General features: G+C 41.9%; 3 protein-coding genes across 10 annotated transcripts; 2 read left to right on the top strand and 1 right to left on the bottom strand.

Annotated features, from left to right (window-relative positions):
* The first annotated feature begins 33,419 nt into the window (after positions 1–33,419).
* Positions 33,420–98,786, top strand: znf512 (zinc finger protein 512). 4 transcript variants are annotated; one of them, XM_060914183.1, is made up of 18 exons: positions 33,420–33,813; positions 37,829–37,954; positions 41,796–41,877; positions 41,991–42,087; positions 42,432–42,487; positions 42,623–42,675; positions 46,658–46,836; positions 53,433–53,555; positions 55,490–55,614; positions 55,713–55,799; positions 58,407–58,445; positions 67,633–67,731; positions 68,547–68,714; positions 71,371–71,556; positions 79,015–79,116; positions 79,206–79,268; positions 94,520–94,618; positions 94,771–98,786. In XM_060914183.1, exons 4-18 carry the CDS (start codon positions 42,024–42,026, stop codon positions 95,143–95,145), a joined length of 1,818 nt encoding a protein of 605 aa, XP_060770166.1. In that variant the 5' UTR covers positions 33,420–33,813; positions 37,829–37,954; positions 41,796–41,877; positions 41,991–42,023; the 3' UTR covers positions 95,146–98,786. The 4 variants fall into 4 exon arrangements, with proteins under 4 accessions (XP_060770166.1, XP_060770167.1, XP_060770168.1 ...); XM_060914184.1 differs by lacking the exon at positions 37,829–37,954; XM_060914185.1 differs by lacking the exon at positions 58,407–58,445.
* A 16,611-nt stretch (positions 98,787–115,397) lies between these two features.
* gtf3c2 (general transcription factor IIIC, polypeptide 2, beta) lies at positions 115,398–208,636 on the top strand. Of its 2 annotated transcripts, none has more exons than XM_060914182.1 (19): positions 115,398–115,636; positions 123,315–123,527; positions 123,667–123,889; positions 126,212–126,509; positions 127,304–127,398; positions 127,513–127,590; positions 130,122–130,220; positions 136,731–136,955; positions 148,993–149,104; positions 160,109–160,220; positions 177,748–177,779; positions 184,556–184,685; positions 192,464–192,608; positions 193,692–193,853; positions 195,568–195,655; positions 195,819–195,938; positions 196,253–196,417; positions 203,506–203,613; positions 208,067–208,636. In XM_060914182.1, the coding sequence occupies exons 2-19, from the start codon at positions 123,362–123,364 to the stop codon at positions 208,286–208,288; spliced, it is 2,580 nt and encodes an 859-aa protein (XP_060770165.1). In that variant the 5' UTR covers positions 115,398–115,636; positions 123,315–123,361; the 3' UTR covers positions 208,289–208,636. The 2 variants fall into 2 exon arrangements, with proteins under 2 accessions (XP_060770165.1, XP_060770164.1); XM_060914181.1 differs by having other exon boundaries at positions 126,212–126,515.
* A 4,077-nt stretch (positions 208,637–212,713) lies between these two features.
* On the bottom strand, positions 212,714–255,867 carry slc30a2 (solute carrier family 30 member 2). 4 transcript variants are annotated; one of them, XR_009654061.1, is made up of 9 exons: positions 255,568–255,867; positions 229,904–230,091; positions 224,896–225,042; positions 224,550–224,703; positions 224,082–224,301; positions 223,832–223,937; positions 219,365–219,499; positions 218,553–219,185; positions 212,714–213,290 (listed from the first exon to the last, which is right to left on the bottom strand). XR_009654061.1 is itself a non-coding variant. In XM_060914179.1 (9 exons), exons 1-8 carry the CDS (start codon positions 255,645–255,647, stop codon positions 219,040–219,042), a joined length of 1,176 nt encoding a protein of 391 aa, XP_060770162.1. In that variant the 5' UTR covers positions 255,648–255,867; the 3' UTR covers positions 212,714–215,200; positions 219,022–219,039. The 4 variants fall into 4 exon arrangements, 3 of the variants coding, with proteins under 3 accessions (XP_060770162.1, XP_060770163.1, XP_060770161.1); XM_060914179.1 differs by having other exon boundaries at positions 212,714–215,200; positions 219,022–219,185; XM_060914180.1 differs by having other exon boundaries at positions 219,022–219,185.
* Positions 255,868–288,358: the final 32,491 nt, after the last annotated feature.

Genomic DNA, 288,358 nt, shown 5'->3' with positions numbered 1-288,358 from the left:
AAGAGGGCTGTGCAGAGAAAATCCCCTCACAATCTGATAAATCTTGAGCAGTTTTGCAAGGAAGACTGGAATAAAGTTGCCAAATCAAGAAGTTGGTAGACCCTGATCAAAATGACAGAGCTGTATTACAAGCAAAAGGTGCTTTAAAGGAGATACACAGAACCATGGCCTCACATTTGTTTATAAATGCCTTGAGACCTCAAGAATGGCACAGGAATAGTTTTAAGCGTTAACAATAAATCTAATATAGTCATTTGTATGATTAAAGTGATTCATATAGGTAGCGGTCTGAGTGAATGACCTTGACATCTATGACATCACAGCAGGAAGGCTATCGGTCTCATCATCATTTCTGCTATACTAAAACTAACTGCAACTTCGATCCTCCATTTTGAGCTAATTTATCGCCATGCCACGTAGATGCGTTTTTGGTGGGTGCAGCAACATGACAGAAGGTGAATTTATGTTGCATTCGTGGCCCAAGAATGTTCAAACTGCAAAGATTTGGACGCGTTTTGCGAGAAATTCACAGATTGGGCGCCTACGAAGTGGTCTCTCCTCTGCTCTGCACATTTTACTGAGGACTCATACAAAACCTCTGACCTGTTGAGGAGTGTTGGTTATAAGCCGGTCTTGAAAGAGGGTGCAGTACCAACAATTAAAAGAAAACTACAAGAAAAGGAAAGTTCAGTTGCACCAGTTCTCCCGGAGTGTGAGCCGAGCAGTAATGGCGGAGTACTCAGAATGAAGAAAATAGAGAATGAGTGAACCAGTCGTCAGATTTCTCTGCTGGATTTGCTTTTCTTTTTTTCCTGCTGGATATGCTTGCCTCAGCAACAATATCTCGCCCTTACATGGAAGAAGTGAATGAACAAAGAATTGAACGAAGAACTGAAAGTCAGATTTTTTCAAAACAATTGGCCACAAGCTCGGCCTTCAAGAAGCGAGAACACAGACGAGTAAGATGCAACTCTCATTTGGTTACATAACAACAAAAACAACAACACTCGTTGTTTACCTGCATTTAGATTAATACATGTTACTTGTACTGTGTATTTAAGTTACTAGTATAAGATTATTTAATTTGCTTCAGAATGTGATTGTCTCAGTTCATCTGATTATTTAATTAGCCTTTTACGTTTTATCAGTGAAAATGCATGCATGTATATGTATGTTGCATAAGTTATAACGCCTATTCTGTTTTAATGAGAGTCACATGAGACTGTCAGTTCAATTCCATCCAATTCTCTAGACGGCTTTATTCTCTGGCTTTATTTCGTAAGGTGGGGGCCTCCGTGGCCGATGTGCTACTATCAGATTCTCTTTCCGATGGTTCAAACAGATACGTTTCTACGTGTACAGCAGTAGCATGTACACACACTCCAATTTCAGGACTATCACAGTCAGATGTACTACTGTCTGAGGAATCTGAAGAATCTCCAATAAATCTGAACGAAGAGGCCATTGCAACCACTCTCGCCTGCCGAGTCTGGCTTTGGTCTATAGCACCGGTTCCCGCTGTGACGTCACTCACTCAGGGCTGGCTGGCTCAGCGGGGCAGCTCAAATGCCAACTTGGCAGTCGATTTTAACTCTCAAAAATATATTTTTTTTTATTCCCAATTATGCAGTATACAAGAGTCAAGGATGTAGATACTATCTACTCAGAAATGTATTTAAAAATAAAGGTTCTGCATATCTCCTTTAACAAAGTATTAGTTAAGGGATATGCATACATAAGGAGTTTTCACTTGAATTTTGTTGGTTGCTATATCACATTAAAGGTGAAAAAATATCTGATATGAGTTATCTTGCGTTCAGTATTTTACATTGCAAAAACATGTGTAGACTTTTAATATCCACTAAGTAATTGCTATTTATGATTTAATAAATGGCTAGTTTGAAATTTACACCAGCGGGCTTATGTTACACACATACTGGTTATGAAGCTATGCTTTTTGGTATGAACTAAAAATGTTAAGATTTGTATGTCAAATGTCACAGAGAACGCAAAACAGTAGGTGTAAATTATTCTTTGTGGTACAACTGGCAAAAAATTATGGAAATCACCACACAAAGGATGTTCACCCAGTTTTTAAATTATTATTGTTATTTTGATTAACAGCATATTTTTTTCAGATCAAGTAGGGGAAAATTATGGGAATCGCTCAATGTTGAAGAAAATTTATAGAATCATCAAATCATCATACTTTGTTACTTCTACTTGGGCCTGAATTCTTTTAGGCACAGACTTTGCTAATGAAAAACAATATTCTCCATCATGCTTGTCCCAACTTTCTCAAATAGCAGTAGATAGATCAGCTTTGCATGATGGAGTCTTGTCATGGAACTTTTTTTAATTTCCACCATCTGTTTGCTGATCATGTCCTTAAGTTGATATGCCTTTCCTGAAGAAAAGCTTTAACACTCTACGCTCTGTGGCAAGATGCATTATCATCCTGAAAAATGAGTTCATAATCAACAAACCAGTTTTCTAATGATGAAATGAGAAAAGCGTCTAAAATTTCAGTGTACTCCTGTGCACTGAATGTTGAGGTAATGACAGCCATCTCCCCTGGTCCTTTAAGCCTAGGTCACAACTGGACGTACAATTTTTTGGCCGTGCGATTTTTGGCGTTTCCCCCAAATCGCTGCATTTTTTTTGTTCGTGGAGAAAGACGCACGTTGGCCGTAAGTTTGTCTTGCAACCTGAAAAAAACGTAAGTGCCCGTAGAGTTTGTTTGACATGACAAAGAACCTCTGCGGCCGGTCTGCGGCCAGTCTACGGCTCGAAAATCAGCATGTCACACGCACGCCCTCCATGCGTTTCTTGTACGTAGACCGGCCGTAGGAGCACGTACGGCCGGTTGTGACCGAGGCTTTACCTGACATGCAACCTTAGATCATAAATGAGTGGGGGAATTTGATTGTTTTCTTCAGGCAGTCAACTGTTTCATTAGTATGGCACCAAACAAACATTCCAGCACCATTTCCTTGGCCAGTGCAGATTCATGAATCTTTACTCAATATCACTTTCATCCAGTCATTCACACTTCACGACTGCTTCTTTTTAACCCACTGTAAACGTGTCTTCTTTTGTTTAGGTGTAAATGCTGGTTTCATGTGGATTTTCTAATAGTAAATCCCATTTCATTCAACTGATTTCTTATACTGCTGTCTCTGCTCATTTGTTTTGTTGTGCATTTTTTATTTTTAAGGCATATTGTTTTGAGTTTTCTATCCTGATGCTTTAACGATGCTCCCCCTCCAACAGTCCTGTGTCAACTGTGGAGACCTTTAAGTTCCTGGGAGCTACCATTTCACAAGACTCAAAGTGGGAATCTAACGTCAACTCCATCTTCAAAAAAGCCCAGCTGAAGATGTATTTTCTTCAGCAACTCAGAAAGTATGGGTTGTCGCAGGAGCTGCTGACACAGTTCTACACTGCTGTCATTGAACCCATCTTGTGCACACCCATCACAGTCTGGTTTGGAGCAGCCACAAAACAGGACAGGAACAGACTGCAGTGAACAGTAAGGACAGCAGAAAGACTCATCAGTACTCCCCTACCCAGCCTCCAGGATTTGTACATCTCACAAACTAAGAAGCGGGCAGAGAAAATCATTAAGTACTCCTCACATCCTAGACACAACCTCTTCCAACTCCCCCCCAGCAGGAGCACTGCACTCCAGACCTACCAAACAAAGAGCAGCTTTTTTCCCCATGCCATCACCCTCATAAATAGCTGACCTGAACCATCCTTGCCATTATTCTATACTACAATTTGTACCTCCTATATCATATACTCTTGTTTGCACTACCACACTGCACTCTATGCACACTGACTGTATTATGAAGATATTTTTTATACATACCGTGTCTCGTCTGTAAATAACCCACACACTGCATATTATGTGTTGTTTTTACTGTTGATATTGTATATACACTAAAAGGGAAAGTACATGTCAGCTTACTTACACTGCATCATTATGGAAAGTACATGTCAGCTTACTTACACTGCATCATTTGCGCATTGTTTTGGGAGTCGATCCTTCAATAAAGTTGTCCTTTTCAGTTCTTTGACTTGTCCTTGTTTTTCGGTTTTTGTACTTTTTATGACTAAACACAAAGACCGAGGGGTTGTAGGCTTCATGACTTGGATCATCAGACTTTACTCCACCACTGAAGTGTGCAGAACACAGTCGCGTGTTGTCTGTTGGAGTAAAATTTTGATGACGAATTCTGTCCAACCACGCTTTTCGACATTTAGCTTCTTTAGGTATCCTATAAAACTTTAAATCAGGAAAAGTCGTTTTCCCCCGTGTGAATTCACAGAAATGACTGAGGTTATCTGACTCAGTAAACAAATATAGTGCCTGGTTACCCCCCAAGGTGCAAATCATTATAGGTATGTGAAAGTAGTCGATAGCTGGGGCAAGATTTGTGAGTGGTGGGACGTGCACATGGGCGGCACAGTGGTGTATTGGTTAGCACTGTCACCTCACAGCAAGAAGGTTCTAGGTTCAAGCCCAGTGGCTGATGGGGGCTGTTCTGTGTGGAGTTTGCGTGGGTTTCCCCCCACAGTCCAAAGACAATTGGTGGCTCTGAATTGACTGTGAATGTGAGTGGTTGTTTGTCTCCATGTGTCAGCCCTGTGATGATCTGGTGACTTGTCTAGGGTGTACCCAGCCTCTTGCCCATAGTCAACTGGGATGGGGTCCAGCTTACCCGTGACCCGACACAGGATAAGCAGTTACAGATAATGGATGGATGGGATGTGTCCACACGGCAGTGGGCCCTGACCACTGCACATATTGGGCTCTTGCTGCTCTGCCTATATTGTACATTCCATCCATCTTGGCATATCACCACAGTGACATGGCCGCTCTGACAGCTTCAGCCATCAAAGTCTCTAGGGAACATTACAGTAGTGGTTTCCTGTTGCCTTCTACTGGATAAAGATTTTCTCTTCTCAACCATTTTTTTTCTCTCTCTCACACACACGGACAATTTAGAGCCACCAATTAGCCTACAGGGAGAACACGCAAACTCCACACAGAAAGGCCCCCGCCGACCGCTGAGCTCGAACCCAGAACCTTCTTGCTACACCACCATTTTAATAAAATAAATAAAATAAAATAATTTAAAAAAAGGGTCTACCCGTGGGGTGGCACGGTGGTGTAGTGGTTAGCATTGTCGCCTCACAGCACGAAGGTCCTGAGTTCGAGGCCAGTGGCCAACGAGGGCCTTTCTGTGTGGAGTTTGCATGTTCTCCCCATGTCTGCGTGGGTTTCCTCCGGGTACTCCGGTTTCCCCCAAAGACATGCAGATTAGGCTAATTCTCATCTCATTATCTCTAGCTGCTTTATCTTGTTCTACAGGGTCGCTGGCAAGCTGGAGCCTATCCCAGCTGACTACGGGCGAAAGGCGGGGTACACCCTGGACAAGTCGCCAGGTCATCACAAGGCCGTCACTTAGACACAGACAACCATTCACACCTACGTTCAATTTAGAGAGGTTAGGCTAACTGGTGGCTCTAAATTAACCATAGGTGTGAATGGTTGTTTGTCTCTGTGTCAGCCCTGCGATGACCTGGCGACTTATCCAGGGTGTACCCCGCCTCTCACCCATAGTTAGCTGAGATAGGCTCCAGCTTGCCTGCAACCCTGTAGGACAGGATAAGCGGCTACAAATAATGGGTCTACCCGTATGTTTTCCTTTTATAACATTCCCATTTTGTTTATACTTGCACTGAATTTTAAACACAGCTGACTGGGAACAACCAACACTCCATGTTGGAGTTCGTTCTTGAAGGGGTTCCTTCCCATTGTTTCAATTGACACAATAGGTGGCACGGTGGTGTAGTGGTTAGCATGATTGCCTCACAGCAAGAAGGTTCTGGGTTCAAACCCAGCGCCTGGCGAGGGCCTTTCTGTGTGGAGTTCTGAGGTGCCCGTGAGCAAGGTACCTAACCCCTGATTGCTCCCTGGGTGCTGTGTAGCTGCCCACTGCTCTGGGTGTGTGTGCATGTGTTTACTGCTTCACATGGGTTAAATGCAGAGGATGAATTTCACTGTGCTTGAAGTGTGCACGTGACAAATAAAGGTTTCTTTCTGTTGTCGGGGCCATGTTTCCTTTCAATTTCAAGTCCAACAGCTTGTTAAGGTCTATTGAGGTATTTCACCTGACGTCACAGGGTCACGTGACGCCCCGGTGTCCACCATTTTGGACGGCAAGCTAGCTAATGTCAACAACAGTAGCTAGTATGTTACTGTAGCAATATTTACGTTCAGTCATTTGGATGACTGTTAAAACCTTTCAGTCTCAAGTTTTTCCTTTACTGGATTTACTAGTTTACTGAGCTAGCGCGCGATGGCTCCCGGCCCGGCCGGAGAGCGCGCGATGGCTCCCGGCCCGGCCGGAGAGCGCGCGATGGCTCCCGGCCCGGCCGGAGAGCGCGCGATGGCTCCCGGCCCGGCCGGAGAGCGCGCGATGGCTCCCGGCCCGGCCGGAGAGCGCGCGATGGCTCCCGGCTCGGCCGGAGAGCGCGCGATGGCTCCCGGCTCGGCCGGAAAGCGCGCGATGGCTCCCGGCCTGGCCGGAGAGCGCACGATGGCTCCCGGTTTGGCCGAGCGCGCTAGCTCAGTAAACTAGTAAATCCAGTAAAGGAAAAACTTGAGACTGAAAGGTTTTAACAGTCATCCAAATGACTGAACGTAAATATTGCTACAGTAACATACCAGCTACGATGCTGTTGACATTAGCTACTGCTAACAGCTAGCTGCTAGTACACTGCTACAACACAGACACCGAACCTAATAATACAGTTCTTGGTCATTGCCTGGTAACAGCAAATTTATAACGGGCCATGTCTCAACAGACTAAGAAGTTATTTCAATGACATTTAATAACATTTTGTTTATCCTGAGGACCGAAAGTAAATGAAAATGTGAACAAACCTTAGCTGTAATCAGATGGCGACCACCGGCTCCAGGGACGACCCGCTGATGTAGGCATGTTACCCAGCCTGACAAAATATTTGTAGGCATCCAAACTCTTATACGCTTTCAGATCAATACCTGTGTATGGCGATGGGTTTTTAACGACATAGGTATACAGATCATGTGGGCCGAAGTCAGGTAAAGACGAGGGCTTCGTGTACTTCCGTACGTCAGTGAGCAATCCTGGTGGAAGCAGGTAAACATCGTTCTCTAAGCCTGCTAACCTCAATTTTTGCAAATACCTCTCCCTCTGCTCGCCCTGTAAATGCCCTACATCACTGGATAGTGAAGGTGTTTTCTGCATCTCGCTCCTTTTTCTTTTATGTTTTTCGTTTGTCGCCTTCCTCGCATTCAAACTGATTCGAGCCGTGCCGTCCAAAATGGCAGCATCACATGACTTGGTCACGTGAGTGAAATACCTCAATAAGCACTCTCTGTTAACTGCAGATTTTAGACTTATGCTGGGATTTGTTTTAGAAATGCAAATTACAAAGTGAGTCCACCATCTTGTTTTCTTCTTGATCTGGGGGAAAAATATGCCGTTAATTGAAATAATTTAATTTGTTTGAGGTATCCACTAAGCCAGAATGTCCAGCTCTTGAACTGAGACTGTTTTGCTTCATGTTTTTTCATGTGATTTGTTTATTTACTACAAAGCAAAACAGCTGCGTGAACATCCTCTAAGTGTGGTGATCCCATCATTTTTGCAGCTCCTGTTGGGAATACAGTGGTGTGAAAAAGTGTTTGCCCCCTTCCTGATTTCTTATTTTTTTGCATGTTTGTCACACTTAAATGTTTCAGATCATCAAACAAATTTAAATATTAGACAAAGATAACACAAGTAAGCACAAAATGCAGTTTTTAAATGAAGGTTTTTATTATTAAGGGGAGAAAAAAAATCCAAACCTACATGACCCTGTGTGAAAAAGTGATTGCCCCCTAAACCTAATAACTGGTTGGGCCACCCTTAGCAGCAATAACTGCAATCAAGCATTTGCAGTAACTGGCAATGAGTCTTTTACAGCACTGTGGAGGAATTCTGGCCCACTCATCTTTGCAGAATTGTTGCAATTCAGCCACATTGGAGGGTTTTCGAGCATGAACCGCCTTTTTAAGGTCATGCCACAGCATCTCAATCGGATTCAGGTCAGGACTTTGACTAGGCCACTCCAAAGTCTTCATTTTGTTTTTCTTAAGCCATTCAGAGGTGGACTTGCTGGTGTGTTTTGGATCATTGTCCTGCTGCAGAACCCAAGTGCGCTTCAGCTTGAGGTTACGAACAGATGGCCGGACATTCTCCTTCAGGATTTTTTGGTAGACAGCAGAATTCATGATTCCATTTACCACAGCAAGTCTTCCAGGCCCTGAAGCAGCAAAACAGCCCCAGACCATCACACTACCGCCACCATATTTTACTGTTGGGATGATGTTCCTTTTCTGAAATGCTGTGTTACTTTTACGCCAGATGTAATGGGACATACACCTTCTAAAAAGTTCAACTTTTGTCTCGTCAGTCCACAGAGTATTTTCCCAAAAGTCTTGGGGATCATCAAGATGTTTCCTGGCAAAACTGAGACAAGCCTTTATGTTCTTTTTTGCTCAGCAGTGGTTTTCATCTTGGAACTCTGCCATGCAGGCCATTTTTGCCAAGTCTCTTTCTTATGATGGAGTCATGAACACTGACCTTAACTGAAGCAAGTGAGGCCTGCAGTTCTTTGAATGCTGTTGTGGGGTCTTTTGTGACCTCTCGGATGAGTCGTCGCTGCGCTCTCGGGGGTAATTTTGGTCGGCCGGCCACTCCTGGGAAGGTTCACCATTGTTCCATGTTGTCGCCATTTGTGGATAACGGCTCTCACTGTGGTTCGCTGGAGTCCCAAAGCTTTAGAAATGGCTTTATAACCTTTTCCAGACTGATAGATCTCAATTACTTTGTTTCTCATTTGTTCCTGAATTTCTCTGGATCGCAGCATGATGTCTAGCTTTTGAGGATCTTTTGGTCTACTTCACCTTGTCAGGCAGGTCCTACTGTATTTAAGTGATTTCTTGATTGAGAACAGGTGTGGCAGTAATCAGGCCTGGGTGTGGCTAGAGAAATTGAACTCAGCTTTCCAAAGCGGTGGTGTAAGTGGTTAGCATGGTCAGGGCCGCGTTAACCCTTGCCGAGGCCCTGGGCAGACACCCCCCCCGAGGTCCCACCCCCGCCTGTTGTCAACTGCGCTCAGCAAATTCACCCCCTCAGACGTGCCTGTCTAACTAGACACAGAAACTTAAATAATGACAGTGGCACAATTAGAAATACTACTGAACGATAAAACTTTATATCCATCAACACCTATTTAATCAAGAAAAAGCAATGGTGAAACAGGCAATTGCATGGTGAAAAAATCCATCAGACATCACGGTTAACAAGCCTGGTTAACTAAAGTTTAGCCTCAAGAAGCCTTTGAATGAGTGAGTCAATGAACAACATGTCAGGAACATAACCTTGGCCTACAATAGTTTCTTTAGTATTCAGAACAAGAACATTCATTTGGTATATAACCGTTCGTTTTCATTTTGGAATCCAGGCGACTTAACTTGTGAAAACAAAGAGCGATAACAAAGAAAGAAAAATATCTTGCTTCTCAGAAATAAATCTCAAAATGTTAGGCTATATGAAACATTTCATCCTTTCACACATGTAATGTCCCAAACAGCAGTGGCACACAGCTTTGCGCATTCAGTTTGACAGCCATGGGTCAACTTACAAGGGCACTTTCCTACTTTTCTGGAAAGCGAAGTCATTAATTAAATCATTGAACTGAAGCTGGCATAGCGTGTGAAGACATGGTGGACAGTGATCATATTGACAATGACGGGTGATTTATGCGACGGGACAAGGTGGGCTTCCTTACGGGTGGTGAAATGCATCAAAAATGTTATCAATATGATCAAAACTTCTGAAAATATCGTTTCATATTTTCCAATCTCGCTACCTCCGAGGCCCCCTAGTGGCCGAGGCCCTGGGCAGCTGCCCATGAAGCCCATTAGGATAACGCATCCTTGAGCATGGTCGCCTCACAGCAAGAAGGTTCTGGGTTCGAACCCAGCGGCCGGCGAGGGCCTTTCTGTGTGGAGTTTGTATTTTCTCACCGTGTCTGCGTGGATTTCCTCCACAGTCCAAAGACATGCGGTTAGGTTAATATGGGACGGCCTTGGGCTGAGGTGGCCTTGAGCGCGGCACCGAACTCCTGGGCGCTGTTAGCTTGGCTGCCCACTGCTCTGGGTATGTGTGTGTTCACTGCTTCAGATGGGTTAAACGCGGAGAGGAAATGTCACAAGTGTGTGAGGAATAAAGTTGAGCTTTCTTTCTTTAATTTATGTTTTAATGGGGGCGGCACAGTGGTGTAGTGGTTAGCGCTGTCGCCTCATAGCAAGAAGGTCCGGGTTCGAGCCCCGTGGCCGACGAGGGCCTTTCTGTGCGGAGTTTGCATGTTGTCCGTGTGGGTTTCCTCCGGGTGCTCCGGTTTCCCCCACAGTCCAAAGACATGCAGGTTAGGTTAACTGGTGACTCTAAATTGACTGTAGGTGTGAATGTGAGTGTGAGTGGTTGTCTGTGTCTATGTGTCAGCCCTGTGATGACCTGGCGACTTGTCCAGGGTGTACCCCGCCTTTCGCCCGTAGTCAGCTGGGATAGGCTCCAGCTTGCCTGCGACCCTGTAGAACAGGATAAAGCGGCTAGAGATGATGGGATGGGGGGGATTACTTTTTCACACAGGGTCATGTAGGTTTGGATTTTTTTTTCTCCCTTTAATAATAAAAACCTTCATTTAAAAACTGCATTTTGTGTTATCTTTGTCTGATATTTAAATTTGTTTGATGATCTGAAACATTTAAGTGTGACAAGCTTGCAAAAAGATAAGAAATCAGGAAGGGGGCAAACACTTTTTCACACCACTGTATGTAAGAATGACTTGGCTATGACAGTCCGTTCAAAAATGATCAACAGTTATTCGAAACATAAGATCAACTTGCCGATGTTCCGCTTGTGAGATGTCTCGGTTACTTACCCAGGCCGGGAATGAAAGTGTTGAGGAAGAGGCAGATGACAGCGACAGGGACAGGCATGTAAGGGATGGCCGCACGGAGAGCTCCCTTCTTCTCCCGAACTTGCACAACAACTCCGCTTGTCGAGGTCGAAACTCCTTTCTCCTTTCCCTCTGTTTCTTTCTGCTCCATTCTCCGATCAACAAATATATGTATATACTATATATATACAAAAAGCAAAACGTTTTTACCTGCACTCCGCGTTCTCAAGAGTCGCCTAAGCAAGAGCACAAAGCAGAGAGTGATGTGCAATCCGAGAAGGAACCGAATCTTTGGAGTCAACTTCACTGAACCGGATCACTCTGGTCTCTAAAAGATTCATTCGTCAAACTTGCAAACGATTAGCTCTTGAGGGGTGTTCACACTCCAATATAGCACCGGGGCTGCCCCGGTAGAGCGTTCACACGGTACAAAGTTATACCGGTGTAGCTCCTGAAAGCTGCTTAAACCGGTGCAAATCTAACCCTGCTCGGGAGGTGGTTTAAGAAATTTACTCCGGAGTAAATAGGGGTGTTCACACGGCACATATGTGCCCAAATCCAGAATCCAGGGACACATGTCCGCCCGGGGGCATTTTGAGTTATTGACAGATTCAGAAAGTACAGTTTCTAAGCTTTCCAATGATGCCTTCCATGTGGAGATCTGACAATATTTGAAGAATGTGTGGCCTTTTGAAAGTGTATACTTCTTAAAACAGAAAAGGGAGAAAATCGCCCTCAAAGTTTTCCATCTCAGCTACTCTGGGTGTAGGGCGGGCACATAATGGTGCTCATCTGCATGACATTAAGGAAAGCTCTACCCCCTACGAGCTAGCACGATACTACTTTCATGTAAACAAAGATCACCACGTCGATTTTCCTTCCATGCAAAGTATGCCCAACACAATTATGAAGTACAAAAATAAGTCCTAAAGTATACTTTAACGTTTTGTGGTTGAAAAATTACTCACACCGTAAGAAAGATATAGCACGATGATGACACAACTAACACAACGCTAGTTTCATGTAAAGCCTCGGTCACAACCGGCCGTACGTGCTCCTACGGCCGGTCTACATGCAAAAAACGCAAGAAACGCACGGAGGGCGCGCGTGAAACGCACGAGAGCGCGCATGTGATGTGCTGATTTTCAAGCTGCAGACCGGCCGCAGACCGGCCGCAGAGGTTCTTTGTCATGTTAAACAAACTCTACAGGCGCTTACGTTTTTTTCAGGTTGCAAGACAAACTTACAGCCAATGCGCGTCTTTCTCCATGAACAAAAAAAAAAAAACGCAGCGATTTGGGAAACGCCAAAAATCACACGGCCAAAAAATCGTACGTCCGGTTGTGACCTAGGCTTAACCAAACCACAACACTCTCCGTTACATGCAAAAATAACCACACAGCCTTAGATTAATAAACTTACCCCATCAGAAAGAGAAACGGCGCCTTGCACACATCAATGCCTCCGATGGAATGTAATCCTAGCTTCCTTTTGGTTGGGTTTTTTTTGCTAGAAATGGTTATCTCCGGGGTGGCACGGTGGTGTAGTGGTTAGCGCTGTCGCCTCATAGCAAGAAGGTCCTGGGTTCGAGCCCCGGGGCCGGCGAGGGCCTTTCTGTGTGGAGTTTGCATGTTGTCCGTGTGGGTTTCCTCCGGGTGCTCCGGTTTCCCCCACAGTCCAAAGACATGCAGGTTAGGTTAACTGGTGACTCTAAATTGAGTGTGAATGGTTGTTTGTGTCTATGTGTCAGCCCTGTGATGACCTGGCGACTTGTCCAGGGTGTACCCCGCCTTTTGCCCGTAGTCAGCTGGGATAGGCTCCAGCTTGCCTGCGACCCTGTAGAAGGATAAAGCGGCTAGAGATAATGAGATGAGATGGTTATCTCCGATGTAAATACCGTGTGTCTGTTTGCTTCGCGGCGTTTCAGCTCCTCTGCGCTCTGTTTAGCTTGCTCATTCCATAGTGAAATTACATGCCTGTATGCAGCTTAAGTAGCCACGAGCTCAGCTCGTATCATACAGCTGATTCGCGAAAAAAAAAAGACTTAAATCATCATGTGAATGGCCCATATGGTAATTTACCCACACCCCCCAGCAGGCTACAGTCCTGACAAAAACGAGACAATTTGCAACAAAAAATGTATGCTTTTCCAACAAAACAATCTATTATCTGAAATACTGATTGCATTCTTCAAGATCTCAACTTGCACATGATGGAAAAAAAACAAAAATCACAAATTTCGAAAAAAAAATGCTTCTTTTGCGATTATCTCGGATTTGTTTCGGCCAACATGTGTCCCTGGATTCAGTGAGGCGTCACATATTTGCATCGATGCTGCACCGATGTATTTTGTTGCGATATATCTTACACCGGTGTAAATTTTGTGGAGCGTTCACACGTCACAAACCTGCTTACTAGAGAGAACCGTGTTAGCACTGGTGCAGCCCCACTTGCGTTCACACGGCAGTTTTTGCGACCGTGCTATACGATAGTAATAATGTAGAAATTAAATATGTGCATGCGTGAAAATGTACTTCCTTTTCCCGGTTGTCATGGCATCACCAAGCGCCGGGAAAACAACGTGGATGAAGACACCAGTGTTGCCAGATACTGCTGATGGTTTCCAGCCCAAAATATGTTCAAATCCACCAAAATGCACTTAAAACCGCCCAATCTGGCAACACTGGAAGACACGCAGTTCTGTTGTTGTTGATATTCGCCATTTTGGAAGCGCAAAATACCAGGATGCAAGTTATGCAATGCCCGTATGTAATCAACTCTCCTCACGCGTAGCGAGTCTACCCCTGTAGCGTTCAGACGTCCCATTTTATATCGGTGCTGCCCCGCAAACTAGCATTTACTCCGGAGTAAATTTCTTAAACCACCTCCCGAGCAGGGTTAGATTTGCACCGGTTTAAGCAGCTTTCAGGGGCTACACCGGTATAACTTTGTACCGTGTGAACGCTCTACCGGGGCAGCCCCGGTGCTGCACCGGAGTAAAAGTTGCCGTGTGAACACCCCTATTTACTCCGGAGTAAATGCTAGTTTGCGGGGCAGCACCGATATAAAATGGGATGTCTGAACGCTACAGGGGTAGACTCGCTACGCGTGAGGAGAGTTGATTACATACGGGCATTGCATAATTTGCATCCTGGTATTTTGCGCTTCCAAAATGGCGAATATCAACAACAACAGAACTGCGTGTCTTCATCCACGTTGTTTTCCCGGCACTTGGTGATGCCATGACAACCGTCCACATGGCCATGAATGGCACGAAGTCGTCGATTTGTTCCCAAATTAATTGTAGAATGCGTTGTTTTCGTGCTCTCTTGTACTTGCACAACCTTTCCTTTCTCTCTTTTACCCTTTTACGGTGTCTGATAGACCACAACGTAGAAAGTTTGTCTGGAGAAGTATAAACCATGTTTTTTTGATATATCAATCACAAACAAGGCGGGAAAAGGAAGTCCATTTTCACGCATGCACATATTTCATTTCCGCATTATTACTATCGTATAGCACGGTCGCAAAAACTGCCGTGTGAACGCAAGTGGGGCTGCACCGGTGCTAACACGCTTCTCTCTAGTAAGCAGGTTTGTGACGTGTGAACGCTCCACAAAATTTACACCGGTGTAAGATATATCACAACAAAATACATCAGTGCAGCATCGATGCAAATATGTGCCGTGTGAACACCCCTTTGGATAGTCTCATCTCATTATCCTGTTCTACAGGGTCACAGGCAAGCTGGAGCCTATCCCAGCTGACTACAGGCAAAAGGCAGGGTACACCCTGGACAAGTCACCAGGTCATCACAGGGCTGACAGAGACAACCATTCACACTCACTTTAGAGTCACCAGTTAACCTGCATGTCTTTGGACTGTGGGGGAAACCAGAGCACCTGGAGGAAACCCATGCAGACAACATGCAAACTCCGCACAGAAAGGCACTCACCGGCCACGGGGCTTGAACCTGGACCTTCTTGCTGTGAGGCGACAGTGCTAACCACTACACCACCCTGCCGCCCTCTTGGATAGTCACAGTGAAAAAATATAATCTCATCTCATTATCTCTAGCTGCTTTATTTTTCTCTTTATCTTTCTTTATTTTCCAGGCAGTACGGTGGTGTAGTGGTTAGCGCGGTTGCCTTGCAGCAAGAAGGTTCCAGGTTTGAGTCCAGCAGCTGGCGAGGGCCTTTCTGTGTGGAGTTTGCATGTTTTCCCTGTGGGTTTCCTTCAGGTGCTCTGGTTTCCCCCACATGATCTGGGGTGGCCTTGAGCAAGGTACCTGGGTGCTCTGGTGTGGCTGCCCACTGGTGTGTGTTCACTGCTTCAGATGGGTTAAATGCAGAGGATGAATTTCACTGTGCTTGAAGTGTGCATTTGACTACAGGGCAGAGCATTTTTTAAGGATTTTCCACTAGGAGACCAACTGGTCTGGGCAATACAATCACAGGCCCCAGAGTCCATGCGGCTGCACCGCTGTGGCATATTCTGTGATGCAAAATGGTTCACCACTCACCATACAGACAAACACACTACAGTGACTACACAGCTATCAAGAGCAATTACCAAGCACAAATGTTATGTCAAAGACACTCAAAGTTACACAGTAATGACATCGGATTCTGACATCAGCCATCTCAGTAACCAAATTTTAGTTTTGTTTTTCTTAACCAACATGATCTTGTGTGTATATCTTATAACATAGATCTTTGTTTTCCTTGTTAAATGTATACTTACATGGTACTTGGTTAATTAATTGCAACTGATTGAACCAAATGATAAGACATAACTTGGTTTAAAATTTGGTCTCCCAGTGAAGCTGGTTTGGCATTGATTAGGAGACCAAATCTGGCCACTGGGAGACCATTTGGGCCTCCCAGTAACTATGTTAAAAAATGCTCTGCTACAGGGTCGCAGGCAAGCTGGAGCCTATCCTAGCTGACTATGGGCAAAAGGCAGGGTACACCCTGGACAAGTCGCCAGGTCATCACAGGGCTGACACACAGACAACCATTCACACCTACGGTCAATTTAGAGTCACCAGTTAACCTAACCTGCATGTCTTTGGACTGTGGGGGAAACCGGAGCAGCAGGAAGAAACCCACGCAGACATGGGGAGAACATGCAAACTCCACACAGAAAGGCCCTCGCCGGCCATGGGGCTCGAACCCGGACCTTCTTGCTGTGAGGCGACAGCGCTAACTACTACACCACCGTGCCGCCCCAATGACATTCGCTGGCTCTGTGACTTACAGTGCTCAGTGTAAATGAGTGCACCCCCTTTGAAAAGTAACATTTTAAACAATATCTCAATGAACACAATTTCCAAAATGCTGACAAGACAAAGTTTAATATAACATCTGTTTAACTTTTAATGTGAAAGTAAGGTTAATAATATAACTTAGATTACACATTTTTTCAGTTTTACTCAAATTAGGGTGGTGCAAAAATGAGTACATCCCACAACAAAAACTACTACATCTAGTACTTTGTATGGCCTCCATGATTTTTAATGACAGCACCAAGTCTTCTAGGCATGGAATGAACAAGTTGGCGACATTTTGCAACATCAATCTTTTTCCATTCTTCAACAATGACCTCTTTTAGTGACTGGATGCTGGATGGAGAGTGATGCTCAACTTGTCTCTTCAGAATTCCCCCCAAAAAATAATTTCTTTACACCACAAAGGTGAAGGCTACAATAAGATCAGCAAAGCTTTACTTATCAGTCAGAATACTGTAGCAAACGTGGTACAAAAAGTTAAGAAAGATGGAACTGCAACCATCTCACAGAGACGTCCAGGTCATCCACAGAAGTTAACACCTCGACAGGAGCGTCTTCTGATGAGAAGGGTTGAAGAAAATCGGCATGCAAGTTAACTGCAGTTATCTAAAGAAGTAGAAAGCCAAACTGGGGTGACTATTTCCCGTGACACAATACAGCGTACACTGCAGAGGAATGGCATGCATGGATGCCGTCCATGAAAGAAGCCTCTCCTAAAGCCCAGGCACAAAAAAGCCCGCTTAGAGTTTGCCAGGGCCCATGCTGACAAAGATGAAGACTACTGGGACTCTATACTCTGGAGTGTTCAGACCAAACTAAATGTTTTTGGAACTGATGGCTTCAAAACTGTATGGCATCACAAAGGTGAGGAATACAAAGAAAAATGCATGGTGCCTACAGTGAAACATGGTGGTGGCAGTGTCCTTATGTGGGGCTGCATGAGTGCTGCTGGTGTCGGGGAGCTGCATTTCATTGATGGCATCATGAATTCACAGACGTATTGCTGTATACTGAAAGAGAAGATGCTACCATCACTCTGTGCCCTTGGTTGTTGCGCACTTTTCCATGACTAAACACACATCTAAGGCCACTGTTGGATTTCTGAAGAAGAACAGGGTGAAGGTGATTCAGTGGCCAAGTATGTCTCCTGATCTGAACCCAATCGAACACCTATGGGGAATTCTGAAGAGACAAGTTGAGCATCACTCTCCATCCAGCATCCAGTCACTAAAAGAGGTCATTGTTGAAGAATGGAAAAAGATTGATGTTGCAAAATGTCGCCAACTTGTTCATTCCATGCCTAGAAGACTTGGTGCTGTCATTAAAAATCATGGAGGCCATACAAAGTACTAGATGTAGTAGTTTTTGTTGTGGGGTGTACTCATTTTTGCACCACCCTAATTTGAGTAAAACTGAAAAAATGTGTAATCTAAGTTATATTATTAACCTTACTTTCACATTATAAGTTAAACAGATGTTATATTAAACTTTGTCTTGTCAACATTTTGGAAATTGTTTGTGTTCATTGAGATATTGTTTAAAATGTTACTTTTCAAAGGGGGTGGACTCATTTACGCTGAGCAGTGAGCACTGTAATTAAGTTGCAAGCACACTACTTTAACACTGTATTAACCTCAGGTGGGAAATTTCAGTGTTACAGCAACAGACAAAAGACAATTAAGAATATAAGACAAAAAAACAACAACATAAAAGCAGGACAGCATAAATAAGGTAAAAATAAACAATAAGCAAACATACAAAAACCGTACAGAATATATACACAGAAAAATACAACCTCAATTACAAAAAAGTTGGGATGTTGTTTGAAAGATAAATTAAAACAGAATGTGATGATTTGCAAATCATAGAAACTCTATTTTTCATTGAAAATAGTACAAATGCAACATATCAAATGTTGAAACTGAGAAATCTTGTTGTTGTTGAAAAATATATGCTTATTTTGAATTTTATTCCAGCAACATGTTTCAAAAAAGTTGGGACTAGGTAACAAAAGACTGGAAAAGTCGTATCATGTTAAAAAAAAAAAAAAAAACCCACCAAATTACCATCCCAAATCAGAAAAAGTTGGGACGGTAAGGTAAAGGTTCATTGGCAACAGGTCAGTAACATGATTGGGTATAAAAAAAGCATCCCAGAGAGGTGGAGTCTCTCAGAAGTAAAGATGGGGAGGGGTTCACTGCTCTGAAAGACTGCGAGGGCAAACAGTGCAACAATTTAAGAATAACGTCCTTCAATGTAAAATTGCAAATAATTTGGAGATCACATTATCTATGGTACATAATATCATTAAAAGATGCAGAGAATCTGGAGAAATCTCTGTATGCAAGAGACAAGGCTGAAAACTGACATTGGATGCCTGTGATCTTCAGGCCCTCAGGGGACACTGCATTAAAAGCAGGCACGTGTCTGTAGTGGAAATCACTGTATGGGCTCAGGAACACTTCAGAAAAGCATTGTCTGTGAAAACACTTTATCACTACATCCAGTAATGCAAGTTAAAACCAGATATAAACAATATCCAGAAACACCGCCATCTTCTCTGGGCCCGAGCTCTTTTACGATGGACTGAGGTGAAGTGGAAAACCATCCTGTGGTCTGATGATTCAAAATTATTTTTAGAAATCATAGGCACTATGTCCTCCAGGCTGAAAAGGAGAGGGACCATCTGGCTTGTTATCAGTGTACAGTTCAAAAGCCAGCATCTGTGATGGTATGAGGGTGCATTAGTGCATATGACGTGGGTAGCTTGTACATCTGGGAAGGCATCATTAATGCTGAATGATATATACAGGTTTTGGAGAAAGATGCTGACATCGAGATGACGTCTTTTACAGGGGAAGGCCTTCGTTCTTTCAGCAAGACAATGCCAAACAGCTTTCTGCACATATTCCAACTACATGGCTCCATAGTAAGAGTCCAGGTGCTAAACTGGCCTGCCTACAGTGCTGACCTGTCTCCCACTTAAAACATTTGGAGCATTATGAAGCACAAAATGCAACAAAGGAGACCCTGGACTGTTGAACAACTGAAATTGTATATCAGGCAAGAATGGGACAACATTTCTCTTTCAAAACTACAGCAATTGGTCTCCTCAGTTCCCAAACATTTACAGACTGTTCTTCAACTTTTTTGAAATGTATTGCTGGCATGAAATTCAAAATGAGTATATATATTCTAAAAAAAAAACCCTAATATTTCTCAGTTTCAACATTTGATATGTTGTCTTTGTACTGTTTTCAATGAAATATAGGGGTTTCATGATTTGCAAAGTATCGCATTCTAGATTATGTGCAAAATATGACAGAATATAACAAGATACACTCGTGCTGATTACATCAGTGTGCAAAAATGTGATTGTGCAGCATTGGCCTGAGTAAAATTTTTTAAGTATGATGTTTATAATCCAAGAAATGCAAAAAAAAAAAAATCTCTATTCCTTCTCAGATGGAGAAGTTATGTGTAGAGTTATGTGTGGATCATAGTCTGATAGCTGCAGGTAGAAAGGACCTGTGAAAGCAATTCTTCCTGCATTGAGGCAGGAGTAACCTCCCACTCACTGTGCTCCTCTGTGCAATGATTTTTGGATGGAGCAGGTGTGAATGATTGCTCATGGTAACAATGAGCTTGGACAGTATCCTCTCCTACACCATCTCCACTGTGTCCAGTCTGGAACCCAGGACTGATCTAGCTTTTAACAATTTAAAGTCTGTTGGTGTCCTTTGTGGGTGGTGATGCCAGTGCCTCAGCACACGGCAATGTAGAAGATAACACTTGACACAACAGACTCATGGAATGTTCATAGCTGATGAAAATTAGGATGCTGTCCATATTCATTTCCCACCCCAGCTTCTCACTCAGGTGAACTCCCAGATATTTGTAAGTCTGTACCTCCATATATCCAGTTAGCAGATGGCCACCTAGAGGTGTCCACTGCAGCAGGTAGCGCTCTCTTTCTTGGCCCCTCCCCTCCCCTCTCTCTCTCTCAATCTCTCTCCTCCCCCTCTGGTTTCAGCTCCCCACAGCCAAGGTGCCAGGACCCTGAACTGGGTATTCACCCCACTTTTCCTCCCATCCTTCTGTTTCTTCTCTAATGCCCCCCATACTCCCTCTTACAGATTCAGTCGCAGGTGTAAAGAGTGCCACAGACTAGAAGCATTTCAAAAGTAAGAAATCAAGAACGTAGCTGAACAGTTTCACTGTTAAGCTATTTAGACTAGGTCAGAATTGCAAAAAGGGGCTTAAATAAGGAGTTGCAGGCATTTGTGAGTAAAAGTTGGCAAACAAACTTTTCTAAAGGTATTTTTTGCGCTGAATCCATTTTTGCTGTTTGCCAAGCTGTATCTCATATGTGGAGCCCAGTAGAGGGCACATTTGCATATAATTTGCATATTTCGAGTATTTCAATATAAAACTCTTCAATGTTGTACAGTATGAAAAAAGTAAAATAGCAGAAAGTTGCATATACCTCTTGGCTAAATAAGTACCAAATTTGGCTTCAATTGGGTGAAAGGAACTCTCAAAAACAGACTTTAGGTAGTGTGTGTGGTCCAAATTACCATATTAAATTATAAAATTCGTGGTCTTGAGTTTATAGACTATATAATAGACTATATAAAGGGTAATTCTTTCTGCTGAATCCATTTAGGCAGTCTTTTTATTTGTAACTCAGTAGAGTGGCAGTCTCATAGGCTAAAAAAATAAACAAATTTCTCAGCTCTGGCTCAAAAATAAAATCTTAAATTGCGACAGAAGATTTATTGGGTACAGAAAACAAACATAGGCTAATATTTAAAATACATAATATTTATCTCAGAATATTTTTGGTGAACACAACTTTTTATCCATTTTTTTAATGTATATATATTTTTGGTCTTTTTTGCCTTTATGTAGGACATTTAGAGGGCGAGAGGAAATGATTGGGAGAGAGAGATGGGGAAGGATCGGGAAATGACCTTGGGTCAGACTCAAACCTGGGTCCCCGGATTTATGTTACAGCATCCCAGCCAACCAAGCCACGGCACCTCCAGAACTTTGATTTTTTTTTTTTTACTTGAATGCATCCATATAGGAACATCAAAATCATATGTACATAAATGATCTGTAACTATGTAATGTAACTAGGGTGATGGTTTAACATATAAACATATATTAACATAAAACTATAAACAACAACATGACAAGATTCTCCAATATGACTAATTTTCACAAAACAGCAAAAATACCACAGACTGTGATATCATGCCTGGCCAATGATCTTAAAATGAAGTTAACTAAACTAAAGTTCAGCAATTGCTACATTCTGCATCACTTGTTTTACACTTACATGCAGCAGAGCAACGTAAATGGGACTTTTTGCACATACATCGTGCACTCATACATCTTGAGGTGCGGCTGCAGCTGATCAGTTCCAAACAGTAGTCTGGGACTGGAGGAAGTGACATCAAGATGGGCACTAGTGTAGAACCTTCCAGTCTCCATCCCATTTTCTCTGGAGGAGGAAGGACAGGATATGGCTTGTTTGCTTGGTGCCACAAAGCAGATTGGTAATGTGCCCGACGGATATGAAATGACAGTGCATCACTGGTTGGTGGAAGACTCTCTGGAGCTCGGGACTGTACAAATAGGAGTTCCCTTGCCTTGTTCACGCTGGTTACATTGTGAGCCCGATACACCTTACACACAAATAATTCAGCATCTTTTGCAGTTTGTTCATCCAGTTCGCCTCGACCTATGCCTGTGAGGAGGTGATGATGTTCTTTGAAAGCTTTCCAGCATGTTTTCTTCCCATCTCCAAGTAGATATGATGTGGTATCACAACCAGTCAAGGCATGAAATGCAATGATATCTTCCATTGCACTGTCATCAAGCAAAAGTTGTTCTGCAATCAAGTGAAGACATTCTGTATGTTCTGAACAAGAAGCACTCTTTGGATAGCATCTCTGTAATTAGTGTCGTGAAGCCTTTTTCTGTCTTCTGCAGCTGCTTTTAATGTGAGAAGGCCCTGTTCAGTTGCTTTGAATACCTGATCTCTCTTGGACTCTTTGCATATAATGCAGGTATCCAATGGTATTGACTGGTCTAGCTTCAAGCTACACACAGCTTCCATAATGATGTTCTTACAATCTGACAGACTTCATGGATGATCTTACCGACAGAAATATTTTAAATGCTACCAGAAATGTTGGCTTATATAGCTCTTTGGATAGAGTTTTATGGTGATGAACTAGGGCTGGGCGATATGGAGGAAAAACATATCTCGATTTCTTCTATATCTCGATATACGATATATATCTCGATATTTTCAAATCCCCCTAAATAAATAAAAAATAAGTAAAACTTCTGCTAGTAGGGACAGAACTGTATCAGTTTTTAAACTGCTGTGGGACAAAACTGTCTGTGCTGCTGCTCCGCAGTACGATGTTTGCCTACTGCAGCATGGGCGATCGAAGCACGGGCAGTCTGAGTGAAGTCGCTGGAGTAGCCAACCGAAGGCATGCAGTGGAAATATGTGAAAACGCAATCAAGTAAATGCTACTGCACAATATTAAATGCTACTTATCTTTCAACTAACAGCGTTTTGAGGTGTTACAGAGTGATAGGGTGACCAAACCTCTGTAATTCCAAAAAGTAATTTTTTTTCTCGATTAATTCGACATCTCAAAATCCATATCGAGATACTTGTCCATCTCGATACATCTTAAATATCAATATATTGCCCAGCCCTATGATTAGCAATATTTAAACACTGTATGGAAATAGAAATGATGGCAAAAAGTGATTTTATTTTGAATTAAAGTTCTTGTGGATAAGTTTGAAGTTAATTTACAAACTCTGATGTGATGGCAACAGTTTCCTTGCATCCTCAATGAAATGACTCAGGAATGTAAGATTTTCTATTTGTCTGCTTGAAATATAGGGATAAAAGAAGACATATTCAGGACAACAATAAGAAATGAAAGTGCAATTGTCCTTGTCACATACAAGTACCATAATTTTCACTACAAATAAACCTCCTAGACTTGATCATTATTGTTGTACATGATGTAAAATAAAAAAAACGGAATTTACTGAAATTTTAGAGGTTGTCTTAGATTTTGTGCTCTACAGACTTCCACATAAGAGATACAGCTTGGCAAACAGCAAAAATGGATTCAGCACAAAAAATACTTTTAGAAAAGTTTGTTTGCCAACTTTTACTCAAAAATGCCTGGGGGTGTCACATTATCTGAAAATCGACCTAGTCTAATTGATATTTTATTGTATCAAACTGTATCCTCATATCTAACATCGCATCCAGCCATCACTACTCATGCCCCTCAGACTCCAAACACAAGTGAGTGTGCAGATATTTTCTTTTCTCAACATTTGCCATTGTTTGTTCCTCATATTATACTGTTTAATGTGAGGCTTTTCTTGCTCACCATGGTTTTTCTCTCTCACACTCTATCTGCCTCACAGATCAGGTTCTCCAGCTTCCTCACTCTGTCCTCCAGATTGGACCTCTCCCTGGCCACTGGAGCACTGGACACCTCCACCTCCTGATTCTTCTCCTCAGCTTTGCTCAGTGCACCATCCAAATGTTGTTGGCTTTATTTATTTTTACATACGCACACATTCAGACATTCTGAAGACTCACAAAGAATTCAGGGAAACTGAAAAGTCCTAAAGAAGAACAAAGAAACACACAAACACTTTTGGAAAGTCATGAGTTCTGCAAATTGCATGAGATTTAGTGAGGACAGGTGTAAAAGACAAAAGGTGTCCAGAGGATATCTAAACATGAACTGACACATAAAATCTCAGTTTCAGGATCACAGGGGTGGCACGGTGGTGTAGTGGTTAGCACTGTTGCCTCACAGCAAGAAGGTTCTGGGTTTGAGCCCAGTGGCCTTTCTGTGTGGGGTTTGCATGTTCTCCCTGTGTCTGTGTGGGTTTCCTCCGGGTGCACTGGTTTCCCCCACAGTCCAAAGACATGCAGGTTAGGCTACTTGGAGGCTCTAAATTGACCGTACGGTAGGTGTGAATGGTTGTTTGTCTCTATGTGTCAGCCCTGTGATGATCTGGTGACTTGTCCAGGGTGTACCCTGCCTCTCACCCACAGTCAGCTGCGATAGGCTCCAGCTTCCCCATGACCCTGCACAGGATAAGCAGTTACGGATGGTTTCCAGACAGACTTGTCTCATTTTGGACACATTTTCATGACATGTTCATTCAGTCAGTCATGTTCAGTTATAGCTCTGTGTTCAGTCTAAAGGGCCATGTCACCAACAATACAGTGGAAACGTAACAGATATGGATACACTGTGTTCATCAGAATTCTAAGGACACCGTATGCATGAAAACTGCAATAACAGGAATGAACTCTGCTTTGCGTTCCTTAGCTTAGTCCTGGAAAAATCAACTTCATTTCCTCCTCAAGATGTACCCATCCCTTTAATTTAGTTATTTAAATTATTAGTTGTTGTTTTTTAAAAGGTAAGTCTATAATGGTATTAAACAACTTTTCTGCAATCTTCTGAAAAAAATGCAATGACAAATTCTCACACTTTAATGAATATTTGTTAGAAAGATTCTCAAAACATGCAGAATGAACTTGAACAACTTGAAGCTTTGCAAAGTCCATGGATTATGTGTTTCTGTATCCATTTTTGCAGAGTTGAAAAGAAAAAAGTATGTAGTTTCATTTGTCTGTCAAAATGCAGCATATTTCCATCTATAGTGATCTACACTCACCGGCCACTTTAACTGGAACGTGTTGTTGATTCTAAGATTCCTGTTCTTGGCTGCAGGAGTGGAACCCAGTGTGGTCTTCTGCTGTTGCATGCTGAGATGCTTTTCTGCTCACCACGATTGTAAAGAGTTGCTATGAGTTACTATATCCTTCCTGGCAACTCGAACCAATCTGGCCATTTTCCTCTGACCTCTCTTATCAACAAGCCATTTCCACCCACAGAACTGTCGCTCACTCACTCGATGATGTTTTTTGTTTTTCGCACCATTCTGTGTAAATTCTAAAGACTGTTGTGTGTGAAAACCCCAGGAGATCAGCAGTTTCTGAAATACTCAAACCAGTCCATCCGGCTCAAACCAACACCCACAGTGCCAGAGTGAAAGTCACACTGAGATCACAATTTTTCCCATTCTGATTTTTGAAGTGAACATTAACTGAAGCTCTTGATTTGTATCTGCATGATTTTATGCATCGTGCTGCTGTCAAGGGGTTGGCTGATTAGAGAACTGCATAAAACAGCAGGTGGATGAGTGTACCTAATAAAGCGGCCGGTGAGTGTAAATTTTGTTAGGTTTTGAACTGAAACTTAGTTGTTCTGAACAGAATAGCTAAATGTCTGCAAAATTTGCTGTATTTGTACAGAATTTTGCTGGTGGTGAACAAGAGAGGGGGCGGCACGGTGGTGTAGCGGTTAGCACTGTCACCTCACAGCAAGAAGATTCTGGGTTTGAGCCCAGCAGCCGGCGAGGGCCTTTCTGTGTGGAGTTTGCATGTTCTTTCCGTGTCCGCGTGGGTTTCCTCCGGGTGCTCCGGTTTCCCCCACAGTCCAAAGACATGCAGGTTAGGTAGGTTAACTGGTGACTCTAAATTGACCGTAGGTGTGAGTGTGAGTATGATGTGAATGGTTGTTTGTCTCTGTATCAGCCCTACGATAACCTGGCGACTCGTCCAGGGTGTACCCCACCTCTCACCCGTAGTCAGCTGGGATAGGCTCCAGCTTGCCTGCGACCCTGTAGAACAGGATAAAGCGGCTAGAGATAATGAATGGATGGATGGATGAACAAGAGCGGTATTCATGAATTGGAAATTGCTGATCAAGTCTTTCAGTTTAATTCAGTTTAATACAGTGTATGGTACATATATACTGTTTCATATACTTTTCTGTTAATACATACTCTGAACTTTAATGAAACAAACCTCGGAGAGAAATCTTGGAAGAAAAAAAAAGAAGTTAAGATAACCTAATACACATTGAAAGCAACCACTGCTTCATGGCTTCATGGCGCCATCTACAGGCGTGAGATGGTAACTGATGGACTTATGAGGTCGAAAGGAAAAATCAGAAGAAGAAACTGGCGAATAAGAATTCAACTTTAGCCTTAGAACTCTATCATATTTCAAGATAAAGTAGTACACACACACACACACACACACACACCTCACTCGCCCCTCCTTCAGGTGGTCTTTTTCCCCTCAAGCTTGGGTCCTCTACCAGGGGCCTGGGAGTTTGAGGGTCCTGCGCAGTATCTTAGGACTGCTCTTTCCTGGACAGAGATCTTGTATGTTGTTCCTGGAATCTGTTGGAGTCACTTTCCCAGTTTGGGGGTCACTGCACCAAGGGCTCCTATCACCACAGGGACCACTGTTGTCTTCATCTTCCACATCTTTTCTAGCTCTTCTTTCAGCCCTTGATACTTATCAAGCTTCACTTGGTATTGTCACATCTATTACCACAACCTTGTTCTCCCGTGTGTGTGTGTACAACCCCAATTCCAAAAAAGTTGGGACACTGTGTAAAACATAAATAAAAACAGAATGTGAAGATTTGCAAATCATGGAAATCCTATATTTCATTGAAAATAGTACAAGGACAACATATCAAATGTTGAAACTGAGAAATTTTATTGTTTTTGAAAAATATATGTTCATTTTGAAAATGATGTCAGTAACACATTTCAGAAAGGTTGGGAAAGGGGGCAACAAAAAACTGAAAGTTGTGTAATGCTAAAAAAAAAAAACCTAATTTGGTTCATTGGCAGCAGGTCAGTAACATGATTGGGTATAAAAAGAGCATCCCAGAGAGGCAGAGTCTCTCAGAAGTAAAGATGGGGAGGGGCTCACCGCTCTGTGAAAGACTGCGTGGGCAAACAGTGCAACAAGTTAAGAATAACATTCCTCAGTGTAAAATTGCAAAGAATTCGGGGATCACATCATCTATGGCACATAATATTAAAAGATTCAGAGAATATGGGGAAATCTCTGTATGCAAGAGACAAGGCTGAAAACTGACACTGGATGCCTGTGATCTTCAGGCCCTCAGGGGACACTGCATTAAAAGCAGACGTGTTTCTGTAGTGGAAATCACTGTATGGGCTCAGGAACACTTCAGAAAACCATCGTCTGTGAAAACAGTTCATTACTGCATCCACAAATGCAAGTTAAAACCAGATATAAACAATATTCAGAAACACTGCCACCTTCTCCGGGCCTGGGCTCTTTTACGATGGACTGAGACAAAGTGGAAAATTGTCCCGAGGTCTGACAAATCAAAAGTAGAATTATTTTTTAATTTTTTTAAAGAAATCGTGGACACCACGCCCTCCAGGCTAAAGAGGAGAGGGACCATCCGGCTTCTTATCAGTACACAGTTCAAAAGCCAGCATCTGTGATGGTATGAGGGTGCATTAGTGCACATGACATGAGTAGCTTGTACATCTGGGAAGACATCGTTAATGCTGAATGATATATACACGTTTCAAAGCAATATGCTGCCATCCAGACAAAATCTTTTTCAGGGAAGGCCTTCCTTCTTTCAGCAAGACAATGCCAAACCGCTTTCTGCACATATTAAAACTGCATGGCTTTGTAGTAAAAGAGTCCGGGTGCTAAACTGGCCTGCCTGCAGTCCAGACCTGTCTCCCATTTAAAACATTTGACGCATTATGAAGCACAAAATATCACAAACAAGATCCCGAACTGTTGAGCAATTGAAATTGTATATCAGGCAAGAATGGGACAACATTTCTCTTTCAAAACTACAGCAACTGGTTTCCTCAGTTCCCAAATGTTTGCAAAGTGTTGTTAAAAGTAGAGGTGATGCAACACAGTGGTAAACATGCCCCTGTCCCAACTTTTTTTGAAACATGTTGCTGACATGGGCGGCACGGTGGTGTAGTGGTTAGCGCTGTTGCCTCACAGCAAGAAGGTCCGGGTTCGAGCCCCGTGGCCGGCGAGGGCCTTTCTGTGCGGAGTTTGCATGTTCTCCCCGTGTCTGCGTGGGTTTCCTCCGGGTGCTCCGGTTTCCCCCAAAGACATGCAGGTTAGGTTAACTGGTGACTCTAAATTGACTGTAGGTGTGAATGGTTGTCTATGTGTCAGCCCTGTGATGACCTGGCGACTTGTCCAGGGTGTACCCCGCCGTTCGCCCGTAGTCAGCTGGGATAGGCTCCAGCTTGCCTGCGACCCTGTAGAACAGGATAAAGTGGCTAGAGATAATGAGATGAGAAGAATATTTCTCACTTTAAACATTTGATATGTTGTCTTTGTACTATTTTCAATGAAATATGGGGTTTCCATGATTTGCAAATTATTGCATTCTGTTTTTATTTACAGTTTACAAAGCGTCCCAACTTTTTTCGAATTGGGGTTTTATATATGTACAGTATATATATATAAATTTTGGGCACTCCTTTTAATTCAATGTTTTTTTAAAATATTATTACTTAAAAGACACCCCATGTCTTAAAGTAATGATGGATGTCGTTTCTCTTTACTTAGTTGATTGGTTCTTGACATAATATGGATTACTACAGATGTGGAATAGGGCTATTTACTGTATTTTTATTTACTATTTACTGTTTGATCGCTAACACATTATGAAAGCAAGAAATACCACTAATTAACTAATTAACAAAGCATTCTGGGCGACTACCTAGAAGCTGGTTAAGATAATACCAGTAGAAGTACAAAGCATCATCAAGGTGAATGGTGGCTACTTTGAAGAATCTAAAATCTCATCTCATTATCTCTAGCCGCTTTATCCTGTCCTACAGGGTCGCAGGCAAGCTGGAGCCTATCCCAGCTGACTACGGGCGAAAGGCGGGGTACACCCTGGACAAGTCGCCAGGTCATCACAGGGCTGACACATAGACACAGACAACTATTCACACTCACATTCACACCTACGGTCAATTTAGAGTCACCAGTTAACCTAACCTGCATGTCTTTGGACTGTGGGGGAAACCGGAGCACCCGGAGGAAACCCACGCGGACACGGGGAGAACATGCAAACTCCACACAGAAAGGCCCTCGCCGGCCACGGGGCTCGAACCCGGACCTTCTTGCTGTGAGGCGACAGCGCTAACCACTACACCACTGTGCCGCCCAGAATCTAAAATATGAAACATATTTTTTTTACACTTTTTTGTTTACCACATAATTCCATATATGTTCCATATGTTATTTCATAGTTTTGATGTCTTCAGTATTGTTCTACAATGCAAAAAATAGTCACAATACAGAAAAAGCTATGGATGAGTAGGGGTGTCCAAACTTTTGCCTGTTATTACTAAAACTTGTAGCGTCCTAACATCCGTCGCAAAGACGCGGACAAAAAGCCCAGAAATTCCTCTTTACCCGAGTAAAAATGATACAGGATTTATCTTGTAGTGTCCTGATCCCCAGATCTTTAACCCAGCCACATATAAAAAGTTGTGCTCCTCCATGCTCTTCCAGGTTTTCATCTGTGTGTCCGTGTAGCACGATGTCTGCAGCACCAGGTAGTTTGAGATATTGTGGAACTCAATGGATGGATAATTTTCCAACTCATAATGAATGAATGAATAACTTTATTTAAATATGATAAGGTGATCAGCAGAGCTGGTGGGGTCGTGCATGTACAGATACAAATAATTATGGATACAAAAGACTAATAATATACACAATCTTAAAAAAAAAAACACTTTAAAATCTTTAATCCCTTTTGACTGAAAATGCCCTGCATGCAAGGTTTGGATTCTGACACATCCATACAGTTTTAAATACAATACGTACATTAAAAGAATGTTTTTAACTGCATTTATTTAATTCCTGGGCTCCCATCTGTAACAGGGAGTGATGTTGCATTCCATTAATGCACTTTCCAACAGATTATTAGATTCTAATAAAATAGATAAGCCAAAATAATTGGGGATCTTTTTAATGGGCCCTGACTCGTTACAAGTATGAATAGGTGGGCCTTAAAGTAGAAAAGGTTGAGAACCCCTGCTTTAACTGTCACTCCCCATACTCTTTCTTTGGTCTTCATTTTCATGTTGAGTCTGATGCTGCCATCTTTTTTTTTTAAATCTTTATTTATTGAACAATGAGCAGCTGACATCTCCAGTTTCTTCAGTGAAAAATAATGAACAGAATGTGTACACATATACGAAACATACAGACGTACATACAGAACATGTACACATATACATATACATACATACATTCATACATACATGCGCACACATACATACTCATATCAGGGATCTTATCTCATTGTCCTTTTATCTTCCCTTATTTCCTTATACATGCTTTTATGAACTATATCACATGGAACATGGGATGTGAAGAAAGAAGTACTGTTATCCACACATATATAGGAGAAAGATACACACACATGCGTACACCAAAAAAAAAATTATAGAAATAATAAAAATAATAGTAATGAAATCAGACCAATAATACAAAACAAATATCACTAGAAGGTGTACATACAGCAATTACCTCTATAATCGCAAATCTGTCAACATCTGTCATCATCAACATCACTCACGATTACACCTACTATTCCTGGGGTACCCAGATGCTGCCATCTTTTATAATTTGGTTGGGCGGGGAATATAGAAATGGGTTCTGTCCGTCCAGTCATGTTTTCGTTTCCGGGCCATATCTTTAAAACTACTGAAGATATCTTCAGGAAACTTTGTATACATATCAAGCAATATGTGAACTGGTGTCTTTTGCTATTTTGGATTTTTGGAAAAAAATGAGTATTTTTCAAATATTTACATAAAAAATAGATTTTGACTTAGTTTCTAAGAGCAATGTTCATTTCCAGAGCATATATCCAAAACTATTCAAGATATGGATTTGGATTTGAAACTTGGTATACTCTGCAAAAAATTGAAAACTGAATTTGAGGAGAAAATTCCTTACGACTAGTGAAATTATCTTGCTGCATGGACAGATCATTTTACTTGACAAGACATCTTGGAATAACTTGGTTACAATCTAGAACTAGTTTTAATAATCTCAGAGTTGGTGTCTTGTATTCTTAGACACTGCAAAAATGATATCTTAGCAAGTTAGAATATCTTGAATATAGTTGAAACAGTCTAGTATTTCCTATTATAATAATACAAGACACCAGTTCTGAGATTATTAAAACTAGTTCTAGATTGTAACCAAGTTATTCCAAGATGTCTTGTCAAGTAAAATGATCTGTCCATGCAGCAAGATAATTTCACTCGTTGTAAGGAATTTTCTCCTCAAATTCAGTTTTTAGTTTTTTTGCAGTGTACATGTTAACAAGGTGATGTAGATGTGCCTTTTCATACTAAGACATTTGAGAAATTTTAATTTTGCATGTTTCCATGGAGGGGCAGCACGGTGGTGTAGTGGTTAGCGCTGTCGCCTCACAGCAAGAAGGTCCTGGGTTCGAGCCCCGGGGCCGGCAAGGGCCTTTCTGTGCGGAGTTTGCATGTTCTCCCCGTGTCCGCGTGGGTTTCCTCCGGGTGCTCCGGTTTCCCCCACAGTCCAAAGACATGCAGGTTAGGTTAACTAGTGACTCTAAATTGACCGTAGGTGTGAGTGTGAATGGTTGTCTGTGTCTATGTGTCAGCCCTGTGATGACCTGGCGACTTGTCCAGGGTGTACCCCGCCATTCGCCCGTAGTCAGCTGGGATAGGCTCCAGCTTGCCTGCGACCCTGTAGAAGGATAAAGCGGCTAGAGATAATGAGATGAGATGAGATGCTTCCATGGAAACAATTTCAGACTTAGTCTCTCAGGTTAGTCTTAGGCGTAGGCTTTGTTTCCGGAGCAGAACTTGAAAACTATGAGTGGTACGGTCTTGAAAGTTGGTACATGTGTTGATTAAGCAATATATTTGTGCCTTTTGATATTAAGAAATGTGAGAAATTTTAATTTTTAGCTCACCTGGATCAATGGTCTGGCGGGTTTATACCATGGGCTGCTGAGGTCAGTGTAAAGAGGTAGGGTTGGTTTCCTACAGCACAACTTGAAAAATGTGACAAATAATATCTTAAAACTTGGTATATAGTTGGTATATACCGTAAGTCAGGGGACGTAGATGACTCTGTCTTCTTGTTTTCTTTAATAGATCACTCCTACACACTACAAAACACACAGTGTTCTCCTAGTTGTGACTTTTCTACACAATAGCTAAAATCATGTCTGAGAGGCTGGTTACTCACTAGCATCCATTACTAGTGGTACAGTCAACAGGCACTGAGCAGTCAGGATGGGCGGAGCTAAACAGGCACTGAGCAGTCAGAATGGGCGGAGCTAAACAGGCACTGAGAAGTCAGGATGGGTGGAGCTAAACAAGCACTGAAGTCAGGATGGGCGGAGCTAAACAGGCACTGAGAAGTCAGGATGGGTGGAGCTAAACAAGCGCTGAAGTCAGGATGGGCGGAGCTAAACAGGCACTGAGCAGTCAGGATGGGCGGAGCTAAACAGGCACTGAGAAGTCAGGATGGGCGGAGCTAAACAGGCACTGAGAAGTCAGGATGGGCGGAGCTAAACAGGCACTGAGAAGTCAGGATGGGCGGAGCTAAACAGGCACTGAGAAGTCAGGATGGGCGGAGCTAAACAGGCACTGATAAGTCAGGATGGGCGGAGCTAAAGAGGCACTGAGCAGTCAGGATGGGCGGAGCTAAATAGGAAGTCAGGATGGGCGGAGCTAAACTGGCACTGAGAAGTCAGGATGGGTGGAGCTAAACAGGCACTGAGCAGTCAGGATGGGCGGAGCTAAACAGGCACTGATAACTCAGGATGGGCGGAGCTAAAGAGGCACTGAGCGGTCAGGATGGGCGGAGCTAAACAGGCACTGAGAGGTCAGGATGGGCGGAGCTAAACAGGCACTGAGAAGTCAGAATGGGCGGAGCTAAACAGGCACTGAGAAGTCAGGATGGGTGGAGCTAAACAGGCACTGAGCAGTCAGGATGGGCGGAGCTAAACAGGAAGTCAGGATGGGCGGAGCTAAACAGGCACTGAGAAGTAAGGATGGGCGGAGCTAAACAGGCACTGGGAAGTCAGGATGGGCGGAGCTAAACAGGATTCTGAGCCCAGTGTTATTGCGGTAACACGCTTGGAACGAGCGAGCCCGCATTTAGTGAAAACCCTTTTGTTGTTGTTCAGACCCTCTGAGGCCTTCGCGATCGCAGCGAGTCACCAGCTCTGAAGTCGACACTTCCGTAGTTTATTGGCTCGCGACGGATCGAGCTGCTGGAAGGCGGTGACGTCGCAGCTACATTGTATCGCTGTGCTTTAGTTCCCGTGGAGGTTCTGTGCGGTTCCTTGTGTTCTCCGTGTCTCTGTAATCCGTGTGTGCAGGACAGAAGCTGCTCGAAGGTCGCCTAATGATAAACAAACAAACAAACAACAACAGTGTGATGGTGGGTCCTCGGTGTCACATAGCTCCGTAAGGTAAGGATGAATTCTACAGGAATGTAATCTATACTCCTGGAAAATCTGATAGACTGTAATAATTATTGGCACCCTCGGTAGAAAATATTGGGGGTGTGGAAAAAACTGCCTTGATCTTAATCTCCTCCTGATGATTTTGAGACCACTCCTCCTCAGTGCAGGCTCTCTATAGGTTCTCCAGGGCCTCAGATCTTCATCCCACATGGTTTCAGTGGTATCAGGTGACTGAGATGACCACATCAAAAGCTTCATTCTCTTGAATTGTCCATTCTTGCCCATCCTAAAGGTGCTCTGTTGGATGGAGATCTAGGGACTGGAGAGACCAATGATCAATGACTCTTGACTTCATGGAAGCAGTTTGAGATGACTTTGTGACATGGTGCGGTATCATGATGGATATAGCCATTATATGATGGTAGATTTTGGCAGTAAGGTGACGCAATGGGCCCAATGTGTCAAGGTGGTTTAGCCCCAAGTGTATTCGTCCCATCATTGAATTGACCTGAGTTGGGTGATAATTCTGCCTTCTAAAGGCCAATTTATGCTGACAACCCAGTCCTCGCAGATAGCGTCGCATACAGTGTCTGCGTAGCCCCCCCCCCACCTTCGCAGACGCTCTGCGCTCACCTCCCAAAAATTGTGACCACCGCAGAAGCCTCGCAGACAGCGTCGCAGACAAGAGGGCTCTGATTGGTCCACTCTACATCCGCTGTACACGCACTTCCGCTTCCCTACTTTCCCGGTTTGGTTTGGTTTCACGATCGGCATTTTTAAAAACACGAGCAAAGATGGAGCAGCACGAAGAGCGGTTGATTGAGGAAGTACGTACATCTATACGACTCCAGTTCTAGTCATTATAAAAAAAAAAGTTCTAGTCATTATAAGTAACCGGAGGATAAACACTCCACTAACCACACCCACCAACTACTCCTAGCGACGTCGCGCCCCCTTGCGTTGTGCCGGTGAATAACATCGCGCACGCCTACTCCCCGCTCAACGATAAATTACAACTGTCTGCGAAAAGCTATCTGCGAAAGCCTTGTCGCAAGAGCATGCAGAGGCCTTAAGGGCCCGTCTACACGAGTACATTTTTGTCGAATCCACATAAATACTTTATCGTTTCGGCCTCGCGTCCAGACGGATCTGGCTTTTTCGAGGTGTGAAACTGGTATTTTTTGAAAACGGGTCCCAAAGTGGGAAAATCCTAAAACGCCGGATAGCCCGGAGTTGTCTGAACAGCGAATGCGGATTTTTTCAGAAACGATGACGTATAAGCCCCACCTCTCTAACCTTTAACCTCAGCCTCCGCCACTAGACGCGTCATAACAACAACAATGGCGGACTACAGGCTTCTACCGTATAGTTCCACTTCATTGTCGGGCCACACAAAAGACTCTCCTCTTCCTCTCAGAGTTATGCTGGCCATGATCGTCCTCTTCTCGTGTTATGAGCTTGTTTGTAAACAGCGCGTGACCTTTATACGCATGCTCCATGGCTTCTCTTCCGGTTTTAGTGTGTTGGTGTGGCGGCGTCACAGCACCACATACAGGCCTGGCATATGTACGACAGCGTTTTGGGTGGACACAGATATTTCTGGAAACGACGCCGTGTTTACGGAGATTTTTTTCAAAATGACAGCGTATTGGGTGTGGACGGGCCCTAAGACAATTCTATAGCCCGGAGCCATATATTGATTGTCGGCCATTTTGCCGTGACAACTAACATGCTGAACATCTGACATTCTTCAAGTGGTTTAATCCCATCATTTAACTGAACTAAGTTTGATCGCAATTATACCTTCTAAGACACCAATAACAGTTATTTATGAGTGCTTTTAGAATTAAGTATCACAAACTGTATATTACCAGCAATCCATAATGTTTCTTAGAATGACGATCGCATCTTTAGAATGTCCTTTTGAAACTGCTCTGTTGTGCTGCAGAGATTTCAACATGGAAACCCTTGATTTGATTTGATTTGATTTGATTTAGCTTGCTAGTCAGTTTTTCTTGAGCTACTTTAAGTTAGTTTACATAAGTCAAATGAAAAATCCAGTCCAAAACTTCAAGTTCAAACTTTCCTTTAAAAAGCTTAGGCATAGGTTTCCCAATAATGTTGCACTTTAAGGCTAAAGAGCAAGTTGGAAGATGCTCTTAAGTAACATGTCTCTGTACATGGTTTTTCCGAACTCACTTGTAAGAAGGGGTCTTAAGAGCAACTTTGCAATGCACTTCCTCTATATCGGAATTAGTAGTTGCTAAAGGCATTTGTACTGTAGTTGCTGAAGGCATTAGTAGTTGTTAAATCCAGTCAGTGAGGTCACATGGTGTTCGTTTTTTACCAAAACCAATGAAATATAATGTGTTTGAAATATATATATATATATATATATATATATATATATATATATATATATATAGTGTGTGTGTGTGTATATATATATATATATATATATATATATATATATATATATATATATACACATACACACATATACACACACACATACACACACACATATATATGTGTGTGTGTGTGTGTATATATATATATGTATGTGTGTGTGTAAATTAATAATTGAAACTATTTAATATTTTTGGACAATATTTTTTTTTCCAAGCATTTTTTTTAGTTAAATGAACAAACGTTCACACGAAAAAATGAGCAAATAATAAACTAAATAATTCAGTAAATGTTTTCCCTGTGCTCGCTCACTTCACCGTTACCCAATCAAGCAGTCAGGATTATTTCAACTGTTATTCATAATGCAAAGTTGGCAGTGTTCTCCCTATATATTCTCTCACACACACACACACACACACACACACACACACACACACACACACACACAATGTTAAAGGTGCAGAAATTTCTCATTTGTGACACTAAATTAGATAATCGCTCACCTAATGGAGTTAGAAAAAGAAAGAAAGCACAACTTTATTCATCACACACTTGTGAAATTCCTTTCTGCATTTAACCCATCTGAAGCAGTGAACACACACACATACCCAGAGCAGTGGGCAGCCATACTAACAGCGCCCGGGGAGCAGTTGGGAGTTACGTGCCTTGCTCAAGGGCACCTCAGCCCAAGGCCGTCCCATATTAACCTAACCGCATGTCTTTGGACTGTGGGGGAAACCGGAGCACCCGGAGGAAACCCACACAGACACTGCGAGAACATGCAGATCCACAAAGAAAGGCCCCTGCCAGCCGCTGGGCTTAAACCCAGAACCTTCTTGCTGTGAGGTGACCGTGCTAACCACTTACACCACTGTGCCACCCAAATTTAAATTTGATTAAAATGTGGCGATATCAGTGTGACATTCCGATATCCATACGCAATTACATCTCATCTCATTATCTCTAGCCGCTTTATCCTGTTCTACAGGGTCGCAGGCAAGCTGGAGCCTATCCCAGCTGACTACGGGCGAAAGGCGGGGTACACCCTAGACAAGTCGCCAGGTCATCACAGGGCTGACACATAGATACAGACAACCATTCACACTCACATTCACACCTACGGTCAATTTAGAGTCACCAGTTAACCTAACCTGCATGTCTTTGGACTGTGGGGGAAACCGGAGCACCCGGAGGAAACCCACGCGGACACGGGGAGAACATGCAAACTCCACACAGAAAGGCCCTCGCCGGCCACGGGGCTCGAACCCGGACCTTCTTGCTGTGAGGCGACAGCGCTAACCACTACACCACTGTGCCGCCCACGCAATTCCATAACATATTGAAATATATTCATAATGTTTTTTCGTATATCTATTTAATAATTAACTCCATGTACTTGCAACGTACAAGAAAACTAATTGAACACCGGCAGCAGAAATCAAGATGTATTAAAAACAAGCAAAGTTCTTCCAGTCTTCATATGTCCAGTTTGCGTGATGCTGTGCCCATAATAGCCTCAGATTCCTGTTCTTGGATGACAGGATTGGAAATCAAGAGACCCCTTGCATTGACGTCACATTTACATTAGCAACCGTTGCTCCCTTATACCTAGGGGACAAGTCAACTTTGTTTACATACTGAAGCCAAGCGAAGATGTCCAGCAGATTTGTGGCCTAGCGTTAGCGGCATGTTGGAATATACCTTCTTTTTCCCGAAGAGTCCTGTCACGGAAGAACAGGTGGGTTTGTTTTGTTTTGTTTTTAAACTACAAAAGCAAGAAAACCTTCTTTGTGTAAAGACTTTTTCTCGACATCAGCTTTTGGGAACTGAATGTTGCGAAAGCTAAAGTATTTACTCTCAAAGGACTCCGACCTGAACTGTGGGCTGGATGGTATTCCCTCCCCTCCATGTCTCAACAACCCCAAGGACATCTAGTTACAGAGCTATTTGCACTCTGTTGTTTATACAGTGATGTTTATTATTGTTAAAATAATATCTGAAGTGTTATTTGTAAAATAACAAAATATCTTGCTCTAGACTTTTAAACAATATTGTAAGATTTTATTTTAATTTGATCTAATAGTGGACGGTACAATAATTACAAACACTAACAGAATCAGCACATTCCAGTTGTAGCTGTAGTCATACAGTAATTATAATCAGTCTTGTAGTAATAATTTCAATAAACGGTTAATGTTCAGTTCCCTCTTCATTTATTCTCGATTCAAAAGGCACAGCTGAGTCACACAGGTTGATCAGTGTGTAACGGACAGTAGCAATTTTATCCAAAGTAGTTTTTCCTGCCTTAGTTGATTTATTTCCATTTCACATGTGTGCAGCTGCTGTAAAGTTCAGTGTGTTTGTGTAGAACACTTTCAGACTGTAGGTTCATTACTGCACTCTGGCTCCCTGGTGACATTTTACACAGGACTGGGTTCCTCTGATAACAGAAACAAAGCTCCAGCTCTCTCTGCTCTTAATCTTTTCTGTTCTTTCAGGATATATCATGCATGTCGCTCCTTGTTGGGTTTTTTACCAAGTTATGTCCAAGTTGTTTGAAACCAATCTGGGTTTTCCATGTTGAATAAGGAAGCTGCTGCACCTGTAAGAAAATCAAACACTTTCACGAAGAAGCTAACTCCAATGCAAGCAGAAAAAAATAAAATGAGATTCTTAAGCAAAATCTTCCATACTCACTTCTGACTTTCTATTTTTTTAAATACATTTTAAATACAATCACGAATTTCTCTGGAGTTTTCAGGTTTACCTCCTCTCCTTGTATTCTCTTTAACCTCTCATTTCTTCGTCGTTCTTGAAGCATTTGCTTCTCTTTGTTAAAATTTTTTTGATAGCAGGAAGACAGTAATACCTTTTTATCTGTTTCTCGATTTGAACAACCAAAAACAGCGCAAAAATTAACCATATTGAAGAGCGATTAAGCCTTGCTTACACGAAAGACGGTGTCTGTCTGACCCCCAGGTGGAATTATGTCACGTGATGCGTGACGTCATACGCAAGGGGTCTATGTGGTCTTCTGTTGTAGCTTATCCACCTCAAGGGTTGTATTGTAGGAGGGCAAGTCAAAAAGTTCTAAGACAAATTGAAAAACATCTTTATTTATGAAAATAACAACGCTATTTCTCGATATATCCTCCATTTAAGTCTAAACACTTCTGCATGCGATGTTTCCATCAGAGAATTCTTCTTTGTATTCCTTTTTTTGATTTCTTTTGAATTCCTTTTGAAATTATAACCTCTGCCTTAGAACTTTTTGACTTACCCTTGTATGTTCTGAGATGCTTTTCTGCTCACCACAGTTATTTGAGTTACCGGGGACGTTCTGTGAGCTTCAACCTGTCTGGTCATTCTCTTCTGACCTCTCTCATTAACAAGCTGTTTCCATCATCAGAACTGTTGCTCATTAGATGGCTTTTTGTTCCTTGTTTCTGATATGAACACCCATGCAACAGTTAAAATCACTGAGCTCATATTATATTTTTCCTTGTATTGATGTTTGATGTGATCATTAACTGACCAGTATATGCATGATTTTATGCGTTGTAGATTATATATGTGCATGAATGTGCAGCTTTATGTGCAATATATAGTTGTGGTCAGAAGTTTACATACAGTGACATGAATGCCATCTTGGATATGAATGTCATGGCAATATTTTGGCTTTCAGTAATTTCTTTGAACTGTTCTTTTTCTGTGGCAGAATGATTGTACAGCATACATCTTAAATAAAAAAATACTAGAATTTGGTGCACAAGTTTAAATTTTCTTTGGGTTTTCTGAAATTAATACAGGGTCAAAAATTTACATACACTCACTTGGATTATTAATTCAGAGGTGCTAAAACTTCCAAAATGTCTCTTATCTTGCCAAGGCCGAGGTCTCTTAACGTCCTGTTAGTGATCATGATTGACTACAGCTGTTAGCTTCTGTGTGCCTTCATAAAAAGGGTTTGTTTACAGCACTCATTGGATTGACCAACACACAGTAAAATGGGAAAGTCCAAGGAGCTCAGTGCAGATCTGAGAAAGAGGATCGCAGATACACACAACTCCAGAATGTCTCTTGGAGCCATTTCTAAACAACTGCAAATTCCAAGATCAGTTCAAACAATTGTATCCAAGTTATTGTGAGGTGTAGTCACTTTGCCAAGCCACTTTGCTTCAAGAAAACCCAAACTGTCACCCTCGCTGAAAGGAAATTGGTTTGGATGGTCAGGCTCAACCTGGGAACCACCATGGCACAGCCCTGCCATGAACTGGAAGCTGATGGATCACTGTCTACAGTTCAAATCACCATGGACTAAGAGCCTGCTATCCAAGAAATAACCCTCTGCTCTAAAATTGACACCTTCAAGCTTAACTAAAGTTTGAAGCTGACCACATGGACAAAGAAAAAGCCTTCTGGAGGATAGCTGTATGGTCAGATGAGACAAAGATTGAGTTGTTTGGCCACAATGACCACCATGTACAGAGGGACGCTGTACCAGCTGGTGGTGGTGGTAGGATCATCATGCTCTGGAGCTGTTTTGCTGCCAGTGGAACTGGTTCATTGCACAAAGTGGATGGAATAATGAAGAAGGAGGACTACCTCAGGATTCTTCAGCATAAACCATCAGAAACTTGAACACAACTTGGGACTTGGGAGTTACAACAGGACAGTGAACCCAAACATGCATCAGAGCTGGTTGTGGAGGATAAAGCAGGCTAACATTAAGCTTAAAACAAGTCCTGACTTCAACCCTATTGAAAATATATGGACTGTGCTTATAAGTCAAGTCCATGCCAAGAAAAAAAAAATTAATTGAACTCTACCAATTCTACCATGAAGCGTCGTGAAATATCCAACCAGAATTCTGCCGGAAGCTTGTTCATGGTAAACAAAAATGTTTGGTCAAAGTGAATCTTCCGAAGAGACATTTTACCCAAATATTAGGTGTGCTATGTATATGTTTTTGACCCTGTGATGATTTCAGAAAACCCAAAGAAAACTTGTGCACCAAATTCTAGTGTTATTTTTAAAAATTTTTAATTAACGATGTCTCATCTCATTATTTCTAGCCGCTTTATCCTGTTCTACAGGGTCACAGGCAAGCTGGAGCCTATCCCAGCTGACTACGGGCGAAAGGCGGGGTACACCCTGGACAAGTCGCCAGGTCGTCACAGGGCTGACACATAGACAACCATTCACATTCACACCTACGGTCAATTTAGAGTCACCAGTTAACCTAACCTGCATGTCTTTGGACTGTGGGGGAAACCGGAGCACCCGGAGGAAACCCACGCGGACACGGGGAGAACATGCAAACTCCACACAGAAAGGCCCTCACCGGCCACGGGGCTCGAACCCGGACCTTCTTGCTGTGAGGCGACAGCACTAACCACTACACCACCGTGCCGCCCTAATTAACTATGTATGCTGTATAATCATTCTGCCACAGAAAAAGAACAGTTCAAAGAAATTACTGAAAGCCCAAATACTGGCATGACCTTCATATCCAAGATGACATGAATGTCACTGTATATAAACTTCTGACCACAATGGTATTTACCTGTCTTATTCAGGGGTGCCAGTTATTTTGGAGCTGATTGTAGAAACGGTACCTGCCAATCCTGGTGCTGCTAATGACCCAGAGTGTTTAAGAAGGTATTCATAATTCTTAAAGTATTGATACCGGTAAATTAATATTAAACACTCAGAGGTCAATACTATGCTGCATGCCATGTGATGTTCTAACATTTGAATATTTTGGCTCCCAGTGTTGAATGTGAAGGAAGCAAACCCAGAGGAACATGTCTGTCATATACGTGGCCAACAAGAGGAAGATCTCAAGGCCTGAAAAAAAGCCTCATACAGGTGGATAAACATGATCATTTTGAATCATGTGTCTTCAGCTCTTATACACGATATGACCAAAGGTTTGGGGACACCATGTGAGAAGAGAGATTCTTAAGATCTTCTGTACAATTGTGTCCTTCCACTTTTGTGGTAACAGTTTGAGGAAGAATGACATGTAGGTGTGCTGGTCAGGTGTCCACATACTTTTGGCCATACCATGCAGTCAATGTACTTCTCACTGTGTGCCAAAAATGTTGAGATTTTCTGGAGTTTAGGAAACTCACTTTCTCACAGTCCTGAAAATATTATTGAGCAATGAGACAACTTTATTTAAAAGTATTGCTTTATTAATATTTAATCAGGAGACCCAAACATTATGGATAAAGTGGTTGCAGCATGCGGCGGGCTTCCATCCATGGTAAGCTCATTTCTCCTCACTTAACTGATCGAACGGACATGTTTAACATCGTTACATCATTTTTAACTCGACATTTTAGAGATGTTCTGTTCATGGACAGTCTTGAGTGCATAATCCTAATTTCTTGTATCTCAGAATGAAGATGAGGCAAGTCCCCAAAAGATAACAAGAGCATATGGCAGGAAAAAGTGAGTGAAAGTACTGGATAATTTCAAAACCTTCGAACAAATTCTTCGAATGAGGGTAATTTGCTTAAAGTGTATGTAATGCCTTAATGTTAATGCTTTAAAATGAATATATTTCATTAGTAACGACCATAATGAATTAATAAAGCAGGGGGGGAAATAATATTAATTGTTATTTTATTATCAAGCACAAAACTATCGATAAATCGTGGCTTCCAGATCCCGGAAAAAGGCAGCCTTGCCCCAGGGCTAATCTCGCATGATGTCACACGTGGAACCCTGGTTATCTGGGTCATTTTGGTTCATCTGACTCCGTGCCTGTTCACTCGCTGAAATTGGATATTGTTGTTGGAATCTTACAAAAACAACGATGGGAAAGTGCTGCGTTGTTTGGATGTTCAAATCCATATACAACAGGACATTCAGTTCACGAATTTCCAAGAAATGACACGAATCTAAAGCGACAGTGGGTGAGGTTTGTGCAAGCAAAGCGGGTTGATTTTGTGTCGCCTACTAATAATAAATCTGATTCATCAAGTGTTTGTCACCACCAGAACGACCACATGGGAATTACTGGAGCAAAAAGAAACCCATTTATTTAGTAAATGATATTTGATCTGACATTTGGACACTTCGTCGATTCCCCCCCACTTCATATTTTTTCTTTTAGTAATTACAGTGAATAAGTGTACGTTTTAAAGATTATATTTCTGCATTTATTGAGGTAGATGTAAATATTTTCCCGATATTTTGCAGCGGCCAGCTTCAAATAAAAATCCACAAACCAATCTGTGTTTCCAATTCTCTCTGGCTGGTGGTGCGCTATCAGCAGTGAATGGGACTGTGGTGAACTTGCATCGGTTTCTCGTCTTGGGGGCGTGAAAAGATAACCATTTAATCCGGAATATCCTTGATAATCATCTGCCCCTTCATCCAACATACAGTGCCTTGCAAAAGTATTCATCCCCCTTGGTGTTTGTCCTGTTTTGTCGCATTACAAGCTGGAATTAAAATGGATTTTTGGGGGGTTAGCACCATTTGATTTACACAACATGCCTACCACTTTAAAGGTGCAAATTGTTGTTTTATTGTGACACAAACAGTAATTTAAGATGAAAAAACATAAATCTGGAGTGTGCATAGGTATTAACCCGCCCCAAAGTCAATACTTTGTAGAGCCACCTTTTGCTGCAATTACAGCTGCAAGTCTCTTGGGGTATGTCTCTGTTAGCTTAGCACGTCTAGCCACTGGGATTTTTGCCCATTCCTCAAAGCAAAACTGCTCCAACTCCTTCAAGTTAGATGAGTTGTGTTGGTGTACAGCAATCTTCAAGTTATGCCACAGATTCTCAATTGGATTGAGATCTGGGCTTTGATTAGGCCATTCCAAGACATTTAAATGTTTCCCTTTAAACCACTCCAGTGTAGCTTTAGCAGTATGTTTAGGGTCATTGTCCTGCTGGACCGTGAACCTTCGTCCCAGTCTCAAACCTCTGGCCAACTCGAACAGGTTTTCCTCCAGAATTGCCCTGTATTTAGTGCCATCCATCTTTCCTTCAGTCCTGACCAGCTTTCCTGTCCCTGCAAATGAAAAATATCCCCACAGCATGATGCTGCCACCACCATGCTTCATTGTAGGGATGATGTTCTCAGGGTGTTGCGTTTGTGCCACACATGGCATTTCCCATGATGGCCAAAAAGTTCAATTTTAGTCTCATTTGACCAGAGAATCTTCTTTCATGTGTTTGGGGAGTCTGCCACATGCTGTTGGGCAAACTCCAAACATGTTTTCTTCAGCAATGGCTTTTTTTCTGTCCACTCTTCCATAAAGCCCCGCTCTGTGGAGTGTATGGCTTAAAGTGGTCCTATGGACAGATACTCCCATCTCTGCTGTGGATCTTTGCAGCTCTTTCAGTGTTATCTTTGGTGTCTTTGTTGCATCTCTGATTAATGCCCTCCTTGCCCGGTCTGTGAGTTTTGGTGGGCGGCCTTTTCTTGTCGGGTTTGTAGCGGTACCATATTCTTTCCATTTTGCTATAATGGATTTAATGGTGCTCCCTGGGATATTCAAAGTTTGGGGTATTTTTTATAACCCAGCCCTGATCTATACTTCTCTACAACTTTGTCTCTGACCTGTTTGGAGGCTCCTTGGTTTTTCATGTTGCTTGCTTAGTAGTGTTGCAGAGTCAGGGTCCTTCCAGAACAGGTTGATTTATACAGATGTCATGTGACAGATCATGTGACACTTTGATTGCACACAGGTGGATCTTAATCAACTAATTATGTGACTTATGAAGTGAATTGGTTGGACCAGCTCTTATTTAGGGGTTTCATACGGAAGGGGGTGAATACCGATGTACACTCCAGATTTCTGTTTTTTCATTTTATTGTTTGTGTGTCAATAAAAAACAATGTGCACCTTTAAAGCAGTAGGCATGTTGTGTAAATCAAATGGTACTAACCCTCCAAAAATCTATTTTAATTCCAGCTTGTAATGCGACAAATCGGGACAAACACCAAGGGGGATGAATACTTTTGCAAGGCATTGTGTAAGAATCCCAGTCACTATTAGAATTCTCTCCAAAACGTGGTTCCATATTGAGATTAGTCTAACCACTGATGCACACAGGAACGAAATTGATACCCAAATTGCTACATGTGTGATGTCATGCACCCCTTTGGGATTTTCCGGTTCAGTCACGGCAGATTCTGTGAAAATTGGCTGATCGTGTTGATTTTCCATCAATTTCTGGCCTTTTGGATCAGCTATGGTTCGAAAACACATGGTCAATCAACATAATGATTGTTGCTTTGTACAAGGAAAAAAGTGTGGTTTAGAGACATTACATTCACTTTAACATGCACTGAAATGAAAATTCGGAAGACATATCAAAAAGCATTTCCAGGTCTTTCCCACATTGTCTAACTGCCCTATTAGACGAAATAAAGCCAGACCAGATCCCGAAAACTGTTTGCATGGATCTAGTTTGGTCATACATCAAGGCTTTAAATCTAGACGGCCTTTCGATTTCATAAAATCGGTGAAATTTAGTTCCCCCTGAAATTTGGTCGTTGTGATCGATGTTTATTTCTGTAGTATCTCACAAAACATCAGGCCATTCTGTAGCTGCGAAGTTATTTAATTTGAAGGGATTCCCGAGCAAATAATGTGGATGAAATCGCTCGCTTCGCGCAGTCAAGCAGACAGAGGAAGTCCGTGTGCGCATGCACAGGTTTACCACCTTCTTCTTTTGGGTTTTACAGCAGCTGGCATCCACAGTGTTGCATTACTGCCATCTACAGGTTTACCTTGACTGTGCCTTGACAGTTACATCATTCTGTCGTTAAACGAATAGCTGATCACACCAAGGTGCTCGCTGAGCGCCAGCATTTATTAGTTTGGTCCTGTGCTTCCTTTCCTTCGCAGCATAACGTCTTTTCTCGCTTTCCGTTACTGTAGTCGGTCTTTCTCGTTTCATTCACACACTCACGTCCAACATTGTTCTCTCCCATTTCAAATCTGTATCCCACAATGCCTTGAGCGAACGGGGAAAGCCCACTATGTGATGCATGACGTAGTATTGTGTCATGGTGAAGCAGGAAAAAATAGCGAAGAATTTAGGGCCACTTGGCTCTAAATTAATTAATTGTTCTATTAAAAAAAAACTAATAAAATTGGAAGTCTGTGATTCGAATTCAGTAGCTTTTGGTCCACTAAACAAAAATAATTGGGTGTTGGGGAAAATTCTTTTTATGACCTACACTTGAAAAATCTGAACGGCGGTCTAGCTTTAACAAACACTGAAGTGAAAACAATTCTGAAGACACATTAAAAAGACCTGAAAATGCTTTTTAACAAGTTCCCACATTGTCTAAGTGCCCTATTAGACTAAATAAAGCCAGACCAGATCCCTAAAACTGTTTGTCTGGATCTAGTTTGGTCATACATCAAGGCTTTAATGTACTTTGTGATGTATCTTTCTAGATATCATGATCTGCAGCCAGTCTCCAGGGTTCCTACAGAAGATGGATCTTCGTGCACTTCAGTGGTCCATGCTAATTCACTGAACGGCTCTAAAACGCAACCCATTGCTTATGGTCCTGCCACTGCATGCAGGATGAAGGACAAAGTTGGCTCTGGTTTGGAGATTATGAGAGAGAGAGGTGAGCACCAGACGAATGTAGTGTGGTGGTTTGGTATGAGACCGCTGGTAAGGACCGCAGTTCTCGCTCTCGAAGGCACGTACAAATATGTCACGCTGTTAAGAAGAGACTCATATTTTCTTTTTCATCTAGACATGATCAAGTAGTCTATACTAGATGTAGAATTGGACATTCTAGACTCACACATTTTTTTTTTTTGTTGACTGGAGGTGAACTTCCACTGTGTCATTTTTGCAACAGGCCTTTATCAATTAAGCACATTTTATTATCATGTTCTGTCCTGAGAATTAAAAGGCAGCAGTTTTATAAAGAAGATACTGCTGTAAACATCTTTTCTAAGGTCCCACCTTTAAAAGTTTTAAACTTTCTAACTTGTATTGATGAAAAAAACACCCTTATTTAAATTATTTATTTGTTTGATTGTTAAAAAAAAATTGTGTAGAAGGCGTCATGGCTCAGGTGGCTAAGGCGCCATACCATAAATCCGGGGACCCGGGTTTGATTCCAACCCGAGGTCATTTCCCGATCCCTCCCCGTCTCTCTCTCCCGCTCATTTCCTGTCTCTACACTGTCCTATCCAATAAAGGTGAAAAAAAAGCCCAAAAAATATCTTAAAAAAAAAAAAATTGTGTAATATTTATTTTTACCTGTTTTGGCCATAAAATAGCTAAAGATGCTAAAATGGCAATAAATTAAATAAACAAAAACGAAGGCACGTACAACACTGCATTTAGAAAATATATAGAGGATATTACACGGTGATGCAAAAATATGAAGTTTATCTTCAAGTGGTGATATATATATATATATTTTTTCAGCACAAGAAGATAAATGTCATATCATATCATCGCACCACCGTGTAATGTTCTTTATATTATATGGAAACATCCACAAAAAAATATGCAAGCTAATTAGAAGAATTTTAATTTTGACAGTGCATATCTAGTCAGCGGGAAAACACTGGGAGTGACCTCATAGGAGTGAAATATCAGGAATTATTATACATACAGGACACTTTTTCGACGGAATAAAAACGTGTTCTGTTCCCTTCTAGCAGGTTTCGTTCCTTTGGTTTGATCATGCAGTATTGTTAGCATATCGCTTATCCTACGGGTATTGTCATTCTCCGTTGGGTAGAGTGAGCATTGAATATGGTTTGCAATGTTGCATGGTTGTCGAAAACATGACATCACACGTTGGAGCTGATGCGAATATCCAATGAGAGTTTTCTGCTGTGCATGCGCAGAAGCATTTCTTTGTTCGCCAGGAAAGAGAGAGACACGCTGAACACCCAAAAGGCTACCAAAACTTCATTAAATATTCTTCACACATATTTACAAGAGAGAACCATATCAACAGACATTGAAAAACTGGAAAAGAGGCACATCGGAGATGCACAACTTCCAACAATTTGCAAACCAACATGGCCGCCAGGTTTGCTTTGTTAAATACGGAAGATTTTGAGAGAATTTTGGCTGCCAGGTCGCTCTGTTGTATGTTGTTGTCGATGTTGATTTTAAAAGTCACTAAGTAAATTTACAGAGGGAAGTGAATACTTAAGTTTGAGTGAAAAATACTGTGGCGAGCATGTGTGGAAGAAGACAGATTTCTGGAGACAGAAATATTAGTTTCTTGGTCATCAGCCTGTGTTACTTGCTCTCGATAGCACTGGCTTGACTGCTTTATTAGCATTCGCTAACACTACTAATGAACGCTACACTGGCTGGAACGTGACTTCACTGCTGCGCTGACGGCGCCAAGTCATGGGTAAGCTCGTGTTGGCCTTCAGGTATGCTGATATGAAGAGTGTGTGTATTAATAATAATAATAATAATAATATTGGCTGGCTTTTCTTCAACTTGGACTCCTTCAATATCATGCTGGCTGAATGGAATATATCTGATATACCATGAAAAAAAATCCAGCCAATGTTATTTAAATATGTCACTCAGGTCTGTGATGTATTCCGTATGAAAAGTGCAGGTTTTTCAACACGAGAAGATAAACTTCATATCTTCAAGCCAACGTGCAATTTTCTTTTTATTATATAGACACATTCACAAACAAAATCTACGCAAGTTAATCAAAACAATTCATCGATTTCCTCACGAGTGAAGATATTGGAAAATATGTTACTCAGTGTCCCGGATGTAGTTCATATGAAAAGTACGAGTGGCGCATTTCCCAGTAAACCACTCGTGTCGATATAATAAATATAAATATCGCGATGCCAAAGTCTCTGTGCTTCGTGTCTGAAGAAGCCTGTAACTTCATGGCTCCTCTACCAGCACACTTGCTAATAGAGATACTGCAGTTTTCTCAGATCATTAAAGGGGAACTGAAGGCATTTTTTTTTTATTATCAAAATTATATTTCTCATTTTATAAAATGTAGGAATGCATTTCTGCCAGCTATTTTGTCACTGCTAGAGCAAGTTATGAGTGTTTTTGAAATATGCTATGGAATATATCAGTCCATATGTCAAAGCAGTGACCGTAAACGAGATTCACTGAGACCTGTGTGAGACTTCGTAGGACGGAAGTAAAACATACAGCGGAAATCAAAGCAACCAGCATCTGCCAACATTGTCAAAATACGCGCGCGCCCTCTTTTGAATGCTGACGTAATCAAGCCGAAAGTTTTCCCTGTGTCCAAAATCACTCCCTACTCACTATATAGGGCACTATATAGTGAGGACGCCATTTTGTAGTGCTGTCCGAAACCTTAGTGAGAATTATTTACCAGCCCTCTCAATATATTTCTGAGAAAGGGGCAAGTAAGAAAGAGTAGTAGGCAGAGGTTAAGCCAGGGATCCCAGCAGTAATTGAAAAAAATAGAGGAATGTAAGAAACTATCAGCATGGGTCAAGGGGGCAGCGCCCCTGCTGGGGGTACAGGGGGAAAAGCCCCCTGAAGCTGTTGAGATTTTAACATTTAAAGATGCTGTAGAACACATTTTTTACATAGATTTAACATAGAAAAGCAACAGAATTTAACAATAATGTGTATCTATTTGATGCCATATTTTGTAATCTATGACAAGTGGCAAAAAAATATATATTTATAAAAATTAGACGAAAATGTAGCTTTGAAGAATATACTTGCCTAAATATTCCACTGATTTTGTTATAACAATAGTATCCATAGTTCATCTCATTTGTTTATTTTTTTGTTTCGAGTTAATGTCACTACTAGTCTAATATAAGCCACATTCATTTTTCAAAAATCATGAATATGAGCAGAAATCAATGATTCAGTAATATTAAATATATACATATGTACAGCAAATATTGGAGATATTTGATTTAAACCTCTCTCTTTTTGAAAGGTTTCACTGCAGAGGAATTTAATGCTCTTTTCTGGGGTGCATTCTGTGATCTTTCCTCCAGTTTTCTCTGCTTTTGTTTCTCTGATCTTTCCTACTGCTTTTTCTGATCTTCCTGCAGTGCTCTTTCGGATAGTGTCTTGGCTACTCTGTTCGCATGAGCTTTTGTTTCAAGTTCTGTATTCACCAAATTCATTAATCTCTTCTTGGATTCAACTTCCTCTCTGGCTAAGCGCAACTACGCTTTCCACGACATATTGAATTAAGTTCAACGCATTAGAAACAACGGAGTTAAAACACGTTTTCTAGCAAATGGGCGCAGCCATATTGTTTTCACGTTCTATCGCGTACAGTCTCGCGGTATTTACATCAATTTAACTTCCGAGTGTTCCCGAACGTCAACGAGAACAAACAAAGCCGACAAAAACATCGCTAAACAAGCAAACCAAATCAGAACATATTCTGCTGGTCATTTTACTTAAACATATTTTTAACGGATATACAAGAGATTTTAAAAAAACAACACTTTGGCTAGAAAAATAGCGGAATTCCGCTAAATAGCGGACGTCTGGGATCCATGTTAAGCGTAAGCTGAGCGGAGGCTGTGTTAGCCGCCGCCGCGATGTATAAAAAAGATGGGGTTCCTCCCCCGGAAATTTATTTTTTAAAGATATTTTTTGGGCTTTTTTCACCTTTATTTGATAGGACAGTGTAGAGACAGGAAATGAGCGGGAGAGAGAGATGGGGAGGAATTGGGAAATGACCTCGGGCCGGAATCAAACCCGGGTCCCCGGATTTATGGTATGGCGCCTTATCCACCTGAGCCACGACACCCCAACCAAGTAAAATCTTGAAAATGTAGATGTTAAATGGTGAATTCTGAGTGATCCTGAATGCAAAATTTTATTTTTATGAAGTATAAATTATCAAGTAAAAACTTATGAATTTCAATTCTTTGAAAAACCACTGTGAGTAGCCGGCAATGGAGCGTTTGTAGGCGGCAAAATTGCCGGTTGCCGGCAGTTATTGAGAGGATTGATTTACACCCTGTATAGTGCACTCAAAGTATCCCACAATGCATCATGAAAAGCAGTGTACAATGATGGTCACTAACCAAAGCAATATATCCCATCATGCATTGCGGTTGTGCTGAAAGAAATCAAATTAAAAGTCTCAAATTTGATTTAATAAAAGGCAGCGGCAAAGAAGAAAGTATTCAGCCTTGATTTAAACAGAACTGAAAGATGCAGCTACTTTGTATTGATTAATGTGGGAAATGCGCTCAGTGTAATATGTATTTATTATTTTGAAAACCCACCAGCCGCCTGATCTGGCACGTTTTAATTGTGTGACAATGACGTAAATACCAGCACGACGGACTAGTGTCCGAAAGCCTCCTCCTCTCTCTCTCTCACTCACTCATTCACACACACACACACACACACACACACACACACACACACACACACACACACACACACACCATTTAGCCAATGGTTCGAAGTCGTATGGAATAATCTCCATCACTGATGAAGCTGGCAAATCTTGAAATTAATCTAAATTGGAATAATATGGCGATCTGGCCGCTGTGTAAACAGTTTTCAAAATGGCGGCGCTGACACTTCACGTTTGAAGTCTCGCACAAGTCTCGTGAAGATCGCGCGGATAAGCGACGCCTGCCATGGACCATACGAACCACATTCAGCATGGCTAAAAACTGAAAAGCCTGATAAGTGTAATATAATATGCCAATACGAGTCACGATATAAGGTTAATAAAACTGAAAACGTAATTGAATAACGCGTTAATTAAGAAATAAAGTAAGTTTAAAAATAACTTCAGTTCCCCTTTAAGTGTTGCACATTATTAACTAGAAGGGAACTCGGTTGAGTGCATACTTCCGGCACATTTGCGTTAAAATCTAATCAATTGTTCCTTGGCCCATGGTCCACCTTTCTTCAAAATTTCATCAAAATAGTGAATGGGTTTTTTTTTTTTTTAATTTTGTTTTTTAAAGTTATGTTGGTAAAGGATGACCGAACAAACAGAGGTGAAAACATATCCTCCTCCAACAGAGTTGGCAGAGGTAAAGATCACACCTTTTGTATACCAGTTCAAACTGAGACCAACGGGTGTTTTCGAGAATCATGCAGGCTGCTCATTTACTGGCCTTCACCAAAGCGCAATCTCCTCTCACAAGTGCAGTCTCCTCGCACACAGTATCAAGGTGACCTCACAGTTCCCGAACACTGCAGCAAATCTCACAATTTAGCAGTCCAATACATGATCCTGAATATTTAAATAATATTGGATGGCGTTGAGCGGTATGTCAGATATATTCCATTCAGCGAGCATGATATTGAACGAGTCGAAGACGAGTAGCTGAATGGAATATATCTGATATACCGCAAAAAAATCCATTATTATTATTATTATTATTATTATTATTATTATTATACATACAGTACACATTCCTTTCGGGTGTTCAACGCATCTCTCACTTTCAAAATTCTCTCAAAATCTTCCATATTTAACGAAGCAAACCTGGCAGTCATGTTTGTTTTCAAATTATCCCAGTCGCTCGCTAGCACGGAAGTTTGACATCTCCGACATGTGACGTCATGTTGCCTTGACAACCATGCAATATCGTAAATCATATTCAACACTCATTCTCCATTGGGTAGAGTGATTTAATACATGTAGTATAAGCGAGATGCTGACAATATTGCATGCTATCAAACCAAATGAATGAAACCCGCTAGAAGGGAATAGAACACGTGTTTTTATTCCATCGAGAAAGTGTCCCGTATGTATAATAATGTTTAATAAAACCAGACAGCAAGAAGACGAGTTTATAACCGAAATAAAGTCGCTCAGCATTTCATATTTGCCTGTAATTCAGGAAAAAACAACACTCCGACTTTAAAAGCCACAGTATGGGTATGACTTCACAAGAAATAATGGTTTTGTCCAGGGTGTTTTTAAAATCATTTTCCCCATGGGCTTCAAGTTCTGCGTCCTAACTGAATGTCAATAGTGAATCCACCTTAACAATTACTGTAAAATAGTTTCAAGTCCACAGAATGTACAAAATACACTTGATCATATCATATATCCAGACTTTGAGATGGAAGAAGAAGAAGAACATGGAATGAGAGTATCAAGGGTATAATATATTGAGGAGGTGAAACACAGCTGGTCATTCATTGTTTTGGTGAAACATTCCTTGTTTTTGTCAGATTGATTGATGGGTCACATGTCCTCCCCCCCAGTTCCTGTCATAGTTCCTGTAGCACAGTATACTCAGAGGAGTCCCTCAGCCAACAGTGCTAAAAGTAGGACTCCGAGATCTGAGTTCTACTGCGTGAAGAGAGAGACACCCAGTTATCCTCCAGGTAAATAAATAAATAAATAAATAAATAAAGCCTTTCGCTTTCCAGTTTAGCTGAAGTGGCTCAGGAGTTGACATGAGATAATGTGTTTAATGTGATCGGGCCACGACATAATTATATTTATTACCTGCAACACGTCTAATTTTGGAAACCGTATTCCCTTAAAGCTAGACTGCCTTTCAGATTTTAAGTGTAGGTCATAAAAACAATTTTCCGTGAGACCCAGTTATTTTTGTTTAATGGACCGAAAGCTACTGAATTCGAATCACAGACTTCCAATTTTATTAGGTTTTTTAAAATAGAACAGTTAATGAATTTAGGGCCATGTAGCCCTAAATTCTCCGCTATTTTTTCCTGCTTCACCATGACACAATACAAGATACTATGTCATGCATCACATGGTGGGCTTTCCATATTCGCGTAAGGCATTGTGGGATACAAATTTGAAACAGGAGAGGAAAATGGAGGACGTGAGTGTGTGAATGAAATGTGAAAGACTGATTACACTAATGGAAAGCGAGAAGAAAAGACATTATGTTGCGAAGGAAAGGAAATGCAGGACCAAACTAATAAATATCGGTGCTCAGCGAGATCAGCTGTTCGTTTAGTGACAGAATGATGTAATGGTCAGTGCACGGTCAAGGTAAACCTGTAGATGGCAGTAATGCAACACTGTGGATGCCAGCTGCTGTAAAACCCAAAAGAAGACGATGAAGGTAAACCTGCTCATGCGCACACAGACTTCCTCTGTCTGCTTGACTGCGCGAAGCGAGCGATTTCATGCACATTATTTGCTCGGGAATCCACTCACATTAAATAACTTCCTAGCCACAGAATGGCCTGCTTTTATCCCCTGCTGGCCGAAAGGCCCGTAGGGGGATTATGTCGTGGCGATTTCTGTTTGTCCGTCCGTCCCGGGAAGGGTGCTCATCTTCTGAAATCAACTCCTCTCACAATTTTTGGAGGAATTTCACGAAACTTGGCAGGATTCTTTGTTATACGTCGGTAATACGCATATTGTAATTTTGTTCAATTTGGTCACATTTTACCAGAGTTACAGCCCTCGATTAACAAAATTATACTTTGACAATTTCATGAGTGTGTTTTCCTTCTGAAATCAACTCCTCTCACAATTATTGGACAGATTTCTCGAAGCTCGGCAAAAGGCCTTGTTATATGACGCATATTGCGATTTAATTTTGTTTGTGAAAATTTTCCCCGAGTTTTGACCCTTGATTAAATAACTTGCACTTTGACAATTTCATGAGGGTGTACGTTATTCTGAAATCAACTCTTCTCACAATTTGTGGAGGAATTTCACCAAACTTGGCAAAAGGCTTTGTTATATGACAGTTATACGCAGATTGAAATTTCGTTCAATTTGGGCAAATTTTATCAGAGTTATGCCCTTAATTATGAACAAGCTTGTACTTTGGTAATTTCATCAAGGTGTGCTTGCTTTCTGAAATCAACTTCCCTCACAATTTTTATCTCCCGCTGGCCAAAAGGCCTGAAGGGGGATTATGTTGTGGTGATGTCCGTCCCGGGAAGGGAAGGGTGCTCATCTTCTGAAATCAACTCCTCTCACAATTTTTGGAGGAATTTCACGAAACTTGGCAGGATTCTTTGTTATATGTTGGTAATACGCATATTGCAATTTTGTCAGTTCAGTCGCATTTTACCAGAGTTACTGTATGGCATAGTTGCCAGCGGGGGATATTGTGCTCTCAGAGCACTCTTGTTGAGATATCACAGAAATAAACGTATATCACAATGACCAAATTTCAGAGGGAACTAAATTTCACCAATTTTATGAAATCGAAAGGCTGTCTAGCTTTCAACATGACATCATGTAAGGATTTCCACATTGGAGTATACATATGGTACACAGGTTTATTTAATTCCTCACCAGTGACTTAACTTTTGTATTTTGGCAGGAAGTCAAGAGGAGACCTGGCAGCTGCAGATTCTCGCAAAGGGCCGGGTCACTTGCCCCAAGTGTAAACGTGTAGGGAGGAAAACAGTAGAGGGCCTGAAAAAACACATGGGAGCCTGCAAACTGGTACATGAACCTCGCAGTGCTTACTAGGATCTTTGGATTGAACAAATGCTTGATAGTAGTCAAGGTTGCTCTGCTACTAATTTGATCGTTTATTTTAGCATGTATTTAAATGCACACATTGTGGGAAACAACTAAAGACTTCAACTGGGATGAAGTACCACCTCATGGCGGACCACAATAAACTGGTATGTTCTTTTATTTAGTTTCTCTTAATTGCGCTTGGATCAGATTGTCTGTCTTGCCTGAAATCTCAGGTTCTGACCAGAACTAAGGGACCCACAGGGACAAAGCTTGAAAGAAGGCTGATTTTCTCAGTTTTGACCCAGCAGGGTCTAACGTGCTTTCTGTCTTCACACGCTGTAAGTGAGGTATTTTGAGAAAGGCAGAATGACATTCACTCCGGTGACGGCGCACACGACAGGACTTCAGTTTAAATCAGCAATAACGTTTTGCATGACGATAAGGCTTCATCCAAGAGTTGGTTGGTCAGCAGTCGGGTCTGTAACTATTCAGACATCGACATGTTATTTTTGCTGTCTAACGCAGTGTATTGGAGTAAACAAAATAAAGAAGGAATCTGATTAATACAACCCCAATTCCAAAAAAGTTGGGACAAAGTACAAATTGTAAATAAAAACGGAATGCAATGATGTGGAAGTTTCAAAATTCCATATTTTATTCAGAATAGAATGTAGATGACGTATCAAATGTTTAAACTGAAAAAATGTATCATTTAAAGAGAAAAATTAGGTGATTTTTAAATTTCATGACACCACCACATCTCAAAAAAGTTGGGACAAGGCCATGTTTCCCACTGTGAGACATCCCCTTTTCTCTTTACAACAGTCTGTAAACATCTGGGGACTGAGGAGACAAGTTGCTCAAGTTTAGGGATAGGAATGTTAACCCATTCTTGTCTAATGTAGGATTCTAGTTGCTCAACTGTCTTGGGTCTTTTTTGTCGTATCTTCTGTTTTATGATGTGCCAAATGTTTTCTATGGGTGAAAGATCTGGACTGCAGGCTGGCCAGTTCAGTACTCGGACCCTTCTTCTACGCAGCCATGATGCTGTAATTGATGCAGTATGTGGTTTGGCATTGTCATGTTGGAAAATGCAAGGTCTTCCCTGAAAGAGACGTCGTCTGGATGGGAGCATATGTTGCTCTAGAACCTGGATATACCTTTCAGCATTGATGGTGTCTTTCCAGATGTGTAAGCTGCCCATGCCACACGCACTAATGCAACCCCATACCATCAGAGATGCAGGCTTCTGAACTGAGCGCTGATAACAACTTGGGTCGTCCTTCTCCTCTTTAGTCCGAATGACACGGCGTCCCTGATTTCCATCAAGAACTTCAAATTTTGATTCGTCTGACCACAGAACAGTTTTCCACTCTGCCACAGTCCATTTTAAATGAGCCTTGGCCCAGAGAAGACGTCTGCGCTTCTGGATCATGTTTAGATACGGCTTCTTCTTTGAACTATAGAGTTTTAGCTGGCAACAGCGGATGGCACGGTGAATTGTGTTCACAGATGATGTTCTCTGGAAATATTCCTGAGCCCATTTTGTGATTTCCAATACAGAAGCATACCTGTATGTAATGCAGTGCTGTCTAAGGGCCCGAAGATCACGGGCACCCAGTATGGTTTTCCGGCCTTGACCCTTACGCACAGAGATTCTTCCAGATTCTCTGAATCTTTTGATGATGATATGCACTGTAGATGATGATATGTTCAAACTCTTTGCAATTTTACACTGTCAAACTCCTTTCTGATATTGCTCCACTATTTGTCGGCGCAGAATTAGGGGGATTGGTGATCCTCTTCCCATCTTTACTTCTGAGAGCCGCTGCCACTCCAAGATGCTCTTTTTATACCCAGTCATGTTAATGACCTATTGCCAATTGACCTAATGAGTTACAATTTGGTCCTCCAGCTGTTTCTTTTTTGTACCTTTAACTTTTCCAGCCTCTTATTGCCCCTGTCCCAACTTTTTTGAGATGTGTTGCTGTCATGAAATTTCAAATGAGCCAATATTTGGCATGAAATTTCAAAATGTCTCACTTTCGACATTTGATATGTTGTCTATGTTCTATTGTGAATACAATATCAGTTTTTGAGATTTGTAAATTATTGTATTCCATTTTTATTTACAATTTGTACTTTGTCCCAACTTTTTTGGAATTGGGGTTGTAATTTGAGGGTATGAGCATCCAGATTGGGGGAACAGTGTAGGAGTTAATTTTACTTTATAGGCATTTAGTAGACACTCTTATCCAGAGCGATGTACAGCATACCCAGAGCAGCCTGGGGTTAGGTGCTTTGCTCAAGGGCACTTCAGCCATTTCTGCTGATCCAGGGAATTGAACCGGCGACCTTTTGGTCCCAAAGCTGCTTCTCTAACCATTAGGCCAAGGCTCCCCCCCCCCCCCCCTTATAAATCAGCTATACTGCAAACCTAGAAATGCACAGTACTATTAATTTGTTTCCCCTGAAAGTACTGAGAAACAGAAGAAAAACACTTCTATCTTTTTCCGTGCCTGAATATTTGAGCTAGTTTAAAGTCTTTTGTTGTTGTTGTTGTTGTACTTGGGATTGTTGTAATTTTGCTAAAGACTGGCATGCTTCCATTAGCTTTCGTTTAAATTTCAGCATTTACAATATTTTATAAAAGAAATAATTCATGTAGAGTGTATTATCTGTTCAGTCCAAATAATGTATTTGTATTTGGCTATATCCCTAATGTGGAAATCGAGTTTTTTTGTTTGTTTGTTTGTTTTTTTTAATTTCAGCATTCAAAGCAACTACCATTACAGACGCATACAGAAATGGTGTGTTCATTATTATTCACATGTGCTTGCACAACAGCATGCTCAAACTCGAGATATGTAGTAAATGTGATAAAATGACCTGTTTTATATTTTTAAAAAAAAAGAGCCATCAGGAGATGACCTAGTCCCCTGGCGCCAACATGAAATTCCACTCCCAAATTTTCCTAAGTTGACTTGGTTGCCATGGAAATACAGAAAAAATAAAAATCACAGAAATCCCAAAAATGTCAAAAGGCACAATTCCTCCAGTCACTTAACATAACTTTTAGGTTTCGTGAAAAAATTCCTAATAGTTTGAGTTACGCTCCAGAAACTAAAATGTTTACAGACGGCCAGGGCAATAGCTATAACCCTCTATGCTATATACCGGGGGGGATAAAAATACGAATTAATTAAAAGAGGAAAAAATTAATCTATACACACTGCTGGGTTTTTTTTTCTACTACTACTTTCTTTTACTACCTCTACATGCTAAAGTGTGGGTCGAGTTAAAGTGAATGTAATGCCTCTAAACCCCACTTTTTTTTCCTTGTACAAAGCAATAATAATTATGTTGAGTGACCATGTGTTTTCGAACCATAGCTGATCCAAAAGGCCAAAAATTGATGGAAAATCACTAAAATCAGCCGATTTTCACGGAATCTGCCGAGACTGAACCGGAAGATCCCGAAGGGGTGCATGATGTCACACGTGTAACAATCCAGGTATCAATTTCGTTCCCATGCGCAGCAGTGGTTAGACCAGTCTCGATATGGAATCACGTTTTGGAGAGAATTCTGATAGTGATTGGGATTCTAATATGTTGGATGAAGGGGCAGATGATTATCAGGGATAGTCCAGAGTAAATGGTTCTTTTCAAGCCCCTAAAACAAGAAACTACCAGTTCACGACAGTCCCACTCACCGCTGATAGCGCACCACCAGCCAGAGGGAATTGGAAATACAGATTGGTTTGTGGATTTTTATTCTAAGCTGGCAACGGCAAAATATAGGGAAAATATTTACATGTACCTGGGCGGCACGGTGGTGTAGTGGTTGGCACTGTCGCCTCACAGCAAGAAGGTCCTGGGTTCGAGCCCCGGGGCCGGCGAGGGCCTTTCTGTGTGGAGTTTGCATGTTCTCCCCGTGTCCGCGTGGGTTTCCTCCGGGTGCTCCGGTTTCCCCCACAGTCCAAAGACATGCAGGTTAGGTTAACTGGTGACTCTAAATTGAGCGTAGGTGTGAATGTGAGTGTGAATGGTTGTCTGTGTCTATGTGTCGGCCCTGTGATGACCTGGCGACTTGTCCAGGGTGTACCCCGCCTTTCGCCCGTAGTCAGCTGGGATAGGCTCCAGCTTGCCTGTGACCCTGTAGAAGGATAAAGCGGCTAGAGATAATGAGATGAGATGAGATTTACATGTACCTCAGTAAATGCAGAAATATAATCTTTAAAGCGTACACTTATTGTGTCGGGGATAGGTAGGAGACGGATGTGCAGAAGTACGTTTTATTAATAAAAAGTGATAAACAGGCAAACAATCCAAAATGGTAGGCAAGATCATAAACAAGAAACAAGCAGTGGGTCAGGCGAGGCACAGAGTATCACAGGCACAGATCAAAAAAACGGAAACTAGGAACAGGGATTAGAAAACCAGGAGATCAACACGGAGAAAAAAGGCTCGGCAAAGTGTACAAACATCATGTAATGCTTTGCACCGAGTGTACGTTGACACAGTCCTTTTATAGGAACACTGATGCGTCTTAATCATGCGCAGGTGTGCATAATTAACAGCGCGCGTGCGTGCAGTCCGGAGTGCACCTGAGAGTCCTTCTGGTACGCACGCCAAAGCGCACAGGACTGACACAGTGTAATTATTGAATGAAAGAAAATATGAAGTGGGCGATAATGGGGGAAATCAACCAACTGTCCAAATGTCAGATCAAATGTTATTTATTAAAGAAATGGTTTCTTTTTGCTCCAGTAATTCTCTGGTTGTGATTCTGTCTTGATTTGGGTAGATGCAGTGGCATGGTGCAACAGCTGGAAAATTTTAGATTTTTATAAATCACATACAAGTACATATACCACTACATGTACTAATAAATATCATGACTATCTCATCTCGTCATCTCTAGCCGCTTTATCCTGTTCTACAGGGTCGCAGGCAAGCTGGAGCCTATCCCAGCTGACTACGGGCGAAAGGCGGGGTACACCATGGACAAGTCACCAGGTCATCACAGGGCTGACACATAGACACAGACAACCATTCACACTCACATTCACACCTACGGTCAATTTAGAGTCACCAGTTAACCTAACCTGCATGTCTTTGGATTGTGGGGGAAACCGGAGCACCCTGAGGAAACCCACGCGGACACGGGGAGAACATGCAAACTCCACACAGAAAGGCCCTCGCCGGCCACGGAGCTCGAACCCGGACCTTCTTGCTGTGAGGCGACAGCGCTAACCACTACACCACCGTGTCTATCATGGCTATAATTTTATAATAGATAGAAATATGCAAATATTAGTGTCCATCATTTCATGCCTTGACTTAAAAACCAATATACAGTGGTGCTTGAAAGTTTGTGAACCCTTTAGAATTTTCTATATTTCTGCATAAATATGACCTAAAACATCATCGGATTTTCACACAAGTCCTAAAAGTAGATAAAGAGAACCCAGTTTAACAAAGGAGACAAAAATATTATACTTGGTCATTTATTTAGTGAGGAAAATGATCCAATATTACATATCTGTGAGTGGCAAAAGTATGTGAACCTTTGCTTTCAGTATCTGGTGTGACCCCCTTGTGCACCAATAACTGCAACTAAACGTTTCTGGTAACTGATCCATTTTAGCCCATTCCTCCATACAGAACAGCTTCAACTCTGGGATGTTGGTGGGTTTCCTCACATGAACTGCTCGCTTCAGGTCCTTCCACAACATTTGGATTGGATTAAGGTCAGGACTTTGACTTGGCCATTCCAAAACATGAACTTTATTCTTCTTTAACCATTCTTTGGTAGAACGACTTGTGTGCTTAGGGTCGTTGTCTTGCTGCATGACCAACCTTCTCTTGAGATTCAGTTCTTTGATAGACATCCTGACATTTTCCTTTAGAATTCGCTGGTATAATTCAGAATTCATTGTTCCATCAATGATGGCAAGCCGTCCTGGCCCAGATGCAGCAAAACAGGCCCAAACCATGATATTACCACCACCATGTTTCACAGACGGGATAAGGTTCTTATGCTGGAATGCAGTGTTTTCCTTTCTCCAAACATAACGCCTCTCATTTAAACCAAAAAGTTCTATTTTGGTCTCATGCGTCCACAAAACATTTTTCCAATAGCCTTCTGGCTTGTCCACGTGATCTTTAGCAAACTACAGACGAGCAGCAATGTTCTATTTGAAGAGCAGTGGCTTTCTCCTTGCAACCCTGCCATGCACACCATTGTTGTTCAGTGTTCTCCTGATGGTGGACTCATGAACATTAACATAAGCCAATGTGAGAGAGGCCTTCAGTTGCTTAGAAGTTACCCTGGGGTACTTTGTGACCTCACCGACTATTACACGCCTTGCTCTTGGAGTGATCTTTGTTGGTCGACCACTCCTGGGGAGGGTGTAACAATGGTCTTGAATTTCCTCCATTTGTACACAATCTGCCTGACTGTGGATTGGTGGAGTCCAAACTCTTTAGAGATGGTTTTGTAACCTTTTCCAGCCTGATGAGCATCAACAATGCTTTTTCTGAGGTCCTCAGAAATCTCCTTTGTTTGTGCCATGATACACTTCCACAAACACGTGTTGTGAAGATCAGACTTTGATAGATCCCTGTTCTTTAAATAAAACAGGGTGCCCACTCACACCTGATTGTCATCCCATTGATTGAAAACACCGGACTCTAATTTCACCTTCAAATTAACTGCTAATCCTAGAGGTTCACATACTTTTGCCACTCACAGATATTTAATATTGGATCATTTTCCTCAATAAATAAATGAGCAAGTATAATAGTTTTGTCTCATTTGTTTAACTGGGTTCTCTTTATCTACTTTTAGGACTTGTGTGAAAATCTGATGATGTTTTAGGTCATATTTATGCAGAAATATAGAAAATTCTAAAGGGTTCACAAACTTTCAAGCACCACTGTAAATATATTCTAATCAATCTAGATAATTAGCTGGTTGTTATTAACTGATGATAATAAAGATGCATATTTACACAGGCTGTCATCAACTTGTCCACAGCTCTCCTCTTCTTGACAAAGGGTGTAAGTTTTGTTTCCACAAATCTCACCCACTGTCGCTTTAGATTGTCTTTTCTCAGAAATTCTTGAACTAAATGTCCTGTTGTAACATCCAAACACAACACAGAGCTTTCCCATCGTTATTTTTGTTAGATTCCAATAACAATATCCAGTTTCAGCGAGTAAACAAGCATGGAGTCAGATGAACTGAAATGATCCAGATAACTGAGGTTCCACACGTGACGTCATGTGAGATTAGCCCTGAGGCAAGGCTGCCTTTTTCCAGGATCCGGAAGCCGCGATTTATTGATAGTTTTGTGCTTGATAATAAAATTAACAAATAATTAATATTCCCCCTGCTTTATTAATTAATTTTGGTCGTTGCTAATGATATACTGTATATTCATTTTAAAGCAGTACAATAAGGCAGGGGTCACCAAACTTTTTTCTCTGGGGGCCACATTGTCGTTCCTGACTGTGATGGGGGGCCGGGGTCGAGTCAGCTATATAACAGAATTGTATGACCCAGACAAATATGACCACCAGCAGGCTTCATTGTGTAGTAGAGATTACTAGCCTGGCACGGCCATCCCCACTACTATATCCACACTACTATATCCACACTTGATTCCTGGCACATATTTGTTTATCTTTACTAGTGGTTTACAAAAGTAGCAATCGAGTCTTCACACTTTGTTTTAATTTGAAATACCACAGATATTCCATTTATTTATTTTCTAATAAAAATAACATCAAAGCTGTCAAGGTAAGAAACATCTGCCTATTTGAGGTGATTGACACTGGCAAAGGTGAGTGGAAAATTATAAATTGTAGGTACACTACCGTTCAAAAGTTTGGGGTCACCCAGACAATTTTGTGTTTTCTGTGAAAAGTCACACTTTTATTTACCACCATAAGTTGTAAAATGAATAGAAAATATAGTCAAGACATTTTTCTGGCCATTTTGAGCATTTAATCGACCCCACAAATGTGATGCTCCAGAAACTCAATCTGCTCAAAGGAAGGTCAGTTTTATAGCTTCTCTAAAGAGCTCAACTGTTTTCAGCTGTGCTAACATGATTGTACAAGGGTTTTCTAATCATCCATTAGCCTTCTGAGGCAATGAGCAAACACATTGTACCATTAGAACACTGGAGTGAGAGTTGCTGGAAATGGGCCTCTATACACCTATGGAGATATTGCACCAAAAACCAGACATTTAGTAGAATTTAGCTAGAATAGTCATTTACCACATTAGCAATGTATAGAGTGGATTTCTGATTAGTTTAAAGTGATCTTCATTGAAAAGAACAGTGCTTTTCTTTCAAAAATAAGGAAATTTCAAAGTGACCCCAAACTTTTGAACGGTAGTGTAGGCCTGTTGATATTATTAATAATATTAATAATTGTGTGCAGCACTTAATAAAGGTCAAATAAATAGGCCTAGAAAATAAATACATTTTAAAAAAAACAGTGAAATTATAATAATATGAGCAATAGATCAACTAGCCAGCTTTTATGCCTATCCATTTGAGCATGTTCAGTAAACATTTTTTAGGTCAAGGTGAAAATGAAATGAGCAGTAGGCCATTTACAGGTCAAAACTAAAGCATAATACAGAATAATGGGAATCAAAATCAGTAGTATATGTAGGTGAGCTGGATTTGTACTTGTTGATTTGTACTTCTTGTCGGGACACACCTCCTCCGCCACAGCAAGCATGCATACTTTAACAAAGTCCCCATCAGTAAACGGCTTTCCATGGGTAGCTAGTAGGTGAGCTACCTTATAGCTAGCTCAGACAGCAGCCTGGTTGATCTGGGTTTGGCGAAGGAATACATTCTGTTGTGCAGCCAGTCCGCATTTCATCCTCCGAATCCTGTCTTCTCTTGTTTGCCCTCGCAAACTAGCATACTCTTTGTGGCGGGTTTCGTAGTGACGACGCAGATTATATTTTTTGAAAACCGACACACTTTCTTTACATACAAGACAAACTGCACGGTCCTTACACTGAACGAAAAAATAATTGGTGGTCCACTGTTCTTTAAAAACTCTGCACTCTCTCGACTTTTTGCTTACCGCTAGCCATTTTGCTGTCCTGAACACTGACAGTTCTCTGCTCGTGCGCTCAGGCCCGCCGACAGGGGGGGACAAACGGGTATGTTGTCCCGGGCCCAGGAATGGGGGGGGCCCAGAACTGGGCTCTCATGAAGTTGCGATTAAATTATCTTATTTCATTTCAAAATGTGTTGATTTGGGGGAGAAATGTGCTATATTTGCATTCAATAAATGATTTCTAGATCTTTTGCCTTTATTGTCTTTGAAAAAGGCGTCAAGAACCCCCTACCACCCCTAATGCAAAAATGGTTTGGTCTGACTCTTTGATTAAGGGGAAAAAACGACATCGTTCGATCATAGCGCTTCGACAATCAGCGTGCGTGCTATTTGCCAACATGCACAAGTCAGGAGCACAGAAAAGAAAAGAAAAGAGAGGAAGAAACCAAGAGACTCAGGGGCTCACTGCATAAATATTTTAAAAAAGATTCGGATGATGCAGCAGGTACTAGCAAAGGCAGTGGGGCAGCTGAGCCAGGTAAGACCAGTGTTGGGCACGTTACTTTCAAAAAGTAATTATAGTTACTAGTTACTTTTCCCAAAAAGTAACTGAGTTAGTAACGGAGTTACTTTGTCATAAAAGTAACTAATTACCAGGGAAAGTAATTATTCCGTTACATTTTGTTCCCCTTCAAAAAAAATCTAATTCAATTAGTGTAATCATATGTTAATGTTAAATGTGTTTAATGACTGAAATGGACACTTAACAGAACCAATTAGTAACGTTATCTACACTATATTAATGTTTTTGTGGGACAATGTGAGATAAGACATCTATCAAATGTAATATATTTTTGTAGTTATTAAAATTGTTACTAATTACTGGCCACTGACGAGGACAAACGCTTTGTTCCTCGACATAATGTGCATTGCACGTAAACACTCTTGCCTTTTATTTCAAGTAATGAAAAGTAATGGCTGTATTTCCAATGTGAAAGCGCAGTGCTGGGCTGACCGCTCGCCATCGCTGGGTCTTCCGATTGAAAGAGCGCGCAGTAGTGCAGTAGGCGTGGCCTACCTACGTATGTTGTCCAAATCTACTCTGATTGGCTTACTGTGCCGTTGTCTCGTGTCTCCCCGCCCCACACTAAAGCAGAGTAAAGAAAGGCTGAACGAGCAGCGCGCCAGATGAAAACAGCTTTAATAAAGTAACGCATAGTATTTTATTGTAAGTAACGGGAACGGCGTTATAACGATGTAAAAAGTAATTAGTTAGATTACTCGTTACTAAAAAAAAGTAACGCCGTTAATGTCTAACGCCGTTATTCCCATCACTGGGTAAGACACAGCCAACTTTTTCCAGCCCCGTAAAGTAACCCCAACCAAGGCACGTGCGGCACGCAGTTCATGTTACAAACGAGGGGAGAGCAAGTCACACTGAACACCATATCAAACGCACAGGGCATTGAATCATTTCATAACCACAACGGCTTAATAACATTGTGTTTCATATATCTGATTGAGGCGGCACGGTGGTGTAGTGGTTAGCGCTGTTGCCTCACAGCAAGAATGTCTGGGTTCGAGCCCCGGGGCCGGCGAGGGCCTTTCTGTGCGGAGTTTGCATGTTCTCCCCGTGTCCGCGTGGGTTTCCTCCGGGTGCTCCGGTTTCCCCCACAGTCCAAAGACATGCAGGTTAGGTTAACTGGTGACTCTAAATTGACCGTAGGTGTGAATGTGAGTGTGAATGGTTGTCTGTGTCTATGTGTCAGCCCTGTGATGACCTGGCGACTTGTCCAGGGTGTACCCCGCCTTTCGCCCGTAGTCAGCTGGGATAGGCTCCAGCTTGCCTGCGACCCTGTAGAAGGATAAAGCGGCTAGAGATAATGAGATGAGATATCTGATTGAAGCTAAGAATATTCACATTAGCCCGCAATCATATCCCGCCGTTTCTCGAGCGGTGTGTTCTTCTCTGCTTTTCACACTGGACAGTACGCACGCACAACAAAAGTCCGGCGCATTGCATTTCGCACCTGAATAGTTGCAGACTAAGGAAATGTTAAAACTGTAAAAATGTTGAAATGCTAAAATGAAATGGTTGTTGACCGGTTGAATGGTTTTTGAATACCTGTCATTTAAGGGTTGGAGTGAGTAGAGACTGGGATAAGAGAGGTGTGTGTGGGTTGGCCCAGGGGGGCCCATTCAGAGCATTTTGTCCCTGGCCCAGCCAAAGCTGTCAGCGGCCCTGCGTGCGCTTCCCGTCACTGCTTGATCGCGAGCATATGACGAAAATTCGGAAAATATGAATAGTTAATTTTATAACTAAATATCAATTTTAATTGATAAAATCAACAAAATACAAGACGCAGACATGTTATTATTTGCCAAAAAGCAATTTAAAAAAATAGGCCATGACCACTTTTGGGGATTGCCTCACAGGGCCGGTTCAGGTGGTGGGGGGCAGAGGGGCTGGGGGGCCGGTCAAAGGGGGGTGGCGGGCCGGAGTCGGCCCGCGGGCCGTAGTTTGATGACCCCTGCAATAAGGCATTACATGCACTTTAAAGGTCTTGCCCAAGGACACTACAGTGGCAGCTTGAACCCCTGACCCACCAATCAGTAACCCTGAGACTTAACCCACTGAGCCACCATCGCTTAACTTAATTAATTCAAGCACACGTAATGAAATGTATAAAGTATGCCCAAACCTGCAAACAGTAACTTGACAGACTCAAACTTATCTGTTCCTTTAGTCCATCTATTAGCTCCAAGGTAAAATCTAAGATATTCCTGTACAATCCTTCAGTTCCCAGGTCAGCTGTATATCAGTAAACGATGTTGTGATGAGGTTAATGATGGTGGTTGAAATAAGAGATGTATTTTCTAAATGTGTTATATGTGCCTTAGCCCACCCCAGATGATGCATGTGGACTGGACGACCATGCAGTGAAAGAAAAATTGAGAAAAGTGCTCAAGAGGTTGGGAAAATTAAAATGTTCAAAAGAGGTATGTGTGCATTTTCAAGCAGCTCTACGTTAGGAGAGTATGAATAAGCTGAATGATTAATAGCACTGTTATTCACCCACCCACCCCCAATTTCCATTTCTGGTTGAGAGTACAGTGTGCGCATTCTGGCTGCCGCTTCTCACCGGAGCTTTTTATTTTATTTTCTCTTTTGTTTTTTTCTTTTTTGTGTTTGTGTAGTTTGATGCTTATTTTTGAGTGTTTTTGTCCGCTGGTTGTGGTGTAGCTCCAGACCCAGTTTTGGGCGTCGGTTCCCTCCAGGCCTTGGTTTGCCGTGGGTGATGCCTGTGCTCCTCGCTATGGACTGCAGTGAGCTCATTGCTCTTTTTAACATCGTGGTTGTCTGGCGCTCTGTGCAGCGGTGCTTTAGTGCTTGGTGTGATGTTCCGAGCGATGTTGCTCGGTGGCGTCACGGTGGCTGTGCAGGCTGTTTGGGACATACCAGCACTCTGTGTGGTGGTGCGTTTGTGCTCACTTTGTGGATCCATAGCGCGGTGTTCCGAGTGATGTTACCCGGTGCTGTCGTGGCAGCTGTGCTGGTGGTGTGGGACTTGTTTTCGTGCGCCTTTTGGTGGGACTGTGGTTGCTACACCATTGGAATGACATCTGACTTTTATTTGGTGGACTTTTTTTTTTTTTAAATCCCCCCCATATAATTGTTAAGCGACCTTGGGTTTTGAGAAAGGCACTATATAAATTTAAATTATTATTATTATTATTATTATTATTATTATTTGAATTTCACTATGTTTCCCAAAGAAACTTTCAAATGCTCCCCCCCCTCCCCTTTCTTTCAGGGGTGTACTGGCAGCTTTACCAGTATAATGGGCTACGTTTATCACATGAAAAAATGTGGTAAGGCCGAGTCCGAGCTGGAGAAGCTCCTAATGAACTGCAAGCACTGTGGGAAGCCTTATCGCTCCAGAGCCGGACTGGAGTACCATCTAAAATCTGAGCATGGCCCGGTGAGCCCTTCCTGTATTCCATACTGAGACTGGATTGATTGAGGGCATGTATTTTGGTAAATTGGGACATATAAGAAGTTGGTAAGAGACTGGTGTCCAGGACGACTTTTCAACGTCTCGGACACTGATTCATTGTGTGATGTCCTCCAGCAGGTTTATGAAATATCCATCCATCCATTATCCGTAGCCACTTATCCTGTACAGGGTCGCGGGTAAGCTGGAGCCTATCCCAGCTGACTATGGTCGAGAGGCGGGGTACACCCTGGGCAAGTCGCCAGATCATAGGGGATGGTTTTAAGTTGTCCTACAATATTCACTTTTCTAGCTGTATTGTATATTTTCCTGTGCCCCCCAAAAGACAGTATAGATCTATAATATCTTTTGTGTCATCAAATCACCAGCCTGCTTTTGGTTTGCGTCAAAGTTGATCCCAAACAAAGTTGATTCAGGCACTGAAAGTTAAATCCAACCCCAAAACATTCAAGCTGATTCCGCACATTGAATTCTTGGCTTTCACATGACGTCACATCCGCCTCATTGGTTATTCAAAATTTTAGCTGGTGGTCTACCAAAGCTCAATTGACAAAGTACGGAGAAGGTGCATTGCTCACATGAGAAATGCCTTACACTTGCGTTGTTTTAGGTTGTTCGAATCGATCAAACCGTGAAACTAATAAAAGTTTCTTCAGGGTTCCCCATGAACTAATAAAAGAGTGAACGAACACAGGATTTCACAAAAAGACGTCGAGAAAGGTGGCTTTCGAACCTCTCACTGAAATCGAAGGGAGCCGAGTCGAAGCCTACTCGAGTTTGCAGTGATCACTTGGTGAAGGGTTTGTATCTCCCTCTCAGTGATGTCCTTAGTGTTTTCCAAGTATTTTTCTTGCTATGTGTCGTTATTTTATGGTACTTTTTTTAGTCACGAAGCGCTAAAGTCCCCAGCTGTTTCTTTGTTTACTCCTCACAAAGTCCATATGCATGAAGGTCGCGACAAAATTCTTCCCCAGCCATACAGTTACAATGCGCCGTGATCACTTCTCCGTCTTGTTTAACTAAGATCCAGGTCTTTAAAGGGGTTTCTGATGATCTTTGTGAATGATTTACCTGAGAGATAAGAGCCAACACAAGTGAGAATCAAGCCAACTGTTGTTTGTTTTACACTTCAACTTGCAGCGCTTTGTTGTAAAGACGCGAACGAAAAGCTTAAAAAAACCATACACTGGCAAAAACAATACAGGATTCATTTGGCAGCAACTTGATACCGAGGTCCTTTACCCAGCCACATACAAAAAAAAAGTTGTAAGCCTCCATACTCTTCCACGCTTTCATCTGTTTTGCGGTGTAGAAGGACGTCTGCAACACCAGATAGTTCGAGATGTCGGGGAACTCGACTGAAGGGTAGTTTTCAAGATCGTACAACAAATCCTTCTTTCCCAGACTGTAGGGGTCGATTCCATTGCACATAGCAATCGTGTGAATATATCTAAAGCGAGCAGTGGCTTCTAGATTACTAGAATACTCCAAGTTATCACCAGTTGTTTGCACTATGGCAGCCTTTAGACCACCAGCTATTTTACCGGAAGTGAATTCTCTAAGAAAAGTCACGTGACCGAAACCCAAGAATATGATATCTGTGAAGATACTCAGTCATCCAGGTACATAGTAATCTGTGGTTGGTAGAAGAGAGCAACTGGACTTGCTTGAAAAGTCTTGAAGACGTTTCGCCTCTCATCCGAAAGGCATCCTCAGTTCTGTCTGTCTAATAGGGAGTATCCAGTATTTATCCTCTCATGGATCATCATAGAATCCGAATCAGAATGCTGATGGCTGCATTGTAGGTGGCTGATGACACCCACCTCTGTTCAGTGATGGTCGTTTCAGGTTGACAAAAATGAACGAACCTCTCTGGCTAAGATGTCTGCCAGTTTTCTGGAAGTCCTCTCATACTCCCGCACCAGTCGAAGGGATCTCATCCCAAAGTGCGTAGAAACATATCTGTGAAGATACTCAGTCATCCAGGTACATAGTAATCTGTGGTTGGTAGAAGAGAGCAACTGGACTTGCTTGAAAAGTCTTGAAGACGTTTCGCCTCTCATCCGAAAGGCATCCTCATCCTACAATGCAGCCATCAGCATTCTGATTCAGATTCTATGATGATCCATGAGAGGATAAATACTTGATACTCCCTATTAGACAGACAGAACTGAGGATGCCTTTCGGATGAGAGGCGAAACGTCTTCAAGACTTTTCAAGCAAGTCCAGTTGCTCTCTTCTACCAACCATAGACCAAGAATATGATTCACCTCGTGCATATACAGCAAGGAAAATGAATTTAGTGTTTCGGTTAGCAATGCTTTTAAATCGAGCAGCTGTTTCTTTTGAATTTGTCTGGTTGGAATTGAACAAATCAGGGTTTGAAATGCATGCGAGACGTTACAGTTGCAAAACAGTGTGTTGACCCTTGTGTAAATCCTTTGTACAGAATACCGTAGCCTTGTGTCAGTTTGGGTCTTGTTTAGCACTTGAAAACTGAAGATAATTTGATAAATGTCTGTCAAGTTGAATTGCAGTTTGTGACCTTGTTATTGCAGTGAGCGTGAATAAAGGCCATGATCTGATTGGAGCACTAAAAGCACACAATGGCATTTTCCTCCAGGAACCCCAGCAGGCTGAAGCAAATGGCCAAAGGGAACCCAGCGTGGAGTGTGAATCCAGTGGCAGGGCCAAACGCACATCAGCCCAGGTGGCCATTTTCCATTTGCGTGAGATTGCCAACCAGGAGCTGTTCAAGGAGTGGCCCAAGAGGAAGGTGCAGCGAGACTTGGTACCCGATGACAGGAAGGTAGAAGGATGTTACATTGTGAAGATTATAACTCACGGAACCATGTCACTACTGCATGGGAATCGGAATGGATACAGACTTGGTTACTTAACAACATTCTTAGGGGGTTTGGTTCAAACACTAGCATGTACCTCCTCCACCTTAAAGCTATACCGCCTTTCAGATTTTTCAAGTGTAGGTCATAAACGATTTTCCCTGACGCCGAATTATTTTTGTTTAGTGGACCGAAAGCTACTGAATTCAAATCACAGACTTCTAATTTGATTAGTTGTTTTTTAATAGAACAATTAATGCATTTAGAGCCATGTAGCCCTAAATTCTCCTCCGCTGTTTTTTTCCTGCTTCACCATGACGCAATACAAGATACTACGTCATGCATCACGCAAGGCATTGTGGGATACAAATTTAAAACAGGAGAGGAAAATGGAGGACGTGAGTGTGCAAATGAAACGTGAAAGACCAATTACAGTAACGGAAAGCGAGAAGAAAAGACGTGATGTTGCGAAAGAAAGGAAACGCAGGGCCAAACTAATAAATATCGGCGGTCAGCGAGCACCTCGGTGTGATCAGCTGTTCATTTAGCGATAGAATGATCGAACTGTCAGTGCAGGGTCAAGGTAAACCTGTAGATGGCAGTAGTGCAACACTGGATGCCAGCTGCTATAAAACCCAAAAGAAGTAGTTAAACCTGCGCATACGCACACGGACTTCCTCTGTCTGCTTGACTGCATGAAGTGAGTGATTTCACGCACATAATTTGCTCAGGAATCTGCTCAAATGAAATAACTTCCTAGCCACAGAATGGCCTGATATTTTGTGAGATATTACAGAAATTAACATGTATGACAATGACCAAATTTCAGAGGGAACTAAATTTCACCGATTTTATGAAATCGACAGGCCGTCTACGTTTAAGTGCCATACTTGGGTGCCCTTTAATTTTTTTTTATTTTTTATTTTTTTGGTCAGAGAGTGAACACTTGAACCTACGAACCTCCAGCAATAGAATAAAAAGGCACAAAAAATGTAACTGTTGAGCAAGCAGACTTTCTGCACTGCAAAAAATGATATCTTGGCAAGTGAAAATATCTTGAAAATAGTTGAAACGATCTAACATTTCTTATTAGAAGAAAACAAGACACCAATTTTGAGATTAAACCTAGTTCTAGATTGCAACCAACTTATTCTAAGATGTCTTACCAAGTGTAATTATCTTACTGCACTGGCAGATTTTCACTTGATTATAGTCTAAAAGTTCTCAAATTTATTATGTTTTTCCTTATATTAGGATGGCTAGTTTTTGCAGTGTGGTATGATTGGTGGAGAAACCCCTTCATGATCCCTCTTTACAGTAGCAGATATAACCACTTTTGGAGCCAGATGTCTTACTGAAAATGTAGGCTATAATAAATTTAGTTAGTCTGAGTAACTATAACAGGCACTACATTTAATAGGGGTGTAACCAAATATCTATCCATAACCGCTTATCCTGTACAGGGTCGCAGGCAAGCTGGAGCCTATCCCAGCTGACTACGGGCGAAAGGCGGGGTACACCCTGGACAAGTTGCCAGGTCATCACAGGGCTGACACATAGACACAGACAACCATTCACACTCTCATTCACACCTACGGTCAATTTAGAGCCACCAGTTAACCTAACCTGCATGTCTTTGGACTGTTGGGGAAACCGGAGCACCCGGAAGAAACCCATGCGGACACGGGGAGAACATGCAAACTCCACACAGAAAGGCCCCTGTCTGCCACTGGGCTTGAACCCAGAACCTTCTTGCTGTGAGGCGACAATGCTAATGACTAGACCACCATGCCGCCCTGTAACCAAATACAAATATATAATTTAGGACAGGTGATGCATCATAAATGATATTAATACAGATATGGCCTTAAAGCTAGACGGCCTTTCAATTTCATAAAATCGGTGAAATTTAGCTCCCTCTGAAATGTGGTCATTGTGATGCATGTTTATTTCTGTAATATCTAAGTGGCTGGGAAGTTACTTAATGTAAGGGGATTCCCGAGCAAATAATGCGCATGAAATCGCTCGCTTCGTGTAGTCAAGCAGACAGAGGAAGTCCGTGGGCATGCAGGTTTACCTTCTTTTTCTTTGAGGTTTTACAGCAGCTGGGATCTACAGTGTTGCGTTACTGCCATCTACAGGTTTACCTTGACCATGTACTGACAGTTCGATCATTCTGTCGCTAAATGAACAGCTGATCACACCAAGGTGCTCGCTGAGCGCCGATATTTATTAGTTTGGTCCTGCGTTTCCTTTCCTTCGTACATAACATAACGTCTTTTCTTCTCGCTTTCCGTTACTGTAGTCGGTCTTTCATGCTTCATTTGCACACTCAAGTCCTCCATTTTTCTCTCCCATTTCAAATTTGTATCCCACAATGCCTTGAGCAAACGGGGAAAGCCCACCACGTGATGCATGACGTAGTATCTTGTATTGTGTCATGGTGAAGCAGGAAAAAATAGCAGAGAATTTAGGGCCACATGGCTCTAAATTCATTAATTGTTCTATTAAAAAAAAGCTAAACATTTGGAAGTCTGTGATTCGAATTCAGTAGGTTTTGATCCACTAAACAAAAATAATTCGATGTCAGGGAAAATTCTTTTCATGACCTACACTTGAAAAATCTGAAAGGCGGTCTAGCTTTAATTGGATAAAATGAAACTTATGTACAGGGGTTGTGGTGGGGTGGGGTTTTTTTTGTTTTGTTTTTTTAATTTAACTTTTAATTAAATTTAATTTGACTTTTGTACTTTTGAAACCTGGGTATCTTGCTTACTCGCTCACATTAGGCAGAAAATAGAAAACTTTCTGGAAAGTTATACAGGACTTCTGATTCAGATATTATATAATTTAAAAAAATTTAAATGAAGTTATAATTTAGAAATGGAAAATTATTTTTTTTCCTAATGATGGGATAGGGTTCCTTTAAAAAAAAAAAAACATGCCCACTTGTGGTTTAAGTAAAAATAAAACTGATCTGAATATTTTAAGCACTGAACAGATTCAGATACAAACACAGATCAGTCAGATCTACACCAAGAATTTTAGTCAAGGACTCAGAATTTATTATTATTATGATTATTATTACTATTATTATATGCTGATTTAATAACCTTAGCATCATGTCTTACAGGTATACTCTTAAATATCAGCATATCGTAGATTCTCTAGATAATCTTTTTTTTTCTTTATTCTTCCATTTTTCTGCTCCACTTTCCTTCACAAACCTTGAATTGTTCTTTTGAGTTTTCCACAGCATTCCTGTTGGATATTAAAATGAATGAACATTGATGGATCTAAACGCACAACAGTACAGAATGTTGCATTCTGTCTCCTCTCACTGAGGCAGAGCGAGCTCACACTGCAACAGAGGTGGACAGTAATGAAGAACGTTTATTCAAGTACTGTACTTAAGTACACTTTTTGAGTATCTGTACTTGAGTATTATTCTTTTTGGAAACTTGTGACTTTAACTTCACTACATTTGAAAGGCAAATATCATACTTTTTACTCCACTACATTTCTGTCAAGGTCCTCGTTACTTGTTACTATGAAGCGGCTTTGAAAATGAATGATTTTTTTTTCCTTTTCTAAAACGCGATTGGTTTTTCACAGGTGACACTGAGACAGACTATCAGTAATCACTAGGGTCACGTCACGTCCATAGACTGTATAAAATCAAGTTCAATGATTTCTCAGCCGCATTATTTAACACGATCAGTTGATGGCAGAATGGAAGGAGGCGGTTCTTCTGGCGAATGCACGCACTCATGGCCCATCACGGCCTACAAAAACTCGCCGTCCGACCTGCGGAAGCATATTGAGGTCTGTAAACGTTTTATTCCAAGAGAAAGCTTGCAATGAAGTTGTCTGTGCTTTTAGAGCTAGCGATAACATTGCAGTAGCTATGCAGTCTGGTTAGTCAAATGACTTTCTATGGATTTACCCACCAAGTTGCCACAGCCTTGTCCACGGCTAACTGTTGGACACTGTTAGTTAGCATGTAAAAACGGAGTTACGCTAACATGAATAACGTTAACTTATCTGAAGTCCTTTCAGAAATATGTTTTAGCATAATCTTGCCAGATAAACAGAATGTAGAAATCTTTCTTTTTTTGTAATGTTAGCTACGTTGTGGCAATAATACAATGATGCGTTGACAGAAAATGTACTTTTTATACTTAAGTATTTTTAAAAGCCAGTACTTCAGTAAAAATTTGACTGGACAACTTTCACTTGTATCAGAGTAACATTTGACCAGTGGGATCTGTACTTTGACCGACTTAAGTTGGGTACTTTGTCCACCTCTGCACTGCAGAAACCTTCATCACATGACAAATATCATCTTAAAGTGAATGTAATGCCCCAAAACCCCACTCTTGTTCCTTGTACAAAGCAACAATCATTATGTTGAGTGATCATGTGTTTTCGAACCATAGCTGATCCAAAAGGCCATAAATTGATGGAAAATCAATAAGATTGGCTGATTTTTCACGGAATCTGCTGATACTGAACCGGAAGATGCCGAAGGGGTGCGTGACGTCACGTGTAACAATCCAGGTGTCAATTTTGTTCCTGTGTGCAGCAGTGGTTAGACCAGTCTCGATATGGAATCACGTTTTGGAGAAAATTCTGATAGTGATTTGGGATTATGTTGGGTGGAGGGGCAGATGATTATCAAGGATATACCGGATTAAATGGTTATCTTTTTGAGCCCCTAAGACGAGAAACTGCCAGTTCACGAAAGTCTTCCTTTGTAGCGCGTGCGAGATGGAGAGATAGATAGATAGCCTTTAGCTTTCATCATGTTACCTTTCATCATGTTTTCCTGAACAAAACTAAAAACAAATCGAGTCTTGCAATATGGCAGTCTGAGAGCATTTAACACGTTTCAGTTAATAATTAATAATGATTATTGCACACTCGCGCATTTTTCTTCCTGTTCAAGTGCATCAGATATGATCTCGGATGTCGCGAGCATGTAAATGTTGCTCATAATCCTGCGTCTGGTGCAGTGTGTGTGTGAGAGATAATAGGGGAATCGATGAACTGTCCAAATGTCAGATCAGATGTCATTTATTAAATAAATTGGTTTCTTTTTGCTCCAGTAGTTCCCATGTGGTCATTCTGGTGATGAACACTTGATGAATCAGATTTATTATTAGTAGGCAACATGAAATCTGCCTGCTTCGTTTGCACAAAACTCACCCACTGTCGCTTTAGATTAGTGTCGTTTCTCAGAAATGTCCTGTTGTATATGGATTTGAACATCCAAACACAACGCAGCACTTTCCCATTGTTATTTTTGTAAAATTCCAACAACCTCCAATTTCAGCGAGTAAACAAGCACCAAGTAAGATGAACTGAAATGACCCAGATAACCGGGGTTCCACGCATGACGTCATGCGAGATTAGCCCTGAGGCAAGACTGCCTTTTTCCGGGATCTGGACACCGCAATTTATCAATAGTTTTGTGCGTGATAATAAAATAAATAATATTTTTCCCCATGCTTTATTAATTCATTTTGGTCATTAGTAATGATATATATTCATTTTAAGGCATTACATACACTTTTTAACTCGAGTTTTATGTCCGATTTTGAGATTCCTGCTCAGAATAAGGTAAATCAGGACCTGGTTGTGCTGTGTTCTTGGTCTTGGGCTAACATGTTTACCCATCAAACGGTTATTGTTTTATGTCATGTAATATGCAACTTGTCGCAGTTTTCACACTGTATACAGTGGTGCTTGAAAGTTTGTGAACCCTTTAGAAATTTCTATATTTCTGCATAAATATGACCTAAAACATCAGATTTTCACACAAGTCCTAAAAGTAGATAAAGAGAACCCAGTTAAACAAATGGGACAAAAATATTATACTTGGTCATTTACTTATTGAGGAAAATGATCCAATATTACATATCTGTGAGTGGCAAAAGTATGTGAACCTTTGCTTTCAGTATCTGGTGTGACCCCCTTGTGCAGCAATAACTGCAACTAAACATTTCTGGTAACTGTTGATCAGTCCTGCACACCGGCTTGGAGGAATTTTAGCCCGTTCCTCCGTACAGAACAGCTTCAACTCTGGGATGTTGGTGGGTTTCCTCACATGAACTGCTCGCGTCAGGTCCTTCCACAACATTTTGATTGGATTAAGGTCAGGACTTTGACTTGGCCATTCCAAAACATTAACTTTATTCTTCTTTAACCATTCTTTGGTAGAACGACTTGTGTGCTTAGGGTCGTCTTGCTGTATGACCCACCTTCTCTTGAGATTCAATTCATGGACAAATGTCCTGACATTTTCCTTTAGAATTCGCTGGTATAATTCAGAATTCATTGTTCCATCAATGATGGCAAGCCGTCCTGGCCCAGATGCAGCAAAACAGGCCCAAACCATGATACTACCACCACCATGTTTCACAGATGGGATAAGGTTCTTATGCTGGAATGCAGTGTTTTCCTTTCTCCAAACATAACGCTTCTCATTTAAACCAAAAAGTTCTATTTTGGTCTCATGCGTCCACAAAACATTTTTCCAAAAGCTTTCTGGCTTGTCCACGTGATCTTTAGCAAACTGCAAACGAGCAGCAATGTTCTTTTTGGAGAGCAGTGGCTTTCTCCTTGCAACCCTGCCATGCACACCATTGTTGTTCAGTGTTCTCCTGATGGTGGACTCATGAACATTGGCTAATGCTAATGTGAGAGAGGCCTTCAGTTGCTTAGAAAGTTACCGTGGGGTCCTTTGTGACCTCACCGACTATTACACGCCTTGCTCTTGGAGTGATCTTTGTTGGTCGACCACTCCTGGGGAGGATAACAATGGTCTTGAATTTCCTCCATTTGTACACAATCTGTCTGACTGTGGATTGGTGGAGTCCAAACTCTTTAGAGATGGTTTTGTAACCTTTTCCAGCCTGATGAGCATCAACAACGCTTTTTTTGAGGTCCTCAGAAATCTCCTTTGTTCGTGCCATGATACACTTCCACAAACATGTGTTGTGAAGATCAGACTTTGATAGATCCCTGTTCTTTAAATAAAACAGGGTGCCCACTCACACCTGATTGTCATCTCATTGATTGAAAACACCGGACTCGAATTTCACTTTCAAATTAATTGCTAATCCTAGAGGTTCACATACTTTTGCCACTCACAGATACGTAATATTGGACCATTTTCCTCAATAAATAAATGACTATGTATATTATTTTTGTCTCATTTGTTTAACTGGGTTCTCTTTATCTACTTTTAGGACTTGTGTGAAAATCTGATGATGTTTAGGTCATATTTATGCAGAAATGTATAGAAAATTCTAAAGGGTTCACAAACTTTCCAGCACCACTGTAGTTGTATGCTGTTCTAAAGCCATGATGCATACAGATGGATGACACTAAATTGTTTTGACCTGTGTATGTGATGGTAGCTCCGGTATTCCCGTCCTGGATTGCCTGCCTTCAGTCAGGAGGTTTTGCGAAAGTGGAAGAATGAGGTGAAAATGAACAGAAAAATGCAGTGTCCCAACAAGGTTTGAACATGAGTAGTTTTCTGGGTTCTAAATGTTTATTTGATTCGTTTTCTTGTAACTCTACTTATTTTAATTCTGTACTTCTGTAGGGTTGCGGTTGCTACTACACAAGCGTGTCAGGTCTGAAGGCCCATTTGGGACTCTGCACCCTGGTAAGGACCCATGACTCTTTCTTCTCCGTTTGCATTCAGTGACTGTTAAAGACGTGGAGCCATATTCAGAAAGAATCTTAGGGCTAAAGTTAGCTCTTAATGCATATTTAGTACTGGTCAAAAGTTTGGACACACCCAATTCATTGGTTTTTCTTTAATTTTATTAATTACAAATCACTTCATGTCTTAAAGTGCTAGTCTTATGAAAACGACATCATAAAATCCTGGGTTTTCTGTGTGTGATATGCTCAAATAAGTTGAAATTCACCAATAAATAAAAATTGGTTCGAAAAAGAATTTTTCTGTGTCCGAATTCTGTTCCAAAAATCACTAAAAGCTTGCCCACCATTATTAGATCACAGCGATTTACAGGTCAGCGGCGCTGCATGCGTGACCTCATATGCGTCACTGCCGCCTTGTGTCCACACTGACTCAAATATTCTCTGCAATGCCGTGCATTCTTGATATTGATTATTTTGAAAAAGACAACGAAAGCTACAAGGGGATGGTACACAAGTGTCATAATTATATTATTTTATAATTTTAACCCTTTGGGGTCGAGAGCTTCGCCGGCAAAGCTCGGCAGGTTTAGAATGAGTAGGTCATGTATTTAGATAAATGTCTTGGAGTTTTTCATCATACAAGCATGATAAACATATTGATAGAAACTTTACACTTTCCTATGTGCCCACTGCCAAATAATAATAGTTTTTAAATTACCTAAATTAGATGAAACATAAAACTTGTCACCTTACTCAGTCACACAGGAGTCAGAGTGCTGAGCGCACACTTGCGCACTCATAAAAGACTATTCACATAGTAATGGCATGATGATCACTTTCACTCTTTCGGTTTCAATTGGTTTCTCTTTTGCAGTGGGAATGCCCACCGTAAACAGGATGAAATGTGTCAGCCATAGTTTAGGCTGTTTGGAGGTAAAACTTGTTGCGAGTTGGCACACAGACTTTATGCGCTTCGGATGATTCAGGACAACAATTCAATTCAATCTTGAGAACTGCGATACTGATGATGAGCAGTGCCTTTAAAAAAATATTTACCTCTCAATGACCCAGAAAGGTTCCTTTTTACATGTAAGAATTCTGAACATTTTGTTTCAGCCTTTTACTCCACTCTTACCTCCTCTGATGTGTATGAGCTCCCCAATATTGCTCGCAAATGGGAGAACGATTTAGGCAGTGAATATATAGAAGATGATTGGAAGGTGGCCATAGAGTTAGTTAGATCTATATCTACATGTAACAGGTATAAGGAGACTCAATATAAAATACTTCATAGGCTTCACATCACCCCTGTTATCTTGCATAAAATGGATAAATCATTCTCTCCTCTCTGTATAAAATGTCACTCTCAAAGGGCAACTTATTTTCACTGTTTCTGGGAATGCAAGTTTATCTCCCGATTTTGGACTCATATTGCTAAAATAATTTCTGAGATACTCCATTTTGAGATCAAGAAAGACCCTTGTGTCTTCTTGGTAGGTCTCCCCTCCAGAGTATTCCAACTTTCTGCCTCAAGGTATACACTTCTTGAAAAGCTCCTCTTTATTGCCCGAAAGTGCATTTTGCATAATTGGATTAAAGAGTCCCCACCAACTGTTACTTTATGGTATAGGGAGATTTTTAATACCCTTCCACATGAACGCTTACAGGCTCTTACTAAGGGACGAGATGGGAAGTTCTTGAAAATTTGGTCCCCTTTCCTAGACTATCTACCAGACGACCTGGGATGCCTGCTTAGGAAAGGAGAAATTTGTGCCTTTAGGAACTAAAAAACATTTCATAGTGTGTAGCTGACACCTATAATTTAGGTTAAAATAATAAAAATAATGCCTTTACTTCATTATTTCATCTCTTGTTGCTCTTTAAAATTGTATAACTGAACCTATTCTGTAATTGTAGGTTTCTAGTTTGGAGCCAGCCTATACTTTTACATGTACCTTTTTTTTAAATTTTTTTTTCTTTTTTTCTTTCTTTGTCCTTTTTTCTGTCATCTTTTGTTCTCATTGGTTGTAGTTTTATTAATATATTTGTAATTACGTTTAAGTGTATATTTCTTAATGTCTATAGGGGGCACATGGGGGGTGGAATGTTATGTTGTTGTCCTATGTTTAAATTTAATAAACAGTGTTTAAAAAAAAATATATATATATATTTTTGAATATATATCCAGCTAAATATCACCTCAAGTGAGTGTAAATATTTCTTCTATTTATTATGAGCAGATCGGTTGATATGTGTGTGCTGTAGTGCATACACAGGAAAATGATGAAGCAGTTTTTTCCAGAGTTAAAATTATTTTCCTCAAAAATAGTTAATTTTGCTTGATTTTTGAGTTTAGAGAGTAAGAGTTGGAGTAGGAGCAAAATTACAGTCATTGCGTAACAGAGTTGGTTGTTGCTCTGAAATGAGTAAAATAGTACAATAGTTAATTTCAAGACACACTGAATAGTCAAATACCAAAATAAAGTCAAATACCAGATAAATGAAGGTGTTATAAAAAGCAGTTTTAGAACTGTGTTGGAATGTGTGAAAAAACATGATCTTACCCACTGTGACTTGCCCTGATGGGATTAAGAGATGGGAGTGGGAGCGGTTTTGACTCCTCTCATTGAATGGAATGGAAATTTTTACTCTTCTCATTGAATACTCCTCCCACTGCCAACCCTTTATCCCAAAACAGTAGGACATACATTTTTTTGATGGCCAGTTAATTGTCCAAATCAGTGTAACAGATTTAAGTTTTTGTGCTTGATACATTCCTACGACTGAACAGAATCACCTCAAGTGACCAAAATAGTTCAACACAATGGGTAAGGTCATGTTTTTGTTTTCTCCACACATTCCAACACAGTTCTAAAACTGTTTTTTACAACATCATTTATCTGTTATTTTTTTAAAAGTACAATCATGACATACATACTACATAGATATTATTGTAGCTGAACTTGTACTGAATACAAAAAAGTCATATGACTTTGAAAATACTGCTTAGATTTGTTGAAATTGACGACAAAATGAGAGCATGCCAAACTCATTAGAGTGCCAGAAAATACCCTCAGACCCCAGAGGGTTGTTAATTTTATTTTAGGTGCCGATAGTAGGGAATTTTGAGTGCTGTTTTATGCCACGGTCCCACAACACCAATAACTATACCTATAACTGAATTTAGTTCCAGTCTGGAGCAGTCACACAACTACGGTATAATCCCGACTATCGGTTGCTGGTTTTCGCGGGAAAGTGTAGCAGTTGTATTCTGTTTGTGTGCACATCCAGTGCACTCAGCAGAACACAATGGCTGACAGTGACCGCGAGGAAGAGCGGCTTTTGATGCTCATTTTGCACAGAAGGCAAAACCGAAAGAAGAAGAAAAGGAGAATCTGGGTGCATGAAATCCTGCAGCATGCAGATGACTGCTAAGCTCAGACTCCTGGCACTCCTGCATAGAACAGACCCGCTTGGACAGTCAGTGGTATGATGCACGCAGCTACCGTATACACTGTACGTACATGACACATACCTGCGTGTTTTGTTTTGAAAGTGCTAATAAATGAACCTTTAACACAAACTATGGCTGACAGATTTTATCCTGTTTACGGTGGGCATTCCCATTGCGAAAGAGAAACCAATCGAAACTGAAAGAGAGAAAGTGATCATCACGCTGTTACCTTGTGAATATTCTTTTATGAATGTGTAAGTGGGCACTCAGCGTTCCGACTCTGGTGTGACTGAGTAAGATGACAAGTTTTATGTTTCATCTATTTTAGGTAATATAAAAGAATATATATAATATTATTTGGCAGTGGGAACACAGGAAAGTGTATCAGACATGAGACCTCACGCTGCAAAATCTTTTTAGATGATTCACAGATAGTATTTGTGGCATAGTGTGTGGCTGCGTGGTCTAATATCTCAGTTTTAATCTCACACAGCCACACACACACACACTACTACACACACTTACCAGCCATACCCACTCTACTGCCGATGATCTTCCATACATCTTCATTTTTGGCTGTATCTTTATACAGCTTGTGCTTTTTGTCATAAAGCATGGGATTCTTTGACACTTCTATAATCAGCTTCTCCTCCATTGATGCAACAAGGACGTACAAATATGGCCAGGAAAAATAGCACGTGCTCAGACAATATCACATGTAAACGATTACCCGATTGGTCAGATGTTTTATTGCATCAGGGTCAGGTCTGGAAAAATTGCTCCAGAAGCAATCTCACCGATACGGATAAACCCAGGTCTGGACTATAGGTATTATCGGTCTGATGTGAGCAGCGACCACAAACTTCAGGAGACCGATTTATTTATAGTTATCATTGTAGTTATACAGTAGTGTTTGAAAGTTTGTGAACCCTTTAGAATTTTCTATATTTCTGCATAAATTACCTAAAACATCATCAGATTTTCACACAAGTCCTCCAAGTAGATAAAGAGAACCCAGTTAAACAAATGAGACAAGAATATTATACTTGGTCATTTATTTATTGAGAAAAATGATCCAATATTACATATCTGTGAGTGGCAAAAGTATGTGAACCTTTGCTTTCAGTATCTGGTGTGACCCCCTTGTGCAGCAATAACTGCAACTAAACGTTTCTGGTAACTGTTGATCAGTCCTGCACACCAGCTTGGAGGAATTTTAGCCCATTCCTCTGTACAGAACAGCTTCAACTCTGGGATGTTGGTGGGTTTCCTCACATGAACTGTTCGCTTCAGGTCCTTCCACAACATTTGGATTGGACTAAGGCCAGGACTTTGACTTGGCCATTCCAAAACATTAACTTTTATTCTTCTTTAACCATTCTTTGGTAGAACGACTTGTGTGCTTAGGGTCGTTGTCTTGCTGCATGACCCACCTTCTCTTGAGATTCAGCTCATGGACAGATGTCCTGACATTTTCCTTTAGATTTCGCTGGCATAATTCAGAATTCATTGTTCCATCAATGATGGCAAGCCGTCCTGGCCCAGATGCAGCAAAACAGGCCCAAACCATGATACTGCCACCACCATGTTTCACAGACGGGATAAGATTCTTATACTGAAATGCAGTGTTTTCCTTTCTCCAAACATAACGCTTCTCATTTAAACCAAAAAGTTCTATTTTGGTCTCATCGGTCCACAAAACATTTTTCCAAAAGCTTTCTGGCTTGTCCACGTGATCTTTAGCAAACTGCAGACGAGCAGCAATGTCCTTTTTGGAGAGCAGTGGCTTTCTCCTTGCAACCCTGCCATGCACACCATTATTGTCCAGTGTTCTCCTGATGGTGGACTCATGAACATTAGCAGTTGCCAATGTGAGCGAGGCCTTCAGTTGCTTAGAAGTTACCCATGGTCCTTTGTGACCTCGTCGACTATTACACGCCTTGCTCTTGGAGTGATCTTTGTTGGTCGACCACTCCTGGGGAGGGTAACAATGGTCTTGAATTTCCTCCATTTGTACACAGTCTGTCTGACTGTAGATTGGTGGAGTCCAAACTCTTTAGAGATGGTTTTGTAATCTTTTCCAGCCTGATGAGCATCAACAACGCTTTTTCTGAGGTCCTCAAAAATCTCCTTTGTTTGTGCCATGATACACTTCCACAAACATGTGTTGTGAAGCTCAGACTTTGATAGATCCCTGTTCTTTAAATAAAACAGGGTGCCCACTCACACCTGATTGTCATCCCATTGATTGAAAACACCGGACTCGAATTTCACCTTCAAATTAACTGCTAATCCTAGAGGTTCACATACTTTTGCCACTCACAGATGTGTAATATTGGATCATTTTCCTCAATAAACAAATTACCAGGTATATTTTTTGTCTAATTTGTTTAACTGGGTTCTGTTTATCTACTTTTAGGACTTGTGTGAAAATCTGATGATGTTTTAGGTCATATTTATGCAGAAGTACAGAAAATTCTAAAGGGTTCACAAACTTTCAAGCATCACTGTAGTCATCAGTATTGTGGGACTGGGCCTTTAGACACATCAGATCCATTACATTCTTAGGAACGCAATGGAATTGAAGTCAGATTAAATAAAGGAAATAAAAAAAGCACAGGGGCGGCACAGTGGTGTAGTGGTTAGCGCTGTCGCCTCACAGCAAGAAGGTCCGGGTTCGAGCCCCGTGGCCGGCGAGGGCCTTTCTGTGTGGAGTTTGCATGTTCTCCCCGTGTCCGCGTGGTTTTCCTCCGGGTGCTCCAGTTTCCCCCACAGTCCAAAGACATGCAGGTTAGGTTAACTGGTGACTCTAAATTGAGCGTAGGTGTGAATGTGAGTGTGAATGGTTGTCTGTGTCTATGTGTCAGCCCTGTGATGACCTGGCGACTTGTCCAGGGTGTACCCCGCCTTTCGCCCCTAGTCAGCTGGGATAGGCTCCAGCTTGCCTGCGACCCTGTAGAACAGGATAAAGCGGCTAGAGATAATGAGATAATGAAAAAAAAGCACAAATAAAACCTGAATATGTACCTGCTGGAACGGTTATTGGAGAATCAACCATACTGTAGTTTTAAATGTATTCACCCAGTTGTTCTGATTGACTGACTTGTAATTGTGTTTCCTTTTCCTTTACTTGATGTTGCAGCCTTTTAATTTTGGACTGCAGAGCTTTCTTATCTGATTTCAGAGTTAGGAAGTTACCACACTAAATTAGTGGAAAGAGGTGGACTTTATGATGATGATGATGGCTGTCTTGGAAAGTCTGGAGTAAGAGTTGCAAAAGTACTTGAATGAGAGGGTGGAGTTGTAAAAATATTTTACGGTTGCAGAGATACGGTGATTTTAGCAAAAATCATTAACGGTAATTGCACGCTGGACACCCCACCCCCCACCTCAACCTAATGTTGTAGCACAAAACCGAAAGGGTCTATGTGATCCTAATTATACCCCTGCTCCAAAGGAGGGGGGCATACTAGTTTACCTCTGTCCGTCCGTATCTCTGTCCATCTGAAACGCCCTTTTTCTCAGCAACCACAAATCATAGCCGTTTGTTTCTTGGTACCAAGCTTCAGCTTGGGGTTCTATACCGTGTATACTGTTTTCAGGTCTGTCGCACATCGACTTCCTGCTTACCGACTGAATGTATTCACGAATAACATGGTGCGGATTTCCAAAATTTTCCTAACACTTTTTTTTTTTCTCAGCAACTACAAATCACAACTGCTTGATATTTGGTACCGAGCTTCAGCTTGGGGTTCTATACCGTGTATACCGTTTTGAGGTCTGTCGCACATCAACTTCCTGTTTACCAACTGAATGTATTTCAGGGATGTGATTTTTCTGCGAATTCGCGGAATTCCGCTTTTTTCACCTCAAAATTTGAAAAAAAATTTTTTTCCGATTTTCCGCTCAAAAATCCGCATTCGTATCCTATTCGTTCTGACTTTCAGTAATTCCGTCATTGAGATGAAACGAGGTACGTGATTGGCCCATCGCTCTGTAACAACCAATGAACGCGCTTGTTAGATAGCTGTACGTAAGCTCGCTTCAAACAAAGAGTTGAAAGATGGCAGCCTCCGTGATCGAGCGTGAAGATGCAAATCGAGTTAAAGAAATTGACAGAATAGTGAAAAACAAGTTCCGCTGGGAATGGTTGGAGAAAGAGGTTGCTACAGACGTTGGACATAAGACTGTGAGACATTTGTTCAGCGATTTCGTTCTTTGGGGGGAGGGCAGAGGTCTCTGGCTGTCAAGTTTGGGCAGGCTGGGACCTCCCCTGCCCGAGCTACGAGCGTGCAAAGTTGGGCTGGAGCCCGGGATAGAAACGAAACCTAAGTGAGTGAACACAGTAGTTTTGAATATCCTTAAGTGAATGAACACTGTGGAGTTATGATTATCCTTTGGTGAGTGAACACTATAGAGTTATGTATATGAAGTTGACATTGCTAGAGTAGAAACTGCAGAAAAAAGTGACTGATATGCTGGAACTGGACATGGATGCTAGCATCTTTTTTTCTTTGAGAGTTCCTGAAGACTTGTGGATGAATTCTTATGTTGCATCATGTTTGTTTGAAAAGGCACATTTAGGTAGGGCTGCACAATTAATCGAATTTAATCGAAAATCGCGATTTTGGCTGCCACGATTAAATTAAATGAAAATCGTGATTTATTTCCATTTAAAATGCGAGCTCTGCTGCATATCTGATAAAGCAGTTTTTGACCAGTACTCCGCCAAACCATTAGGGGGCGAACTGACGCATGTAAGGTTTCATTACTCCGCCTAAATAAGCAAGCAAGCCAAGTCACAGTAATGAAACCTTACATGCGTCGGTTCGCCCCCTAATGGCGTGTGAGTAGGTAACAGATTGAGGTGAGAGAGAAAAGCTAACTATGTCGGAACAACAGACTATTTAGCACTGGAGGCAATGTTGTGACCTGCCTTCGCTCATGTTTAAAGCCAGAGCATGTTGATAGGCTGGTCTTTCTAGCTAAAAACTTGTAGGCCTCAGTATAATGCTATGTAATTGTTCCAATTGAGTTTTCAGTTCCTTCATCCTTTGGTAATTTCTTGGATAAATTTCATTTATTTGTCATTTGGAAATCAGAACTTCTCTTTTAAATTTCATTCTGCACTGAAAGCTGTTCATATTGTTTGTTTGAATATAGTGAGATAAAATTTAAGTGATTTCCCTAACATCAAGAATAATCGTGATTAATAATCGTGATTACAATTTTGATCAAGATAATCGTGATTATCATTTTTTCCATAATCGTGCAGCCTTACATTTAGGTATGTTCAACTTCTACAGTAATTGAAAGTATAAATTTTGTTTTTCCTTATACAATTTTCTATTTATTCTAATGCAGATGATTTAATTTAGAATGACATTTTTAGGTTTCATGTTTTGGCTTTTTGTCAGTTAAGAATCATTGAATTTACTATAGGGGCTCAGAGTTGCATGTTGACCATTAAATTGGCTTGAATTTGTTAATCATGACAAGTTTTTTCTTGTGTATTTGCTTGCCATTTTAGTACAATTTTTAAGTCAGAAAACCCCAGAACCCAGGAGCTTCGGGGGGCTTCGCCCCCCTTGTCCCCCCACCAGGACGCTGCCCTGGACCAGCTAGGGGCCTGCGGCCCCCAGACCCCCGGCTAAAATTTTCAGATAATTTCACCAGCCCCAAATCACATCCCTGGTATTTACAAAACGTATAGCGTGGATTTTGACACTATTTCAAGAAGCAAAATGCTATTTCATATGACAGTTTAGCAGGATGCTATTTGAAGTCCCTGGGGAGAGACACTGCTCTTTACTTGCTTGTTTCAGGGTTAATTATTTGTTGAAGTCAACATTCATAATAAGTGTCCTATTCCTTCGATTGCTTGCATTCTGATATAAGCGAGAGCAGGGGTATATGTACCGTAAGTGAGCAGTAGCTCACAATTTATCTTGTTGGTACTGTTAGAACCAGAAAAGGTTGTAGTTTTATGAGCAGCTTAGTTTTGGAGGTGAACCCTAACAAATTCCTGGCTGCTGCGCACAATGCATGTGGAACAACGCGTCACCCGCTTCTGCTGACTCCAGCGCTGAAAGTGAAAGTGCGTAACAAAAGCTTGACACTGACTATGCGGTGAGCCCTTTGGGATGGCACTTCTGACTTTTGTTTCCAGATCATAGGAACTTCTCTGCGTACCAGACGTTACTCAAATCCGTCTGCGAATTTGCCTCGTAGATTGATCTTTTTCAAAATGTATGATGCAGACACCAAACCGTCCTGTCCGTACAAATCAAACCCATTTCATTCCGTAAGTATCCTGCCAACTTTGGGCTATAATGGATCAAACTTCTGCTTTTTTTTAAATCAGCTACACTTGAACAGCTTTGAACGACACGCCTCTTAGGAGGCATGCTTTGGTTTTAATTTTGTTTTGGAATTTAAAAAAAATTTAAAAACCTGCTACACTTTACAAAGCAGACGGAGCCAGAAATGCCGCGAACTTTTGAGCGTTGCGCATATGATGTCACCTTCCTTTGAATGAACAGTAACTTACCAGGAACACATTTGTGTAATGGTGGACTGTGTGGTGGAAAAGCGTAAAAAGACTCGAGGCTGTTAGTAAGAAAGTAGACAGAAAATAAGTTTATTATACGTCTTGCAAGAGGACTTCTCCGAATGAAAAGAATCACAAAAGAATATCACCCAAAGAAGCATTCTCGATTTTCACACCCACTGTTATATACTTGCCAAAATAACAACAGCATATCAGATATCTTCTTAATGTCCGGGTGTTCTGCACATACACGTTTTGCAATAATCTTGCACAGTAGAACAGTGTGACACAAAACGGTATTCTTCATCTTGTATAAACATGAGACACAGTGTCTGACCTTCTTTTCTAAGGATCTGAGAGGAACAGATTCTCTAAAAAGTATATTTTTTCCTCTAAAACTCAAAGAGCCAAACTTTACCGGCTAAATAGAACATGTTCCCGGTCTCGTATTAAAATACAATTTAGACAGTAAACTATTTAACATGTCTAGTTTTATAAAGGTATGATTTCCAGGGGTGATGCCATTTTTGTAAGACTGGCACTTTAAAGTAATGATGGAAGTCGTTTCTCTTTACTTAGTTGAGCGGTTCTTGACATATGAATTACAACCCCGATTCCAAAAAAGTTGGGACAAAGTACAAATTGTAAATAAAAACGGAATGCAATGATGTGGAAGTTTCAAAATTCCATATTTTATTCAGAATAGAACATAGATGACATATCAAATGTTTAACCTGAGAAAATGTATCATTTAAAGAGAAAAATTAGGTGATTTTAAATTTCATGACAACAGCACATCTCAAAAAAGTTGGGACAAGGCCATGTTTACCACTGTGAGACATCCCCTTACAGTCTGTAAACGTCTGGGGACTGAGGAGACAACTTGCTCAAGTTTAGGGATAGGAATGTTAACCCATTCTTGTCTAATGTAGGATTCTAGTTGCTCAACTGTCTTAGGTCTTTTTTGTCGTATCTTCCGTTTTATGATGCGCCAAATGTTTTCTATGGGTGAAAGATCTGGACTGCAGGCTGGCCAGTTCAGTACCTGGACCCTTCTTCTACGCAGCCATGATGCTGTAATTGATGCAGTATGTGGTTTGGCATTGTCATGTTGGAAAATGCAAGGTCTTCCCTGAAAGAGACGTCGTCTGGATGGGAGCATATGTTGCTCTAGAACCTGGATATACCTTTCAGCATTGATGGTGTCTTTCCAGTTGTGTAAGCTGCCCATGCCACACGCACTAATGCAACCCCATACCATCAGAGATGCAGGCTTCTGAACTGAGCGCTGATAACAACTTGGGTCGTCCTTCTCCTCTTTAGTCCGAATGACACGGCGTCCCTGATTTCCATCAAGAATTTCAAATTTTGATTCGTCTGACCACAGAACAGTTTTCCACTTTGCCACAGTCCATTTTAAATGAGCCTTGGCCCAGAGAAGACGTCTGCGCTTCTGGATCATGTTTAGATACGGCTTCTTCTTTGAACTATAGAGTTTTAGCTGGCAACGGCGGATGGCACGGTGAATTGTGTTCACAGATAATGTTCTCTGGAAATATTCCTGAGCCCATTTTGTGATTTCCAATACAGAAGCATGCCTGTATGTGATGCAGTGCCGTCTAAGGGCCCGAAGATCACGGGCACCCAGTATGGTTTTCTGGCCTTGACCCTTACGCACAGAGATTCTTCCAGATTCTCTGAATCTTTTGATGATATTATGCACTGTAGATGATATGTTCAAACTCTTTGCAATTTTACACTGTCGAACTCCTTTCTGATATTGCTCCACTATTTGTCGGCGCAGAATTAGGGGGATTGGTGATCCTCTTCCCATCTTTACTTCTGAGAGCCGCTGCCACTCCAAGATGCTCTTTTTATACCCAGTCATGTTAATGACCTATTGCCAATTGACCTAATGAGTTGCAATTTGGTCCTCCAGCTGTTTCTTTTTTGTACCTTTAACTTTTCCAGCCTCTTATTGCCCCTGTCCCAACTTTTTTGAGATGTGTTGCTGTCATGAAATTTCAAATGAGCCAATATTTGGCATGAAATTTCAAAATGTCTCACTTTCGACATTTGATATGTTGTCTGTGTTCTATTGTGAATACAGTATCAGTTTTTGAGATTTGTAAATTATTGCATTCCGTTTTTATTTACAATTTATACTTTGTCCCAACTTTTTTGGAATCGGGGTTGTACTACAGTTGTAGAATAGAGCTATTTACTATGGTTTTATTATTTACTGTTCTAACGCATTACGAAGGCAAGAAATTGCACTGATTAACTTTGGACAAGGCACCTGTTAATTTAAAAGCATTCCAGGTGACGACCTCATAAAGCTGGTTAAGATAATGCCAATAGTGTGTAAATCTTTTTTAAACCACATCATATAGTCGTGGCCAAAAGTTTTGAGACGGACACAAATTTTGGTTTTCACAAAGTTTGCTGCTTCAGTGTTTTTGGATCTTTTTGTCAGATGGTATACCGAAGTACAATTCTAAGCATTTCGTAAGTTTCAAAGGCTTTTATTGACAAATACATCAAGTTCATACAAAGAGTCAATATTTACAGCGTTGACCCTTCTTTTTCAAGGCTCCTGCCCTGGCATGCTGGATATAAGCTTCTGGGCCAAATCCTGACTGACTGACTGACTGACTGACTGACTGACTGACTGACTGGCAACCCATTCTTGCATAATCAGTGCTTGGGGTTTATTTTTGGGCTTTTGTTTGTCCACCCGCTTTTTGAGGATTGACCACAGGTTCTCGATGGGATTAAGATCTGAGGAGTTTCCTGGCCATGGACCCAAAATTTCAACGTTTTGTTCCCTGAGCCACTTGGTTATCACTTTTGCCTTGTGACATGGTGCTCCATCATGCTGGAAAAAGCATTGTTCATCACCAAATTGCTCCTGGATTGTTGGGAGAAGTTGCTTTTGAAGGATGTTTCGATACCATTCTTTATTCATGGCAGTGTTCTTAGGCAAAATTGTGAGTGAGCCCATTCTATTGGATGAGAAGCGACCCCACACATGAATAGTCTCAGGATGCTTTACTGTTGGCATTACACAGGACTCGTGGTAGCACTCACCTTTTCTTCTCCTGACAATCGTTTTTTCCAGACATCCCAAACAGTCTGAAGGGGGCTTCGTCAGAAAAAATAATTTTACCCCAGTCCTCTGCAGTCCAATCCCTGTACTTCCTGCAGTCTGCCCTTGATGTTTTTCTTGGAGAGAAGTGGCTTCTTTGGTGCCCTTCTTGACACCAGGCCATCCTCCAAAAGTCTTCACCTCACTGTGCATACAGATGCACTCACACGTGCCTGCTGCCATTCCTGAGCAAGCTCTGCACTGGTGGTGACCCGATCCCGTAGCCGAATCCTCTTTAGGAGACGGTCCTGGCACTTGCTGGACTTTCTTGGATGCCCTGAAGCCTTCACAGCAATTGAACCTCTCTCCTTGAAGTTCTTGATGATCCAATAAATGGTTGATTTAGGTGCAATCTTACTAGCAGCAATATCCTTGCCTGTGAAGCCCTTTTGATGCAAAGCAATGATGACTGCACGTGTTTCCTTGGAGGTATCCATGGTTAACAGAAGACAATGATTTCAAGCACCACCCCCCTTTTAAAGCAACTAGTCTGCTCTTCTAATTCAGTCAGCATGACAGGGTGATATCAGCTGCCTTGTCCTCCTTAACACTTCTTTCTGCTGAGCTAACGAGAAGATCACTGAAATTATGTTAGCAGGTCATTTTCTGGCAGGGCTAAAATGCAGTGGAAATGTTTTTTGTGATTTCATTTTCGTGACAAGGAAGGACTTTGCAATTAATTGCAATTCATCTGATCACTCTTCATAACAGTCGAGAGTCGATGCAAATTGCCACCATAAACACTGAAGCAGCAAACTTTGTGAAAACCAAAATTTTGTCAGTCTCAACTTTTGGCCACGACTGTATATACTTATTGACTGAATGAGAGGGCCGGACGGGAAAATAGAGTGCAGCGAGGTCCGTGCAAATGACCAAGAGTCAAATATTTTCCCATCCAGCCCGACCTAACTTAGTCAATAAGCATTTTATCCCATGACCTTTTATAATGATCATACACAGTAGAAAACGGTGAACAACGGTGTGCGAAAATCTTAATGTTGTTGTCAAGGTAGCGTTGAATACTTCGCAAAAAGGAAGACAGTGTCAGGTTCGTAGTCTAAATTTCCTTTTTTTTTCTTCGCTTGTATATAGAAAATAAATAGCAAGCTCTAGCTTCTGAAAGGGGATGACTGTTACGTCTCTTTCCTCCTTAACTTCAGCAAGAAAACTTTTGAAAACGGTCATGTCATACTTGGATGCTTTACAGTGTTTTCTTAATGTCCTTGTATAAGCAAGTTAATTTTTTCACTCAAAAGAAACTTTTTTTTGTTTTTTCTTCAACAGTTTCAGCTTGTTCAATTAGGTCTGTGTCTGATAAATCATTTGGATAATAAAATTCACTTTCACTGTGCTCAGTTGTGTCGCTCTTTTGTCAAAGTAACAATTCAGAGCAAATTGAAAACGGCGGAAGCGACAGAAACTGGTCCGGGGCCGGAAACGGGTCCAAGGCCGGATACAGCCGTTTCCCAGACCGGATTCAAAAATCCTTACCTGCCGAGTCACATGAATTTTTTTTTTCGAATGGTTTTATTAAGAGTGCACGTGTGGGTTTGTACGGGTCATGTGATAATTTGATATCTGTTCTATGTGTTAATGTTTCAATGTCTTCAGTATTCTACAATGTCGAAAATACAAAATACAGTAAAATCTATGAATGAGTAGGGGTGTCCAAACTTTTGACTCTTACTGTATGTTTATTCTATTTCGTAAAGCATTTCAGCACTAAAAGCATGGCCTAAACCTGTGAAAATGTACTTGTAGTCCAAAGCATTCCTTATTCACTCGGATCGAATCCCAAACAATCCGAAATGCTGAATGCTGATAACAGCGTGTACAAGTTCCATTATGTGTTCTATTTCCAGTCAACATGCTGTGAAAGTTTATTGTGATGATTGCAGGAATATTTGAGTGATTTTTGGAGTTCGAAGGGATGCAATTACCTCAGCTATTAAGTACAGATGAAGATCAGAGTTTGCACAGTTCTCTGCTACTTGGCCACAGAGTTTTTAATAATAATTGAATGAATAATAGCAGTTTTATGAATATGATTGAAGGGGAAATAGCCCAAGAGTGAATCTCGGGTTTCTTTCTCTGCAGGGCAACTTTCAGGCTGGGAAATACACATGCCTGATATGTAAGAAAGAGTTCAACTCAGAGAGTGGCGTGAAATACCACATCAACTCTGTTCATTCCCAGGTAAAAGAGCACAGTTCTGCTGGACAATGTAATATGTTTTTTTTGGTTTGTTTTTTGTTTTTGGTCTGTATATTTCCATAACTGTGTGGACCATTAATTGCTAAGTAGTGACCAGAACATGAGGGTTACCTGAACACTTGTCTTGTGGCCAGGACTGGTTTGTGGTCACCTCCAAGGCTAAGAGTTTCACCTCCAACAAAGAGCTGAAGCCAAAGAAGCTTTGCACGCCAAGGAGAGCTCTCCATTTCCCCCAGGGACCCTGCACCTGGCAGGAAACCCAGACTCCAGCGGATGCTAGGACCAGTGAGTCCGTATGTCCAGAAACACCAGAGAAGAAAACAAAAGAGGATAAAAAGAGCATCAAGCACAAACTGAGAGCGCGGGAAAAAGACTGCAGTGATCGCGAGAGCAGTAGCAGCGGAAGCGACAGCTCCAGCAGTGAGTCGGAAGCAGAGGTTACAGAGAATGATGCCTGGAAGCTAAACAAGCCACAAGCTCAACCTGAGAAAGCTACCGATGACCACTAAACCCTTCTTCTAATTCATGATCCTTTTAATTTCCCTTTTCAAGTAGTAGACTTTTTTTAAATATCTGTGGGTTGTTTTTTTTTTGTTGTTGTTTGGTTTTTTAAATGTGATTTCATATTGCATAGAGTTCTGACTCGGAGGTGCCAATATTTATAGTTCGGCCATAGAGTTTGATTTTTGACCCTTTGCTACTGCTTTTCAATGAAAGCAGCATTCAGACCAAGACAGCTTCATCGAGGTGAATTTGTGAGCCAGTAGAAAACAAGAAGGCAGTACTATGGTCTCTGTTGTTGGTTAAAAAAAGTGCATAAATATTTTAACTGCAATTTACAGGGTGTTTTTAGCTTTGTAGCTCCTCCAACTCCAGGAAAAAGTTTGACATGTATGAAAGCACTTTAGGTTGTTGTGTGCGCGCGTGTGTACTATACGTACATGGAGTTATTCAATAACAGACGTTTGGGAGAAAGTTTATACTTCAACCTCCTCCCTTTCAGCTAAGGTGTTCTGTAACTACCTGCTGCTAGCACGCGTTCTCCCCGGCTGTCTTGGCCCCATCGTGCCAGTTTTACATAATTTCCCTAATCCGCCAGTTGAAGGCATTTACAGCGTCTTTCAAAAGTACTCATCCCCCTTGGTGTTTGTCCTGTTTTGTTGCATTACAAGATGGAATTAAAATGGATTCTTGGAGGGTTAGCACCATTTGATTTACACAACATGCCTACCACTTTAAAGGTGCACATTGTTGATTTATTGTGATGCAAACAATAAGATGAAAAAACAGAAATCTGGAATGCCGAGAAGGCTTTTGATAGAGTGGAGTTGCAGTACCTATTTGAAGTTTTGCAAAGGTATGGTATCCAGGGGAAATTTCTTAGTTGGATTAAACTAATCTATGCTGATCCACAGGCCATGGTCTTAACCAATGGACTGACTTCCCAGCCTTTCCATCTGCTACGGGGTACAAGACAAGGCTGCCCTTTATCTCCATTGCTATTTGCCCTGGCTATTGAACCACTGGCTATGGCTATTCGTAAAGATCCTAATTTAGAGGGCATAAAGATCGGAGATGTAGAACATCGTATAGCACTTTACGCAGATGATATTCTTTTATTTTGTTCTAATTTGAAATATACTTTACCCGTTCTTTTAGATCTGATTAGGCTATTTGGTACTTTTGCAGGTTATAAGATTAATGATACTAAATCAGCGATTATGTTTATGAATGAAAATGAGGCACAAAACCCTCCAATACACAGCCCTTTTCTGATTTCTCCAAAAGGCTTCACCTATCTGGGCATTAAGATTTCTCCATGTGTTGATAAGATTGTTCCCAACAACTACAATCCCATGGTGGATAAGGTCACTCAGCTTGTGAACAGATGGACAAAATTCCCTATCTCTATGATTGGAAGAGTGAATGTTCTTAAGATGTCAATATTACCTAAGTTTTTATATCTCTTTCAATCAATTCCACTTGCACCACCGTCATCCTTTTTTTCTTCACTCCGAAAGCTTTTTTCTAACTTCATATGGAACAATAGGCGTCCCAGGCTCAGGCTATCACTTTTGTATCTACCATATGATAGAGGTGGTCTACAGCTCCCAAACCTTGAGTGGTATTACTGGGCAGCTCAAATCAGAGCAGGGATGTTTTATTTTGAAAAAATAATCCTCCATCCTGGATTTTGGTAGAATCGCATCAAATCAATATCTCCCCAAACTTATATTTATATTCTGCCAGTAAGAACATACTAACTAGTAAGACAAAAAATCCTTTCCTCAAAAATACTATTTCAGTCTGGTTTAAAGTTTGTGCACATTTAGCTGAGCTTCCACACACACTATCTGTTTTCTCCCATTTATGGCAATAATGCCTTTCAACCTGGTAGATCTGACTCAGGATTTAAATTCTGGGCATCTCAGGGTATAGCTAAGGTTGCTGACCTATACGATGACAGGTCTGTTTTTATGTCATTTGAAGAACTTAAGTCTAAGTACACAATCCCTTCTAAACATTTCTTTAAATATTTGCAATTGAGAAGCTTTATCCTGAGCAGCCAAGGTTACAGCTTACAACCAGTGATGGGAATAACGACGTTAGAAATAAACGGCGTTACTAACGGCGTTACTTTTTTTAGTAACGAGTAATCTAACTAATTACTTTTTACATCGTTATAACGCCGTTCCCGTTACTTATAATAAAATACTATGCGTTACTTTATTAAAGCTGTTCTCATCTGGCACGCTGCTCGTTCAGCCTTTCTTTACTCTGCTTTAGTGTGGGGCGGGGAGACGCGAGACAACGGCACAGTAAGCCAATCAGAGTAGATTTGGACAACATACGTAGGTAGGCCACGCCTACTGCACTACTGTGCGCTCTTTCAATCAGAAGACCCAGCGATGGCGAGCGGTCAGCCCAGCACTGCGCTTTCACACTGGAAATACAGCCAGTACTTTTCATTACTTGAAATAAAAGGCAAGAGTGTTTACGTGCAATGCCATTATGTTGAGGAACAAAGCGTTTGTCCTCGTCAGTGGCCAGTATTTAATTAGTAACATAATTTTAATAACTACAAAAATATATTACATTTGATAGATGTCTTATCTCACATTGTCCCACAAAAATATTAATATAGTGTAGATAACATTACTAATTGGTTCTGTTAAGTGTCCATTTCAGTCATTAAACACATTTAACATTCACTTTTATTATGATTACACTAATTGAATTTGATTTTTTTGAGGGGGAACAAAATGTAACGGAATAATTACTTTCCCTGGTAATTAGTTACTTTTATGACAAAGTAACTCCGTTACTAACTCAGTTACTTTTTGGGAAAAGTAACTAGTAACTATAACTAATTACTTTTTGAAAGTAACGTGCCCAACACTGCTTACAACTGCCCCCTCTTTCTACTTTAGAAAAATTCATTCTCAATTTCTTACACTCCAGAGGACAGGTCTCTATATTGTATAACCTCCTGGTAAGTAAATCGTCAGAATCATCACATAACATCCTTCAAGTTTGGAAGACAGACTTGCAGGAGAATATCACAGAGGAAGAGTGGTCTGAAGCATATATTTTAGCCCAGTCACAAACCATAAATACAAACTCTAAATTACTTCAATACAAATGGTTGAATAGACTATACATTACTCCAGCCAAGCTACACCGATTTAATCCCAACATTCCAGACACTTGTTTTAAATGTAAACATGACAAAGGGTCTTTATTTCACTGTATGTGGGAGTGTCCACAAACCTTATCATTTTGGAAGAAAGTGATAGAGGTTGTTAGTCAGATAATTGAGGAAGAGGTGCCCCTTAAACCAAAACTATGCCTACTGCACATCTATCCAGAAGACTTCACCCCCTCTAATAATGTACAACACTTGCTGAATATTTGTTTTTTGGAGGCTAAACGCTGTCTGGCCAAGGCATGGAAAACAGAAGTGTCCTGTGTTTTAGCGCATTGGTTGAAAGGAATGTGCTTTTATTTTGCTTTGGAGAGAATAAGTTATACTACAAAAGGCAAGCTGGACAAGTTTTGGAGGATCTGGGACATATTTTGTGCCTTTCTTGAAAATAATAATATTGAAGTAGAGGGCTGGGAAACTGTTGGAATTTGAAATGAGCCCCCCCCCCCATTTTTTAAAAAATTATATATATATATATATATATATATATATATATATATATATATATATATATATATATATCATTATCTCTAGCTGCTTTATCCTTCTACAGTTATATGGGTTGCGTTGGTGTACAGCAATCTTCAAGTTATGCCACAGATTCTCAATTGGATTGAGGTTTGGGCTTTGACGAGGCCATTCCAAGACATTTAAATGTTTCCCATTAAACCACTCCAGTGTAGCTTTAGCAGTATGTTTAGGGTCATTGCCCTGCTGGAATGTGAACCTTCATCCCAGTCCCAAACCTCTGGCCGACTCAAACAGGTTTTCCTCCAGAATTGTCCTGAAAGATGCCATCTATCTTTCCGTCAATCCTGACCAGCTTTCCTGTCCCTACAGATGAAAAATATCCCCACAGCATGATGCTGCCACCACCATGCTTCATTGTAGGAATGGTGTTCTCAGGGTGTTGGGTTTGTGCCACACATGGTGTGTCCCGTGATGGCCAAAAATATCAATTTTAGTCTCATTTAACCAAAGAATCTTCTTCCATGTGTTTGGGGAGTCTGCCACATGCTGCTGGGCAAACTCCAAATGTGTTTTCTTAGGCAGTGGCTTTTTTCTGGCCACTCTTCCATAAAGCCCCACTCTGTGGAGTGTACAGCTTAAAGTGGTCCTATGGACAGATACTCCCGTCTCCGCTGTGGATCTTTGCAGCTCCTTCAGTGTTGTCTTTGGTGTCTTTGTTGCATCTCTGATTAACGCCCTCCTTGCCTGGTCTGTGAGTTTTGGTGGCTGGCCTTCTCTTGTCAGGTTTATAGTGGTGCCATATTCTTTCCATTTTGCTATAATGGATTTAATGGTGCTCCCTGGGAGATTCAAAGTTTGGGATATTTTTTTATAACCCAACCCTGATCTATACTTCTCCACAACTTTGTCTCTGACCTGTTTGGAGGCTCCTTGGTTCTCATGTTGCTTGCTTAGTAGTGTTGCAGAGTCAGGGTCCTTCCAGAACACAGGTGGATCTTAATCAACTAATTATGTGACTTATGAAGTGAATTGCTTCTCTTATTTAGGGGTTTCATACGAAAGGGGGCGAATACCTATGCACACTCCAGATTTCTGTTTTTTCATCTTAATTATTGTTTGCGTCACAATAAAAAATACAATTTTCACCTTTAAAGTGGTTTTAAAAAAGTCCATTTTAATTCCAGCTTGTAATGTAATGAAACAGGACAAACACAAAGGGGGATGAATACTTTTGCAAGACACTGTACATATGAAGGTATTGAAAATGGCGTTGGACCTATTTAAAGAAAAAAACCCAACAATGCAGCAGATTTTTTTTTCAGGGTTTTTTCCACAAAACATGAGTATATTTTTCTCAAAATATTTCACTTCATAGTAGTTCATTTTGTTTATTTATCTCCTGCACCAGCTCTCCAGATCCAGATTGAATGCAGAGCTTTTTTTTTTTTAGTTTGCCGCTCTTGTAGAAACCACTTCTGTTTCGAGCTGTATTATGTGTAAACTGCCGTATGTATTGTCCATGTGCGTACTAGTGCTTTTGCCTAGCAGTTTTGTATCGGTGACGTTTCATGCTGTAGTAGCTTTGACGACGTATGCTGTCACAGCATCTACATCTTGTTCTCGTGCATCATTGAGAGAGCTGGGAAAGACAAAGCTTGGACTGAACAAAGATTGAGGAACGACAGTATAATATAGTAGACTTTATGGATATTGTAAGGGGCTCCTCGGTTTCATTCAGATCTGTGATTGTAATAATGTATACGATCGAGTCTGACTACTGTGTGTCCAAAAGAACTGTGTGCTGGATCTAATTTTTAATACATGATTTTTTTTTTAATGTTGGCCTGTAAGATGTCTGCATAGATTTTGTTAAAGTACTTTATTAACCAAACCCTAATAAATGAAATAAAAGTTGGATATAAGTGTACAGAGAGACATCATTTGAAATTTGAGACTTGAATGATTTATTTTAAAGTTCTGTCGTTATAAATGTGAAATGTTGTATGAGAACATACAAAGCCAGTGCACTAAGAGCTCTGGTGGGGCAGCTGCTTTTCATTCTGATGGGCCAAGTGCACATCATCATCATGCAACCTGACCAAGGGTGCCAAATTATTCTGTCCATTTTGGATAACTGGTTTATTCAGTGAGGAAGCTCCCAAGGAGATCTGGCCACCTGTGACAGTAGCAGAAACCAAATGGGAATCAATTTGGGGCCAAAATCAGGCCTCGGTGGTGTGATTTACTGACATTTTATTCTGAAATTTTTCTTAATTCCAACAGGGGCGCACTGTTAACCTATTAATCGAGCCTCTGTCCAAGAGGGAATGACCTTCTTGGAACATAGTGGTGTCTGAAATTGATGAGGGTAGACAGAGGTGTAGGAACATGGAGTACTGGGCAGCAGAAAGGTGAGAGAAATAGAAGTGGGAATGATCCCACGGTGGTGTAGTGGTTAGCACTGTCACCTCACAGCAAGAAGGGTTCAAGCCCAGCAGCTGATGGGGAACTTTCTTTGCGGAGTTTGCATGTAGGTTTCCTCCGGGTGCTCTGATTTCCCCCACAATTCAAAGACATGCAGGTTAGGCTAATTGGTGGTTCTAAATTGACCGTGAGTGTGAATGGTTGTTTGTCTCAGTGTGTCAGCCCTGCGATGATCTGGCGACTTGTCCAGGGTGTACCCCACCTTTAGCCCATAGTCAGTTGGGATAGGCTCCAGCTTGCCTACAACCCTGTACAGGATAAGCGGCTACGGATAATGAATGGAATGATGCCTATGTGACAACATTAATTACTGTATATGTAACAGTTATTCCACAAAATTCAGTCGTACATGATAAGCCATGTACAAAAAGATTGAATGGAATAAGTGTTTTATTCTATCCACGGTCACTGGATTTTGAAAAACAGACCATTTTTTTGCAAATTCGATAAATAAAAACTTTATACAAAACGTCTGACAAAATCATTTCCACTTGGAATGTAAACTCTGGCCATGGCCTAATAGTTAGAGAAGTAGCTTTGGGACCAAAAGGTTGCTGGTTTGATTCCCTGGACCAGCAAGAATGGCTGAAGTGCCCTTGAGCAAGGCACCTAACCCCTGACTGCTCCCCAGGCTGCTTTGGGTATGTCGTACATCACTCTGGATCAGAGTGTCTGTTAAATGTCTGTAATGTAAACAAACTGATGAAATGACAGTAGCAGTTTCTGAAACTTGCTATAATAATTCTTGAAACATAAAAAGATATGTTCTTACTATGAAATACTTTCATTCCATATTTTGGTGCTTTTTATTTATTTATTTATTGTGGGAGGAGGGTGTTTTCGAGTAGAGTTTTTATTTTGTCTTCGGTTGGTTCAGCAACACACTCCACCATTTTCTTCTTTTTGTTCTTTTAGGGTTTTATTCTGGCAGTTGGCAAACCACTTTGAAGGTGCTTTAGTGCCAGTGACTTGGCTGGAGTGTGGAACAGGAAATGTTGGGGGATGGGATGGGGGATATACAACCCCGATTCCAAAAAAGTTGGGACAAAGTACAAATTGTAAATAAAAATGGAATGCAATGATGTGGAAGTTTCAAAATTCCATAATTTATTCAGAATAGAACATAGATGACATATCAAATGTTTAAACTGAGAAAATGTATCATTTAAAGATAAAAATTAGGTGATTTTAAATTTCATGACAACACATCTCAAAAAAGTTGGGACATCCCCTTTTCTCTTTACAACAGTCTGTAAATGTCTGGGGACTGAGGAGACAAGTTGCTCAAGTTTAGGGATAGGAATGTTAACCCATTCTTGTCTAATGTAGGATTCTAGTTGCTCAACTGTCTTAGGTCTTTTTTGTTGTATCTTCCGTTTTATGATGCGCCAAATGTTTTCTATGGGTGAAAGATCTGGACTGCAGGCTGGCCAGTTCAGTACCCGGACCCTTCTTCTACGCAGCCATGATGCTGTAATTGATGCAGTATGTGGTTTGGCATTGTCATGTTGGAAAATGCAAGGTCTTCCCTGAAAGAGACGTCGTCTGGATGGGAGCATATGTTGCTCTAGAACCTGGATATACCTTTCAGCATTGATGGTGTCTTTCCAGATGTGTAAGCTGCCCATGCCACACGCACTAATGCAACCCCATACCATCAGAGATGCAGGCTTCTGAACTGAGCGCTGATAACAACTTGGGTCGTCCTTCTCCTCTTTAGTCCAAATGACACAGCGTCCCTGATTTTCCATAAAGAACTTCATATTTTGATTCGTCTGACCACAGAACAGTTTTCCACTTTACCACAGTCCATTTTAAATGAGCCTTGGCCCAGAGAAGACGTCTGCGCTTCTGGACCATGTTTAGATACGGCTTCTTCTTTGAACTATAGAGTTTTAGCTGGCAACGGCGGATGGCACGGTGAATTGTGTTCACAGATAATGTTCTCTGGAAATATTCCTGAGCCCATTTTGTGATTTCCAATACAGAAGCATGCCTGTATGTGATGCAGTGCCGTCTAAGGGCGCGAAGATCACGGGCACCCAGTATGGTTTTCCGGCCTTGACCCTTACGCACAGAGATTCTTCCAGATTCTCTGAATCTTTTGATGATATTATGCACTGTAGATGATGATATGTTCAAACTCTGCAATTTTACACTGTTGAACTCCTTTCTGATACTGCTCCACTATTTGTAGGCGCAGAATTAGGGGGATTGGTGATCCTCTTCCCATCTTTACTTCTGAGAGCCGCTGCCACTCCAAGATGCTCTTTTTATACCCAGTCATGTTAATGACCTATTGCCAATTGACCTAATGAGTTGCAATTTGGTCCTCCAGCTGTTCCTTTTTTGTACCTTTAACTTTTCCAGCCTCTTATTGCCCCTGTCCCAACTTTTTTGAGATGTGTTGCTGTCATGAAATTTCAAATGAGCCAATATTTGGCATGAAATTTCAAAATGTCTCACTTTCGACATTTGATATGTTGTCTTTGTTCTATTGTGAATACAATATCAGTTTTTGAGATTTGTAAATTATTGCATTCTGTTTTTATTTACAATTTGTACTTTGTCCCAACTTTTTTGGAATCGGGGTTGTATAATGTGAAGTAATTTAATATAATATAAATTTATTTTAGCCATTTCTGTTTCTTTTAAATACGTGATCATTTTTGGGGTTTTGTTTTTGGGTAGAGTTTTTATTTCATTCTCAGTTGGTTCAGCAACATGCTCTGCCATTTTGTTTTTCTGTACTCATAGTATATGAGCTGATATCCTAAGAGTAGAGTAGCCAATCAGAGCACGTGACTGCTCATATCTGGTGAATGTTGATAATAATACTTTTTATTCTATCTCATATGGTCAGTTTGTGACTTTCATGCAGAAACTTAGTGATTCTCACAGCACCTTGAAGGGTCTTATGGCCTCCGCTTCTCTTAAAATCTCATTGTACCTCATGAAATCTGTTCTATCATATACTGTATTCTAACCAGGTTTTCAAAGTATCTGGAGAAAAAATTGCCTTTTTGTCTCATCCATATCCATGTTGTTGCCAAATTTACACTTTATTCATACTGAGTAGGTAAATTATACATTGAGTAAATGAGTACCCTACATAATTGACAAGGTATTCATGATGATGACGACTGCACAATATATTGTTTAATAAATTACTTTTTATTGCCCAGTGAGTGTTGTGATGCTTTCTGAAATCAGGTCATTTGAGTTCATACTGTATATAACATTCTGAAAACACATTTCCGGGGAGAATGTAGACATCCTCCAGAACAAGTAATATGACTGTTTTTTTTTTAAATCAATAATCCCACATTGCTTTCCTAAGAAAGTAATATGATGCCATGGCCCATCTACTGTCAAGGCTGAAAGAATTGCTTTGGTGGGCACTAATCAAACAATTGATTTGGGGGGGGGACCAAAACCTGTAAAATACTTCAGAATGATCCAGAAAAACTGCTTTGCTTGTAAGGAACCTAGGGTTATAAACCATGCTTGGTAGCTGGAATTGATTACATAATAAGCCAAACGTTACCCATGGTGTTTCTGCATGCAACTATTCAAGAGGTTTTAATTCTCATCTCTCATTCTCATTATCTCTAGCCGCTTTATCCTTCCACAGGGTCGCAGGCAAGCTGGAGCCTATCCCAGCTGACTACAGGCGAAAGGCGGGGTACACCCTGGACAAGTCGCCAGGTCATCACAGGGCTGACACATAGACACAGACAACCATTCACATTCACACCTACGGTCAATTTAGAGTCACCAGTTAACCTAACCTGCATGTCTTTAGACTGTGGGGGAAACCGGAGCACCCGGAGGAAACCCACGCGGACACGGGGAGAACATGCAAACTCCACACAGAAAGGCCCTCGCCGGCCACGGGGCTCGAACCCAGGACCTTCTTGCTGTGAGGCGACAGCGCTAACCACTACACCACCATGCCGCCCCCGAGGTTTTAATTATTATTTATTATTCAGAAAACCAGGGTTGTTATGAAAAGTGCTCATTTGCCAATGTTGGCCCAGCATTGTCACCCAAAAGCAGATGTTGGGCTAACATCAGTTTGCTACCTGAGATTTGTGTACATTTCTGAAAGGAACTATATTCCTCAGTAGTTTATCTCAGCTCCCCTGTTCTATCTACCTTACATCAGGAGGGGAAAAAAAAGGTTTTTCAGTGTCACAAATGGCTGGGCTTATTAAAATTGGTTTTCTAAATAAACCACTTACTGTACAGTATATGTCGCTACAGTAATAAATCCTTTTTGTATGCTTCTTCAGGGTTTCGGAGCTGGATGGCTGAATGTTTTGCTGTGATAAAGGCAGAGTGCTGGCTAAGTATAATAATTAGTAATAAGCAGAGGAATGTAAACTTTTGCACCTAAATTAGACATTCGGTTTTATTTGTATACTGCTTTTAACAATGGACATTGTCACAAAGCAGCTTTATAGAAATATCCATCCATCCATTATTTATAACCGGTTATCCTGTGCAGGGTGGCAGGCAAGCTGGAGCCTATCCCAGCTGACTCTGGGCGAGAGGTGGGGTACACCCTGGACAAGCCACTAGCTCATCACAGGGCTGACACACAGAGACAAACAACCATTCGCACTCACACTCAATTCGGAACCACCAATTAACCTAACCTGCATGTCTTTGGACTGTGGGGGAAACCCACACAGACATGGGGACGCTCCTGTCAACCACTGGGCTCGAACCCAAAACCTTCTTGCTGTGAGGCAACAGTGCTAACCACTACACCACCATGCTACCTTTATAGAAATATATCAATTCCAAATATAAATTTTAAACATGAATGTATAACTTCGTCCCTAATGAGGGAACCAAAGGTAACAATGGCAAGGAAAAGCTCTTTGAGCCAACATGAGGAAGAAGAGCCATTCAAACTCAAAATTTATACCTATGTGCAATTTAGAGTAGTCAGTTGACCTAATCTGCATGTCTTTGGACTGTGAGAGGAAACTAGAGCACCCAGAACAAACCAAAAAAAACCTGCTCAAGTAGCTTTGGGACCAAAAGGTTGCTGGTTTGATTCCCTGGACCAGCAAGAATGGCTGAAGTGCCCTTGAGCAAGGCACCTAACTCCTGACTGCTCCCCAGGCTGCTTTGGGTATGTCGTACATCACTCTGGATCAGAGCGTCTGTTAAATGTCTGTAATGTAAACAAACTGATGAAATGACAGTAGCAGTTTCTGAAAATTGCTATAATAATTCTTGAAACATAAAAAGATATGTTCTTACTATGAAATACTTTCTTTCCATATTTTGGTGCTTTTTATTTATTTATTTATTTATTGTGGGAGGGGGGTGTTTTCGAGTAGAGTTTTTAGTTTGTCTTCAGTTGGTTCAGCAACACGCTCCACCATTTGACCTAATCTGCATGTCTTTGGACTGTGAGAGGAAACTGGAGCACCCAGAACAAACCAAAAAAACCCTGCTCAACTAGTAGGTTCGAACCCAAAACCTTCTTCCTGGGAGGTGTCAGTGCTCACCACTGGGCTAAACCACAGTGGTGATAATTCAATTTGATAATCTTCAGAGTTAATCATGCAGCCATTACAGAGCATTTTTTAACATAGTTACTGGGAGACCAAATGGTTTCCCAGTGGCCAGATTTGGTCTCCTAGTCAATGCCAAACCAGCTTCACTGGGAGACCAAATTTTAAACCAAGTTATGTTAGATTGATGCTGAAAGGTAAAACTGAAATGGGATTATGGGAGATGCTTGAATTGCTGGTCCAAATTCATAAGACTGTTTTCTTTGGATTGGAATGTTTAAGAAATATTGAAGTTGGGTTGTCAAGACTGTTCCAATTTCCAAATTATAGACTAAATATGTAGTTATTTGATACTATGTTTCACATTGAAGATTTTCTTATTTCTTATTTTTCACTGTTTCTTAAAATACATAATATTATGAAAGTTGATAAAACAATAACTTAAACTCATAGTGTAATTTTAGTGTTTTACCATACTTATGATGAAGTTATGGTAACTTGGCACTGCATTAACTATGTTATTATGCTGGCTGAAACGAGGATTCGTAATGCGGCAATTTGCATCACAGAATATGCCACAGCAGTGCAGCCGCATGGACTCTGGGGCCTGTGATTGTATTGCCCAGACCAGTTGGTCTACTAGTGGAAAATCCTTAAAAAATGCTCTGAGCCATTAAGCCCTTCACTTGCACTAATCCTGTTTCATTCTTTATTAATTTCTTTACAATACACAATGCGAATCCAAAAAAAGACAGTTCTAATAACAAAAATCATAATTCTACACTATATTACCAAAGGTTTGCTGACACTTGACTGCCTGACCTAAATTATAGATGTATTCCCTCTTTGCAGTTATAATAAGCTCCTCTCTTCTGGGAAGGCTTTCCACTAGATTTTGGGGCGTAGCTGCGAGGATTTTAGTTCATTCAGCTCATTAATGAGGTCAGGCACTGACATTGGGTGAGGAATCCTGGGGTGCAGTCAGGGGTCTGTTCAGGAGTTCTTCCACTCCAACCTTAACACACCATGGACCTTGCTTTGTGCACAGGGGCATTGCCATGCTGGAACAGGTTTGGGCCTCTAGTGAAGGGAAATGTCTACATGTAATATTACAGCATACAAAGACATTCAGTACAATTGTGTGCTTCGAACTTTGTGGGAACAGTTTGGTGAAGGACCACATATGGGTGTGATGGTCAGGGGCGCACATACTTGTGTCCATTTAGTGTATCTCTGACATCCTCTGTGATTGTTTTCGTTCCTGGCACTACATCCAGTCTGGATTAAACCTTTTCTCTACTATAATAATTTCTTTCTAGAATAAATGGCCTGTGAGGTGGCATGGTGGTTAGCACTGTTGTCTCACAGCAAGGAGGTTCTGGGTTCGAGCCCAGTGACTGACAGGGGTCTTTCCGTGTGGAGTTTACGTGTTCTCTTTGTGGCTCTAAATTGACAGAGTGTGAATGGCTGTTTGTCTCTATGTGTCAGCCTTGTCCAGGGTGTACCTTGCCTCTTGCCCATAGGCTCCAGTTTGCTTGTGACCCTGCACAGATGGATAAATAGCCTGTATCACAATCACAGTATGGAAGAATAACAATATTTGGAAGGAAGAAGGTTTTGGGTTCGAACCTGCTAGTTGACCAGGGGTTTTTCGGTTTGTTCTGGGTGCTCCACTTTCCTCTCACAGTCCAAAGACATGCAGATTAGGTCAACTGACTACTCTAAATTGCACACAGGCATAAATTTTGAGTTTGAATGGCTCTCTGTGGTAGCCTCATGACACACTGGCACCCAGCCTGGTACCCTGGTACCTTTCCGCTCACCTGTGACTCGCAATGGAAGGATGGCTTATCACATTTGGTTGCAGTAGCAAAAACTGCTTGGAAATCAAGTGTCCAAAAACAGTGTTATTCAGCATGTAGTGGAAATGACTGTCTGTTTTCATCATTCTGATAGTAAAACAAGACACATTTCTGATTGTGACTTTTGTGGTGTAGACACACACACACAAGCGAGTTATTCATAATCACATTACCCGGTGTCACCCAGATGAGGATGGGTTCCCTTTTGAGTCTGGTTCCTCTCAAGGTTTCTTCTTCATGTTGTCTCAGGGAGCTTTTCTTTGCCATTGCTACCTTTACCTCATTAGGGATGAATTTATGCATTCATGTTTAAAATTTATATTTGGAATTTATTTATTTCTATAAAGGCAGCATGGTGGTGTAGTGGTTAGCACTGTCGCCTCACAGCAAGAAGGTTCTGGGTTTGAGCCCAGTGGCCGATGGGGGCCTTTCTGTGTGGAGTTTGCATGTTGTCTGTGTGGGTTTCCCCTACAGTCCAAAGACATGCAGGTTATGCTAATTGGTGCCTCTAAATTGGCCGTAGGTGTGAATGTGAGTGTGAATGGTTATGTGTCAGCGCTGTGATGATCTGGTGACTTGTCCAGGGTGTACCCTGCCTAGCATGGTGGTGTAGTGGTTAGCACTGTTGCTGCATCGCAAGAAGGTCCTGGGTTCGATCGAGCCCAGTGGCTGACAGGGGCCTTTCTATGTAGAGTTTGCATGTTCTTCCTGTGTCTGCGCTCTGGTTTCCCCCCAAAGACATGTAGGTGGTTCTAAAGTGACTGTGAGTGTGAATAGTCCAGGGTGTACTCTGCCTCTCGCCCATAGTCACCTGGGATAGGCTCCAGTTTGGCTACAGAGATGGCCAAACTGTTGCTGCACGTCAAGAAGGTCCTGGGTTCGAGCCCAGTGACTGACAGGGGCCTTTCTATGTGGAGTTTGTATGTTCTTCCTGTATCTGCGTTCCGGTTTCCCCCCAAAGACATGTAAGTGGTTCTAAAGTGACTGTGAGTGTGAATAGTCCAGGGCTTGTCCAGGGTGTAAGGCAAGGCAAGTTTATTTATATAGCGCATTTCATACACAGTGGCAGTTCAATGTGCTTTACAGAGGTAAAAGCAAAACAGTAAACAATAGAAAATAAAATTATATAAAATAAAGGGGGAAGAAGAGAGAAAAAAATAAGAATTAAACAATAGTAGAAATACAATAATAAAATGAAGTAAAAGTTCAGTAAAAAACAGCAGAATAAAATTGAATAAAAGTTAAGTAAAGTTTAGACTGTAAAAGTTAAGTAAAGTTTAAAACATGTAAAGATGATGATATTTATCAGTTAGCAGAAAGCATCTGAAAACAGCATGGTCTTTAGTCTAGATTTGAAGCTGCCAACAGCAGGAGCATTTTTGATGTCCTCTGGGAGTTGGTTCCATAGCTGTACTGCATAGCAGCTAAAAGCTGCTTCACCACACTTTGTTTTAACAACAGGTTTTACCAGTAAATTTTGCTGCTGCAATCTGGTAGATCTGATTGGGTTTGGCCGCTGCAACATATCAGAGAGGTAATTGGGCCCTGTACCATTTAGAGATTCGTACACCAGCAGCAATACTTTAAAGTCAATTCTGTAGCTTACTGGAAGCCAGTGAAGGGACCTTAGAATTGGAGTAATGTGCTCTGTTCTTTTTGTTCGTGTGAGAACCCTAGCCGTTGCATTTTGAACCGGCTGAAGTTGTTTGATGGTCTTTTTTGGCAGGCCTGTGAAAAGGCCATTGCAGTAATCAACCCTACTAGAGATGAAGGCATGTATAAGAGGCAGGTGTACCCTGCCTCTCACCCATAGTCACCTGGGATAGGCTACAGAGATGGCTAAACTGTTGCTGCACGGCAAGAAGGTCCTGGGTTCGAGCCCAGTGACTGACAGGGGCCTTTCTATGTGGAGTTTGTACCGTATGTTCTTCCTGTGTCTGCGGTCCGGTTTCCCCCCAAAGACATGTAAGTGGCTCTAAAGTGAGTGTGAATAGTCCAGGGCTTGTCCAGGGTGTACCCTGCCTCTTGCCCATAGTCACCTGGGATAGGCTCCAGATATGGCCAAACTGTTGCTGCACGGCAAGAAGGTCCTGGGTTTGAGTCCAGTGACTGACAGGGGCCTTTCTATGTGGAGGTTGTATGTTCTTCCTGTGTCTGCGGTCCGGTTTCCCCCCAAAGACATGTAAGTGGTTCTAAAGTGACTGTGAGTGTGAATAGTCCAGGGCTTGTCCAGGGTGTACCCTGCCTCTCACCCATAGTCACCTGGGATAGGCTCCAGAGATGGCTAAACTGTTGCTGCATGTCAAGAAGGTCCTGGGTTCAAGCCCAGCGACTGACAGGGGCTTTTCTATGTGGAGTTTGTATGTTCTTCCTGTGTCTGCGGTCCGGTTTCCCCCCAAAGACATGTAAGTGGTTCTAAAGTGACTGTGAGTGTGAATAGTCCAGGGCTCTTGCTCGTACACTACCGTTCAAAAGTTTGGGGTCACCCAGGCAATTTTGTGTTTTCCATGGAAAGTCACACTTTTATTTACCACCATAAGTTATAAAATGAATAGAAAATATAGTCAAGACATTTTTCTGGCCATTTTGAGCATTTAATCGACCCCACAAATGTGATGCTCCAGAAACTCAATCTGCTCAAAGGAAGGTCAGTTTCATAGCTTCTCTAAAGAGCTAAAATGTTTTCAGCTGTGCTAACATGATTGTACATGGGTTTTCTAATCATCCATTAGCCTTCTGAGGCAATGAGCAAACACATTGTACCATTAGAACACTGGAGTGATAGTTGCTGGAAATGGGCCTCTATACACCTATGGAGATATTGCACCAAAAACCAGACATTTGCAGCTAGAATAGTCATTTACCACATTAGCAATGTATAGAGTGTATTTCTGATTAGTTTAAAGTGATCTTCATTGAAAAGAACAGTGCTTTTCTTTCAAAAATAAGGACATTTCAAAGTGACCCCAAACTTTTGAACGGTAGTGTAGTCACCTGGGATAGGCTCCAGTTTGGCTACAGAGATGGCCAAACTGTTGCTGCATGGCAAGAAGGTCCTGGGTTCGAGCCCAGTGGCTGACAGAGGCCTTTCTATGTGGAGTTTGCATGTTCTTCCTGTGTCTGTGCTCTGGTTTCCCCCCAAAGACATGTAAGTGGTTCTAAAGTGACTGTGAGTGTGAATAGTCCAGGGCTTGTCCAGGGTGTACCCTGCCTCTCGCCTGTAGTCACCTGGGATAGGCTCCAGAGATGGCCAAACTGTTGCTGCACGGCAAGAAGGTCCTGGGTTCGAGCCCAGTGACTGACAGGGGCCTTTCTATGTGGAGTTTGTATGTTCTTCCTGTGTCTGCAGTTCGATTTCCCCCCAAAGACATGTAAGTGGTTCTAAAGTGACTGTGAGTGTGAATAGTCCAGGGTGTACCCTGCCTCTCGCCCATACACTACCGTTCAAAAGTTTGGGGTCACCCAGACAATTTTGTGTTTTCCATGAAAAGTCACACTTTTATTTACCACCATAAGTTGTAAAATGAATAGAAAATATAGTCAAGACATTTTTCTGGCCATTTTGAGCATTTAATCGACCCCACAAATGTGATGCTCCAGAAACTCAATCTGTTCAAAGGAAGGTCAGTTTTATAGCTTCTCTAAAGAGCTAAACTGTTTTCAGCTGTGCTAACATGATTGTACAAGGGTTTTCTAATCATCCATTAGCCTTCTGAGGCAATGAGCAAACACATTGCACCATTAGAACACTGGAGTGATAGTTGCTGGAAATGGGCCTCTATACACCTATGGAGATATTGCACCAAAAACCAGACATTTGCAGCTAGAATAGTCATTTACCACATTAGCAATGTATAGAGTGTATTTCTGATTAGTTTAAAGTGATCTTCATTGAAAAGAATGGTGCTTTTCTTTCAAAAATAAGGAAATTTCAAAGTGACCCCAAACTTTTGAACGGTAGTGTAGTCACCTGGGATAGGCTCCAGTTTGGCTACAGAGATGGCCAAACTGTTGCTGCACGGCAAGAAGGTCCTGGGTTCGAGCCCAGTGGCTGACAAGGGCCTTTCTATGTGGAGTTTGCATGTTCTTCCTGTGTCTGTGCTCTGGTTTCCCCCCAAAGACATGTAAGTGGTTCTAAAGTGAGTGTGAATAGTCCAGGGCTTGTCCAGGTTGTACCCTGCCTCTCACCCATAGTCACCTGGGATAGGCTCCATTTTGGCTACAGAGATGGCCAAACTGTTGCTGCATGGCAAGAAGGTCCTGGGTTCAAGCCCAGTGACTGACAGGGGCCTTTCTATGTGGAGTTTGTATGTTCTTCCTGTGTCTGCGGTCCGGTTTCCCCCCAAAGACATGTAAGTGGCTCTAAAGTGAGTTTGAATAGTCCAGGGCTTGTCCAGAGTGTACCCTGCCTCTTGCCCATAGTCACCTGGGATAGGCTCCAGAGATGGCCAAACTGTTGCTGCACGGCAAGAAGGTCCTGGGTTCGAGCCCAGTGACTGACAGGGGCCTTTCTATGTAGAGTTTGTATGTTCTTCCTGTGTCTGTGGTCCGGTTTCCCCCCAAAGACATGTAAGTGGTTCTAAAGTGAGTGTGAATAGTCCAGGGCTTGTCCAGGGTGTACCCGGCCTCTTGCCCATAGTCACCTGGGATAGGCTCCAGAGATGGCCAAACTGTTGCTGCACGGCGAGAATGTCCTGGGTTTGAGCCCAGTGACTGACAGGGGCCTTTCTATTACCCCTTTTCCACCAAATCAGTTCCAGGGCTGGTTCGGGGCCAGTGCTGGTGCTGGTTCACAACTCGTTCAACTTGCGAGCCAGCTGAGAACCAGTTTGCTTTTCCATAGCTCGTGGTGTTAAGGGGAGCCACGTCATTACGTTGCTGTATACGTCAGTTACGTCGCTGCGTTTGCATAAACCTTGGCTCAAATATCGAAGCAACAACAATACGGAGAAGAAGAGGCAGCAACAACAACAATAATGGATGACTTCGCGTTTGTACAGCTGCTGCTTCTCGGCGCTTAAAAATGGCAACCTTTCGCGGTCTTGCGATTGTTGTTGGTCTTAACGACTCCGCCCCCCGCTGACGTAAGCGGTTCTTTCCTCTGGCCCAGCAGAGAGTTGGTGCTAGCCTGGAACCGGTTTTTCTGGCCCCAGAGCCAGTTCTTTGTCAGTGGAAACAGAAAACCCGGTTCCAAACTAAGCACTGGCCCCGAACCAGCCCTGGAACTGCTTTGGTGGAAAAGGGGCATATGTAGAGTTTGCATGTTCTTCCTGTGTCTGCGGTCCGGTTTCGGGCAATTCCAGCGTTATGGACGTGACACTTGAACTCAAAATGGCAACAAATGACCCAGTGCATGTTTTATTGTCTCCCAGTATTTAAACAGGTGTTGCATATTTTAAGGCTGTACCATACTGGAGAAGTGATAGAACAAGAACAATTCCCATAGTACATCTAGGGCATGCCAGAAAATGCCAATAAAAGATGTGTTATGGATGTGACAGAAAAAGTATCACTTTTCTTGGGTGACTGTACATTTTTATCAAACTCTGTGAAATTGTAAACCTAATGTCGAAATGGAGATATCCATTTGATAGAGGGGTCCAAGGTGAATATTAAAAAACCTTTGTTTAAAATATTTTGTATTTCATGCAGAGTTTCGGAAGGAAAAGTCAGCGTTATGGATGTGACGAAATTCCGTTATGGATGTGACGCGTCTGAAATAGACATGGCATATGTTTAGAAAATCAGCAATTTAACCACCATAACCCTTTGAAAAACTCTCTAAAGATCAGCTAAAACTATCAAAGTTCTTAAATAATATTTAGGATGGCTATTGTTTTGCTGTTTTGTGGATTTTAGCATACATTTCTGTGGCTTGTGGCAATAATATAGAATTGTACATGATCAAAGTTGATTTTAGCTTGGGGTTTGCATTATAAGAAAGAAAGACTGACAGTGACATATTAGGTTGGTTACAAATTGGTTCAACTTATTCACATCTGTAAAATACAGGCCTAGGTGATATCTCTGGGAGTGGTTTTGATGTATTACATGTTGCTTTAGGGCGGCACGGTGGTGTAGTGGTTAGCGCTGTCGCCTCACAGCAAGAAGGTCCTGGGTTCGAGCCCCGGGGCCGGCGAGGGCCTTTCTGTGCGGAGTTTGCATGTTCTCCCCGTGTCCGCGTGGGTTTCCTCTGGGTGCTCCGGTTTCCCCCACAGTCCAAAGACATGCAGGTTAGGTTAACTGGTGACTCTAAATTGACCGTAGGTGTGAATGTGAGTGTGAATGGTTGTCTGTGTCTATGTGTCAGCCCTGTGATGACCTGGCGACTTGTCCAGGGTGTACCCCGCCTTTCGCCCGTAGTCAGCTGGGATGGGCTCCAGCTTGCCTGCGACCCTGTAGAACAGGATAAAGCGGCTAGAGATAATGTGATGTGTGATGTGTGACATGTTGCTTTATTTTTGCATGGTGAGGTTGACATTTACATGGAATTGCCCTTTCCCCCCAAAGACATGTAAGTGGCTCTAAAGTGACCGTGAATAGTCCAGGGCTTGTCCAGGGTGTACCCTGCCTCTCGCCCATAGTCACCTGGGATAGGCTCCAGTTTGGCTACAGAGCCATCACAGGATGGAAGAATAACAATATTCGTGGTGCACATTCTCTGCGTGTCACTAGGGGGCAGTAGAGATCAGCATTATGCTCCCATGAAAACATGGCGGATGTGTCAAACGGATATATACAACTAACTCGAGGCACGTGTATATTATTAAAGCCCTGGTGAATTATTGTGAACAGTTTATCACGACGGTTCGGTTTTGTTGCACGGGTGCAGGTTGCTGTTTTGAGTTAAACGATTTGAGTTTATTTTTTGTGATCAGTGTGAGGCGGACTCGAACCGGCGGAGAGCTGATGGTGGGGAGCTGCAGCAGCCTGGACGAACACGGTGAGCTACACATAAACCCCGCAAAACCGCCAAAAAATGCTCTCATGTATCTTATGCGCTCATCACTCAACCCGGGCTCCACGGTGGTGTTTTCACCTCTATCATCAAACATTCCGAATAAATCCAACACGAAATTGTTGGGATTAATAAATATCCAAAAGCTAGCTGTATAGCTAACCACCTAGCTCGTAATGTACCTTACTGCAACTAACACAAGGGATTTAATGAGTACTTTTGTACTTGTGTCCATGCTTAAAACTTCAACAGTAAGACTATTATTTACCTTAACCTGTTAAATATTCACTAGCCATCACCTATTGATCCATTAAACCGTTTATAAACCTCGTTCTTCTTCATCATCACAACATTCCTTTATGGTGATTTAAACCTCACTATTTCCCCACTCATATTTGAATAATCTACAGTGGTGCTTGAAAGTTTGTGAACCCTTTAGAATTTTCTACGGTATATATTTCTGCATATATGGCCTAAAACATCATCAGATTTTCACATAAGTCCTAAAAGTAGATAAAGAGAACCCAGTTAAACAAATGAGACAAAAATATTATACTTGGTCATTTATTTATTGAGGAAAATGATCCAATATTACATATCTGTGAGTGGCAAAAGTATGTGAACCTCTAGGATTAGCAGTTAATTTGAAGGTGAAATTAGTGTCAGGTGTGAGTGGGCACCCTGTGGGATCTATCAAAGTCTGATCTTCACAGCACATGTTTGTGGAAGTGTATCATGGCACGAACAAAGGAGATTTCTGAGGACCTCAGAAAAAGCGTTGTTGATGCTCATCAGGCTGGAAAAGGTTACAGAACCATCTCTAAAGAGTTTGGACTCCACCAATCCACAGTCAGACAGATTGTGTACAAATGGAGGAAATTCAAGACCATTGTTACCCTCCCCAGGAGTGGTCGACCAACAAAGATCACTCCAAGAGCAAGGCGTGTAATAGTCGTCGAGGGCACAAAGGACCCCAGGGTAACTTCTAAGCAACTGAAGGCCTCTCTCACATTGGCTGATGTTAATGTTCATGAGTCCACCATCAGGAGAACACTGAACAACAATGGTGTGCATGGCAGGGTTGTAAGGAGAAAGCCATTGCCATCCAAAAAGAACATTGCTGCTCGTCTGTAGTTTGCTAAAGATCACGTGGACAAGCCAGAAGGCTATTGGAAAAATGTTTTGTGGATGGATGAGACCAAAATAGAACTTTTTGGTTTAAATGAGAAGCGTTATGTTTGGAGAAAGGAAAACACTGCATTCCAGCATAAGAACCTTATCCCATCTGTGAAACATGGTGGTGGTAGTATCATGGTTTGGGCCTGTTTTGCTGCATCTGGGCCAGGACGGCTTGCCATCATTGATGGAACAATGAATTCTGAATGATACCAGCGAATTCTAAAGGAAAATGTCAGGACATCTGTCCATGAACTGAATCTCAAGAGAAGGTGGGTCATGCAGCAAGACAACGACCCTAAGCACACAAGTCGTTCTACCAAAGAATGGTTAAAGAAGAATAAAGTTCATGTTTTGGAATGGCCAAGTCAAAGTCCTGACCTTAATCCACTCAAAATGTTGTGGAAGGACCTGAAGCGAGCAGTTCATGTGAGGAAACCCACCAACATCCCAGAGTTGAAGCTGTTCTGTACGGAGGAACGGGCTAAAATTCCTCCAAGCCGGTGTGCAGGACTGATCAACAGTTACCGGAAACGTTTAGTTGCAGTTATTGCTGCACAAGGGGGTCACACCAGATACTGAAAGCAAAGGTTCACATACTTTTGCCACTCGCAGATATGTAATATTGGATCATTTTCCTCAATAAATAAATGACCAAGTATAATATTTTTGTCTCATTTGTTTAACTGGGTTCTCTTTATCTACTTTGAGAACTTGTATGAAAATCTGATGATGTTTTAGGTCATATCAGAAATATAGAAAATTCTAAAGGGTTCACAAACTTTCAAGCATCACTGTAATACCATAGTAATAGTAATAATACACAATTCATATTATATTTGGGGTACAGTCGACTAAAAAAAAGCCCAGAGAAATGGCTACTTTGTGGAGTGATAATTAAATCCTAGAAGGTTAGACTGCTGTGTCAAAGTTTAACCCAGACACTTGGTTTTTAAGGATTATAAATTGAACCAGGTGGAAAATGAAAAGTGACCTGAACAACCAAACTTCACTTGCTTTGTACAGATTTGATTGCATTATAAGGCTATATAATAAATAGCTAAAATTAGCAGTGCATTTCCAGACCAGACTAATTCATCCAGTTCTGTGTGTGTGTGTGTGTGTGTGTTCATGCACGAGTGGCAGCGTGCCGTCCTAGTGATGTTAACTTAAGGCGAGAGGCAGGATTCACACTGGACAGGTCACCGATCAATCACAGGGCAAACACAGACCGCCATTCTCACTCATATTCACACTTATGGGCAATTTACGCTACGTTCACACTGCAAGGCTTAATGCTCAAGTCCGATTTTTTTGTGAAATCCGATTTTTTTGTGAGGTCGTTCACATTAACAAATATATGCGACTTGTATGTGATCCTCAGTATGAACGAAAAGCGACCTAAAAGTGTTCCGCATGCGCACTGCAGGATACGACGACGTCACACGCAGTGAGCATGGCCAGTGTTTACGGAAGTAAAACCGCCTGGTTGCGGTATGACTCATCCAATCTAGCTTGAATAGCTGCATCCCCCCAGATGGAAATCAGCTCCCTAACCTCTGCGTCCTTCCATTGAGAAGATTCAGAACCTTCACAGCCCGAAGCGTCCCTCGCATTGATGTCATGCGCAGGGGCGCAGATACGTTTTTTGAACTGGGGGGGACAAAAAACTGGGGGGGACAAAGCTGCCAGCAAACCAACCCCAACCCCGATATGCCTGTTAAACTTGTTGTTAGTAACCATAGCAACCAAGGTCGAGCTCGCAACCTGTGCAGTCTGCGCAGCTCAACCAACCGAATATCAGTCTTTGTTTTGTTTTATGTGAGTTGTTGCAACTATATGTATACACTGCTGTGCACCTCAATAAACCGAATGGTAATTAGTCTTTTGATTTTTCCGTGAGGTTTGCCTTATGCAAAGAAAGACAGCATAGACGTTTTTTCCTCCCTATAAGTAGGGGGGACCGAACGAGGTGAATTTAAATATGACTCGTCCCACCCTCTATCTGCGCCCGTGATTATGCGCCATGTTGTTGTAACTTTTTTGAGAGACCCGCCGCCTACTTCAGCGCAGAATAGTGACATTTGTGGCTTGTTGATGACGTGTAAGTCGGATGAATGCGACCTGGCGGTTCAGACTGAAGTCGCATATGAAAAGAGCGGATAGGAATCGGAATTAGCACCACATATCCAAACGGCCTGGGTCGGATTTGAAAAAATCGGATCTGTGTCGTTCATATTGTCAATAAAAGATCGGATACAGGTCACATATGGGCGAAAAGATCGGATTTGAGTCACTTCAGCCTGCAGTGTGAACGTAGCCTTAGAGTAGCCAGCTGACCTTCTCTGCATGTCTTTGGATGGAAACCGGAGCACCTGGAGGAAACCCATGCTGCCACGGGGTGAACATGCAAACACCACATCGAAAGACCCCAGTTGACTAGCAGGTTCAAACCTGAAACCTTCTTGCTGTGAGGCAACAGTACTAACCACTGCACCACCGTGCTTTTCTACATCATCATCATCAACTTCTAGTCATCATCTTGTCTGTCCTATTAATTGCCTTAGGCTGATCAGATTGTTATAATCAAGGCCAATAGCAAATCAGCCAAATTTGGCCAGGATACAAAAGGAGGGCTTGAACTGTGTTCTCGTGATATGGCATCAGGGCTTTACATTAACTTTTTTGCTCACCGGCCACTGTGGCTAGTGGTTTTCCCGAGTCACTCGCCATTCAGCCTTTTCACTAGCCACAATTTTGTTGCCAGGAAATCGCAGTTTTTTCTTCACCATGATACGTTAAAGTTCGGAAGATCTAGATTTAATTATGAATGGCAGCATATAATGTATCTCTACAGTAGCACTCAAGTATTCAGTGCTGTTAAGGTAGCTCCCTATATGAAAACATGCAACCAGTTCAGACAAAAATATACAGAGTATTCTGTTTATTGAAGTCAAATTCAAGCCCCTTACAATATGAAATATCGTATAATATGAAAAATAACATTCAGTACAACTGAACTGATTCTAATATTAAAAGTCCAATTCAAAACATTTATCATTGAAAAACATTTGATGTTTTGATATGCAAGTATTATCAAGTATTATTATGTATATTATGTATTATCTATTAATAGTGTGTGTGTGTGTGTGTGTGTGTGAACATGTGTGGAGAGAGACATTAAATGTCCTCATTACATTCATCATCAGATGAGTCTGAATGGTCCATGAAAAATGGTTTTCGTGACCTGAGGCTTCCAGCAGGCTATAAGTTGATAGCTGGGGCGAGATCAACTTCTTCCCAATCGCGTGAACGTTTCTAAACAGCAGCTCCATCCTCTCCAGCTCAGCCGACTTCATGACAGCCAGGGACTGAAAGCAATGCTGTCCTGTAGTGACCAGCCATCTTCGCCTATTTTGATGTTATAGTACCGATGTGTGCATTTGACTTTTCGTGGTCCTTCATAATTTCGAGTTTAAAATTACTGGTGCTTGTCTTCGCCAGACTTTCTACAGTCTTCGCAGTACAGGGTATTTTCGGTTTTGCTATGAATGAGCCAATCTCACCCGAACTTCCATTTGTCATTGAACTGTCTTATCTTCCTATTAGTGTCTTGTTCATCTCCATGGCCGCAGCCAGCTCTGAGGCCCCTGCGGTCCGGACCTCGGTCATTTTTAAGAGCTGAAAAGACATTTGTACGCTAAATATTCAACTGGATAAAAAAATAAAGAGTAACATTAAAACGTCTCCGTAAAAAGTGCATTGTTAATGATGTTAAACATTGATTCTGTCTCTGTTTGGTGTGCGCGGCTCTGAGACCAAGAATACAAAAGCGAATAAGCGTACGCATGACTCGGAGGAGGAACGCAGTGCAGGAGACACGGGGTTTTCATGGTAACCATCAGCACACTTTCATGAAGCTGTTAAATTTACATTTTCGAACTTCGTAGTCAGCTGGGATAGGCTCCAGCTTGCCTGAGACCCTGTAGAACAGGATAAAGTGGCTAGAGATAATGAGATGAAAAAATAAATATATTATTTCCCAGCTTAAGGTCGGTCTGTATCGTGAAATACCGTGACCTCGGCCCAGAGGCCTCGGTCAGTATTTTCAAGACCTCAGTCACGGTATTTCATGATACGGACCCCCCCAGCTGGTAAATAATATATACACACACACACACACACACACTCGACGGTACTGTTCCGTCCCGGGTTATGAGAGATGCGTTACACTGTTTCTGACAACATGATGGCATCGTGACTACAGCCTACAAAAAAAAAATCTTACGAATGAGTAGGTACGCCTTTTCGACCAACAGGGAATAGGTTCTTGAACCAATTCCATTCAGGATTCTTTGAACAAGAAAAGAATCCGTTCTCTGTGGGTCGAAAAAGGGTAACGTCCCAGTTCGGTTATACTAAACATATAACCGTTCTGTGCTTAGCTGATCAGCCAATCAAATTAGTGAGTCTGTATATTACTGAACTGTTGTATAATTAGTTAATTAGCTGATTATAGCTGAACCAGGGGAAAATGGTGCATTCCAGGACCACATTCAGGAACCTGTGGTGTAATGTGAACGTGGCCATGTTTTGCCTCTAGTGACTTTCCATATAGGATGCGCCATCAAAACCCTATATTCAATATGTTGAAAGAGGCTAAAGAGGAGCTCATATGACTCTCTGAGCAGATTGGGTTTACTTTTCAGGTTTACTCCGTACTACATGTGCAGCAGCGCAGTTGTAGCCTGCCTTGTTTGTGATTTTTAAAAATAAATCATTCGATAAGCCAAAGCAATAGAGTGGAAAGTTTCAACTTATGTTTGCCTTGGATAACTTTGCCTAAAACATGGTGGTGTATACTGATTTTTTTTTTTTCCCCCAGAATGTTTTTTGTGTAGGTGTAACAGATGCCAGGTTGTTAATATACAGGTATCTCAGTTCCATAGGCTACATGGTGAGGGTATCTTTTGTCCTCATATGCTTAAACAAGCTTAAACTATTCTTACTCTTGCCACATACATGATTTTTTTTCAAAACTGATGATATTCAGTTCAAACACCATTAAAAGTAATTTCAGGAATAGATCTCTTGTGGGGGGCGGCACGGTGGTGTAGTGGTTAGCGCTGTCGCCTCACAGCAAGAAGGTCCGGGTTCAAGCCCCGTGGCCAGTGAGGGCCTTTCTGTGTGGAGTTTGCATGTTCTCCCCGTGTTTGCGTGGGTTTCCTCCGGGTGCTCCGGTTTCCCCCAAAGACATGCAGGTTAGGTTAACTGGTGACTCTAAATTGACCGTGAATGGGTGTCTATGTGTCAGCCCTGTGATGACCTGGCGACTTGTCCAGGGTGTACCCCGCCTTTTGCCCGTAGTCAGCTGGGATAGGCTCCAGCTTGCCTGTGACCCTGTAGAACAGGATAAAGCGGCTACAGATAATGAGATGAGATCTCTTGTGTGATGTGTAATTCACCCCGCTCATTTAAATATGGCGAACATTTTTCGGCGCGCGCTTTGCGCATCACGGACCTCGGTGATTTTAAAATGCTGCTCCGGCCCTGCGCATCTCTGCCCCTTTTTCCCTGAGCAGCAGGGTTTGAAACTCCAGCTATATGCCGCCACATAGTGCGCTTGTCAGTCGTCAGCAACTTTGTTGCTTTGTTCATTAACCGCAGGTTACCGTATCACTGATTTTATCTGAGACGTTAACGAACGTTCTAAACAATTCTAATACCGGTATGTTGTGTCAGAATGTTTATGCAGGTGCTCATGGGAGTTGTAGGCGCGTAATATTACATTGCAATGCGTTTATTATATCAGATGCCTTCAGAGAAAACTACAATTAAAATATATTGTCATACCACAGAATAAACCACCCGCCAAAATGGCTAGTGAGACTAAAGTTATTACCCGCCAAAGCTGAATTTTACCCGCATTTGGCGGGTGGGTGGGTGCTAATGTAAAGCCCTGTATGGCATGTCAGCTGTGTTGACTGTTTTGACTCAATAATTAGCTATCTAACCTAATGACATGTCTTCAGAAAGGTTACCGTGTCCTTATACTATGCATTGAGTCTGCGCACACACACACACTGCACTTTAACACTGGCAGTTGATAAAGCTTGGCTATTTATTTAACCCATTGCACGTATTCTCTTCTTCTCACACATTCATGTAGGTCATGACTCTTTTTCATCTTCAGCTTCATCCTGTGACCTATTATTTTGCACATTCCAGGGCATACCGTACAGCTTGGACTTCAGGACAACCCATGCACATACCCCTTAAAAATGTCCACTTTTCAAATTTGTATATTTTAGATTCTTCTTATTTTTTTTTTTAATTCTATGTATAACTACTTTTTGTCTTTTGTTAAATTCTTCCGTCTGAACTGTTCAGGCACCAGTCACCAAAGCAAATTCCTTCTGTGTGAGAACGTACTTGGGAATAAACTTGATTCTGATTCGAACCGTCTTCTTGCAACTTTTCCTTCAAGGTGCTGATGTGCTGCTCCTCTGACAGCTGTGCTTGGAAACCTTGTTAATGGGGGTTCCCTGCAAAAATAACACAGAGGAACCAAATAAACAGAATAACCACATGGACGGTGGAGCCAGTGGTGACTTGAATGGAGATGCACTAAGGGCCAAAGTTCTTCAAGACTCTAATATTAAAAGTAACGCATTAGAAGAGAACCAAGAGATGCACGAAGGCAAGTTGGATGCATTTTTGTGTTGTGCAGAATCATTTCTTTTGTCTCTGCTTTTCTATGAGAAAATGGGTATAAATTTAATGTCTTATTATTATTATTATTATTATTATTAATATTATTGTTTGTTGTGCATTAGCAGGACAGACAGCCGCCAGCTCTCAGGGTCCCCCTGATACTGAACAAGTGGTTTTACCACCACGGAAAAGGGGGCGTCCAAGAAAAATAATAAACATTGACAACAATGGTCCAGCACAAATAAAGTCTACCACTAGTGAAGCACCTGTTAATCACGACAGCCCTATCATTCCAGAAAGCCCTGAGATGACACCAAGTGGACGCCCAAAGAGAAAAGCTGCCAAAGTGTAAGAGTCTAGATTTCAGGATGGAGCTAGAATTCACTGGAATCATGTTGTAATTAAGTTATGTACAGTATCTTGCAAAAGTATTCATCCCCCTTGGTGTTTGTCCTGTTTTGTCGCATTACAAGCTGGAATTAAAATGGATTTTTGGAGGGTTAACACCATTTGATTTACACAACATGCCTACCGCTTTAAAGGTGAACTTTTTTTATTTATTTATTTTATTTATTTTTTTTTTTTATTGTGACACAAACAATAATTAAGATGAAAAAACAGAAATCTGGAGTGTGCATAAGTATTCACCCCCTTTCATATGAAACCCCTAAATAAGATCTGGTCCAACCAATTCACTTCATAAGTCACATAATTAATAGTTGATTAAGATCCACCTGTGTGCAATCAAAGTGTCACATGATCTGTCACATGATGTCTGTATAACTCAACCTGTTCTGGAAGGACCCTGACTCTGCAACACTACTAAGCAAGCAACATGAAAACCAAGGAGCCTCCAAACAGGTCAGAGACAAAGTTGTGGAGAAGTATAGATCAGGGTTGGGTTATAAAAAAATATCCCAAACTTTGAATATCCCAGGAAGCACCATTAAATCCATTATAGCACAATGGAAAGAATATGGCACCACTACAAACCTGACAAGAGAAGGCCGCCCACCAAAACTCACAGACCGGGCAAGGAGGGCATTAATCAGAGATGCAACAAAAACACCAAAGATAACACTGAAGGAGCTGCAAAGATCCACAGCGGAGATGGGAATATCTGCCCATAGGACCACTTTAAGCCGTACACTCCACAGAGCGGGGCTTTATGGAAGAGTGGACAGAAAAAGCCATTGCTTAAGAAATCATGTTTGTAGTTTGCCCAGCAGCATGTGGCAGACTCCCCAAACACATGGAAGAAGATTCTCTGGTCAAATGAGACTAAAATTGAACATTTTGGCCATCATGGGAAATGCCATGTGTGGCGCAAACCCAACACCCTGAGAACACTATTCCTACAGTGAAGCATAGTGGTGGCAGCATCATGCTGTGGGGATGTTTTTCATTTGCAACAGTTTTGCCTTGAGGAATGAGCAAAAATCCCAATGGCTAGATGTGCGAAGCTAATAGAGACATACCCCAAGAGACTTGCAGCTATAATTGCAGCAAAAGGTGGCTCTACAAAGTATTGACTTTTTTTGGGGGGGGGGGATACCTATGCACACTCCAGATTTCTGGTTGTTGTTTTTTTCATTTTAATTATTGTTTGTGTCACAATAAAACAATTTTCACCTTTAAAGTGGTAGGCATGTTGTGTAAATCAAATGGTGCTAACCCTCCAAAAATCCATTTTAATTCCAGCTTGTAATGCAACACAATAGAACAAACACCAAGGGGGATGACTACTTTTGCAAGACACTGTAATTTGGCAAGAACTGGCCACTGGATGTCCCCCCCCCGAAAAGTGATTGGTGATCGCCTTGCAGATGCCTTTATGTTTTGTGTTTGTTATTATTATTTTGTGAATATAAGCTGGAATTCAACATTGGTTTGGTTTTAAGTTGATTGTGCTTTGACTTCTAGAACTTTTGACGTACTACAGAAAAAGTTAACTTCTAGAACTTTTGATGTACTACAGTGAAGTTTTTACAATTTTTTACAGAGCTGGAATTGTCAATCTTAATTCTTAAGATTTCCTCATCAGATTACTCCTTGCCAAAATAACTTTTATAATGCATCCCAGGTTTTTGACTGATTTTTTTTTCTTCTCCCTTAATTAGACTTTTGAGAGAGTCATTCTCGTAAGCTGTATACATACCAGAGTGGATCTATTTTAACTTTAACCCTTTGGTGACTGACCCCTTGAAAATGGTTCCTCCAGGAACCATTAAACGTTTTTAAACATTTCAGTTGTCAAGACAACGGAAAAACTAAAATACAAGAGCATTTTGTTTTGTGCACAAGAGCATTGTAACGTATCTTTCTGTTTTTGTATTTTAGTTTTTCCGTTGTCTTGACAACTGAAACGTCATCGTTCCTGGAGGAACCATTTTCAAGGGGTCAGTCACCAAAGGGTTAATAATATTGTCACTGTGCTGTTGAGAGCTGCACCACCATCCAGTAAAATACTCAATTCTTAATTTCCCTGAGGGAACCCTCCCAAAGGGATCAATAAAATTTTATCTTATCTAATCTAATACTGTAAAATCAAAGCGACGAACAATCAGGTGCTTATGTTTGATTTAATTCTTGTTTGGTTTCTATGTAGTAAAACTTGTGTTATAACTCTTTTTACTGTGTCTCTTTATTATTCTACCTATTTATGCCCAGTGCTCTGGAGTACCTTCACAATATTAGCAAAGATCTTGAACAGTCTGAAAGTTCCTCCACAAAGAAAGAGCAAAATGGACTGGACCGGTCAAGCAGTCCTACTCCGAGAAAACCCTCAGGAACAAGGAGAGGGCGGAAAAGGAAAGCTCCAGACAATGATGGCGATCAGAGGGACGATGCTGACTTTGACCCAGGGGACCACGGAGAGGTGGAAAGTGAGGAAGACGAGGATGAAGAAGAAGAAGATGAAGAAGTAGAAGAGGATGACGATTTGGTGTCGTGTAAACAACAGTCTAAAGTAAAGGTGCTTTGTTATTATTGGAGAATCGCTGAATGCATGAATGAACTGGACATTTAGAGCAGATGTTAAAATGTGTTCACAGGGCTCATAGCATATTACCTTTGTATTTGGATATGAAGTCATAAACGGACACATCTCATAGCTACAACCCCGATTCTAAAAAAGTTGGGACACTAGTAGTAAAAGAGTAATAGTAAAAGAGTCCAGGTGCTAAACTGGTCTGCCTGCAGTCCAGACCTGTCTCCCATTGAAAACATTTGGTGTGTTATGAAGCACAAACTATGACAAAGGAGACCCTGAACTGTTGAGCAACTGAAATTGTATATCAGGCAAGAATGGGACAACATTTCTCTTTCAAAACTATAGCAGTTGGTCTCCTCAGTTCCCAAACGTTTACAGAGCGTTGTTAAAGTAGACGTGATGCAACACAGCAGTAAACGTGCTCCTGTCCCAACTTTTTTGAAACATGTTGCTGACATCAAATTCAAAATGAGCATATAGTTTTCAAAAAACAATAAAATTTCTCACTTTCAACATTTGATATGTTGTCTTTTGTCCTACTTTCACTGAAATATTTGGTTTCCATGATTTGCAAATTGTCGCATTATGTTTTTATTTACAGTTTACACAACGTCCCAACTTTTTTGGAATTGGGGTTGGACTTTGTTGGATTTTATGTTACATGCAAAAACCAAAGACAGTTTGTCGTCTATCGGGAATCAAAAGTAGGAAAGTTATTAGGTCTCAAAAAAGTTTGACATCAATGTTAATCCATCTGTTTCTCCTTCCAGAGGCTGCCATTTCACCACAAAAGGATTGGAAGGAATGGGCTTTCCAGCTGTGCCATGCAACCGATTTGGTCGTCCTTCAGAAACACCAAAGAATTGTAAGTCATTTGCTCCTGTGTGTATAAACCAATAATCACTTCAGTACAGATGTAAGCCTTCTCCTGACACATCTTGACTTTTCTTCTCCTTGTCTTTGTGAATACTTTTTCTAGCCGTGATAAGCATTCCTCCCCATGGGTGTTTCCGGAGTGGATTCCTTCAGTCAGTGACTGGCATATATTGTCTTTCAGGTATTGAGGAATATTAATGATGAGTCTAAATATGCAGGTGATTTATAGAAAATCGCACACACTGATTAGCTGAGAAATTTGGACTATTTCTCGATAATCACCTTGAGCGACTCGACAAAACGGCAGCCAATCGCTTTGTCACCGTAAGTGAGGAAGAATTACAAATTATGAAAGAAAATGCTGTTCCTGAAAGCACTAAAGATGCTATGAAGTTTGGTCTAAAACTGTTCAATGGTAAGGTGGAATTGTGATTTATTTTATCAATTTCAAAACAAGGTGGCATGGTGGTGTAGTGGTTAGCGCTGTCGCCTCACAGCAAGAAGGTCTGGGTTTGAACCCTGTGGCCGGTGAAGGCCTTTCTGTGCACAGTTTGCATGTTCTCCCCGTGTCCTGGTGCTCCGGTTTCCCCCACAGTCCAAAGACATGCAGGTTAGGTTAACTGGTGGCTCTAAATTGAGCGTAGGTGTGAATGTGAGTGTGAATGGTTGTCTGTGTCTATGTGTCAGCCATGTGATGATCTGGCGACTTTTCCAGGGTGTACCCCGCCTTTCGCCCGTAGTCAGCTGGGATAGGCTCCAGCTTGCCTGCGACCCTGTAGAAGGATAAAGCAGCTAGAGATAATGAGATGAGATGAGATTTCAAAATAAAGTATTTTATGTGAGTCGGCATGGATAAGTGACACAAGTCTGCGCCGTGCCGTTATTACATTTGCATGCCGCTTTTGAAGTTTGAAATAAACGATTTTTAAAAAAATACCATTTATTTATTTTAAATAATCACCTGTGTATTTATACTAAAACAATTATCCACCTCAGGCTCAGTGAATATCAGTGATTTATTATACATACAGGACACTTTTTCCATGGAATAAAAACAAGTATTGTATTCCTTTCTAGTGGGTTTATTGATAGCATGAAATATTGTTATCATATCGCTTATCCTCCATGTATTATGCCATTCTACCCCAATGGAGCATATTGCACTTTGTCAAGACAACACGATGTCACATGTCGGAGACGTAAAACTTCCGCGTTAGCAAGCGACGGTGACAATTTGTAAACAAATGTGGCCGCCAGGTTTGCGTCGTTAAAAATGGAAGATTTTGAGAGAATTTTGGCTGCAAGGTCGCTCCATTGTGTGTAGCTGTCGATGTTGATTTTAAAAAGTAACTAAGTAAATTACACAGGGAAAATAATATTCGGGTTGACTGTGCTACTATTGGCTTTCGCTAATGCTACACCAGCTGGAATGTACAGTAACTGGACTGCCACGCTAACAGCACCGAGTCGTGGGTAAGCTAGCATTGGTCTTGATATGAAGAAAGTGTGTAGGTATAATAATAATAATAATAATAATAATATTGGCTGGCTTTTTTTCATGGCATATTAGATATATTCCATTCAGCTAGCAGGATATTGAACTTATCTTCGACTCGTTCAGTATCATGCTAGCTGAATGGAATATATCTGATAGACCATGAAAAAAAAGCCAGCCAATATTATTAAATTATTATACATACAGGATGCTTTTTCAATGGAATAAAAACATGTGTTCTATTCCCTTCTAGCGGGTTTCATTCATTTGGTTTGATAGCATGCAATATTGTTTATCATATTGCTTATCCTACATGTATTATGTCACTCTACCCAATGGAGAATGAACGTATGGTTTACAATGTTGCATGGTTGTCAAGACAACATGACATCACACTTCGGAGACATAAAACTTCCGCGCTAGTGAGCGACTGTGACAATTTATAAACAAACATGGCCGCCAAGTTTGTGTCATTAAATACGGAAGATTTTCAGAGAATTTTGAAAGAGAAAGATGCGTTGAACACCTGAAAGGAATGTGTATGTATAATAATAATAATATTAATATTGGCGGGGCAGCACGGTGGTGTAGTGGTTAGCGCTGTTGCCTCACAGCAAGAAGGTCCAGGTTCGAGCCCCATGGCCGGCGAGGGCCTTTCTGTGCGGGGTTTGCATGTTCTCCCCGTGTCCGTGTGGGTTTCCTCCGGGTGCGCCGGTTTCCCCCACAGTCCAAAGACATGCAGGTTAGGTTAACTGGTGACTCTAAATTGACCGTAGGTGTGAATGTGAGTGTGAATGGTTGTCTGTGTCTATGTGTCAGCCCTGTGATGACCTGGCGACTTGTCCAGGGTGTGACCCGCCTTTCGCCCGTAGTCAGCTGGGATAGGCTCCAGCTTGCCTGCGACCCTGTAGAAGGATAAAGCGGCTAGAGATAATGAGATGAGATTAATATTGGCTGGCTTTTTTTCGTGGTCTATCAGATATATTCCATTCAGCTACTCATCTTCGACTTGTTCAGTATCATGCTAGCTGAATGGAATATATCTAATAGACCATGAAAAAAGCCAGCCAATATTATTTAAATAATATCCTCAACTTTGTCTCGGTTATTATTCACTTCACCTTCAGTGAATAATTGTTAAATATGACTTGTTTTATTCAGTTGACGTATTTGACAATAAATGGACTGTTTAAATGAATTTCTTTGATGTCTATCAGGGAGGCTGAAAAATATTTACCCCAGGAGAAGGAGTCGATGGCTTTTACATTATGCCGCGAGGGAATCGAGGGACCGGGAACACTCCAGAGGGTGAAAAGGTAAGCAAATAATAAGTGATTTTTATCATTGTAACTCGATGATGGAGGTATGTTAGATCAGGGGTTCTTGTGCAAACGCCCCCAAAGAACTTTTCCTTGCATGAACTTACAGTGGTGCTTGAAAGTTTGTGAACCCTTTAGAACTTTCTATATATTTCTGCATAAATATGACCTAAAACAACATCAGATTTTCACACAAGTCCTAAAAGTAGATAAAGAGAACCCAGTTAAACAAATGAGACAAAAATATTATACTTGGTCATTTATTTATTGAAGAAAATTATCCAATATTACATATCTGTGAGTGGCAAAAGTATGTGAACCTCTAGGATTAGCAGTTAATTTGAAGGTGAAATTAGTGTCAGGTGTGAGTGGGCACCCTGTTTTATTTAAAGAACAGGGATCTATCAAAGTCTGATCTTCACAACACGTTTGTGGAAGTGTATCATGGCACGAACAAAGGAGATTTCTGAGGACCTCAGAAAAAGCGTTGTTGATGCTCATCAGGCTGGAAAAGGTTACAAAACCATCTCTAAAGAGTTTGGACTCCACCAATCCACAGTCAGACAGATTGTGTACAAATGGAGGAAATTCAAGACCCGTTGTTACCCTCCCCAGGAGTGGTCGACCAACAAGGATCACTCCAAGAGCAAGGCGTGTAATAATTGGCGAGGTCACAAAGGACCCCAGGGTAACCGCTAAGCAACTGAAGGCCTCTCTCACATTGGCTAATGTTAATGTTCATGAGTCCACCATCAGGAGAACACTGAACAATAATGGTGTGCACGGCAGGGTTGCAAGGAGAAAGCCAATGCCATCCAAAAAGTACATTGCTGCTCGTCTGCAGTTTGCTAAAGATCATGTGGACAAGCCAGAAAGCTTTTGGAAAAATGTTTTGTGGATGGATGAGACCAAAATAGAACTTTTTGTTTTAAATGAGAAGCGTTATGTTTGGAGAAAGGAAAACACTGCATTCCAGCATAAGAACCTTATCCCATCTGTGAAACATGGTGGTGGTAGTATCATGGTTTGGGCCTGTTTTGCTGCATCTGGGCCAGGACGGCTTGCCATCATTGATGGAACAATGAATTCTGAATTATACCAGCGAATTCTAAAGGAAAATGTCAGGACATCTGTCCATGAACTGAATCTCAAGAGAAGGTGGGTCATGCAGCAAGACAACGACCCTAAGCACACAAGTCGTTCTACCAAAGAATGGTTAAAGAAGAATAAAGATAATCTTTTGGAATTGCCAAGTCAAAGTCCTGACCTTAATCCAATCAAAATGCTGTGGAAGGACCTGAAGCGAGCAGTTCATGTGAGGAAACCCACCACCATCCCAGAGTTGAAGCTGTTCTGTACGGAGGAATGGGCTAAAATTCCTCCAAGCCGGTGTGCAGGACTGATCAACAGTTACCGGAAACGTTTAGTTGCAGTTATTGCTGCACAAGGGGGTCACACCAGATACTGAAAGCAAAGGTTCACATACTTTTGCCACTCACAGATATGTAATATTGGATCGTTTTCCTCAATAAATAAATGACCAAGTATAATATTTTGTCTCATTTGTTTAACTGGGTTCTCTTTATCTACTTTGAGGACTTGTGTGAAAATCTGATGATGTTTTAGGTCATATATGCAGAAATATAGAAAATTCTAAAGGGTTCACAAAATTTCAAGCACCACTGTACCAGTCTAGTGAGAAGTGTTATGTTGTTCTGGGAAAATCCATGCCGAGGTGGTGTGATACGGCCTGATGTGAAGCAGAGGGGTCTGATTAATACTTTGTGCATGCAGAAGTAGCAGGAACACTAGCAGCATTGTTCAAACATTCATCTCCGTGTTACTGTCTTGTGTACATCTGGAAGATTTAAAAGTGACATTCACTCGACAGCAATTCAGAGCCAAAGCGATTCAAACTGAAAAATGTTTAGCGAGTTTATGCACAGCGATTTTAAACACACTAATAAGCTCCGATTCTATTCAAACTTTCCACTGTCGTCATGATTTTGGTCATGGGCTACGAGTCAAATCAAAAACCTGCATTCAAATGGATTTCCTAATCTAGACAATCCAAAAGACTGTTACGCAAGACCGTTTGTTAGGTTTAAAAGTGATAGGAGAGGTTTTTAAAATTTGTATTCTAACCCTAATAGGAAAAAATGTTGAGTGTTCTTACTTAACCTGTTCTTTTAACTGTGTCCAATAGTTCATTTAATAGGACAGCAATCAGGATAGTGGAAAAAAATAAAGCGTGTGTACTATTACTTTAATGGTGCGTTAGGTAAGATTAGTTTAGTTTAGATCATATGACCAGTGATATGAAACAAGTTCAGTTACACAAATTGAAACGTAGCGATTTTCTATGCTATGGAAAGTCCGCACTATAATGACAGGTGTACTAACACCTTCTGCGCGCTTCGGCAGCGCATTGATATCTGAGCTCCGTATCAATGCGCTGCCGAAGCGCGCAGAAGGTGTTAGTACGCCTGTCATTATAGTGCGGACTTTCCATAGCATAGAAAATCGCTACGTTTCAATTTGTGTAACTGAACGTGTTTCATATCACTGGTCATATAAACCTATGTAAACAGGAAAAACGCGGAAGAGTTTGGTCGCATCTAACTACAGCCCCAAAAAATACCATTGGCCATACTGAGCCTAGCTACATTGCTAACAGGAGTGACAGCGCGTCTGACTGCGTCTGACTGACTGGGAGGTCGCGCAAAGCTTGGATAGGTACGGAGCAGCTCGTCTCAATTCAGATAAGAGCATATTTCATTATGGAAATACGGTGGACTGTTCCTTTAAGGCGTATGGGTGCGGTACCGATCTCCGTTTCTACAGCCCTCGGCTTCTCGTCTATTCAGACAGGGTTACAGTGGGGGGGTCAGTCCTCTGGTAAGCGCAAGAGTTTGACTCCCTACTCACATCTGTATCGCAGCATGCCTTGCCAGATGGTAGTAGGTACCATTTTTATGATGGTCTTTGGTATGACCCGACCGCAAGAACTCACGACCTCCCGGTCGAGAGGCGGACACGCTAACCACTAGGCCAACTCACAGTCTGGAGTGTTCATTGCATGGCTATAAATGACTGACAAGAGGCCAATCTGAATACAAACAATTTTGCTCATTTCTACATAATTTTGTAGAAGTATGAAATGAAAAGTTTTGACTATTTCACCTTTACATACATACATTTGTTTAAATGTGACTTCCAGTAACGTTTGAAAATAGGACACAGAATTTGTCTTTGATATTTCTCATATAAATTTTATATCTTATATGGACACAAGTCTTTTACTGGGAAATACGCCACCCGTATTTTTCATACAAGCTACATCCGGGACATGGAGAACCAAATCCGTGACACAAATCTCTCTGTCACTCGTGAGGAAATCAATGAATTGTTTTGATACATTTGGGTACTTTTTGTTTGTGAATGTGTTTATATAATAAAAATAACATCACATGTTGACTTGAAGATATGAAGTTTATCTACTCATGATGAAACGCTCACGTTTTTCATATGAAATACAGTGCCTTGCAAAAGTATTCATCCCCCTTGGTGTTTGTCCTGTTTTGTTGCATTACAAGCTGGAACTAAAATGGATTTTTGGAGGGTTAGCATCATTTGATTTACACAACATGCCTACCACTTTAAAGGTGCAAATAGTTTTTTTTTTATTGTGACACAAATAATAATTAAGATGAAAAAACAGAAATCTGGAGTGTGCATAGGTATTCACCCCCCAAAGTCAATACTATGTAGAGCCACCTTTTGCTGCAATTACAGCTGCAAGTCTCTTGGGGTATGTCTCTATTAGCTTAGCACATCCAGCCACTGGGATTTTTGCCCATTCCTCAAGGCAAAACTGCTCCAACTCCAAGTTATATGGGTTGCGTTGGTGTACAGCAATCTTCAAGTTATGCCACAGATTCTCCGTTGGATTGAGGTCTGGGCTTTGACTAGGTAATTCCAAGACATTTAAATGTTTCCCTTTAAACCACTCCAGTGTTGCTTTAGCAGTATGTTTAGGGTCATTGTCCTGCTGGAACGTGAACCTTCATCCCAGTCTCAAACCTCTGGCGGCCTCAAACAGGTTTTCCTCCAGAACTGCCCTGTATTTAGTGCCATCCATCTTTCTGTCAATCCTGACCAGCTTTCCTGTCCCTACAGATGAAAAATATCCCCACAGCATGATGCTGCCACCACCATGCTTCATTGTAGGGATGGTGTTCTCAGGGTGTTGGGTTTGTGCCACACGTGGTGTTTCCCATGATGGCCAAAAAGTTCAATTTTAGTCTCATTTGACCAGAGAATCTTCTTCCATGTGTTTGGGGAGTCTTGACACATGCTGTTGGGCAAACTCCAAACGTGATTTTTTTTTTTTAAGCAATGACTTTATTCTGGCCACTCTTCCATAAAGCCCCACTCTGTGGAGTGTATGGCTTAAAGTGGTCCTATGGACAGATACTCCCATCTCCGCTGTGGCTCTTTGCAGCTCCTTCAGTGTTGTCTTTGGTGTCTTTGTTGCCCTCCTTGCCCGGTCTGTGAGTTTTGGTGGCTGGCCTTCTCTTGTCAGGTTTATAGTGATGCCATATTCTTTCCATTGTGCTATAATGGATTTAATGGTGCTCCCTGGGATATTCAAAGTTTGGGATATTTTTTATAACCCAACCCTGATCTATACTTCTCCACAACTTTGTCTCTGGCCTGTTTGGAGGCTCCTTGGTTTTCATGTTGCTTGCTTAGTAGTGTAGCAGAGTCAGGGTCCTTCCAGAACAGGTGGATTTATACAGACGTCATGTGACAGATCATGTGACACTCTGATTGCACACAGGTGGATCTTAATCAACTAATTATGTGAGTTATGAAGTGAATTGGTTGGAGCAGCTCTTATTTAGGGGTTTCATACGAAAGGGGGTGAATACTTATGCACACTCCAGATTTCTGTTTTTTCATCTTAATTATTGTTTGTGTCACAATAAAACAACAATTTGCACCTTTTAAGTGGTAGGCATGTTGTGTAAATCAATTGTGCTAACCCCCAAAATTCATTTAATTCCAGCTTGTAATGCGACAAAACAGGACAAATACAAAGGGGGATGAATACTTTTGCAAGACACTGTGCATCACAGACCTGAGTGACATATTTAAGTTATTCCACGAAATCGAGTCGTACATGAGCTGATAGCGGCTATAAGCCATGTACGATGAGATTGAGTGGAATGACAGTTTTATTCTATCCACATTCACTGGATTTTGAGAAACGGAGCATTTTTATTTTAATATTTTGCAAATCCAATACATAAAAACTTCACACGAAATGTCTGACAAAATCATTTCCGCTTAGAATGTAAACAAACCGGCGAAATGACAGGAGCAATTTGTGAAAAATGTTACGATGATAATTCTTGAAAAATAAAAAAAGGTACGTTATGACCATCAAATACTTTTAATTCCATATTTTGTTGCTTTTCTTTTTGCAATTTTTGGATTTTGTTTTCGAGTAGAGTTTTTATTTCGTCTTCGGTTGCTTCAGCAACACGCTCCGCCATTTTTGTTTTTCTCTACTCACGGTATATGAGCTGATAGCCTCGTAGTAGAGTAGCCAATCAGACTGCACAATTGCTCATATCCAGTGAATGTGGATAGAATAAAGTCTGATATTTCACTCCAATGACATCACTCCCAGTGTTTTCCTGCTGTGTGTTGTCAAAATGGTGAACCGATTCAAAATTCAAATTCTTTTGATTTAACTTGCTGATATCTCATCTCATTATCTCTAGCCGCTTTATCCTGTTCTACAGGGTCGCAGGCAAGCTGGAGCCTATCCCAGCTGACTACGGGCGAAAGGCGGGGTACACCCTGGACAAGTCGCCAGGTCATCACAGGGCTGACACATAGACACAGACAACCATTCACACTCACACCTACGGTCAATTTAGAGTCACCAGTTAACCTAACCTGCATGTCTTTTGGACTGTGGGGGAAACCGGAGCACCCGGAGGAAACCCACGCGGACAACATGCAAACTCCACACAGAAAGGCCCTCGCCGGCCACGGGGCTCGAACCCGGACCTTCTTGCTGTGAGGCAACAGCGCTAACCACTACACCACCGTGCCGCCCCGCCCAACTTGCTGATTTATTTATTTATTTATTTTTTGGACGTGTCGATATAATATAAAGAACATTACACGGTGGCACGAAGATATGAAGTTTATCTTCTCGTGTTGAAAATATATCACTTGTTCTCTTCGCTCACTCGTGATATATCCATTCACTACTTGAAGATAAACTTCACATCTTCGTGCAACCGTATAATATCTTGTATGTACAATACGCTAAATAAGTGAAACCAGAGAGGAAATTGAGCTTCTCTACAAATTTAGGAATCCCTGTGTTAGGCTGTGAAAAATTTTAGAGTCCTCACATCTTGACACAACAGACGCAGAGGTTCTTTCCAGTAGAGTAAATATATTTACCAGTCACTTGGATTGCAGGTTTGAATCCACGTCACCGAATGCAGAAAGATGGGACTCTCTGTTCTTCGTTGGAGGCCCCGTCTGGGCCATGGAGTGGTGTCCTATCCCTGAAGGTGCTGAACATATCCAATATGCTGCTGTTTATTGCAACCGCAATATGGACGACCGACACAAAATGAACAAACTTCACACAGAACAGGTTCTCCTCCAACTGTGGGATCTGGGCAAGCTACAAATGAGTAGGTGAGGAACTCTCTTTTTAATACATGTAAATATTAGGGCTGTCAAACGATTAAAAAATTTAATCGCGATTAATCTCAAAATTTCATATAGCTAATCGCGATTAATCGCATTTTTTAAAATCTATGTAAATGAATAAGGCTTTTAAAGTGAAATGTTACAATTAAAATGGTGAACACATTTTATGCTAAAAGTACTTGTTAAAAACTGCTGGGACAAGAGAAAATGGTAAGGGAGTTTATTCACTCACATACTAGGCAGTACTGAACATACAAAACACAAAATTGGATTTTGTGATGGATTAGGGAGCTGTAGTCTCAAATATAAAACGTAGTCACATACTACTGTGTCTCAGTTCAGACATGTGTGACAAAAGAAAATAAAAATGAAATAAAACTTCAATTGTGCTGGAGTTGTATTCAGTCACAGCCTATAGGACTTCACAGTGCTGTGCAAGCAAAAATAAATCGCAGTTGGACTTCAAGAAAGACATTTAAGCTGTGTTCACACTTATACCGGTACGAAAGTGGTATAACTGTATCGATACAAAGTATCCCGGTACAGTTTAGTGCATCTGTCCACACTAGCGAGAAATGTTTGCAGTTTTCTTTCACGGAAGTTGAAATGGGCATGCACAAAATGTTTCCGTGGTTACCGAGTAACTTCCTTCCGAGAATATGGCGGATGAAACAACGTGTGTGTGCTTTTTGTTGTCAATGTACAGTCTGTATTTCTGGTGGTCATTTATTCAGTCGAATCGTATAAAACGCGCGAGGCAGTTGAGAAAGAAACAAAGAAAACGAATCTCCCCCCTCACTTTCTCCCTCTTCCCTTCTCTTCCCCTCCCTTTCTCTCCCTTTTCCCCTCTTTCCCCTTCCCTCCCTCCCCTTCTCCCTTTCTCCCCCCTTTCTTTGCTCCATGTAGCTCCACGGTCGTTTTGAGCCATTTTGACGTTTTATTTACAGCTGGAAAGCACGGGCGTATTGTATTGTATGAATAACCCAGAAGACGTAGGAATGGTTCATTGCGCATGCGCATTATATTTGTATCGATACAGAGCCGCTTCATCTGTCCACACTACAGCGAAGCGCTACAGTACCGATACTGTACCGGTATGAAACCCATACATTTGTGGGTTTCGTACCGATACAGTTATACCGCTACAGTACCGGTATAGTTGCTAGTGTGGGCAGGTGTTGCGGTACGAAAGTAGTTTCGTATCAGTACAAAATCCCTAGTGTGGACAGGGTATTAGTGTCATATCACAGTGCTACAGCATACTGAACTCTCACTTTACAAAAGTATTTTAGAACTGCAAAGTGCATACCAAAACCAACTCAATCACACTCTTCTTCTGAAATGAAACTTCCCGTTTAACAGACCTTTCTCCATCACTTACTCTTATTGAAGCAGCACGCGACAAGCCTCAACATGAACTATGGGTGACTCACAGGGCCAAATTAGAATTTGCGTTAACGGCACCATTTTTTTTTTATCGCGATAACTTGAGATTGCGTTAACGCGTTATTATCGCGTTAACTTCGACAGCCCTAGTAAATATATATATTTTTTAAAACCTACAGGAATAGTAATAAGTGTTATACTTTAGATACAGATGAAGATTTTAATGGCAATTAAAATTTAAATCATAAGAAAGAGATAAATAAATAAATAAATAAATGTGGCATGGTGATTAGCACTGTCGCCTCACAGCAAGTAGGTTCTGGATTCGAGCCCCGTGGCCGGCGAGGGCCTTTCTGTGCGGAGTTTGCATGTTCTCCCCGTGTCCGCATGGGTTTCCTCCGGGTGCTCCGGTTTCCCCCACAGTCCAAAGACATGCAGGTTAGGTTAACTGGTGACTCTAAATTGACCGTAGGTGTGAATGTGAGTGTGAATGGTTGTCTGTGTCTATGTGTCAGCCCTGTGATGACCTGGCGACTTGTCCAGGGTGTACCCCGCCTTTCGCCCGTAGTCAGCTGGGATAGGCTCCAGCTTGCCTGCGACCCTGTAGAACAGGATAAAGCGGCTAGAGATAACGGATGGATGGATACATGGACTACTTAACTCTGTTATTCAAAATTTATATTTTGTACTAGAAGATGCTCAGCTTTATGGCTAGTTCATTCAGCAGTTATTTCTTGCTGGTCGTCGTAATCTGATAACATGATTTTTCCCCATAGAAGCCCGTGGCAGCACAACCCATTAAAAACCCACTGATACTCAGCTCCTCTGTAGTTTAATGCCACTACGGGATAGGCTTTGGTCTTAGGGCAGCAAAGCTAGATGTTTATTGGACAATATGCTTTTAAAACATAAGTTCCGGATGCATGGCTTCAGTGGCAGTCTATGGACAGTCGACGACAGTAAGGCTGGGCTTCTCTATGATGATTGGAGGAACTCTGGAATGTCTTTTGAATGTCATATGACTGACAGCGGTTTAAAATTATACGTCGCATCAGAGGGATTCAATCTCAGTCCATCATACGGTGTGTTGGCAAGTGAACTCATGAGACTAGCTGCTGCTCATTCTCGTTGATTTCCTACCAATATACAGTTCCTATTTCCATTTGTATATACTGTAAATAAAGTTGCAAATATTGAGTTTGTGAGGTTGTTACTTGCTTTCGTTTCGGTTCAGTAAAGGCTGTTTATTTTAAGCCAGACAATAGAGGGCAAATCTAGCCAGCTACATTACATTACATGATATTAAGGAATGCAGGTGAGGTTAACATGGGGCAGCCTTGGGCTGAAGTGCCCTTGAGCAAGGCACCTAACCCCCAACTGCTCCTGTAGCATAGCTGCCTACTGCTCTGGGTATGTATATGTGCTCATGTGTGTGTTTACTGCTCCAGATGAGTTAAATGCAGAGAGGAATTTCAGTGTGCATGAGTGTACGTGACAAATAAAAGCTTTTCTTTAATGGCATTTAGCAGACGCTCTTATCCAGAGCGACATACAACATATCCAGTGCAACCTGGGGAGCAGTTGAGGGTTAGCTGCCTTGCTCAAGAGTACTTCAGCCACTCCTGCTGGTCCAGGGAATCGAACCGGCAAACTTTTGGCTCCAAAGCTGCTTCTCTAACTATTAGGCCATGGCTTGCTATAGTTTCTCTAACTTAGCTGTGTGAAATGGCAAATGTTACTCATGTTGTCGACCTGATTTTGGAGAAGACATTTGATGCTCTTCCTTACGGGAAGAGGCTCAGAATTAAACAACAGGGCAGATCAATGCCCAAGATCAATTTAATTCAAAAGTCAAGGAGACACGCTCACTCATTTCAGCTGTCTTGGTACAGTGTCTTGCAAAAATATTCATCCCCCTTGGTGTTTGCCCTGTTTTGTCGCATTACAAGATGGAATTAAAATTGATTTTTGGAGGGTTAGCACCATTTGATTTACACAACATGCCTACCACTTTAAAGGTGCAAATTGTTGTTTTATTGTGACACAAACAATAATTAAGATGAAAAACCGGAAATCTGGAGTGTGTATAGGTATTCACTCCCTTTCGTATGAAACTTTTAAATAAGAGCTGGTCCAACCAATTCACTTCATAAGTCACAGTTGATTAAAATCTACCCGTGTGCAATCAAAGTATCACATGATGTCTATAAATTAACCTGTTCTAGAAGCACCCTGATTCTGCAACACTACTAAGCAAGCAACATGACGAGAAGGCCGCCCACCAAAACTCACAGACTGGGCACGGAGGGCATTAATCAGAGATGCAACAAAGACACCAAAGATAACACTGAAGGAGCTGCAAAGATCCACAGTGGAGATGGGAGTATCTGTCCATAGGACCACTTTAAGCTGTACCCTCCACAGAGTGGGGCTTTATGGAAGAGTGGCCAGAAAAAAGCCATTGCTTAAGAAAATACATTTGGAGTTTGCGCAACAGCATGTGGCAGACTCCCCAAACACATGAAAGAAGATTCTCTGGTCAGATGAGACTAAAATTGATCTTTTTGGCCATCATGGGAAATGCCATGTGTGGCACAAACCCAACACCCTGAGAGCACCATTCCTACAGTGAAGCATGGTGGTGGCAGCATCATGCTGTGGGGATATTTTTCATCTGCAGGGACAGGAAAGCTGGTCAGGGCTGAAGGAAAGATGGATGGCACTAAATACAGGGCAACTCTGGAGGAAAACCTGTTTGAGTCGGCCAGAGGTTTGAGACTGGGATGAAGGTTCACATTCCAGCAGGACAATGACCCTAAACATACTGCTAAAGCTACACTGGAGTGGTTTAATGGAAAACATTTAAATGTCTTGGAATGGCCTAGTCAAAACCCAGACCTCAGTCCAGTTGAGAATCTGTGGCATAACATGAAGATTGCTGTAAAAATGTTTTGTCTAATCTAATCTAATCTAATCTAATCTAACCAACGCAACCTATTTAACTTGAAGAAGATGGAGCAGTTTTGCCTTGAGGAATGAGCAAAAATCCTAGTGGCTAGATGTGCTAAGCTAATAGAGACATACCCCAAGAGACTTGCAGCTGTAATTGCAGCAAAAGGTGGCTTTGACTTTGGGGGGTGAATACCTATGTACACTCCAGATTTCTGTTATTTCAACTTAATTATTGTTTGTGTTATAAAAATAATAAAAATTCACCTTTAAAGTGGTAGGCATGTTGTGTAAATCAAATGGTGCTAACGCCCCAAAAATCCATTTTAATTCCAGCTTGTAATGCGACAAAACAGGACAAACACCAAGGGGGATGAATACTTTTGCACGGCACTGTATGACAAAGTAAACTGGTTAACTGGGAGTGCTTTGATGAAGAGAATATACTGTTGGCCTTGTCTCTTAATGAGACCATCCCAGCAGAGGCGATTCCTCAGAGACAGCAAGGGAAGCCGAGCTTCCCCTAAAATTCTCTCCCCAAACTGCGGCATCTACGACGTTGAATTCTCATTAAAACAATAACTTGCATAACATAATATATGCCCAAGATTGTATTTATGTTCATAACTATCCTGTAACTTATTTGAGTGATGTCTGACGAACTTGCAGTTCGCTACGAGAATCACCTTTGCTGCCAGGCTGTAACCTTTCTTATTTCAATGGGCTCTATGGACTGGCAGCAGTGTTGCCAGATTGGGCGGTTTTAAGTGCATTTTGGCGGGTTTTGAACATATTTTGAGATGGAAAACGTCAGCAGTATCTGGCAACACTGACTGGCAGCCGGGTATCCGCTGCAGTCTACGAGACGGCTCTGAACAGCCAATTTCGGCTAGTTGTTATTGGTTAAAATCAACAAAATCATCACTTCCAGGGAAGCCGGGCTTCTCTGGGACTAAACGAGACAGTGGGAGGGACAAGAAGCCGGGCTGATAAAGGATTATTGGAGGTAGTGTTTGAAAGACATGAGGAGGGCGGTACTTCGGCGAGGAACACGGAAGTATGATCAGTCAGTCCCTAGCGGATGTCGAGAAAGTGCAGTCGTGTGCCAAAGTGCTGTCCGAATTTCTTTTCATATAAACGGTTCTTCTCATTGATGTCTCTGTACATTACTCTGTAAATAAATGTAAATATTACTCGTTGTGCTCCGTTAACTTTCATCCATTCTATCAGTTTGATCATTCGTGAATTCACTCATTTATTTCATTTGTAGTTCAATCTGGTTGTAGGCTAGCTTGAGCCTTATTGGGATCTGCAGTGCTAGCTGCTAACAGAAATTGGTGAAGTCTCTGGAAAGCACAACCAGCTGGTATGACAGGGTCACAGACCATTTTCTGGAAAAGGAGCGGAGGGCAGAATTTGTGTATAAATAGTGTTCATGTTCATGAATCTGAAGTGTGTATATTGTTCAGTAATGTTAAGAGAATGGTGGGCTCTGTGTTATAGGTTATACCTGGGTATAATATTCAAGGTTCTGTGTGTTGCATAGCCTACCTGGTTATGAATTTCCAGACTGTGTTGCAGAAGATGTTCAAGGATGTGTTGCACAGCTGGGTGTTGTGTTAAAGACTCTGTGTTGCATATCAGGCTATGATGTTCAAGGCTGTTCATTGAATAGCCAGTGATTTTTGGATGTTTGATATTTTTGATTAAGGATATGAGGCACTAGCCTGGCAAGCCAGACTATAACATGAAATGTACAAGCAAAAATACTTTCTGCCACTAGGTAGGGTTGTCTAGTTCACTATGCTAATGGAGCACACCTTTCTATGCTTTGATATCCGGCCTACAGGTTTTACGATGAATGCGTAAAATGGGCTTCCCCTGTTTTAAAAACCAGCAGCCACCACTGCATCCCAGGCATCTATTTTTTGGTCAAAACTGGGTTTTGGAGATGTAGCTAGCTTTGACAAGGAACACTTAAGTTCATTTGCATGCTTCAGTTTATTTGGCAGAGTCAGAGTAGAACCTGGCAGAATTCAAATATAAATAACAACAAATTGGGGCAGCACAGTGGTGTAGTGGTTAGCGCTGTCGCCTCACAGCAAGAAGGTCCGGGCTCGAGCCCCGTGGCTGGCGAGGGCCTTTCTGTGCGGAGTTTGCATGTTGTCCGCGTGGGGCTGCTCTGGTTTCCCCCAAAGACATGCAGGTTAGGTTAACTGGTGACTCTAAATTGACCGTGAGTGTGAATGGTTGTCTGTGTGTCAGCCCTGTGATGACCTGGCGACTTATCCAGGGTGTACCCCGCCTTTCGCCCGTAGTCAGCTGGGATAGGCTCCAGCTTGCCTGCGACCCTGTAGAACAGGATAAAGCGGCTAGAGATGATGAGATAACAACAAATTGATAAATAATTGAAAAGTTGTATTATGTAGACCTAAAACTGAGCTTCCCCTATTTTAAAGACCACCACTGATGTGCCCTGCTCGACTACTGCTGGAGAATGAGTCCACAACAGAGAATGTTGAGGGAGGAGCATAGCACATCATTGTCATATCCAACAAACAAAATCCCCCCCCCAAAAAATAACCAGATAACTCGCTCAGTTGCCGCCATCATTGAAAAGTCATACCAGTGTTCACTCTTGCTTTTGTTGCCTTCACGTGCCAATTGGAAAGTTGTACTTCTCACTTCTGAAGTTGGAATTACAAGTGCACTGCAACCCCGCTGTAACGAACTCCTTGAGGGACGTCCAAATATTTTTTTATACCAAAAAGTTTGTAATATTGAAATGGTCCCACTTGTCACACTAAAGACGCACTCTTGCGTAAAACAAGACCAACTGTGTTTAATTTATATTTACACTGAATTCACTTCAGTGCTGTAGTCGAGTCACTAAATCTCGAGTCCGAGTCCAGTCTCGAGTCCCCACTGTTCAAGTCATTAAAGAAAATTTCAAGTCGAGTCTGAGAACAAGACTCCAACTGCACAATTTGACGGTGGCTGTTGCTGCCTTTATGTGAAAGTGTCTCTGCTACTGTGTTGGACTCATGTTACTGCTCGACCGCCCCATTTTAGTTAACAGGCTCCAGATAAAAAGCTTGCATTGCTCAGCAAGCCCCGCCCACTATCAACAGGGCAAATAACATTAGAGAGGGTTAACACTAGCTAGTTCATCGCTCAGCAAGCCCCGCCCACTATCAACAGAGCAATGAACATAGCGTGTCACTTCCTTCTCTGGGTGGAGTCTTGCCAAATGACGATTGAAGTTCGAGGTTGTCCCCGTCATCCCCTTAATAGTTCTTCTACGTATGGAACACGTAGCAGTGCATTTTTTCCCACTGCATGAGAAGTCTGGATAAGCAAAGCGGACAATCCTAGGGGCATTTTGGCGCCATTAACGTTAGTTTGTTCCTGAACATGACGTATGAACAGGTGAATGTGCATTCTCTTGCACGGAATTAGTATAAAAATGAATGTAGATATAAATATCTTATGCCAAATTATTATGGCATGTTACGGAAAATAAAGAAAAAATCAGAGTCCTCGTCTCCAATTTATGAGTCTAAATGCAGTTAACGCTCAAGTCTGAGTCCGAGTCATCAGTGCTCAAGTCCAAGTCAAGTCACAAGTCCTTAAAATTAGGGCACAAGTCGGACTTGAGTACTACAAGCCTGGTTCACTTACGTATTTACGAAGTAAAAGAAATAAGTCACTCTGAAGTAAAGGAAATAAACCACACTCGCTGTCATTTGCTTGCCGCATCTTCTTTCTTTACAGCCCTTCATGTTGATTGCAGTTATGGACGAAGTCTCGGAGCACTTTTTTCTTTTGCTTTAAAATTTGAGGTTGAATTTTTTGGGACACCATATTCCTTAGACACATCTGTTGCTTTCTCACCACGCTTTAGACAGTCCAGGATATGAAGATTGTTTTTACAATCGGTCACATCCACGCGTGCGCAGCAGCGTGCCTCAAATCACTACTCACGTACTCACGCACAGCAGTATTAGGACTAATTACCTTGCACCTGTTCCAGATTAGAACTCTCACTACACACAGACTTTACGAAGTATACGCACTGTACCCAGTGTCTTACGTTACTAAGCCTTCTGTAGCACTGTTCGGGTTTCCGACGCTACTTTGGATTTTGCCCTTCGTCTCTGCCTTTGATATCCTGTCTGTGCCTGAACTGATTTTTGATCACTGATTTGGATCTGTTTGCCAGTGTGTTTTTAAATAAAACTCTTCCAGCGATTACATCAGTCTATCGCCTGCATTTTCTGACAGACGGAGAGTATCTTACATTTATGAGTAGCTATGACAATGGTGCTTACAGAGTAAAGACTCAAATAAAACTGCTTTTAGCTTTTAAAATAAAGTCCTTTTAAGGGTTTTTTTTAAGTCAGTGATTGCCGTGGGCGGCACGGTGGTGTAGTGGTTAGCGCTGTCGCTTCACAGCAAGAAGGTCTGGGTTCGAGCCCCGTGGCCAGTGAGGGCCTTTCTGTGCGGAGTTTGCATGTTCTCCCCGTGTCCGCGTGGGTTTCCTCCGGGTGCTCCGGTTTCCCCCACAGTCCAAAGACATGCAGGTTAGGTTAACTGGTGACTCTAAATTGACCGTAGGTGTGAGTGTGAATGGTTGTCTGTGTCTATGTGTCAGCCCTGTGATGACCTGGCGACTTGTCCAGGGTGTACCCCGCCTTTCACCCATAGTCAGCTGGGATAGGCTCCAGCTTGCCCACGACCCCGCACATGATAAGCGGTTACGGATAATGGGTGGATGGACGATCATCTCAGAATCAGGAACATTCTGGAAACATTGACAAAAACACCAACCTAAAATAATATGCAATGCAAAGATGTTCTTTCACTTTCCTTCTAGCATAATACAGGTTGTCTGAAAAGTCAGCAACCAATGAGGTTATTATTTACAAAATGTTCACCCTTATGCTCTACACATTTTCTCAGTGACTGTATCATGTTTTTGCAGATTTTGTACAACATATTCAGATTTGGGGGCGGCACGGTGGTGTAGTGGTTAGCGCTGTCGCCTCACAGCAAGAAGGTCCGGGTTCGAGCTCCGTGGCCGGCGAGGGCCTTTCTGTGTGGAGTTTGCATGTTCTCCCCGTGTCCGTGTGGGTTTCCTCCGGGTGCTCCGGTTTCCCCCACAGTCCAAAGACATGCAGGTTAGGTTAACTGGTGACTCTAAATTGACCGTAGGTGTGAATGTGAGTGTGAATGGCTGTCTGTGTCTATGTGTCAGCCCTGTGATGACCTGGCGACTTGTCCAGGGTGTACCCCGCCTTTCGCCCATAGTCAGCTGGGATAGGCTCCAGCTTGCCTGCGACCCTGTAGAACAGGATAAAGTGGCTAGAGATAATGAGACGAGATATTCAGATTTGTTCAACACCGTCACATTGGTTTCTGTCTTTTTGAGCATACCGTACATCAACTCAAGAAAATATAAAGACGCCTGCCCAAAAACTATTGTTATTTGTGATTAGATGAGAAAAAAACCTGGAGGTTGTAACCCAAACACTGCCCAACAATAATGAAGGTCACAAACATGATGTACTACATCAAAATATTTGATAAAGATGAGAACGAGGGTTACATGAAGTCTTTCCCCTATCAGGAATTCATACCTACTGATCTACTTATTTAGCTAACTAGCTGTCTGTACATAATGTAATGTTGCCAACTACTACTTTTTAGCCTAGCTAGGTTTCCAAACAATCAAAACAAAGGACTAGACAGTACATTATATCTGTCATGTACTAACCCCAGTTCCAGAAAAGTTGGGATATTTTCCAAAATGCAATAAAAACAAAAATCTGTGGTTTGTTAATTCACAGGAACCTTTATTTAACTGACAAAAGAAAAGATTTTCAATATTTTACTGACCAACTTAATTGTATTTTGTAAATATAAACAAAGTTAGAATTTGATGCCTGTAACACACTGAAAAAAAGGTGGGACAGAGGCATTACCACCACTGTGTCATATCACCTTTCCTTTTAATAACACTTTTTAACCGTATGGGATCTGAGGATACTAACTGTTGCAGTTTTGCAATTGGAAATTTTGTCCATTCTTGCTTGATACAAGACTCGGCAGTCCGTGGTTGCCGTTGTCTGATTCTTCTCTTCATGATGCGCCATACATTCTCAATAGGAGACACATCTGGACCGGCAGCAGGCCAGTCAAGCACACACACTTTATCTACAAAGCCACGCTGTTGTAGCCCATGCAGAATGAGGCCTGGCATTGTCCTGCTGAAATAAGCATGGACTTCCCGGGAAGATATGCTGCCTTGATGAATGTGTCTCTCTAAAGTCCCAATATATGCCCCAATATATCAGTGATAACTTCACATACATGCCGTGGGCACTGATGCACCCCCATACCATCACAGATGCTGGTTTTTGCACCTTTCTTTGCTAACAAACTGGATGGTCCTGTTCACCTTTGGCACGGAGAACTCAACGTCCGGTTTTCCCGAAAACAAGCTGAAATGTGGACTCATCTGATCACAGCACACGTTTCCACTGTCTTTCAGTCCATCTGATATGAGTTCAAGCCCAGAGAAATCGGTGGTGTTTCTGCATAGAATTGATGAATGGTTCCTCCTTGCGTAATACAGTTTCAAGTTATATTTCTGGATGCAGCAGCAATCACTGTCACATGACAATGGTTTTCTGAAGTACTCCCGAGCCCATGTTGCTATATTTGTCACATTAGCTTGATGGTTTCTCAGGCAGTGCCACCTGAGGGCTCGAAGGTCACCAGTGGTTTCCGACCTTGCCCTTTACGTGCTGAGATGTTTCTGAATTCCCTGAATCTTTTTCATAATATTATGTACTGTAGATTTTGAAAGACCTAAAATCTTGCGTTGAGAAATGTTCTTTTTGAATTGACTAACAATTCTCTCACGAATTTTGGCGCAAAGGGGTGAGCCACAACCCATCCTTGCTTGCAAAGAATGAGCCTTTGGTGCTGCTCCTTTTATACCCAATCATGTTACCAATTAACCTGCTTATTGTGGAGTCTTCCAGAATGATGTTACTTGAATATCTCATCTCATCTCATTATCTGTAGCCGCTTTATCCTGTTCTACAGGGTCGCAGGCAAGCTGGAGCCTATCCCAGCTGACTACGGGCGAAAGGCGGGGTACACCCTGGACAAGTCGCCAGGTCATCACAGGGCTGACACATAGAAACAGACAACCATTCAAACTCACATTCACACCTACGGTCAATTTAGAGTCACCAGTTAACCTAACCTGCATGTCTTTGGACTGTGGGGGAGACCGGAGCACCCGGAGGAAACCCACGCGGACACGGGGAGAACATGCAAACTCCGCACAGAAAGGCCCTCGCCGGCCACGGGGCTCGAACCTGGACCTTCTTGCTGTGAGGTGACAGCGCTAACCACTACACCACCGTGCCGCCCCTTAACTTTGTTTATATTTACAAAATATAATTAAGTTGGTCAGAAAAACTATTGAAAATCTTTTTCTTTGTACTTTTGTTAGTTAAATAAAGGTTTGCGTGAATTAACAAATTGCAGATTTTTTGTTTTTAACTGCATTTTGAAAAATATCCCAACTTTTTTCTAGACATGGGGTTATTACAATTTGTCCATCCCTATTATTATTATTATTATTATTATTATTATTATTATTATACTTCAGACCATTGTCATCCCCGCGATTAGCCTATGCCCTGGCAGTGGATGATGGTTGCATCTGGAACATGAAGTGGTGTCCTGCAGGAGCCTGGGAGCTTCCTACAACTGCCAGAAAGGTAAATATACACCTCAGAAAATTCCATTCAAATCCGTATAATTCCGTGGGAGTCCATGAGAGCAAAGTTGTTGTCTGGGTGGGAGGGAGGGAGGCACATGCTCTCTCCCCATCAGCGTTCATGACAATAACCATAATCATGTGCATTATGTATGAAGGAGTAAGTGGATAGCACGTTCCTGTGAGTGTTTTACGCAGCAGTTTGAAAAGAGGCTGTTGGCTGGCTTCATGCGTTTCACAGGAAGCTATCATATGATAGGAGAGAGCTAGCCGGTGGGTCGGAATTCGCCAAATTTGGGAGAAAAAGCTGGTGGGGAGAAATAAGTAAAGTTATTTTTGAAATTTGATTACAACATTTGAAACAAAGCTGACCAATTTTAGCTAGAAAATCAAATCAAATCAAGTTTATTTGTACAGCGCTTTTAACAATAAACATTGTCGCAAAGCAGCTTTACAGAATTTGAACGACTTAAAACATGAGCTAATTTTATCCCTAATCTATCCCCAATGAGCAAGCTTGTGGCGACAGTGGCAAGGAAAAACTCCCTCAGACGACATGAGGAAGAAACCTCGAGAGGAACCAGACTCAAAAGGGAACCCATCCTCATTTGGGCAACAACAGACAGCCTGACTATAATATTAACAGTTTTAACAGGTATAACCCTCAACTGTCCTCATGGGGCCGTCCTTCACAGGAGTGGGGCGATAAAACTCCGACCAGACACAGGGCACCAGGATGGATCAAGCAGGTCCGAGGGGCAGAAGAGGCCAGCATCTCAATCCCAGGATCAACATGTAACTCAGAGGGACAGATGGGGGGGGGGAGAGAGAGAGAAAGAAAACATGTTGTTAGGTATGCCCTAAAAATGACAAGTATTAAATCTGTGTGGTAGGCTCGCAGAGACGAGAGTCTTTACATCAGGCATGACACACAATGGCATGTTAATATGGTAAAAAAATATATCATGACCTGCTCTGGCTGGATGCTTGATTGGGTGATGGGAGCACACTCCTCAGCAATGATGAGATGCAGATGGGACCCTTAGGCCTGGCCAAGACAATTCAGTTACATTTCACCGGGTCTGGGACATGCGACAGAATGTCTGACGGCCGATTCCCTGCAGGCTACGATAGCCAGTCGAGGTCCCCACTGTCTCCACCAAAAGATTTCCTGTTGACTCCATGTAACTCAGAGGGACAGATTTGGAGTGGGGGGGGAGAGAAAGAAAACACAGGTGGTTAGGTATGCCCAATGTCACCTGAATGAGAAAATGTGTCTGTTAGAGAAAAACTCCTCATTAAGAACATAAGATAACCTGGCTATCCCGCGTTAGTTAGCTAGCTAGCTTCCAAATGCAAATTTTGGACAGTCGAAAGCAGGGGTGAAAGTAAGCCGGTCCTGGCCGGTCCGGCGTACCACTAAAAGATTTGGCCGTACCGGAAAGAAAAATATACTGTCTCTGAAAAAAAAAAAAGCACTTTCAGCATAACAACACACCTGCTAACGTCAATTTACCAAAAGCAACACGTTTTCCTCAATATACATTGCATATACCTCGTTCTGACCTGTCTCTGAATTATGTCTGAAGTGAATTCCTTCCGTGTTTCACTTGACAGACAGCGTGCGAGATAGTGCGCGGAGCCCACTGCTTAACCATCTTGCGCCAACGTGCGCAGCTGGTATCCACAGTGTCTTAGTAGACAGACTTTTGTTGTAAAGTCTCCCAAATAAAAACAACATATACAGAAACATACAGTGGGGCAAAAAAGTATTTAGTCAGCCACCAATTGTGCAAGTTCTCCCACTTAAAAAGATGAGAGAGGCCTGTAATTTTCATCATAGGTACACTTCAACTGTGAGACAGAATGGGAGGAAAGAATCCAGGAAATCACATTGTAGGATTTTTAATAAATTAATTGGTAAATTCCTCGGTAAAATAAGTATTTGGTCACCTACAAACAAGCAAGATTTCTGGCTCTCACAGACCTGTAACAACTTCTTTAAGAGGCTCCTCTGTCCTCCACTCGTTACCTGTATTAATGGCACCTGTTTGAACTCGCTATCAGTATAAAAGACACCTGTCCACAACCTCAAACAGTCACACTCCAAACTCCACTATGGCCAAGACCAAAGAGCTGTCGAAGGACACCAGAAACAAAATTGTAGACCTGCACCAGGCTGGGAAGACTGAATCTGCAATAGGTAAGCAGCTTGGTGTGAAGAAATCAACTGTGGGAGCAATTATTAGAAAATGGAAGACATACAAGACCACTGATAATCTCCCTCGAGCTGGGGCTCCACGCAAGATCTCACCCCGTGGGGTCAAAATGATCACAAGAACGGTGAGCAAAAATCCCAGAACCACACGGGGGGACCTAGTGAATGACCTGCAGAGAGCTGGGACCAAAGTAACAAAGGCTACCATCAGTAACACACTACGCCGCCAGGGACTCAAATCCTGCAGTGCCAGACGTGTCCCCCTGCTTAAGCCAGTACATGTATAGGCCCGTCTGAAGTTTGCTAGAGAGCATTTGGATGATCCAGAAGAGGATTGGGAGAATGTCATATGGTCAGATGAAACCAAAATAGAACTTTTTGGTAAAAACTCAACTTGTTGTGTTTGGAGGAGAAAGAATGCTGAGTTGCATCCAAAGAACACCATACCTACTGTGAAGCATGGGGGTGGAAACATCATGCTTTGGGGCTGTTTTTCTGCAAAGGGACCAGGACGACTGATCCGTGTAAAGGAAAGAATGAATGGGGCCATGTATCGTGAGATTTTGAGTGAAAACCTCCTTCCATCAGCAAGGGCATTGAAGATGAAACGTGGCTGGGTCTTTCAGCATGACAATGATCCCAAACATACCTCCCGGGCAACGAAGGAGTGGCTTCGTAAGAAGCATTTCAAGGTCCTGGAGTGGCCTAGCCAGTCTCCAGATCTCAACCCCATAGAAAATCTTTGGAGGGAGTTGAAAGTCCGTGTTGCCCAGCGACAGCCCCAAAACATCACTGCTCTAGAGGAGATCTGCATGGAGGAATGGGCCAAAATACCAGCAACAGTGTGTGAAAACCTTGTGAAGACTTACAGAAAACGTTTGACCTCTGTCATTGCCAACAAAGGGTATATAACAAAGCATTGAGATGAACTTTTGTTATTGACCAAATACTTATTTTCCACCATAATTTGCAAATAAATTCTTTAAAAATCAGACAGTGTGATTTTCTGGATTTTTTTTTCTCATTCTGTCTCTCATAGTTGAAGTGTACCTATGATGAAAATTACAGGCCTCTCTCATCTTTTTAAGTGGGAGAACTTGCACAATTGGTGACCTGACTAAATACTTTTTTGCCCCACTGTATGTTGATGTTTCAGTATTCTATTATGTGTGCAGTGTTTCGCTGGACAAACAACGAGTGAGCTACAGCGCGCGTACGGCCTAACCAGATCTTGTGCTATAACGTGCGCAGCTGGTAATCAAAGTGTTTTAGCAGACAGATGTTAGTTGCAAAGTCTCCCAAATAAAAAGGCATATAAAGAAACATATTAATGTTTCATGATAGGCTGTTTAAAAATTACTTTGATCAGAATTCGTAAATCGAGTGGAAGTTGGGGCAAAGATTCTAGATCACTGTCTGGTTGGAGCGAGCAGAGTAACTAGGCTACCAGTGCATGGCACGCACACTGAGAACACACGCACTTACTGTAGAACGCACACACTTTCTCAAACGTTCCGACACACCCGTGAGAAAATACAAAGAATCCAAAAAACACCAACAGAAAACCATAACAATATATTTGATAAGATAAGGAAGAGAGGACAACTTTTACCTAAAAACTTTCACTTTTCTGTTCTGTTACACTGTTCTGTGTCCAATGTCCAAAATGAAAAGTTAGTTTTCAACTGTTCAGCTAAAAAAATGTTATTAAAACGATTGTGTTGTTGAAATGATGTGTTTGCAATTTATTTATAATCAAAAACTGATACAGGTGGATGAAAGAGTGATAGTGTGATAAGAAAGTACTATACTAGTACTACTGAGTGATAAGAAGTCCTAGTGAATGCTTGATAAGTAGACAGTAATAAATAATTAGGTGTATTTACTTTCACCCCTGGTCGAAAGATGCACTTAGAAGATGCTCTGGACGCTTACAGTTTTGCTACGATGGTTTAGGACTACAACTGTCGTAATAACTTTAGGACTGCAGTTGTCATGAGCAGTTTTGCACTCAAGTCTCCATCAATGAACAGTTGATAACATCAACAAAACAGACTTCATGCTAAAACTATAATGAATTTCCTGGTTACACAATTATACTTTGTGATTATATAGGACACACTTATAGAAGCGAGTTATTTATAATCACACTATCCGTTATCACCCAGATGAGGATGGGTTCCCTTTTGAGTCTGGTTTCTTTTTCATGATGTCTCAGGGAGTTTTTCTTTGCCATCGTTGCCTCAGGCTTGCTCATCAGGGATAAATAAATGTATTGGGGATAAAATTAGTTTGTACAACCCCGATTCCAAAAAAGTTGGGACAAAGTACAAATTGTAAATAAAAACGGAATGCAATGATGTGGAAGTTTCAAATTTCCATATTTTATTCAGAATAGAACATAGATGACATATCAAATGTTTAAACTGAGAAAATGTATCATTTAAAGCAGGGGTGTCCAAACTGATCCATAAAGGGCCGTGTGGCTGCAGGTTTTCATTCCAGCCATGCAGCAGCACACCTGATTTGGCTTATTCAATCAACTGACACACCCCCCCTTTAATCAAGGGTGGGTGTGGCTGCAAGTATTTGACTGTGTGAAGACAGTTCAGTTGATTGAATGAGCCAAGTCAGGTGTGCTGCTGCATGGCTGGAATGAAAACCTGCAGCCACACGGCCCTTTATGGATCAGTTTGGACACCCCTGATTTAAAGAGAAAAATTAGGTGATTTTAAATTTCATGACAACAACACATCTCAAAAAAGTTGGGACAAGGCCATGTTTACCACTGTGAGACATCCCCTTTTCTCTTTACAACAGTCTGTAAACGTCTGGGGACTGAGGAGACAAGTTGCTCAAGTTTAGGGATAGGAATGTTAACCCATTCTTGTCTAATGTAGGATTCTAGTTGCTCAACTGTCTTAGGTCTTTTTTGTCGTATCTTCCGTTTTATGATGCGCCAAATGTTTTCTATGGGTGAAAGATCTGGACTGCAGGCTGGCCAGTTCAGTACCCGGACCCTTCTTCTACGCAGCCATGATGCTGTAATTGTTGCAGTATGTGGTTTGGCATTGTCATGTTGGAAAATGCAAGGTCTTCCCTGAAAGAGACGTCGTCTGGATGGGAGCATATGTTGCTCTAGAACCTGGATATACCTTTCAGCATTGATGGTGTCTTTCCAGATGTGTAAGCTGCCCATGCCACACGCACTAATGCAACCCCATACCATCAGAGATGCAGGCTTCTGAACTGAGCGCTGATAACAACTTGGGTCGTCCTTCTCCTCTTTAGTCCGAATGACACGGCGTCCCTGATTTCCATAAAGAACTTCAAATTTTGATTCGTCTGACCACATAACAGTTTTCCACTTTGCCACAGTCCATTTTAAATGAGCCTTGGCCCAGAGAAGACGTCTGCGCTTCTGGATCATGTTTAGATACAGCTTCTTCTTTGAACTATAGAGTTTTAGCTGGCAACGGCGGATGGCACGGTGAATTGTGTTCACAGATAATGTTCTCTGGAAATATTCCTGAGCCCATTTTGTGATTTCTAATACAGAATCATGCCTGTATGTGATGCAGTGCCGATCACGGGCACCCAGTATGGTTTTCCGGCCTTGACCCTTACACACAGAGATTCTTCCAGATTCTCTGAATCTTTTGATGATGATATGCACTGTAGATGATGATATGTTCAAACTCTTTGCAATTTTACACTGTTGAACTCCTTTCTGATATTGCTCCACTATTTGTCGGCGCAGAATTAGGGGGATTGGTGATCCTCTTCCCATCTTTACTTCTGAGAGCCGCTGCCACTCCAAGATGCTCTTTTTATACCCAGTCATGTTAATGACCTATTGCCAGTTGACCTGATGAGTTGCAATTTGGTCCTCCAGCTGTTCCTTTTTTGTACCTTTAACTTTTCCAGCCTCTTATTGCCCCTGTCCCAACTTTTTTGAGATGTGTTGCTGTCATGAAATTTCAAATGAGCCAATATTTGGCATGAAATTTCAAAATGTCTCACTTTCGACATTTGATATGTTGTCTATGTTCTATTGTGAATACAATATCAGTTTTTGAAATTTGTAAATTATTGCATTCCGTTTGTATGGCTGAAATGAGTTTCCTTCGCAGGGTGGCTGGGCGCTCCCTTAGAGATAGGGTGAGAAGCACAGTCACTCGGGAGGAGCTCGGAGTAGAGCCGCTGCTCCTCCACATCGAGAGGAACCAGCTGAGGTGGCTCGGGCATCTTTTTCGGATGCCTCCTGGACGCCTCCCTGGGGAGGTGTTCCAGGCATGTCCCCCCGGGAGGAGGCCCCGGGGAAGACCCAGGACACGCTGGAGGGACTATGTCTCTCGGCTGGCCTGGGAACGCCTCGGTGTTCTTCCCGAGGAGCTGGCCGAGGTGTCTGGGGAAAGGGAAGTTTGGGCTTCCATGCTTAGACTGCTGCCTCCGCGACCCGGTCCTGGATAAGCGGAAGAAGACGAGACGAGACGCGACGTTTGTATTTACAATTTGTACTTTGTCCCAACTTTTTTGGAATCAGGGTTGTACGTTTCACGTCTTTATTTTTCTGTAAAGCTGCTTTGGGACAATGTTTGCCATTAAAAGCACTATACAAAAACTGACTTTACTAGGTGAAATATGTGGGTTTGTTAAAACAATATACAGCGCCCTCCACAATTATTGGCACCCCTCGTTAAGATATGTTCTTGGGCTTCTAATAAATTCATTTTTTTAAAAATAATTTCCGACAACAATGCAAAAAAAAAGAAAAATCTAACCTTTAATTCAAGTATATTTATTCAGTGGGAAAAAAATCCCACATTAAGAAATAATTCTTTTACATGAAATCATGTGTGCCACAATTATTGGTACCCCTGATGTTAATACTTTGTACAACTCCCTTTTGCCAACAAGACAGCACTTAATATTCTCCTATAACATTTCACAAGATGGGAGAATACAGAGAGAGGGCTCTTCGACCATTCCTCTTTGCACAATCTCTAATCATCCAGAGTCCTGGTTCCTCTCCTATGCACTCTCCTCTTCAGCTCACCCCACAGGTTTTCAATTGGGTTGAGGTCTGGGGACTGAGATGGCCATGGGAGGAGCTTGAGTTTGTGTCTGGTGAATCATTTTTGTGTAGATTTGGCCACATGTTTAGGGTCATTATCTTGCTGAAAGACCCAGTGATGACCCGTCTTCAGCTTTCGGGCAGAGGCCACCAGATTTTGATTTAAAATGTCCTGGTATTTCAAAGAGTTCATGATGCCATGCACCCTAATAAAGTTCCCGGGGCCTTTGGAAGAGAAACAGGCCCACAGCATCACCGATCCTCCCCCATACTTCACAGTGGGCATGAGGTGCTTTTCCGCATACTCATCTTTTGTGTTACGCCAGACCCACTTAGAGTGTTTGTTGCCAAAAAGCTCTATCTTGGTCTCATCTGACCAAAGCACACGGTCCCAGTTGAAGTCCCAGTACCGCTTAGCGAACTCCAGATATTTACGTTTATGCTTGTAAGTGAGAAAAGGCTTTTTCCGTGCATGCCTCCTAAACAGCTTGTTGGCATGTAGATAGCGCCTGATGGTTGTTATGGAGACTTTGTGACCCCAAGATGCTACTCTTTGATGCAATTCTCTAACAGTGAGCTTTGGAGAACTTTTTACTTCTCTTACCATCCTCCTCACTGTGCGTGGTGGCAAGATAAACTTGCATCCTCATCCAGGCTTGTTTGCCACTGTTCCAGTTGTTTTAAACTTCTTGATGATTCCTCTGACTGTAGATATGGGCAGGTGTAGGCGAGCGGCTATTTTCTTGTAGCCATTCCCTGACTTATGAAGGTCGACACACATCTGCCTTACTTGAATGGTGTGTTCTCTTGTCTTTCCCATGTTGAAGAGTGGATAAGAGAAATAGGCCTCTGTGTCACATCATATTTATACCCCAGGGAAACAGGATGTGATGAATTACTAATTAAAGGTTCCTAGATACTCTGATCAACTTTATAAACTACAGTAGAAATGACAGAAATGCTTCAATTACATTTATTTTCTAGGAATTGTTATGGGTGCCAATAATTGTGGAACAGGTGATTTTATGAAAAATAATTATTTCTTAGTCAGGGATTTTTTTTTATTCACTTGAGTTAAAGGTTACATTCTTCTACAGTTTTCAGTGTGAGATTATGCTTCTGCAATAAAATTTGAATTTATTTTAAGGCTTTTAACACATTTTAACCACGTGCCAATAATTGTCGAGGGCGCTGTAAATTAGAATAAATAATGTTGACTAATTTAAAAAGCTAAGCCTGTTAATATATACCACTCAATATTTCCACACTAAACCAGTAACCTCTAGAATTTACAATAAAGTCTTCGTACCCATCTCCTGAGCTTGTTGCATCTAAAAACAGTTCAGAAACATGTTGGATGTTGGTTTTTAGCCTGATTCAGTGATTAATCCCAGTGTAGAAACCTACAAATATGTTAAACAGAACATTTTGTGAGGAAAAAAGCAAGCGCAATGGGAGATAAGGATGTTCTTTGGTGGGTTTCCCAAAAGCCTCTCAACACTAAGAACATCTAAGAACTAGGAGAGAGAGTGTTCATTGTGCTGCTTGCTCTACCATTTAACGATGATCTTTGTGCTGCGATGCTTTTGGGAAACTCGGCCCTTGGTAGTTATAAGCATGTCTGAGTTCTCCTTCAGTCTGTTTCTTAAAGGTGCCCTTCCACCAAAACCGTTTAATACTGGCTCTTTTTGAAATACCATAGTTCACTCCGAGTTGCATATGCATGCTGCATGTGAAAATGCAATTCTACCCCCATTCCCTGTATTAGCTTATGAAAGAAAATAGTCGGAAAAACGAGCGGATCAGAAAAAGCCATACGAAGTTAAGTCACTTCGAAAATTAGTATTCATGGCCTCGCCCACCTTGACTTGCAACTGCCCACAGGAAGAAAGCGCGAGGAGAGAGACGTAATTCGCCCCGAAGCGCGGAGCGGTGCTCCACATCAGTTTCGTTTCTAACGGCGGCTCCAGCCCGACTTTGCACGCTCATAACTCGGGCAGGGGAGGTCCCAGCCTCCCCAGACTTGGCAACCAGCGACCTCTGTCCCCTCCCGAAGGAACCAGCCCTGCCAGGGCGGGCTAGCTCCGCATCATGGGACGTAATTCGCCCCAAGGCGCGGTGCTCCGCATCAGGTTCGTTTCTAACGGTGGCTCCAGCCCAACTTTGCATGCTCGTAACTCGGGCAGGGGAGGACCCAGCCTCCCCAGACTTGGCAGCCAGCAGCCTCTGCCCTCTCCCGAATGAAAGAGTGCTCCCTGGGCGGGCTAGCTCCGCACCTCGGGACGTAATTCACTTAACCCTAACCCTAGGTCCCAGCCTCCCCAGACTTGGCAGCCAGCGACCCCTGCCCTCTCCCGAACGAACCAGAGCTCCCAGGGCCCGTCAGCTCCCAGCCAGGGGACGTTATTCCCCCCACACCCCCTGAGGCGAGCTCCGCTCCGTGCCTCATGCCTTGATGAGAGCCGCTGCCACAGAGAGTATTCAATTAAATAAATAAATAAATAAATAAATGAGCGTATGAATGAATGAACGAATGAATGACTCCCTCCCAGTCACACGCGCACACACAAGCATTCTGGTTGGGGAGAGAGCTCCCTTCCTCTGCTGTCCCTCTCCTCTTATCGGGCAAGGTCACTGGGGAAGACACACAAACACACGTTAATTCTCATCAGGTGCAGTGATTCTGCCACTTACCTTCCCTGACTCCGCCCTCCATTCACAGACCGCCGCTCGGCCACGCCCCCGCTGCCACATCTGCATTGTTATTGGTCAAAACATCGATGTCGAGACCATAATAGCCAATCGAAACAGTTTTTACAAAGACACCCACATCTGCTTGTTCTGACCCACTGGAGGTATCGTCACAGTGCTGTTAGCCAATCCGAGATAACATGTTTACATGTCATGAATATTAATGAGTAAGAGCTGAAATCCTGTCGTTCTCCCGTCACCCACTCCTCCACCAAACTAGAACAGCCTGAAACAGGAGAACCACAGCATTTTTTTCACCAAAACCACCTCACAGGGCATTCATTCATACTAGAGACCACCGCACAATTAATGAAAAAACGATGCAATGAGACCTTTAATGATGTATATTACTGAAACGTGTATATTTAAAAACCTTCTATCCGTCAGTAAACGGTTCTGTTAGTCCTTCCTAGGAACATCCTGTTCTACTTTCAGAGCTGGTTGTTGGTGTTAATCAATAGAATACACACGTCATCGTCTTCTTCCCATAGCCAGCATGACTTTTAAGTGTCAGGCTTTTTTTTTTTTGTAGACCAAGTGCCGTCTTGCTGTCGTGCCGAGGTATAGAATAGCTTTAGACATTTATTTAAGTCTTCCTTGGACATTTCAGTTACGTAATTTTCAAACTTCTTTGGCCTTTTGAACCAGTCTAAAAAAATTCAGTAAATTTTAATGCCTAAAGATGAAGAAGGTAAACAAAAAGTCGAAATGACAGGAGCAATTTGTGAAAAATGCTACAGAGTTTTTATTTCGTCCTCGGTTGGTTCAGCAATACGCGCCGCCATTTTGTTTTTCTCTACTCATGGTATATGAGCTGATATCCTAGTAGTAGAGTAGCCAATCAGAGCACACGATATGCAGTGAATGTGGATAGAATAATGCAAAATATCGCATACTGGTCTTCATTCCAGGATTCATGAGAGAAATAAACCTGGATTCTACCCACTATTTTCCTCCAGGCCCCACACGTGCCTCGACTGGGACTGCTAGCTGCAGCGTTTTCAAATGGAAACATTGGAGTTTACAGTCTGCCACACCCAGAGCATCTAAAAGCCCAAAATCAACCTACAGGTGAGTGAGTATGCGCGTAATAATACTGTGGATAATTCTATGTGCATATGTGTACTTTATGCATGGAATATCCAGTAGCTCAAGCGTAAATGTCTTGCATAACAGAAGAGGGCAGCAAATCTGAGCAGATATGTCCTGTATAAGTTCTGCTCACTGGGCCAGAGGCTGTTCTCAGTCACATTTAAGAGATATTTAAGTCATTTTCAAAAAGAAATTAAGTAATGTTTGTCCTTGACCTAAAATCATTACATGTTTTAATATGATCTGATTAACTCTGCTTGATTATGGAGTAGCAATAACACCACTGATGTACCAATCTGCTGTTTTTTAGGGTGGCCCAAGTATTAAAGATAGACTGCCTTTCAGATTTTTCAAGTTTAGGTCATAAAAAGAATTTTCCCCGACACCCAATTATTTTTGTTTAGTGGATCAAAAGCTACTGAATTCGAATCACAGACTTCCAATTTTATTAGTTTGTTTTAATAGAACAGTTAATGAATTTCGGGCCACATGGCCCTAAATTCTCCACTACTTTTTCCTGCTTCACCATGACGCAGTACAAGATACTACGTCATGCATCACGTGGTGGGCTTTCCCTGTTTGCGCAAGGCATTGTGGGATATAAATTTGAAACAGGAGAGAAAAATGGAGGACACGAGTGTGCAAATGAAACGTGAAAGACCGACTACAGTAACGGAAAGCGAGAAGAAAAGACGTTATGTTATATACGAAGGAAAGGAAACGCAGGACCAAACTAATAAATACCGTATCGGAGGTCAGCGAGCACCTCGGTGTGATCAGCTGTTTGTTTAGCGACAGAATGATGGAACTGTCAGTGCACGGTCAAGGTAAACCTGTGCATGTGCACACGGACTTCCTCGGTCTGCTTGACTGCGCAAAGCAAGCAATTTCATGCACATTATTTGCTCGGGAATCACCTCAAATGAAATAACTTCCCAGCCACGGAATGGCATGTTTTTTTTTTGTTTTTTTTTTCCTTTAAAAATATTACAGAAATAAACATAAATCACAATGACCAAATTTCAAAGGGAACTAAATTTCACCGATTTTATGAAATCGAAAGGCTGTCTAGCTTTAATGACTGAAAGTATGATTACGTGACGTTCTTGTCGTCCTGTCAGGTTTGTACAGAGTGTTACAAGAATAAAAGTTTCATACAATGAATTCAGTAATTATCCGGGCACTTTTGTTTTTGTTATTTAATATACTTCGAGTGCATATATTCATGATAAATTTACACACCAACGTCTTCTGACTTTACACTAATAAATATGACCAAACCAATACACGATATTCATAAACATAAATAAAAATATGATATTTAAAAAACTAAATTATTGCCAAAGAGCTCTATTTTTGTTTTGTCTGACTGGCTATGTTATTCTAAAAGAGTTCTGATTTGTCTAAATGCTTTTCGATGCACCTCTCTGTGCTTCTTTTGAAGCAGAGGATGACTGCAGTGCACTTCATTGCTTATTGTTCTCTTTGGAAGCTTTACCTTTTGTGGCTTCTTGTGGGTGTCACGAGATGCAGATCGGCTGTGCCACGAACGCTCCTGGTAATTTAGAGATGACTGGTGTTTGTGAAAATAACCATGGCCTGAAGGTTAGAGAAGCAGCCTTGGACCCAAAAGGTTGCTGGTTTGATTCCTGAGACCAACATGGAAAATATGAGGGGAGTTGAGTGAATGAATAGCACTTTTCCTTCCCTCTGTATCATGGCTAAAGTGCTCTTGAGCAAGGCACCTAACCCCCAACTGCTCCTTGGGTGCTGTAGCATAGCGGCCCACTGCTCTGGGTATGTGTGTGTGCTCATTGCTCACTTGCATGTGTTTGCTGCTTCAGATGGATTAAATGCAGAGGATGAATTTCACTGTGCTTGAGTGTACATGTGATAAATAACGGCTGCTTCTTCTAAATGTGCAAAGCTAATCTGCGCTTTGTTTTTTAAAGTGAAAATGTTTAGTTTGGTTTGTGGCTTACACAAAAACATTTACACACAGCTTTACTTTAAAGATGATGTATGACAGCATATTAGGGTCATTGTAGGTTTAAAAAAAAAGGGGAAATGGAAATGGGCATAATATTCTGAGAAAAAAACTCAGAATTTTCAAGCTCAAAGTCATACGTTTATGAGAAACAAATTCATGGTAGCCGCGGGGTCTTAAAAGTCTTTAAAAAGTCTTAAATTTAATATTCCAAAATTAAGGCCTTAAAAAGTCTTAAATTGCTTTGCCCAAGTCTTAATTTTTTAAACAAAGGTCTTAAATTTACTCATACTATTCTACAATGTGAAAACATGGGTTTTGCGTAACATCAGTGAATTTCTTGGAGTATGTGCAAAGAAAGAAACAATATTGATACATTATCGCGCTGGCGCAATCGTCGGAGTCCGTGGTGGAGAGGAGACTCCACGAATCACAGCATGGGTAAGTGTCGTTTTAATCAGCAGTGGCTTTCAGATGAAAGATATCGTGATTGGGTGAGGGAGGTTCTTGAAGCGACGTTGAAGGGCCTCGAGTTAGGCCCTAAGTTTGGCTTTTTGACTGGTGAGTGCACACCTTTGGCATTAATGTGTTGGTATGCCTATTGCATTTTTGTGTACCTTTAAGGACATGACTTGGACCCTACGTTGTGCTCCTTTCTTCCAAGTTTAGACTTGTTTTTTTGTCTTGAATGTGAAGATTCGACAAGCAATGCACATAATGACTTAAGTATATAACTTTTATAATAAAAGTATTTTTACTTGAAACATTTGTCATTATTGGGAATTTGATCTGGTGTTCTACGACCGCATAATGGGTGCGATGTAGGTCTTAATTCTCATTTAAGTGGTCTTAAAAAGGTCTTAAAAAAGTCTTAAATTTATGGTGGTCAAACCTGGGGAAACCCTGAAATTGGATATTCTTCGAGATTATAAAGTCATGCATTTGCAAGACTAAAATGCAGAAATTCAAGATTAAAAAGTCACAAACTTGCAAGACAAATGCTTGGAAAAATACTGTTTTTATTTTTTTTCCAAGGAACCACATCACTTCACTTTGCAAGGTTGGATCAACGTCATCACACACCAGAAGCCACGGCTGAGTCGAGAGTTATAGGAAATATCGTCTTTCCTCCTCGAGCACGCAGTATAAAAGAATAAAGAGCAATGAGATTTTTAACTACATTTCTCAGAATGCAGTGCAGCCGGGAAGCTGAACAAGCGTGATTTTTTTTTTTTCTTGTAAATTTGTGACTTTATAATCCTGGAATTTCTGAGGTTTTTCTCACAAATTTATGACTTTATAATCTTGGAGAATATTGTCTGTGAATGTTCTCAGACATCCAGGTCATCATAAACCGTAGGCGCTAAAGAAGGCAACTGGACTTGCTTGAAATTCTTAAAGTTGTTTCACCTCTCATCCAAAAGGCTTCTTCAGTTCTGTCTGACTCGTGGGGAGTTCCAGGTATTTATCTTCTAGTGGACTAAAAGCAACCCTAAGGAGAGTTGTTGAGGTCACATGGGTTGTTGAGTCATCCTGTAGGTGTTGGGGTCACTGGAGGCTGGGTGTAAATGGTGTTAGCAGCCTCAAGGGCCATTAGGGTGATCTGTGGGTCGTTGACTGTCTCTGCCATCATGTGAGTCATTGAAGTCAGCTGAGTCTTGGTGTGGATATGTATTCAGTTTTCTGGGAAGTGTGCCAAGGACTGCATTGTGGGTGGCTGATAAGTGGCGTCTCAGACCACGTCCTCTGTTCAGTGATGGTCAGTGCAGTCCTTGGCACACTCCCCAGAAAACTGAATACACATCCACACCAAGACTCAGCTGACTTCAATGACTCACATGATGGTAGAGAGAGAGAGCCAACGACACACAGATGACCCTAACAACCTTCTAGGCTGCGAACACCATTCACACCCGGCCTCCAGTGACCCTAACACTTACAGGATGACTGAGAGGGTCAATAACCCATGTGACCTCAATGACTCTCTTTAGCTTTGCTTTTGGTCCACTAGAGGATCTGGAACTCCCCACTAGTCAGACAGAACTGAAGAAGCCTTTCAGATGAGAGGTGAAACGTCTTCAAGGATTTCAAGCAAGTCCAGTTGCCTTCTTTAGTACCTACGGTTTACTATGACCTTGATGACTGAGATCCTTCACAGACATGTTGCTAAAGGTCTGACTAGTGGGGAGTTCCAGGTATTTATCCTCTAGTGAACCAAAAGCAAACCTAAGGAGAGTCGTTGAGGTCACGTGGGTCATTGACCCTTTCAGTCATCCTGTAGGTTGTTAGGGTCACTGGAGGCCGGGTGTGAACTGTGTTAGCAGCCTAGAGTTAGGGTGAGTCCTTGAAGTCAGCTCAGTCTTGGCGTGGATGTGTATTCAGTTTTCTGGGGAAGTGTCCCAAGGACTGCATTGTAGGTGGCTGATAAGTGGTGTCTCAGACCACCTCCTCTGTTCAGTGATGGTCGTTCCAGGTTGACAAAAATGGCTTATTTTACTCCTCTTTCAAACCACCGGTCTTCTCTGGCTAGAATGCATACATTGCAGTCCTGAAGCAAGTGTTCTTTGTTATTGAGATGAAGATAGACTGCAGAGTCTTGAAGAATATTTGAGTTTTTTCTTCTAAATGTACGACTTAACCTCAGGATTTCTGAGTTGATTTTTTGTCAGACTATGACCCCTGCCTCAGTTCTGTGTTGTGTTTTTTTTAACCTGCGGTGACCCTAATATTCCATCGTAAGTATACAGTGTTCCAGCTGCTTTATTTGGCCAGAACATGCACCCTTCCCTCAAATACCAGCACCATGCCCAAATTTATATGCACCTTCCTCAAAATTTTCCAGAACTTTCCAAACACCTGGCACAGACGTTCCGCCACAGAAAGAAAGTGTGCCCTAGCGAGTGTTGCTGACTTGCAATAAAAGTAACACATGTTGACCAATCGCAACACACTATTAGCGTGGGGTCATAGACATGCTCCATCAACCATTTTGTCTGATTACAATAACAAGTCAGTGCAGCAAGGTACATTTGAAAAGCAATGATGCCTACAAGGGCATGAAAGAAAAAAAGAACTGGGGCTCACAGAACCGAGCATCTCTGTTTGGCAAAACATAAATAGGTATTTATCCAGGTATTTATCCTCTAGTGAACCAAAAGCAAACCTAAGGAGAGTCGTTGAGGTCACGTGGGTCATTGACCCTTTCAGTCATCCTGTAGGTTGTTAGGGTCACTGGAGGCCGGGTGTGAACTGTGTTAGCAGCCTAGAGTTAGGGTGAGTCCTTGAAGTCAGCTCAGTCTTGGTGTGGATGTGTATTCAGTTTTCTGGGGAAGTGTCCCATGGACTGCATTGTAGGTGGCTGATAAGTGGCGTCTCAGACCACCTCCTCTGTTCAGTGATGGTCGTTCCAGGTTGACAAAAATGGCTTCTTTTACTCCTCTTTCAAACCACCGGTCTTCTCTGGCTAGAATGCATACATTGCAGTCCTGAAGCAAGTGTTCTTTGTTATTGAGATGAAGATAGACTGCAGAGTCTTGAAGAATATTTGAGTTTTTTCTTCTAAATGTACGACTTAACCTCAGGATTTCTGAGTTGATTTTTTATCAGACTATGACCCCTGCCTCAGTTCTGTGTTGTGTTTTTTTAACCTGCGGTGACCCTAATATTCCATCGTAAGTATACAGTGTTCCAGCTGCTTTATTTGGCCAGAACATGCACCCTTCCCTCAAATACCAGCACCATGCCCAAATTTATATGCACCTTCCTCAAAATTTTCCAGAACTTTCCAAACACCTGGCACAGATGTTCCACCACAGAAAGAAAGTGTGCCCTAGCGAGTGTTGCTGACTTGCAATAAAAGTAACACATGTTGACCAATCGCAACACACTATTAGCGTGGGGTCATAGACATGCTCCATCAACCATTTTGTCTGATTACAATAACAAGTCAGTGCAGCAAGGTACATTTGAAAAGCAGTGATGCCTACAAGGGCATGAAAGAAAAAAAGAACTGGGGCTCACAGAACCGAGCATCTCTGTTTGGCAAAACATAAATAGATCTAGAAGTTATAGATTAAACAATTTTTTTTCTTTTTAAATATTTTTTGGGCTTTTTTCCACCTTTATTGGATAGGACAGTGTAGAGACAGGACATGAGTGGGAGATGGGGAGGGATTAGGAAATGACCTCAGGTCCCCGGATTTATGGTATGGCGCCTTAGCCACCTGAGCCATGACGCCCCCAGATTAAACAAATTTAAGTAAAAGTCAGGACCAGTACATCTGGACTCTAGATATAGATCTATATTAAAAAAAATCTATTCACTAACATTAACGTTAGTATTAACATAGACTAGATCTAATGTAACATTAATATCCCAGACTAATATTAATTATTGATTAACGCTATGAGTATTACTCAGGCTTGTAGTACTCGAGTCTGACTCGTGCCCTAATTTTAAGGACTCATGACTCAACTTGGACTTGAGCACTGGTGACTCAAACTCGTGCATTAACTGCATTTGGACTCGTAATTTGGAGACGAGGACTCAGATTTTTTCTTTTTGTAATATGCCATAATAATTTGGCATAATATATTTATGTCCACATTAATTTTGTACTAATTTTGTGCAAGAGTGTCACACCTAAGCACCTTGGCACGTGCATCAGATAGACTCTCGCTTGCACGCCGTAAACGACTCGCACCTGCACAGGATTAAGGCGCAATCAGTGCGCCTATCTAAAAACTGTGAAAACACACTTGAGTTGCATTGCTGATGCATTACCGAGCCTTATTTCCTTGTTTGGTTTCCTGATCTGGCTGGCACAGTGGTGTAGTGGTTAGCACTGTTGCCTCACAGCAAGAAGGTCCTGGGTTCGAGCCCAGTGGCCAGCAAGGGCCTTTCTGTGTGGAGTTTGTATGTTGTCCGTGTGGGTTTCCTCTGGGTGCTCTGGTTTCCCCCACAGTCCAAAGACATGCAGGTTAGGTTAACTGGTGACTCTAAATTGACTGTAGGTGTGAATGGTTGTTTGTCTCTATGTGTCAGCCTGGCGACTTGTTCAGGGTGTACCCCACCTCTTACCCATAGTCAGCTGGGATAGGCTCCAGCTTGCCTACAACCCTGTAGAACAGGATAAGTGGCTACAGATAATGATGGATGGATGGGTTTCTTGATTCCTGTTTCTCGTCTTTGATTCTGTCGAGTCTGTTTGTGCCTCACTTGACCTATTGCCCATTTCACTGTTTTACGATTTTGCCTGCCGTTCTGGATTGTTTACCTGGCTTCACTAGTATTAATAAACACACCTTCTGCACTTACATCCATCTCCCAACCATCTCTGACAAAATACTTCGCACTCTCTGATAACGAGAATGAACATTTACTTGTTCAGGAACAAACTAATGTTAATGGCGCTAAAACAGCCACCGTCAAATGGTGCGGTTGGAGTCTTGTTCTTGGACTCGACTCGGCCTCGACTCGAAATTTTTGACTCGGACTTGAACACTGGGGACTTGAGACTGGACTCGGACTCGAGGTTTAGTGACTCGACTACAACACCTGTATTACTATTATTAGTAGTATTAACTAACGTTAGACTGCCATGTTAATGGGTGATAGACAGATGTAAGTGCTGAAAGAGTTTACTGAAAAGCATTCTGGCAAACAGTGCCAAAACATGAGACAAAGGCAGAGTCAAAAATCAGGCAATGGTCATGCAAGGCACAGATCATAGATTAGGCAGTGTGTGGTCAGGAAAACAGAAAACAAAGTCGAAAACCAGAGTAGCAAACCAGCAGTCAAGGCTTGGTAATGTCAGACAGAAGGTACAGAGTTTATACTTCACAAAGTCTGTGTGTTGAGAGAGAGTCCTTATACAGTGGTGCTTGAAAGTTTGTGAACCCTTTAGAATTTTCTATATTTCTGCATATATATGACCTAAAACATCAGCTTTTCACACAAGTCCTAAAGGTAGATAAAGAGAACCCAGTTAAACATCCATCCATCATCTGTAGCCACTTATCCTGTCCTACAGGGTCACAGGCAAGCTGGGGCCTATCCCAGCTAACTATGGGCAAGAGGCAGGGTACACCTTGGACAAGTTGCCAGGCTGACACAAAGACACAGACAACCATTCACACTCCCGATCAATTTAGAGCCACCAATTAGCCTAACCTGCATGCCTTTGGGGGAAACTGGAGGAAACCCACGCAGACAACATACAAACTCCACACAGAAAGGGCTTCGTCAGCCACTGGGCTCGAACCCAGGACCTTCTTGTTGTGAGACAACAAGAGTGCTAACCACTACACCACCGTGCCGCCCTCCCAGTTAAAACAAATGAGGCAAAAATATTATACTTGGTAATTTATTTATTGAGGAAAATGATCTAATATTACATATCTGTGAGTGGCAAAAGTATGTGAACCTCTAGGATTAGCAGTTAATTTGAAGGTGAAATTAGAATCAGGTGTTTTCAATAAATTAAAACATCAATTAAGGGCAGCATGGTGGTGTAAGTGGTTAGCACAGTTGCCTCACAGCAACAAGGTTCTGGGTTCGAGCCCAGGGGCCAGTCTGTGTGGAGCATGTTCTCCCCATGTCTGCATGGGTTTCCTCTGGGTGCTCCAGTTTCCCCCACAGCCCAAAGACATGCGGTTAGGTTAATATGGGACAGCCTTGGGCTGATGTGCCCTTGAGCAGGGCACCTAACTCCCAACTGCTCCCTGGGCGCTGTTAGCATGGCTGCCCACTTCACTGGGTATGTATGTATGTGTGCTCATTGCTCGTGTTTGTGTGCATGTGTGTGTTCACTGCTTCAGATGGATTAAATGCAGAGAGGAATTTCACAGGTGTGTTATGAATAAAGTTGTGCTTCAATGGGATGACAATCAGGTGTGAGTGGGCACCCTGTTTTATTTAAAGAACAGGGATCTATCAAAGTCTGATCTTCACAACACATGTTTGTGGAAGTGTATCATGGCACGAACAAAGGAGATTTCTGAGGACCTCAGAAAAAGTGTTGTTGATGCTCATCAGGCTGGAAAAGGTTACAAAACCATCTCTAAAGAGTTTGGACTCCACCAATCCAGTCAGACAGATTGTGTACAAATGGAGGAAATTCAAGACCATTGTTACCCTCCCCAGGAGTGGTCGACCAACAAAGATCACTCCAAGAGCAAGGCGTGTAATAGTCGACGAGGTCACAAAGGACCCCAGGGTAACTTCTAAGCAACTGAAGGCCTCTCTCACGTTGGCTAATGTTCATGAGAACACTGAACAACAATGGTATGCACGGCAGGGTTGCAAGGAGAAAGCCACTGCTTTCCAAAAAGAACATTGCTGCTTGTTTGCAGTTTGCTAAAGATCACGTGGACAAGCCAGAAAGCTTTTGGAAAAATGCTTTGTGGATGGATGAGACCAAAATAGAACTTTTTGTTTTAAATGAGAAGCGTTATGTTTGGAGAAAGGAAAACACTGCATTCCAGCATAAGAACCTTATCCCATTTGTGAAACATGGTGGTGGTAGTATCATGGTTTGGGCCTGTTTTGCTGCATCTGGGCCAGGACGACTTGCCATCATTGATGGAACAATGAATTCTGAATTATACCAGCAAATTGTCAGGATATCTGTCCATGAACTGAATCTCAAGAGAAGGTGGGTCATGCAGCAAGACAACGACCCTAAGCACACAAGTCGTTCTACCAAAGAATGGTTAAAGAAGAATAAAGTTAATGTTTTGGAATGGCCAAGTCAAAGTCCTGACCTTAATCCAATCGAAATGCTGTGGAAGGACCTGAAGCGAGCAGTTCATGTGAGGAAACCCACCAACATCCCAGAGTTGAAGCTGTTCTGTACGGAGGAATGGGCTAAAATTGATCAACAGTTACCGGAAACATTTAGTTGCAGTTATTGCTGCACAAGGGGGTCACACCAGATACTGAAAGCAAAGGTTCACATACTTTTGCCACTCACAGATATGTAATATTGGATCATTTTCCTCAATAAATAAATGACCAAGTATAATATTTTTGTCTCATTTGTTTAACTGGGTTCTCTTTATCTACTTTTAGGACTTCGTGTGAAGAGCTGATGATGTTTTAGGTCATATTTATGCAGAAATATGGAAAATTCTAAAGGGTTCACAAACTTTCAAGCACCACTGTAGCATGAATAATAGTTATATGGACATCTTGGTTTGACTGGTATTGGCTGTGTGTAGGATCTTATGTTTAATTTTAATGCATATTGTTCCAAGGGACTGTTGTTGTTGCAGGCACTATAGTAATAGGGGGAGAGCAGGGAGACTTGGGACAAGTTTTCAGCTTTTGTAGATTGGTGTGAAATTCTTTGCAGGTAGCGTCACATTCAAATTGCATGAGCGAGTATTTACTATACCCTCTTACCACAACATTAGTTTCTCAGCTCGTCACATATACTGGCCTTCAGGCTTCACTTTTTCTGTCATTATGTTTTACTGGGAGACATGGGACATAGTGGGGAGACTTGGGACAAAAATAAAATACCTAGCTTAATCCTACAAGTTTAATTTTTATTTATTATCAAAGCTTGTAACATATGAACTGTATGAACACACAATGCTGGTACAACGATCGAAAAATGTCAGTTTACCCAAAACCTGATTCGACAAACCAGTTCCATTCTCAAGAAGGAATGAAATAAGTTTAATCCTCATGCAGGTACACTTCGACATTTTTAACAATTTTTTTTTTATCTTTGTAAACCACAAAGAAAAAAAAGCTATAATATGATGAACTGTCCCAACTCTCCCCATCTGGCCATTTTGAAAAAAAAAAAATCCTTAAACATTTTCCCCCAGAATTTAAGTTTAATAAATAATACTATATATGGTGGGCGGCACGGTGGTGTAGTGGTTAGCGCTGTCGCCTCACAGCAAGAAGGTCCTGGGTTCGAGCCCCGGGGCCGGCGGGGGCTTTTCTGTGTGGAGTTTGCATGTTCTCCCCGTGTCCGCGTGGGTTTCCTCCGGGTGCTCCGGTTTCCCCCACAGTCCAAAGACATGCAGGTTAGGTTAACTGGTGACTCTAAATTGACCGTAGGTGTGAATGGTTGTCTGTGTCTATGTGTCAGCCCTGTGATGACCTGGCGACTTGTCCAGGGTGTACCCCGCCTTTCGCCCATAGTCAGCTGGGATAGGCTCCAGCTTGCCTGCGACCCTGTAGAACAGGATAAAGCGGCTAGAGATAATGAGATGAGGTAATTGTTCGTTACACAATGTCCACAAAATTTCATTTTTAATTATGCTTATCATTAAAATCATTAGCGGTTATGTTTTTTTTTTTTAAAGACAATCCCTGCTTTAATGTACTAATGCACACTTTAATATGAACTTGTTCTTGATTCTAAGATTCCTGTTCTTGGCTGGCAGGAGTGGAACCCAGTGTGGTCTTCTGCTGTTGCATGCTGAGATGCTTTTCTGCTCACCACGGTTGTAAAGAGTTGCTATGAGTTACTATATATAAATTTCCTGGCAGCTCAAACCAATCTGGCCATTTTCCTCTTATCAACAAGGTGTTTGTTTCCACCCACAGAACTCTCACTCACTCACTCACTCACTCAGTGTTTTTTTGTTTTTGGCGCCATTCTGTGTAAACTCTAGAGACTTGTGTGTGAAGACCCCAGGAGATCAGCAGTTTCTGAAACACTCAAACCAGTCCATCTGGCTCAAACCAACACCCACAGTGCCACAGTGAAAGAAAGTCACACTTTGAGATGACAATGTTTCCCATTCTGATGTTTGAAGTGAACATTAACTGAAGCTCTTGATTTGTATCTGCATGATTTGATGCATCGTGCTGCCGGCAAGGGATCGGCTGATTAGAGAATATCATAAAACAGCAGGTGGATGGATGTTCTTAATAAAGTGGCTGGTGAGTGTAAATAGTTTATCTGCATACTTAGTCGATGCAAACCCTTGTTTATTTCCTCTTCTGTTCTCATTGCTTCTACTGGACTCACTGTCACGTTTGCACCTCAAGCTATTCTGCACCAGAAAGAACATTTGTCCCAGCTGGCATGGAAACCTTAATGAGCTTCGTCCTTTTTTTTTTCCCCCAGAGTCATCAGCTGCTTTGTTTTTCATCCCTTCTCTTTTTCCCCTAGTGTTTTAATATTAAAAAAAGCCCTAATGCTTGTTTAATGGTCATGCAGTTCCTTTTCTCTTTTCCTTCAGGAGCTGATTGAATATTGAATGAAACACACATTATTAGCTTCATCCTATAAGATCCCCGTCCGTGACGGTAGATCAGTCAGATGAAGTCATGCAAGTGTTGCAGTGTCCATGATGCTGGCTGCTTGCTAAAGAACAGACGCTTGATGTATTTTATCTTGTAAGAGAAAGATCTGCCTTTATCTACGCTCAAAGGTCTCCTTCTTCCTCATGATGATGGCTGGTGTCAGAAATCGCGTCTCAACGTCTCCCAACCCCGAGTCTATGATGAACGCCAAAGCTGTTTTCTCATCGATTGACATTCTTTCTTTCCTTTTCTCTCTTTCACTCTCACCAGCTTGGTTTAGTGACCCAACCAATCAGTTCCCTCTAAACCCCATCACACAACCCCCCATCATGAGGCACGGTACCTCTCTCGCAATGCAGGCTTGACACATGAGTGCCTCTACATCCCATTGTACAACATTATGGTGTGTGTGTGTGTGTGTGTGTGTGTGTGTGCGTGCATATATTAGATATATTAGATGTAGTAAAAAGAAAAACGCCTCTTGTATGTACTATGACTAAACTGAAAAAAGGGCCAGAAAGTGCAGTACTGTCATGAATGAGCTGGATTGTGTTCGCTACGGTGCTGATAAATTGGCTAAATCTCTCTTTTTTTTTTTTGTACAGAACTGATGTATCTTTTTGTGAATGTTTTAGAAAAGGACTGCAGTGAAATCTCACATACACACATCTTCAGTGTGTGTAGGCTTGCTTTTTTTTTTTTTAGGAGTGCCTCTGTGTTCTGTAAGAATGATACAAATGGGAAGCCGGCTCCTCATCTCTCTCTCTCTCTCTCTCTCTCTCTCTCTCTCGGTGCAGATTATTTACAGATTGTTTCCTGTCAGACAAGGATCTGTAATGGAACTGACAAAAAAGATGCATTACTAGGTAGTTGCTGGTGTTTGAAGCAATGAATTTTAGCCTCGTAGTTGACAGTCACCCCCCCGGGGCTGGCAGTCAAAAAGGGCCTCAGTTTGACACACTGCTTGCGTGTGAGATGAAAGGTGACGTGTTTTATCAACCTGATCAGCCCATCAATTGGGTTTATGACCCTTACGTCCTTTTCATCACACACGCACCCTCATTTTCTCCCTCATCCATTCTCCATTATTAATAAGTGTTTCATTAGTTTTATGTATGTTATAGATTCTATACTGTACCATATCTATTTTTTATTTACCATATCTATTTTCTATTTGCCATATCTATACTGTACCATATCATCTCATTATCTGTAGCCGCTTTATCCTGTTCTACAGGGTTGCAGGCAAGCTGGATCCTATCCCAGCTGACTACGGGTGAAAGGCGGGGTACACCCTGGACAAGTCGCCAGGTCATCACAGGGCTGACACATAGACACAGACAACCATTCACACTCACATTCACACCTACGGTCAATTTAGAGTCACCAGTTAACCTAACCTGCATGTCTTTGGACTGTGGGGGAAACCGGAGCACCCGGAGGAAACCCACGCGGACACGGGGAGAACATGCAAACTCCGCACAGAAAGGCCCTCGCCGGCCACGGGGCTCGAACCCGGAACCTTCTTGCTGTGAGGCAACAGCGCTAACCACTACACCATCGTGCCGCGTATTTAATTTTTATGTATTTATTTATTTGTTTGTCTCACTTTTTATCCCCTGCTGGCTGAAAGGCCTGAAGGGGGATTATGTCGTGGCGATTTCCTTCCTTCCGTCCATCCGGGGAAGGGTGCTCACCTTCTGAAATCAACTCCTCTCACAATTTGTGGAGGAATTTTACCAAACTTGGCAGAAGGCTTTGTTATATGACAGTTATACCCGTATTGAACTTTCATTTAATTTGGGCAAATTTTACCAGAGTTATGCCCTTGATTATTAACAAACTTGTACTTTGGCAATTTCATCAAGGTTTTATACATGTTCTAGATTCTATACTGTGCATTTATTTATTTATGTCTCACTTTTTATCCCCCACTGGCCAAAAGGCCTGAAGGGGATTATGTCGTGGCGATTTCCGTCCGTCCTGGGAAGGGTGCTCACCTTCTGAAATTAACTCGTACATGTCAACCCCTTACGGCTCTCACCTGTACTCCCTGGTAAAGAAATCCATAATTTCCATACCAAATCCATAGTAATATTTCATGCATAATAAAAATGTATTAGATCTTACCTAATACCTCATGTCAGATACAACCTTTGTTGGCTTTTGCGTGAAGAAATTAATTGACGGCTGTCTCTTTTTCTGGTTTGCATTCTTCACATGCATTTGAGATTTCATGTGTTCCCTCACGTCGTAAATTCCAGAGGCAAACACTTTCACGTCTCTACAACAAATTGTGCAGTTGACATACTCAGCACCCATTTTGGAAGCGATAATTATTCCATTGATTGTTTCTGTCCATTCGGGAAGAAAGCGACCTCCAGTTTTAGATGTTTTGAGTTTTTTCTTCGGTGGTGCCGACATCTTGACCTCTTGACCTGTCTATTGTTACGCTACCGTACATGTGCTGTTATTTCCCGCTCGGTGTGCAGGAAAATCACAATTGCACATGCTCAGACATTCGGAATGGCTTGTTGGTGCTAGCGGAAGTACCGGTTGAGTAATTCTAAATGTAGAAAATGGCGACCAACAAAGATCACTCCAAGAGCAAGGCGTGTAATAGTCAGCGAGGTCACAAAAGACCCCAGCGTAAATTGTAAGCAACTGAAGGCCTCTCTCACACTGGCTAATGTTAATGTTCATGAGTCCATCATCAGGAGAACACTGAACAACAATGGTGTGCATGGCAGGGTTGTAAGGAGAAAGCCACTGCTCTCCAAAAAGAACATTGCTGCTCATCTGCAGTTTGCTAAAGATCACGTGGACAAGTCAGAAGGCTATTGGAAAAAGGTTTTGTGGACGATGAGACCAATATAGAATTTTTTGATTTAAATGAAAAGCATTATGTTTGGAGAAAGGAAAACACTGCATTCCAGCATAAGAACCTTATCCCATCTGTGAAACATGGTGGTGGTAGTATCATGGTTTGGGCCTGTTTGGCTGCATCTGGGCCAGGACGGCTTGCCATCATTGATGGAACAATGAATTTTGAATTATACCAGCGAATTCTAAAGGAAAATGTCAGGACATCTGTCCATGAGCTGAATCTCAAGAGAAGGTGGGTCATGCAGCAAGACAACGACCCTAAGCACACAAATCATTCTACCAAAGAATGGTTAAAGAAGAATAAAGTTAATGTTTTGGAATGGCCAAGTCAAAGTCCTGACCTTAATCCAATCGAAATGTTGTGGAAGGACCTGAAGCGAGTAGTTCATGTGATGAAATCCACCAACATCCCAGAGTTGAAGCTGTTCTGTACGGAGGAATGGGCTAAAATTCCTCCAAGCCGGTGTGCAGGACTGATCAACAGTTACCGGAAACGTTTAGTTGCAGTTATTGCTGCACAAGGGGGTCACACCAGATACTGAAAGCAAAGGTTCACATACTTTTGCCACTCACAGATATGTAATATTGGATCATTTTCCTCAATAAATAAATGACCAAGTATAATATTTTTGTCTCATTTGTTTAACTGGGTTCTCTTTATCTACTTTTAGGACTTGTGTGAAAATCTAAAGATGCTTTAGGTCATATTTATGCAGAAATCTAGAAAATTCTAAAGGGTTCACAAACTTTCAAGCACCACTGTAAAATACTTTGTTTTGAAATGGATAAAATAAATCACAATTCCACCTTACCTTTGAACAGTTTTATACCAAACTTCGTAGCATCTTTAGTGCTTTTAGGAACAGCATTTTCTTTCATCATTTGCAATTCTTCCTCACTTACGGTGACAAAGTGATCGGCCGCCATTTTGCCGAGTCACTCAAGGTGATGATTGAGAAATAGTTTGAAGCTCTCAACCAGTCAGTACACTTGATTTATACTAATTATGTAATATTAACTGGCCATTACTAGCTTGCACATAGATTGTTATTGAAAAAGGACAGAAAACTGGTGTGGGGAAGGAAAAAAAAACATTTTAAACTGATGTGTAAATATGCTCACAGGATGATTTGCCCATAACTCTGATATTTAAAATAGTCTTGATCTATCATCATCATCGTCAACATTTGTAAACTAACAGTAGACCTACCGCAGATTCTGAGCTATGTTTGGTCACATATTGATCGAAGGCTACTAAATCGATCATATTATATCATAACAGATTCTGTAGTACCATTAGATAGCTAGAATTAAAGCTGTATCAGATCGTGTGGAAGCCTGAGGGTTATACTCCTACACCTATTAGTTTGTATTGTTTCATTTCCTGATCTTCAGTAACTGGTCTCTTGGTCATCTTGATCATGGTCTCTGTAGATCTGCAGCCAGCCCTGGGAACACTGCACTCGGGGGAGGAACACACTCCTTCACACACAGGGGCCAATCCCCATAGAGTAGCCAATCCACCTAGCTTGAATTCATCATAAGTAATATTAGCGTTTTTGGTTGAAGTATTTCAACCTTGAATGAATTCATGAAGCCCTGTGATGACCTGGCGACTTGTCCAGGGTGTACCCCGCCTTTCACCCGTAGTCAGCTGGGATAGGCTCCAGCTTGCCTGCAACCCTGTAGAACAGGATAAAGCGGCTACAGATAATGAGATGAGATGAGATGAATTCATGAACAGACCAGATTAACCTAAGTGTTAAGGGTGGCACGGTGGTTAGCACGGTCGCCTCACAGCAAGAAGGTTCTGGGTTCGAACCCAGTGGCCGGCGAGGGCCTTTCTGTGTGGAGTTTGCATGTTCTCCCCGTGTCTGCGTGGGTTTCCTACGGATGCTCCGGTTTCCCCCACAGTCCAAAGACATGCAGTTAGGTTAACGTGGGTCGGCCTTGGGCTGAAGTGCCCTTGAGCAAGGTACCTAACCCCTGACTGCTCCCCAGGCTCTGTGTGTGGCTGCCGACTGCTCTGAGTGTGTGCGTGTGTTCACTGCTTCAGATGGGTTAAATGCAGAGGATGAATTTCACTGTGCTTGAAGTGTGCATGTGACAAATAAAGGTTTCTTCTTTTTTTTTTCTTCCAGTTACTACACCAAACTGATCTTATTTACTACTGTACCAGTTTAAATGGAGACTAGGTTTCTAATACTAGGCGTTCATGTTCTCATCAGTTTATTGTGTTTGTAATCAACTCTTCTTCCTTTAAATGTCTTGGATGATGAATGTGAGGTCATACTGAATTGAAGTCTCTTTATCAGTGACTGAACAGAGTTGATAAAAGCCATTAATGTGTTTCCCAATAGGAGAAAGCAGCCAGGCACCACAGATATACCGGGTAAGTCGATCATTATTCTGTAGCTTATCTTTATAGAACAAAAGCACAGCTTCTGTCCCACTTTGCTAGACAGGCTAATTGCATTCCTGTTTTGCTAACATTTTTTTTTAACCTAGATAAAATGTATAAATGCATATTTAATCATATTCAAGTAGGGGGTGGCACGGTGGTGTAGTGGTTAGCGCTGTCGCCTCACAGCAAGAAGGTTCTGGGTTCGAGCCCCGTGGCCGGCGAGGGCCTTTCTGTGTGGAGTTTGCATGTTCTCCCCGTGTCCGCGTGGGTTTCCTCCGGGTGCTCTGGTTTCCCCCACAGTCCAAAGACATGCAGGCTAGGTTAACTGGTGACTCTAAATTGAGCGTAGGTGTGAATGGTTGTCTGTGTCTATGTGTCAGCCCTGTGATGACCTGGCGACTTGTCCAGGGTGTACCCCGCCTTTCGCCCGTAGTCAGCTGGGATAGGCTCCAGCTTGCCTGCGACCCTGTACAGGATAAGTGGCTAGAGATAATGGATGGATATTCAAGTAGGAACCATGCATTCACAAGTGTGTTTGTGTGTGAGACAGAGACCTATATTTCCATCCCTGTGTCCAAAACCACTCACTCGTTCACTACTCCCTACTCACTATCTAGGGAATTACTATATAGTGAGCTCCTTTGGTAAAATGGAAAAAAAAAAAAACTACTTTCGGACACTACTCTGTCCGTCACGCCATTATTTACGTCATTACTGTCGCACAATTAAAACGTGCCAGATCAGTCGGCTGGTGGGTTTTCAAAATAATAAAAACATGCATGTATTTTTGTGATAAATCCATATTCTACTGAGCGCATTTCCCACATTAATCAATACAAAGTACTTTGTGTCTGCTGCATCTTTTAGTTCTTTTAAATCAAGACTGAATACTTTCTTCTTTGCCACTGCCTTTTATTAAATCAGATTTGAGGCTTTTGATTTGATTTCTTTCAGTGCGACCGCAATGCATGATGGGATATATTGCTTGGTTAGTGACCATCGGTTGTACACTACTTTTTACAATGCATTGTGGGATACTTTGAGTGCACTATATAGGGTGTAATAATCCTCACTATACGTTCGGACAGCACTACAAAATAGCGTCCTCACTGTATAGTCCACTATGTAGTGAGTGATTTCGAACACAGGGCATGTTTTTACTTAAACCATACTGAATATAAGTGATTTTTATTTGATTGTTTTGATTTTATCCAAATTAAAGATCGCATTTTCTGTAAATGTGTTACACTGTAAAAAAAAAGTGACCATCTCAACTTAAATTTTCTAGGCAACATGATGCAAGAGAATTTTGTGTTGAGATGGTCAACAACAAAAGGTAAGTTGGTTGAACTCAAATTTAAACACGAAAATCCTTCTTAAGTCAACAAGGATTTCTGAGTTGAAATTTGAGTTCAACCAACGTACTATTTGTTGTTGACCATCTCAACTCAAAATTCTCTTGCATCATGTTGCCTAGAAAATTCTAGTTTACTCAACCTGTCTCAATTGCTGTTGACCTAACAAGGATTTCTGAGTTTAAATTTGAGTTCAGCCAACTTACCTTTTGGTGTTGACCATCTCAACACAAAATTCTCTTGCATCATGTTGCCTAGAAAATTTAAGTTGAGATGGTCACTTTTTTTTTTACAGTGATACAGCACGTGTATATATGCGTCATTGGTTCTACCAACAAGGATACCAACATGCAGCGTTGCAACAGGTTGCAGCTAGTTCTATCAACAAGGATATCTTTGATATTTGGATGTTAAAATTCTTGATAGCTCAACATGATATCACAATGAGAGAAAGTGTATTAGGCCGACCTGGTTTAGTTGGTTGTAAGTGAAAATTACATTTCTGAGTCAAATGATATGTAAAATCTATGTTCAATCAACACCCGCCCGTAAAATTTTTTACAGTGTACAGCTCACTTTGTCACACACATACAGTATATGAAAAGATTTGTACATTTCTGTGAAGCTGCTTTGGGACATTGTCCACTGTTAAAAGCGCTCTACAGATAAGCCATTCATATTCATCCCGCAAGCGTACTGAGGTTTAAAATAATATGACACTGAAATATATTTTACATTGGTGTTTTTTTTTTAAATCCTTAAAAATTAGTGCACCATTAACTTAATCTAAAAGAGAAATGCATGACTGATTATAAATGCTCCATTTAGTTGACTTCTCGTTAATTATGAGAGACATTAAAAATGGTAAAGGTCTTAAATATGTAGCAAAATAGAGTGGTGGCTTGTCCATAGGGCAAGTGTGACCGAACCATATACATGAACCATTCAACAAATGATAAAATCCATCAAAAGGTGTTCTAACCACTGGTGCAGTGGTTAGCACTGTCACCTCACAGCAAGAAGGTTTCAGGTTCGAACCTCACACCTTTCAGTGTGGAGTTTGCATGTTCTGCCCCCGTGTCTGTAGGGGTGTTCACACGGCACATATTTGCATCGATGCTGCACCGATGTATTTTGTTGCGATATATCTTACACCGGTGTAAATTTTGTGGAGCGTTCACACGTCACAAACCTGCTTACTAGAGAGAAGCGTGTTAGCACCGGTGCAGCCCCACTTGCGTTCACACGGCAGTTTTTGCCACCGTGCTATATGATAGTAATAATGCGGAAATGAAATATGCACATGCGTGAAAATGTACTTCCTTTTCCCGGTTGTCATGGCATCACCAAGCGCTGGGAAAACAACGTGGATGAAGACACGCAGTTCTGTTGTTGTTGATATTCGCCATTTTGGAAGCGTAAAATACCAGGATGCAAATTATGCAATGCCCGTATGTAAATCAACTCTCCTCATGCGTAGCGAGTCTACCCCTGTAGCGTTCAGACGTCCCATTTTATATCAGTGCTGCCCCACAAACTAGCATTTACTCTGGAGTAAATTTCTTAAACCACCTCCCGAGCAGGGTTAGATTTGCACCGGTTTAAGCAGCTTTCAGGGGCTACACCGGTATAACTTTGCACCGTGTGAACGCTCTACCGGGGCAGCCCCGGTGCTACACCGGAGTAAAAGTTGCCGTGTGAACACCCCTTGTGTGGGTTTCCTCTGAGTTCTCTGGTTAGCTCCCACAGTCCAAAAGCATACAGGTTAGGTAAAATACCCAGCCACTGAGGTTGCACAAGCCAGTGCATGCTTGGTGCCAGTCCCAAGCCTGGATCATTTGGGGAGGGTTGTGTCAGGAAGGGCATCTATGCCAACTCAAATACATGGATCATGATGATCTGCTGTGGCGACCCCTAACAGGAGCAACTGAAAAAAGTTCAACAAATATTAATCTTCATAAAGTCCTCGTTGAGTGACCAACAGTTTTAAAACATGTTTAATTGATTTGGCCTAGTGGTTGTGCACTGTTTAGCTTGGTCAAGTTAAAAATGTGAACTTAAAATGACCCAGTGGAGGATGAGTGACCATGTAGGATTACCTTTTCTGTGTTCAATGAGAACCACGTCTGCTGTCTCCAGCACCGTTAAATGTCTCTTGAAAAAAATCCATTGGACCGGAAGTTATTAAATTCAGCACTTTCATCGTTTTAGTCCTTAGATTTCAGTTCTTCCCAAAATTAGAAAGGATACAGTTAGTTTACTCAGAGACATTATAATGAAGGAGACAAACTACTTAAAGAATCCTGAACAGAAATCAATGGGAAAAGTTCATAATCCCAAAGATGGCAGCTGTATGCACATATCCCGCCCTTCTCCTCTCCCCAAAACGCCACTCATTTAGTGTGAATGTAGGGTAAGTTTTACCACACCAATGAGGAGTGTGTGAATCCCATCAGAGTGTTCAGCATTTTAATTGTGTTTTTAATGAGATTTAAATAATTTCCCTCATAGACAAAACCTCATGTAGGTGTAATTGTTACAACCCCAATTCCAAAAAAAGTTGGGACACTGTGTAAGACATAAATAAAAACAGAATGTGAAGATTTGCAAATCATGGAAACCCCATATTTCATTGAAAATAGTACAAAGACAACACCAAATGTAGAAACTGAGAAAATTTCTTGTTTTTTTTTTTTTTAAATATATGCTCATTTTGAATTTGAGGTCAGCAACACATTTCAGATAAGTTGGGACAGGGGAAACAAAAGACTTGTGTAATCTTTAAAAAAAAAAAAACAGCTGAATTTGGTTAATTGGCAGCAGGTCAGTAACATGATTGGGTATGAAAAGAGCATCCCAGAGAGGTGGAGTCTCTCAGAAGTAAAGATGGGGAGGGGTTCACCGCTCTGTGAAAGACTGCGTGGGCAAACAGTGCAACAATTTAAGAATAATGTTCCTCAATGTAAAATTGCAAATAATTTGTGAATCACATCATCTATGGTACATAATATCATTAAAAGATGCAGAGAATCTGGAGAAATCTCTGTATGCAAGAGACAAGGCTGAAAACTGACATTGGATGCCTGTGATCTTCAGGCCCTCAGGCGACACTGCGTTAAAAGCAGATACGTGTCTGTAGTGGAAATCACTGTATGGGCTCAGGAACACGTCAGAAAACCATCGTCTGTGAAAACAGTTCATTACTGCATCCACAAATGCAAGTTAAAACCATATCCATAAACAATATCCAGAAACACCAACACCTTCTCTGGGCCCGAGCTCTTTTAAGATGGACTGAGGCGAAGTGGAAAATTGTCCCGAGGTCTGATGAATCAAAAGTAGAAATTATTTTTAGAAATCATGGACACCATGTCCTCCAGTTTAGAGAGGAGAGGGACCATCCGGCTTGTTATCAGAGTACAGTTCAAAAGCCAGCATCTGTGATGGTATAAGGGTGCATTAATGCACATGACATGGGTAGCTTGTACATTTGGGAAGACATCATTAATGCTGAATGATATATACACGTTTCAAAGCAATATACTGCCATCCATCCATCCATTATCCTGTTCTACAGGGTCACAGGCAAGCTGGAGCTTATCCCGGCTGACTATGGGCGAGAGGTGGGGTACACCCTGGGCAAGTCGCCAGGTTATCACAGGGCTGACACAGAGACAAACAACCATTCACACTCACACCTATGGTCAATTTAGAGCCACTGATTAGCCTAACCTGCATGTCTTTGGACTGTGGGGGAAACCGGAGCACCCGGAGGAAACCCACGCAGACACAGGGAGAACATGCAAACTCCACAACAGAAAGGCCCTCGCCAGCCGCTGGGCTCGAACCCAGGACCTTCTTGCTGTGAGGTGACAGTGCTAACCACTACACCACCGTGCCGCCGCAATATACTGCCATCCAGACAAAATCTTTTTCAGGGAAGGTCTTCCTTCTTTCAGTAAGACAATGCCAAACCATTTTCTGTACATATTAAAATTGCTTGGCTTCATAATAAGAGTCTGGGTGCTAAACTGGCCTGCCTGCATTCCAGACCTGTCTCCCATTTAAAACATTTGGCGCATTATGAAGTGCAAAATACAACAAAGGAGACCCCAAATTGTTGAGCAACTGAAATTGTATATCAGGCAAGAACAGGACAACATTTCTCTTTCAAAACTACAGAAGTTGCTCTCCTCAGTTCCCAAACATTTACAGTGTGTTGTTAAAAGTAGAGGTGATGCAACACAGTGGTAAACATGCCCTTGTCCGAACTTTTTTTGAAACATGTTGCTGACATCAAATTTAAAATGAGCATTTAATTTTCAGAAAACAATAAAATTTCTCAATTTCAACATTTGAAATGTTGTCTTTGTACTATTTTCAATGAAATATAGGGTTTCCATGATTTGTAAATTATCGCATTCTGTTTTTATTTACAGTTTACACAGCATCCCAACTTTTTTGGAATTAGGGTTGTAAATAAAGTTGCTCAAGTAGATCATTGATGCTAACATTGTTGAAAATTATATAAAATGCATGGTGTATTGCATTCACTCATCTCCTAATGTTAATGTTAACATAAAATTTAAATGCTACTATTTGGGAATATCTGGACAAAAAATTAAGATTGTATTAAAGTGTATTTTAGCGTGTTTATCTCATCTCATTATCTGTAGCTGCTTTATCCTGTTCTACAGGGTCGCAGGCAAGCTGGAGCCTATCCCAGCTGACTACGGGCGAAAGGCGGGGTACACCCTGGACAAGTTGCCAGGTCGTCGCAGGGCTGACACATAGACACAGACAACCATTCACACTCACGGTCAATTTAGAGTCACCAGTTAACCTAACCTGCATGTCTTTGGACTGTGGGGGAAACCGGAGCACCCGGAGGAAACCCACGCGGACACAGGGAGAACATGCAAACTCCGCACAGAAAGGCCCTCGCCGGCCACGGGGCTCGAACCCGGACCTTCTTGCTGTGAGGCGACAGCGCTAACCACTACACCACCGTGCCGCCCCTGTTTATGTACTATATATTACTCCACAAATCCAAGTTGATAAATAAAACGAATAAGAAAAAAATAGAATGCTGCGTTACATGGTCTGAATTTGGCTGGGATAACCGGCTTTCAAGTGATGGGTGAAACCTGTAACTTTTTTTAAATCATGTTTTTTGTCATTTTCACTATTTTCACTTTTAATTTACTGAAAACCAAAGGTCTAATTTTTTTTGGACGTTTCTGCTGAAGATTTTCAGTGAAATTAAATTTCAGTGCCTCCCTTATACAGTAGTATTCTCCTGTAAAAAGCACTATCGAAACTTTAAGCAGTAAACTTTTTTTTTTTTTAACTTTATGAAGCGCATACAGTAGGTTTGCTCTAGAATCTTGGGTTTGTGTCTCTGTGTAGGTGCAGCGCATCATGACTGTGAAGGTCGGCTCAAGCCAGGCAGATCGCAACGGCCAAAGTGGACTGTGTTTTGCCCTCGACTGGCTCCCAGTTAAACCACACAACATCCTGGCTGCAGGCTTCTCTGATGGTAATCTGGATTCTACTTTTTTTTTCTCTCAAATTTAAAGGTGTATTCAATTTATTTTTAGATTGATAACAACCCATGCATATCACTGCCCATATTCATCACTGCCACCAGTGTTTTCACTTCATGGATCAAAGCGTGAAAATAGTAGTCAGTGGAAAAATTGGTATTTGTTCTTGTAACACTCTCGTTAGTTTGGAGGGGAATGAGGAAACGGGAAGCAGGCTTAGGATAGCATACATTGACCTTTAATTTGCGCTCTTTCCTCTCCTTGAGCCCTCCTTCCATTCACAAAACATAACTAAACACGTCCCCTATGCCATACACCCCGAGCCACCTGACTCAAGGCAAGCAGCCTGCTGCCTCAGCCTTTGCACTACTTTGAACTTAAACAGGTAAAGTGCCAGATACCAACAAGTGATCTGTGTGTTGGCATAATTCATGTGGTGTAGACAGAACAAAGAGTAAAGCTCTGTCCCGACAGATAGTATTGAATGGCGAGGACTGCCCACCGGATGACCAGACATTCTTTTTCTGCTTTGCCGTGTCTTCTGTTTCACACTGTCAGCTTTCAGTGCATGTACAGTGGATATAAAAAGTGTACACACCCCATTAAAATGATAGTTTTTTTCTGATGTAAAAAAATGAGACCACAATAAATAATTTCAAAACTTTTCCCACCTTTAATGTGACCTATAACCTGTACAGTTCAATTGAAAAACAAACAAATCTGTTAGGGAGAAAAACATAAATAAAAAATGTACAATAAGCTGGTTGCATAAGTGTGCACACCCTTAAACTAATAGTTTGTTGAAGCAGCTTTTGATTTAATTACAGCATTCCGTCTTTTTGGGTTCACACCTGCCATCAATTAAAATGACTCTGATTAACCCCAAGTAAAGTTCAGATATTTCCTCAGTTGCATCCTTCAGCAAAAGCCAGGGTTCACAGAGAGCTTACAAAGCATCAAAGGGATCTCATTGTTGAAAGGTGTCAGTCAGGAGAAGGGGACAAAAACATTTCCACGCCATTAGATATACCATGGAGCACAGTGAAGACAGTCATCAAGAAGTGGAGAAAATATGGGACAACAGTGACATTACCGAGAACTGGACGTCCCTCCAAAATCGATGACAAGACGAAAACTGGTCAGGGAGGCTGCCGAGAGGCCGACAGCAACACTGAAGGAGCTGCAGGAATTTCTGGCAAGTACTGATTGTGTACTACATGAGACAACAATCTCCCATATTCTCCATATGTCTGGACTATGAGGTAGGGTTAAAGAAAAACATCCAGGCCTGGCTAAATTTTGCAAAAAATACATCAATTCTCCCAAAAGCATGTGGGGGAAATGTGTTATGGTCTGATGAAACCAAGGTTGAACTTTTTAGCCACAATTCCAAAAGGTATGTTTGGTGCAAAAACAACATTGCGCATCACCAAAAGAACACCATACCCACGGTGAAGCATGGTGGTGGCAGAATCACGCATTGGGGTTGTTTTTCTTCAACTGGAACAGGGGCTTTAGTTAAGGCGGAGGGAATTATGAACAGTTCTAAATACCAGTCAATTTTGTCCCAAAACCTTCAGGTGTCTGCTAAAAACCTGAAGATGAAGAGGAATTTCATCTTTCAGCACGACAATGACCCCAAGCATACATCGAAATTAACAAAAGAATGGCTTCACCAGAAGAAAATTAAAGTTTTGGAATGGCCTAGCCAGAGCTCAGACCTGAATCCAATTGAAAATCTGTAGGGTGACCTGTAGAGAGCTGTACACAAGAGATGCCCTCGCAATCTGACCGATCTGGAGCGCTTTTGCAAGGAAGAGTGGGCAAATATTGCCAAGTCTAGATGTAGCAGGCTGATAGACTCTGACCCAAAAAGACTGAACGCTGTAATTAAATCAAAAGGTGCTTCAACAAAGTATTAGTTTAAGGGTGTGCACACTTATGCAACCAGCTTATTGTACGTTTTTTATTTTTTATGTTTTTTCCCCTCTAACAGATTTGTTTGTTTTTCAATTGAATTGTACAGCTTATAGGTCACATTAAAGGTGGGAAAATTTTTGAAATTATTTACTGTGGTCTTGTTTTTTTTATATCCACTGTACAACACTGGACGCTCCTCCCCCTCCAGCCATGACTTTAACAATGGCATTTATGTTGATTCCAGATGCCTGGTTTGAGTATTTCAGAAACTGCTGATCTCCTGGAATTTTCACACACAACAGTCTGTAGAGTTTACGCAGAATGGTCCAAAAAGCATAGTGTGAGTGACAGTTCTGTGAGTGGAAAGGCTTTGTTGATAAGAGAGGACAGAGGAAAATGGCCAGGGGTGGGTGTCCCAAAAGCCTCTTAACACTAGCATCTTCACTAGGAGAGAGATCGTTCATTGTGCTGCTCGCGCTACCATTTAACGATGATCTTTGTGCTGCGATGCTTTTGGGAGACTCAGGCCAGATTGGTTTGAGCTGCCAGGAAGGATATAGTAACTAAAATAACCACTCTTTACAACCACGGTGAGCAGAAAAGCATCTCAGTATGCACAATAGTGTTGTAGTCAAGACCAGCTAAACCGAGACCAAGTCATGACCAAGACCAGAGTGTATCGAGACCGAGACAAGACCAAGATTTTGAGAGGTTGAGATCAAGTCAAGACCAGGACCAGACCAGTGTGTGTGAAGGGGGTGAGGAGGGGGTGATAGCTGTTAACAGTAACGAGAATTTAGAATTGGCAATGAGTCACGTTATTGGTTGCATTTGAAGCAGCAAGTTTTATATCCAATCACAGTAATGATGTTAACAAATAAATCAGACAATGCACAAGCAATTTAGTGAAATCCTTGCAGTCATGTCCTTGGCTGGTCTTGAAATAAAATTCCGAGTCCTCTAGGACCGAGACAAGACCAAGTAAAAATGCGGTCGATTCCGAGATGAGACCGAGACCTTCAAAAAGTAGTCTCGAGACCGGTCTCGAGACTATAAGACTAATGCACAAAACATTGAAACTTGAAGTGAATGCGCTACAACAGTCCCATCAATACTGGACAGTTGAAGATTAGAAAAAAAAATCTTCCAGTCTTTTTTTCTGGAGGAGCGCAATCACTTTAGTCAAAGAGTTGCTTGCTCTGGATTATAAGTTCCCATGCGTGGGAGAAGTGGCGGGTCGTGTGCCTGGCGGGTCTTTCTGTGGAGGACATTGAAGACATCTACCTATTCGGAACCATGATTACAGGTCTTTTGCTGATTGGATTAGGCATTGCCCTGGTTTATCAAGGAAATCAGAAAGCGGTGACAGCTGTCCAAAGCCCCATAAAGCTGCCCGACATGATTGAAGCGGTGGGCAGAGCTGTCGGCACTCAGACTGTGGCTATTCAGAGCTTGAACCGCAACATGGATAACATCATGGAGAAGCTTTTGGCTTTGCAAAGGAAATGGATTGATTCGGAGACCAGAATGGACAAACAGAGTAGTCGTGTAAAAGAATGCGTCTACTCGCCCCAAGACCAAACAATCCCAATCTTATCTGCTTTCGGCTCCCTCAGACAGCACTGGCCTCGGCCAAGGCCGTTGCCGGGACAAAAACTCCCCCTGAAGATCACTGCAGTGAGACGCTCTTGTATTCCTTCCCCCACTTCCCGCGGTCGCCGCTTTTACCCCCAGTGTGACAAGCGGGTGCGCGACCAGCGCTGTTATGGCTACAGGAATGGACAGCTGCTTGCTTGCACTGGGTTACCTCTACCTCCACCCCGCAAGTAGCACAGGCTAATGACCAAAAAACTAAGATTTCTGTCTCTAGACTCTTCTTCCTCACTACAGTATTTTTCACTCAGACTTGAATAGTAATTTCCCTGTGTAATTTTCTTAGTTACTTTTAAAATCAACATCGACAGCTCCACACAATGGAGCGACCTGGCAGCCTGCTGCTAATCCCTTGCAAAATCCTTTGCCTTGTTTGCTTTTTTGGTGTCTGGCTAAGTTTTGGCTGAGCTCAAGTCCCAGCGCTAATGGTAACGGTTCGCCACTGCTTGTAAATATGCATGAAGAATATCTAATGAAGTTTTGGTAGCCTCTCGGGTGTTCAACACATCTTTCTCTTTCCTGGCCAACAAAGAAACGATTCTGCACATACGCAGCAGAAAACTGTCGCACTGGATATTCGCATAAGCTCCAACGTGAGACATCATGTTGTCTTGACAACCATGCAATATCGTAAACCAGATTCAACGCTCATTCTCTATTGGGTAGAGTAACGTATTACACGTAGGATAAGCGATATGCTAACAATATTGCATGCTATCAAACCAAATGAATGAAACCTACTAGAAGGGAATAGAATACATGGTTTTATTCCATCGAAAAAGTGTCCTGTATGTATAATAATTACATATAGTGAACCACACTTCCATATGTGACTAGGATTTTCTTTTTTAAATAGCATTAATATGTATACAATTTTTATCCCCCGCTGGCCAAAAGGCCCGAAGGGGGATTATGTCGTGGCGATGTCTGTCCGTCCATCCCAGGAAGGGTACTCACCTTCTGAAATCAACTCCTCTCACAATTTCTGGAGGAATTTCATGAAACTTGGCAGGATTCTTTGTTATATGTCAGTAATACGCCTATTGTAATTTCGTTCAATTCAGTCACATTTTACCAGAGTTACAGCCCTTGATTAACAAAATTATACTTTGACAATTTCATGAGAGTGTTTTCCTTCTGAAATCAACTCCTCTCACAATTTCTGGAGGAATTTCACCAAACTCGGTAAAAGGCATTGTTATATGTCGGTAATACGCATATTGTTATTTTGTTCAATTAGGTCGCATTTTACCAGAGTTGTGGCCCTTGATTAACAACCTTGTACTTTCACAATTTCATGAACGTGTGCTTGCCTTCTGACATCAACTCCTCTCACAATTATTGGACGAATTTCTTGAAGCTTGGCAAAAGGCCTTGACGGTAATATGCATATTGCGATTTAATTTCATTTGTGAAAATTTTCCCAGAGTTTTGACCCTTGATTAAATAACTTGTACTTTGACAATTTCATGAGGGTGGACATTCTTCTGAAATCAACTCTTCTCACAATTTGTGGAGGAATTTCACCAAACTTGGCAAAAGGCTTGTGATATGGCAGTTATACGCAGATTGAAATTTCGTCAAATTTGGGCAAATTTTACCAGAGTTATGCCCTTGATTATTAACAAACTTGTACTTTGGCAATTTCATCAACGTGTGCTCGCGTTCTGAAATCAACTTCCCTCACAATTTTTATCCCCCGCTGGCCGAAAGGCCCGAAGGGGGATTGTAATAAGTCCCTGATGTGGGTGGAGTACAGAAGTACGGCAGGTGGGAGCTGAAGTTTTCACACACTTTATTTTCCTTTATTTTGCTGCTTTTCAGCTTCACTCACTCGCTGCTCACACACAATCACACACGTGTGCGCACGCACACGTGTTCTGGTCGGGAGAGCCCTCTTCTCTGCTCTCCCCCTCCTTTTATGCTCCACCATCACTGCAGCAAACACGCACATTAATTGACAACAGGTGTAATGACTCGGCCACTCACTTTCCCCGACCCCGCCCTCCATTCACAAACTGATGCTTGGCCACCCCCCCACTGCCACAGGGATTATGTCGTGGTGATGTCCGTCCATCCATCCCAGGAAGGGTACTCACCTTCTGAAATCAACTCCACTCACAATTTTTGGAGGAATTTCATGAAACTTGTCAGGATTCTTTGTTATATGTCAGTAATGCGTGTATTTTAATTGCGTTCAATTCAGTCGCATTTTATCAGAGTTATGGCATAGTTGCCAGCAGGGGATATTGTGCTCTCAGAGCACTCTTGTTATTACTAAAAATGTTCACTCTTATACAGTGGGATGAAATGTTGTATGTGTAACCTCCAAAATGTATTCTATACAAACTATACAAGAGCAATGTGCTCAGGTTCAAGGGAATGACTATTGCAGCTACAACCCCGATTCCAAAAAAGTTGGGACAAAGTACAAATTGTAAATAAAAACGGAATGCAATGATGTGGAAGTTTCAAAATTCCATATTTTATTCAGAATAGAACATAGATGAAATATCAAATGTTTAAACTGAGAAAATGTATCATTTAAAGAGAAAAATTAGGTGATTTTAAATTTCATGACAACACCACATCTCAAAAAAGTTGGGACAAGGCCATGTTTACCATTGTGAGACATCCCCTTTTCTCTTTACAACAGTCTGTAAATGTCTGGGGACTGAGGAGACAAGTTGCTCAAGTTTAGGGATAGGAATGTTAACCCATTCTTGTCTAATGTAGGATTCTAGTTGCTCAACTGTCTTAGGTCTTTTTTGTCGTATCTTCTGTTTTATGATGCGCCAAATGTTTTCTATGGGTGAAAGATCTGGACTGCAGGCTGGCCAGTTCAGTACCCGGACCCTTCTTCTACACAGCTATGATGCTGTAATTGATGCAGTATGTGGTTTGGCATTGTCATGTTGGAAAATGCAAGGTCTTCCCTGAAAGAGATGTCGTCTGGATGGGAGCATATGTTGCTCTAGAACCTGGACCTTTCAGCATTGATGGTGTCTTTCCAGATGTGTAAGCTGCCCATGCCACACGCACGAATGCAACCCCATACCATCAGAGATGTAGGCTTCTGAACTGAGCGCTGATAACGACTTGGGTCGTCCTTCTCCTCTTTAGTCCGAATGACACGGTGTCCCTGATTTCCATAAAGAACTTCAAATTTTTATTCGTCTGACCACAGAACAGTTTTCCACTTTGCCACAGTCCATTTTAAATGAGCCTTGGCCCAGAGAGGACGTCTGCGCTTCTGAATCATGTTTAGATACGGCTTCTTCTTTGAACTATAGAGTTTTAGCTGGCAACGGCGGATGGCACGGTGAATTGTGTTCACAGATAATGTTCTCTGGAAATATTCCTGAGCCCATTTTGTGATTTCCAATACAGAAGCATGCCTGTATGTGATGCAGTGCCGTCTAAGGGCCCGAAGATCACAGGCACCCAGTATGGTTTTCCGGCCTTGACCCTTACGCACAGAGATTCTTCCAGATCCTCTGAATCTTTTGATGATATTATGCACTGTAGATGATGATATGTTCAAACTCTTTGCAATTTTACACTGTCGAACTCCTTTCTGATATTGCTCCACTATTTGTCGGCGCAGAATTAGGGGGATTGGTGATCCTCTTCCCATCTTTACTTCTGAGAGCCGCTGCCACTCCAAGATGCTCTTTTTATACCCAGTCATGTTAATGACCTATTGCCAATTGACCTAATGAGTTGCAATTTGGTCCTCCAGCTGTTCCTTTTTTGTACCTTTAACTTTTCCAGCCTCTTATTGCCCCTGTCCCAACTTTTTTGAGATGTGTTGCTGTCATGAAATTTCAAATGAGCCAATATTTGGCATGAAATTTCAAAATGTCTCACTTTCGACATTTGATATATTGTCTATGTTCTGTGAATACAATATCAGTTTTTGAGATTTTTAAATTATTGCATTCCGTTTTTATTTACAATTTGTACTTTGTCCCAACTTTTTTGGAATCGGGGTTGTAGATTCAATAAATACAAACGGCAATATGAGTAACTACACAGGAGGCCTGGGACGATTGATGATGGTAGCTGGAATCTCTCAGTAAGTCCTGATATCATGATGCCTATCGAGTTGGACATTTTAAATGCCCATGGGAAAATAAGGTATCTGCAGCTGTTAGAAGAAAAAAAAATAGATTTTTAAAAATACCTCCTTCTCTAGGTCTGGTGGCTTTGTGGAATCTGAGCACCAAGTCTCCCTTGCTTAGGGTCAGATCTATGGACAGATCTCTCTCTCTGTACCCGTACCACTGCTTCTTGGCTCATGACGACACCGTTCGCCGCCTCAGCTGGTGCAGGGCCTCAAGGTAACGGTTTCAGATTATTCATGTTTATCACAGTTTATTACAACTCACAATGCCTGTCACGCTTGCTGCAAACTGAGCAATTCGAAGTAAGACTGTTCATCAGGGCAGGAAAAGATAGTGTTTATTCCTGTTTCTCCAAAGTTTTACTGTGTTGAGTGATTTGAGCTGTTTTAAATCAGCATTCTGTTAATCAACAGTCCTTTCTCGTAAGTATTTGAACACTTAATGCCAGCTTTACACCAAACGACTTTTCAAGCAATTTCACTGTCGAAGACAAATTTCCAACGTTCAGAATAAAAATCATGAGAGCTTTGCTAGAGTTTGGCGTAAGGTGGTCAGGATAGCTGTCTTAAGTCAGTCTTTTTCTCATCGTGACATTCTGACAAGATCATCCATGTTTAATGTTATCATAAGTTTTTCGTCTTGGCTCATGCAAATTTTCAACAACCAATAGGTGAGCTCTCTCCAGCACCAAACAGGAAGCACGAAAGCAGATACAGGAACATCTCTGAAAAGGAATCGCGGTGCAGTCTTGCAAAATCATCTCATCTCATTATCTCTAGCCGCTTTATCCTGTTCTACAGGGTCGCAGGCAAGCTGGAGCCTATCCCAGCTGACTACGGGCAAAAGGCGGGGTACACCCTGGACAAGTCGCCAGGTCATCACAGGGCTGACACATAGACACAGACAACCATTCACACCTACGGTCAATTTAGAGTCACCAGTTAACCTAACCTGCATGTCTTTGGACTGTGGGGGAAACCGGAGCACCCGGAGGAAACCCATGCGGACACGGGGAGAACATGCAAACTCCACACAGAAAGGCCCTCGCCGGCCACGGGGCTTGAACCCAGGACCTTCTTGCTGTGAGGCGACAGTGCTAACCACTACTCCACCATGCCACCCCTTTGGGAAACATTTTGCTTGAAAAGTGTGCTTGTGGTAGCTTCTTGGTTTGACATGTTGTTTTCTAATGCAGTGAAATTCATACATTTTTAAGTGTGGCTTAAATGTCCAAATACTTTTGGGGCCACTGTATATAGGGCTTTTTGACCCGTTTTCTCCTTTATTCTTTTACTGTAGTGAGTTGATGGTGACAGTAGGGGATGATCGCATGGTTAAACTGTGGAACTTGGCTAAGACCTGCGCTCCCCTTAAGGCAATAAAACGCTTCCTGCCTACCGACGTGTCATGGCCTCTCTTTTGGCCAGGAATTTTTCTCACCCAGGAGTCTTGCTATGCCACGTGAGTATTCACTCCACCACCTGATAACTGCTGTCTTAAAATAGGTGAAAAATAGAGACCATAAGTGAATTCAAATGTCGTGTTCTTTTGATGACATGTACAGTTTCTTGCAAAAGTATTCACCCCCCCTTGGTGTTTGTCCTGTTTTGTCGCATTACAAGCTGGAATTAAAAATAAATTTTGGGGGGGGTTAGCACCATTTGATTTACACAACATGTCTACTACTTTAAAGGTGCAAATTGTTCTTTTATTATGACACAAACAGTAATTAAGATGTAAAAACAGAAATCTGGAGAGTGCATAAGTATTCACCCCCTTTTGTATGAAACCCCTAAATAAGAGCTGGTCCAATCAATTCACTTCATAAGTCACATAATTAGTTGATTAAGATCCACCTGTGTGCAATCAAAGTGTCACATGATCTGTCACATGATGTCTGGATAAATCAACCTGTTCTGGAAGGACCCTGACTCTGCAACACTACTAAGCAAGCAACATGAAAACCAAGGAGCCTCCAAACAGGTCAGAGACAAAGTTGTGGAGAAGTATAGATCAGGGTTGGGTTATAAAAAAATATCCCAAACTTTGAATCTCCCAGGGAGCACCATTAAATCCATTATAGAAAAATGGAAAGAAAATGGCACCACTACAAACCTGACAAGAGAAGGCCACCCACCAAAACTCACAGACCAGGCAAGGAGGGCATTAAACAGAGATGCAACAAAGACACCAAAGATAACACTGAAGGAGCTGCAGAGGTCCACAGTGGAGATGGGAGTATCTGTCCATAGGACCACTTTAAGCCATACACTCCACAGAGTGGGGCTTTATGGAAGAGTGGCCAGAAAAAAAAAGCCATTGCTTAAGAAATCACGTTTGGAGTTTGCCCAAAAGTATGTGTCAGACTCCCCAAACACATGGAAGAAGATTCTCTGGTCAAATGAGACTAAAATTGATCTTTTTGGCCATCATGGGAAATGTCATGTGTGGCACAAACCCAACACCCTGAGAACACCATTCCTACAGTGAAGCATGGTGGTGGCAGCATCATGCTGTGGGGATATTTTTCATCTGCAGGGGCAGGAAAGCTGGTCAGGACTGAAAGAAAGATGGATGGTACTAACTACAGAGCAATTCTGGAGGAAAACCTGTTTGAGTCAGCCAGAGGTTTGAGACTGGGATGAAGGTTCATGTTCCAGCAGGACAATGATCCTAAACATACTGCTAAAGCTACACTGGAGTGGTTTAAAGGGAAACATGTAAATGTCTTGGAATTACCTAGTCAAAGCCCAGACCTCAATCCAATTGAGAATCTGTGGCATAACTTGAAGATTGCTGTACGCCAACGCAACCCATCTAACTTGAAGGAGTTGGAGCAGTTTTGCCTTGAGGAATGAGCAAAAATCCCAATGGCTAGATGTGCTAAGCTAATAGAGACATACCCCAAGAGACTTGCAGCCGTAATTGCAGCAGAAGGTGGCTCTACAAAGTATTGAATTTGGGGGGGGGTGAATACCTATGTACACTCCAGATTTCTGTTTTTTCATCTCAATTATTGTTTGTGTCACAATAAAACAACAATTTTCACCTTTAAAGTGGTAGGCATGTAATGTGACAAAACAGGACAAACACCAAGAGGGATGAATACTTTTGCAAGACACTGTTGTCCAAATTAAATAGCCTCAAAAGCAAGACTTTATTGTCTTCTTTATAGGCTGTCCCAACAAGGACTCCACTACCTTGACTCAGGTTACTTCGGTTATAAGGCTTTATTAGTTTGTACAAGGAAAGCTACGATATGGGTGAGTTACAGTAGTATACATACATACGTAAGTGTTTTTGGCAGACACAATTCACTGTGCCAATCCTTATTCCATATGATGATACTTTATGTAATGCCCTGTACTGAACTTTGTGTTTGCTGAAAGCAGTGGCTTCAAGATTTTCTCTCTTTCCTTGTCAAAGAGTTTTTCTGTGTCCGACTGGATGAACTCCTGTGTAATCGGGGACAACATTGGAGATTTTGTTTGCTCTCTGCTGTGTGACCCAAACTGCAACCACAGCAACAGCAGGAAACATCGATTTGTATGTTCCTGATGCACACATGATTTCCTTCTAGAGTTTAACATGTCCTGAAATGTATTCCAGATGAAACAGCAATCAATAAAATATTTGAGGTTCTAAGATTTCACATTTAAATGTTTCTCAATGTCAATGATGGTTAATCCAGTTCATAATTTTCCTCTGTAACATGCTTGTCTGTCTTATGGTAACTCAATCAGGCAGGGAAAAGCAAGGATCATTCATGTAGTGCTTCAGGTTCCCAGGACATACTGATAACATGTCACTGAACAAAGAATCAGTCATCACTGAATTGTAAAATATCCATCTCTGTATAGCCGGTGTACAGGACGGAGATGGTACAGTTTGAGCCTGGGCAGAGATTCGAGGAAGTTCAGCTAAAAGACGAACAGGAGAAAGAGCATGACTCAACCCAGCATGAGCCCCAAACCTACAGAGGGGCTGTGCGGAAATACTACCTCCGCTTCCATGACATGGACCTTGTGAGTGTCTTCTTGTTCAGTTTACTAGTTAAACTTTTTTTTCTTTTTTCATTCTGATGCTTTTTACTTATCGACTCTCTTCTTCAAACTTGGATTACGGAAATTATTGGATTACATTGTTGACAAATTGCAGGGACACTGCACTTACTTCTTGGATTCTTGCGTGCATATACTGTATATAGTGGTGCTTGAAAGTTTGTGAACCCTTTAGAATTTTCTATATTTCTGCATAAATATGACCTAAAACATCATCAGATTTTCACACAAGTCCTAAAAGTAGATAAAGAGAACCCAGTTAAACAAATGAGACAAAAATATTATACTTGGTCGTTTATTTATTGGGCGGCAGAGTGGTGTAGTGGTTAGCACTGTCGCCTCACAGCAAGAAGGTCCAGGTTTGAGCCCTGTGGCCGGCGAGGGCCTTTCTGTGTGGAGTTTGCATGTTGTCCGCGTGGGTTTCCTCTGGGTGCTCCGGTTTCCCCCACAGTCCAAAGACATACAGGTTAGGTTAACTGGTGACTCTAAATTGACCGTAGGTGTGAATGGTTGTCTGTGTCTATGTGTCAGCCCTGTGATGACCTGGCGACTTGTCCAGGGTGTACCCCGCCTTTCGCCTGTAGTCAGCTGGGATAGGCTCCAGCTTGCCTGCGACCCTGTAGAACAGGATAAAGCGGCTAGAGATAATGAGATGAATTAAAATTGACTTTGGGGGGGGGTGGTTAGCACCATTTGATTTATACAACATGCCTACCACTTTAAAGGTGCAATTTTTTTTTTTTTTATTGTGGCACAAACAATAATTAAGATGAAAAAACAGAAATCTGGAGTGTGCATAGGTATTCACCCCCAAAGCCAATACTTTTGTAGAGCCACCTTTTGCTGCAATTACAGCTGCAAGTCTCTTGGGGTATGTCTCTATTAGCTTAGCACATCTAGCCACTGGGATTTTTGCCATTTCTCAAGGCAAAACTGCTCCAACTCCTTCAAGTTAGATGGGTTGCATTGGTATACAGCAATCTTCAAGTTATGCCACAGATTCTCAATTGGATTGAGGCCTGGGCTTTGATTAGGCCATTCCAAGACATTTAAATGATTCCCTTTAAACCACTCCAATGTAGCTTTAGCAGTATTTTTAAGGTCATTGTCCTGCTGGAATGTGAACCTTCGTCCCAGTCTCAAACCTGTGGCCAACTCAAACAGGTTTTCCTCTAGAATTGCCCTGTATTTAGTACCATCCATCTTTCCTTCAGTCCTGACCAGTTTTCCTGTCCCTGCAGATGAAAAACATCCCCACAGCATGATGTTGCCACCACCATGCTTCACTGTAGGAATGGTGTTTCCATCCCCTTGGAAAGTTGCACAGATTAGTCCAATACTAAGTGGTGCCGAAGTCAAAATGAACAATGATCTCCTGCTGATCATGTCTAAGGTTTATGAGCACCTGGTGTTAAATCAGATGGCAACTTTCATGCCATCTGCATCTGTATTAAAGGACACTCATTGTAAGTACTTATCGCAAGGGATATAGTACCACAACTGTTTTGCTTTCTGTGCGTGATGACATTCTTCATGCCATGAAACGTGGTGAAATGACTCTTGCAGTCATGGCCGATTTATCCAAAGCATTCGACACCGTCGCTTTTGAAAGTGTCTTGAAAAAGCTCCACAAACACAATTTCTCCAAGTCCTTTTTACAGTGGGTCACCAACTGCTTGCCTAGGCACAAGCAATTTATTCAGATTGACAAAAAGGTATCCCAAAAGATAGACATTGTTTTTGGTGTTCCTCAGGGTTTGATTTTGGGTTCCATTTTGTTCAATCTTTGTGTCAACGACCTCTCAGATGAGCTTGACTCAGTTTCATTTCACCAATATGCTGACGATACCACTTTTTATGCACATGCCAAGCCAGGTGACATGAAACACTGTGAGGAGCAATTACAACACACTCTTAATTAGCTGTCATCTTGGTCTCATGACAACAACCTTGCCTTAAACCCACAGAAAATCAAGTATATGCTGCTGTCTACTCAACAACTTGCATGTGCTTACCAGCTTGATGACTACCAAGCTAACCTCTCTGTTCATGGACAAGTGCTTGAAAGGATTACCAGAACTCGTCTTCTTGGAACTGAGATCCATCAAAATTTTAAGTGGAACAGTGATATCAACTCAAAGATCTCAAGTTGCTATGGGACATGAGCTGTTCTTAGAAAACTTAAAAACTTTGCTCCGTTTCATGTAAGAAAACACTCATCTCGTATCTTGTCTAAAATAGGTTTTAATGATTCAGTATCTTATCCCATGCCTGATTATCTTAAAGGAAAACTCCGGAGTGAAATGCTTTTTAGGTCTATTTTCGCATTATTGGGAGTGCATACGTTGAGTTGCTATCACAATCACGTCAATCGGATGTGTTTTGAGAAAATTCGTTTTTTGTGATTTCAACCGGAAAGCGCTAACATGGCAGTGCACGGGGCATGTCTTTTTGCCGATACAAAACACTAGTTTTAAAACCATTGCAAAGCTCAAAACAACATGACAGTTCTGTGGAAGTGAGTAGAGGGTTCCTACAAACAAAACGAAGTGTCCCTGGCTCTGCAAGTGCACGGACAGAGTGTGTAGAAGAGTAAATACAAAGCCAGTGACCTTACCTGAAGTTGGTCTTCTCCAGACGCCATCGTGCATTTCCAGCGGGATGGGCTCTGCACTCGGCACTCGACTTTTATGGACTGTCCCATGAAGATGGCGTCTGGAGAAGACCAACTTCAGGTAAGGTCACTGGCTTTGTATTTACTCTTCTACACACTCTGTCTGTGCACTTGCAGAGCGAGAGACACCTCGTTTTGTTTGTAGGAACCCTCTACTCACTTCCACAGAACTGTCATGTTGTTTTGAGCTTTGCAATGGTTTTAAAACTAGCGTTTTGTATCGGCAAAAAGACATGCCCCGCGCACTGCCGTGTTAGCGCTTTCCGGTTGAAATCACAAAAAACGAATTTTCTCAAAACACATCCGATTGACGTGATTGTGATAGCAACTCAACGTATACACTCCTAATAATGCGAAAATAGACCTAGAAAGCATTTCACTCCGGAGTTTTCCTTTAAGCGTTTACAGCATTTACAGCTAATCTTAAAAAAGTTCTTATTATACATGACTGAAGAAATTTTCACTTACTTATGACATTTCGATGTCTTTCTTAGCTGATATCTTGATCACATTTAATGCTTGACATCTCTGGCCACTGCCGGATGGTGCACGTGACCTAGAAATCAGCTGATTCCACGTATGGCTGAGTTGGTGTGTCCCTACGTCCCGATTTTCTTTTTGGCAAAAAGGGGCTGGTATGCTTTGGATCGTTATCCTGCTGAAAATCTACTTCGCTCACTCACTTGAATAATTGCTTCACTGATTTTCTGCAAGTTTGCATCATCAATGAACACAAGATCACCAACATGTCCATGTGGTTTGGTTGGAATTCTTCTCCTGGATTTCTCCACACAGACACTCTACCATCATCCATCCTAGTTCAAGTTGGATTCATCTGAAATTAAGATAGTTCTCCAAAAGTTTCTGTGTTTGTGTCTGTTCTTTTGCAAATCTCTTATTCTGGAGGCTGATGATTGTTTTTTTGCTGCATTACTTTCCCTCTGTACACATGCTTGTTGACCCTGTTTTGAATAGTTTGTGCTCTTGCTGTATCTGATCATCTTGTTTTACTGATGTCTGAAGCAGTCCTTGCTGCTGTTTCTCACTTGTTTTGCTTGATTTTAATCAATGTCACACTTGAAATCTCTGAGGTCCTGGTCAGGGGGCCTGGACCTCAGCCATCAAACCAAACTGATGGTCTACAATGCTGTTGTGGTCTTGACCCTCCTTTACGGGTGCAAAACATGGACCCTCTACCACCAAGACCTGAAGAAGCTGGAACAGTTCCATCAGAAGAAGTTCTACACCATCCTCAACATCAGTTGGGAGGACTACATCACCAACATCTGTCTTTGAAAGAGCCGGGGCAACCAGCATAGAAGATACCCTCATGAAACACCGTCTTCGGTGGTTAGGTCACGTTGCTCGCATGGACGAAACAAGACTCCCAGGGAGGATTCTCTTCAGCGAGCTGAACACAGGGAAATGCCCCTGGGGCCGCCCCATGCTACACTACAAAGATCAGCTGAAGTAGACCCTCAGGGCAACCAACATAGACCCCGAGACCTGTGAGGAAGCAGCTAGACAGTGTACCGAGTGGTGAAACACCATCCATAGAGGGACGGAACTCTTTGAAGCGAACAGAAGAACGAATCTGGAAACCAAGCGACAGCGCAGAAAAGAGAAAGAGGCACAATCCCAACCACCACCGACCTTTCAGTGCCACCAATACCCCCGAGTTTTCAGAGCTAGAATCGGGCTCATCAGCCATCAATGAGCCCACCATCAAATGTGACAGGAAGGAACGAAGTACTCTGATACGAGGAATCGCCGACGTGATGTGACACTTGAAATCAACTTTAGACTTTTTATCTGCTCACTCGTGAATGAAATCTTGAAGGAATAACAAACACTTGACCATGGAACAGCTGAGCAGCCATGTGTCCAATTACTTTTGGTGTCTTACCGTGGAGAAAGTGCTTTGATTGCTATATCGTTCACCCAATCTTTGTGTAAATACCCTCAAATTAAAACTGTTTAATTTCTCTAGTATATTTCCGTAGACAGCTAAAATAAGAATAATTTTGCCAGTGTCCAAATATTTATGGCTCTGACTATGTTTGGCCAGTTAAAATGTCACGACATCAGCGATGTCGCTTTCCAGTGCTTCGTAAGCTCCTTCAGCCCTGTTTCTGCTTGTGGACTGTTACACTTACATGGGTTCCTCGTGTTCTCTGTCTTTCTCTATACACCTGGTGCTTTCTTGGTGATTAAACAAGTTCGCCATGTTTCCTTGGTGTGCCAGCCTTGCCTTTGCATAATTTGCAAAGAGCCGTTGTTTGCACCTGGTCGGTTGTGTAAAATCCAGTAGTTCCATATAACTGTAACGATATAACTATAACTATAATTGACATAGTTACATAACTATAACTTTTTAGGTGCCTCCATGTTGTCAGCCATGTTGTGTAACCAAAAAAACCCAAAAAATCAAGAAGGAAACGTGATAAGAATCTACTTACATTTGGTTATCACCATATTAGTTTGTTCATGAGGGCATGAGCTGGACTAATGAGTGATGTTTGGCTCATAAAACAACTTGGGTTGCCATGTCTGAGTGTTTTCAGTGCACAGAACATGTTTAGTATCACGGCACTCATGAGCTCGCTGTGAAAACTGAATATGGAGATGTTTTAATCGTTCACGATCTAAAATAGTCACCCACTTATCTTTGTAGTGGCCTTTCCAGGGCAGCCACACAACCTGATTTTGGTTACAAGTCTCTACATAAAGTATGTATGACCTCTCCAAAACAATACGTGCACACAATTATGTCAGAGACCTCAATCCAGCTACTCCAAACCCGTTCTCAGTTTCCTTATGTGCTGCCACTGTTGACCTCCTCCACCATCATGCATCCATGCACATGTCCATTTCACACTTTTATGCACATATTGGAGTGGAGTGGAGTCAGGGCTGTTTGACTTGGGCTAATGAAGTTCTCACCCATCAAACTCGTACTCTCACACACACACACTCTTTCTTTGTGTGCCATTATTAAATGACCTGAACCAGGCTTGTAGTACTCGAGTCTGACTTGTGCCCTAATTTTAAGGACTCGTGACTTGACTTGGACTTGAGCACTGATGAGGACTTGTACATTAACTGCATTCGGACTCATAAATTGAAGACTCAGATTTTTTCTTTATTTTTTTTGTAGCATGCCATAATTTGGCATGAGATCATTATATCTACATTAAATTTTATATTAATTCTGTGCAAGAGAATGCACATTCACCTGTTCATACATCCTGTTCAGGAACAAACTAACGTTAATGGCGCTAAAATGCCTGGAGAGAACGTCCCTAGGGTTGTCTGCTTTGCTTATACAGACTTCTCGTGCAGTGAGAAAAAAATACATATGTTCCATATGTAGAAGAACTATGGAGGAGACGATGGGGACAACCTCCAACTTCAATCGTCATTTGGTAAGACTCCACCCAGAGAAATAAGTGACACGCTATGTTCATTGCCGTGTTGATAGCAGGGCTTGCTTGCTTGCTGACTGATGAACTAGCTAGTGTTAACCCTTTCTCATGTTATTTGCCCTGTTAATTGTGGGCGGGGCTTGCTGAGCGCTGAACAAGCGTTTTATCTGTAGCCTGTTAACTAAAATGGGGCAGTCAAGCAGTAACGTTAGTCCAGTACAGTAGCAGAGATGGTTTTACATAAAGGCAGCAACAGCCACCGTCAAGTGGTGCGGTTGGAGTCTTGTTCTCGGACTCGACTTGGACGCGATTTGAAATTTTCTTTAATGACTTGGACTTGGGGGCGGCACGGTGGTGTAGTGGTTAGCGCTGTCGCCTCACAGCAAGAAGGTCCAGGTTCGAGCCCCGTGGCCGGCGAGGGCCTTTCTGTCTGGAGTTTGCATGTTCTCCCCGTGTCCGTGTGGGTTTCCTCCGGGTGCTCCGGTTTCCCCCACAGTCCAAAGACATACAGGTTAGGTTAACTGGTGGCTCTAAATTGACCGTAGGTGTGAGTGTGAATGGTTGTCTGTGTCTATGTGTCAGCCCTGTGATGACCTGGCGACTTGTCCAGGGTGTACCCCGCCTTTTGCCCGTAGTCAGCTGGGATAGGCTCCAGCTTGCCTGCGACCCTGTAGAAAAGGATAAAGCGGCTAGAGATAATGAGATGAGATGAGACTTGGACTTGACTCGGACTTGAACACTGGGAACTCGAGACTGGACTCAGACTCAAGATTTAGTGTCTCGACTACAACACTGACCTGTACTGTAAAAGGCTAATCACCGATCCACCTGCACACACAATCCTAAAGACTGGAATCCTGGATGTTGGCATTCTTAAGCTTACTCAGATATCTTTAGTGTGGCTTTTTTGAAAAACTTGTACATTGACTTGCCCTTCTTTCTTTCCCACACAGAGGGGTTTTAAAAAATATAATCAGAAGCCTATAGTGAAGGAACTGCATGCCTCAGAGACTAAAGGCCTGCTTTTGATAGATCAGATGCCTCTGAATGCACTCTACAAGGTAAGAATATCACATGAACTCAGCCTTGGCCACAAAGCTTTACATGCTCTGTAGTGGATATTAAGTTATTATGTTATCCACAAAAAGAAACACCCGAGGACTTAATTCTAAAACCTCAGCAATTTGTGAAAAGATAAAATTACTGTATAAGCAGATATTACTGATATCTAACAAGCGTATACTTGCATGAAGGACTACAGTCATCGGTCATAGTATTTATGCATCTGTCTCCATTAGGAATGTATTGATATTTCACGCGATGATAAATCGTGCTGCAAATTTATGACGATTTGAATCAATTGAAATAAAAAAAAGATTTGCGGTAATTATCAGGCTGCGTAATTGCTTAGCTTTTTCAAGCTGTAATTGCGTTGTTTACACAGCAGAGGGCACACGATAGGCGTACAATACCAGGAATACATGTTACTTCACTGTAGGCAGAAGTAACGCAGCTCTAACACCTCAAAAAAACAAACACACACACACACACACACACACACACACACACACAAAAACCCAGATCTAAAATGGGAAAGAGTTGTTGTGTGATTGACTGTATAAATAAATTTAACAAGAAATCAGGGGTCTCTTTCGACAGACTGCTAAACTCTAAAGAAAAGAGAAGCAAATGCAGGTAGTACAAATGTTAATAAAAGTTTATTAAGAAAAGGCCTATTTGTTATGAACTTTTCATTTTTAATAAAAGGAATATTTTAGTTAATAGGCTGTGATAGTTTACTTAATATAATTAATCACTGTTGGCTATTAAGGAAAAAAAGTTTCTTTTTAACAAAAATAATATTTGTTGATTAAAAAAATAGGAAAATACAGTACATGTTGCAAGTTTTGGTAATACAAATATTCTTCATTTAATTACTATTTTTATTTTTTCCAAAATATCATGAACCAAATTGGGTAAATCGTTACATGCCTGTCAGTAACAGGACTATGTTCTGATGCTATTTTCACGTTCCTTTTAGAAAAACATAATTTTCAGGAGTCATTTCTCTTCCTGGATGTTAGCATCATCCAATCTGCTTAAGTTGCGAGTAAATATGTTACATGCAGTGTCCGAGATGAGAAACGCAAATGTGACAGCGTGGAAAAGATCCCATGTCTATTGGACTTTGAGTCATTGTATTTAATGGGCAATTTATGTTATTTTATTTCCAAATGACTTATTGTTTAATTGCTATTAATTCAATATCAGTAATATTACTACAATTATTGACAGTCCATAATTATCGACACCTTTTCAGATTTACCAATAAAAAACAATTTTACAAAGATGAGTTTCAGTTAGAACAGTTATTATTGGTTAATTAATCAACCGGAAGACCCCGCCCCCTCGCCCTTTGAGCTTGTCGTCTGATGACGCAGCTCGTTACCTGAGATAGAATTTTTTTTTAGCATGATCAACAATTTGAGGAAAACCCGGACGTTATCATCGCAGGTAAGCAGGGTGGAAAGATCATGGACATGTTTTTACTGATCAAATTCACCGATATTTCATGATCTCCTTGTCGAAACCTACTTTGTTTCTTACTCTTTCATTTGACCATCGCCATTTTGTATCTAAACCCGTGTTTGAGAATCACGTGAGGTGTCGATAATAGTGATCACTTTCACCGGTGTCCACCATTATCAACACCCTGTGGAATTCAGTGACATTTACAACTGTTATGGATCGATCTTTGTGTAACATTGTTGAAGTCGATGAAGCACTTTAAAAAAATAAAAGTGCTGTGATCTATAATAATGTTTTTTCTGATTCATAACAGAATGGAATGTTTATAGAGTATTTGGAATCCGACTGCAATAAATAGAATTAGAGTAGAATTAAATTCCTAGCGTATAAAAAAATTACATGCTTGAAATATTCATATTTTTCTCTTCCATTCAGAAAATATTTTTTTGCAGTTTGTTGTAAATATCTACCACATATTAAAATATCAATAGACATTTTATATTTTAGTTCAAGGAACATGTGACCTTTGACCTGGATTTTCATGTGGTTACAGTGTCAATTGCCTGCTTAAATTTATTGGGAAACTACAAAACTAGAAATTAATACAAACAACAATGAATGATTAACAAAATGTGATCTACAAAAATACTGAGAAAGTGGGTAGAGAAGTAGAACAAAAAGATTTTCTAACAGGTTAAACATTATCAGTTCATTTGTTTACAAACATTAGAATTACTTCCTCATTTACGTAAACACCGACATCGATATATATATATATATAAGATATTTTGTCCTGGGCAGCACGGTGGTGTAGTGGTTAGCGCTGTCGCCTCACAGCAAGAAGGTCCGGGTTCGAGCCCCGTGGCCGGCGAGGGCCTTTCTGTGTGGAGTTTGCATGTTCTCCCCGTGTCTGTGTGGGTTTCCTCTGGGTGCTCCGGTTTCCCCCACAGTCCAAAGACATGCAGGTTAGGTTAACTGGTGACTCTAAATTGACCGTAGGTGTGAATGTGAGTGTGAATGGTTGTCTGTGTCTATGTGTCAACCCTGTGATGACCTGGCGACTTGTCCAGGGTGTACCCCGCCTCTCGCCCGTAGTCAGCTGGGATAGGCTCCAGCTTGCCTGCGACCCTGTAGAACAGGATAAGCGGCTACAGATGATGGATGGATGGATGGATATTTTGTCCTAAATACAAGTCTATGTAAAACAAATTTAAAATAAAATCTGTTTTGTTAACTTAATACCACATATCGATTTTTTTTTTTTTATAAATAATCATCTGAACGTTGATAATTGTGAAACGGTGTTGATAACTGTGGACAAAGGTGTCGGTAATTGTGGAACGGTGTCACATGATTTGATCCACCAAGCAATTGGGAATCAACTCATTTTTGTCCAGTGGAAGTTTGAGTAACTATTCATGCACAATTTACGTATTGAAAGTCTTTTCTACTTTTGCAATGGCCAAAAGATCGTTAAGGTGTCGATAATTGTAGCCGCCGCTCTATTACTATTACTTCAATTAAGAAAATAAAACAAAAAAGGGTTTTTAAATTATTTAAGAAAAATAATGTTTAAGTTGATAAAGAATAGGAAAATAAATGTTGGGGGTTTTTTTGGCCATAAAATGTTCTTCAATTTAATTGTTTGTTTTCAAAAAAATATCATGAAAAAATCGAATCATGAACCCAGTACCATGAATTGAATCAAATCATGATTTGGATGAATCGTTACATGCCTCATCTCTATGACTCTTAACCTTCATCCTACCAAGTGGGGTCCATCTGGACCCCGCACCTATATGTTTGTTTGCCATTTTAAAAATATGTGACATACTGCCTCACCGTTTTATGAATTTGTCGGAATTTATGTCTTAATTAAAACACTAAAGCACCGGAAGATCAGCTTTTTGCATTGTGAAGGTATAATTAATTTGTTACTGGGGTCCAACCGGACCCCAGAGTAAAGTTTATCTGTCTTTCATTTTATAATTGAATAGCACACTGAAAGTTAACTTCTTTTATTTCTTTTATGTTCCATAATGAAACTACCAAGGCATTCCTTCTTGGGGTCCGTGTGGACCCCACTGCTGCAATAAGCACAGGCTGCAAAACAAAAGCCTTAAATTATTTTACACTTACTTTTTTGTTTTAAATTCTGTAAGAAAAGACCTAAGTTGTAATCCAGAATGTTTTACAACTGCATGAGCTGCAAAAATCATGTATATAATGCAAATTTTTTTTGTGGCGCTATAATTTGCTACATGTATGCTAGTTATTGCACTATTATTGCAATGTTATTGCATTTATAATACATCATTGATATTCAGCCATAGTGGATTTTGTTCTTCAATAAAGTTATGTCTGTTTGCTGCATTGAATTGGTTCTTACTGCATTGATTTCAAGGTATTCCCTCCTGGGGTCCATACGGACCCCGCCTGGTAGTTTGTGTATGTAAAATTGGCTGGTAGGATGAAGGTTAAGTGTGTTCTTTATGCCTTGGGCCCTTTAGTGTATTGCTGTTATTAATACAAGATGTTCTGAACAAAACTTATCTGGTGATTTTGTCTTTATAAGCTTTAATTTTAAAGAAAAGTATTGGGGTCCAAACGGACCCCACATGGTAAGATTAAGGTGTAAAATAGCATGGTAGGATGAGGGTTAATATGTATCATATGTAGACAAAATAATGGAAACACCCTTTTGCCTGTTTCAGTCCTTGGTATATTATCCAAAGGGATGTCAAACGATTCTTATATAAACGCTTCATGTATTCGTGTCTAATCTAAATACGTTTCACTTGACGAGCTTCTATAATTTGCTCTAAAGTTGGAGGGGTTTTGTCCTCCGTGTCCTCCAGAAATACTGAATGTAAAATTAGTTCCCTTGTATCCTTGAAACATTTCAATGGAGAAAAGATGTAAAAATGAAAAAAGTAAAAACCGCATAACATTTGGTGTTTAATACTTCTCCTCCTCCTCCTTAAGGTGTGCTTCAATCCAAACATGGGTGCTCATGGCTGGGTGCTGTCAGCTGGCCAGTCGGGGCTCGTGCGTGTTCACTGTGTTAGTGGCCTGGATGGTCCTGTTACGCACAAACTCGTTCACGAGGCCCAAGCCCAGTTTAGCGCCATGTTCTGCTCTCAGGAAAAAGACACATCCGCTACCACTGTCCACCAGTGCACTGCAGAGACGGTGCAAGTGCCCTAGATGCTCTGAACTAAGCCATGTAAATACACTTGATCAACTGATATAGGCTTTATGGTGTGGGACATAAATCAGTTTTAAAAAAAAAAAAAACTAATTTATTTTGGAGACGGGAAAAGATCCATGCTATTTTGATACAGATTGTAGATTATGGAAGCTTGTCTGTTTTATAATATGTGCACTTTGTTTTTATTATCAATCGCTGTGTCCTCCAGTGACATAGCAAAAGAATTGTGGATGAACATCAACAGCATTTTTGAGCTGCTATAGAGTTTTTCTTAAATGAAGACTTTTGATCTAGGTTTGCTTTTATTTATATGCAAATGTCTCTGCATTTTCTATAACATGTTTGTGCCCTAATTAAAAATTAAGTCAGCAATATGTTTCTTTGGATTGCGTTTCATCCTGATCATTTCCAAGGTTAATAGCTCACTGTGTTTTCACGCTCTTTACGTTTGGACACTTACTTGATCGTTTGATTGATCGTCTTTCCTGCGATCAAGTTCCCAATTTATCCTCCCATGTTTTGGCTGGGGTTCAGCGCACAGAAATGTTCACCTGTCCTTTCTATTCTCTCATCACAAGTACATTCTTTACCAAGTGCCCGAAGGACAGACACAAAACAAAAATATAGTTGTCTGGAAAGTTCATATTGTATCAGGCCAGATGAGCTTATGCGATCACGCGTCGTCCATCCACAGTTTACAAAAATCGCTGCTACTCCTACAGGATTTCGATCAAGCTCAAATACAATGTTCCCTGGGTGGGTGTGCATAAAAGTTGTCAAGATGGTAGCGCCACCTGTTATATTTACGATTATATGGGCATCTGAAATTTTTGGGTGACTTGCTATGTTAAACACTACTTTTCGTAAACTGCTGGGACATTTTCACTGAAACTCACCCAGAAGACTCTAAAGACATATTCCAACAAGAATTGTTCACCAGGTGGCGCTACTTGCCATGGATGTGGCTACAGAGGGGTCACGTGCAATTTCACGAAAATCACTACTCCTCCTACAGGAGTGATCAGATTTTGATCAAACTCATATGGAATGTTCCCCAGATTGGTGTGTATAAAAGTTGTCATGACGGTGGCACCACCGGAATATTTAACACTTTATGGCCGTTTGAAAATTTTTGGGTGACTCGTCACATTAAATGCTACTCTTCATAAACTGCTGGGACGTTTTCACTGAAACTCACCCAGAAGACTCTAAAGACATATTCCAACAAGAATTGTTCACCAGGTGGCGCCACTTGCTATGGATGCGGCTACACAGGGGTCATATGCAATTTCACAAAAATTGCTACTCCTCCTACAGGAGTGATCAGTTTTTGATCAAACTCATATGGATTGTTCCCCAGGTTGGTATGCATAAAAGTTGTCATGACAGTGATAACACCGTCATATTTACGAAACCGGCATAAAATGTCATATATAACATTTTTATGGCCGTTTGAAAATTTTTGGGTGACTTGTCACATTAAATGCTACTCTTCATAAACTGCTGGGACGTTTTCACTGAAACTCACCCAGAAGACTCTAAAGACATATTCCAACAAGAATTGTTCACCAGGTGGCGCCACCTGCTATGGATGCGGCTACACAGGGGTCATATGCAATTTCACAAAAGTCGCTACTCCTCCTACAGGAGTGATTGGATTTCGATCAAACTCACATACAATGTTCCCCAGGTGGGTGTGCATAAAAATTGTCAAGATGGTGGCACCACCGTCATATTTATAATTTTATGGGCGTCTGAAATTTTTGGGTGACTCTGCCATGTTAAACACTACTCTTTGTTAACTGCTGGGACGTTTTCACTGAAACTCACCCAGAAGACTCTAAAGACATATACCAACAAGAATTGTTCACCAGGTGGCGCCACTTGCCATGGATGAGGCTGCAGAGAGGTCACGTGAAATTTCATGAAAATCGCTACTCCTCCTACAAGAGTGATCAGATTTTGGTCAAACTCATATGGAATGTTCCCCAGATTGGTGTGTATAAAAGTTGTCATGACAGTGGCACCACTGTCATATTTAACACTTTATGGCCGTTTGGAAAATTTTTGGGTGACTCATGACATTAAACACTGCTCTTTGTAAACTGCTGGGACGTTTTCACTGAAACTCACCCAGAAGACTCTAAAGACATTTCAACAAGAATTGTTCACCAGGTGGCACCACCTGCCACGGATGCGGCTACACAGGGGTTGTATGCAATTTCATAAAAATTGCTACTCCTACAAGGGTGATCAGATTTCAAACACACACAACAGTGGCCAGTACGAGCTACAGCCTCATTGAGGCTATTTTTTTTATGAATAATAACCATGACAGTGGGTGTGTCTGAAATCACTCACTCATTCACTCCTCCCTATGCACTATCTAGGGAATTCTATATGGAGGACTATATAGTGAGCTCATTTGTGAAATGAAAACGCTTTCGGACACTACTCTGGCACGCAGTTATTTACGTCATTACTATTGTACAATTAAAACGTGCCAGAGCAGTCGGCTGGTAGGTTTTCAAAATAATAAAAACATGCATTTTTGTGATAAATCCATATTATACTGAGCGTATTTTCCACATTACTAAATGCAAAGTACTTTGTGTCTGCTGCATCTTTGTTCTTTTAAATCAAGGCTGAATACTTTCTTCTTTGCCGCTGCCTTTTATTAAATCAGATTTGAGGCTTTTGATTAATTCCTCGCTCTGCACTGTAACTTTTATTCTTGTATTTTATGTCTTATTCTATTGTAGCTTATTTTCTATTCTCTTACTATTTTTAATTGTACTTGAATGTCCATTTATAAATGTGCTTCTTCCTCCATCCATTCACTCCAGCACACTTTTTTTTTTTCCTTTCAGTGCGACCGCAATGCATGATGGTATATATTGCTTGGTTAGTGACCATCAGTTGTACGCTACTTTTCACAGTGCATTGTGGGATACCATGAGTCCACTATATAGGGTGTAAGAATTCTCACGATATGTTCGGACAGCACTACAAAATGGCGAACTCGCTATATAGTCCATTATATAGAGGATGTGCAGTCACGTGACCCGTCCGTGTTTACTCCGCCATATTGGACGGCATCAGGATTGTTTACCTTGCACGAGCGTAATGGATCCAGGGAGTAATCCCCAAGAAAATTCGGAAAATACCCCATCTACATCGCACGATAACTTGTCTAAGTTTGTTCAGCATCTTGAAGGTGACGTGAGGCAGCATTACATGGAAAAGTGTTCCAGGTTGGGGATTGCAGATCCGTACAACTTGCCGCAATCCTTGTTCAGGGAAATTCGGAGCTGCGTTGCCGGCGATTTGTCTGATCTGGCCTACCACGACATTTACAATTTTCTTGTTAATCGTTAATCGTGTTACACTGGCAAAGCCCTCAAAGCTTACAAGAGCCTGCAAGCTTATAAATATTTTGTTGCGGGATGGGTATCCCAACTATACCTCTGGAAGGTTCCGAAGAAGAATGTCTACTTGATAACCTCACGGGTAAGTGGCATTAAGACGTTTATCATAAAGAGACTATGCAGGACGTTTTATCGTAAGAATGTTCGAAATCTAAACTCAGTTCCAGATAATGACAGGGTTGTAAATATGTATGTTTTTGTCTGAAAAAAAAATCACAAATCACCACTATCTTTATCTGTGCAGAATTATTATTCAATATCAGATATAAATGTATTAGAAGATTACACCTACCTGATATGAAGTGTTCACTACAAATTCGGCTGGTAGAACTGGGGTACCAGTTTTCTCTTCGCACAGTGGACACCCATTTTGCGCGTCTCTCCTCGTCTGCGGGGAATTTATAAAATGACACGCCCTCCTTTTGGCCCTGTCTATTGGTACAACCAAATGCTGAACAAGATATAACCATTCTCGAAAGATCTACTCCCACACACTTGATAATTAGAACAGGTTCGTCTAAGTTCTATGCGCGGCCTTGCCGTCCAAGATGGCAGATAAACAAATATCACGTGACCTCGTGACGTCACGTGCACGCTCTCTATAGTGAGTAGTGAGTGATTTCGGACACAGGGAGAGTTTTACCTGAACTACAGTCACTGGTTGGCTCCGAGTTCATGGTGCCTCCCAGATGGAACAGATTTACGTGATGAAGCGTGAGGCAGTACGGCTGAACACCTGCCTCATTTTTCAGGGCTTTAATTGCAGAGCTCAGCAGGTCTAATTAGCTCCCACATCTGAACAGTTTCCAACTACACAAACAGTGTGTTCATTTCGAGCTCATTAAGAAGAGCGTTTATGATAACATGGTGCTGTGAAACGCCTCTGTTTTCATTCATTTCGGTTATTTAAACTCCTTTTGTGGGATCAAACGGTAAGAACCAACACCACAGAGCAAACGGTTAACACAAATTGTTTTGTTTTTTTTTGGGACTTGGACGTTTGTTTATTTTATTGTGGTTTACAAAAATCCCACTTTATTAAATGTGTAGCAACAAATGAGAACATGTACAGTAGATACACCATAAAACATTTACACAAAGGACTTTTTATACAATATGCAAACTATATACATATACACACTTTCACAAGGACTTGGCAGACACACATTAAGAGTACAATATGCAGTTTTTCCACGGTATAACACTGACTTCGAACATAGTACAAAAATGCAGGACACATCAGAAGCGTAACTGATTAACAGACATTCTGCCTTAAATTCAACTCACTTTCTTTGGGAGAATTCTTGAGAATATTTTTCAGATTAAGACTAATATTAACATGTTGGTGGATTTAGCGGACGTGCGTCCCTCGCTAATCTGTTTTTGGTTATAGTGCATTAATCTGAAAGTCTTAACTTCAGCTCAGATTTAACTCCAGGATCACATCTGGAAAGTCATCCAGAAATATTTCTGCCAAAGCAGATGTCTGAACACCGACAATTTCCCGAATGTATAAGACATAATTTGTTGTCGTGTTTATGAAGCTGGAAGCATCTCATCACTGTAGCTCCTGAAAATAGGGGAAAATAGATAGCTTATACTCTGCTGAGACTTCTCTATAGTCTACATACATTAAGATATTTTTTTTGCCAGTGCTGATTATACATTATGTGCAGCACTATTATAAAAAGAATTATGTGTTGGTCCAGCTTTTATCACTTGTTCATCATGGTGTGGTGCGCTAAAGTGTTAACATGTAAAATATATCCATTTTATCAAAAGTCATTAAATCTACACTGAAGTATTTCAGCAGGATTTCATAAGAAATCTTTTGATTGGCAGTTTTTACTCGGCTTAAAACAGCACTCATGCAAGCGTGCCTTGCCTTGCAAGTATAGTACCCTAAGGCTTTTTTTTTTCTTACAGTGCAGCCCACAATATCAAAACACTTTAAAGCAGATCTTAAAACACAACATCAACATGGAAAGAATTTGCATTACCAACTGGAGATAATGGCCTTTATTCATCAAAGTCACATTGAAACGAGTGCAGACTTGAGTGTGTGGGATGACATAGGAAAGAATCTGCGTCCAATTCATGAAACAACTATACAGCCAGCAGTGATTGGAAGGAAGCTGGAACGGAATGTTCAGCAAGCATGTATGGGTGTGACGGTCAGGTGTCCACATACTTTTGGCCGTAATATGTGCCATATGTACATCATTTCCCTCATATACACATTCTCCAGATTTATGATAACACTTTCAGCCACTTTGGATTGCAAATGTCTTATGTTAAGATGGCCTTCTTATGACATGGATGATGAGGTGAAAAGTAAGGAGAGCCTCATTTGCCTTGGTGACAACAAGATCAAAAAACGTCTGCAGCTTTAGATACCTTGGGTATACAACCATGATCTCTGATGACAATTCTGCATTCCTGCGTTTCAGAAATGGAACGAACTAAAACATATCCTCACTAACCACCGTATCCATCTATCAACTAGAGTAAAGTTTCTCACAGCATATGTTCGATCCAGACTGCTGTACAGTGTACAAACATGACAGTTAAATGCACAAAAAACGAGTAAAATCGAAGTAGTATGGCATGGCTTTCTTCGTAAAATGGTGAAAGGTGGCTTCAAATGCAAAAATGCACCTGACAGGAACAACCAAGACGGAAGAGATGTTGAGGGAGAGCTAGACTGGAGATTTTAAAATATCAAATGCTGACCTCCGTGAGAAAACGAAGACCCTTCCAGTTAACCGATTCTGCTGTGAATCTAAGCAACTAAGATACACTGCACACATCTGCCGGATGGGCAACTATTAACTACCGAAACAACTGCTGTTTGACACAACATCTCCTAAGAGGACAAAATTTGAAAGACTACTGGATCTAGATGCGCAACAGATTAGGCGTATGATAATAGACAAGTCAAGCTTTATGCAACTGCTTGGTAGGATTCTCCCTGCCAAGACAGAAGCACCTTAAGGAGGACTTTAACTCCACAAAGGGAAACTGATGATGATGATTAGGGTGGTCCCCCAATTTTTTTTTTTTAGGATTTTGTTACGACCACCTTACCTTTTTTTTACATTGCCTAAAAGAAGTTATTATGCGAAATTTGGTTAAGATTGAACAATGTTTAGAGGTGCCACAAAGCCATTAAAGTTTTCACTCAAGACACAATATAAAATAATGTGGCTTATTAACTGTTTCATATTAATAGAAACAATACAGTAATATAACTTCCTGTGTTCAAAGTAACAATAGCTATTACTTGTCTGTGATTTTCTAAACCCTTCGGTATTATGGTATCTTGTGGAGATAAAAGAACACACTAAGGACTTCCCTAGCAGAAGGAAGCTTTCTCCCAGACAGTTCCTTGGAAGTGGGACCAATTAACCAAACATAATTGTCCTTTCTGGTTTTGTGCTTTGCACCACCGGTACTACTTGTATTACTGTTGCTAGCCATCTGAAAAACATAGAAAGAAAAACATTCACAACTTCATCAGCATATTACGATCAGTGCTCATTGTTTAAGAACCCCTTAGTGCATGAAAGTTAACCTTCTATCAGTCTATAAACTCTTCCTGCCTCTTCTTTTTCATAGAAGTGGCATATTCCCTCTAGAACTGTGAGTTTTTGGGGGTTTGAGATCTTCTCTGCAACAGTCTACACACCAACTAATGTTAATGGCTTAACCCGATTTGTAACCTTGTGTGGCACCTCTAAATATTAACCAATTTTTCTGAAATTTTTCTTGTTGTCTTCTTTTAGCCTATGTAAAAAATGGTAGGGTGGTCGGAATGTTTTGGTAAAAAAAAAATTTCCCATACATTTCGGGACCACCCTAATGATGATACTATACCTCTTACGGTATTTACATGAAAGCTATCTGTCCATTATCCGTAACCACTTATCCTGTGCAGAGTCGCAGGCAAGCTGGAGCCTATCCCAGCTGATTATGGGTGAGAGGTGGGGTACACCCTGGACAAGTCGCCAAATCATCGCAGGGCTGATGCATAGAGACAAACAGTCAATTTAGAACCACCAATTAGCCTAACCTGCATGTCTTTAGGGGGCCTTGGGGGAAACCGGAGCAAACCCACACAGACACAGGAAGAACATGCAAACTTGACACAGAAAGGCCCCTGTCAGCCACAGAGAACACCAACTGCTCTCACAGTTTCAATGAAGTAAAGGATCTGGTAGGTTTGTACCAAAATTAGGTGCTTCACAGTCGCAGTGTGGATCCTGAGATCGGATCAATGTTCTCTGGTTTCCCTCCACCTACAAACATGACTAATTGTAATTAAAATGAATTTAGCTAATTAGAATGACTTGGGCAGCAAAGTGGTGTAGTGGTGAGCACTGTTGCCTCACAGCAAGAAGGTTCTGGGTTCAAGCCCAGTGGCCGACGGGGGCCTTTCTGTGTGGAGTTTGCATGTTCTCCCCGTGTCTGCATGGGTTTCCTCCAGGTGCTCTGGTTTCCTCGACAGTCCAAAGACATGCAGGTTGGTGGCTCTAAATTGGCCGTAGGTGTGAATGGTTGGGTGTCTCTATGCATCAGCCCTGCAATGATTTGGCGACTTGTCCAGGGTGTACCTTGCCTCTCGCCCATAGTTAGCTGGGATAGGCTCCAGCTTGCCCGTGACCCTGCACAGGATAAGCGTTTACAGATAACGGATGGATTAAAATGACTTGCCTCTAGGTGTGTGTGTATGTGTGTTGCCCTCTGATGGAGTGGCATCCCATCCTGTGTGTATTCTCACCTCAGTAGGATCCTGACCTGAGGAAAGCAGTTAGATGAACGAATAAATGTTTAAAGGTCAAAATCAGGCAGAAATCGGAATCCTTATCCACCTCACCTGTGATTAGATACATGAACTCTTTTTTTTCTCAAATAAGTTGAATTAGCTGGAGTCAGATTTATGCTTAAAGCATGATTTAAGCACTTCAGTGAGCCAAGTTAGATGTGAGTTTGATTATACAGACACAACAAAGATACGTAAAACTGATGAATAAGGAAACTTGTTGGAATTTGCATATGCTTTATTGTTTGATCAGATTTGACTGCGACTTTGATGAATAAAGGCAAACGTGACTGGGTGTTAAGTCTTGCATAAATAAATTAGAGTAAACTATTGTGATCTCTGTGATGCACGGATATAAACAATAAAATTTTTTACAAGGTTTTTTTTTCTAAAACTTCCCACGTGCATGGTAAATATTAAAGACTTCCTGTTCATGGAAAATGCTTGCCACACATTTTTTAATGATACAAAAATGCTAATGGGGACATTAATGGTCAATTAACTGTCTGCAACTATTTTTTTTTTTTACTAGTTGTATGATGTCACTTGAATATGTTTACTGTTCCTAATGCGTTTCACCCATTTATTAGCTATATTAGCATGTTGATTCAGTCCCTTTAATGGAACAATGCAGGGACATGGCAGCACTGAGCTACTCACTGGAATGTGATAATCATATCTATTGAAAGTTATGGCAGTGTGGCTGCACTCAAAGCTGACATAAAACTCATACGCATTTGGAATGAGTATAGACATTGATCGTTATCACGTGGTAACAGTTTGCTCATCTAGTTTATTTTTTTTGTTAGCCTGAACTTTGGGTACAAATTAATTTCTATCTCTTAATAGCTCCATATCATAGATAGAATGGTTTACTGTCTCGATGAGTAAAGGAGCAGGCAAGAGAGGGCAGAAAACCCAGACCCATGTGTCCGCACAGAAGTCACATGACTCATCTTTCACTCCTTCGTTTTTAAGCCTGTGGGTTTAGAGTTGCTAGAATTGTTTTAAAGAAGTGTTTTGCTCTCTGGCAAGGCAAAACACTACAAATCTCAAAAAGTACGGTATTTATTCATCGAAGCTGCGTAGAAACGAGTGCAGATTTGAGTGCACAGAATGATGAACAAACGATAACAACTTTGTCTTATTCACAAAGTAGTCTGTGATTTGAGAGCAAATCATAAATCGGCTTCAGCTGCGTGAAACAATGTCCTGCTCAGTAGTCAGGTCCATATGCATGACATGCCCATATTTACCCTCATATCAATTTACAAGAATCACACCGTAATTTATGCTGATTTTGTTATAGTGATTCAAGTAATAGCATATCATTCAGCAGGCTGCATTTCAGAAATCAAAGCTCTAAGAGATGAAGTAAATAGAAAGCGCATAAAAATTCATTTCAGTGAGGCGTTTATGTCCAAGTTTGCTGCAAAATTAAAATGATTTAAAACAATGGAAAGGCTGGTCGAAGAGGTTTGTCTTTTGCAATCCTATAATAGACCATCCTAGAAATATGCTCTTTTTTTTCCCCCGGACTTATTTACAGCTTTATACATAAATATGGTTAAGCAAAATTCCTATCCTTAACTCACAAACTGGTGGAGCTCCAAGATGCTGGACCCAAAAAAAAATCGTATTTTCTGAATAAGGAAGTGCTAAAAGAAATAACAGATGTAACTTGACTAAAATCAGCTCCATGATGCTTCTTGTATGTAAATAGGCCTGTTGCTTATTGAAGGACTAATGAGCTATATCTCTGCCCGGCAATTAACCCGGACAATCTGCATGGCCATGGACCTCCTTTTAATGAGGTTTCCATGTGCATGTTATTAATTTTATACATTATTTTTAAATGTTACTACTCTACTTCCTTGGTGTAATTATGAATTATGTCAATTTTAATTATTTCAATTCAAATTGAAATGCAGTCCACCGAGACATGGGTTTGATCATATAGATATGCTGAACATGAAATCGGTTAAGAGCATGCACTGGTTTTTGACTCACGTTCGATGATTAGGGGCCATTGTGTCCAATCTCTGTTTGGTAGTGAGCAAAGAAAACAGCTTCAAGTGTCTTACAATGTGGTCCAACAAATATTAAAAGATTGAATATTAATCTAGGCTTTGTGGTTCTTTTGAGGTGGTCAGTGCAGGGCAAGATAGCCATTTATTGCCTCTGCTTGGTAACAGACAATGCATTCAGAATATACTCTTCAATACTCCAGAATACTGACATTGCACAGTGTGTGCATAGCTTATTATGGGAAGCCGGTTAAGCATATGTTTTAAGGAAAACGTCAGTAAAATATGAGAGGATGGCAGTATCTTTGCATGTATTGTTAGCATAAAAATACAGATGTTAAAAAAAGCACCTGCTAATGTACCAGCAGCATTTCTGGATATGGACCCCCAACAAAGTCAAAAACAATGCACACATATTTTGGACAAGCCACCTCCAGGACAACTTTCCTCACCCGATTTTCTTGGTGATGTTAGTCCATGGGATCCTGGCACATGGTGCAGTAGGCCATGTCATCACTGTAGGGCTCTACCTGGATGGTGGTGCTGTAGAAGCCAAACTTGGCCTGCAGAAGCTCTGTAGCTTCCTTGAGGACACTCTGAGGATCTGCATTTTCCTCTGATGAAACACAAATTAGGTTTTATTCCAGCAAGCATGCACTTAGGACTTTTCACTTAAATATCATGAACAGTACAAATGAAGTCAAAGGAATGATCAATTCAATTATACAACAAGGAATCAGAAAATGAGATTACATCATTTTAAGTTCTCGTGTAAGTGAAGTACAGGAGTCTTACCAATGGCCACATGGACAGAAACCAAGGTCTGTCCAATAGTTAAAGCCCACAAATGCAGACTGTGCAAGGCCTTGACAGATTTCAGTGATAGCAGCACTTCCTTCACAGAGTTAAATTCAATTCCTCTGGGTGCCCCTGAAAGTAAAACACATGCCATTAGGAACTACAAAATAACATTATCAGCTAAGCAAACCTTTATTCCTGGGAAGTGCACTGGTATATTATTTTCCAAATTATACTGCTGTTCCTACTGCAAAAAAAAAATGACACCATTTGGGGATATTCAGCCTCTCTGTAACACCCTTTCTAACTGAGCTTACTAACATTTTAAAATTTTTGCTAACGCTATTACGGCCCTGGGGTGGCACAGTGGTGTAGTGGTTAGCACTGTTGCCTCACAGCAAGAAGGTCCTGGGTTCAAGCCCAGCAGCTGGCAAGGGCCTTTCTGTGTGGAGTTTCCATGTTCTCCCCATGTCTGCCTGGGTTTCCTCTGGGTGCTCTGGTTTCCCCCACAGTCCAAAGACATGCAGGTTAGGTTAATTGGTGGCTCTAAATTGACTGTAGGTGTGAATGGTTGTTTGTCTCTGTGTCAGCCCTGCGATAACCTGGTGGCTTGTCCAGGGTGTACCCTGCCTCTTGCCCATAGTCAGCTGGGATAGGTTCCAGCTTGCCTGTGACCCTGTAGAACAGGATAAGTGGCTATTATGGCCCTTTTCCACTCCATGGTACCAGCTCAACTCTATTCACCATTTTTTGGTTTTCCATTGGGCCAAAGTTGTGGATAGTACCTGGTAACTGGTACTTTTTTTTTTGGCTTGGTTTTACCTCCATCAAAGTTCCAAGCAAGCAAAGGTGATACCAAAAGGTGACGTGAAAACACTGTGGACTGCTAGTTGATCAAGAGAGAATCGTATCACTGTGTCACGATTGTGCAAGATGGGACGTCCTCAACAAACCCTTCATTTTAAAATTTAAAGTGTTATATTTATTATTCTTCACTGATGTGTGTTTTCACAGCTCATGTGCATGTCTGTGTGCGTGCACGTGAAATGGTGTTATGTCAAGCTGAAGTTGCCACAATTCGTCACGTTTCTAAGATGTTTTGTTAAACGTTACAGGCATTTAGCAGACACTCTTATCCAGAGCAAGGTACAACATACCCAGAGCAGCCTGGGGTTACGTGCCTTGCTCAAGGGCACTTCAGCCATTCCTGCTGGTCCAGGGACTCAAACCAGCAACCTTTTGGTCCCAAAATAAACAAACAAACCCCTGGCATAAAAAGCTGTGTCCAAACTGTCAGAATATAATGGTTGGGTCTCGAATGGTTTCTTATGAAGGCAGGAGCTTTTGGTCTGTGACTTGCTTTAAAGGGCTGATGACACGAACATGACTCTATGCAATTTCTTAAATAAACTATACAACATGGCAAACATGTTAGATTTCTGTTATAATTACGTGAAAAGAAGCTGTTGTTACGCGAATATCCAACTTTTAATTGCACAGCGCAAGAAAACTGGGTCCGTGGCTCGCGGCCATGCTGTGACGTCAGCGGAAGAACACGCTGCGGTTCACTGGCTGTTCTACTCTGGTTCTACTCAATGGAAATGGCGCATGAAAACGCCGGTGAACTCTCTAGTGCTAGCTCTTCCTCTTCTGGGAGTCTAGAATTGTGTTGATCTCTTCCGAATAGAATCTATGATAGCCTACCCTCTTTACCCTTTGCCTCTCGTTGCTAGGCGGCAGTTACATGAAAGCCGCAAGCTTTCACAAGCAAATACATGACTGATATCACGCTGACTTTATGATTACATTTATGATTATCATGTAGAATCTATAGCTCTACGTACCTTTATCTTATGTCGCTTCACAACACGTTCTGACAGGAGGACTGTCTTTGGAGGAGTCGCCTTGTCCCAGGCAACTGCTGGATCCGGCATAGCTACTAGTAGACCCCCCCGGAATACTGGCAGTGTTGCCAGATTGGGCGGTTTCCTGCCCAGTTGGGCGGTTTCAAGTGCATTTTGGTGGGTTTTGAACATATTTTGGGCTGGAAAACGTCAGCAGTATCTGGCAACAGATCTGGCAACAGATATTGCTGACATTTTCCAGCCCAAAATATGTTCAAAACCCACCAAAATGCACTTGAAACCGCCCAACTGGGCAGGAAACCGCCCAATCTGGTAACACTGTGTAGGCACTGCTGATGGTAGTAACACACGTTTGTGCTGAACTGCACACCCAAGAGATTCTTTTAAGCTGGGAAGGGTGTCAAAACAATCCAAATCAAAGTGTTCAGAGCACAGGATGGATGTTGGTGAAGGCTCCCACTTGTCACGAGTGCGCCTGACTTGCTTCACCCACTTTGCATGCAGCTCGGGATCTCTGGGAAACTTGAATAAACTTACCCCATCCTTGTGGGTTTTGGAGCAAAAGCCGGCAACACAACGCGAAGGCATAATAACTATATATATATATATATATATATATATATAATGTATAATAATAATACTAACTAATAATATAAACTGAACACCTGTCGCATCAACAACAAACTGGTAAGTTAGGAGGAAGATTCTTTTGCTGACGTCATATAGCCCCTCCTCCTCATTCGTCTCCTGGGTGCTGCAGCCCCGTCAAATTTGCCCAAATAGCCGCGTTTTTTTATCATAACTTGTAAAATAGGCGCCTTCGTGAATTAATATATGGATCATCAGGAATTACTTTTTATGTTATAAAACATCGCCAAAGATGTCAAAAATGTGTCATCAGCCCTTTAATATGCTTACTAACTACAGAGATCAAAAGCAGAGTGTATGTGCACTCATTGGTTTACCAACAGAGGGTTAGGTAAAATATCAAATAATAATGAGTTACCTTCAGCAAAACTTTTCCCAAATAAAATCCACCAAGCACAGATGTGAACCCAAGCTCTCTGGATGAAAGCCCTATGCTTTAAGCATTACACCACTTTAATTTATACAACATGCACCTCGTATATAATGTAGATTCTGAGTAGCATCAGGCAACGTGCAGGTCTTCACTTTAAACTAAATTAGCCACTAATACTACAATAAGCAGTATTTTAGTTAAAACTAATTACAAGTTACCAAATGAAGAGGGTCAAAGCCAACACATTTCCTCTAAGACATACGAAGCCAGCTAACTGCTGCTCATGCTGAGTCACAGGGTAGCTTAACACACTTGGAGGAAAGTGCGATCTGCCCTCTTCCGCATACATGAGCTGACAGACATCCATGACTGGTAAGCATCACTGTGATTGACAGGGGGAAGAGAGAGAGAGAGACAGAAAGTATGCCCTTCCCTCCTAGACACCATGGACAATTTACTCTTTTGGTTTCTGGCCACAGATGGGTGTGGCATTGCTGGGATTTGAACTCACAATTTCCCAATGATCAGTGGTTCAGTTGAAGTGAAAGGTCTTCAAGATTATACCGTAAATCATCTGACTAACTACATAAGAACCCCTTTATTAGAACACTATTGTGAGGACATAGCCTACTGTATCCTGTGTCAGGATCACATGCACATGCAACATGTCCTGAAAGCATTTCATCCAAAATGTATATGTTTATTTAGAATCCATATCTGGAAACATTGCAAATTCATTAATGGTGCATTTGCATTCATTAATGGTGCAATGGTGGGCAGCACAGTGGTGTAGTGGTTAGCCCTGTGGCCCTACAGCAAGAAGGTTCTGGGTTCAAGCCCAGCAGCTGATGGGGTCTTTCTGTGTGGAGTTTGCATGTTCTCCCACTGTCTGTGTGGATTTCCTCTGGGTACTCTGGTTTCTCCCACAGTTCAAAGATGTGTGGTGAGGTTAACATGGGGCAGCTATGGCCTGAAGTTGGGCTGAAATGCCCCTGAGCAAGGGGATCTGCTCCCCACGTGCTGTAGCATAGCTGCCCACTGCTCTGGATATGTGTGTGTTCACTGCTTCAGATGGGTTAAATTTCACTGTATGCTTGAGTGTGCATGTGACAAATAAGGGAGGCATGGTGGTGTAGTGGTTAGCACTGTTGCCTCACAGCAAGAAGGTTCTGGATTTGAGCCCAGTGGCTGACGGGGGCCTTTCTGTGTGGAGTTTGCATGTTCTTCCTGTGTCTGTGTGGGTTTCCTCCGGGTGCTCCGGTTTCCCTCACAGTTCAAAGACATGGGGTGGCCTTGGGCTGAGGTGCCCTTGAGCAAGGTACCTAACCCCTGACTGCTCCCTGGGTGCTGTAGTATGACTGCCCACTGCTCTGGGTGTGTGTTCACTGCTTCAGATGGGTTAAATGCAGAGGATGAATCTCACTGTGCTTGAAGTGTGCATGTGACAAATAAAGGTTTCTTCTTTACTATGAGTTTACAGGAGTCATCCAGGTCACTTGTACCATGCCGAAATCAGTGACAAGTTTTACTGAACTGTGAGATCTGATTAACATAAATTAAGCACTGAAACAAACCTACCTTCCATAAGGATGCGGAACACATCCCGGAGAATGGTGACTGTCGTCCCCAGGACAAACAGAGAGAAGAGGAAGGTACAAATGGGATCAGCTATTTTGTATTCAGGCTGCAACAGAGACCGCATTCATTTAGTGTTCTTTAAAATATATTGAATCATATTGTTTTGAATGTTCATTTGCATATAAAACCCTTACATTTGAAGAAACAGGCCACTTTGTGGTAACTATATGTCCTGATTTGAGGTATTTACCCGTAAGTAGATAATGATGGCTGCAATCATCACCCCAAAGCTCTGTAAAAGATCACCCAAAACATGGATGAATGCCGCCCTGACACTGGTGTTTCCATGGCTACCCAAGAGGCTGTGGGAGTGACCATGGCCTCCAGGACTCATCCCATTTTCAGTGATCTTGTGATAGCCAGAGTCAATTCCATGAAAAGTGGTGGAATGATGGAGGATGTACGCCATTCTATAAAACAACACTGTAATCAAAACCACTATTCTCCTCTAAATCAACTTTAGAGCTCTTGAGTATGGAGGTATTCCATGAAGCACACTAACTCAAAAAGCCAGGTTAGACTGGTTCGTTTTTGTCAAGTTTGGATAATCTTAAGTCTTAAGCCAGTTTCAAATAAGCCTGGATTGTATTAGTTTTCCTTCCTGGAGTAATAATATTACAGGGTTTTTTTGTTGTTGTTTTGTTTTGTTTCTACTCACATGATGTTGACCACAACAGCACATCCTGAAGTAAGCAGCATCACTCTGCCATCAATTTCATAATCATTTTTTACAATTCTCTCAACAGCAAGGTACACCAACACCCCAGTAACTATCCAGATGGACATTATGGATATCAGTGCTCCCAAAATCTCTGTAAACACAAACAAAAACACCGCTAAACCAGTGCTAAATTTAAAAAAAAAGTATCCACAACACCGTGATTGTGATTTTCAACAACTGAATGACATTGTAGGCATGGACACCAACAACACCATTGATATGCTCAGTGAGTGATCTCGCCTGCACATGTTGGACTAGCTAGATTTGCATTAATAGTAGTTACCTGATCTGTGCCAGCCAAAGTTCATAGTCTTGGTGGGAGGTCTAGAGGAAATCCACAGGGAGAAAAGACTAACCATCATGCTGCCAAAGTCTGTGAGGAGATGAGCAGCATCTGTCATGATGGCCAGGCTGTGGGCGAGATAGCCTCCTGCAGAAATGGAGATACACAGACACTTAAGCATTCAGTATGTTTGTTGAAGTTACTTGTAGTAACTTGTGGGTAGCACGGTGGTGTAGTGGTTAGCACTGCTGCCTCATAGCAAGAAGATTCTGGGTTTGCGGCCGGCGGGGGGCTTTCTGTGTGGAGTTTGCATGTTCTTCCTGTGTCTGTGTGAGTTTCCTCCGGGTGCTCTGGTTTCCCCCACAGTTCAAAGACATGCAGTTTAGATTAACATGGAGCAGCCTTGGGTTGAAGTGCCCTCCAGCAAGGTACTTAACCCCTAACTGCTCCCCAGGCGCTGTAGTATGGCTGCCTACTTCCCTGGATGTGTGTTCATTGCTTCAGATGGGTTAAATGAAGAGGATGAACCTCACTGTGCTTGAGTGTGCATGTGACAAATAAAAGGTTTCTTCTTCAGTATGTGTTTTCCAAACAGAACAGTTTCACATTTTACATTTCATCGTTAGAGTTATTCTTTACCATTTTCTGCACGGTCAGTCATCGATATTCATAATAAAAGATTCAACAACCCAGCTACTGACATAACATTACTTAAATACTTACAGTGGTGCTTGAAAGTTTGTGAACCCTTTAGAATTTTCTATATTTCTGCACAAATATGACCTAAAACATAATCAGATTTTCACGCAAGTCCTAAAAGTAGATAAAGAGAACCCAGTTAAACAAACAAGACAAAAATATTATACTTGGTTATTTATTTATTGAGGAAAATGATCCAATATTACATATCTGTGAGTGGCAAAAGTATGTGAACCTCTAGGATTAGCAGTTAATTTGAAGGAGAAATTAGAGTCAGGTGTTTTCAATCAATGGGATGACAATCAGGTGTGAGTAGGCACCCTGTTTTACTTAAAGAACAGGGATCTATCAAAGTCTGATCTTCACAACACATGTTTGTGGAAGTGTATCATGGCACGAACAAAGGAGATTTCTGAGGACCTCAGAAAAAGCATTGTTGATGCTCATCAGGCTGGAAAAGGTTACAAAACCATCTCTAAAGAGTTTGGACTCCACCAATCCACAGTCAGACAGATTGTGTACAAATGGAGGAAATTCAAAACCATTGTTACCCTCCCCAGAAGTGATCAACCAACAAAGATCATTCCAAGAGCAAGGCGTGTAATAGGCAGCGAGGTCACAAAGGACCCCAGGGTAACTTCTAAGCAACTGAAGGCCTCTCTCACATTGGCTAATGTTAATGTTCATGAGTCCACCATCAGGAGAACACTGAACAACAATGGTGTGCATGGCAGGGTTGCAAGGAGAAAGCCACTGCCATCCAAAAAGAAAATTGCTGCTCGTCTGCAGTTTGCTAAAGATCACGTAGACAAGCCAGAAGGCTATTGGAAAAATGTTTTGTGGACGGATGAGATCAAAATAGAACTTTTTGGTTTAAATGAGAAGCATTATATCTGGAGAAAGGAAAACACTGCATTCCAGCATAAGAATCTTATCCCAACTGTGAAACATGGTGGTGGTAGTATCATGGTTTGGGCCTGTTTTGCTGCATCTGGGCCAGGACGGCTTGCCATCATTGATGGAACAATGAATTCTGAATTATACCAGCGAATTCTAAAGGAAAATGTCAGGACATCTGTCCATGAACTGAATCTCAAGAGAAGGTGGGTCATGCAGCAAGACAGCGACCCTAAGCACACAAGTCGTTCTACCAAAGAATGGTTAAAGAAGAATAAAGTTAATGTTTTGGAATTGCCAAGTCAAAGTCCTGACCTTAATCCAATGGACATGTTGTGGAAGGACCTGAAGTTAGCAGTTCATGTGAGGAAACCCACCAACATCCCAGAGTTGAAGCTGTTCTGTATGGAGAAATGGGCTAAAATTCCTCCAAGCCGATGTGCAGGACTGATCAACAGTTACCAGAAACATTTAGTTGCAGTTATTGCTGCACAAGGGGGTCACACCAGATACTGAAAGCAAATGTTCACATACTTTTGCCACTTACAGATATGTAATATTGGATCATTTTCCTCAATAAATAAATGACCAAGTATTATATTTTTGTCTCATTTGTTTAACTGGGTTCTCTTTATCTACTTTTAGGACTTGTGTGAAAATCTGATGAAGTTTTATGTCATATTTATGAAGAAATATAGAAAATGCAAAAGGGTTCACAAACTTTCAAGCACCACTGTATGTCTTAAATGATTCTCTCTTGCTATTATTATGGCAAGATTGTAGTTGTCAGGGAAATGGTTTATTCTTTCAATTTAATGCAGGACTCTGGAGCTGGCAATGGGTGCAGAGCCAATACCGCAATGTAAAGATGAACAAGAAACCAGAATTTCTAAATGGTTCGTTTCTTTTGTGTCCCACAGAGAGAATATTTATCTCCTCCAAAGCTGAAAATGTTCCATTCAAGAAGAAATCACATCCAATTGTATAAGTCAGTGAAAAAGAATGGGTTGTCATGACATATGAAGATTGATTTAAAGTAACTGAAATTCTGGTTGAACATCAGAAAAAAATGTCAGTTCAACTTTGTGAAGCAGAAAATTATAAAACTTTTTGCATTATGAAGTATAGATGTGTAATGTAACAAAATGAGGGTGAAAAGACTTTGGATACTTTCTGAATACAGTGACATGTTACACATGTCAATCCAGAGATACCAGTGATGCTGGCCTCTCCTACTCTTCGGACCTGGCTGATACATCTTGATGCGCTACTTCTGGCTGGAGTTCTGATCACTTCACTCCTGTGAAGGATGGCCCCATATGGACAGTCTAAAGATACCCTTAGAAGATGGCTCTGGACACTTAGCCCATGTTTACATTAGACCGTATCAGCGGATCATCAGATTAACGTTTTTAAAACGATTAGTGTGCACACAGCAACGCCAATACACGATTTGCGTGCACACAGCAACACCAATACACGGATACGCTTGGCTCCGCAGGCATCCTGCGCTCCAAATCACTCCGCCCTGAACAGCGAGTGCCCTCTGGAGGGTGCGCACTCCGGCCTTGCGCAGCTCACAGAGCACGCGAGTGAAGTGAACAAGCTGTGATTCGGGACTGAGCCGCTGTGTGTGTGATCCCAGCGCACATCACTTACCACTTGCAAGTGGAAGGATGGCAAGCCTAAAGACAATCATAACTACACAATGGGCAGTATTTGCATCAGTATTTGCAGTATTTTCATACTTTTATACTCTTTAATGAAAGGTGATACAAGGCGGAAGTCCGCGCCGTTTTTCAGCAGTCGCGTCACATGACCAACGCCAGCGAATCAGGAAGGTGGATGTCACAGTGACGTTGTCCAATGAGACGCCAGCTAGAGCTCAGCACAGCGTGTCCGCGTATTCTGAATGTTTACACAGCACCGGAGCTGACACGATCTGGATTGAATACGTGGACGCTGGCAGATTCCCGTTTCCCGGCGTTTCCAGGCGGTTTAATGTAAACGGACAGTGCATCCGCGAAGAAAACGAGACAGATACGGTCTAATGTAAACGTAGCCTTACAGTTTTGTTACGATGGCTTAGGACTACAGTTGCCATGAACAGTTTAGCACTCAAGTCACCATCAGTGAACAGTTGATAACATCAACAAAGTAGATGTCATGTTAAAACTACAATGAATTCCCTGACGACCATGTACCACTTCGTACAAAAAGCCAGATACTTCTTCAGCCTTACCCCTTCCACTGAAGCACATGTCCACACAACATTTAACTGACTAGAAAACTTGTATGGCCTGGCTCCATTGCCTCCCATTCTATAGAAACGAAGCCAAAATACCTCTGCCATGTTGTCAAATTTGAAGCATGAGTTGGTGCAGTAGAGACCAGTCAAAGTCAGGTACAACCACTCATTTTGTAAGCCTGCCCCCTTCTCCTCAATCTGTTGCGCCACAGAGCGTCTTCATTGTGGAAATCAATCGTATGTCTATCTAGAGACCTTATTACTGTCTGCTGAAGATATTTCATTAATATGGATGCATCTAGGAAGAACTTTTATCACATGAACTGGAAATTTGTTCACACCAGTGCAAAATGCTCTGGCAGTGCAGTGTGAGTAACTCATTATTTGGGACACATGGCTATTCTAAGCACACTGTAAACTAATTTGCCTACTTATAAAAACTACCCTAAAAGTTATTGGTAGTGTATGTGTTTGGTGATGAACAAATGATTTTGGGCTAATTTTGATGGGTGGCTGGATGTCATAAATACTGAAATATTTGGGACACATATAGCTATTAAGGTTGCTATATGGCTAGGTAGCTAGCATGAATAAACTAGCTTTTTCTGAATAAACTAACTAAATTTTGTCATTGAAATACATGGGGATGGGCAGGGCTAAAAATTGTACTGCAGCCAGCCAGCAGGGGCACTAGACTTGTGGAGGCTTCACTTTTTAGAGATGATATGCTGTCCATGTTTTCGACAGCCATTGCAACACTCCAATGGATTTGATCAAACATGGATCATTAGGATCAAGATCTACACAAACTTGTGGAGTCCATACCAGTTGTCATTAAAGCAAAAGAGGGATTCTCAAGAGATAGATGGAACTTTTTGTATTAATTTAAAAAAGAATGCAAAATAGAAGTATACCTTTGGATCCCAATATAGGTGTATATATTCCTATATACCATTCTGTGAGCAGTTCCTCCCAACTTCCTACATTTAATAATACACATAAACACACCATGTGCTTTATTGTAAATCACCCCTCATCTTCCCTCTTAATTATTTCTTGAAGAAGTTCTATAATTAAACACAGATAACATACCTAAACACACAAATGTGCCCTATGATTAGAAGCTTTGGTTACTGTTCTTTTTGATAGCAGCCTGACTCTTACCAATCACTTCTCCAATCATGAAGATCAGGCAGACTATAGCGGCAATGTACAGCTTCTTTTTAGCCACCAGATTATCGCGGTTCTCCTCCCATTGAGCTTTGCTTCCATGGCAGTGAGCTCCGACAGGCCTCTTCAACTCAATGGCCCCAGTAGCATCTCCATTCTCATACACCTGATCAGGAAATTCACTGCAAAAATGAGACATGATTTATTTCTACTATACAGCTTATATATTCAATATATTATATACAATATAGATCATAAAAATGAGTCGAATCCCCTCCTATATACACACAAGTTATTTTATTACTGACCATGATCATAAAACTAGTAGAACTCAATGCCAGTGATAGGGAGGTCTCCACCAAGTCTAGCCATTCTTGTTACTAATTTGTACTAATCACCATTAAAAGTGGCCTCTTAATTTTATTCAAGTGGTCTCCTCCCAGTTGGGCATGCCTGAAATACCTCCCCTGGGAGGTGTCCAGGAAGCATACTAGACAGATGCCTGAACCACCTCAACTGGCTCCTTTTGATATGAAGGAGCAGCAGCTGTATATAGAGCCCCTCCCAAATGTCTGAGCTCCTCACCCTATCTCTAAGGCTGAGCCTAGACATCCTGTGGAATGAGCTTATTTCTGCCACTTGTATCCCCAGTCCAGTGGTGGCTGGTAGTCTTTCAAACAGGGGAGGCTGGTCGGTTACGATATTTCCAGATTTTAAAAGAAAAAACACATCAATTTTGCCCATACTCTTGCCTCTGATCTGGCTGATTGTTGGCAGGGTCACAAACTGTGAAATAACAGGTTCTTTTGGCCCATTAGCCTACTGTCCAATATACATGATGGTGGTGTTTGGGGGGGGGTATATTTTAACATTTAATATTTTAAAATTGTGGCATGTTGTTTAAAAATTGACCTCGGCTGTGTTTTTGTTTAAAAATGTTTTCCAAATTGTAGCAGTGTTTAATTCATATCCAGAAAAACATATATTCCAATATAATATACTCAGCATAAACATTTTAAATAGATTCTATATTTTTGGTCCATCCATGACATATTACTAAAGTAGCCTATTTACTGTTGTTGATGTGGGTCACTTGCTGTTAGCCAATTCACTTTCTCGTACCAGGAGAGCTGAAAGGAACGAGTATTATTCCCTACCTTTTTCACCAAGTCAATTTGAGGCGTTGGTCTACCCTGCTCTTTAATTTTATTTTTTTCCTCGAAAGGAAGACTGGCAAATGGCTTCGCCAAAATTAAATCAGCAATGCTCGGAATCCGTGCACAGCTTTCTTGCTAGCTGACTAGCCCCCTCAAGTTCAAGTTCAGTCACTCAAATAAACGAAATTTCTGGAACTAAGATAGCAAACTTGACAACACTATAGTTACACTTTATTTACAATGAAAATATATACAAACTAAAAAAGCTGGTAGAAACCGTATGTAATGAATGAAATCGAAATGTAAGCCGATCTCTTACAATACACCACAGCACTTGCGAATCCGCATGGGACTGAACTGATGTTGCCAGATACGGCTGACGTTATCCAGCCCAAAATATGTTCAAAACCCGCCAAAATGCACTTAAAACCGCCCAATTGGGCGGGAAACCGCCCAATCTGGCAACACTGTCCGCTGCCTGTCTATAGTTGAAACGAGCTGTCAATCAAAGAAAATATCCGGCCGCTTTCACCAATCACCAGTCTCCTCGCGGAAACTGCCATGTCCCTCCCATGTGAGGCTGGGAGTCCGTGGGTGGGCATTTTCACAGTATTTGTCCAATAACCATCTTGCATTTTGAGATTGAAAAGCGCATCGCTCCCAAATGCCATTGACGTCCATTGAGGCTGGGAGTCCGTGAGACTCCGTGGGCGGGCATTTTCGCAGTATGTGTCCAATAATCGTCTTGCATTTTGAGATTGACAAGCACATAGCTCTCAATCCACTGAGGCTGGGCTGCATCGCGCTGTCATGAGGGGGAAAAACTCACGCACACGTTAGGCGAACTGGGGAAAGTTATAACGGAATGATTTTGCACTGTAGTGGGTTGAGCACATATATTTCTATGATTCTGGATCTGAAATAGCAATGTTATAAGGTCGGCTATAACATAAGCCTAGCACAATTCATCCTACACGATGTTCATCATTTTTAGAGGAGGCTGAGCCTCCCTCGTTGTCTTAGAGCAATCGCCCGTGCCCCAGTCTTATTCTTTTGATCATTACCTAGAGCTCATGACCATAGATGAGGATAGGAACATAGATTGATGGGTAAATCAATAGCTTTGTCTTTTGGCTCAGCCCTTGCTTCACCATGACAGATCAGTAGAGCATGTGCATGTCTGCTGACACTGTACCAAACTGCCTGTCAATCTCCAGTTACTTTTTCCCCCTTGCTTGTGAACAAGACCCCAAGACACTTAAACTCCTCCACTTAAGGTAGTGACCTACCCCCAACCTGGAGAGGGCATTCCACCTTTTTCTGGCTGAGGACCATGGCCTATGATTTGGAGATGCTGATTCTCATCCCAGCTGCTTCACACTTGGCTCCAACCAGTCCCAGGGCACACTAGAGATCACAGTTTGATCAAGCCAAAAGGACAAAATCATGTGTAAAAAGCATGTGCAAATCCATCCATCATCTGTAGCAGCTTATCCTGTGCAGGGTCGCATACAAGCTGGAGCCTATCCCAGCTGACTATGGGCGAGAGGCGGGGTACACCCTGGACAAGTTGCCAGGTCATCACAGGGCTAACACATAGAGACAAACAACCATTCACACTCACATTCACACCTATAGTCAATTTAGAGCCACCAATTAGCCTAACCTGCATGTCTTTGGACTCTGGGGGAAACTGGAGCACCCAGAGGAAACCCACACAGACATGGGGAGAACATGCAAACTCCACACAAAAAGGCCCTTGTCAGCCACTGGGCTCAAACCCAGGACCTTCTTGCTGTGAGGTGACAGTGCTAACCACTACACCACCATGCCACCCCATATGCAAAGAGTAATGACGCAATCCTGATATCACCAAACCAGACCAATTCTACCTCCTGACTGTGCCTGGAAATCCTGTCCACAAAAATTATGAACAGAATTGGCCCAGGCAGATTCCAGTGCCCACCAAGTACAAGTCTGACTTACTACCAGCAATGCCAACCAAGCTCTCGCTCCATTCATACAGGGACCTAATGGCCCATATCAATAGACCTGGTACCCCATACTCCCAGATCACCTCCCACAAGACTCCCTGAGGGACATGGTTGTATGCCTTTTCCAAGTCCACAAAGCACATGTGGACTGGTTGGAAAAGCTCCCATGAACCCTCCAGTATCCTTGAGAGGGTAAAGAACTGGTCCAGTGTTCCACAGCCAGGACAAAAACTGCATTGTCCCTCCTGAATCTGAGGTTTGACTAATGGACAAATTCTCCTTTCCAGTACCCTGGCATATATTTTCCCAGGGAAACTGAGGAGTGCGATCCCCTGAAAGTTGGAGCACACCCTCTGGTCTCCCTTTTTACAGATGGGAACCACCACCCCAGTCTGCCAGTCCAGAGGCAATGTCCCTAACCTCCACGCAATGTTGAAGACCTGTGCCAACTAAGACAGCCCAACAACATCCAGAGACTTCAGGAACTCAGGACAAAACTCATCCACTCTTGGAGCCCTGCTGCTGAGGAGTTTTTCAACTACCTCAATGACCTCAGCTTTAGTTATGGGTGAGTCCTCCCTGAGTCCTCCAACCTGCCTCCTCTATGGAAGGTGTGTCAGACAGGTTCAGGAGATACTCAAAGTATTCCTTCCACTGCCTGACTATATCCCCAGTTGAGGTCAACAGCACTCTGTTGTAAACAGCATGGGCAAAGCACTTCTTTCCCCTCCTGCGTCGCTTGATGGTTTGGCAGAATCTGATTCAAGGCTGACTAAAAGTCTTTTTCTATGGTCTTACCAAACTTCTCCCACAACTGAGTTTTTGCTTCCACAATTGCTGCAGCTATGCTCCACTTGGCCCATTGGTACCCGTCAGCTTCTTCAGGAGTTCCACAAGCCAATCAGGCTTGGAAGGCCTCCTTCTCCAGCTTGATGACTCCCTTAACTGCTGGTGCCCACCACCGGATTCAGGGGTTGCTGCCACGACTGGCACCAACAACTTTGCGACCACAGCTCCATACAGCTGTTCCAGCAATAGAGGCACTGAACATGGTCCATTCAGACTCAATGTCCCCAGCCTCTCTAGGAATGCAGGAGAAGCTCTGCTGGAGGTGTGAGTTGAAGATCTCTCTGACAAGAGGGCTCTGAGAAACATTCCCAGCACACCTGCAGTATATGTTTGGGTGTGCCAGGTCTGTCTGATGTCTTCCCCTGCCATCTGATCCAACTCACTACCAGGTGGTGATCAGTTGACAGCTCAGCTCCTCTCTTCACCCGAGTGTCCAAGACATACGACTGAAGGTCTGATGATATGACTACAAAATTGATCATCAACCTATGATCTAGAGTGCTCTGGTACCAAGTGTACTTATAAACACCCTTGTGCTTGAACATGGTGTTCGTTATGGACTATGCCTAGCACAGAAGTCCAATAATAGAGCACCACTCTGGTTTAGATCAGGTGGGCCATTCTTCCCAATCACACCCTTTCAGGTTTTACTGTCACTGACAATGTGAGCATTAAAGTCTCCTAGCAGAATGATAGAGTCACCCAAATGGGTGCCTTCCAGCACCCCACCCAAAGCCTCCAAGAAGGCTGAATACTTCAAATTGGTGTTCGGTGCATGAGCACAGACAACAGTCAGCACATGTACCCCAACTTGAAGCCTCACAGAGGCAACTCTCTCATCCACCAGAGTAAACGCCAATGCACTGACACCAAATCGGGGAGCTATGAGAAAACCCACACCTGCTCGCCACCTTTCACTGATGGCAACTCCAGAATAGAATCCAGCCTCTCTCCAGGAGTTTGGTCTTGGGCCCATACCGTGTGTTGAGGTGAGCCTGACTATGTCTAGCCAGTACCTCTCTACCTCCTGCACCAGCTCAGGCTCCTTTCCTGCCATAGAGGTTACAGTCCATGTTCCAAGAGCCAGTTTTGTCAGCCGGGGATCAGACTGCCATGGCACCCACCTCATACTGCTGACCAATCCAAATCACACTGGACCCTTATGGTTCCCCCTGCCAAAAGTGAGCCTACAGAAGGGCGGACTCATAACGCTCTTTTGGGCTGTGCCCAGTCAGGCCCCATGGGTAAAGGCCTGGCCACTAGGTGCTCGCTGACAAGCCCCTCCCCCAGGCCTGGCTCCAGAGTCGGGTCCTGGTATCCCTATTCTGGGTGAGGTATCAGTGTCCTTGTTTTTATTGTTCCTTATGAGAGTCTTCTGAATCGCTCTTTGTCTGGTCCCTCACCTAGAACTAGTTTGCCTTGGGAGACCCTACCAGGGGTGATTGCCCCCAACAGCTTAACTTCTAGGATCACTGGAACACATAAACCCCTTCATCACTATAAGGTGGTAATTCAGGGAAGTTGTTACAATTATAATTCTATATAAATCCAACAAACATTCAACCACTTGTTCTTGAGATATCATGCAAATGAGAATCTCAGCCAGACACACAGATAAGCCAAAAATAAAATTGTTCCAACGCATAGTGACAGCATGGGCAGGGCCAACAGGACCTGTGCCATGTTATTATAGGAGTAAATATCAAGCACACCAAAAGTTAGCAAGATGGTGGGAGATGCTGTTATTTAGATTATCTTACTGGTGCATGAAAGGAGAACAAAAGTATAGGTAGTGATCTGAAGTTTTGTATGTGTAGTGATTATTGTGGAAAGTCATGGGACACCAAGTTAAGACAAAGAGAAAGGTAGCCCTACTGTAACTGTCACTAACAGTCTGTCAGTAGACAGTCCTGGGGCAGATAACGCTAACAGTTAAAGGAGATATGTAGAACCATGGCCTCACTTTTTGTTTATACATGTAAATGCCTTGAGACCTCAAGAATGGCACAGTAATAGTTTTAAGTGTTAACAATAAATCTAATATAGCAGTTTTTACAATTAAAATGATTCATATAGGTAGCGGTCTGAGTGAATGACCTTGACATCTGTGACGTCACCGCAGGAAGGCTATCGGTCTCATTGCCATTTCCACTATACTAAAACACAGAGCTGACTGCAAGTTCAAGCTTCCATTTTGAGCTAATTTATTGCCATGCCACGTAGATGTGTTGCTGGCAGGTGCAGCAACATGACAGAAGGTGGATTTACGTTGCATTCATGGCCCAAGAATGTTCAAACTGCAAAGATTTGGATGCATTTTGCAAGAAATTCATGGGCACATTGGGCGCCTACGAAGTGGTCTCTCCTCTGCTCTGCACATTTTACTGAAGACTCGTATGAGACCTCTGACATGTTGAGGAGCGTTGGCTATAAGCCCATATTGAAAGAGGGTGTAGTACCAACAATTAAAGGAAAATAAAACTACAAGAAAAGGAAAGTAAGTTCAGTTGCACCAGTTCTCCTGGAGTGTGAGCCGAGGGTTGTTGCTAAAACCCGGGACAGAATGGGATGGGACGAGACGGGACATATTGCTCGGGCAGTGACCTCCCCGTGGTTGTTGCTAAAACCGGTGACGTCCCGTCCCATCCCAAGTTTTAGTAATTGCCTGAGCTGAGCAGTAATGGTGGAGTACTCAGTATGGAGAAAATGGAGAATGAGTGGACCAGCCATCTGATTTCTCTGCTGGATATGCTTGCCTCAGCAGCAATATCTTGCTCTTACGTGGAAGAAGCGAATGAACAGAAAACTGAATGAAGAACTGAAAGTCAAATTGTTTCAAAACAATCAGCCACAAGATCAGCCTTCAAAAAGCAAGAACACAGATGGGTAAGATCTCATTTGGATACAAGACAACAAAAACAACAACAGTTGTTGTTTACCTGCATTTAGATTAATACATGTAACTTGTATTGTGTATTTAAGTTACCGGTATAAGATTATTTAATTTGCTTCAGAATGTGATTGTCTCAGTTCATTTGATTATTTAATTAGCCTTTTACATTTTATCAGTGAAAATGCATGCATGTACATGTATGTTGCATAAGTTATAATGCCTATCCTGTTTTAATGAAGGTCAACCCACAATCAATGAAGTCAAATCAGTCTTATTGAGCAAGTCAGTAATGGTATTTCTTACTTTCACCATAAATTTTTATTGATATGACTTTGGCCGATAGCTGTCAAAGGCCTCGACATTAAAACCGGTTACCGCTGTGACGTCACGCACTCAGGGCTGGCTGGTTCAGTGGGGCAGCTCGAATGCCAACTTTGCAGTCGATTTTAACTCTCAAAATATATATTTTTTTATTCCCATTTATGCAGCAAACAAGAGACAAGGATGGAGATTGTCATGGTCCTACCTGTGGTTTTCCTCTCTTCAGGTAACATTTCCACTCCTCTCCACTCAGTATTACCTGCCACGCCTGCATACTCCTCCTCTTATTAACTTTCAGTAGCTGTCATTGGCTGTTGCCTATCACCTGCTCCTCCTCTGTGGGTATTTAAACTGCAGTCCTCCCAAGCTTCAGTGTCAGATCGTCTTCAAGGCATCGACTCCGTCAACTCTTCAGTCCTGGTAACCTGACCCTGCATTTCTGTCCCTAATCTTGCTACCTGATCTGTGACTCTGTGTTCCAGCCTGTTCCCTACTCCTGCCTGTTGTGCTGTCCTGTCTGTCTGCTGAGGGACTGCTTGCTGGGAGACTGCCTGAAACCCAAGTGCTGTCAGCTTACAGCCATGCTACTCTGACAATGCCTGATCCTGTCTGATCTCAGAAGCTAAGTAGGGCCAAGCTTGGTTAATACTTGGATGGGAGACTGCAGACATCACCACTATGCTCCCACCAGCCATCTCTGGCCATTGAACTTCGCACATCCACCCTTTCCCCTGCTATCAATAAAACTCAACATTTAACTTGTGCTCTTGGGTCCTCGTCTGTTTATCCTGACAGAATGATCTGACCATCATGGACCCAGCGCCCTCCCTGACCAGCATGGTGATTGAGCCTAAAATGACTGCCCTGCAGACTGGAACATACAGAGGGAGACATAAACTGGATGTCCGGTGACATTGCATCTCTGCTCCAGCTTAACCAGCAGCAACAACTGTTTCAACAACAGCAGCCTCAGCTAACCCAGGTCCTGCAAGTACTCACCAACCTCACCACTCCATCTGCTCATGTTCCTCCTGCTCTGGCCCCTGGTGACCTGGAACTGAAGATGGGTAATCTGGAATGTTTCAATGGTGACACAAACCAGGTCCGGCCATTCCTGACCAGCTGCTGTATCCAGTTCTCTCTGCGGCCCAGGACCTTCTCGATGGAGGGAGCCAAGGTGGGGTACATCATCACTCACCTGACCGGCCGGGCTCGGCTGTGGGGGACAGCAGAATTCGACCTGCAGACCCCGGCCTGTGCCTTCGCTGAGGAGATGTTAAAGGTGTTCGACCTGGGCTTGTCAAGAACAGAGGCGTCATGAGCACTGATGAGTATCTGTCAGGGCAACCGGATGGTGGTGGACTACTCCATTGACTTTCGTACCCTGGTGAGGCGCAGTTCGTGGAACATGGTGGCACTAGTGGACACCTTCCTCCACAGTTTGGTGGACTACGTCAAGGACGAGCTCGTTTCCCATGAGCAACACTCGATGAGGCCATTGCCCTTGCCGTGCGCATCGATCATCGTATCCAGATCCGTAGACGAGAGAAGGGGCATCCTAGTCAACCTGCCACCCACACTCGGGGGGAGTCTTCTGCTGCCCAGTTCCTGCCTGTCACGCCCCAAAGCCGACATAATCAGTCTGAGCCCATGGAGATCGGCCGTGCCTCCCTCTCCCCCGAGGAACGACAGCGCTGCCTGACCTCCATCCATAAACCCCTGCTTCAGCTTCCCGACACCACTTGTGCCCTGACCACCCTGGTGGACTCTGGAGCCGAAGCCAACATCATGGATACAGAGTTCGCATGGCAGCTGGGTGTGGGTCACCACCATCTCACTCCACCCGTTCCTGTACGAGCGCTGGGTGGACATCATCTCGGCACAGTTACACACATCACAACCCCCGTGACCATGTTGCTGTCAGGAAACCACCAGGAGTCCATCCAGTTCCACCTCCTACACTCACCCGGCCAACCACTCATCCTAGGGTACCCGTGGCTCCGTCTACACAACCCCCAACTTGACTGGGAGACTGGCACCATACGAGAGTGGGGAAGGGGCTGCCATCAGACCTGCTTGAAGGGAGCTGTCCTGCCAGCCAACCAGGAGACCACCAGCTCCACCCCCGACATATCCAAGGTTCCTGTCTGCTATCACCACCTGAGAGAGGTGTTCAACAAGTCCAAGGCCACGTCGTTGCCCCCACACCGACCATACGACTGCGCCATTGACCTCCTGCCAGGCACCGCACCCCCTAAGGGCCATCTCTACTCCCTGTCAGCCCCGGAAAGAAAGGCCATGGAGGACTACATAGATGACTCTCTGGCCGCTGGCCTAATCCGTCCATCGTCCTCTCCTGCCGGAGCTGGATTTTTCTTCGTGGGAAAGAAGGATGGTTCTTTTCGCCCATGCATACCGGGGCTTGAACGACATTACGGTTAAGAACCGCTACCCTCTGCCACTACTCTCCTCCGCCTTTGAACTGCTGCAAGGGGCCACAGTGTTCACCAAGCTAGATTTCCGGAACGCTTACCATCTGGTGCGAGTAAGAGAAGGCGACGAGTGGAAGACTGCGTTCAACACCCCGACGGGACATTATGAATATCTGGTCATGCCATTCGGTCTCACCAATGCCCCAGCAGTGTTCCAGGCGCTGGTAAACGACATCCTTAGAGACATGCTCAATAAGTTCGTTTTCATTTACTTGGACGATATTTTGATCTTCTCAAAAACCCTGTCTGAACACACCCACCACGTCCAGTTGGTCCTGCGCCGCCTGCTTGAAAATTCGTTGTTTGTGAAAGCAGAGAAGTGCGAGTTCCACGCTCAGTCTGTCTCGTTCCTGGGATATATGGTGACCGAGGGCAGCATTCAAATGGACCCTGCAAAGGTGTCAGCAGTGACGTCGTGGCCGGTTCCAGAGAGCCGTAAGAAACTGCAGCAGTTCCTGGGGTTCACCAACTTCTATAGGAGGTTCATCCAGGGCTACAGCACCGTGGCAGCCCCACTCACCGCACTGACCAGCATCAAACAGCCCTTCCAATGGACTGCTGCAGCTGACAAAGCCTTCAAAACCCTCAAGGCCCATTTCACTTCAGCTCCCATCCTCCGGATGCCTGACGCCGAGCGGCAGTTTGTGGTGGAGGTAGACGCCTCAGATGTGGGAGTCGGGGCAGTGCTCTCCCAGCGAGCAGCAGAGGATGGAAAAATGCACCCCTGTGCCTTCTACTCCCGAAGACTAACCCCAGCAGAAAGCAACTACGACATTGGCAATCGCGAGCTACTGGCTGTCAAGCTCGCCCTCGAGGAGTGGCGCCACTGGTTGGAGGGGTCTAAGGTTACATTTGTGGTCTGGACAGACCACAAAAACCTGGAATATATCCGGACAGCCAGGAGGCTAAACTCCCGCCAGCGCCGGTGGTCACTATTCTTCACCCGATTCAACTTTGTCCTTTCCTACCGTCCTGGCTCCCGCAACATCAAGCCCGATGCACTCTCCCGGATGTTTCAGAGGGATGAGGCATCCAAGGAGGAATTAACACCCATCCTCCCAAGCCCCTGTGTCATTGCTGCCCTGACCTGGGACATCGAGAAGCAGGTTCGAGAGGCCATCAGGGACCAGCCAGGCCCCAGCGCTTGCCCCTCCAACCGTCTCTATGTTCCAGCTGACCTGAGGTCTCAGGTGATTCACTGGGGACATGACTCCTGCCTGGCCTGTCACCCCGGGGTCACACGCTCCCTCCATCTGCTGTCTCAGCGATTCTGGTGGCCGTTGATGAGGAAGGACATCCAGGATTTTGTGAGAGCCTGCCCCACTTGCAACCAGCACAAGTCCCCCAGTCAGCCCCCAGCCGGGTTACTCCAGCCCCTGCCAGTACCCATGCGTCCCTGGTCCCACGTCTCCCTGGACTTTGTTACTGGTCTTCCTCCATCGGAAGGTAATACGGTCATCCTCACCATTGTGGACCGCTTCAGTAAGATGACCCACTTTGTGCCTCTCCCAAAACTGCCAACTGCGAAGGAGACTGCCTGGGTCGTCTTAGAACATGTCTTTCGGGTCCACGGCCTGCCCAGGGATATCGTTTCTGACCAGGGACCGCAGTTCTCCGCCAGTTTCTGGAGGGAATTCTGCCACCTCCTCGGGGCCACTGCCAGTCTGTCGTCCGGGTTTCACCCACAGTCAAATAGCCAAACGGAGCGCATGAATCAGGAACTGGAGAAGGCACTTAGGTGTGTGGCTTCACGCAACCCCCACGCCTGGGCTCAACATCTGCTCTGGGTGAAATATGCCCACAACTCCCTCACCAGCTCTGCCACCGGACTCTCCCCCTTCCAGTGTGTGTATGGCTATCAACCACCTCTGTTTGCCAGCCAAAACAGGCGCCTCGCTACATCGGACCCTTTCCCGTACAGAAGGTCATCAGTCCCACGGCAGTTCGGCTGCTGCTGCCCAAGACCATGAGGATACATCCCACCTTCCACGTCTCCAAACTCAAACCGGTGCACGAGAGCCCCCTGGTCCCGGCAACACCGCCACCTCCTCCTCCATGCTTCATTGATGGTGGACCAGTCTACACGGTCCGGCGACTGCTCCGCTCTCAACGAAGGGGTAGGGGCATCCAATACTTGGTAGACTGGGAGGGTTATGGTCCTGAGGAGAGGGCATGGGTCCCCGCTGGAAGGATTTTGGATCTGGCCCTCATCGCCGACTTCCATCGCCTACACCCCGACCAGCCCTCCATCCGACGGGGTCGACGTAGGGGTTCTCACCATACGGAGCCACTTCCGGACCCTGCCGCCACCCCTGCTCCAGTGTCCGAGTCTTCCGACAGTGAAGATGGTGTGGAGGCTATGGACACTGACCGGTCAGAGGAATTCTGACCCTCCACCAGTATTCCCCCTCCTCCTGCCCGTCTTGGTGGGTCTGCGCCTAGGGACTTCTGGAGCCGTCCCTTGAGGGGGGGGGTTCTGTCATGGTCCTACCTGTGGTTTTCCTCTCTTAAGGTAACATTTCCACTCCTCTCCACTCAGTATTACCTGCCACGCCCGCATACTCCTCCTCTTATTAACTTTCAGTAGCTGTCATTGGCTGTTGCCTATCACCTGCTCCTCCTCTGTGGGTATTTAAACTGCAGTCCTCCCAAGCTTCAGTGTCAGATCGTCTTCAAGGCATCAACTCCGTCAACTCTTCAGTCCTGGTAACCTGACCCTGCATTTCTGTCCCTAATCTTGCTACCTGATCTGTGACTCTGTGTTCCAGCCTGTTCCCTACTCCTGCCTGTTGTGCTGTCCTGTCTGTCTGCTGAGGGACTGCTTGCTGGGAGACTGCCTGAAACCTAAGTGCTGTCAGCTTACAGCCATGCTACTCTGACAAAGCCTGATCCTGTCTAATCTCAGAAGCTAAGTAGGGTCGAGCCTGGTTAGTACTTGGATGAGAGACCGCAGACATCACCACCATGCTCCCACCAGCTATCCCTGCCTCTCTGGCCACTGAACTTCACACTCCCTTTCCCCTGCTATCAATAAAACTCAACATTTAACTTGTGCTCTTGGGTCCTCGTCTGTTTATCCTGACAGGAGATACTGTCCACTCAGAAATGTATTTAAAAATAAAGGTTCTGCGTATCTCCTGAAAGTTGGCATGTTGGCAGCAGCGAGCCAGGCTGGCTAGTTCAGAGAACTATGTTCCAAAGGAAGAATTATGTTTCTCTTATTTAACCAATGGCAAACACACCATGCCATGCCAGCATGTTAGTAAAGTGAAAGTTCTGTGTAATTTCCAAAATATCAATACTCCCAGGTCTGTTACATGTACTGTATTTATAATCAATTAGAAAAACTTTGGCCAAACTTTTCAGTCAAATTGAGCATAGTTCTGCCAATTACTGACTTTGCTATTACTATATGTTAATTTTTTAGATACCTGTCAAGATATTTTAGAGAGGGTGTATATTGTAAATGTATAATACAACCAAATGTAATATCTATGTCAGGATACTGGGCATATAGCCAAGTTTAATCTTTAGGAAAGACATTATTTTGTGACTTGACTATGTAACTGAAAATATGCATTATCATTTCTTCAGGGGCAGAGAGTGGACACCTAGGGAAAGAATAACAATAGGATATGAAAAGGTCTCAAAATATTGAGAATTGATTCCTTGTGAAGAAAAAACAGATGCAGTAAGCAGTGAAGCAGAAAGGCATGCGAGGAATGAGAGGAAAGAGTCATCACTATTCGCTGAGTTTTCTGCAAATCAAGGCATGTTTATCAGTGCATGCAGAGACCACAGGGAGGTTGAAATAAGACATTAGCATAGGAGGTTTAACTGTGCTGAATATATCACCACAATGGTAGCCACACCTTTCTTTAATATCCAGTAATACAGAACATTTTTCAACTTGGTCATCAAATCTGGATAAGTATTAAAAATAAAGTTTTGAAATTGTATTTTTAATTTTGAATGTTTGTATTTTCCTATAAACTTTACTCCGTGATGAACCTGGAGATAAAGATAACGATGAAGCCCCATCATCTGCAGTTCAGCATTTGGCACGTAAAGGTATATCTAGTTCTACAGTATATTTACTGTATCCAGTTCATTGTTTTTGCTTAATTTAATACATGTAGCATGTAATACTGTATGTGTGCTTATACATAATACAAGAGACAATGCAAAAATAGCCAACCCCCCCCTCCCCCCACCCACCCACCCCCACACACACACACACACACACAATTTAACCAATTATTTAACCAATGACTAACTTTTGATGTAATAACGTAAGATTCCATTTTGTGATCAAACAATTCATCTTGTAGTGGTAGTGGCCAATCAGATCATAAAGATGTGCACCAAGAGGACAGTGCTGTAGTCAAGACCACTTAAACCAAGACCAAGTCATGACCAAGAACAAAGTGTATCAAAACCAAGACAAGAACAAGACTTTGATGGGTTGAGATCAAGTCAAAACCAAGAGCAAGGCAGGGAGAGACCAAGTCATGACCAGGACCAGATGAGTGTGGTGAAGGGGTGCAGGGAGGGGTGGCAGCCATTAACAGGAGGAAAATTTCAAATTAGCAATAAGTCACGTTATTGGTCACATTTCAAGCAGGAAATTTTACATCCAATCACAGTAACAGTGATAACAAATAAATCAGACAATGCATAGGCAATTTAGTGAAATCCCCACAGTTGTGGTCTTGACTGATCTTGAAATAAAATCCTGAGTCCTCTATATCAAGTCAAGACCGATTAAAAATGCAAACAAAATACAGCACAAATGGCCTGAGTATTCACAAAGTTGGGACACTGCATATTGTTTTGCATGTAGATACGTTTCTCTGTCTAATGCTCCTGAAACTCCATTCACATCACAAGGAGGATACTCCAATGGGATGAAGGCAGTGTATAAAGAATGGGGGGTTTAAGTGACATGAAAAATCAGCAGGTCATGTCAATGCCATGTTAGCCTAGAGTGAACATAAAAGTATTCTCTTATAACTATATACAACAGCCTCATTTACCCATACTTGACTTACTGTAACATTGTTTGGGGATGCGCCTACCGTACAACTCTACACCCTCTTATAACCCTCCAAAAGAAATCCGTAAGAATAGCAACTGCTTCTGACTTTCAATCACACTCGGCTCCCTTGTTTCAAAAATTAAAAATACTAAATATCCATGATATCAATAAATTACAAATTAGTATCTTCACATTTAACTTCCTGGCAAACAATCTCCCCAATATATTTGACAGTTTCTTAAATCCTAATTCACTTGTACATAATTATTATACCCGACAAAGGAATCAGCTCCATATTCCTCTCTTCCGCACATCATTAGCACAGTCCTCCGTAAAATATAAATGTGTCACAATATGGAACAGTCTTCAGACAAATATACCAACAATTTCCTCTTTTCTGATGTTTAAAAGTGCCCTGAAAAGCCATCTCATAAGCCATCATAGTCCCTTGTAATAGCCTCATATGATCAGTTCTTATTTTGATTTATATCATTAAAGTATTTAATTATCCTTATTGTATTGTTATCACTCTCTATGTATTATATTACTTGTATTATTTTATTTATAGTCACGATTATTGGTAATTAAGACTATAATCAATCTTAAATAAGTATAGAGGAGGAGGGCCTAGTATAAGCGATAAACGCTTTTTCCTTCCTCCTGCACTTGTTTTTTTTTTATTGTTTATTGTATTATGTTCTTTTTTGTTGTGCAAATAAATAAATAAATAAATATTCTGACAAATTCGTCTGTGGTAGGTTCCTTAGACAAAGCATACAAAAAAAAAGGTAGAAGAAAACCGCACCTATATTAAAACTGTTTCTGAAGTGCTTCTTCTTACAGCAATGCAAAACATTTCACAAAGGGGAAACCATGTACCATGTAAATGCAAAATATGCCAGTAACACCATCCATCCATTATCTGCAACCGCTTCCTGTGCAGGGTTGCAGGCAAGCTGGAGCTTATCCCAGCTGACTATGGGTGAGACGCGGGCATGGGCGCCGCCAGGGGGGGAAAGGTTAGAACAATTCTAGGGGCCCAGCACTGCCATGGGGCCCTTTAAGGGGCTGATAATATGCTTTTAATGATTTTAATAAGACTTTTGAAATAACAACAATGCAATATTCCATCTGGTAAAATGAGCTAATTGAACAAGGTTGTCTATTTCTTGAGTTCTTCAACATATTGTCATTTAACCCTCCCCCTTTTGCGAAATGGTACGGTCCAGTTCTGGTAGAAGCGCGATGCGTTAAATCTGTGTGCTGATCAGTGCAACGCTACTTGCTGCTGTGTCGCGGTGCAGCAGCAGCCAGCCAGCCAGCAGTGGAGTGCGTACAGTCTATGATCGCTAAATATGAAGAGTGGCTGTCAAAAACGTAAAGAAAGGCAGCTGAAAGCTGAGAGGGACCGGAGAGGCAGGCAACTGGTCACTCAGTTTTTCCCAAAGAAAGGTAGCCATCGCTCACATGTGTGTTCAAAATATTAGCGAATGGTAAATGAACAGTATGAATGTGGTTGGATTAGTCTATCAAGAGAACACTTTTACAGTTTGTACAGTGACATTTTTTCCATTTTAATAACTGAACTGACTTGTGTGATAAATAAGATGAAATATTACGTTATGCTGGTGCTAATAACTAGTGCTAATAACCGGTTTCATAACTAATGAGGTGCCCTAAATATGCATAGATTCAGCCTCAGGGGGACCTCCGCCCTACCAAACCACTGAACCCCCCTTTGGAGAAGGAGGTAAGCAGCAATACAACCCATAAATGCTTTAGGATTGAAGTTTTTAATGAGCGAGCGCCATATACAGTTTGCTATATACAGTGCAATTGTGACGAGGGTGGGCAAAGTTGAGGGGCCCAAAATTCTAATCTTTCATGGGGCCCAAAATTTCTGGCGGCGCCCCTGGACGCGGGGTACACCCTGGACAAGTTACTAGGTCATCGCAGGGCTGACACATAGAGACAAACAACCATTCATGGTCAACTTAGAGTCACCAATTAACCTAACCTGCATGTCATTGGGGAAAACTAGAACACCCAGAGGAAACCCACAGGGAGAACATGCAAACTCCACACAGAAAGGCCCCCGTTGGCCACTGGGCTTGAACCCAGAACCTTCTTGTTGTGAGGCAACAGTGCTAACCACCACACCACCGTGCCACCCAGTAACATTATGCAAAGTGAAATTTTGGAATGCCTGTCAGATATGGTACGTGAAGACAATGAGAAAAGTGAATTTCTCTATCATTGCAGATGAAACAAAAGGCCTAAAAATAAGCAACTGTCATGGGTACTAAGGTACTATTACATGTAGGTACCATGCATGTAAAAACCTTACATGCAGACTACCAGCTGTATTATATATACTTCACGAGATAGATGTAGAGAACAGGGGGGAAAGGTCTGTGGAAGCACAAATAGACCTCACCTTTATTGGAACTCTAACAGTAATTAGGAAGATTCTTGGGGACACCAAGTTGCTTTCTGACACTACAGGACACTTTAGAGGAAAATACAGGTGAGTCCATCCATTCATTATCTGTAGCCCCTTAACCTGTACAGGGTTGCAGGCGAGCTGGAGCCTATCCCAGCTGACTATGGGCGAGAGGCGGGGTACACCCTGGACAAGTCACCAGGTCATCACAGGGCTGACACAGAGACAAGCAACCATTTACATTCACACCCATGGTCAATTTAGAGCCACTAATTAGCCTAACCTGCATGTTTTTGGACTGTGGGGGAAACCGGAGCACCCAGAAGAAACCCACGCAGACACAGGGAGAACATGCAAACTCCACACAGAAAGGCCCTCATTGGCCGTTGGACTCAAACCTAGGACCTTCTTGCTGTGAGACAACAGTGCTAACCACTACACCAACACAGGTCATGGTTTGATAAACTATGGTAAGACCCTGGACATGGCAAAGCAGTTTAATATTGCAGTTGAGAAAAGAGGGAGTTTCAGAATGAGTGGGCATATTACAATACATTAATGGCACTTTAATAGCAGACACTCTTATCCAGAGCAGCATACCTAGAGCAGCCTGGGGTTAGGTGCTTGGCTCAGGGGCACGTCAGCTGGTCCAGGGGATCAAACCAGCAACCTTTTGGTCCCAAAGCTGCTTCCCTAACCATTAGGCCATGGCTTCACCCCACTATAGGATCTATATTGTTAAGGTATATTGTAAAGTCCACTATAGGACAACATAGGTACAAGTAAGGGGGCAAGAATACATTTAGGAAGGGTGTATTTTACAGGTACCTCCTTTTGGATAATTTGAATGTAGAGATGAAGAGGCTTTTCAGAAAAAGTGTACAAGCATTGAACCTCAAGAATAAAATTTTTTTACTGGAAGAAACAGTTTTAAGTTTGGCCAGTCTGTATGAATGTGATCTTGAAGATTACATTAGATTAGATCACAGTAGCTGCATCAGCCAAGGAAGGTTGTTCAGAAGAAAGCACAGTATGGGAATAAACTGTCCTGTGTCTTTTGAGTTTATCACATTTATTGACCCATACAAAAAAGTGGTATCATCATTTTTTTTCCGTATGTCAGCCTTGTCTGTTAGCAGTGCTATTTTTGAGTGCAGCTTCTCAGTACTAAAGCTTATAAAAATAATTTTAAAACAACTATGAGTGATGAGAGACTTTGCAATATTGGAATAGTGAGTATTGAGGGGAAGAGAGCAAGATGACCAAACTTGGATGATTTTGTTTGATGCTTTGCCCTCTGTCACCATAACAGGTGTATACAGCTAGTATAACTCCTTGATGTGATGCGTGGGGTAAACCTTATTGACAGAATTAAAAAATAAAAAATTCTAGACACCACTGTCAAGCGGGATTGAAGGTTGCTTTTATTTTTTCTTTTATTTTATTTTTATTTATAATTTTTAAATTTATCATTACCTTTACGGGGCGGCACGGTGGTGTAGTGGCTAGCACTGTCGCCTCACAGCAAGAAGATCCGGGTTCGAGCCCCGTGGCCGGCGAGGGCCTTTCTGTGTGGAGTTTGCATGTTCTCCCTGTGTCCGCGTGGGTTTCCTCCGGGTGCTCCGGTTTCCCCCACAGTCCAAAGACATGCAGGTTAGGTTAACTGGTGACTCTAAATTGACCGTAGGTGTGAGTGTGAATGGTTGTCTGTGTCTATGTGTCAGCCCTGTGATGACCTGGCGACTTGTCCAGGGTGTACCCCGCCTTTCGCCCGTAGTCAGCTGGGATAGGCTCCAGCTTGCCTGCAACCCTGTAGAACAGGATAAAGTGGCTAGAGATAATGAGAATGAGATTACCTTTATTTTTACGGTTTTATTGTTTCCGGGTTCGAACCTCAAGGCTGATGGGGGCCTTTCTGTGTGGAGTTTGCATGTTCTCCCCATGTCTGCGTGGGTTTCCTCCAGGCGCTCCGATTTCCCCCACAATTCAAAGACATGCAGGTTACAGTAGGCAAAATATGCAGCAACTGGGGTTGCACAAGCCAGTGCATACTTAGTGCAGGTCCCAAGTCCAGATAGATTGGGAAGTGTTGCGTCAGGAAGGGCATGTGGTGTTAAAACCTATGCCAAATCAATTATGCGGATCATGATGATCCACTGTGGCGACTCCTAAAAGGAGCAGCCGAAAGAGGAAGAAGTAGTTGTTTTTATTTTTACAACTTCTAAATACTGTATGCTATACTGTTAACTCTTTAAATGTAATACAACCATGATACGCAATTTTAAAAGGCTCCTGTCACTGAATGAAAATATTTAATTGGTCAATGTTTCAAATCTGACTTTGTAAAACTGTAACCATTTTTATCCTGTATTAATATGAAGTGAGCACAAAAAGAGAAATTAACAAATGCATGGGCATTATAATGTTTAAAATAAACAGTCTGTGGTGGGTTTCCCAAAAGTCTCTTAACGCTAAGAGCATCTTACCTAGGAGAGAGAGGGTTCATTGTATTGCTTGCGCTACCATTTAACGATGATCTTTGTGCTACGATGCTTTTGGGAAACTTAGGCCTGGTTGTTAATAATGTACAGTTTATTGTTATCTAGAATCTAAGGCTGTAATTTTTACTATTTTACTTTTTACACATTACTTAAATGTGCCACCCTTCTCTGGGTCTGTGCTCCAGGCTGGCCCACCCATCAAAAATTTTCTAGACCCGCCCCTGAGTGACGGAGGCTTAAAAACTAAATCCCAGTTAATTAATTTTTTTTTTTTTTGTAACACAATGCTGTTCAGTTTAGCTATGTTACCCTTGACCACTAAAACAGCAAATGCTGATAAAATCCATGAGAACCCCACTGACATGGAGTTCTAATAGATTTAATCAGTAGTGTGACATAGGGATACCCATCAGAGTGGAATGAAATCAGCATGGACAGTAGCTGCTGAGTCTGCTTTCTGAGCTCTCTGCTTGTGTGTTGATGGGAGAGACGCTATGATGAAGCTAATGGAGTGGAAAAGGGCAATCTTGCCTCAGAAGAGATAAGCACCCCCAACACACACACACACACACACACACACACGTTTCACGCCTTCACTGCCTGAAATGAAGCAGTCAAGCGGAACACAGCCTCAGTTTAATCACTCCACAGGGGGTGAAACACATGATACACTCCCATCCCACCACCCCATATGCACTGCTTATGCATTCTCACCTGGGGCAGTACTTACGAAACTCAAACCATGACTACAGTATTTTGAAACCTTATTTGGAGTTTACACTTGGGTGAATATGCTATACCTCATAATAGATCAGCAAGAACATGATATCCCTTGTGCACTACTACCGAGTTAATTAAAAGAAATCTCCAGAAAATTAAATTGAGGTAATTGAGTGTACATATTTACTGTGCAAAAGTCTAACGCACATGAAAAGAAATGCTGTAGAGCAAAGATGCCTTCAAAAAGAATGAAATTAAACGTTTCTGTATTTAAAAAATACCATAAAAGAGCAGTAAATATGAAAATGAAACCGAGTTGATATTTAGTGTAATGAGTCTTTACTTTTAAAAAGTAGTCTCAGGTTCAATTTGTTCAGTTTTATAAGGAAATGAGCTATAGGATTTACTGAGCATCTTGCACAACCGGGTACAGTTCTTCTATATGTTTTTTGGTGTCACACATGCTTCTTTTTTTTTCACCAAAAACCCAGCAGCCTTCATTATGCTTTTTAAATGAAAAGTGTCTCGTACATAACATGTTGCTTTCTTTACAGACATACAAACATTTTTCTGTAATATTTATTTTTGTGCTGGAAAACTAATGCTGGGCGGCACGGTGGTGTAGTGGTTAGCGCTGTCGCCTCACAGCAAGAAGGTCCGGGTTCGAGCCCCGTGGCTGGCGAGGGCCTTTCTGTGTGGAGTTTGCATGTTCTCCCCGTGTCCGCGTGGGTTTCCTCTGGGTGCTCCGGTTTCCCCCACAGTCCAAAGACATGCAGGTTAGGTTAACTGGTGACTCTAAATTGACCGTAGGTGTGAATGGTTGTCTGTGTCTATGTGTCAGCCCTGTGATGACCTGGCGACTTGTCCAGGGTGTACCCCACCTTTCGCCTGTAGTCAGCTGGGATAGGCTCCAGCTTGCCTGCGACCCTGTAGAACAGGATAAAGCGGCTACAGATAATGAGATGAGATGAGAAAACTAATGCTTGGAAATCTAAAATGTTTTTTCCTGACTCTGTATTGTCAAAGTCATCAAAAAAAAAAATTTATATTTCAAAAACAAATAAGGTGCCTAATACTTTTGCACAGTACTGAATCTGACCAGTCTTGCAGCTAGCAAGGCATACGATCATATATTTCTCATAAAGATTTAAAAAAAGTATAATCATAAAATTATCATTTCTCTGACTGAATAATAAAGTTCATCCAAAACTGTATACTGACACAAAAAAGTGATCCACACTTTAAATAAAATAAAAAAAAATTAAAAATGTAAAAAGATGCATCACCGTCAGTCAGTAAGGACCCTCCTTCTTGCTTTTCATTGGCTAATCTCTCAGCAGGTGTGTCTGGTGGGTGTGGCAGAATTCTACCTGGAAATCTTTATAAAACCCCATTCTTATCTACAGTTAAAATGTTACACGCAAAATGTAACATCTAACACCAGCAGACTTGTACAATTTGGATGATATCATAACTGAAACTGTAAAGGATTTAATTAAGATCAATTAAATAAAAAAATAAAAATAAAAAACAGGAGAGGTGTACCTTTTCACGTATTGTTTATCCAAATAAAATAGACAAATAAACCACAAAATTGAATTTCTTGGAAATAAAGAATGATCACTGTGAGATGAATAATCCCACATCGAAACCATTCAGATGGATGTGAAGCTTCTTCTTTAATTAGATAGCTTTAAGACTGCACTTGCTAAGACCAGTTTCCACTCAAAGTCTCCACATCACTGACCAGTTAATAAGTTCTGTTTGACATAATAGACTTAAAGTTAAATCTATACTGAATACAGAAATGTCTCTGATGCTCATAATGAAGTTTCATTCACACAATTAGCACTTTGTGACTCTATAGGTTATCGCCCAGATGAGTCTGGTTCCTCTTAAGGTTTCTTCCTTATGCTGTCTCAGGGAGTTTTCCCTTGCTACTGTTGCTTGCTCGTTTGGGATAAAAATGAATAAAGATGTAAATGTATGGCTATTTATAAACATTTTAGAATGTATATATTATTGCAAAGCTGTTTTGTGACAATGCGAATTGAATAAGAATATTATATTTATGTATCTATTAAAATATGAAGAATTAATCTGCACCCATGAATGAATGAATGGAAAAACTCTCAATAGCCCTGTTCTTTCTGCAACATGTGCTTCTCTGTTCCTCTGTACTGCATGGTGAGGTGCAGCTCAACTCAACACCACTTTAACTGTGAAATACATGAAATGTCTCTTTGTTTAACAGAAGCTCAGTGATTTTAAACATTAAACATAAAAGAGTTAATATGGAACATAAACACAGTGACAGCATTCTGCTCCCTGTTTTCCTATGATTTTCTCAGCCTCATTACATCTCTCTCTCTCTCTCTCTCTCACACACACACACACACACACACACACACACACCCCTAACAGACCTAAAAATGTCAAATTATAACTCCAAAAATTATTCCTTTCACCAAGAAAGGACATTTTACCTTTTAACAATTATATAACTTACTGCATTTCTTTCTTTCTTTCTTTCTTTCTTTCAAATCACAATGATCCATATCTTTATTATCCTTATTATCATAAACATATTGTATTGATGAACATGATTTACAAGGTTTCATTTGTACACATTTTACACATCAGAGATTTTCTTTCTTCCTTTTTGGAATGAAATTCAGATAAAGTATTACTCTACTATCTCTCTCTCTCTCTCTCTCTCACACACACACACACACACACACACACACACACACACACACACACACACACACACACACACAGTGGATTTGTCATTTTGCAGACATCATGAGACTGCTGTAAGTCTCTCTGACCATTCTGCTGAAACACACACACACACACACACACACACACACACACACACACACACACACACACCTAACAGACCTAAAAATGTCAAATTATAACTCCAAAAATTATTCCTTTCACCAAGAAAGGACATTTTACCTTTTAACAATTATATAACTTACTGCATTTCTTTCTTTCTTTCTTTCTTTCTTTCTTTCTTTCTTTCTTTCTTTCTTTCTTTCTTTCTTTCTTTCAAATCACAATGATCCATATCTTTATTATCCTTATTATCATAAACATATTGTATTGATGAACATGATTTACAAGGTTTCATTTGTACACATTCTACACATTCTTCCTTTTTGGAATGAAATTCAGATAAAGTATTACTCTACTATCTCTCTCTCTCTCTCTCTCTCTCTCTCTCTCTCTCTCACACACACACACACACACACACACACACACACACACACACACACACACACACACACACAGTGGATTTGTCATTTTGCAGACATCATGAGACTGCTGTAAGTCTCTCTGACCATTCTGCTGAAACACACACACACACACACACACACACACACACACACACACACACACACACACACACACACACACACACCTAAAAATGTCAAATTATAAATCCAAAAATGATTCCTTTCACCAAGAAAGGACATTTTACCTTTTAACAATTATATAACTTACTGCATTTCTTTCTTTCTTTCTTTCTTTCTTTCTTTCTTTCTTTCTTTCTTTCTTTCTTTCAAATCGCAATTATCCATATCTTTATTATCCTTATTATCATAAACATATTGTATTGATGAACATGATTTACAAGGTTTCATTTGTACACATTTTACACATCAGAGATTTTCTTTCTTCCTTTTTGGAATGAAATTCAGATAAAACATTACTCTACTATCTCCCCCCCCCCCCCCCCCCCCCCACACACACACACGCACACACTGTGGATTTGCATTTTGCAGACATTATGAGACTGCTGTAATTCTCTCTGACCATTCTGCTGAAACACACACACACACACACACACACACACACACACACACACACACACACACACACGACGGTAAATTCCAGAAAATATACTATTCATCTAAAAAAAAAAAAAACCACACTTAGAAATCCATGTCCTGCTCATGGAGCTGTAATTAACCCTGATCCTTATCTATAACCTCTAACAGCCAGACCTTATTTCAAATGTCAATATATGTTTTAAAGAGCATGCATATTTTTTTTCCTTTATAAAATAATTTTTTTCATCGAATTTCTTTTCAGCCAAAGCACCAAACACAATTTCGCTGTTTATTTGTAAACGAATTGTGTTTGTAAACTCGATGTCCAGTGAACATTTATTCGTTTATTATAAGGAAACGTTTAGATCATGGGATGGTTTTATTTCTGAACGAATTGCTGTCCGGTGCTTCTTCTTTTTTTTCATTAAAAAAAATCCACCAGCACTTAAAAAAAGCCGTTTACAAACACATGAGGACTTTAAAACATTTTTCCCTCCCTGATCCTATAATAAGAGGTGAAAAGCCGAGGCCATTTGTCAAGGTGCTGTCTAAACGCAAGTGATGCATGGAAATGAATTTGCTCATTGACACGCAGCATCACACACTCCCTGACCATGTACCATGCAATCTCAGAGAGCGAGCTAGATGGAGGACAAAAAAAAAACAAAACAAAACACACACACACACAAAAAAAACCACACACACACACACACACACACACAGGGTTGAATTAATATTACAGGGTTAAGTCCAGCTCGAGGTGAAGACTGGAAGGTTTTCTTCATCACTGCAGATGTTGATTTTGCTCTGCAGTCTCCTGCATCTGTAAATCTGATCCATGTGAGTTTAGGGATTTGTCCGTGCCATGGACACTTCTGGAAAATGTGAGTTCTATTCTTCTTTTTTTTTTTCCCCCTGAACAATATTTGCATGTTGCAGCAGGTTTTAATGGAAATTATGGGAATTAAATCAGTCCAACACTGGCAGTGCATCTACTGTAAGATATCACGATTTTCATCTGACTTGGATGATAAGGAAGAAATACAGTAGACTGCTACCGTAGATTTAGAATAAAAAATTAATTCGTATTTAAGAAACGCTTTATTACTGTATGTAATCCGTCAGTCAGGTTCAATACCCGAACTGATAATCATGGCTAATCAGACACAAGATACACCACCAGACTGTCTTGCTGGAGCGGTTGGGGGTTAGGTGCCTTGCTTAGGAGCACTTAAGCCAGTCCTGTTGGTCTAGGAACTCGAACCAGCAACCTTTTGGTGCTAAAGCTGTTTCTCTAACCATTAGGTCATGGCTTCCTCTATTATATAATAATAATAATAATTATTATTATTATTATTATTTTAAAGATAGCAAAATATTTAACAAAGCAAAATATATATATATTTACCTGGTAAGTTTCAGAGAGTATGTTTTGGTATTTCTCTGGTCAATGAGATGAGATTTCTCGGAAGTGGCTCGCGCCTCCATCCTCCAGTCTGTAATCCGGAGTCGCGCTCGCGCTAATCGGAGTTAAAATGAGTGTGAACCGGATTTCAGAAGAAAGCACCTGGTTTTTAAATCCCGCAATAAAGACCGGTCCAGCTCATTTTCAGAGGTGAAAAGGAACGAAACGGGATCAAATCTCTCTCATCTGAGCAAAGCGCAGCGAGGAGAAAGTTGTGAATGCGCCAGGCTGAACTTGCCCGGGTTTATTAGAGAAGAGGCTTTTGTGCAAAAGGCGCGGCGCGGAGACGCAGAGAGCCCAGTGCGCGTGCACGTGCGCGCGTGCACACACACACACACACACACACACAACTGTCTTACTGTCCTTGTGAGGAGATTTCATGACACTAAATCGAACCCTGATCTTGATTGATTGATTGATTGATTGATTCCGAACAGTAAAGAAGATATAAAAACAAACAAACAAAAAAATAAAAATAAAAAATGTAATTATCAAAACATCATCATAAACAGAATAGCGTAGCCACAAGGCAGTAACATAATGTTCGGAAAGGATTAGGAAGAAGTAAATAACTTATCAAATCCTAACCCTCTATACCACCGCTAATCAAACGTCACTTTCCACCATAATAAACTATACTAGTGCATCTCAAAAAAATTAGAATACCATGAAAAAGTTCCGTTTTTTTCATAATTTAGTTCAAAAAGGTAAACTTTCATATATTCTATATTCATTACATGTAAAGTGAAATATTTAAAGCCTTTTTTGTTTTAATTTTGATGATTATGGCTTATAGCTCATGAAAAGCAGAAATCCAGTATCTCAAATTATTAGAATATTCCCTAAGATCAATCAAAAAAAGGATTTACAATACAGAAATGTCCAACTTCTGAAAAGTATATTCATTTATACACTCAATACTTGGTTGGGGCTCCTTTACCATGAATTACTGTATCAATGCGGTGTGGCATGGAGGTGATCAGTCTGTGGCACTGCTGAGGTGTTATTGAAGCCCAGGTTGCTTTGATAGTGGCCTTCAGCGTATCTGTATTTTTGGGTCGGGTGTTTCTCATCTTCCTCTTGACAATACCCCACATATTCTCTATGGGGTTCAGGTCAGGCAAGTTGGCTGGCCAATCAAACACAGTAATATCATGGTCAGCAAACCATTTGGTATTAGTTTTGGCACTGTGGGTAGGTGCTAAGTCCTGCTGGAAAAGGAAATCAGCATCTCCAAAAAGCTCGTCAGCAGATGGAAGCATGAAGTGCTCTAAAATCTCCTGGCAGATGGCTGTGTTGACTTTGGACTTGATAAAATACAGTGGACCAACACCAGCAGATGACATGGCACCCCAAATCATCACAGACTGTGGAAACTTCACACTGGGCTTCAAACACCTTGGATTCTGTGCCTCTCCACTCTTCCTCCAGACTCTACACTGTAAAAAATATCCGTTGTTTTTACGGAAAAATACTGGCAGCTGTGGTTGCCAGAATAATCCTGTTAAAAATACAGTGAAATGTAAACAACATTACAGAATAACTTGTACATTTCACTGGGATTCCATGTACAATTAATGATAACTAAATGTAAATTTTACAGGTATTCAATGTACAATAATCAATACATAACTGTTAATTTGTGTTAAGACCTAAAGTTTCGCTGAAAGCATCTAGGAATGAATTGCGAGTGTTCTCGATTATTGGTTTTTGTGGCTCCAAAATGATGGTTACAAGCAATGATCTACTAAACAGATATTTTATTTCATTTAGAGTTTTACAAAATGTGCCAGAGAGCCTCTGCTGACATTTTTATTTTATTTTTTTTAACAGGGCAATGATGTAATTTTAACTATCACATTCTGTTTTAGTATTACAGTTTGTCTGTGTTTAAACTACAACAATTTGTAAATTCTACAAAAAAATATGATCAATTCAACATATTCTTACTGTTAAATTAACAGTGGTATTTGGTTAGGAGTATATTTGGTTTTACAGTATATTGATGTAAATTACACACTGCTTCATTGTTTTTGTATTTACAGTTTATGTCATGATTTTACATAAATTCATTGTTAATTCTACGGACATTTTTTACAGTGTAGAACCGTGATTTCCAAATTAAATGCAAAATGTACTTTCATCTGAAAAGAGGACTTTGGACCACTGAGCAATAGTCCATTTCTTTCTCTCCTTAGCCCAGATAAGACACTTCTGACATTGTCTCTGGCTCAGGAGTAGCTTGATATTAGGAATGCGAAAGTTGTATCCCCTTTCTTGAAGATGTCTGTTCGTGATGGGTCTTGATACACTGACACCAGCCTCAGTCCACTCCTTGCAAAGCTCTCCCAAGTTCTTGAATCAACTTTTCTTGACAATCCTCTCAAGACTGCGGCCATCCCTGTTGCTTGTGCACCTTTTCCAGCCACCCTTTTCAGCAATGACCTTTTGTGGCTTACCCTCCTTGTGGAGGGCATCAGTGATCATCTTCTGGACAACAGTCAAGTCAGCAGTCTTCCCCATGATTGTGGTTGTGTGTACTGAACTAGACTGAGAGATACACTGTGTTCATACTGTTTTACTCAAACTCAAAATGAAATATTCTAATATTTTGAGATGGGTTTTTTTTTATGTTTTTGTACTGTATGCCATACTGATTAAAATTAAAAGAGAAAAATGCTTGAAACATTTTAGTTTATGTGTAATGAGTCTATAATATAGAACATTTTCACTTTCTTAAATAACTGATGGAAAATATTGAACTTTTTCACAATATTCTAATTTTTTGAGATGCACTAGTATATACAAAAGAAAATGAAATCAACAAAAAAAGAAAACATACCAACATACCAAGATGGTATAATATCGTCCAAATCAAATCATATATATATATATATATATATATATATATATATATATATATATATATATATATATATATATATACACAAATACTTATGCTATGCATATATGCACACATACAATACATATATACAGTACTTACATATACACATACCTATAACTATACACATCCATATGTACACAGACACCCACATCATAATTATGCATATTATGCTTATATTATATACAAGTATGCACAATACACATATTTTATTTATACACACACACACACACACACACACACACATATATATATATATATATATATATATATATATATATATATATATATATATATATATATATATATATATATATATATACACACACACAAATACTCACTTTTTATATAATATATCCGAATGTACCCATATCCACATATATACACTTATATTATCAATAGCATGTTATTGTAATTCCTCCTCCCTATACCTCATAAAGATCTGTTCCTTATACCTTTTTTTGAACTGGTTTATAGTTGTACATTTCATGAGCTCCACATTCAAACTGTTCCATAACTTTACTCCACAAATAGAGATACTGAACATTTTTAACGTTGTCCTAGCACTGCGAATTTTACATTTCAATTTCCCCCTAAAATTATAGCCCCCAACTTCAGTCACCAAAAAGAACACATGTATTCCTGGAATATTTGGTCTCTCCACCAAAAAATTACACAGAGGCGATTCTAGAGTCTGTTGTGGCCCCAAGCAAAAATTTCCAGGGGGCCCTTCTGACCAGTGTTCATCACCGATATGTTATAAATAATCTGACACCAACGAAAAATGTATGAAACCAAAGTTTTTTAAATTCCAAATGTGAAAATACAATGGTAAAGAACAATAAAAACAATAAAAAACAAAATAAATAAGCCCTCGGGCCCCGACTTTCGGGGGGCCCCTGGGCCAGGGGGCCCCAAGCAGTTGCCTGCCTTGCCTGTTCACAAGCTGTGCATCTGCACAAACACACAGTTACTCTTTTAATAGAGCTGCTGTTTTCCCAAACTCAATTCAGTGTTAATATTTTATTTACTCTTTATTTTGGTATTTGACTCAGTCTTGAAATTAACTCTTGTACTATTTTACTCAGTTCAGAGCCACAACCAACTCAAATTACTCTGTAATTTTGCTCCCACTCCAACTCCAAATTTTACTCTTTAAACTCAAAATATTCTTAAGGAAAATACTTTCTGTATGGAGTTTGCATGTTCTCCCCGTGTCCACATGGGTTTCCTCCGGGTGCTCCGGTTTCCCCCACAGTCCAAAGACATGCAGGTTAGGCTAATATGGGACTGCATGCCCTTGAGCGAGGCACCGAACTCCTGACTGCTCCCCGGGCGCTGTTAGCATGGCTGCCCATTGCTCTGGGTATGTGTGTGTGCTCATTGCTCACGTGTGTGTGCATGTGTTTGTTCACTGCTTCAGATGGGTTAAATGAAATTTCACAAGTGTGTGATGAATAAAGTTGTGCTTTCTTTCTTTCTTTCTTTCTTTCTTTCTTTCTTTCTTTCTTTCTTAACTCTGGAAAAACTGCTCACACACACACCTTCTCTCTCTCTCTCTGATTCGCTAACTGTAAATAACCAATTCACATCACAAATGGGGGTGGCACGGTGGTGTAGTGGTTAGCACTGTCGCCTCATAACAAGAAAGTCCTGGGTTCAAGGCCGGCGAGGGCCTTTCTGTGTAGAGTTTGCATGTTCTCCCTGTGTCTGTGTGGGTTTCCCCCAAAGACATGCAGGTTAGGCTAATTGGTGGCTGTAAATTGACTGTAGGTGTGAGTGTGAATGGTTGTTTGTCCCTGTGTCAGCCCTGTGATGACCTGGTGACTTGTCCAGGTCGTACCCCGCCTCTCACCCATAGTCAGCTGGGATAGGCTCCAGCGTCCCTATGACCCTGTAGGACAGGATAAAGCGGCTACAGATAATGGATGGACATCACGTTACTATATTAAACTGCAGCAGTACTTTTCAGTTACAGACTCTTCAAGTGATTGCTTAAGACTTCAGTGCTCAGTTAAGATTGAGTAAATATCTTCTTAAGAAGGTGTTCTGTCTCTTGTACTCGATAAACCATAAATCCTGCAGCATGCAGAGCACCAATGCAATTCATCTTTTAATAATGCAATATACAGTACTGTGCAAATCTTAGGCACACTCTTTTTTTAAAATAAAAATTTGTTATCGATTTCTATTTTATGACGTCTACATTATTGAGTCAGTACAAAAACATTTTAGAGTCCAAACATTCGTTTTCCAGCACAAAATTAAATGTTACAGGGGAAAAAAAATTATTATATCTGAGCAGCATATTGCATAAGTATGGAAGCCTATTTGTGCCATGTTTGATTTTTTTATTTGTCTTAATTGCGAGATAGTATGTCAGACGAATAGGCTTCCATACATAAGACAGCAGATTAAAAAAGAAAACATAATGAAGGCTACTGGGTTTTGGTGCAAAATTATAAAGCAAGTGTGACAGTCAAAGTGTCCAGTAGAACTGTAGCTGGTTCTGTAAGACGCTCAGTAAAACCTACAGCTCATTTCCTTATAAAACTGCAATCATTGTACCTGAGACTACTATTTTTTGTTTGTTTGTTTTTTGTAAGCAAAGGGTCGTCTCACACCAACTATTGACTTTGTTTCATTTACTATGGCTTACTGCTGTTTATAGCATTTTTTTTAAATGTTGAAACATTTCATTTCATTATTTTTTAAGGCATTTTTGGTCTACAGCATTTCTGCCTAAGACTTTTGCACAGTACTGTATATGTTAAGGTTTTGTATCAGATGTATTATATTGCAAATAGAGAATATATCAGACCACACCGGGGATGTCCAATCTTCTGGTTTGGAATGAAAACATGCACTCACACCGACCCCTGGACTAAACCAAAATCAAAATAATAACTACTATTACAGGATTTTCCACTTATTTTACCTGAATGATAGCCTACTAAACTGTACTGAGTTTCCCAAAAGCATCGTAGCACAAAGATCATCATTAAATGGTAGAGCAAGCAGCACAATGAACACTCTCTCTCCTAGTTAAGATGCTCTTAGTGTTAAGATGCTTTTGGGAAACCCACTACTGATCAACTGAATTCCTTCATAATCCACTATAGGAAAAAGGGGGGGCGGGGACATTTCTAGGCTTGAACACATCACTGGACCTGAATGCAGCAGGATGAATAGAAGTTGCTGAGCTATAAAGCAGTATGGGTCTCCATCCATCCATCCCTCCATAGCCACTTATCCTGTTCTACAGGGTCACAGGCAAGCTGGAACCTATCCCAGCTGACTATGGGTGAGAGGCGGGGTACACCCTGGACAAGTTGCCAGGTCATCGCAGGGCTGACCATAGACACAGACAACAATTCACGGTCAATTTGGAGCCACCCATTAGCCTAACCTGTATGCCTTTGGGGGAAACCAGAGCACCTGGAGGAAACCCACACGGACAGCATGCAAACTCCACACATGCCTCTTTTCCACCAAATCAGTTCCAGGGCTGGTTCGGGGCCAGTGCTGGTGCTGGTTCACAACTCATTCAACTTGCGAGCCAGCTGAGAACCAGTTTGCTTTTCCATCGCTCGCGGTGCTAAGGGAAGCCACGTCATTACGTCGCTATGTTTGCATAAACCTTGGCGCGAATATCGAAGCAAAAACAACAAGGAAGAAGCAGCAGCAACAACAATAATAATAATGGATGACTTTGCGTTTGTACAGCTGCTGCTTCTCGTCGCTTAAAAATGGTGATCTTTCACGGTCTTGTTATTGTTGTTGGTCTTAACAACTCCGCCCCCCCCCGCTGACGTAAGCGGTTCTTTCCTCTGGCCCAGCAGAGAGTTGGTGCTAGCCTGGAACCGGTTTTTCTGGCCCCAGAGGCAGTTCTTTGTCAGTGGAAACAGAAAACCCGGTTCCAAACTAAGCACTGGCCCCGAACCAGCCCTGGAACTGCTTTGGTGGAAAAGGGGCAACAGAAAGGCCCGCGCTGGCCGCTGGGCTTGAACCCAGAACCTTCTTGCTGTGAGGCGACAGTGCTAACCACTACACCACCGTGCCGCCCCCAGTATGGATCTCTTTCATTTAAATTTTAAAAAGCAGGATTTGTAATGGGCATCATAGGTATTTTACACAAGACTCAACAGTTCTTGGATGAATTTTGATATTGGCTTTACATATCATGCTAAACAGCCCTGTGATGACCTGGTGACTTGTCCAGGGTGTACCCCGCCTTTCGCCCGTAGTCAGCTGGGATAGGCTCCAGCTTGCCTGCGACCCTGTAGGGTAGGATAAAGCGGCTAGAGATAATGAGATGAGAGATATCATGCAAAACATGCTTTAAAAAAGTTCCAAGTGCTGTTAATGTGATGCTAGGGCATTGCCAAGTGGTTGCCATGGTATCGCTGGTGGTTATTAGGGTATTTCAACTCCTCTGAAGTTGCCAACACCCCAATCTTACCACACAACCTCAGAATCTAGCCTTAAATATGACTTTTAAATTTTGTATGAATCCATTCAATATTTCATGTTATAGCTGTTTGAATAAATTAAGCTCTGCCTTGCAATGACTGACTGACTGATATGGCAAAAATCCTAGAAATGGTTTTGCATATTATGCAAATTATATGAGTGGGCAGGGCTAAATGGCCCAAAAGGTAACTGTTTGTGGCATAGACCAATGAATGAGGACAAAAAAAACAAAACAAAACAACAAAAAAACAACTGCAATGCACACATTGGAATATGCTTACCAGTATTTATAATAGCACCACCAGTGGCCAATGGGATTGATAACACCATTTTAATGGGTCTCTGTGAATGACCTGAAGAGGGCTGTGTACAGCAGTTTTACAAGGAAAAGTGGAATAAAATTGCCAAATAAAGATGTGCAATTTTATTACAAGCAAAAGGTGCTTTAACAAAGTATTAGTTAAAGGGTGTGCATATTTACGCGACATTACATTACATTACATGGCATTTAGCAGATGCTCTTATCCAGAGCATTGTACAATGAGTGCAAAAGTCAGGTACATGAAGTGCTGAATTTCTAGACAAGAAAGTTCTAGTGCCAACTGAACAAGTGACAGCAATACCTAGTGTAATATGCTGTTGAAGTCCCAATACTCAAGGAAACAAACCAACCATATAAAGTACAATTAAATAGAGAACTCAAAATGGCTAACCCCGGGCTAGACAGTATATAGCCTGGGTCGGTCTGGATCGAAACACAGTTACACAGTGGGCAGGGAATAAAGTTATTGTAGCTTTTCTATTTGGTTTTACATGAAGTTTTGGTTGCTATATTACATTGAAGATCTGACATGATTTATTTATTTATTTATTTTTTTACATCACAAAAACCTCAGATTCTAACAGAGGTGTGTAGACTTATATCCCCTGTAATCATTTTTTTATAGACAACCTCTTACAATGTTATCAGAGATGTTCCTTGAGTTGAATGTAAAATGGAATTTGACGTGTTCTATGCTTTCTGTAGACCATGTCTGGATCAATATATTTTTCTGCCAAACAAGGTAAAAGACATTCAGTATAAAACTTGAGGTATTTTCTAGCCTTGTAATAGCAGTCCTGAGAAATTTAAACCAGCTGTGTTACACAAGTGTACTATATTATTCTGCCCCAGAAACCTTTTTTAATGCATTTTGTCAAGATAATGAAAAGGTTTCTTTGCTTATTCTTTGAATGTTTCAGAGATTTATTCATTTAGATGAAACAAATAATGGTGTTGTGATGCAGCTTTGCACATATGGTACTGTGAAAAAGTCTTAGGTACAGTGCCTTGCAAAAGTATTCATCCCCCTTGGTGTTTGTCCTGTTTTGTTGCATTACAAGCTGGAATTAAAATTGATTTTTGGGAGGTTAGCACCATTTGATTTACACAACATGCCTACCACTTTAAAGGTGCACATTGTTGTTTTATTGTGACACAAACAATAAATAAGATGAAAAAACAGAAATCTGGAGTGTGCATAGGTATTCACCCCCAAAGTCAATGCTTTGTAGAGCCACCTTTTGCTACAATTACAGCTGCAAGTCTCTTGGTGTATGTCTCTATTAGCTTAGCACATCTAGCCACTGGGATTTTTGCCCATTCCTCAAAGCAAAACTGCTCCAACTCCTTCAAGTTCGATGGGTTGCATTGGTGTACAGGAATCTTCAAGTTATGCCACAGATTCTCAATTGGATTAAGGTCTGGCCTTTGACTAGGCCATTACAAGACAACTACTCCAATGTAGCTTTAGCATAATGTTTTGGGTAATTGTCCTGCTGGACCGTAAACCTTCTTCCCAGTCTCAAACCTCTGGCTGACTCAAACAGGTTTTCTCCAGAATTGCCCTGTATTTAGTGCCATCCATTTTACCTTCAGTCCTGACCAGTTTTCCTGTCCCTGCATATGAAAAACATCCCCATAGCATGATGCTGCCACCACCATGCTTCATTGTAGGGATGGTGTTCTCAGGTTATTGGGTTTGCGCCACACATGGCATTTCCCATGATGGCCAAAAAGTTAAATTTTTGTCTCATTTGACCAGAGAATCTTCTTCCATGTGTTTGGGGAGTCTGCCACATGCTGTTGGGCAAACTCCAAATGTGATTTTTTAAGCAATGGCTTTTTTTCTGGCCACTCTTCCATAAAGCCCCACTCTGTGGAGTGTATGGCTTAAAATGGTCCTATGGACAGATACTCCCATCTCCACTGTGGATCTTTGCAGCTCCTTCAGTGTTATCTTTGGTGTCTTTGTTGTATCTCTGATTAATGCCCTCCTTGCCTGGTCTGTGAGTTTTGATGGGTGGCCTTCTCTTGTCAGGTTTGTAGTGGTGCCATATTCTTTCCATTTTGCTATAATGGATTTAATGGTGCTCCCTGAGATACTGAAAGTTTGGGATATTTTTTATGACCCAACCCTGATCTATACTTCTCCACAACTTTGTCTCTGACCTGTTTGGAGGCTCCTTGGTTTTCATGTTGCTTACTTAGTAGTGTTGCAGAGTCAGGGTCCTTTCAAAACAGGCTGATTTATACAGACATCATGTGACAGATCATGTGACACTTTGATTGCACACAGGTGGATCTTAATCAACTAATTATGTGAGTTATGAAGTGAATTGGTTGGACCAGCTCTTATTTAGGGGTTTCATACGAAAGGGGGTGAATACCTATGCACACTCCAGATTTCTGTTTTTTCATCTTAATTATTGTTTGTGTCACAATAAAACAACAATTTGCACCTTTAAAGTGGTAGGCATGCTGTGTAAATCAAATGGTGCTAACCATCCAAAAATCCATTTTAATTCCAGCTTGTAATGCGACAAAACAGGACAAACACCAAGGGGGATGAATACTTTTGCAAGGCACTGTACCTGCAAAGAAATGCTGTAGAGCAAAGATGCCTTCAGAAATAATGAAATTAAAATGCTTCTACAGGAAAAAAATACTATCAAGAGCAGTAAACAGTAATAAATGAAAGGATATGAGCTGTATGTTTTACTGAGCATCTTGCAGAACCAGTCACAGTTCTTCTTATTTATGCAGCAGCTTTCATTATGTTTTTTTTTCTTCTGAAAAGCCATCTCTTATGTAATATGCTGCTTTCTTTAGCAGGGAGACTTGGGACAGTTTGTATTCCTAGAAATTAATTTCAACCAATCAGGTTTTAGATGACATCAGAATTTAGATGTTGTCCCTTAAAATAACCCACTTACTTTGGAGCCACGACGTTGGACACTGCAGTAAGGTTTATGCAGTTAAATATTTTTGTCAAACAAAACTTGTATTTTCTACTTCAGTCCACCTCCATTCAATGGCGTAATGTACGCTGGTGAATTCTGGAATTGTTAGGAATTAAGGTATGTAGCCTAGAGTTACCATATATAGTAATATTTATTAAACTTAAATTTTGGGGAAAAACATTTAAGGCTGGGCGGCACGGTGGTGTAGTGGTTAGCGCTGTCTCCTCACAGCAAGAAGGTCCGGGTTCGAGCCCTGTGGCTGGCGAAGGGCCTTTCTGTGTGGAGTTTGTATGTTGTCCGCGTGGGTTTCCTCTGGGTGCTCTGGTTTCCCCCACAGTCCAAAGACATGCAGGTTAGGTTAACTGGTGACTCTAAATTGACCGTAGGTGTGAATGGTTGTCTGTGTCTATGTGGATGACCTGGCGACTTGTCCAGGGTGTACCCTGCCTTTCGCTTGTAGTCAGCTGGGATAGTCTCCAGCTTGCCTGCGACCCTGTAGAAGGATAAAGTGGCTAGAGATAATGAGATGAGACATTTAAGGATTTTTTTTCAAAATGGCCAGATGGGGAGAGTTGGGACGGTTCATGTTGCAGGGTTTTTTTTTCCTTGTGGTTTACAAATATAAATTTGTTTTAAAATTTTTGATTAAAAGCTTATTTCATTCCTTCTTGAGAATGGAACTGGCTTGTCTAATCAGGTTTTGGGTAAACTGACATTTTTCTATCACTGTACCAGCACTGTGTGTTCATACAGTTCGTATGTTACAAGTTTTAATAATAAATTAAAATCAAACATGTTGGTCTATGTATTTTATTTTTGTTCCATGTCTCCCCACTATGTCCCAAGTCTCCCATCATAATGCCCCATGTCTACCCTCAATGTCTCATGTTTCCCAAGAAAAAGGAATGCCAGAAAAAGTGAAGCCTGAAGGCCAGTATATATGACAAGCCGAGAAACTAGTCTTTTGGTAAGAGGATTGCATTAAATACTCTTTAATGCAATATGAATGTGATGCTATCTGCAAAGAATTTCACACAATCTACAAAAGCTGAAAACTTGTCCCAAGTCTCCCTGCTCTCTCCTACTGATATGCAAATATTTTTCTGTAACATTTCATTTTATGCTGGAAAATGAATGTGTGGGGGTGGCACGGTGGTGTAGTGGTTAGCGCTGTCGCCTCACAGCAAGAAGGTCCTGGGTTCGAGCCCCAGGGCCGGCGAGGGCCTTTCTGTGTGGAGTTTGCATGTTCTCCCCGTGTCCGCGTGGGTTTCCTCCGGGTGCTCCGGTTTCCCCCACAGTCCAAAGACATGCAGGTTAGGTTAACTGGTGACTCTAAATTGACTGTAGGTGTGAATGTGAGTGTGAATGGTTGTCTGTGTCTATGTGTCAGCCCTGTGATGACCTGGCGACTTGTCCAGGGTGTACCCCGCCTTTCGCCCGTAGTCAGCTGGGATAGGCTACAGCTTGCCTGCGACCCTGTAGAAGGATAAAGCGGCTAGAGATAATGAGATGAGATGAATGTGTGGGAATCTAAAATGTTTCTGTATTGATTTGATAATGTAGAAGTGTGGAAAATATGTTTCATGCATGCATGCTATAAAAGTCATCTATCTATCTATCTATCTATCTATCTATATATGGGCAGCACAGTGGTGTAGTGGTTAGCACTGTCGCCTCACAGCAAGAAGGTTCTGGGTTCGAGACCCCAGATGGGGGCCTTTCTGTGTGGAGTTTGCATGTTCTCCCTGTGTCTGTGCGGGTTTCCTCCAGGTGCTCTGGTTTCCCCCACAGTCCAAAGACATGCAGGTTAGGCTAATTGGTGGTTCTAAATTTACTGTAGGTGTGAATGGTTGTTTGTCTCTGTGTCAACCCTGTGATAACCTTGTGACTTGTCCAGGGTGTACCCTGCCTCTCGCCCATAGTCAGCTGGGATAGGCTCCAGCTTGCCTGCCACCCTGTACGACAGGATAAGTGGCTACAGATAATGGATGGATATACTGTATATATATAAAATTAGCCAATGTTAACTTTATTATAATAGTAGTAAGGCCTCTGTTTGTTGATCCTGCTCTCTTTGAGAAATCACAACTCTTTTCAAAGTGGATTGTTTGAGGTGGCAGATGTTAGAATGTCTTGTTCTGATTAGCAGGCTGTGTCTTGACTTTTGTTACTGATACATATTTTTCTGATAAACTTTTGTGGTAATCCCTGGGATGTGGTAATCCCTGGGGTGTGGAACAATGAAGCACAGGACAGATGAGTTTTGGTTAACTGAGCTTTCTTTATTATGTTGTGTCTTTATTGTAGTAGCTTTTCAGCTGCTCAGAATCTGATACATGCACATGCTCTCAAGTTGGGAGAACTGCCTCCTCTCAGCTCTCTCTTCTGTTATCAGCCCTCGGCCATCACAATCACATACACACACACACACACACACACAACATCAATTAGACACAGGTGTTATCATTTTTCCACTCACCTTCCCCAGCCACACTCTCCATTCACAAACCGGTGCTTGACCATGCCCCCACTGCCTGACTCAAGCCAGGGAGCCGTCCAGCCTGCAGCCAACTCCTCCCGATGGGAAAGATAGTCCACTACCACCATCTGAGCCCCCAGCCTGTGGACCACCTCGTACTTGAAGGGCTGGAGGGCTAGATACTAACCGGTGATCTGCGTGTTGGCATCCTTCATGTAGTAGAGCAACTGGAACAAGGTGTGATCTGAACAGAGGGTGAAAGGGTGACCCAGCAGGTAGTACTGGAACCTTTACCTGGGTCAAAGTCTATTGGCACAGTTCCATCCACTGGACTGAATCTGGCACTCCTTTTTTAGTGGACTCACTCAGCAGGCTGGTTATTTCAGAATAGTTAGGCACAAACCTACAATAGCCAGCCAGCTCCAGGAACTGTCTCACCCCCTTTTTGGTCTTGGGTCTCAAGCAAGTTGTAATGGCTGCAGTCTTGTCAATTTGGGGACGTGCCTGCCCATGACCCAAGTGTAAGCCCAGATACTGTACTTTCACCTACCCAGTCGCACACTTTTTTGGTTTAGCCATGAGCCCCACATGCCTCAGTGACTCTGGGACAGCCCTAAATTGGATAGGTGCTTCCTTTTCTGGTTGAGAGTGCGTAGTGCGCGAGTTTGCTGCCTCTTCTCTCCGGCGTTTTCTTTCTTTTTTTGTTTTTTTATGTTTTCTCTAACTGTGCTTCTGATTTTTGGCAACGTGTTGCAAATTCGTTTTGTTTCTCTTTTGGTTAATTTCAGACTCTTCTTGCTAGGTTTTGACACCGGCTTTTTGCAACACCTGTAGCTAACCCACCTGTGAGCCCCCCTTTTCTTTCCACCTGCTTGACTTCAACACTGGTGAGTGAGTTTGCACCACTTACTACGCTGTTGCCTTGTTTTATGTGCTGGTTAGTCAAATTGCTTCCCTGCACTGTACTCTGGGTGTGGTACTGTTGGTGTTTTGGCTACGTTTATGAGCAGTGTTAGGCTAAGGTGGCTTTGCAGTGTGGTGATCCTGATATGCTCAATGGATTTGTTTCAATAAACCACTATGCTTATCATTGGACTGCGTCTATCCATCTGTTTTTGGATCGTGACTGTGGGTCTGGGTATTGGTTTTGTGGCCTGGGCTTTTACCCATGTTTTACACCTACTCACCGGAGGAATTAAAAAGCCTTAATGCGCGGCACTGCTTGGATTCCATGGTATTTAATCTGTGCTGTTCTATTGGAATCGCGCACCACCCTTGGCACATTCACCGGTCTCCGCGCTCTCCTACTGCTCATTATGCTTTGGAGTCTTCCATACCCATCATATGGACACACAATCGGATTGCCAAGGTCAACAAGAATGCTCATGGAATTAATCACGGTGTTCTTCGCTCACTTGGGAAACTGCAATGTTCTGCTGTCTCTGGATTGTCACCTGTGTTTCCTGCGAAGATTGGCCTTTTAAACTCCCGCTCCATCACCAACAAAGCATCACTCATGAATGACCTAATTATCAAAAAGACCCTGGACATACTTCTGCTGGTGGAAACATGGCAACAGGCTGAGGACTATCTATATTTAAATATGTCTTCACCAGCTGGATACACATATATATCAAAGCCACGTCTCACAGGGAAAGGTGGAGGTCTAGCTGCAGTTTTCTGATGTGGTTTGAAACTTAGATTGTTTTTCATGATGTAACATCTTGTGGATATCTGGCTTTGAAAACCTCCATTCCCACACCGATGTTGCTACTCTTAATCTATCGACCTCCCAAATCATCGCCATCTCTTTTTCTGTCTGAACAGAATGAACTGCTAACTGTAGCCTCATCTGTCTGTATTGCTATCATTCTTCTGGGTGACTTTAATATTCATGTTGACACTAGTTGCTCCCTTACTGATGAGCTCTTGACCGTCTTTGAATGTTTTGGTTTAACTCAGTATGTTGACTTTCCCACACATAATCATGGTCATATACTTGACTTGCTTTACTCTACTGGTATAAAAATTGTATATGTATCTGGTTCTGATGTAGGTTTTACTGACCACAAGTTGATTGAGTGTTGTCTCAGTGTGCGTTCTCCTAAACTTCCTCTGCGTTCTACTGTCTCTTTCCGTAATCTTTCTTCTATTGATGTGCATTCTTTCTCTGCCTCTCTCCTCTCTTCTTTTTGTAAATTTGCTGAGGTTTCCTCCCCTGGTGAGACAGTTTCTATTTACAATAATATTATATCTAACACACAACACTTTCACTCCCCTTAAAATTAGACAGGTCTCCGCAAATCGCGCCTCTCCTTGGTTCACCTCTGAGCTTAGGGCCATGAAGGCCAAGGGAAGGCGGCTAGAGCGCCTTTATAAGAAAAGTGGCCTTACTATTCATCTTTCACTCTTCTCTGAACACATCATAAAGTATAAAGATGCTCTTAACGCTGCCCAATCCTCTTACTACGCTAACATCATTAAGAGTGGCAACTATAGACCCAAAACTCTGTTTAATACAATAAATAAACTTCTTCAGCCTCCTTCCTCAACCACTCCCAGTTCCCCTGCTCAGTGTCAGGCTTTTTTGGATTTTTTCAAGGATAAAATTGACAGTATTTACCAACATTTTCATTCTGAAATTCATTCTTCTGTCTCGCAAGTAGCTCCTTCTCATAAAGCTGACTGCTGTCTCTCTGCTTTCTCTCCTGTTGATTCTTCTAAAATATTGGAAATCATTACTAAGTCCTCCTCCTCATGTCTACTGGACCCTGCACCCACTGTACTTCTTAAATCCTGTGTATCTGCTATCTCCCCTTATATTGTTCATATGATTAATCAGTGTTTTGCTTTAGGTACTGTTCCCACCTCCCTCAAAATTGCTTCAGTTACACCAAGATTAAAGAAACCTGGTCTAGATCCTCTTTCACTGTCTAATTACAGACCCATCTCTAATCTCCCTTTCCTAGCTAAAGTAATGGAGCGAGTTGTAGCCTCTCTGCTTCATACTTTCCTTGCTCATAATGATCTCTATGAACCCTTTCAGTCAGGCTTTTGCAATCTGCATAGCACTGAATCTGCTCTCTTAAGAGTTGTTAATGACCTCCTGCTCTCAACCGATGCTGGTCATCTCAATGTCCTTGTCCTCTTGGACCTCACAGCTGCCTTTGACACTGTACATCATGAGATAGTCTGGAAATGAGTATCTTCTTCTGGTATTACTGGCTTAGCTTTAGCCTGGTTTCAGTCATATCTAGCAAACGGGCAACAGTTCATCTCTATTGGTGTTCATAAATCATCCACTGTTACCATTGCTCAAGGTGTGCCTCAGGGTTCTGTCCTTGGTCCCCTTCTTTTTATTTTACATATTTCTCCTATAGGCCAGATTATTCACAACCATGGCCTTAACTTTCATTGCTAGACTGATGACATTCAAATCTACATCACTATCACCCCTTCCATAGCCTCTGTTCAGCTGCTAAGGACTTGCATCACTGACCTTAAGCAATGGCTGCATAAGAACTGCCTTAAACTTAATGCTAGCAAAACAGGGGTTCTATTAGTAGGTACCAAAAGACAGGTTCTGAACTTTTCCAATTTCACTATTGATGTTGATGGTGTGTCTATAAGTCCTTCCCAAGTTATAAAAAACCTTGGAGTTCTCTTTGACTCAACCCTTATGTTTGAACCCCATTTTAAACTCATTACTAAGAATACATTCTTTCACCTCCGCAAAATTGCACGTCTCCGCCCTCTTCTCTTTGAAACTGATGCCAAAATGTTGGTCAATGCAGTTATCTTTTCTCATCTTGACTATTGCAATTCTCTCTTTTATGGTCTCCCTGCCACATTGCTCAATCTCTTGCAGTACATCCAAAACTCAGCAGCTAGAGTCCTCACACTCACCAAGCGCACTGCTTACATTACTCGTGTTTTACAGCAACTGCACTGATTGCCAGTTATCTCTCGGATTAAATACAAAATCTTGCTTCTAACCTATAGACCCTTTTCAGTCACGTGACCTTCGTAAATGCGACCACCATTTTGGACATGTAGCGGACTTCGGCTCGAATTGGTTTGAATGCGAGGAAGGCGACAAACGGAGAACATACAAGAAAAAGGAGCGAGATGCAGAAAACACCTTCGCTATCCAGCGACGTAGGGCATTTACAGGGCAAGCAGAGGGAGAAATAACAGTAACGACACATTAGCAACGCCGTACAGAAATAACGGTTTATGGCACAGACCCTTTCGGTTCTCGCTCATCTAGCTGCTACAATGACTGCTTAGACTGCAACAATAATACCTAACACACATTTAAGTATCCATCGTAAAGACGTGAAACTCGTCGAGTGACGAGTGTGTTCATTGATAAGCTAACACAATCTAAAAGTAGACATACCATCACACTGCCCTGGCGCTGTGTACAGTTTACCTTCTATGGTTTGTGCACTCACTATTTGCCATTACTTTCTCCAACTGTTGTTACAGATTACAGGGAATGGCCTGGATTTAAGAGACAAATACATGTTCCTCTTGTTTTGAACACTTATTTGTAGGCAGTGCTTAATCTGTAAAGTGGGAGGTCCCGGAGCGCAGAGGATGAGCGGCTCCGGTGCGGAAAAAAAGGGGGGGGGGGCGCGGCGCTGAGCTTCTGGGCATGTTTTGTAATAACACTGCAAATTAAGTTCATCTGCAGATATTTTGTGGATGTCGTTTCATGAGAGAAATCACCAACAAGACAGATATCAAAATCAGACATTAACACTAAATAAACTTGCATTTTTTTATTTGGGTTTTTTGTTGTTGTTACATAGTCAAAAGAGGTGTTGGATCACCGGATCCAGTGTAAATAGCTGCCAGAGCCAACGCCCGAGGTTCCGGAGCGCGCTCCGGCTTGCTCCCCCTCAAATTAAGCGCTGTTTGTAGGACACTGCCTCTGATCTGTCCTACAGTCTACCAACAGCAAAGGAACACAACGCTAGCTAATGTCGTTAGCTAATAGCTACTACAGAAGAACAAAGAGGTTACAATGGGTTATTTTAACCTATTTGGTTACACACTCGCCGCCACAGAATGTTAACAGCAATGTAATGCCTTTTCTGGCTAATTTTATTTGTCTTACCTCCAACAAAGTGGTCACTGCACAAGTGCTGGTATGCCGAGGGCTGCCAATCTTTCCTGTTTATGGCCGCTATCCATCTTCTCCGTCAGGATCCGATAAAATGATAACCCTTGCCTTGTTTGTTGATGGTTACTACATCCAGGTGCACAACAATATAGTGGCATGATGGAAGTCTTGCTGAAAATAAACACTTTCTTTGCTGCCGTTCCTCAATGCTGGCTGTGGTAAACTACTGGTAGTACATGTCCAAAATGGCGGCCGCGTTTGTCGTGACGTCACGTGAAAAGGGTCCATAAAGCTCTTCATGGTCTCACCCCTTCCTATCTCTGTGAGCTAATTCATTTGTACTGTCCCTCCCGCCCCCTCAGATCTTCTGTCTCTAGACTTTTGATTGTCCCACGTTTTAAACTGGCATCTATGGGTGGCAGATCATTCAGTGTTGCTGCTCCTAAACTTTGGAATTCATTACCACAATCGCTTTGTGACTGTTCCACTCTCTCTTTCTTCAAAGCTAACCTGAAAACTTTCTTCTTTACCTCACACTACTCTTCCTAGTGTGTGTGTGTGTGTGTGTGTGTGTGTAACTCCTGTGTAAAGTGTCCTTGGGTTTGTGAAAGGTACTATATAAATTGAACTTATTATTATTACTAAAGTGTTTTACATGCCACAGCCAATTGTTGCTCTATATAAAATGATAGGCAGCATGGAGGCAGAGGATTTAGTCCAAGAGCTGCTGGAATGTCTCCGGGCCCCCGAATGACTCGAACAGAAGGGTGACAAACTGGTGTAACCCAAATGGGGTGGAAAAGGCTGTTTTTTCTCGGGATAGAGGAGTCAAAGGGATCTGCCAATATCCCTTTGTCAGATCCAGTGTCAATTAAAAATGAGGCGTATCTAACCAATCAGGCAACTCGTCAATGCGAAGCATTGGATATGTGTCAAATTTAGACACCGTGTTGACCCTTCTGTACTCTACACAGAACTGGATCAACCTGTTGGTCTTGGGGACCAAGACAGCCGGGCTGCTCTAGTTTCTGTGCAACTCCTTGATTATTCTTATGTTGAGCATGGCCTTGAGTTCGTTACAAATCACCATTTTTTTTGTGTTTGGGTATGCAGTATGGGCGGCTCTGCACCACCACCCCAGGGGTGTCTCGATGTGGTGTTCTATGTGGTAGGTGCGGCCGGGAAGGGGTGAGAACACATCAGAAAACTCTGCTTACAACTTAGCCACCTCCATGAGTTGGGACGGTGAAAGGTAGTCTCCACAGGGGACTGGCATGGGTTGGGTGGCTACTTTTCATTTTTACCTCCAGCCCCAGCCCTGCCCTCTCCAGAACTACCGATGCCAACTCCATGGGAACGCCCTCATTCCATATTTTAAGCAGGTTGAAGTGGTATATTTGCTGTCCCCTGCCTCTATCCATCCACTTCACCTCATAGTCTACGTCTCCAACTTGCCATGTGACCTCAAAGGGCCCTTGCCACTTAGTGAGTAATTTAGAGCTTGACATGGGTAATAACACGAGCACTTTATCTCCTGGTGTGAATTTTCGAAGGCGCACACCCCTATTGTACAGCTGGGCCTGGCGTTCTTGTGCCTGTCACAAATTCCCCTCTGTTAGGTGACTGTGTGGAGTTTTGCGCACAGATCGGGAATGTATTCAATTTCATTTTTGCTATTAGAAGGTCCCTCCTCCCAATTTTTCCACATAACATCTAGGACACTGCAAGGCTTATGCCCATATAATAATTCAAATGGGGAAAACCCCATGGAGGCTTGTGGAATCTCCTGTACTGCAAATAACAGGGGCATGAGCCTTTTATCCCAATTACATGTGTCTTTGCTCACAAACTTACTAATTAATTTTTAAGGGTTTGGTTAAACCGCTCGACCAAGCCATCTGTTGGTAGGTGATAAATGCTTGGGCAGATGGATTTAACCCCCAGTAACTCATACAGTTTTTGAAGGGTGTATAACAAACCTAGTGCCCTGATCAATCAGGATTTCTTTCGGAATCCTGATTCAGGAGATAATTTTACCTCCATGACATTGTGTGCAGAAAAGTTACACAGTGGTACTGCTTCTGGGTATCACTTTGCATAGTCCACCATGATTAAAATAAAGCGATGCCCTTGTGCAGACCAGTCTAATGGCCTGATGAGATCCATCCCAATTCTTTCGAAGGGGGTCTCAACTGGGGAAGAGGGCACCTTCGGTGTGGCTGCTGGATTCGCCAGCTGGCATTCGCAGCATGCCTCACACCACCTACGGACATCCCTGTGAATCTCTGGCCAATAGAAACAAGCCATGAGATGGGCTAGTAGTTTATCCTGCCCTAGGTGTCCAGTCATAGGATTATAATGAGCCATATGGAATACAAGTTCCCTACAGCTCTGTGGGACTAATAACTGAGTCACTTTTTCACCAGTCTGAGTGTCCTGCATCTTTGGTATAGTCTATCCTTAACTGCTGCAAAGTATGGGCAGGAGAGTGCAACATTTGGCTGGAGGGTTTGACCATCGATTACTCTTACTTGTTCCAAAGCATAACACAGAGTCTCGTCTCACGCTTGCTCTAAAGGGAAATCTTCGAGGGAATTCCCCAAAGAGAGGGGAGGGGAGGGGTGCTCCCCACTCACTGTGTCACTATGCTGATATGGACGACTCTGATACGGTTTCCCCAGACAACACTACACTGGGATCTCCCCATGATGTGCTACTACAGGACCCACCAACTGCTGTACACTCCATAAGGCTGCTGGGCCATAGAAGGTTCACGCTGCACGCTGCATGCTGCACGCTACACGCTACACGTTCACGTGAAGAACCGGACCCTGGGCCATTAAACTTCATGCTTGGATGTTCACGTGTTGCATCTGTTCTACTTTGACCGAGTAACCAACAATATGGACTCTTCGGATGACGACGATTGCCTCATTCTGCTTTTACTGAGACAGAGGAAGAGAAAAAGGAACAGAATTTGGAGCCGAGAACACTTCCTTCTGAGAGAAACCCGTGGTGAATTTCACCGAACATTCTATAATCTGCTTGACAATCCCGATGAAGAACTATTTTTCAATTATACCATTCAATTATATTTTTTCTGAAGTTTTCCCCTGAAAGCATAGAGTTATCTCCCTAGACCCGTTCTGATTGGCTGGCGCGGCGGTGACCGCATGCATTGACTGGAATTTCCATCTTCACGCCTAGAAAAAAGTGTGCATGTTCATTTCACGCTTCACGCGTGAAGTGTGCAGCGTGCAACGTGAACGCCGTTCTATGGCCCAGAGCAAGTCATGCTACGTTTGTCCACTTTTCTTTACACGCGTGTAGCGTGTAGTGTGCAGCATGCAGCGTGCAGCGTGAACCTTCTATGGCCCAGCAGCCTAAGACATTTAAACCCAGGCCAGTCTGTTTCCAGAATTAGTGGGTGGGTGAAGTGCAGGCTAACTGCTGTCACCACACTATGTTTTGTTCCCCGAAATTGGATGCGACCAGACACCAGTGGATATTTGTGAACATCCCCATGTACACACAGTACCCTCACCAAGCATGCAGTCCCCAATGCCTCACCTTGAATCAAGCTTTGGTGGATGGAGGTTTGATTACAACCTGAATCCACCAACACATGATAGGTATCTCCTTGGATACTCACTGGTATGTGATATGCTCTGGCCCGATCGAGGAAGGGTGGTCTCTGGCACATTGGGGATCTGGACCACTGCCCCCACCTCCATCATGTGGCACTGGTCCTGGAAGTGCCCAGGCTCCCCATAGCACCAGCACACTGGCCCAGGCTTCACCTCTGCACCAGGGGCTTGGGGCAGGGCTTTATATTAACTTTTTTACTCACCGGCCACTGTGGCTAGTGGTTTTCCCGAGTCACTCGCCATTCAGCCTTTTCACTAGCCACAATTTTGTTGCCAGGAACTCACAGTTTTTTCTTCACCATGATACATTAAAGTTCGGAAGATCTAGATTTAATTATGAATGGCAGCATATAATGTATCTCTACAGTAGCACTCAAGTATTCAGTGCTGTTAAGGTAGCTCCCTATATGAAAACATGCAACCAATTCAGACAAAAATATAAACAGGGTATTCTGTTTATTGAAGTCAAATTCAAGCCCCTTACAATATGAAATATCGTATAATATGAAAAATAACATTCAGTTCAACTGAACTGATTCTAATATTAAAAGTCCAATTCAAAATATTTATCATTGAAAAACATTTGATGTTTTGATATGCAAGTATTATCATGTATATTATCTATTAAAGGGCTGATGACACGAACATGACTCTATGCAATTTCTTAAATAAACTATACAACATGGCAAACATGTTAGATTTCTGTTATAATTACGTGAAAAGAAGCTGTTGTTACGCGAATATCCAGCTTTTAATTGCACAGCGCAAGAAAACTAGGTCCGTGGCTCGCGGCCATGCTGTGACGTCAGCGGAAGAACATGCTGCGGTTCACTGGCTGTTCTACTCTGGTTCTACTCAATGGAAATGGCGCATGAAAACGCCGGTGAACTCTCTAGTGCTAGCTCTTCCTCTTCTGGGAGTCTAGAATTGTGTTGATCTCTTCCGAATAGAATCTATGATAGCCTACCCTCTTTACCCTTTGCCTCTTGTTGCTAGGCGGCAGTTACATGAAAGCCGCAAGCTTTCACAAGCAAATACATGACTGATATCATGCCGACTTTATGATTACATTTATGATTATCATGTAGAATCTATAGCTCTACGTACCTTTATCTTATGTCGTTTCACAACACATGTTCTGACAGGAGGACTGTCTTTGGATCCGGCATAGCTACTAGTAGACCCCCTCCGGAATACTGGCAGTGTTGCCAGATTGGGAGGTTTCCCGCCCAGTTGGGCAGTTTCAAGTGCATTTTGGTGGGTTTTGAACATATTTTGGGCTGGAAAACTTCAGCAGTATCTGGCAACAGATTGGGAGGTTTCCCGCCCAGTTGGGCGGTTTCAAGTGCATTTTGGTGGGTTTTGAACATATTTTGGGCTGGAAAACTTCAGCAGTATCTGGCAACAGATACTGCTGACGTTTTCCAGCCCCAAATATGTTCAAAACCCACCAAAATGCACTTGAAACTGCCCAACTGGGTGGGAAACCTCCCAATCTGGCAACACTGTGTAGGCACTGCTGATGGTAGTAACACACGTTTGTGCTGAACTGCACACCCAAGAGATTCTTTTAAGCTGGGAAGGGTGTCAAAACAATCCAAATCGAAGTGTTCAAAGCACAGGACGGATGTTGGTGAGGGCTCCCACTTGTCACGAGTGCGCCTGACTTGCTTCACCCACTTCGCATGCAGCTCAGGATCTCTGGGAAACTTGAATAAACTTACCCCATCCTTGTGGGTTTTGGAGCAAAAGTCGGCAACAGAACGCGAAGGCATAATAACTATATATATATTATAATGTATAATAATGTCTAATAAAAATACTAATAATGATAAACTGAACACCTGTCGCATCAACAACAAACTGGTAAGTTAGGAGGAAGGTTCTTTTGCTGACGTCATATAGCTCCTCCTCCTCCTTCGGCTCCTGGGTGCTGCAGCCCCGTCAAATTTGCCCAAATAGCCGCGTTTTTTATCATAACTTGTAAAATAGGCGCCTTCGTGAATTAATATATGGATCATCGGGAATTACTTTTTATGTTATAAAACATCGCCAAAGATGTCAAAAACGTGTCATCAGCACTTTAATAATGTGTGTGTGTGTGTGTGCATGTGTGTGTGTGTGAACATGTGTAGAGAGAGACATTAAATGTCCTCATTACATTCATCATCAGAGGAGTCTGAATGGTCCATGAAAAATGGCCTTCGTGACCTGAGGCTTCCAGCAGGCTATAAGTTGATAGCTGGGGCAGGATCAACTTCTTTCCAATCATGTGAACGTTTCTAAACAGCAGCTCCATCCTCTCCAGCTCAGCCAACTTCATGAAAGCCAGGGACTGAAAGCAACGCTGTCCTGTAGTGATCAGCCGTCTTCGCCTATTTTGATGTTATAGTACCAATGTGTGCATTTGACTTTTCGTGGTCCTATATAGTTTCGAGTTTAAAATTACTGGTGCCTGTCTTTGCCAGACTTTCTACAGTCTTCGCAGTACATGGTATTTTCGGTTTTGCTATGAATGAGCCAATCTCACCCGAACTTCCACTTGTCATTGAACTGTCTTATCTTCCTATTAGCGTCTTGTTCATCTCCATGGCCGTAGCCAGCTTTGAGGCCACCGAGGTCCAGACCTCGGTCATTTTTAAGAGCTGAAAAGACATTTGTATGCTAAATATTCAACTGGATAAAAAAAATAAAGAATAACATTAAAATGTCTCCGTAAAAAGTGCATTGTTAATTATGTTAAACGTTGATTCTGTCTTCTGTGTCTGTTTCGTGCGCGCGGCTCCGAGACCAAGAACACAAAACCGAATGAGCGCGCGACTCGGAACGCAGTGCAGGAGACACAGGGTTTCCATGGTCACCATCAGCACACTTTCATCAAGCTGTTCAATTTACATTTTTGAAGCAGCGCAGTTGTAGCCTACCTTGTTTGTGATTTTAAAAATAAATCATTCGATAAGCCAAAGCAATAGAGTGGAAAGTTTAAACTTATGTTTGCCTTGGATAACTTTGGCTAAAACATGGTGGTGTATACTGATTTTTTTTCTCAGAATTTTTTTTTTTTTTGTGTGTAGGTGTAACGGATGCCAGGTTGTTAATGTATCTCAGTTCCATAGGCTACATGGTGAGGGTATCTTTTGTCCTCATTGCTTGGGCTAGATCAAACCATTAAACAAGCTTAGATTATTCTTACTCTTGCCACATACATGATTTTTTGTTTTCAAAACTGATGATATTCAGTTCAATCACCATTAAAAGTAATTTCAGGAATAGATCTCTTGTGTGATGTGTAATTCACCCTTCTCATTTAAATATGTAAAACATTTTTCGGCGCGCGCTTTGCGCATCATGGACCTCGGTGATTTTAAAATGCTGCTCCGGCCCTGCTCATCTCTGACCCTTTTTTCCCTGAGCAGCAGGGTTTGAAACTCCAGCTATATGCTGCCACATAGTGCGCTTGTCAGTCGTCAGCAACATTGTTGCTTCGTTCATTAACCGCAGGCTACCGTATCATTGATTTTATCTGAGACGTTAACGAACGTTCTAAACAATTCTAACATGTTGTCAGAATGTTTATGCAGGTGCTCATGGGAGTTGTAGGCGCGTAATATTACATTGCAATGTGTTTATTATATCAGATGCCTTCAGAGAAAGCTACAATTAAAATATATTGTCATACCACAGAATAAACCACCTGCCAAAGTGACTAGTGGGACTAAAGTCATTACCCGCCAAAGCCGAATTTTACCCGCATTTGGCGGGTGGGCGGGTGCTAATGTAAAGCCCTGGCTTGGGGATCACTCACCTGTGGGGGAGAAGACATAGAAACATAAGGGGAGGGGACACCACAAGCTTGGTGAGCAGGCTGCGGGGGGTCAACCCCTCACATCCATGGTGCAGGGATGGGGAAGGGATGTGACAAGGGGGCAGAGAGAGAGAGAAAAGGCAGGATGTCTGCCACCAGATGGTCCTCTGCCAGAGTGATTTAATTTATTAGCTTTTGCCACAGTGATATATATATATATATATATATATATATATATATATATATATATATATATATATATATATATATATATATATATGGCTGGGAAACCACAACAGCTTGTGCCAATTACAGTGGCCCCCATTGCACCTAACCTGCATGTCTTTGAACTGTATCGCTCTGTCCAACAATGCCGGGTGGTGGCACTAAACCTACTCCACTGTCTCTCCTGGCAGCCAAGCAATGAATTGCTCCAGTGCCATCGCATCAACGAATGCGAACAGTTGGCCGATCTCTTCCAGGGTCAATGCACAAAAGCACTGCCGATGTTGGGGGTGCGGCTGACATGTTGGAAGATGGCTTGCTTCAAGTCGGTGTAATGCAGCCTGATGTTGGTGGGGAGGTGCTGAGTGGCAAGCTGGGCCTCTCCAGTCAGGAGTGGCAGTAGGTGAGCCGCTTGCTGCTCAACTGGCTACCCCCATAACTCCACAGCTTGCTCAAAGAGTGCCAGAAAGGCCTCGGGGTCATAGTGAGGCCCCATCTTCATCAGGGTGACATGGGGGATACCTGCAGACACGGTAGCTGGAGTGCCCACCGATGTGAACAGGTTCCAGAACGCCTGATGATCCTCCTGCTGGGCTCGCTGCAAGGCTTCAAAGCACTGCTCCTGCTCCTTGCGCAAGGTGAGCAACGCTTGGTGCTGGTTTTGTTGGGTAGTAGCAAGGGCATGGACAAGGTCTTTAAAGGGGGAGGACTTCATGCTGGCAGTTCCCTTCAGTGTCCCAGGATTCGGCACCAGTATGGTAATCACTGGGGTGTGGAACACTGAAGCACAGGACAGGAAGATTTTGGTTAACTGAGCTTTCTTCTTTATGCTTATTATTTTGGGTCTTTATCGCAGCAGCTTTTCAGCTGCTTGGAGTATGACACATGCACACGGTCTCGAGCTGGGAGAACTGCCTCCTCGTAGCTCTCCCCTTATCAGCCCTTGGCGATCACTGAAAGGCACACACACACACACACAAACACCATCAATTAGACACAGGTGTAATCGTTTTGCCACTCACCTTCCCCAGCCTCGATCTCCATTCACAAAATGGCGCTTGACCACACCCCCACTGCCACAACATGCAATGCATTTTAGTTTATGAGATTTCTCTTTGTTAACACTACGAGCGCATCTCAAAATATTAGAATATCATGAAAAAGTTAACTTTTTTGTAATTTAATTCAAAAAGGTAAACTTTCATACGTTCTATATTCATTATATGTAAAGTGAAATATTTCAAGACTTTTTTTGTTTTCATTTCCATGATTATGGTTTATAGTTTATGAAAATCAGAAATCTAGTATCTCAAAATATAAGAATATTTAATTAATTTCAAGTTTGAGTAAAACAGTATACATACCATGTATCTCTCAGTCTAGTTCAGTACATGCAAGCACAATTATGGGGAAGACTGCTGATATGACAGTTGTCCAGAAGACGATCACTGACACCCTCTACACAGTAGAGTAAGCCACAGAAGGTCACTGGTGAAAAGTCTGGCTGGAAAAGGTGCACAAGCAACAGGGATGACCACAGCCTTGAGAGGATTAAGAATTGTCAATTCAAGAACTTGGGAGAGCTTCAGAAGGAATGGACTGAGGCTGGTGTCAGTGCATCAAGAGCTACCACACACAGACATCTTCAGGAAAGGGGCTACAACTGTTGCATTCCTAATATCAAGCAACTCCTGAACCAGAGTCCTGAATCAGAATCATCTTACCTGGGCTAAGGAGAGAAAGAACTGGACTGTTGCTCAGTGGTCCAAAGTCCCCTTTTCAGATGAAAGTAAATTTTGCATTTAATTTGGAAATCAAGGCCCTAGAGTCTGGAGGAAGAGTGGAGAGGCACAAAATCCAAGGTGTTTGAAGTCCAATGTAAAGTTTCCGCAGTCTGTGATGACTTGGGGTGCCATGTCATCTGCTGGTGTTGGTCCACTGTGTTTTATCAAGTCCACTGAACAACAGTCCAAGATTTGCACATGGTGGTGTGTTGTGAACATTACATTAATGCCATTTAGCAGACGCTCTTATCCAGAGCAACATACAACATACCCAGAGTAGCCTGGGCAGCAGTTGAGAGTTAGGCGCCTTGCTCAAGGGCACTTCAGTTATTCCTGCTGGTCCAGGGAATCAAACCAGTGACCTTTTGGTCCCTTCTCTAACCATTAGGCCATAGCTTTGTAAAAACAAACAAACAAAACCCTCATTTTGAGGCAAATTGTTAATTTATATGAGTTTACTTAACCACCTTGCGTTATTAACCTTCATCATTACTAAAAGAGAGTGGGGGCTACAATTATCAACAGCCCATAATTATCAACACCTTTTCAGATTTACCAACAAAAAACAATTTTACAAAGGTGAGTTTCAGTTACAACAGTTATTATTGATTAATTAATCAACTGGAAGACCCCCCCGCCCTTTGAGCTTGTTGTCTGATGACACAGCTCGTTACCTGAGATAGAATTTTTTTTTAGCATGATCAACAATTTGAGGAAAACCCGGATATTATCATCACAGGTAAGCATGGTGGAAAGATCATGGACATGTTTTTACTTATCAAATTCACCAATATTTCATAATATCCTTGTTGAAACCTACTTTGTTTCTTACTCTTTCATTTGACACTCGCCATTTTGTATCTAAATGCATGTTTGAGAAGTCACATGAGGTGTCAATAATAGTGATCACTTTCACCAGTGTCCACTATTATCGACACCCTGTGGAATTAAGTGACATTTACAACTGTTATGGATCGTTCTTTGTGTAACTTTGTTGAAGTAGATGAAGTACTTTAAAAAAATAAAAGTGCTGTGATTTATAATAAATTTTTTTCTGATTCATAACAGAATGGAATGTTTATAGAGTATCTCATCTCATTATCTCTAGCCGCTTTATCCTGTTCTACAAGGTCACAAGCAAGCTGGAGCCTATCCCAGCTGACTACGGGCAAAAGGTGGGGTACACCCTGGACAAGTCACCAGGTCATCACAGGGCTGACACATAGACACCCATTCACACCTACAGTCAATTTAGAGTCACCAGTTAACCTAATCTGCACGTCTTTGGACTGTGGGGGGAAACCGGAGCACCCGGAGGAAACCCACACGGACAGAACATGCAAACTCTGCACAGAAAGGCCCTCGTCGGCCATGGGGCTCGAACCCAGACCTTCTTGCTGTGAGGCAACAGCACTAACCACTACACCACCGTGCCGCCCTAAAAAAATTACATGCTTGAAATATTCATATTCCATTCCGAATTTTTTTTTTTCCAGTTTGTTGTAAATATCTACCACATATATACATACAATATCAGTAGACATTTTATATTTTGGTTCGAGGAATGACATGCGACCTTTGACCTGGATGTTCATGTGGTTACAGTGTCAATTGCCTGTTGACATTTATTGGTAAACTACAAAACTAGAAATTAATACAAACAACAACGAATGATTAACAAAATGTGATCTACGAAAATACTTAGAAAGTGGGTAGAAAGTGGAAGATTTTCTGACAGGTTAAACATTATCAGTTAATTTGTTTACAAATTATTAGAATTACTTCCTCATTTACGTAAACACTGACATCGATATATTTATATAAAATATATTTTGTACTCAATACAAGTCTATGTAAAACAAATTTTAAATAAAAACTGTTTTGTTAATACCACATACCGATTTTTTTTTTTAATGAATAATCATCTGAATGTCGATAACTGTGAACAAAGGTGTCGATAATTGTGGAAAGGTGTCTCGTGATCTGATACACCAAGTAATTGGGAATCAACTTGTTTTTTTTTTCAGTGTAAGTTTGTCAGTCATATTATTCATGCATAATTTATGTATTGAAAGTCTTTTTTAATTTTGCAATGGCCAAAAGATTGTTAAGGTGCCGATAATTGTAGCCACCGCTCTACATAAAGCAAAACAAGATGATATATGATATATGATATTTGAGTTTCCTCCAGTCCCTCCTCCATGTTTAATGACTGGGACTTTGTTTTTGAAGAATGACTGACATACTTCCGCCCAACGAGTGCATCTCCTCCACTGAGCTCCATGTAAAACCTGGAGAGCCCAGAGCCTTTTCCCTGCTGTAGAGACGAGTGAAGCCATCTGGCCGCCATCTTACCACTCCCACCGCGTGTATTTGGCTTATGTGTTAAACCGTCCTATCCGATCAAATTTGCCCCAGGAAAAGTATCTCCTGACTTTTTTCCCTTTCATTTCCTCCTCTTATTTTCTCACCTTTACCCCATTCCTTACAGATATCTTTATAGCGCTCCACTTCACTGTTATTGTTTTTTTTACCTTTTCCAGTTCAGTCTCTGATCATTTTTTGAATGGCTGTTTTACGACTATAATTATTTCAACAGAGATTATTTCAGTTTTTCTCTTCTACAGTATATCTTTCTCTTTCGTATATTTCTTCTTCCTTCCTTTCTTTCTAAGCTGTCTATCTACGGGTGGCACAGTGGTGTAGTGGTTAGCACTGTTGCCTCACAGCAAAAAGGTTCCGGGTTCGAGCCCTGTGGCCAGCGAGGGCCTTTCTGTGCGGAGTTTGCATGTTCTCCCCGTGTCTGCATGGGTTTCCTCCGGGTGCTCCGGTTTCCCCCACAGTCCAAAGACATGCAGGTTAGGTTAACTGGTGACTCTAAATTGACCGTGAGTGTGAATGGTTATCTGTGTCTATGTGTCAGCCCTGTGATGACCTGGCGACTTGTTCAGGGTGTACCCCGCCTCTCGCCCGTGGTCAGCTGGAATAGGCTCCAGCTTGCCTGCGACCCTGTAGAACAGGATAAAGCAGCTAGAGATAATGAGATGAGATGAGATAATGAGATGAGATTATTTCAGTTTTTCTCTTATACAGTATATCTTTCTCTTTCGTATACCGGTATTTCTTCTTCCTTCCTTTCTTTCTAATCTATCTATCTATCTATCTATCTATCTATCTATGGGTGGCACAGTGGTATAGTGGTTAGCACTGTTGCCTCACAGCAAAAAGGTTCTGGGTTCGAGCCCAGTGGCCGACAGGGATCTTTCTGTGTGGAGTTTGCATGTTCCCCCCGTGTCTGCATGGGTTTCCTCCGGGTGCTCTGGTTTCCCCCAAAGACATGCAGGTTAGGTTTACATGGGGCGGCCTTGGGCTGAAGTGCCCTTGAGCAAGGTACCTAACCCCCAACTGCTCCCCAGGCACTGTAGTGTGGCTTCCCACTGCTCTGCATGTGTTCACTGCTTCAGATGGGTTAAATGCAGAGGTTGAATTTCACTGTGCTTGAGTGTGCATGTGACAAATAGGCTGTACAACACAAAGGCTGTACACTACTTCCTTTCTATTCAGGACAGTTGTTGAAACAGGATTATTTTTCTCATGTTATTTGCCATTTTTACTTCATTTTCACAGTCATGCCTTAACAGTATTTATTGGTCACATTGGTTGCAAGCTGCATGAATATTGTCACAGTGAATTATGTGACCAATAAATACTGTTAAGGCATGACTGTGAAAATGAAGTGAAAATGGCAACTAACATGAGAAAATAATCCTGTTTCAACAATTGTCCTGAATAGAAAGGAAGTAGTGTACAGCCTTTGTGTTGGTATGATAGATAGATAGATAGATAGATAGATAGATAGATAGATAGATAGATAGATAGATAGATAGATAGATAGAACTATATGAAGAGAAAGATACACTGTATAAGAGAAAAACTGAAATAATCTCTCTTGAAATAATTATAGTTATAAAACAGCCATTCAAAAAATGATCAGAGACTGAACTGGAAAAGGGAAAAAAAACAATAACAGTAAAGTGGAGCGCTATAAATATATCTGTAAGGAATGGGGTAAAGGTGAGAAAATAAGAGGAGGAAATGAAAGGGAAGAAAAAGTCAGGAGATACTTTCCTTGGGGCAAATTTGATCGGATAGGACGGTTTAACACATAAGCCAAATACCACCCATAGATAGATAGATTAGAAAGGAAGGAAGAAGAAATATACAAAAGAGAAATATACACTGTATAAGAGAAAAACTGAAATAATCTCTCTTAAAATAATTATAGTTGTCAAGTCAAAGAGTCCCATATACGTTTTTCGTACGTACATTGGGGAGTGCCTGTTAGAGAGCACACTCTGTCTAGGCCGTCAGCATGGTGAGGTAGGGTGGCCAGTTCCTTTTCTCGCCGCCTTTTCCCCAGTGTTTCCACCAGGTCCCCATTCACTGCTGGGTGGACAGGAGGCAAGCCCCAGATCACCGTCCGAGGCAGGGCTCAAACCGGGGACCGTTTGCTTGGTGGTCAAGCGCTCTAACCACTTGGCCACCTCACCTCATAGTTGTAAAACAGCCATTCAAAAAATGATCAGAGACTGAACTGGAAAATGGAAAAAAACAATAACAGTAAAGCGGAGCGCTATAAAGATATGTAAGGAATGGGGTAAAGGTGAGAAAATAAGAGGAGGAAATGAAAGGGAAAAAAGTCAGGAGATACTTTTCTTGGGGCAAATTTGATCGGATAGGACGGTTTAACACATAAGCCAAATACCACCCATAGATAGATAGATAGATAGATAGATAGATTAAAAAGGAAGGAAGAAGAAATATACAAAAGAGAAAGATACACTGTATAACAGAAAAACTGAAATAATCTCTCTTGAAATAATTATAGTTGTAAAGTCAAGTCAAAGAGTCCCATACGTTTTTCATACGTACATTGGGGAGTGCCTGTTAGAGAGCACACTCTGTCTAGGCCGTCAGCATGGCGAGGTAGGGTGGCCAGTTCCTTT

This window comes from Neoarius graeffei, chromosome 2 (assembly GCF_027579695.1).
Source record: "Neoarius graeffei isolate fNeoGra1 chromosome 2, fNeoGra1.pri, whole genome shotgun sequence".
Taxonomy (NCBI): Eukaryota; Metazoa; Chordata; class Actinopteri; order Siluriformes; family Ariidae; genus Neoarius; species Neoarius graeffei.
Note: the sequence above shows the minus strand (reverse complement) of the source record. Positions and strands in the feature narration are given on the sequence as shown.

What these genes read in the sequence shown, in the direction of transcription:
- slc30a2 (XM_060914179.1), bottom strand. Translation starts at nt 255,647, where the DNA reads ATGGAGGCGCGAGCCACTTCCGAGAAATCTCATCTCATTGACCAGAGA. An exon ending in TACTCTCTGAAACTTACCAG is followed by an intron (nt 230,092 to 255,567) that starts GTAAATATATAT and finishes TCATTTTTGCAG; the next exon opens with TGAATTTCCTGATCAGGTGT. An exon ending in CTTTGGCTGGCACAGATCAG is followed by an intron (nt 224,704 to 224,895) that starts GTAACTACTATT and finishes TTGTGTTTACAG; the next exon opens with AGATTTTGGGAGCACTGATA.
- znf512 (XM_060914184.1), top strand. Translation starts at nt 42,024, where the DNA reads ATGTCTGTCATATACGTGGCCAACAAGAGGAAGATCTCAAGGCCTGAA. An exon ending in GCGGCGGGCTTCCATCCATG is followed by an intron (nt 42,488 to 42,622) that starts GTAAGCTCATTT and finishes CTTGTATCTCAG; the next exon opens with AATGAAGATGAGGCAAGTCC. An exon ending in TGGCGGACCACAATAAACTG is followed by an intron (nt 55,800 to 58,406) that starts GTATGTTCTTTT and finishes TTTTAATTTCAG; the next exon opens with CATTCAAAGCAACTACCATT.
- gtf3c2 (XM_060914181.1), top strand. Translation starts at nt 123,362, where the DNA reads ATGGGGGTTCCCTGCAAAAATAACACAGAGGAACCAAATAAACAGAAT. An exon ending in GGCTGCAGGCTTCTCTGATG is followed by an intron (nt 184,686 to 192,463) that starts GTAATCTGGATT and finishes CTCCTTCTCTAG; the next exon opens with GTCTGGTGGCTTTGTGGAAT. An exon ending in ACAGCAGGAAACATCGATTT is followed by an intron (nt 195,939 to 196,252) that starts GTATGTTCCTGA and finishes ATCTCTGTATAG; the next exon opens with CCGGTGTACAGGACGGAGAT.